The 288,358-nt window shown below is 42.4% G+C and overlaps 6 protein-coding genes across 26 annotated transcripts; 1 reads left to right on the top strand and 5 right to left on the bottom strand.

Annotated features, from left to right (window-relative positions):
* Positions 1-6,002: 6,002 nt before the first annotated feature.
* On the bottom strand, positions 6,003-55,366 carry IPO8 (importin 8). Of its 3 annotated transcripts, XM_038154202.1 has the most exons (26): positions 53,093-55,356; positions 44,928-45,009; positions 42,675-42,831; positions 41,292-41,450; positions 40,169-40,325; positions 38,761-38,850; positions 38,230-38,324; positions 37,598-37,682; positions 35,528-35,662; positions 34,583-34,682; positions 32,877-32,953; positions 31,477-31,593; positions 29,140-29,229; positions 28,324-28,489; positions 27,610-27,770; positions 27,038-27,163; positions 26,336-26,402; positions 25,570-25,695; positions 25,006-25,103; positions 23,878-23,973; positions 22,233-22,453; positions 15,599-15,804; positions 13,944-14,180; positions 13,149-13,265; positions 12,992-13,051; positions 6,003-12,461 (listed from the first exon to the last, which is right to left on the bottom strand). In XM_038154202.1, the coding sequence occupies exons 1-25, from the start codon at positions 53,174-53,176 to the stop codon at positions 13,029-13,031; spliced, it is 3,072 nt and encodes a 1,023-aa protein (XP_038010130.1). In that variant the 5' UTR covers positions 53,177-55,356; the 3' UTR covers positions 6,003-12,461; positions 12,992-13,028. The 3 variants fall into 3 exon arrangements, with proteins under 3 accessions (XP_038010130.1, XP_038010128.1, XP_038010131.1); XM_038154200.1 differs by lacking the exon at positions 12,992-13,051 and having other exon boundaries at positions 53,093-55,358; XM_038154203.1 differs by lacking the exons at positions 6,003-12,461; positions 12,992-13,051; positions 13,149-13,265 and having other exon boundaries at positions 14,043-14,180; positions 15,545-15,804; positions 53,093-55,366.
* Positions 55,367-60,116: 4,750 nt separating this feature from the next.
* Positions 60,117-93,267, bottom strand: CAPRIN2 (caprin family member 2). 5 transcript variants are annotated; one of them, XM_038155188.1, is made up of 20 exons: positions 93,245-93,267; positions 91,831-92,093; positions 90,077-90,139; positions 86,895-86,981; positions 84,825-85,063; positions 83,365-83,447; positions 81,347-81,511; positions 80,799-80,842; positions 78,612-79,457; positions 73,306-73,437; positions 73,022-73,109; positions 72,517-72,572; positions 71,818-71,919; positions 70,132-70,242; positions 69,345-69,497; positions 66,207-66,390; positions 64,479-64,664; positions 63,237-63,337; positions 62,463-62,529; positions 60,117-61,036 (listed from the first exon to the last, which is right to left on the bottom strand). In XM_038155188.1, the coding sequence occupies exons 2-20, from the start codon at positions 92,077-92,079 to the stop codon at positions 60,468-60,470; spliced, it is 3,525 nt and encodes a 1,174-aa protein (XP_038011116.1). In that variant the 5' UTR covers positions 92,080-92,093; positions 93,245-93,267; the 3' UTR covers positions 60,117-60,467. The 5 variants fall into 5 exon arrangements, with proteins under 5 accessions (XP_038011116.1, XP_038011119.1, XP_038011118.1 ...); XM_038155191.1 differs by having other exon boundaries at positions 64,479-64,661; XM_038155190.1 differs by having other exon boundaries at positions 93,158-93,249.
* Positions 93,268-111,589: 18,322 nt separating this feature from the next.
* Positions 111,590-130,630, bottom strand: SINHCAF (SIN3-HDAC complex associated factor). 2 transcript variants are annotated; one of them, XM_038155071.1, is made up of 6 exons: positions 130,485-130,630; positions 119,359-119,506; positions 117,611-117,710; positions 116,505-116,631; positions 115,020-115,170; positions 111,590-114,145 (listed from the first exon to the last, which is right to left on the bottom strand). In XM_038155071.1, the coding sequence occupies exons 2-6, from the start codon at positions 119,484-119,486 to the stop codon at positions 113,983-113,985; spliced, it is 669 nt and encodes a 222-aa protein (XP_038010999.1). In that variant the 5' UTR covers positions 119,487-119,506; positions 130,485-130,630; the 3' UTR covers positions 111,590-113,982. The 2 variants fall into 2 exon arrangements, with proteins under 2 accessions (XP_038010999.1, XP_038010998.1); XM_038155070.1 differs by lacking the exon at positions 130,485-130,630 and adding an exon at positions 129,491-129,568.
* Positions 130,631-148,937: 18,307 nt separating this feature from the next.
* DENND5B (DENN domain containing 5B) lies at positions 148,938-251,190 on the bottom strand. Of its 6 annotated transcripts, XM_038155669.1 has the most exons (24): positions 250,957-251,190; positions 206,654-206,719; positions 202,371-202,480; positions 196,600-197,266; positions 186,256-186,443; positions 182,515-183,048; positions 180,940-181,171; positions 180,040-180,126; positions 178,711-178,861; positions 169,888-169,981; positions 168,773-168,883; positions 166,379-166,510; positions 165,255-165,407; positions 164,726-164,804; positions 163,420-163,501; positions 158,805-158,933; positions 157,962-158,083; positions 156,114-156,259; positions 154,351-154,469; positions 153,147-153,334; positions 152,413-152,495; positions 152,141-152,267; positions 151,217-151,391; positions 148,938-150,311 (listed from the first exon to the last, which is right to left on the bottom strand). In XM_038155669.1, exons 1-24 carry the CDS (start codon positions 251,066-251,068, stop codon positions 150,128-150,130), a joined length of 4,071 nt encoding a protein of 1,356 aa, XP_038011597.1. In that variant the 5' UTR covers positions 251,069-251,190; the 3' UTR covers positions 148,938-150,127. The 6 variants fall into 6 exon arrangements, with proteins under 6 accessions (XP_038011597.1, XP_038011600.1, XP_038011599.1 ...); XM_038155672.1 differs by lacking the exon at positions 168,773-168,883; XM_038155671.1 differs by lacking the exon at positions 180,040-180,126.
* A 12,417-nt stretch (positions 251,191-263,607) lies between these two features.
* On the top strand, positions 263,608-272,277 carry ETFBKMT (electron transfer flavoprotein subunit beta lysine methyltransferase). Of its 8 annotated transcripts, none has more exons than XM_038155682.1 (5): positions 264,382-264,472; positions 266,136-266,255; positions 267,388-267,813; positions 270,387-270,517; positions 271,245-272,277. In XM_038155682.1, exons 3-5 carry the CDS (start codon positions 267,515-267,517, stop codon positions 271,607-271,609), a joined length of 795 nt encoding a protein of 264 aa, XP_038011610.1. In that variant the 5' UTR covers positions 264,382-264,472; positions 266,136-266,255; positions 267,388-267,514; the 3' UTR covers positions 271,610-272,277. The 8 variants fall into 8 exon arrangements, with proteins under 8 accessions (XP_038011611.1, XP_038011606.1, XP_038011610.1 ...); XM_038155680.1 differs by having other exon boundaries at positions 266,345-267,813; XM_038155683.1 differs by lacking the exons at positions 264,382-264,472; positions 266,136-266,255 and adding an exon at positions 263,608-263,628.
* A 585-nt stretch (positions 272,278-272,862) lies between these two features.
* Positions 272,863-286,783, bottom strand: AMN1 (antagonist of mitotic exit network 1 homolog). 2 transcript variants are annotated; one of them, XM_038155685.1, is made up of 8 exons: positions 286,224-286,783; positions 282,744-282,876; positions 279,668-279,812; positions 279,084-279,301; positions 277,647-277,703; positions 275,926-276,037; positions 275,267-275,357; positions 272,863-273,018 (listed from the first exon to the last, which is right to left on the bottom strand). In XM_038155685.1, the coding sequence occupies exons 1-7, from the start codon at positions 286,268-286,270 to the stop codon at positions 275,284-275,286; spliced, it is 786 nt and encodes a 261-aa protein (XP_038011613.1). In that variant the 5' UTR covers positions 286,271-286,783; the 3' UTR covers positions 272,863-273,018; positions 275,267-275,283. The 2 variants fall into 2 exon arrangements, with proteins under 2 accessions (XP_038011613.1, XP_038011612.1); XM_038155684.1 differs by having other exon boundaries at positions 272,863-275,357; positions 286,224-286,782.
* Between the last annotated feature and the right edge of the window lie 1,575 nt (positions 286,784-288,358).

Here is a 288,358-nt window from a genome sequence, read left to right as displayed (position 1 = left end):
AGTGAAAATCCCTGGGTTCCAGCAGGCCACACCATTTGTGAAATGACACAGAGACGTTATAGGCAGGAAGATTACAGAGCAGCCCAACCCCAGACGATGCAAGAAGCCAACAGAGGCAGCCCCAGCACCGTGGACAGCGGCACAGCCCGCGCTCACCTTCCCTCTCCCTCCCTCTGTCCCTCCCTAAACTCACCTATTCCTGTGTATCCCCTCTTCCTCGATGCCACATTGTTATCTAGACCCTCCCACAGCTCCATCTCTCCTATCTGGCTTTTCAGTACATCCATAGAGAGGCAATATATTGTACAAACAAACTTTATACCAATTATATAAGTATATTCAGTAAGTACCTGCACCTCTCATGGAGGGATCGTTGCAAAGTGAGGTCTGACAGTGAAACTGGAGACTGGGAAGACACAGCTGTGCTGCCTGTGCATCTCTATGCTACGTTTTGAGCAATTTCAGGGTCAGGAATATGCCTATGCTTTCCTTTACAGTAACAGAAAGTAAATGCCAGCAGGTCCCTTTCAGAACCCTCAAAAGTCGTTATTTCCCTGCCTAGCCTTTTCTCCTTCACCAATGTGCTCTGTCTCCTTGGAAAAGAACATGGGGGTCACAACCCATTCCCTGAAACCTTTGGTGGTCCCTCCATCCATCTGGTTCTCCCATGCTTAGATCTTTTGCCAGATAGATACTTCTTTTCTCCTGTGAACAAGAAGCCTCCCGCTTCCCTCAGCAAGCAGAACCTACCAGACACCTGCTGACACTTGGCAGTCCAAACAGCTGCTGGTTTCTCATGTGGATTCTCCCTTTACACCTTCCCCTCCCCCACAGCTCTATAGTTTGTGATGCCACAGAACCCTACGGTTCATGCTTCAGCTTTTGGCCTGCTCTGAGGAAGTGACAGACCCTTGTGATTGAAGCCAACACTCCCTGTAGCAGGCTGTGGTTACCAGAGTTAGAAACTGCATGGTAGTGGGACTCCTGCCTAATGCTTATTGCTTTTCCTGATCATTTCCTTTCAAATGCAAAGGCTAATTATCCTCTGCTGGAAGCAGAGCCACTTCATTCAAGATTATTGCCATTATCACATTTTGAACAAGTCAAGCACCTGCCCTCCTAATGATCTCTGCCCACACAGGCCAACCAAGCAATTCTGCTACCCTCAAATTCTCCCTGCCCATCCTACAGAAAGAGCAGAAAGACTGGCTGGATAAAATTCTGAGCCATCTTCTCTGATCTCTGAGCTGGCTGCACTTTGGGCAGCAGGTTGACTAGGAACCTCCTAAGGTCCCTTCTAACCTGAACTAAGTTCTGGTTCTAAGTCTTCAAGTAAGGATAGCAATAGAAATTGACAGAAAATTCAGCTCTATAACATTTTCCTTCAAGGGCTCTGTTTCCTTTCTTTAGGGCTTTCCCCTAAAGACAGATCTGGACACCATCGGCCCAGGGATGCAACACCTTCAGTAAGTCAGAATCAGAACCTCACATACCTTTAGGTGCTTCTGTCATGTAGAGTTCCAAGCTCTTCATGTCTATGGCCATTTTTCAAGGTCCTGCAACTTTGGTGTTCATAGATTATCTTTCAGAGTGCTGATGAAGTGCTGGTTCAAATGCCATCCAAGTTTCCTGAATGCTGTAGTATCATTTACTTGGGTTAGAGAATCCACAGTAAAAAGCAAAATTAAAAAGCGCCAAAAAGTTGTGATAAATGGTGCAATTAAGGCAACACAACACACTTTAAATCAAGAAGAGCTACACTCAGCTCCTGGGTATGGAAAGGTTCTAATTTACCATGGCAAGATAAAGCACATGCATCAAATTAGTCATGTTTCAGAATCTCTTTTATGCACAAACATCAGCAAAACTGACTATGCACTTGAACACTACCAGCAAACAAGATGTGGAGACTTTTCTTCTCTAATTATTATAGGTTATAAACCTTCTGAGTGTTTCTCTTTCCCCTCAAAATAAACCCACCAGGGTGCACTCACAGTAGCAGAATTGCCCATTCAACATGGATGGTACGTTTCCCTGAGCCTGCTTTATGAGAAGGAAGCAGGTTTTGCCAGAGGATGACTTCGAGCATCTGATGCCTTAGGAGCACAACTCTGGCTATCCCTCTCACTCCTAACAAAAACCTAACAAGATAAGCCTCCTAATCTAAATTAGGTGCCTAAAATTAGGTAGTGTGCTTTTTTTTCTTTATCTACCTAGTAGCATCCCCTATCCTAGTGCTCATCTATATATCTTCAAAGGTCCACAGTTGCTGATTTTTGCCCTCTATTTTTTCCTCAACTAAAAGGGGGATATTTTTTAAAAAGTAAGAAAATGTTATTGTACAAAGTTTTGTTGTGAAACAGAAACCATTCAGAGAAGGATAAAATGCTTCCCTGTGCTTTAATATAGCTTCAAAAATTCTTTAGATTATGAACTGTTAGTGTACTGCTAGGCAATCTCCTGCAGCAGAATAAATCTTGGACTCAGGTGTCCCATGACACAAGCGACCTTGGATGAAAGCCACAAAAATGGCAACAAAATAAACTAGCACACATCCTTTGACATTAAGTAGCTGGTGCTATATTTTCCTGCAATACTGTCATAAAGTAAAATCCTGAGTTAAAAGTCAACTACAGCTCCATATCCAAATAAAAAGTAGAAGCAAATTAAATCTTCCCCTGCCCAAAACTGGAACAAAGCAAAAATATGGAGATATTTTATATATAAATGCTAAGATAAATACTAAGTATGTACATTTTATAAGCAAAGCAATACTCTCTTTTTCTTGTCATTGTTAATTTTGGATGTGTTTGCCTTACATTTTCTGTATCTTCCCCAACTGCAGTACAGTTGCAGAATTTCATCATATAAGGATTTGGGCGTTGATTCAGTAATTTGATCCTGAAACACTGAAAAAAATTTGCACAAAATCTATTTGAAAACATTTTACATTAAACTGTATCTAAAGAAAGAAGGAGAACAGTAAGAGAATCTCCCAATCCATGGTTTATGGAAGTATCTATTGACAGAAAAATCTAGCACCACTCCACAGTTAGGTTTCCCAATTCAGCAGATCACAGTCACAAACCCCAAAGAGGTGCACGTGTGAGAAGAGGACAGAGGAATCCAGAATCACAGTGAAGTATGAAAATTTCTGTGTTTATGAAAAAGCAGAAGGTGAAGATTCAAGACAACATCCTGATGCCCTGGAAGATCACTGCATTGAGAAGCTACAGAACAGACAGCAAAGTGAGAGGATAACAAAGCCTAATCAGAGCAGAGAGGGACTAACACAAGCACTCCTTCTGTGACAGGCAGCCAGGAATGATTTGCAACCAAAACCAGATGCTACTTCAGCCACACAGTGGTTTGTGTATTTTATTAGGAGAATATCAATCACCAACAGAAAATCCCATTAAACAAAAAATCAAATGAGCCTTCACCAGACTTAAGAAGAAGGAACCACAATAACGGAGACAGCCTGAGACTGTGCAGAATTCTCTCTTGTTGACACAACAACCTTTGGCAGCCAGGAAAGTTCCTTAAGAGCCTCCAGCCTGGTGGCCCAGACAGCCCCAGGTTCCAAAGTACTTACAGATCAGGGGAACACAATAGGAAAGTATCTGCAACCTCTTTACCTTGGATCTACCTTCATGTAATCAGTAAACCTTTTGATTAACAATGCATTGGGATAAATATTCTGTAACTGAACATCTGGAATAGTCGCTCTTCTTCGCAGTGATTTCCAAGCTTGCTGTTCCAGTGAAATCAATGTTTAGTGTATTTCTTGTGCACGGATTCTCTCTTGACCAGGCTGGCTTTTTGTTTTCCCTCCATCACAATGGTGCAGACAGATCCTTGTCAGTTTTTCTTCAAAACAGTAATAGAAACAGAGCTAATCATGCTGTTCACTCTGTGTTGATTCCTGTTTGGCAGAATTATGATCCTTGCCACACTGAGGAACTAGACTCCGTGTCTCTGTTTAATCTCACCTCACACTGACACATTTCTGAGTGGTCTATACATAGCAAAGGATGGCGATAACTGGTTCAGTTCAGTGCAGTCAGATGCACTGCGGTGTTCTCTGATAATTCTCGTTGCAGTTTTGTTTAACCCCCTGCATCCTCCAGGAAGATCCTTATGGTAGGAGGAACATGAGACACAGGATGTGCTCTGCCTGTGAAGACACAACTCTCGCAGAGCACAGCCACAAGTGCTGCTGAGAGCCCTGTGCCAGCCCACGGCTGTGCTCAATCCCTACACAAACGTGCAGACATTTGGCCCCATTACCACACTTTGCACAACAACCTCTCAGGGCAGGTAAGGTATGCTGTGTAAAAAGGACAGTATGGAGTATTTCTATTTAAAAGAAACTGCTTAAGGCATCCTTAGTTGTTGCAGTTGCACATTGTGCTCTACAAGGTGCTGAGAGATAGAAAGCCAAAGCCAAAAATCCATTATTCATTTACTGATATGACCTTTCCATACTCTGTATTTTGCTCAGAATCTCACTTATGTGACTATGGAGAATTTTCCTGATGTGCACACAATGCCATGTAGCTTGAGCTCTGACAGAAAAAAAAAAATCAGCAGGAAACTGTATGACATTGGGCAAAGTCCCAGTAATTTAATCAAATGGGTAATTAAATTATTTAAATTGTTCATTTAACATACCTGGCAACAAGAGAAAGCAAACACTGATCCTATTTCACCCTTGCTGGGGACCAAATGGAACAAGTTACCATTTTAAGTGACTGGGAGTTAGAATTCAAGAATGTGACTCTAGTCCAAAAAAGATCAACACTGTCAGAGGGCAGGAGGCAGCATAGGAGCCAAATTACTTGGGTAACAAATACACTCTTTAGAGCCTGTTAGGAGTGGCAATCACAACCTGCAACCTCACAACCAATCCAGGATGTTTGTTAATACCTGCAGAGGGGCTTCCCAACCTGCACCCTCACACACGGCACAGATGATACCGTCAGTCATCCGGAGTTCTGCTTCCAATCCATCAGGTTCACTTCAAAGCCTCAGGGGGAATTAGCAATTGGGATGTCATTCATCACCTTGCTGAGAACCATTTTTTCTCCAAGAGAGCTTGTTATATCAGGCAACCCACACAAAATACAATTAAACAGTGTCACTGCTAGACAGATTAAAATTGCGGTTCAATAGTGGAACTCACTGTTGCTGAGCAATTTCATAAATTAAGTATGTTCTGGCAGAGCTTCTGTGGAAGGTATCAGTAGTAATCCAAACACCAGGACCTAGCAAATTGCATGGGTATTAGAACCAGTAGTAAAACTCCCAGGCACTTGTACAAAGCCAGAATTTTAATTTCTTATGCCAGCTGCAACACGTTGCTATGGCTTTGGGCAAACTACACTAATTCAGCCTCCCTAGTTCAAAAACATAGACCACTAAGCACTGCTTTTAGAGAGACAGACTGTGGAGGACACACAGAAGTGGTCCATACAGTAAAGGGCAAGTATTATCAATCAATGCACTTTAACCAACAGTCTACTTCAGCAACTCACCACCAGAGAAATACTCCACTGATACGAATACCAGGCTTGCAGTTCCTGCCTGGAAAAGTAATTTCTTGTCCTGTGGAAGGCTGGTAACTGTGTCTTCTTTATGAATTGCATGCACAGCAGACTGGCTGAAGCTCTGGTGCAGATGACTATCTTCACTAGTTTGATATTTTGAGAATTGTGTTGGGGTGTTCTGCATCAAACATCAGTTATGTTTTCTCGAAGCCAATGTGTGTAAGTGAACAGCTGCCTTCACAAGTCAGAGATTAACAAACAGTGCTACACAAATGCACATATTAACTCTGGATAACACACACATTTGTTTAAGCTTAATTCTCGGGTGTTCTTGCAAAGAAGTTTTATGGCTATATGAAAAGCAGGTATAAAATGCGATTTGGCTCCTTGGTAGGTGGCATGTTACAATTTTTTAAGAAATATTATTCTTCCCATATAAATGCACAACAGATGTAACATTCGACCTAAGCAATAAGATTTATTACTGTTTTTAAAGCAAATTCAGCACAGCTTAAGAGAACACTGTACAGAATTCTTTAAGCTAGGAAGAGGTTCTTCTTGTCATCAATGCATGCTTTGCATTTGTCAGTTCTTGCCCTCAAAGCCAACCCACACTTTAGTATTTCAGGCTTTTTACAAAGGTGATGATCCTGCAATTCAATCTGCTAATGTAGCACATAGCAGGCCCACTCCAGTCACAGCAGTCCTGGGCTCATCTCCTTGCTTTTAGTATCAAAAATGTGCATGGCCTCTTTGGTCTCTTTTTGAGCCCTCAAAACATTTCATGTGATTTATATTAGGCATTATTCCAACAGCACATGCAATCAAAAGTAAGTGTCACACATTGTTTGGCAATGAAAAATAAACATTACAGCTGTGATCAAAGAACATGTCTTGCTTATATTGTCTTACATTAATTTCTTTACCTCATGCACTTTTGTATAAATATTTACGGTTTCATATTTTCTTCAGAAGCCACAGTTCTTCTGTTTTCTAAAAATAACCTGCTTATGCATAATCTTCTTTCAAAGCACTGTTCTTCCTTTTGTTAAATTCATTTCCAAGATGTCTGTGCATAAAAAGTGGTGAAAGATGGATATGTGCAAGTTTACTAACAAACATGTTGAAAATATCTAAAAATGAGTACCAATTCCCAGATAAATACCTTCAATGGTAAACAGTTCTGTGAGAAATTAATAGTCCTCTATGTTATGCAAAAACTTTTACATTTTGTATAAGGGCATGAAACATGAAAATTAAAACATAACTGAGAATAATATAAAATCTCATTTTAAGAAAATTTCTGTTGCTCAACAGCTTTAACTATCAAGTAGTTTCACAGTTTTTGCATTTCACTTCATGTAACATAATCCAGGTGGTCCAGCAGGCAGCCCCTGACCGACACTCTCTCAGGTGAATTCTGCAGCTGACACTGCTGTATTCACATTTGAGAAATCCACGTATCTGGAACTTCAACTCCTACCCCACCATGAACAGAGCCAAACTCTTAAACTGTGAACCTCTATACAGCCCACAAAGAGAATTCTGGCATCAATATACCACTTCCACCTCATTTTTCTGTTATGAACAACTTGTAATCAAAATTGTTTTCTGATCCCAAGATCAAAGCACTGCACCAAATTTGGGGCTGCCCAAGCACACTCTCTTCCCAAAAGCAGGCATGGGACAAAGTTCTTGGACATTGCTCTAGAAGACCCAGGCAACGTAGGGAATGCTGCAGATCTCAGATCATATCAAAAGCATCCCCTCCATTTAGATGGATCCTTTCTCAATTCATCACAACCACATATGCCTGCAGATTCTCTCTGAATTGGTATTCCCCAAAACTATTCTAGTCCAAGAGTAGTTCATCTCCCAGCTCCCTAGACAAAGAGCACTTTCAGTAGCCCTTTAGGAGGTATGGTGATCATCTTTAAGAAAGACTGTAATCCCACTGAGTGTCTCATGTTGGTGATTGCATATCAGTCAGGGCAAGCAGTTTCCAGACTTTTTAAAGGGATGCATCTGATTTCTGCCAGAGAAAAATCACATTAAGTCTTCACCTCTCATGCATGGCTGTCAGTCAGGGTACTGACATCCATACAAATGATGCATATTGTATTTGAAGAGTATCTGTGCGTATTTGCCGTGAGTATCAGAAATAGATCCACAGGCCAGGAAAGTTTTGGCCTGTCCAGTGCCCAAGCACTGCTTTAATTTTCTTTCATTTTTCACTGGTTTTCCCTGATTAGTTTAACAAAAGTAGTAGCAGTGGAAGAGGTGTCCAAAGCAAACAGCTTGGCCTCTTCACACACCCCCTTTACAACATGGTTTTATGCTGAGACTTTTTGGTATCTGGAATAGTGTCTGTCTTCCTTAAACACAATGGGAACATGCATCTCTACTGTATCCCACCCACCTGGGTTAAAACCTGGTATGCTACTTTCATTCCTAAGATCAAGAAGTTCATAGCCATGCCTGCTGTACGCTTTTCTGCAGTGAGGGAAAAATCAATTCTCTGCCTACCTGCAGAGACAGCCTCTTGGACTTGAAGAATGTCCTCAATCAGAAACAGAGATCCTTGAGGAACTGACCACCAGACTGCCAAATATTAACAAAAGATTGACTGGGGCACATCTCAGAATGAGGACTGGGTACTCCATTACATAGTGCATTTTTGTCTATCCTTTGAGCAAATTTCAGTACAAGGTATGGGGATTTCAAAGTGCCCATATTAATGAGTAAATCACAGAAAGGCTCATCAAACCACAGGCACAAGTGAGGGGCTTTTGAAGTTCTGTGTATGTGTGTATGTCAAATGAGAGACTGTTCTACAGTGAGAAATGCAACTGGTAAATTGCATTGCTTCAAGAAAAAGATTTTATAAAAATTGTTTAAGGTTTACCTTTTCAGGTCTTTTGAAAACTCCCTGAAATATCCAATAACATTGTGGCTGACAAACGAAGAAAAGGAGGAAAGAAAAAGAGAGGAAAGCATTCTGGAAACAGGACAGTTAATCATTCATGTTGTCTACAATTCCTTTGGCTCAAGACAATCTCAAGACAGACTCTGGCTTTGTAGTAAGGAAAAAAGTCCTCTACTTTCCTACCATCTCTCCTCTACAATGTATGAAGGAATCCAGAGCCACAAACTGCCAGGACTTCACAGGCAAAGGGCATGTCCTAAAGCAGAGCATTTCATGGCTCCCTCACACCCCACAGGCAGCCTTTTTCCCTAAAGCAAAGAATCTCACAATATCATTTTGTGTGACATTTTTTAAATATTTTGACTTAACATTCCCTAAGTACATTCATTTCAGTCAGATTGTGCACATGTGGGTTTGGGGGGATTGTTGAGGTTTGGGATTTTTCAACCTTTTCCTCAGCTTGATATTCTGCACTCTTCCTGGAGCTGGCCATTGTGATTAAAGATTCTGCTTTGTAATGAAAGCAAGCAATGTACTTCAATGCTGAAAGAGAGACAGCAAAAAGAGGCAGCCAAAACATGTGGTGAATCTTATTTTCCTTTCACAAGTGACAAAACAGCATATGCAGTTCAACACCCAGGATCAGTTAATTTTATCTGGAAAAGCAGCTTATGTAAGTTCACATTTGCTATGACTATAACCTCCATAACACTAATTTCCTATGTAAAGCCACTGTAGTGCCCACACAGATCATCTTTACACTTTGGGATTATGGGCATGGGGCAACATAAGTCACCAGTTATCAGCCTTTGTTTTATTTTGCAATACATTCATGATTCTCTATCCTTCCAATGGCAAATACATCAGGCTTGGTTGGCAGTGCTAGTATCTGATATTCCACGATTACCTCAGCTTCAAAGTGAGACAGTAAATGCACATTTGTGTTACTCTCCCTTTAATATAGTACAAAGCTGGACACAGCTCAGAAAGAAACACCTAAAATCCATTACCTATTTATGATCATGTACAAATGGGTATTTATCATAAAAGAGAACCATATGTTAAAGTGGAGGCCAGAGCCCAATAAATCTTTTTGCATGAAAACCCTTTTCAAAAAAAGGAATAAAATAATTAACATTTGCTTTTGCCAGTAGAAACATTTGCTCATGAATCTTCTGGGAAGGGAAAGGCATTTAACCTTTTTACATGCCATTCCCTCAGACATCTCTGACTCCAATGCAAAATAGACAACAAAGAGTCCCAACTCCACAATGCTGATTAAACTCTTGTATGAAACATCTGGATGAAATTTTCTTGGCAGCTGATTTGAAAAGTATACAAGAAGCAGAACTAGGGAGCAGCCATAGTTCAGCTTAGTGACACCAAGATGATGCTATGCAAAAGCAGATTTTACCTTGAACACATCAACTCCTAAATATTAGCCTGTGACTGTGCAAGCAACCTCATTAGCAGAAGAAAAATAAATCCATCTTCTACTCTGCATGCCAGTATAGAGAAGGCAAATGGGCGTTGAAAGAAACCTAACTTGACAGTCTTGTTTCTTTTAATAAAATAATAAAGGGCTTAAACAGTTTACCTGCCTAATACCTAACTTCAATCGACAGGTAAGAGAGAAGTCACCAATGCCCTTAACTTCCAAAAACCATTTATTAAATTTGTGAATGATTTCAAAACTTCTGTGGTTTCTGACAAAGTCCCCAACAAACTGGATGTATTGCTTTCCTACTTACTGTCAGTACACCCCCAGGCCTAAATTAGGGAGTGACCTGTAATTTTTATAACCTGACATTCAAAATAAAGGATATCTTGGCCCTCTGCTGCTTGACCTTAAAGAGCCTGTCCGGTGCAGCTCAACAGACTGTTCCTTTTTAGAAGTACAGACCCTGGAACTCTCACCATTTCCACATGTACAACAGGCCTAAAAACAAGACATTTTCACTGTTGCTATTAACTAAGCAGCATCAGTGAAAAACCTACATGAACCAGGCCAACTTTACTCTGTAGCTGCTGGGGAAAGGGAGGCAAAAAAAAAAAGAAAGAGGAAGGAGCAGCACAGAAACAGCCTTAGAGTCTGACAAAAAGGTACAGGAAACAGGAAAGCGTAGGGAACACTCTGCCCCACAGCTGCCAGGCTAGGAAAATTCCAGAAGGAACGGGCAGAGATCCTCTGGCCTTTTCCAGGAGCCAAGGCACAGAGTGCTTCAGATTTATCAGACTCACCCAGAATGACAAAATGAAAGCTTCAGCACTGCACAGAGCCAGCAGTCTGTAATTTACTGTAGTTGTGGAAAATTTGAAGGGGTATGGGAAAGGCTTTGACTTTTTATTTGGGACACTGCTGTAAAGAAACAGATTATTAGTATGTGTTTAAAATTGATTGGTGAATATTTTTAAATCATAAAGAAATTAACACAGAGACAAAATTTGGTCTAAACATTTTATCTCCAATCCAAAGTTCACATTCTAAAGCACCCCTACTGCTTTTTGCTACACCACTGTGATCCCAGTAGACCTAAAGGAGGGGCACCTACTCAAATTAGTACTGCTATCACTTCCTCTCTAAATGAACTTCTCCACAAACACCTTGTCCTATAGAACCCTTTAGGTTGGAAAAGACCTCTAAGGTCATCAAGTACAACTGTTAACCCTGTGTTCACTGCAAAACCCTGTCCCTAAGTGCCCCATCTATGTGTTGCTTAAACACTTCCAGGGATGTTGATTCTTCCCACTTCCCTGGGCAACCTGTCCCAATGTGTGACCACCCTTTCCATGAGGGAATTTTTCCTAATATCTAGTCTAAACCTTCATTGGTGAAACCAGTCTTCAAAATTCAGGAAAAAAATCTGTCAGAAGAAATTTTAGCATGGAACAAAAACAACTAACTGCAGTGCAGACCAGAAATACAATCACAGGGTGTAACAGTAAGAAGTAAGTTTGAAGCTGTTCATCTTCTATCAAAATAAATAAAATATTGCAAATATTTTGTACCACATTATTCAGTACTACCACTGGAATGGTAATGAATGAAAAAAAACCAGAAGAGATTATCCCATGTATAATCCAACATTCATCAATACTAGCAGAAATAAGCTGTCATGTAGAACATCCACATGAGAGGGCCACACCATTTGTCCAGGCAGGAGCTAATATTGATTTGGATTTAGGGTAGCCACCTGCCAGGCAAGCCACTCTAACTCAAGCAAATTGAATTCATGGCTAAGAGAAATAATTTAAGACTACTGCATCAAGGGAAAATCTGCCATTTTGTTAAGACCCTTTGACATAACCAGTGTATGCTCTGCAACTCCAACACACATCTCCCTCTACACATTTGGTCTGCACCAAATAGAGAAGGTGTGCTAATATTCTGAATCCAGCAATTTGTATGCAACCAACAAACAATTAAACCGAGCAGTAAAAAGCAGGTGATTGGAAAACATGGAACCAAGGCTTACAGTATATCAAGAAATGTCCTTACACTTAAAAAATTATAATGCACTCCAAAATCCATTTGTTCAGGCAATCCATGTACAACAGAAGGCACTGTTATCCATATGAATCTATCAATTCTGCACAGCAAAAACCTGAGAAGTGCAACTCAATTAGATGCAGCCTGGCCCCTCCCGGTCATCCAGGTTCCTCAAGGACGAACATTTCCTTTCAGTCCATCAAATTATAAAAACACCACAAGAATTTGTACATTACAGTAGCTGGTTAGAAAGAGCATTCTGATGGGGGAAGCACACTGCTATTTCCCAGAAAACCTTCAGCAGCATTAAATTTCCCTCCCCTATCACTCAGAAGTCACGATGATTTCAAGAAAATGTAATGATGAGACCCTTCCCATTGACCTTTGTAGCCGATCCTTCAGTTGCCACCAGGAGTATTTCCAGCAAAACTAAATGCTGTGATCAGTCCTTTGTTGTCAAATGTGTAGCCACTTTGCTGTTCTATTGTCTTAGTCTCTAGAATTCAAAGAAAAAGGATATGAGAAATAGTCTACAGAGAACACATTTGTCAGAGACAATACGGCTCAACTACAAGTGCAAAGTTATGGCAAAAACTCTCAGCTGAGTTAAAATTTCATTCCCTAAATGCAATGAAAGGAGTAAATTATAATCAGGTTTTCTCTGAAGGCATAAATGTGCACACCTCTACAACAGAGTTGAGAAATTATTCCTTTACCGAATCAGTCTACGCTACACTATTCTTTCTGTTTAAATCTGAATTTATTTTCCATGATGCAAGCTTTCCACACATCTAAAATGTCACACTAACTGCAAGGCAACATAAGTAGTTAAAAAGTTAGAAAACCGTTAAACACATAATAACCAATAGTAATCTTCATCAAATGCCTGGCTGCTGATAGATATTGCCCTAATTTGTTCTTCAATTCAAATGTCAGATTGTGTAAAACTAGTTCATACCCTGTTGAAAAAAAACAGCAGCACAAGTCAATGAGAAGGCAATTAATTAGAAACAACAGTAAACTTACTCTGAATACACACACTTCCAGGCAAGGAATAACGTAATCATGATATCCTGCTCACGCTTCCTAGAAAACGTTAATTAGCACAGAGGAGGTTGTTACAGATTAGAAGCAGTTCCAACATCTCTGCAAGAGCTGAAAGGGGCCCAGGGAAGTGACTCACCTGCAGCAGTTCTCCGGTGCTCTGCTAATGTGTAGATCTCCTGCAGCTGCTTCTTCTGATCCTCGCTCAACGGCGCGGTCAGAGAATGGTACCAGGCTGCATCCCGGCTCTGCACCGCTGTCAGGGCAGCAAAGGAGGAAAAGTGACCATCAGCTTACATACAAGTTCATTTCAGAATAACAAACTGAAACACATGGAAATTCTGGCTGGTTTTAAAACAGAATCTGCACCGCAAAACAAGATCAGTATTCCTGTCAGTTTTCTTTGCAAAGAATTCCCACTCTAACAGAGGCAATCCATTTTGGGGAACTTAATTACATCCTCTGCTATCTGAAACAGAAAGTTAACCATGTGGCCATTATTCACGGACAATGTGAATTGAATCTTCTCGTTTAAAACTCATATGAAAACTAAAAGCAACAGGATTAGTGAAACATGAAAGGGAGAAAATAAATTCTCCATTAACAGCAAGAAGGTGACAAATATTTCTCTATATTTGAGTCCCTCTAGTGACCAAGCCCCACTTATTTACGCTATGATTGAAAAATTGTGAGGGAGAATGTGAAGAGAATTAATCTCTGGCTCTATTTGCAACCATTTGTTTTTTGCAGCACTAGTAAGCCAAAAAATCGTAGGACTAACATTAGAAAGCAAGATCACATTTTACCATTTCAGTAATCTAAACCATTACTCGTAACAAAGAAAAGAGTTTTCCCCAGTGATGACCATAAACATCTTCAAATTATAACATGATTTCATCATGTTATATCATTCTACCAACCAGCAAAAACATACTCAGAAGTGCTTGTGTAAAAAACTGGTATTCATCAACACCATTTTCAAGGTCAAGAGGTGTGCTGAACCCTTCAAGAGCAGTCTCCTCCAATGCATCTTCATCCCAGTCATCATCATCATCGTCGTCTTCATCCTCTTCCTCTCCACCTCCAGCACTGCCACCTCCTCCTCCACCGTGGTTCTCTTGCATTGCCTGGCTCACTTCATTTGTCTCATCCTCATCGCTTGGTATCTCTTCTGCAAAAGCATTGATATGTTTTGTAAAACAAAGTTTAAAACTATAAGGAAACAAAATGACTGATGAATTAAAAACAATTAGTAAATCTAGGTTTTGGCTGAAAAGGCTATCATCTGTTAACACCCCTTCCCCAAAATCTTAAGTCTTATGCTATATGTTAAAATGTTTCCTGCATTCAAGATCGGTTAAACTTTTGTTTCTATGCAGACTCGAGGAATGTGGAATGCCATCTTTTTTCTTCTTTCATTTATGCAGTCTTTGTGCAATTATAGGGTCCAAAATTTTTGAGGAAATGTCTTCCAAGAAATGGTCCATCACTCTGCTTTTAAAATTACAGAGACGTGCACAGAATTCCCAAATGCTCATAAAGCCATGAGAAATCCATCTGTAGACCAACTGTATGCCTTCTCCTCTTGCGTGTTGCCTTATTTGAACAACTTAAACCAACACGTTAAGTTGGTGTTACCTTCCATTCTGCTTATGAAACGATGACCCCCTGAAATAAATGCAACTACAACCTGCAATTCTAAATTTCTTTTTCTTACTTAAGGAAAAGTATTTCTGACTTATAATCAAGATTTTAAAAAACCAAAACCTTCATTTCCAAACCTGCAGCTCTTCCTGTGTTAACCGTTTAGAAAGAATAAAGATGACTATAGATGCAGGAAGCAGGGACTGAATCACAGGACAAAGACTTGAACATTCCTGTGCTGTTTCCATACTGTATTCCTATGTATTGAGAAGAATTCTGTGATTCCATTACAGAACAATTATAGGTGAAATGTGAGTGGATTACATAATCTGCTAACATCCAATCTGATTTTCAGACCTCAAAACATCTACTCCTTGTCAAACACATTTGCCTGCAATGCTGTGGATAATTCTCTGCCCTCAATTCACTCTATAAGGCATTCTTTGATGTTTTTTCTCTTCTGGCAGACACAGAGAGGCCTATGTGCTCAAGGTACCTCTGCTGTCTCAAACCCTACTCTGCAAACAACCTTACATTTGGACAAAGAAGACCTGCCAGGATCTCCTTCAAAATTCAATCAAAAATGTCTTTCAAACAGCTGGGTAGTGGAACAGCTTCTTTCCAGGAGTAAGAATATACCTAGTGGAGTCCTGGCAAACTCCTGCTGCCTATGTGAGAAGACAGTATATTCACAACCCAGAAGAGTACACCTGAAAGTTACTCTTGAACCAATACAACCCTTTCACAAAATGTTAGCTGTTAACACCTTGAAACCTTTTGATTACACTTTGGGAGGAAAAATCAACTCTTAAGATGGTATTTCAAGCACCCAGTAAGCCGAGCTATTTTCAGCAGACTAATGAGTCTTAAAAATGAACTGCAATTTCTTACCCCCTTTAAATTAAATCCAGACAAAATCCACAATGTGAAAAGGGGAGATTTTACCATTATCTTCTGCAAAGTGTTTTTCATCTTTAGCATGATCCTCGTGTTCTGTGAGCTCTCGTGAGGCGCAAACTTGTTTTAAGCCCAGGAAGAGGAGGAGGATTGAAGGAACAATCTGGGCAGCCACAGCATCCACTGCAGGTGGTCGGTTCTGCAATTCCATTAGGATGCTCAGTCCTATTATACACATCTTTCTGTCATGGAGTCTGAAACAAGACACAATTATTAGACAAAAACAGATTTTTCATTGCAAGGATATATAGAGAACATTAAAATCCTGGTGCTTGACATGGCAGAAGACAATGTCTCAGAGGCTATGTTCAAAGATCCTACACAATTTTCTTCATTCTGAATGCAAGTTTCCCACTGAAAAGTACTCGTCCAAGAACAATTAAACATCTTTCAAGCACTGGTCAAATTCCTGGAGCAACTTTTTCTGATTACCAAACGCAAAATTTGTAATGCTAAATAAATACTGTTTAATAATTATGTAGACTATCTTGTCTTTAATAAAGCATTTGATACAGATTATCATTATTAAATAGGATGGAAAATTAATTTGCCTTGCCTTTGATAGCAGTACTGTTTCAGGGATGGAAATTGGCAAAAATTATTAGTGAAGAGCAATGATAAGCAGGAATGCATTGAAAAGCAGGGTGCATTTATGGAATGCCCCAGGGACAGCTGAAGTTAAATTATGAGAAGTCCATCAGAATGGCTGTCTTATACACATTTCAATATACAATTTCTAGTGCTAACTTGAGACACATTGCTAACCCTGCAGCAGGGAAATAATTCCATCTTATCAAGAGTAACTGGCAGTATACTCAAACTGGAAACTTACAAATGAGTAGACCTCCAGTAAAACAAACTGAAGACAATTGAAGGGAAAGAAATTAATTGAATTAGTAGCAGAAAGATTTTTATGGGACCACAGTCAGGAAACTAGTTAAGAACCTATGCTCTTAAACATAAGAATTGATTTTCACTTCCAGAAACAGGAATTTCTGCAAATAAGATGGAAAAAAAAATCTCTAAATGCCTCTGCAGATACTCTCTGGTTCTCCTTTACTGGAAACATCATAAGTATTCAACTTGGAGCTCACATTACAGTATTCTGGGCTTGAGAGGAGCTTTTTTGTTTGAACTATTCAATTTGATGCTGACAGCTTCTGCGCAAGCCTTCTGCAGCAAAACCTAGAGAAACCAAGCAACCCTCCAGAGCTGGGAGAAAATGGCCATCCTCTAAACTCTTGGGACACTTCCATTACTGAACCAGTTTTACCTTGGAATGAAGGGAATACAAGTTGAGAGAGAAGAAATAAGATGGACACCACTGGCTGCAATAAAGCTCACAGGGGACTACCAGCTCAATCCACCACTTCAAAAATCACTACAGAGATACAGCTTTTCAGTGCTTAGTATTTCATTACCTAAGTTCCTATATAACATGCTACTGAACTATTATATCCTTTAAGTAACACAAGTGATCCTGTATTGCAGCTTTCTAAACTTTACTTGTGCTTAAACAAGGTTACAGATCTTGAGGGATTTCAAGACACCTCCCATGTTGTTAGTCCTGTTAGGGTTTACTGAAGTGATTCATTCTCAAGAGTAGTTGACAACAAAAATAAATTATATATGACCATGCAGAACACTACAATCCCAGCAGACCTTCCAAGAACAACAAAGTCAACCAGCATATCAAATGACACACTTTGTCCCATTGGGTTTGGCTGCTTGGTTACACGTGTTGAAAAATGCACCAAAGCGCAAGCAGAAACGCAGCGCTCCTGTGACCATAATCCTCCTTTTCAGATGGCATGGGTCACAAAAGAGGGCACACAAACCAGGAATGAGACAGAGGAACAGGGTCTGCTTTCATGAAAAAAAAACATAAATCCCTTACTCCTCTCAGCTGAAATTACTTACTCCTGCATGTTAAAACCAAGCCATTTGCTCTCATGCTGACACTTTGCAGACCAAAAGCCAAGCTAAAGATAATGCTATATATAAATGAAGGACAGCTGTTATTTGGAGAGTTATCCTTAGTGCAAGTACAAAAAAACCTTTCTCTACCTCCTCTTTTTGTTAGCACTGTCATCTCAGTGCAACCAAAGCTCTGTAATCTATGCACAAGATTTCTATTCTGCATATTGACACTGGGAAGCCATGACATTTCTTCAAGACCCAAATGTACAAAGAAACTATTTCAGCCACATGCACCAGAGTAAATGAACAACTCTTAGCACTATTTTTTAACATACATTAGAAAAAGCTACCATTGCACAACACAAATTGCAAAAGGCAACAGTAAAATGTAAAAAAAAAAAAAAATCTTAGTAATTAATGGCTTAGCTTCATATTAAATTATCATTTTGGGACACCAAATCAAAGTACAAGAATGAAGCCCTGCTGTTTGAAAGGGAGTCATCATTGGGAAGCAGCCCAAATGACCAAAACCCACAGCATATTTGTCATGCTCCACTTTAAAGCTGCTAAAGAGTGAAGTTGCAAGAATGAACACAAGTCTTCAGAATATGCATGTTATTAGAAGGCCCTGCAGGACAGCAGAAATTCAGGCATTGAGCCATCTTTAGGGAACCTGAGCCAGAAGGAGACTTTTCTTTCACCTGCCAGCAGAGAGAAACAGCAGGAAAAGCATCTGCCTTGCCTGAAGTTCAGTATTCTACTATACCCCAGCTGTATTAAGGACTGAACAAGCAAAATGGAGTTTTATATATTTTCATAATAGCAAAGAATGGCTTCAGGACCATTCCACTGCTATCAAAAGGCTCATTATTTCAGCACCCTTCCATCAGCTCAAGGGAGCCTGAATATGATTCTCCTTAGTAATTTGTGCTTTGAGATCTGTACTTATTTGCTCAGAAGCACACAATAGCCCTCCCCAACAATCAGGGACTCTGCTTATTCCTCAGTGGTTTACCAAGCCTGGAGTGTTAAACACACAACACACAGCACTGCAATGCACGACTCCAAGCCACGGCTATTTTTAACAAGCTGTGTGTGGTCCTCATAATCTGCAGGACCTCCTCTTGCTAACACATATTCCTCCAATTCAGCACAAAGGATTTTAAAATCTTTTGTATTTTAAACCAAGCTAAAAGTATTTCAGAGAAAAATAGCTAAGCCTGTCCTTTTACTGTGAGAATCAAGTTTCTTTGTATTACATCAATCCAGTTCCTGGACAAACTGCAAATAATTAGTCATTTCCTTCTAGCTGCAAAGTTGGAACCAACATAAGACTGGGATTTTTATATACAACTCTGAGAAACCTAGGATTTTTAACTACTCAAACTCCTATCAAATATATAACCCTATTCAGCTTCAAAAAACCCAAAAGCACTTACTGAGGGTTTTTTTGAAGCAAGTGAGATTTTTCTTTCACCCTAGTTACCACAGAAGAATTTTTAGTATAAGAATAAGTCATGCAGATGTTTCACCCAAACCTCAGCTGTCAGTAAAAAGGTAGAAAGTGGTAAGTAGCAAATGTTTCTGCAAGAGGCTTTCCAGTGTGAAGCTATTGCAGAAAGCATTTAGAAATACCTACAATATCCTGTGGCATATAGGCTGTATCAGCACACAACCACAGATACGTGGTTCCAGACTTCCACTATGACATACTGAATTTATGCACAGTCTTACAAGGAATTCTGAGTTCTCCTTGCCTGGCTAATTTTTAATATGCCAACTTTTTAACACTTTTTCAATAGTTTCCATGGTTTTAATAACATGGAAGAACAGCTACTTATCTTACCATAACTGCTTTTCCCCTGCATTTTTCCCATAGATTCCATCTCACATGTTCACACGTGCTGCTCCAGAAATACTGCATTCTTTTGGCAAACACCAATGGCCCCAGCCTGAGCTTGTGCAGCCATGCACCACCCTACTGCTGGCAGAGCACAATCTGTGGGGACCAAGACTTCACAGGAACAGAAGAAAGACATTGAATCATGGAATGGTTTGGGTTGGAAGGGAAACCAAAGGTAATCTAGTTCCAACTCCTCTGCCATGGGCATGGACACCTTCCACTAGACTAGGTTGCTCAAAACCCCATCCAGCTTGACCTTGAACAGTTCCAGGGATGGAGTGTCTATGCAAGAGTGTGAGATTTATGTGGACAAGGCATCTTGAACAGCCACTGTCACTCCCACATTCCAGATTTCCTGCATAGCTGACAAAGAAATGACAGCATTATTCGCCTGGTCCTTTACATCTGGAGGTGGATCTACTTTGATCTTGTTCAGTTTCCTTAGGATCTGTGAGTTTACCAAATGATTTGAATCTGGGCCTAAAGCTGCCTCTTAATGGAAAGTAAGCTAAGTGTAAACCAAAAAAACAAATGGCAGCCGATGAGAAAAAGGGCTGTACAAATAAAGGTGTCCACTGCTCCCTGATGAAGACATGAACTTGTTAGGGGGGGACCCAAGAAAGGGTTTCAAGAACACCACATTTTTTTGCACTTCTGTGTTTTCCTGTTCAGTTAGGCCTCTGAATCTGGGGCTCCTTTAATACTCCTAAGAAAACAAATGGTCTGCTAGAAGCAGTGCTCTCCTGAGGCAAAGGGAGGAAGTCCCTTACAGCACATCACAGTGCCTCCCCAGCAGTACTACAACAAAGCCCTACCCTACATCTGGAAGCCACAAAAAGAGGAGACAGCACAGAAGGGAGAGTGACTTTTAGATTTAAGCAATATTACAGATAATTATTTCTCTGCTGGTAGCAGCAGATCAAAGAGAGATTTCTAACCCTCTGCTGCCATTCAAGTGCAGTCTGGGTAGAATGAAGGGCATGACAACCGCGTGCTTAACTTTTCATTTTCACAGGCTTTGTTAACCTTTGTCTCGGCTCCAAATATGAGTTTATTTCAACAATATTTCAGTAGCTGATGCTTTTTGAAGAGCAACACAGAAGAACTGAAAATTTAGCTGTGGCTCACAGTACTATTTGAGATTGGAGCCTAGTCAGACCCTAATATTTTTCCTCTCTGAATCTGACTAGCTTCTCACTGAATGCTCCAGGATGAACTGTTTCACATATAAATCTCTTTCAGTTTACCATCTGTAAGCAATATCTTCTTTCCTACAGTCTCTGTATTTGCTCAGCATGTGATACGTAGTAGAAAAAGAATGAAAGCACAAAGAGATGAAGCTCAAGAACTTTGCTTCAGCCATAAAAGAAAACTGGTACACGGAAATCCTAAAATGTCTTGCCCTTTTCTAAAACTGGTAGATATAAAAATAATTTAGCAATTAACAATAATATTACCACAAGGTGTGGAAGAAGCAACTTAAGGAAGACATCCATCTAAGCCTATCCATACACCTGCAGGCAGATGTCAGCCTCCACTAACAAAACAAAACTCAAGCAGGAAGGTGAGAGGTAGCTGTTAACTACATCTGTCTGCTTTGCCCTTAAGTGGATTTGAATCTCACAGTTAAGACACCACATCTCAGCTGAGAGGCAAGCACTGGCCTTCACCTCTGCTCAGCATCACCTGCAAGCTTTGCTAGGTGATGACAGGCTTTGCTCCCCTTCATTAACTTTACAAATGCTCAGGTCCTGCCTGAGTGCACACCAGTGCAGCACACACACATTCAAGGGAGGTCACAGTGATGTTTAAGTTCAGCAGAATGCTAAGAAGTCAATGGCACAAAGATAAATATGCAAGTTGATTGTGAAAATTCATTTAAAATCAGAAGTGGGGTTCACTGCAAAGACTAATATTTTTTTAATTAAATGGAGCAGTTAAAAATAACAACAAAATACAGAACAGAAAGTTTGTACACAGTGTTTCAGATAAAAAGTTAACATGTTGTTTGTTATAAATGACAAATATAGTTACTGGCTTTCTCATCTATGTATTAGCTTTTGCAAGCTATTATTGATCACAAAGATTCTGATATAATACAAATTGTAATTCCTTTTAACTGCTTTTTGGTATAATATAATCTGTCAGTTTATGTATGTACTGTATAGCTTATATAAATAATAGTGTGATAAATATACATTATATCTTAGGCCTTAGCATAGTACTAAAATGAAAACTGAGTAATGTATTAAAATGCTTTCATTTGTGTAACTAGCCCAGATAATGGTGTGAAATAGCTAGGTTGTTTCTCACATTTGTGAACCATCTTATCTGAATGATAACAGTGACAAGAACCAGGACATCAAGAGAAAAAAATTTAACACTGACTCTCCATTATTAAGAAGTGACAAACCAACAGAATGGAGCCTCAAGAAGAAATAAAATATATTGAATTAATCTACAAGATGGCATGCAGACAAGACAAAGGTTAAAACCTTTTAAAAGCAAAAGAGTTCCTAGAACATGTAAACTCACAGGAATGTTTGAATATATATAAACTCTTATGAATATGCATGTACCCCTGTAACATAGCAGGATATAGAGAACATTGTTTTAAGCTATCAGTGTGCTTTTGGCAGATTGCCAAGCACCCTAGTGCTGGACATTGTCCCTTTTATCCCTTATGAAACTTTCAAAAGTTTTCAAGAGTGATCATAGTTTCTCACATTGTTGAAAACCAGCTGGTCAATATTGAATATTGTAAAAAATAAAAAATAAAAAAAAACCCTCAATACTTGCCCAAAAAAACAGTCTGTGTCATTCATCCACTGGTTTATGAACTGTGCAGTGATGGGCTCAGGATTGTGTGGAAATCTGATGTTCTCCAAGGTGTGCAAAAGTAGGTCAGGATTGTAGTAGAGTGCCGCTATGGCAACTTGAAGACACATGGTACGGAGCTCACTTGTTTTAACTCCTCGAGTCAAGCGCTCCAGAACAGCCTCCACAAAGAGGGGAATACACTGGGCACAAAAGAAGACAAAATGAAAAGGAAAGGAAAAAAAAAAAAAAAAAAGTCATTAGACATGTTGCCAGATTATACAAAATTTTGTAACACTTTTACCAGAATTATGTCCTGAGTTATCTGAAGTTCAGGTATAGAAGAAAGGAACATGTTCCTTTCACTTTCTAGCCTCCAATCACGCGCTTATAAATCTTCCCCAAAACAGCTCTTCTCTGAGCTAAAAATTGCAGTGTTATTCTGAGCACAGGGGAGAGTATTTGGGGCCATTTGCTAGAGTTTGTTCTAGCATGTGGAAAAGAGTTAGAAAAAAATTCAGACATTCTCATCTTTGAAGAAAGATTCTAAACTATTTCAAAACTAACAGGCATTAGAACTTAAACTACCTAAATTCGTAACATAGTTAGATGTTTTTCCTAACAAATATAACGTGATGTTAAAATTTTTATAGCAGTTTAAAACGAGTTTATTCAGACAAAAGCAAACATGCACAAATTTCTAAACAATGAAATAACATCTTCTAAACACACATATATTTCAATGGACAAATTTATACTTTACAAAAATTTGGGACACATTATGAAAATTTTAGTTTATGAGTTTCAGTTCAGTGCGCAACCATTTCAATTCACAGAATTGTACAGCTCAATTAAGTCTTCCACCACATATTTATTTCAATGCAAATACATTGAAGTCACTTTAAACTCTTCCAGATTTCCTTTAAAAAACCAAACCTTTCAGAGAACATTTATATCTTCAATTACTTCAGGTTTACCCCAGTAAAGTTGTATCACTTTCAGTGAAATTACCTGAAAACTTATCACTGAAATCCATGGATTGCACTGTGGCAACATCAAACATGATATGTCAAGGTAATTTAGGCTCATTACATGAGTCCAGAATTTGGCCCTTAATAGGAAAAAGACTACTTTCTAAAAAGGTGTTCTAAGAAAGTCTGGAAAATTGTGTTTATGTTTCTCTCCGCAATCACAATCAAGCCATGTTAAAAAATCTGCATTTCCAAATGCACTTAGTAATTTAAAACATCAAAAAGTTCCCATAGCTTGGAGAAACAACAGTAGTCGGATATGTACAGTTAACCTCTCAGCCACAGTAGTTTTAACTATGTGTTTTGCATCAAAAGGGAAATTCTATTAAGAGAAAGCCAAAAGCTACAATCTTGCACAACATACTGTATCCTTATAATTCAGTCCATATCCATTTTGTGGTCACGCCCACCAACATCTTGCCTCAAAACCAAAAAGCCCCAACCTTACAAACTTTCCTGAGTTCATTTACTTCTTTCTGTCTTTCTCCCTCAAATTCTGTACATTTCCCTCAAATTCTATAATTGCAGCTGTTTCTCTCAGGAGTCATGGATCATTACAAAGCAATAAAAGAGAAAACCTGTTCAATATGTATCACCTGGTCAATACCCCGTCCTTTGCACTGAAGAACAATCACTTCTAGGAGTTTGGCTGCATGGCACTCTGCATCTTCCCCTGCATCTCCTGTCAGTACCTAACAATCAGAGTAACAGTTTAATTTATCAGTAATCACTGACAACACTGAAAGCAAGTGCTCCTGTGCCTGCATACATCCAAAAATCTCTACACAGCATATACATATGTATTCATGTTAAATTTTGTGAGGAATTAAGACATATAATTCATCTCTACAGGACATAAACAAGGATAAGCAGCTAAAGGTGAATTTTAAAAACGAGAAGAAATTACTGTAGTTCTTAAAGAATGTTTTATTATTTATATGTCCTCACTTTCCTTTTTTTAGAAAGAAATGTCACTTATAAAAATCACTGATGTTTTCCACACGGTGTTTCAAATTTTTCACTTTAATTCTAATAGTTACTGGCAGATTACCAGCGTGGCAAAGTGAAGTGCTACGCCTAGGCTAGTTTCTGATTAAGAACAAGATGTATGCAATCATTCTGTGTGTAGGCACATACAAATGAAACTGAGTGCTTCATCTCAATACATTTCAACCCCATGGTCACTGTCAATCAAACCTGACAAAAGAAGCAAAATTTTCACAATCAAATACATACTCCAAGTTTCTTAAAAATAAGCAGGTAGCTAAATGCCTAACACTCTCTAATGCCCCAAATCAGAGGAGGACTGCAGCATGACCTCATACTTTATTATACATGAGAGACTCAGCATGAAAGAGAAACAAGATAAATGTAGGAAGAACTTCAAATGAGTTCGCACCTTAGCTGACAACCAGAGTCCAACTGCAAGATACAAAACCCAAGGAAATCAGGCTTCATTAATTCCCTACCTACCAAAATAGCTCTCCATGGAAGAGAGTCAAGACGAAGAGCAACTTTCTCCCACACAGCTTTTCGCATGTAATTTTCTTAAAGCATGTCACTTAAAATGTGTGAAGGTGCTGCTTGTGCTCAGAACTGAGTCAAGACCAAAATTCACTTAATTCTGAAATGCTTGGCCACCACGGGGCATGTTCAGGTCACTCAGCTCTTCCTGGTTGTTATGAACCAGTAATAAGAATAACAGTAAGAATCAGAAGCCTTACCTTTTTACACATAGAGTAAATTATTTCTAAATGCTTTGGGTTAGACAGTAAAGTATCAGTGTCAATGGTCACATAATTATGCAAGAGAGGCATCATATCTGCAGAACAGGGAGAGCAAAAGAGAAAAAAGTTATAAAAAGTGCTAACCAGAGAGGTAGTCCTAAAGGGGAATTCATTAGCTGATATTCTTGAATAGGATTGGAAATTCAAACTCTGCGGAAGTCTTTTCTGGAAGAATTCTTCATAAAATGCACTATGCAGGGTGCATTCCTGGAACTGGAGTAGGACTCCATTTTAATTCATCAATCTGTAGTTTCACATTAACTTTGAATATTCAACGTTCTTTGAGCTCAGGACCCCTACAACAACTGATCACACTGACAGATTTGAACATGCTTCTCCTACTTAAATACCTCCTGTTACACTCCCACACTAAAGAGACGGGCAGGGCATGACTCAAATACATGATCATTTTAAACCATGACACTAAATGGAAGAGACCCTTATCTGCTAGAGACGAATTCTCAAACAGTAAAAATATCACTAGAACAGAAGTGACTTTACCTGCAAAGTATTCAAAGCAATCCTGCTGGAAAACCTCGTACAGAACGCCTAAAAGCTGCCACATCTGAGGTGAAATCATGTGGCAAGTTAAGCTGAAGGCCAAGGACAGAATTTCTTCATAAAACTCTGCAAAAGACAATTTGAAGCAGGGTGCTTTAAAAAAGAATTTAACTTGAAAATACCTTGAAACCGACTCCTGAGTAATGTAACAACTAGAAGACAGCAATTAGAAACTAAATCGTACATAGAAAAATAAAACAAATTGTAAAAGACTCTTTCAGACAGGCCTTGTGCTGGCTATAGTTACGATGGTGTGCATAGTTTTCCACTATAAATACACACCAAAAAAATACACCAGTAGCACATTAAAGACAATGCTTCTAATTGATTTACTGAAAAATATATTTTTTCCTCGGTCTTTGTTTTTTCTGAAAGGCCTTATCACAAAACTGTAACTTTCAGTGCAGCATACTGATGAAGCAGTAATTTAATTGCAGACCATGTCCATAACAGACTAATGTAATTTAGACATAGTCCTTTAACACAATTAGCTAGAATTATAATCAGAACAGCATCTTCAGCTTTTGACCTCCAAAACACAATAGCCAATCTGGCTAATGTACAAGAGCAGATCAGGAGAAACAAACTACAATGGTAAAGTAATGACTTATTCTTTAAAAAAAACACACCAAAAAAAGAGATAAAATTCTGTTCTGGAAGATAACAATAATTAATTTACATGTTTTTACATATCTCTAAAACATACCTATAACATGTTTCTGCAAAACAAGGCCAATGATCTGTAAACAAATGCTCTCAAGTTGTTGAGTGATCTGAAATAAAAACATAAAGCAGTTTATTTTAAAAATTAGAAATACAGCAATCAAATAAATATATTTGACTAATTCAGTTTGAGAAGTTCTTCAAATCAAAAAGGCTTTTATCATTTTTTAAATGCTGCATTAACAATCATAATATTATGAAATAAGGTCTCACTGATGCAGAAAAAACCTCTTTACCCTGAATATGTGATTTGTGGGCATACATTGCAGCACAACTGGGAGACCAGCTCCTAGGAATTCTATCCAAGATATTGCTGGGCAAACTAAAGATATGGGTCATCACTGTAAAAAACTAGTCCTATGCAAAATATTTATTTTTAAATTCTACTTTAACACTCTGTAATACAACTCGCCACTGTGAAGAAAATTAACTCTACCCCAACCAAAACCAGCATATTCCAATGAAGTGTTTACCAAGTAAGGGCTAAGAATTTTACCCTTGGGACATAAATTTCCTTGAAGTTTAAAGCTAAACAATTAATAAATCACAAAAGTAAACTGGGCTTTAGATTCAAATCTGTCAGAGATGGCTTGCAGTAAATGCACGTTCATGCCAAGTGATGCAACATATACAGAAGTGCTTCTTGTCATGAATGAAAGCAGGAAAGTACCAAGGAAAATCTCACCTCCTTGTGATCTTCCACAACTGTCAGGATTGTGTCAATTGTGTGCAAGATGCCCATGGCCATAACTGTTTTGTCCTCCACTTCCTCATATTCCTCACTCTGAAGTACTTTACCAAATATTTCAGCCTGTGAACAAAACCATCCAAATTGACATTCAAAAGCAAACCCATGTTCCTAATTTGTCATTCAAAATCAAGGCAGTTAATGCAGCAGCAGCAATGCCTTATCTGTAAGAGCTGTCAGCACTGAAAAATATGCTTGCTGCTTTTGAAAGGGGAACATAGCAAATTAAAATCTCCTCTTTTTTTTTCAGAAGTCGACGTTAAGTTATTTGAAATGCTAAATAGTTAGACCATGGCTCATTAAAACCAGTGACAAAAATCAGTGTCTTTGAATAATCTATAGGTTTTAAAGATACTTCATACAGAAAAAACCCACAAATACTGCAAATACTATGAGTGGACTCTTATAAAGATTACTTGAAACAGTGTGTACTTCAAGCAGAGTTCAATAAATGTTCACCAAATTAGGCACATGCTTCTGACTGGACTGGTCATTTCTATTCCTCTCACCAGGTGCTGGGTCATGTCCACAGCGATAGTAGCGACTTCCTGGCTGTACTCATAGATCATCTTCTGGATTACATTTGTGAGATCATCATTTTCTGTCTCCCTGACAATGTGCAGGAGCTCATGCATCACTGGCCTGACATAAGGCTTCACATATTCCTTGGCTAAAAGATCAACAGAAACCAGGTGAAATCAGCTATCCACAAACACAAAGACACAGCATCTCCAAACTGCCAGATAGCTGACTACTCTTGAACAAAATAAGTTTTTTAAATTTGAATCCACTAAAGAAATAAAAAAGCCAAAAAACATACCCAAGGCACTTTTACAGTCTGTAACTAGTAGACAGAGTAAATAAATTGTGTAATATTGAAATGCCACCTACAGCTAAAATCCACTTTTGAGGGAACACTTGCTCTCACACCTAAAGCAGTGTTCATTTTTAAACATACACACTGCTTAAGTTCACTAAAAAATCCCCAAAGATGGGTGATACTTTATTAAAACATGCTGATTCTAACTTCTTTTGCATCATAAAAACTTCAAGTCAGAATTCTGGGATGTAATGAGCAAGTGAATCTGTCTAAACATGATAAAATATTCTAAAATCTATGTCTTCAAATGACAGAAATGTTTAGATAAATCTGCACCAACCTCCTTGTCTTGACAAAAAATCAATAGATCAGTGTATACAGCTGATGAATCACTGTCACATACCTTGCTCTTGGTTGCTTATTAAGGTCTGAAGGGCTATGGCTGCTTCTACTTTGACAGGCATCTCCTTATCATCAATCAGGCTCTTCTTTGCCAGCTCTACTGCATTCCTCAAGTTTAGCTCATTGTGAAATTTCAAAGCACTGAATGAATGAAGTACCCAACAGGACTGCAAGGCAAAAAAGAGAAGCAAGTTAGGGACTAAGGCAATTTTAAGCATTTTTAACTGAGTCAAAACTAATGCTAACTATCTCCCTGCTTGCATGCATTGCTTTTTCCCCACCACTTAATTATGGTGTATTCTTTCATTAAATGTAACACAGGCATTGCACTCAAGCAGTTCTTTATTTAACTTTCCCAAATTCCAGTAAATTCAGTGTGCACATAATTTGCATTCATTGCTTAGGTCCTTCTAGGGGGAATAAAATCAGAAAAAAACAATGAAAACTGTTTGTCCATGACTGATATCGGCACTGGGGATTTTCTTCAAGCAACACCCAAACTCATGTTACCTACTTGTGGATATCCTGCCTATTCTTCACAGCCATCTCTGCTAATGAAAAATGGCCACAATTACTGCTCAAATTCTCAAGTTTGACTGAAGAGGTGAACATTAATACAACACAGACCCTCCATGAATTCCTTTAACTGAAAAATTATTTTTTAAAAACAAAATTATGAAAAAAACCAGCACAATAATGCTATTTCAAATTTTACTATGTATTTACCTAATTTCTTTCAGTAACATTCAGAATGAAATCAAAGTGCAAAGGAAGGAACCGTGGCAAAGACTGGAATTGATGTAACAGGTGAACTTACTCGAGCTCTAAGGTATCCCAGGTTAGACATGAACAAGGGAAAGACGTGATTCTGTAACATCAGCTCCATTTGATCCTTGAAGACACTCTTCTGTTGGAGTAAGGAAAAATTAATTTTGGAGACCATTCATTCTACATACTTATTTCTAGCCCATAATGCATTTCAAATATCAACCATGGGAAACACAGTAATTTGTCTATATAATAAAGGTATCCTCCCACAAAGAGAACTGGATCCCTTACCTTGAATAGAACCAACTCAAAAGCACAGCAAGTTCAAAACCAGGTAAGTGAAATAACTGTACATACAATAGTCTACTTGGCATTATTTATTACAACACGTAAACTGGAATTTTCATGTTATTTAAGGCAATTAATACCAGCTGATTTTTCTTAAAAACTAACAAGGATCAATAACCTAGTAATTCCATTCTTCCTACAAAGGAGAACATACATACCTGAAGATAAATATGGGCTTAGTATGGAAGAGATCTGATTTTCAAATGAGCTACTGTTACTCTAAGTATCAAAACTTACTATCTTGGACACTACAGCAACAAATCCCATCTTTTTCATGTTTATTAATGGATGAAGATAATTCCTTTGTGACAGACATTTCCTTAGTTGAAGAAGGATACTGAATGAGAGTTATTCTTCATCATTCCAACCTTAGCAAATCCCAAGATACTCACAGGAAGCTAGAACCAGCATGAAGATTTGAGACTTTCCTTATAATCCCAGAATAATAGAAAAGATACATGCTAGGGATGCTGTTACCATCCAAAGGAATGATTCAGTGGCTAAGACAGAAAAGGGTGAAATGGGACGCTCAATACAACATGTATCTTACATAATCACACTTTACTTCACCAATGCACACAGCATTTTTTCCACATTCATTCCCCAGCCTTCACAGAGCTGGATGAAGGACTGAGCAGAGAAAAAACAGAGAGAAAGGAAAATACTGCTCTTTTGTGCACACTGGCCAGAAGTTTATAGGCATTGAACTGGAGCTGCTATGGGGAGCCAGGCGGCTCAGGCAGGCCCATTGTGTCTATGATCTCCTTAGACTCAGGATCTCAGTCAGCTCCAGAGCCAGAAAGCACTTACAAATCCAGGATTTGATATGGAAACAGCTGATGGAATGTTTCAATGTGTCAAATTCCAAACATAAGAAATTCAATTTTTAAAGGGGTCTGTGGTGTTTGGGGTTATTACTCTCTTATGAAGTACAATACAACCTCATGTTTCAGGATTGAAAATTTCAAATTGGAGCAGAATATTGGAATAAATCCCTTTTTTTTCCCCTACAGGACAAATATGTTAATATGAAAGTCTCCTCACAACACAAACAATGTCATCCTCGTTCACTGTTATACTCCTGCATGAGGAAGGGCATTTACAATCCAAAATAATCTACAAAAATTCTGCAAAAGTTACTGAAGTTTCAGGATTTAAGATCAGAAAATAGATTGGTAAAAAAACAGATGGTCAATGTTGGTAAGAAGTTGCTCATAATATGAAGACACATTCTGCACAGCGAGACAATTCAGATAAAATATAATAAATCACTTTTTAAAAGAAGCCTCCAGCACAAGACCACCATTCTCATGCTAAAAGTGATAATGCTTTTCAATTACTTTTGACATGGAGCAAAGGCATATTTTGGACTCCACCATCTACAAAAGCACCAGGCAAACTGTAATCAATTTTAATTGGAGAGCAACAGTGTGCATTAAATTTGCATTCCGATTCCAGAAATACACCCAAAATTCTGAAGATGCTGTCTATAAAAAATGCTCCTTGTTCTTTTCAGCTTTTTTCAAAGCTCCCAACTGGCAGATGAAATAAGACTTAAAGCCACTTATTGAAGAGTGATGAAGTTGGAAAGCTAGACAGAACATCTTTGTAACGTGTTAAGTAAACCTTTTCCTGGAACCAGAAGAAGCCCATAACAGTGCAGGCTGTTGGGGAATTTCATAAAGAATCATAGGCCATGTTGCTGATGGAATGCATGTTTACTTTCTTAACACTTCCATTTTCCTAGTAAAGCAGGAGGGGACCAAGGGACTGTTGCGAAACAAACAAACAGAGCTTTGGAAAAACGTGGGACAGAAAAACCTGTGTATAAAACTGTGATATAAAAACCAGGAAAGAATGCTAATATTTTTTAATAAACAGACTCTCATTTTCTGACTGCAATCAGAGTGCAATCTCTCTACAGATTTTTATAAGTATGGCTAATGGCTAGTCATACTTTATAAAGTAAGAGTATTTTATTTTAAATTACAGCTGATAGCAAGAATTGCAAACTTTTTTCATTTCTTTACCCACTTACCTTCAGTAAAATATCTGCTAGGGATCCTATAACATGCAAAGCTCCATCTTTTTTCCTTGGATCAATGTTCGGCTCTGTCAGAATCTGGTAGCAATATGCCATCATTTTTGGTAATACCTGTGCAGGACAGAAAACACACAATCCCCTTTAGTCAAGTTATTTCAATAGCATTGTTTAAAAAAATTCATATGACATTTTCAAGAGGAAACTTTGTCTTGGCCAGAGCAATGTGAGGTACTAAATGTAGCATCTTTCAATAGTTAAAGTGCAAAACTTTGGAATTTTCAACTTTTCAGCCAAACTAGGCAAAATTAGATTAATCTCCATGAAATTTCTCATCACTAATAGCAAGTAAGGTATTTTTTTCACTGTCTTGAAGCAAATCAAAAAAAGTGATGAAAAGGCAAAAGGCTCAAACAACACCTCACCCACTTTTTCTCTTCTTTTCTGGCTTGTCTCACACATAAATATAAATATATATGTGTGTGTGCATATATCTATGAAAATATATACATATCTTTTCAAGGAGAGCTTGGACTAAAATCTCATAAACTTAATTTGATCTATTGATTTTGGCAGTAGTTTCTAAAGTTGACTAGGCTTAGAAAAGTTTCTTGGCAAAACCAACGGCTGAATGTGATTTCCACACCCATTATGTCCTTTTCCAACATGCCACTGCGATGGTCTAAATACAAATTATGAAAATGAGAAGGAAGATCAGTGGACAAGAACTGTTTTGACAATAAAAAAGCAGAAAGGTCATATTCTACCCATTCCACCTAATGTAAAGACTGTGTTCTCCTCTGAAAATCCATCTGGAAATGGAGCTCCATGATTACTGGATGTTAAAATGAAACCTAGAAAAACATTTGCCATTTTAGCCAACTGTACTTTCTAGGGCTTGCTTGAGTATTTTTGTGCAGGTAACTGGAAACACAGGAAGATCTACAGAAAAGTTATGCCCTCATTTAAAGAATAACTCTATGGAATGGGTTTTGTCCTTGCTAACATCATTGCTGTTAAGAAGGATTTTAAGTAGCATCAGTGAAAATTAATAAGGACCAGATCCACTTTCCCTCCTGCTACAGTTTGTGATGCTGAGAACAGCTGTGACAGAGGCTGTTTGTAAACCTGGGAAAATCTATTCCTATATCTATTCCAACCCATTTTGTATCTGGCAGATGCATTTTAAATCTGCAAGAAGAATCCACTTAGTATTTATACACACCATATTTTTACTCTCCCCAAATTGATAGCATTGAGCCAGGAAACATTAAACTATGTAGCACAAGTATATTTTTCAAGACTAGCTTCCTGTAGCATCTTCAAATACACAGAGAAAATAACTTTATTAAGGAAAACTCAAATAATTTAAAGCCAGTTAAAAAGAAGTATCATACCTCTTTTCTCTTCTTTGCAGCAGTGTAAAGGAGATTCTGTGCTGCTGTTGTTGTGGATGCATAGTCCTCAAATACATCTAAAATGGGAAGAAAAGAGCATAAAAAATTTCTTTTCTGAATAATAATTTTTCTATAAACCATCTTGGTTTTGGGATATCACAAAATCTGGATTAATATATAACCTCAAAATTATTGACATGATTGTCTTCACTTCCTGGTTAAAGAGTCAGACCCAAGCTTATGTCACACACCTTACTTCTTGCCTTCCAAATCCACTGCCATTCTTCATTCCTTTAATTAAGAATATTCTATTTATTCACTAGCTTTTTCAAGACCATATACAAGGGATGAAAAATCCTGTCTCTTTTTTAAATTAAAACCCCTATAGGAAGAACAACAATACACTTCAGTACCATCTGTATACCACATGTACACATTTTTTACTTGATTTTATTAAAACCTCATGGGAAACTTTTTGTACATAAAATCTACTTAGATCTGGAGTAGTTTTAAATCTGCTGAAAGTTCAAGTTTTTTAGTTTCATTCATTTCAACTAAACCTCTGCTGTTCATAATGATAGTATAATTTATATCTTGAAAAAAAAATCTGTGCTGCAAACATGTTCTAATCCAAACATCCTGACACAAATTAAATCAAACTAAAAGATCTTAAAATGTGACTCTAATTACACACCAACTTTTCCCAAAAACTTTAAGATAAAACATCATTAGAAAATACAACCAGACCACTGGAATTCTTGTTCCAAATGAAAAAGTGCCTCAAAAAAATTCCATTTAATGTACTTCGATTACATGAGTGTAATGCACTTTGAGTGGTTTTTTTGCCTTCCATGTTACAATCTGAATCTGTATTTAACTGCCTCAGTTACACATAAAAATAAGATTCACTACTTACACAGAAAGAACTGTAATCACACACCAAATATTAAGGATGTATTTATACCCTAGTGATCAACATTATATTGTAATTAACTTGTTGCATAACAACTCTCCAAGCTTTTAAATTATTCTATGAATATTTAAATTCTGTTTTCACATACACTAATCCCAAATCAACTAATTAAAATTTCCCAAATGCTGCATATGTATCTCTGTGGTGCCTGGCCCACAGGAGCTTTCCAACTAAAATTGCTGTACTTTTAAAGTACCTTTCTCCTTTTCAATGACATGAATCTTTTAATAAATGTAATTATTCATAATATGGCCCTATGTGTTATTCCCAAGATTTTGCACTGTGTCTTTTGAAGGAATATATATATCTAATTATCTTACAATTGAGTAGTAATAAGTGGCAGAAGAACGCTGAAGGCACTGACAATTTTCAACAGGGAAAGAGTAAGTCAGGCCTCTTCTGGTCAAAGTGAGAGCTGCAGGAACCTGCAGACAGCTGGCACATCTGCAAGCCAGGATTCTGAAACAGGCACTAACGAGGGAGCAAGCCAGTCTGTCTGGGCTGCTCTGAGCACAAGTGAAGTAGAAAAAAACTGAGAGAATCATTTAGATCAAAGCTAACAGCCACATAGCCCAAACTCACCTGATCACCTGCTTTTAACTACAGATTGGTGAGATTTAAGAAAAAAGTTATCTTCTTCCCATTGTTTAGGTAGAGACATTACAGTGGCCATGCTGATCCCTGGAACTACAGGGTACAGTTATGATGAAAGCAAAAAATAAAACCAAATTACCAAATTTCATGCGGATATATTCATATGGATCCTCTTGCCAGAGCTCCTCATCCTCATCTTTGTAGCACATTAGAGAGAATATCACCTCTTCTGTTATAGTCTAATTTTAGAAAAGCCAAATACATATAAGTACACATAAAATCCAATTCCAGTACAGCTGCCCTCCACCATGCACTAATTCATTAGACTTATTTTTCTGGAGAGTTACATTCTTTTAAGCAGCACTCCTTTATTTTGTCTACCAGAAACAAATTCACAGTATCACAGGTACTTTCCTTTTGAAACAGTCCCAGGCAGCAGCAGTTATTATACAATCTATCTTTATAATATTACATTACCATGCACAAAATACACTTCAGGATCTAGTCTGTACACAGCAGAATATGACATTCTGCAGAAGGATCTCACCAATGCAATACTTAACATGAGAATGGATTTCAGAATCCTTCCCCTTTAAAGTCATGGAATTAACTAAGTACAAAGGGGATCTTTTGATATGAAAAAATAAAATAGCAGGAAGATCACTTTTCATTTTCTCTTTAATTCACTTATAAAACATGTCCTTAAAAGAGGGTTTAGCTCCTCTTAGATGAATGTTCTCTTTGTGCACTATCTTTGCACTACAATCAAAAATCTATGACAATTCTGAACACCAGTAACTAATAAAAGCCAGAACACTATGACTTTCTGGCAGACTATAAAAATTCAAATAAAGAACTTATGGAACAGAATCTTTGCTTGAGTTAACATTATCTGCAATAAAAGGTAGTCATATATTGCAAAACACAACCACATTTGTGTAAAAATGCTATTTTATTTTCCGGATCAATTGCTGAATGATTAGCGAAAACTTTTTTAAAAACACAAAACTTGGGGGGCTGGGGGGTGGTATTTTTTATCCCTCTGATGACAGGCATTGCTTATGACTGGGTTTTAAGCACTGACCTGTATGTGTGGCTTCATTTGCTTCCATGTGATAGAGTGAATCACCCCTTGGTTTAGATAATTCAACGTTTGCTGAAGAACACGTGGTGCAACATAGTCTTTTTGCCTGTACTGGTCTAAGATTCTTAAGAGAACCTAAAAAAGTGACAAATTGCTAATTTAAATGAAGACTGAAAATTCTGCCTCATGCATAAACATGCAGTGCACTCCCTCAGTGAATATACATGAACAGATAAAGTAGTTTTACAGCAGATGTTCTAGCATTAGAAATCATTATAATGCCTTTGATCCAAAAATCATAAATAATTTAAATATCAATGTTCTAATCCTGCAAACATTTATGCAGATGTCCACCTTTACTACTAGCCCTACCATGTGATCACTTGCAATTATAAACCAAAGATATACTTCAATAGTGAGAGGCTCACAGTTTACAGAGGCTTTAGCAAAATCTGGAATAGGTAAGGAAAAGGCACAGTGAGATTTTCAAACTGGTGGCTTCTATACCTGCTAAGAGGTGTCTGCATTCATATTTAATGACAGGTCCCAAAAGAAGACGAATTACTTTGGAAGAACAGTGAAGAGAATAGAAATACTAAAGCAGGAAAGAAAAATAGGGTCACCTAAGCCTCTGAATCAGAAGAGCTGCAAACCCCTTAACTTCAATTACTTATTGTAGCCATCAGATAGTATCACCTAGCATGCTATTACAAACTCTATCACACAAAGCTTCCTTGGTACAAAAGTTTCCTCTACTAAGAAAGAAGCTACTAATCTGCTACTAAGTACAAAGCTACTAATCTGCACCAATGGCAGGTGAATTATTAGTAAGTGTAAAGAAGTGGAACATACACGAATAACAATAAAAGTTAAAGGCAATGCATAACAAAATTTTGAGTCATATGCTTTCAGCAGAACAATTCTGCTTTGAAATTCTTCAGAACGTTATAATAAATTTTATTTTGAACACAGCTCCTTCATTAGGAATACTAAGTTTGATGTTAAGTCTTTTATATGAAATGTTCCAAGGACAAGAACTGTCTATATCTTATACAGACTCTAGCACAATGTCAGCACTTATCAGCTGATGAATAAGTAACAAAGGCTTAGTCATGTAATATTCACAACAGAATTCTTACTAACTCTGCAAGGAATAATGACAAATCACTATTTAAGAGTCAGAAATTGAAGAAATGTGCAGATCATCCAGTACATTTATCTTGAAAGCTAAACTGTCCCCTCTGCAACATAGTTTAATACCTTAACAGACAAATTTTAAGTATTTCAAATTATAACTGCCCATGGGAGTCTGTTTTTCTGCTCAGGAGTTACACATGGCAAGGAATTTAGAAAAGATATTAGGCTATTTCCCTCTTCATTTAATTTACAGCCTTACCACAACCATTCCCCTCCTTAGCTCTTCCTGATGGATAAACTATTGTTGTCAGACTGGATGAAGAGGAGTAATTTTGTTTAGCAACTTTATCAGAACTGAACTGTCTCCACACACCATCTTAAACACAAATTATTAGCATTCCTAACAAAAATAATTTCCTTGCAAACTGTGAATTTAGGTTATATTTTCACAAAATATGCTTTCCAGGAATAAAATAATGTTCATTGCTGTTCTCCAGACATCTTCTAATCTGCCTGTATCTTCCTGAAATAAAACAGTATCATTGGATTTGTGTGCCTAAGTTTGCAGCAACAGCACTTGAGAAAGACAGGCCTGAAAATACACCCTTTCTGTGAAATGAGGCCTCTGCACCAAAAGTGTTCCTCTCAGTTGTATCTAGAATGCTTATACACGACAATAATACCATTTTAGCAGCACTCACCTTTTCTGAGAATTTTTCTGCAGTGTTTTTTGAGTTGCTGAAAAATTGTGTTATTTATACCTCAGCTGTATGGCACTGAGTTCTAAAGAACTTCTCAGTCACTACAAGGAAAACCTGCCAGACTCTCATCATTTTTGTTCAATAAATGAACCTCAACACAAGCACACTGTTAAAAAGTAATACATTTCTTCAGTCAAAATAATGCAATTCATAAAAAATGAACTGTGCTTACCTGTTGTATGCCCACAGCATAGGTTTTTAAAAAGAAGTCTGAGAATTCAAAGTATTCTTTAGTTACATTTCCAGGACTTCCATATCTTTAAAAGGAAAAAGACACAAATATTTACACTGTGAGAAGTCTGTGGTGTCAGGAAAATACAGTACTTCCTAACCATACAGGACCATGAGTGGTGCATCAGCAAAGGAAAAATTTACCACAGGTTCCTTCTAAGCCATCCTTTCCCGTGTAACACCTCACTTTCCCTTTCTTAAATTATCCCAAGGTAAGGTATTATACTCAAGTAAACATGGCTTTTTGTCACAAGTTCTGTAACTTCCATGTTTATGGATTTCTTTTCAAATCTTTCCCTGCCTTTGTGTTCGAGAATATAAACACTTGTAGCTGAAGTGTATTAAAATAAATATGTAGTTAGATAGATTTACTTTTCCTGTGGGGCAAGTTTCTTGCCTTCTTAAGGGAGTCAAATCATTTCACTAAGAGCTGAGACCAGCAATGGGCCAGTGCAAGGCAGAGGACAGCAGCAGGAAAACCTCTTCAGTGACCAGGAGCTGTTAAATTGATCAAACTGTCTTCCCTACTTGCATGCCAAGTAATGAACCCAAATCTAGTTTTTAATCAGTTACCGTTCAAAGAGACGAGCTACAATATGCAATGCCCACTTCTTGCATTTCCACCACACCAGCTCTGGTCTATCATCTTCATCAATTTGCAAAGTCTCCTACAAACAAATACATTTATTTTAAATTAGATATGTCATCCGTTAAAAAGCAATTATGCTTTAAATATTCCTTGCTAAGTAAACTAATATAAACACACGGCATGGACTAAAGCTTTGATTCTGTTAACAATTATATGAGCATGGACGAAACCTTTGATTCTGTTAACGGTTATATGAAACTCAGGAATTTTCAGTTATCTTGATTAGGCTGTATAATGTGTATGTGCAATACCTGCACAATGCCTGTACCTTAATTTCAGAACTATGCATGTTTAAAAAATGCAAATTCTCAAATACACTTGAATACCACATCACTCTGGCTCAAAAATCCAAGGATAAGAATCTTAAGAAAAGAACACTTAGAAAATCTTTACACTGACTGTTACTCAAATGCCAACACACAAATTTCAGAGGTCTTTACAAAGCTAGAACTCACCAGTGGTACATTTCTATCAATGATGGTCCGGAAGATCTCCATCCACTGAGTCATAGTCTGGTTATTCACCAACTGGAGGGGCAATGCATACTGCAATAAGGGAAAAAACACAGGTATGAAATACTATTTTTCTCTGTAAAAGGCAGATCTTTCTGCCTAATCTGCCTAATTCTAATTCTTAGAACTACATTCTAAGGAAGATAAGGTTTTAAGTTAAATTAAAACCAATCAGGTTACATATCAACACTAATTGCACTTCTCTTGGTACAATTTGAAAAGGAATTTCTGAGCACACATAATTTGAGGAAAATTCCTCAGTCTAAGAACTTGCCAACTGTCTTTGTTTTTCTTCTTCACAACAGCCCAGGTACTTCTTAGGATTACAGCAGTATCAGTATTACAGGGCTAGGGCAAGCTAATAGCATTTTAGCAAGCAAAATGTACTCACTACTGACAGAACTAGAGGACACAGTCTTAAGCTGCACCAAGCGGAATATAGGTTGGATATTAGGAAGAAGTTTTTTATGGAAAGAGTGATAAAGTACTGAAGTGGTCTGCTCAGGGAGGTGGTGGAGTCACCATCCCTGGATGTGTTTAAAAAAAGATAGGATGTGGCACTCAGTGCCACGGTTTAGTTGAGGTGTCAGGGCATGGGCTGGACTCAATGATCTTGGAAGTCTCTTCCAACCCAGTCATTCTGTGATTCACTAATACTACCTAACTAGTTTACTAACATAAACCTCACTTTTCTTCAAAATCCAAAGAAAAGTAATGACATTCAGCAAGTTATTGAAAAGAAAAATAGGATCTTGGTATTTTTTTAATTCTCCATCCATTTAGTAACAAACTATTTTAGCTTTTCACCACTCACTAAGAATTTTCAGGCTGTTCCTTAAGAAGGATCTGGTTTGGTTTCTGATTGTAAGTACTCCTTCACAAAACTCATCTCAGTAAAAGCCAAACTCATCTCTCTGAAGTGCATGTGCCTTAATACATAGTATCTGCCAGATTTTCAGCAGGTAGTGAGAAATGCCTCCTAGTGAAGTGCAACATTTGACAATTACACTACAGTATTCATTACTGACACTTTCAGAGGCCAACCTCACAGTCCAGATACCTAGTTTGCATCAGGCTATGTGCAACTTTATAAAAATAGGAACACTTCTCTAGTGAGCTCACAGACACAATGCGCAGAAGCACCCTACAGTCATTAAAAATTTAATCTGGGTGATAATGTGACCAGCTTCAAAAAATCTATAAATATCCTATTTCTGTAACAGCTGTTTATTGTACATGACTTTTCCCATCCAAAAGGGTATTCTTATTCAATCACACCTCTGAATGTACTGAAAGAGGTCACTGTGCCCAGCAAAGTAGAAGTTTGGTTTTCCTCTACACAGATACCAACCTGAACAAGAGCATAGAAGATTTTTAAGATTTGTTTCTGAAGCAGTACAGAGTAATGGGAGTTATCAGGCAGAAGCTGGATCATCTGCTGCTGAATCCGAGGCAAAAATATTTGCATGGCTGCTATGAGGGGATCTCGTTCCTCTGCCTTTTTGTACCTGCAATGGAAACAAAAATGTTGGTCTAGGATCTACACACAGGTGATTCTAATGCCTATTCCCCACCAACAATTTAATTTTGGTGCCCTAAAAAAAACAAAAAAAGAATATCCAGCACTCACTCACTCACTGTCCCCTCGTCTAACCCCCATCTGAACCCTTTGTGCAAATTCACTAAAAATACCTATAAATAAAAAAATGGAAAGCAATAAACATTGCCCTACACAAAGGCAGTTATTGAGAGGAAGAACTACTGTTCTTTACTACTGAATTGTCACCTCACAGGAGCAGAGATTTGAATTTCCCAGCTGTTCATACCAATGCTAAACCCAAGTTGGGTGCCAAACAAATGGGAGAGAACAGCCATTGAAAAGGAAAGACAATTCCTTGCTTTGGAAAAGACTCTCTTTCTCCATTTACATTCCTTTTGTGTGGTTTATACATATGTTTCTAATAATAGGCAATTAAAAAAAATTATGAGTGATAAGCCCCACTACACTGCTCCTAATTTATGCTTTGTGGATTTAGACTTCTTACCAGGAAGATGCTACAGGTAACAATATGCAATAGCAGTATGTGACAATGACAGCACTGTATTGATGACATAAAAGCAGAAAATAATTTGCATTCATACATATAGAATTTGGGGTATCTTCAAACAAAGAAAGTTATAATACCAAGGATTTTTTTTACAGCCAGATTGAAAGTATAAAGTCTCAAGAAAAAGGCTGCAGTAAATTCATACAGATTATTGCTGGCAACTCTGCTTTCAATTCACTAATGATACAAAGATGATGAATATTTTTCATTTATTTGCAGGAAGGAAGATGATGATGGTAATTATTAATTCCCATTTTCTATCTGAATTCCCTTGTAGAACTGCCAGTGCTCTTAAGAATGTCATTTTCAGTAATCAACTTAGACTGGAAGTACCAATTCCTCATCTACTGATGGACATGAACTTACTCGTAAGTCTTCACCAGCTGATAGAGGCACAGGAGGCTCCCAAGCCAGCTCCCACTGTTTGGAGACTGCAGGTAGTATCCTATCTTGTCTACCACAGCTGTCCAATGGCCAGGGAAGTCATGTTTAATGATAGCACGGAGGCACATTGTCAGCTGGGCTCTAGTGCAGGGAGGGAAAAAAATGTAAGTGAATAAGGTCATGGCATAGTGTTTAAATGAAAGGATAAATCCCAAATCTTGGTTTATTGGCTACAATTCCTATATTATGTCATAAGCATCAAACATATTTTGACAGCACTGAAAGAGTTCTGGGAAGTAGCAGAGGAAAAGCAAGAAAAATCCAACTGGATTTAACTTAAAAGAATAAACTAATTTCAGAAAATTTTAGCTACTTTTCTCCCTCCCTCTTCACACGTATAAAGAATTACTTGCTGATGGAACCAGCTAGCTTTGTGCTTTGACAATGAATGTTTATACTTACTTATCAAGCTGAAAGCAAACACAAAAACACAAAGTCGTACATTTTCATTAAAGAATAGTGGCCTGTGTTATGATCCAAGCCACAGGCTCCTCAAGAAATTACAATTTTCATGGGACCTTCTAGAACCTCCAAAGCATATGGCAGAGCCAATTAGTTAAACAACATCTTACTGTTTCTCTCCTGCCACACACTTTTAGATGCCACTCACAATGGGGAGGCAAGGCAGAACTGTTGATTGACTAAACTGAGGTGTGACTAAGAAAGCTGAGCAGCACTGAACTAGAACCTGTGGAGAAATACTTTTAGTGCTGCTAAGCAATGAAAAAACAAAGCCTGCAGAAAATCTCAGTTCCCATCCTATCAGCCTCACTTTAATTAAAGGGGTGAAAAATCATAACTGCAGTATGTCTGTGATTCTTAACTATTCTTCCAGCAAAAGGAGAACCACAATTCTTCATTCTTTTAATATCTTAAAACCAAGAACGCTTGGAACATAGCTAAATACTGGGGTTGCATATAAAATTGATAAAGTAATTAAGGAAAGGGCTATTAGAAAAGTGGAATCTTGGACAGTATTTCCCTGAATGGTTAATTCCATATTGCAGACAGCCCTGTATATACTATCTGCCTGGAATCAGTCAAACAGACAGGCTGTTACTACATCAAGTGTTAGAAGACACTTTGAACAACACCCTTAGAGGATAAACCACATCCCAGGGCTCACTGACAGGTTACTACTTTTCTGAAAAACACACATGAATAAGTGTAAATAGATTATTATTACTTTGGCTAAAAAAGTACTTGTCTCATCTTCCAAAACATCAAAATTCTCATGTTAACAACATCAGACTGGCAGGTCTGAAAACCTGTGCAACAAAAACATCTCTGTGCAATGCAAGGTACCTCACTAAGTCAGGAGAACGAATTATTCCTTCTACAATGTTATCCCGAATCTGCTGCCGATCATTTTCATGGATATTAAACGGGAAAACTGCTTCTCCAGGAGGCGGCTCACGGTCCGGCCAGTACTGGGTCACCATGTTCTTCAGGTAAATGGCAGCTAAGGACAGACAGTAGGGAAAGAATAGTTTAATTCTACACTTTGCCCAGTGCTCAACATGTTGAATGGCTAAAAGTAGAACAAGGAGTTGAAAAGGCAGCTGAAAACCACCTGAATTCTTAACAATTATGGGCACTGAGCACAGCTGAATCAGAAAAACATGATTTCTTTCCTGATCTCACACAAGATCAGGCTCAAGCACTTGATCAGAACAGACCAGGATAATACTTCCATCAGCATCTATCATCTATTTTTACTGCAGCAGTCTTCCATATGAAAATAATATCCCATCATTCTAAACAAGCCAACAAAAATCTACTTATGTGTGTTTTCACTCACTCCTAAAACAACGACTCAAGCTCAGTAAGTGAAGTTTTGGAAGGCTCGTGTAAACAAATCACTGCACACACAGATGGGACACTCTGCTTGGGGAAATGCCCAGTATGAAACTGGCACATGGCCTACCTTCTATTCAGACAGAAATGTTTGTTGTGAATTCCCTAAGCTTTATTTCACTATTAGGATTTCCCATGATACCTTTGAATTGTTCCCTTCTGTCTCACATGTAAAAAACAAGAAAAATAAAGTTAATCTTCAACAGAAAATTTAGTACTGATGCATTAATGCATGAGTACTAAAATGCCTAAAGGCGTTCTTAAGGAAACATAAGAAATATGGTATGATGCATTAAAGGAATGTTCTTAATAAACTCTTATGCCTGGACACTGTTTTGGATGATTACTAGCTAGGGTTTTAAAGTAGAAATAAAATATCCTTGGGTACAATCCTTTATTTTGGTGATAAGAAATTGCAAAGCATGAAAACATGTAGTCTGTAAAATATTTTATATGAGCAAGAGGAAAAAAAGCTCTTTGTCTATGACATGCCAGACTAGTCAGACAAGAAACAGGTCCTGAAAGACCAGCCCCCAAGACTTTAATCTATTTTGTCCATAGATCTTGTTGTTATACAAATTTTTGGCTTTTAAAAAATTCCCAGAGAAATTTGTTGGCTTGCAAATACGACTTAAATGTGTGTTTCCATTTTACAGCCCAATTCTGTAAAAAAAAAAAATTTTTTTAAATTGCATTCTACATAGTTGTTTTTTTCCCTGAATGGTACTGAAATGAGAGATTAATTTATAAAAATGACCTTATGGAGTTTAGATTAAGCCTCAAACTTTACCACAGAATGGACTAACAACACCATTCAAAGTTGGATTATCTTTGAAAAAATAAAGGCCAGCATGACAAACAGAATATGTCAGCACGCTCCAAAGCACTCAGGGGATTAATGGGATCTGTACAAAAAAAAACCCAACAGTGCTTCTATGGGAAATGCTGTTCCACAGTATAAAAACAAAGCTGTGAATGAAACAGTATTAATTAATTTACTGAAAGACCTGAACAGTCTCTGTATCTGACAAACATATTACACAGGAGCAGTTAAAATGGATTATGAGAATTTGGAATCTGATCTTCCACAAATGAATACACTAAAGTAACTGCACCACTATACCTGAACTCACACACAGAGCTGAGCAATCCCTCCAGACGTGCTCAGACCGTAACTGTGCAACTCATCAGTGATGTGAGCTTCCTTCACATCTACTTATTTAAGTCACCAAGATACTGACTAAATGCATGTGGCTACCCTTGATCTGTGAATTAAGGAGTGATTTCCCTTCTTCAGAAATTTTCACTTTTCTAGAGAAAAGAGATTCAAATACAGAAACATGCACTCAAATGTGATACCTTTTTCTATTTTTAAATTCGCACTTGTCTTGGCATCATTACTTCTGCACCACCAGGAGAAATAATACCTAAGGGTTCCCAGTTTTGAGTAGAATGCTTTTTTCCTATCAGTATCACAGCAATCCAGTAGGGACCACTATACACACAGGGAAAGCCAAAGCAGGGATCTATCCTATACCCATGGTTTCATCAGACCCTCACAATGGAAAGAAAAAGCAAAGATAGATCCTTTTCATTTCCTCCCCAGAACAAACCTGAACTGACTTAACATTGCAACAGCTCAAGACTCTGTTCAAGGAACAGACTGACTGAAAGAAAACAGAACAAGGGATTTCATCTCACCTGCTTGACGCACCGGAAATTCAACTTGATCGGATACTATGATTTGCAGCAGACTTGGAGCAAAGTTGATGATCTTATAGGACTGAAATACACAGACAACACAGTTAGTAAGTCACTATGTTTAAAGTGAGTCTACTTTATTAGCAAATGCTGAATGAGGAATACAAACTATGGATTTCGCACTGCTTTGCATCCTCCTCATGATGTATGAAAGGTTTCAGGACTTGAATGTACCCAGACCTGCAGAAATCCAAATAATTACTTGTAAAAGCAAAGCATGTAATTGCACATGGGCGGAATAAGGATTGTGAAAAGGTTCTCAATTACACATTAGTGATAATGAATATTTAAATAATTCTAAGAATACATAGCAAAAAGCACTAGATATCTGTCTTTGAACTATTCAACTTAGCCCTATAAGTCAAATGGACATTGACAAGCTTCACCAACACATGCCATTTATTAGCAAAATAGTTTGTGGTAGAACAGCAATAGTGAAGAGATTTTAAAACATCATTTAGAATTGTTTTCAAGTGTTTTCAGTTGTTTTCAAGTGTAAACAGCATCTGCACTAGCCATATACAATTATCTTTTAGCAAACTAGATGTATAGTGCATCTCAATAAAAACTGGGGAAACAGTGGGACAAACATTTTCAATCAAAATCAAGTGTAGGCAGATAAGACTTCAAAACCCACAGCCTTCATGGGAACTTTTCAAACGCTACATCAGCCATGCAGCTGAAGAATTTCAAAGAGAAAACAATGCTCAGTGAACTTCTGAGCAAAGCACACCAGATTTAAAAGATGTGACAATCTGATAGCATTATCCTGCTGCCATCCACCAGGGCTCCTCCAGTGAAGAATCGCTGACTCAGCATGGTGCAGTTACTACTAAGCCTTGGCAGATGAGTACTGGTAGGTCAGATCTTTCATCCCTTGGATCCATGTGTTTTATGTTCAAAGAGAAAGGTTTCTTGGGGCTAGATGGCAGCAGCTTTTTGTATTTCACCTTTTATAGTATTTCTTCCCACTAGATTATGCTTGGCAGTCCTGTGGTTGCTCCCAGAGTTGAACTTAAAGCACAAGTATAGAACATCCTCCTATAGAACTCTGCCTCATTCAAAAGCTGTGAAATAAAAGATACTCTCTGCCCTTCATGTCCCCAGTTCCTTGATCTGCCATATCCATAACAAGGTGAAATTACACTGCTTTCATGATGTCTAAGTGTCCCAGCTGCATCGCGACGCTATCATTCAATAATTTCACCAAATCATTTAACTTTCTGGCCCTCATTTTATTCACTATAATGATACTGTAATTCTAACTCAGAGACTCATTTGATGTTTATAGAGCAATATGAGATCTGAGATAAAAGCAGTAGTGGCAAATCAAAAGCATACTCTCCTGCAATTTCCTTCTCTACAAACTTTAATTATCCCTAAGAAATGTTCCAAATAAAGTAAAAGCTGTAACATCCAGCACAGGAACTCCATTTATCTACAGACATGCTGAACTTGTTGAAGCATACTGGATTCCAAGGATCACCTTTTAATCCAGTAGCCTGGAGTACAAAGCTTGCCCTTCAGTCACTACTGGACAACATTGGTGTGTTCTGACAGGGCCACAGTCGACCGCAGCATCCTCCAGCACTCAACATCCAAGTTACACAGAGATAAGGAAAGCACGAGAAATCGCAGCAGCACAGAAACCCAAAACCATGCGTGAACTCTAACCATCCTTTTTGTTCTCAACAGTGCCTGTACACTGCTCTCAGACCCAATCTACAAAGCTTTTACTACTATAAACACACCAATTAAAAATGCAGCTTTGGGGGGTTGTTTTGTTGGTGGTGGTGTCCTGCTGCAATCCTACCAGTACCACATTTAGGCTGGACACAGTGCTAACAATATTATTTCCCTTTCCCTGTCCTAACAGTTTTTACTGAATCTACATTAAAATCATTGCTAGTTCAGGACGCTTTATGAGTACTACTTGTGCTGGTGTACAACTGCTCTCCCTGAAGTTTTGCCAGGACCTACACAACTAAGGTTATTTGCCTCCGTGCCAGATCCGCTCAGCAAGCAGCCAGAGTGACAAAAGCCCTGTTCCGCAGGCGGAAGGCACGGTGCCCCCGAGGGGGTCTCGTCCCCACCAGCACAGCGCTACGTGCGTGTCTTTACACTTCACACACCACCACCCCTGCAGAGATCGCCAGGCCCACTAAATCCTTCTGTTCCCTTCTATTGTCGTGCCCATAATTTACATTTTTACATAGCTCTGTTTACTACTCGTTATCAGAAACAAGAAGACTGTAGAAATCAACAGAGACTGTGAGCCCACGTTAGAAACAAGACACACGATTCTGCTGTATTTGTGAAGCTCAAATTACATCCTGCTCATTTGTGCAGCAACAAACCCGGGTCAGGAAAACTACATGCTGCTTGCAGTTTTTAGAACAGAGGACTTTTTAAAAAGCCGCATGCAGCAACATTTTTCCTATACCAGCACATTCTCCTCTGTTCAGTTGTCACACTAATTGTGATCTTGGGATGTGTCACTTCCCTGCGTTGCTCCGGACAGCAGCAAACAAAGCTGGACCTATCACAGGAGCAGGTGCAGAGCAGTTGTCAGGTGTATACTGTGACATGGAAATGGACATGGAAGAGACCTTGGAGCTGGAAGAGTTCAACAAGACAGTTCTTTATATCACTGCAGCTGCACCTTAACAAAAGGAGAGCAGGAATACTGTCAGTGCCACAGAAGGAACACAAAACTATCTGCTGATTTGGAAGAGCCGTGCCCAGGAGCCGCAGGGAGGCACCAGATGGCTGAAATAGACCTTCAGCACAACTCCCACAGCACAGCACGGTGCTTTGTGCACTTGGTGAATAATTACACTGCCTTGAACCCACATTGCTGGGATCTGGTAAAACTTCTTGTGAAAGTGCTGATCCACTGCAGTAGATGTTTATTTTGAAAGAGAAAGTGAAAGTTTCTGAAAAGCCAACTTTCACTGAGTACCTACAAAGAGCAATTATTTTAAAGCTGTGGAAAACACATTCAGGCTGTTCTTGTACGAATCCCAGATCAGAGCATTTATCTTAGAAGAGAATCTCAATTTCCGCTGGGATTAAGAGGATGGGATACAACAGTGTGCAAGGCTACCAGCTACACTAGGAGAGGCATACAGCATTGGGAAGGCATAATTGGGTAAATTTACAGCAGTGGAGAAGAGATGCATATGACCCATGCACGTTGTTCCAACTGTGTCTACTCTCTCAGGATCTGTGCACTGCAGCTGCACAGCTTTTTGCACTCTGCTCCTTCACCTTTGGCCTGATGTATCCTTCCCTGCGTCACCATCACAGCTCCAGGCGACAAAAGAGCAGAGAACACACCCTTTTCTGCCCATCTCCTCTTCCATTTGACTAGGTACAGAACACATGACAGACAAGTGAGCCTCAGAGGGGCCACTGAAAAACATCAAGATGAAGACCATCACTTGTAAAGGGCCAGAATACAAGGAGAGGTAAGTAGCAAAAAATACATTAAAATCTCCCCAAATGGATCTGACTGAAGCAAGTACTTCTCACAACTAATGTTCATATTTGGCTCCCAGGTTCTCACACATCATACACTGCTAAACTCATTTCTTGAAGCATTATTCTTGTGTCTTGCTGGCTGTCACATTCAAAAACCATAACTGCTCCAGAACCACAAGAGTCAGTAACCTTCCTACTGTACTGACAGCAACCACAGTGCCCAAGTGCAGAATGGCACTGGAATGTGCTTCTTCCCCTGCCAAACATCAGGACACTCCAGGACAATGGATATGGGAAATCTGGAAGCCTTCCTTCACATTCTGCAAGCCCAGATCATCCTTCTCCACCAGTAGTAAACATCATTTTTATACCTCTGAATACAAGTATGGCACATAAAAATTACTGAAAAAACAAGGCACTGCATCTTCGTTTGCAAAAACAAACGCACAGAAGAAATCTGTACCTTGAATTAATGAGAAATGAACTTTTTACAAAGATAATTTCAAGGCTTATATACATCTGATCCAAATGCTCAGCTACCTGGTTTACCAAGTCTAATTTTCTGTTTCTGTGTACTGAAAATGTATACTTAGAAATTCCACTGGCAAACTTAGGAGTATTTCTGCAGTTGTTAACAGCATTTTCACTCTTGTTTTTTCACTGTCAGTCAGAGACAGTTATTAAAACAAACCAGAACTTCAAAAGACACTTTTTTCTTCCCCTGCCTATATGCAAAGATACTATGTACGGAGGGAAAACACACTTTCACACAGAGTGAAAATAAGCTTGTGTAAGAACCCACCTGAATTTCTTTCTTGTATGGGTTCTGCTGCCAAATTCAAACAGTACCAAAGAAACTTCACTTTCCACACAAACTTTAATTATCCAAGTCAACTTCCTCATCAAATTGGTCTCGGATTTCTCCCTCTAGGTATCATGAAGTGCTCACTGGCACTTACAGAGCAGCCTTAAGATCCCTGCCTACTATACCAGCCAGCTCAACAAAGATGTGGAAAGATATGGAAGGAAGCCAAACTTTATTCTGGATTCTTCTGCTTTTGGGTAATCTTTTCACACTTCTTCCAGCACTGCTACTCAGTTGCTGTCAAAGCCAAATTATGTAACTCCTACTCAATATTTAAAAAGCCCAACTGTATTTCTGCAATTGAGTTCTTGATTTCTCCTTTGCTACAGGCCAAAGGAATGTTTTACAGCATGCTGGGCCACTGAAGATGAATGCAGAAAAACTGTATGGGAATCCTATCTGAACTGGAATTAGGATGACTCTGTGCGTTCAGTAAAGTATATTTCACAGCACTTCAAGAACTGGCACATGAAAGCAGTATCTAACAATAGTATAAATACATAAATGAACCCAACAAAAGTCCTTGAAGCCCAAGAGACAGATGTAACAGGAGTAACAGCCTGGAACAGACACTGACAAATGATGCACAGAAACTGAGTCTGTTTCTTGGTATGATAACCAACTATTCTACTAAGTACAGTGTGAGTGATAAATATCATCATCAAGTGCACTCTAATTACAGTACAGAGCCGAACTAAAAAAAGGCAGGGCAGGAAGACAAAAGAAAAAGAGGGGGAAGGAAAGATATGTACACTTAGAAACCCAAGATGCTAAGAGGGAAATGGCAGCAATCACATGAGACAGACACTGACTTGGCAGGAAACTGCTCTAGTTTAGCAAGAATCAGATTTCAAATAAATCCCACACTTACAGTTGTGTTCAGATCACAGAGAGAAGTGAAATTTGTTAATGATTTCAAAATAGCATCAACCAAGGAGAAAGACCAGAAAAATCCTACTAAGAACTGAATGATCTGTGGAACTGCACCAACAAAAATGGAGTTTGGTAAGAGGCCAAAGCACACGGTCAGGTACTCAAGGATGACAGCTCTTCTCCTAAAAACTTGAGGTTTGTGAGTGAAGAACAACAACAGAATACAAGGATCAAAGGACTTTGGTATATTGAGTGATAAGAAACATGTAGATGTTGGATACAAAGAAGATAATTGTAGGTTTAGTATTTAATGAGGTATTAGCAGCTTTGAGCACAAGACTTTCTGGAACGCTGCAAACACAAATGACCAGACTCCGCAAGAAGGATTATTTCAAAGGGAAACTGGCACGGAGAAGAGCTGTGCTCCTATTACTAGATTTCATAAATTCAGTTTTATGATATGGCAAAGGAAATATAGCCTGCTGAGGCTAGAAAAACAGGCTTCTAGGGGGATCAGCCTTTGACAAAGCTGTCAGAGAGGGTACCAAGAAACCTGAAGTAAGATTGGCACAACTGGATATAAATGGACCATAAACCAATTTTGGCTAAAAACCAACACTTGTTTCTAACTGCAAGAGGAAGAAAATTCACAAGCAGCCTTCTAAGAGCCTCAAAAAGGACAAAGGTACAGGAACATACAGAGGACAAAGAAGCATTTTCAAACATGTTGGGATTTCTTACACGTAGAAAAGCTTTCATTCATGTAAACTCTATTCCCCATGCTCTACACTGTAAGCAAACTGGAGTCAGGACTATTTGGATATTGCTCTAAAGGACTCTGTACTGGTACAGCACTGAGGTGCCTACAGACAAGCACTGTCTTGGTGCACTAGTAGGATCTGCAGTGTCCGGGAAGCTCATGGCACTACCTGGACTCAAAGCTGAATGCCAGTGTACACTGCAGATGAGCCAACACAGGCAAGTTTTACCTCAACAACCCTGAACCTGTCTCAAGAGCAGCATCCCTGTATGACACAGAACAGCTTGATCCCCAAGCTGCTCAGCCAAGGGCTCCATCACCACTTATTGACAGAGGATTTCCTGTTTGCGTGGTGGATTGGTCCCTTTGCTGAAACAAGATAAATGCTAGAACAGTACCTGGAGTCCAGCCCTTGCAGGAACACAGGGACACGTCAACACTACCACCAGATGCACAGGAGGGGAGTCTGACACGTCGCTTTGAAGCCCTGCTTCAAAAGCACTAAAAAGCTTCAAGATGTCAAAAGTCCCATGTTGAGCAACGTTTTGTTTCTCTCATCCAGAGTCATGTCAAACCCAGCACTTGATCAGCACATTATGGCAGATACATCAGGCTGCACCTAGTAACAGGAAGCCTGCACAAAAATAGGTATGTCTAGATTCCAGGATTCATTCTTCATAATAGTTCAAAAAAAGAAAATGCAGCAAGTATTTTAAAAGAAAATGCTGTATCTCAACCTGTTCTCAGTAAATCTGCTTGCACTCTTGAGTCTAAAACCCGCGTCTTTCATGAGAATTGCACTGTCCATCACTTAAACTTAGAACATTTTACAGCTGTCAGTCTTAAAATGCTTTCAAGACTGTTCCTGAGCTTCACAGTACATACTGGTGATGACAGCATTAGGAGCAGGACCCAGGAACCCAGGAGCTGCCTCTTTGTTCTGAACAGAACACTGTAGCAGCAGTAGTTTGTATTGTTGTTTAGACTGCTGTGCAACAGGCTGCTGACAAATATTTGTCATTTCCCTCTCAGCCCTTAACAGTAGGGATAAAAACAGATACTGATGCATTTTTAAAGTAACTATGCCAAAAAACAGGAAAAAAGCCTTGCATCCTTATCTTAATATTCACAAGAGCATTTTCAATGTCCAGCACTTAATCCACTGATTTACTAAAGGAATTTACCAACTGCTAAAGCAAGGATTAGCTATATCTAATTCAGAAGGAGTTTTAAGTTGCCTAAATATAAAACTAAGCTGGAGGACCAATCCTGAATAGCATAATTCCTGACAACCAATTCTCATTGACTGTTTTGTTAACACACCAACACAACCAAAAAAATCCCAAGTCCTCAAAGAGAATTGATGAAATATTCCAGCAAAGCATAGAAATTCAAGTTTCATTAATGCTGTGTAAGGGAACTTTCTCTTTTCTCAAACGTTCAAAGATTGGGGTCACAGTTTCATTCAGTGCATACTGCCACTGCTCTAGGAAAAGGTTTTTCCCCCAGAGGGTGGCTGGGCACCGGATCAGGCTCCTCGGGGAAGTGGTCACAGCACCGACCGAGCCTGACAGAGCTCAAGAAGTGTTTGGACAACACTCTCAGGCTCCTGGTGGGATTCTTGGGGATGGAGCTGGGCAGCAGGGCCAGGAGTTGGACCCGATGATCCTGATGGGTCCCTTCCAACTCTGCACACTCTGTAATTCTATGATTAACTGCAGGATGCCACGACATACTGCCCACGAAACCTGAGGCGCCTTCCTCCAACTCGCACTCGCCGTGCCGCCGAAGGGGCCGGAGCGCGCCCCCGAGCGTCACCGCCGCCCGTCCCGTGAGCGCCAGGGCGCGACCCGCGCAGGGCCACACCAATGTCATCCCCTCCAGCGCCGAGCGGCAGCGCTCCGGCCAAGTGCCGGGCTGCCGCACTCGGGAGCGCCTCGGCAGTCCCAGCGCGGCGGTCACCGCCGAGCGAGGGCAGCGACCCGCCCGGCCCCGGCCCCGGCCCCGGCCCCGCTGCGGGCGGGCGGTCCCGGCGCCGAGCCGCGGTCGCCCCCCGCCCCTGCCGGCGGGGCCGGACGCCCCCGTGCCGCGCGTGGGGCGGGCCGCCCGCGGGTCCCCCCTCACCTGGTTGAGCTCGTTCTCGGCGGCGACGCGCAGCTTGGGGTCTATGGTGCCCTTCAGCGCCTGGATGATCCTGTTAGGATCCATCTTGGCCTTCGCCCGCCGGCAGGCAGCGCTTTCCCGGGGCAGCAGGACGCGGAGGAGCCGCCGCTAGCGCCGCCGCCCCCCCGTGCCACCAGCGCGGGCCCGCGTCCCCCACCCCCCCCGGCCCCTCTCCACAGCCATTCACCGGTTTGCGACAGCTGGATATCGGGAAACGGGCGCTGCTTTACGGCCGCGGCGCCGCCTTCTGGCTTCGGGAAGGGGTCGGCGAGAGGTGGCCGCCATCTTGTTGTACGGACAGGAGTCCGCCGGAGGGCTCGCGGGGGGTGGGGGTGTGCGGGCCGGGACGCCATGGGGGCGGCCATGTCGCTGTACGGAACGACGGGGGCGGATCCCGCCGCGCCCTGCACGGAATATTTTTAAATTAGGATTTTAAAATCCCATTTTTCTTTCTTAATAGTTTACTCTGTTTTTCTAAGTAGCTTGTCAGCTTTCACGCCAGGCTTGGGCGCTCTGTATTTGTTATCCCGCGAGTCGCTCGGACAAGAATGAAGAGTGAGAGCACGGAGACTGAACGGGGTGATGGGGTCAGGTCCATGGAGGAGAACTGGCGCGGGTCACACCTTTCCAGGCGCCTCAGGGATGTGCCCTGCACAAGAACGACTGACAACATCCAGGAGGACAGATATTTGCTGCAAGGAGTTTACTAAAGCACACAGTTGGGTCGCACATCGTAATTCCCACTCTGCTTCTGAGCCGGTTTCTGTGTGGTACTTGTCCGCATCATTATGTAGATTAGTAGAACCTGAAAAGGGTTTGCTTATCTTAATGCTGTTTGTGTGTGGGGAGGGGGGGGAGATGCTTACCCCTGAGGTTTCAGGAATACACAACCACCACCTCGAACACTTCAAACACCTGCCCCACCCTGATTCTCCACCTCTTGCCTATTATTTCCCCCCTTAAATCCTAGAACATGCTAGTGAACCACAGGAAGATTTAAGCATCTGTGCAGGTGTAAGAAAGATGCCTGTCAGAGGTGTAACTCCCAGGTAAATAGACCAGAAAAACCTCTGACTAATGTGGTTTTGGTGAGCCAAATCCTTTGGTTACTTCTGCAGGTGATGTTTCACATAATATATACAAACCAGAGACGTGTGACTAACTGGTCGGAAGAACAGAAAGACTATTTGCTGTGCTCAGGAGGAGTGAAACACAACAGCAATTACAAAATCATCCCATTACATAGGTGTCTTAATAATACAGTTGGACAATATGTCATTTGTTCACTGTAATTGCAGTATAAACCAAAACGTTAAAGCAGCTGGCACTATAGTGATTTACTAATAATTTTTAAAATGTCCCTTAGCAACTTTGCCTCTAATTAAAAAGGAATCCAGCTGTCACAATACATTGCACCTACCTGGCGCGGGGAGATGGTGTGCTCTCTTGTGGTTTTCATCACCTTTTGAAGTGTTGCAGAACACCTGATCCCTATCTTTCCTTTCTCCTGGGATGCAGCTCTACAGCATCTAGCAAGAAATTGTAGGCACTTCCATTGACCTTTCCCTTTCTTCTTGAAAGCAGATGAGAGTATGCTCAGTAGTCATAAAATTCAAACAAAAACAATGTTAGTGTAAAATGTTAGTGTATATATTATTAACTGTGGTAATTCTTTGTTGCTGTCCCATTTTGATTAAGGTAATAAATTGTCCAGGGAAAACTGCCCTCTTAAAAAATCTTGAATTCCATATCATAGCAAATCCAAATTGCTTTAAAGGCTTTGTAGTGGGGTATCTCTATTCCCTTTTCCCAAATTACCATGTTATGGACTCTTTCAGAGCAGTTCTGTTTCATCCCATTTCTGTGTATTCATCCGTGGTAGGTGAGCTTAAAAGTTACTAAATTTATTTATTGAAGGACTTCTGTAGAGCTAGTGATGTAAAACACACCAATAAAGAACAGAATATCCTTAAAGGGTTTCATAACATCTTCCTAAAATTAATTTTATTGCCACTTACCACCTATATTTAAAGTGGTACTTTCAGTGTTGCAAGCATTGTAGTCTACCTGTTTCCTGGGTTTTCTGGATGTCCAATACTTCTTTCTGTACAACATGAACCTTCATAGATACCAGTGACTATGTTAGTCTAAAAATAAGTTTAAATATTTTTATGTGACCTCATAAACTTCAGGATGAAAGTAACTGCTTGTAAGCAAGAACTCATATGCCTTTTTGTTAGAGCAAAGATTCTGTTAATATTTGGGGTTTCGTCTACTTACAATGAATGGTTGAGTTTGGATTTTTAAATCTGTTCTGCTACTCTGCAAATGAAAAATCTGAGGTAAAATTCAGAGATTTTTCCTGTCAGCTCTCTAACTGCTGGTGACAGAAGATCCAGTGTGAAGGGACAAATGAGGTATTAAAAAACTAAAACAAATTAAATCAAAGTTGCACCAGTATGAAAGTAAGGAAAAAAAAAAAAAAAAAAAAGAGAATGATAGTATCAGGGAGATAGGGAGATAATGCAAAACAAAGATGTGGGTTTTTCAAAGCTCCACATCTTTCCAGGTGTGCTATAACAACAGTTTTGTAAAGTATTTAGAACAAACAATCTTATTTTAAAACTCAGTTGTGAAACCAGGGATTTTCAGAGTAACCTGTTTGACCTGAACAAAAATTAGACCTGGTTCTTTACAGAGTTGCCATCAAGATAACTGTATTAAATTCAAGAACTTTGGGGGAAACTTGAAAAGCCTTACATCTTGCAAGTTACTTGCAATTAGTCCTTTGACTTTTGGTGGCTTTGAAATGCACTCTGGTGAGGTCTCAGCTGCACATAGCACACTTTCTGTGGCGTGGAACAACCCCTCTCTTTTCATGCCAGCCAAGTGCCTTCAGGACAGCACCTGGTTGTAAGCTGTGTTTAATAACAGAGACTCCTGAAAAAGCATGAGAAAGAAAACAGCATTCCTCTGTGATGTGCTACGGGCTAAAAGCAAACCACTGCTCTCAATGCAGGCTTTATTTCATTGTAGTGAACTAATGACTAAGTGATAACTAACGATCACTAAAGTGATTGGATATGTACTTAGCATAAAGCCTTCATTCCATACCAACCACATCTCCAACCTTACTCTAGGGCCCAAAAGCTGTAGACAGTGCCAGCTGTGGAAAAGCTGTGAACTAATAGTTTCCAACCAGATTAGTACTTCACAATATTATTTTTTCAAGTACAACACTGCCAGGAAACATTCAATCCGCAAATACAAATGCATAAGGTTTCTTGCATTCTTAATAGAATTGTTTATAGTTGGGCAAAAATTAAGTTGATCAGAGACTTGTGAACAAGTGTGTAGCTAAGGTTAATTCATTTTTGCCTGGTTATGTTGCTGCATCTCTCTAATTATACTACAGAACAGACTTTTCATATCCTTCACAAGACATTTATAGCTTTAATAAAGAGCTAGCAGATAAACGTATTCCAATCCTCCAGACACAAGCTCTAGATGAGAGTTAAAATTCCAAAGCATCTCCCTTGCTGACTGGTTTGTTGGAGTAGCTGTAGATAACAAAGCAGTCAGGGAGGAAGAGGTACCTAAATTTAACCAGCAGGACAGGGCAGTGATGTTCTGCACCACCACTGCAGCCTGCAGGATGGAGGTTTCCTTAGCTGCAGGAAGTCAGCCATGGCAGTGGTGGCAGAATATTCATTGTCTCCCCTCACTCCCATGACCTGGGAAAAACCCCACAAAAGTCACAAGTCCATTAGAATTTTGAAAACTCTAAGAAAGCTTTTGTCACAGTTGAACCCCCCTGAGCTGGCAGCTCAGCCCTCCACAGCCACTCCCCTCCAATGGGACAGGGAAAAGAACTGGAAAGGCCAAAGTGAGAAAGCCTGGGGGTTCAGATACAGGCAGTTTAACAGGTAAAGCAGAAACTCAAGCCAAGCAAGGAATTCATTCACCACTTCCTATGGGCAGGCAGGTGTTCAGCCGTTTCCAGGAAAGCGGGGCTCTGTCATGTGTAACAGTGACTTTGGATGTCAGACACCGTAACTCAAATGTCCCACTCTCCTCCTCCTTCCCCCAGCTTGTATTGCTAAGTACAGCATCATCATCATCATGTGGTCTGGGGTATCCCTTGGGTCAGCTGGGATCAGCTGTCCTGGCTTTAACCCCTCCCAAATCCTTGTGCTCCCCAGCCCACTCACTGGTGGGGCAGTGTGAGAGGCAGAAAATGCCTTGACTCTGTGCAAGGCCTGCTCAGCATGAACTAAAACATCCCTGAGTTATCAACGCTACATTGGTCACAAATCCAAATACAGCCCCATACCAGTTACTTTGATTAAAAGTCACTCTCTCTCAGCCAAGCCATTACACCCACCCATTTTAGGGTAGTTCAAATATTTCACTGATGTCAAGAGAAGGAAACACAGAAATTTACTCCCTATGAAAACATAGTGTTTCTCACAAGTTTATCTTCAGCAGGCTGCACAAGAGAAGTAAATCAGAGCAAATTTAGGTGGTATCCAATTTGCACAGCAGACAGCAATAGGAAATTCAGCAGAATGATGATGCCTTTTTGTATGTTTTAATTAGACCAAATTATAATCCTTACATAGTGAAGGCATTTTTCCTAATGAAATGATTCAATCAACTTCATTTAACAGTTACTGAGGAAAAAGAAGTGTAAATACTGTGTAAAAACTGTAAAAACTTACACTGTCAGACAGTATTTACATGAAAACTACACAGTAAAGTATTTCCATTGTGAAACTTACCTGTTAAATGCTTTGCCCAGAAGCAGAACAAAGAAATAGGTCCTTGGTCTGGACATACTGAGTAGACTAAAACCGTGTCAGTAGAAAATGCACTGAAATATTCTGAAGTCCTTTGAGAAGCTTTCAAAAACAATTATTAGTGTAGAAGCATAACAAGCTATCCCTACTCTAGTATTTATCATCATGGAAAAATTATATGACATGACATTTTTAGGCATTTTGGAGATCAGAATAGCAATTTTCTACCAGTGGATTTGGCCAGCTACGGGTATGGAAAAAAGGTTCTTGGCTTGGTCTTCTGTAGTGTTTTTTTAAACTGTCTTAGCATGTAAGGTTCAGTTACAGCCTTTTGAGTTGCTTCCAGTCTGAAACCTTTAGGACAGTACCTGTTCAGTGTACTTACCCTCCTTTTGGTAACAGAGGTTAGCAAAACCTGCATTCACAGCTGGCTAAAAACACAGTGAAAACCAACAGTTCTAGCTAAAAAAGTTGTATGTGTGAAACCTACAAGTCAACCATATTTTTTGGTTATTCTAAGGGATGAGACTTCTCCAAGTTGTGTATTCTTTTCAAATTAAAGTAGCAGGACAAAGCCAGACATTTTCTTTTAAAGTAGCTACTACTCTAGAGATTATTCTGATTCAGGCTGAAGCCTAAAAACTTTTTTTTTTTTTTTAAACACCCATTACATAACCTATGGTCAAGGAATTGTATAGTTAAATTTTCTATTTCATCTTTCCTGCACAATTCTGGCTGTAACTGTGTACTCTTTTTAGCTAGGAATGTAAAAATGCATCTTAAACAAGATACAGCTCTGAAACTGGAACATTTACCTCTTATCTAGTTGAACTGCCACTTATTCAGTGGTGTGTGTGTTCTAGAAATAAGCCTCTTTGTTGCCTGAAGTCAGAACTAGCATGTTTTAAAATACAAAATACAGGCTTAATGTACAATAGTTAAGGCTTGACATTTTTGTAGTGGTAAAAACAAGGTTTCCCAAAGCTTTTCCTACCTCAACTTCTCTCAAAATTTGCTAAACCCATACTGGAAATATGAGCACCCTCAAAATCTGTATGAAAAAGAAAGCTGAGCTTGGAACAAGATCAAGATCTTTATGCCAGTAACTTAATGAAGCCATGCCAGACTTGCTTTGGCATCTGCATGACAGCAAGGGCAAATTGAAGTTGGGAGCTGTGAAACCACTTAGCAAGAAACAGCAGCTTTATACCAGGTCTGAAGTTTGTTCAGTTTAGGTTCTTAGTTTTATTTAAATAAGCAAATAGCTCAGCTGCTTTCACTCTGCATAGTTCTGCTTCAGCCATAGATATACCAGTCAGGCTTGTGCACTGGCTAATTTAGTACACTCAGATCAAGTGCTTTCTACTGTTAAAACAATTTACTGAAGCTTTTGAAAGGAGAGCCACTGACCTACCTTCTTACTAGTTCATATTACCATTTTAAACATTGAAACTATTTATAGTATTTGACACGGCAGCTTAGACAAGGACATACATCATGGCTGTTCAGTTCTCAGGCCACAGGGGTGCTGGAGGCTGGTCAAAAAGCCCAAGAGCTTTAAGAATGGGATTTCAGAAACTTCCTTGCATTTGTAGTCAGGTTTGATGTAAAATGCAAGCACCAGGCTTCAACTACAAATACCGAGTTCCTCAGCAGTTCTCTGAAATGAGGAAATAACCTGTATTAAAATCTGATTCAAGTCTCGTGCAGGGGGAAAGCCATACACATTTATGCTTCATAAAGCTGAATTCAACTTCAAAATATATTGGAGCTAAATAACAGCATAAGCCAGCCCCTTGAGTGACTGTTTGCAGGTTTAAGCATTTCAACTACTTCACTTCTGAAGGGCTGATGCTATGATGACCATGCTAGATTTTGACAGGGCATCGATTTAAAATAAGTAGTTCTAATGAAGTATGTAGCATTGCACATGTAATTTCTTGACCTTTCTGGTAATTTCTTGACCTTTAGAAAGAAAAAAGGTAGCTAAATCTTGAATTAATTTTGATCAAGGTAACACTCTTGAGAATGTTTCAGTTCATGCTTAATGCCAATCCCAGTTAAATACAAATTACCCTAAATTATTGAAACTTGGAGACCAGTTCTGTGTAATATTCATGTACACCCCAAATCAGGAAAAATGTCAGTGATTTGTCTTAAAATTAAAACCACGGGCAAGATTAATACTAAAATGCATATTAACTTGTTTTATTGAGGCACAACAAGGCATTGTGAATAGCCCATACTTGAGGCAATCAATAGTGTAGTAAGCTGGACATTAATACAGTTTAGGGTAAGTGCAAACAATATACATTCACAGCTTTATTAGCAAGGCTACATCACAACTGATAAAGTGCCAAATTAGTGCTGATTCAGTACCCTAACTCCATGATTTCACCTTGCAAAACAAGGACCACCATTTCCCACCAATAATGGAACCACATATCCTCTATAAAGTCAGTAATAAGTGCAAAGCTAGTCCCACCCCCCTCACCAAGGTGTTTGGAGCAGCTCATTTGTAAACATTGCACTGGATTTTAGTCCTGATAAAGGAGGTATCCCGAAAAGGTGGAGTATTTCCAGCTACTTCCATAGATGGCTCCCCGATGCAGCCGTAGCCAGATCTGATCTCCCTGGAACAGCTGCAGGACCGCATGGTTACTGGCTGTTTCGTGGTCAGGAGCCCCATCATTCGCATACGCTGACACAAGGACCTCTTCATTCTTCATGAGATTCACATACAGAGGGACATTGACAGCCAGTTTCAGCATGTGGAAGATGAAGACATAGGTACCATTCACTGGACAGTTGAACCTACCAAGCTGGATATCAAAAGTTTCTCCAAGGTTATTCAGCAGCAGGTCAAACACAATGGGCTGGTCTAGAGTTCCAGGGGCCAGGTTGGATGTTCGAGCGGCGGAGAAGGCGACCCTCATCTGCTGCGGCAGCGGGTAGACATGCACCGGCAGGATGGTGGCAGCCTGGCTGGTCACTGGCACATCCACAGGGGTGATGCTGCGCGAGTCTCCCTGCCCAGAGTCCCCACTGTTAAAGGTCTCATTGTCCCGTTCTGGGCTGCTCACCTGAGAGGAGTCGCTCCACCCTGCTGTTAGAAACCATTAGCAGCGGTAAGTATTGTAACAGAAGGATACCCTTAAGCCTGTGGGCATAATCTTAAGCAGCAAGTGTACAGGCTTTGCAGCAGATTGGTCTTTGAGCCACAGCAAATTGTCAAAGGACCCCAGTGAAAACAGAACTTTGAAATTGGCTCACATTTATCACACTTGCATTGAGCAGGATGAGACATAACTGAACTATGAACAATTACTTATACTTCCAAGTCAGAGAGGGCAGCAGGTTGTAATAGTTTTTGCTTTAGTATATGTCAACTTAAAAAGCATATGCTAACTTCTGAAAAGAAGTAAAATGTAATTGCTGAAAACAAAGAGGCAAGTTATCTTCAAGATCTCAATTTTCACTTCATGTTACTCAACACTGTTCTGCAGTTGCATTTCTCATAGACCTTGTCAACTTATGATGCTAGAATATTTTAAGTCTGACAAACTAGTGTTGCTTTTAAGTCTTCTGCACCTCACTCCCCAAAATAAAGCTGTTAATCTTCCCAAATATCCAAGTTAAAAGCGTCTAGAATGAAAACCTTATTAGATCTGAGAAATTTAGAGCAGTCACAGTCAAGCTGCAAACCACTGTTATTTCCACTGGAAAACAACACCTTAAGACAGACATTAAAATAAGTGAAGTTGCTGTGAGATCCTAATGCTGATGAGTACTTTCATCAGCTGTTAATTCACCATCATCTCCTATTTATATCTCTTCTGAAATATATTCTGTCCATCAAGTTAGGATATGACCTGCGTTATCCTAAAACAGCTTCTACAATACACTATAATTTCTCTTTAGTCTCTAAAATAGTGATCTACAGCTACTCTTCCTCTCACTTCTCACCTGTAGCACTGGAAGTCCATATTTTGCCAGCACATAGAGTAGAAACAATCTTGTTTCTAACTCTTCAAAACACATGCTATTCATGCTTGGACACAACTAGCCTTATTTATTTCTTTAGGTTTTTACTCCACTATGGAATTACAAAGAACACCTGTATTACCAAATACATTTTCATAGAAAAAATTATTTTACAAAGTCTCCATGATCTGATAGCCTACCCAGAATAAGGGAGGACTACACACTTAATGGGAGAAACCCAGTGCTTCTTCCCTGAACACAGGGAACTGCTGTTTTTCCCTAGTCAGGCTATTTGTGAAGTTCAATAAGGTACCATTGTGTCAAAATTTTGACATGAAGACTCCAGACTAAAAATAGTGAAGTTAAATCCTCTGCTGTGTAATGCTGTGGAAGAACAGCACTCAAGCCTCGAGCTAAGCTTGGTTGACTTTCACCAAGCTCAATATGTTAGGTGAGGGATCCTATTCTGCTTTTCACACTGTTCCCAGTAACACCCCAGCTGCAATGCCTAAGCATGTACTGGACCAGAGGTCTGATGTTGGCCTTACCTCTTGAATTTGCCCGAGGACCACTACTTATCCCACCTCGTTTATAGCACTGCTGGTAATTAACATCCTGAAAGAGAAGTGTTAGGAAGATGGCTATAAGCAAATCTGGACTCAATTGAGGCAATACAATTTTTCACAACGAATTCCATCTCTAAAACACAATGACAGTTCAGAAACAAAATGAAGATAAACAGCTTTACTTATGGAAAATTTACTTATTATAATAGCTTGTATGAAATTAAAGATCTTTGATGCCAGTTGTAGCAAATTAGCTTCTGAACAGTTGAGGTTACTGAGCAATACTCTTAAATCTCAAGTCTGTTTTAAGTCCATGAGCCTGCACAGAAGACACTGACAGACCCACTTCACACCAGGAACCTTTGCCTCCTTAAGTTTTTATTATTTTTTGTATTTTGGCCTAGCCACATTCTCAGCCAGTCTGTTTAGGAGTTCATTATTTTACATTACAGAGGCATTTTAGTGAACCAATTCTTTTAAAATAATAGACTGGACTCGAACAATATGTTATTTACCATCTGTTTGCATTTCAAAGATTCATTTCAGACTAAAATCAACCTGTCATACAGAGATGTTACCTGTCTGAACTGACTTATCTCAGGTGCTGTCTACCATTCCACAAAAGGGTTTTCTGTGAAACAAAACTAGCCTCTAGCTTGTAAGTAATAGTTCACGTGTTAAGATAATGAAAAATTACCATGTTAGAAGATTTGGCTCCTGTACAGGAAGGCTACTGGAAATAAAGTCAATACCTACCCTCTGAGAATATGGCATTCCAGCATAATCTCTACCAGGAAACTGTAGCTGGCCATAGTTCCCATTAGTTAATGATGGTGAACCTCTGTAAGCATCAAAACCTGTTCAAATAAAGAGGATTATTCAGTATTATTTACTGTTCATTAAGTTATGCAGTAACAGAGCTATTCTTAAATTTGGAATTGAGTAGGCACCTTGCTACTCCTATAACAAATGCATTTCATGTATTTAAAAATATTAACATCAGGCCCTATCCATTGCCTGCGATACTAATGGGATGTCACAGAACAGCTGAAAAACTTGCTAAATCCAGCAATGGGATTAAGAAACACTCTTCTGTTACATACACTGAGCTATTACTGGTGTACATTTAGGGGCTACTATAGTATTTTGCCACTTAAGCTATTATTTAACTACCAAAGCAAAGCTGCAAGAAATTCCATACCAGACACCACCAAACCCAGGACTGCTCTTAAGTCAGAACTATAAAACTCATCATCTGGTACATGTTCCTACAAGGTACTGAGCTGGCTCAGCCCAGCTGAAGCACCTATCACAGACTAAGTGCCATTCACTTCAAAGGGGAATAGACCACAGCCTGCAGCTGGTAGCTACCAACAACCTTAATTTAGTAACTGCTTAAAGTCTGCTGAAGTTCTCTACAGTACTTCAGGTAGCAGCCAAAGAATAACTGCTCTGCTTCCTCATAAAACTCTTCAGTTTGTTATTTATCTAGAAGGTCTCTTCACCACTGGGAGCCTCTCCCCCATCCTGGTTTCTGCTGGTAATATTAAGTGAGCAGTGCTAAGCAAAAAAAACCTTATTTTGCACAAACACAGTAAGTGCTATGTGAAGAGGAAACTGGCTTGCCCAGTTTGTCAGCAAGATGCCAAGAGAAAGAATTAAGTTGGTAAAAAGTTCAGAGCAGCAAATGAAATTGCCAACAGAAAAGTCCATATGAGTAATTTAATAACCATTAGTGAAAGTTTCTATCTTCATATTTAGGCAAGCTATGAAATTGCTCTGCCATTTGGCTGGCCTGACATCTCAAGTACAGGGACCACAAATAAAAGTTAGAATGAACTTCCTTAAATTCTACAACGGAGGGCCCCGTTCTCTGCACATTGCCCTTATCGAGACGTTTCACACACAGAACATGAAATTAATACTGTGTTTTGTTAAATCACATTCTACTGGCAGGACATTAGATCTTCTTTAGGATGATAGTAAACACAGACATACCTTTGTACCCACCAGGGGGGCGGTACGAATTAGCCAGCGACCTTCCACCTCTAGCAGACCCTCTGACAGACCCACGACTGTTGAGGTAAGGCTGAGGGGGTCTGGGAATAACATTAGCCTGTGCTGGATAAAAGGCAAGGCTACCATTGCTAACAGGAACAGCTCCATCAGGTTGATAGTTCACTGCTTAAAACAGAAGGCACAAATAAGTCAAAGCTTTTTATAACTGCATTAAGTTACCACACACACAAACAAGGGCAGTATATTAGGACATTCAGAGACCAATTAAGCTGCTCTGAATAGTCTCTTCTTCTGTCCCTTCATTACTTCATTTAAGTGATTGGATTATTCCCTTTGTTTTGTAAAGTGTAGTGCTTGTTAAAATCTACTGTAGATAGCTCAGGCTCTGAGTGCAAGCCCCTAATGCATTCAACAGGAGTCAGGTGCACAGGTGAGAACAAGCTTGCCAGCAGCATGAAAATACCAAATCTAGGTTAAAAGCAAGTAACATTTGATTAAGAATTTTCACTGATAATCTAGGTCACCTCAGTATTGACATCCCTTGAAACAGAGCAAGACAAACTCCATCACACCTAAACAGCAAAAACTATGGAGAGCAGATATTTGGGTTCAGTCTCTTCAACAGACATTCTTACCATATACTAGGCCTTCCAACTCCAAGCAAAATGTACTCAAGAATGCTTTTCACTCACAAGGGTGAGTGGGCTTTAAACACAAACCTTGCAACCATGAATGTATTTCCACAACATCATGCTTTATTTCAATCCAAAAAGCTTAAAATTGATCCAGAACAACAGTATAAACTCCTGTGTGAAGTGCGTGCAGAGCCATTGCACAAGGCTAATAAAAAATTCTGATTTTCCACAAAAAAAAAATCCAGAAGGCTTATCACCTATAGTTTCAGTGATGAGAAGGAACATTGAAGCTAAACATGCTTTCCTGACTGCTACACTTACACTGTTCTTTATGTCTCATTGACTTCACACACTATCAGCCTGTTTCTAGTCTAAGACCTGTGACAATCACTCTGGCAGAACAACAGCAGTTGTAAGTGACCTTGAGCCATTTCATTAGATGGCCTTATGAATATAGATCCCTACTTGTCACTTTCTTTCATCCTAAAACCTCAAGGCACTTAGGGGCCAGTTCCATGTCAAACTTAGTGTTAGCTATACAAACCCACCTCTTGCACCACCTGAACATCAAGTAAGCCATGTTTGGGTTGGAGACCACTTACTAGCTCAGTATTTCTCAGGTCAGACTGAAAACGTATCCCAGCTTTCCTATTCAGCATTCAGCAACTCCCAGCACTGACAGCACTCAGACCAAATTAGTGGTTCCAAATAAAAGTATTTCATCATTGCTACTATTCCAAGCAAATCATTGTTTGACTGGCAAGGATCACCACATATTTGAATTTCTCACTTACTAGTAAATTCAGGCATGTAAGTGACAACAGTCTGTTCATCTACTACAGAAACAAGTTTGAACCAGCCTTTCATCCTGCTAGCAGTTTTGAAATTAGGTTTACATAGCATCAACTACATTAGAGTTGATGTATGCCTAATATTAGACATTTATGTAGCACCTGTTAAGAATTTCACTGGGATAGAAGTATTCACAGCACATGATAGTGAATTTAAATACTATTATAAACTGAACATATTGAAACACTACTTGAAATACAGATGCAAGTGCAGTTCTCACCTGAAGACAGAGATTCTTGTGAAAGAGAGGTTTGTTCTGCAACATGAGAAGATTGCAATTGGCATTGAGGAGGAGTCTGTGTACTTGCTGTAGAGAAACTCTGGTTATATCCTGCTGAATATGAGGAATCCTCTTTAATTTCCTGGTCTTTACGTGGAGGCAGTGGTGCATTCACTTTAAATACCTACAACATATTTGAAAATAGGTGCTTAACACTGCCAGCTAACATCTCTGCCTAATGGCACCACCCTGCCATGCTGTGGTTTGAATCCATATGCTTTTTAGCATATTTCTAGAACACATCCATATGCTTTTTAGCATATTTCTAGAACACCAGCTGTTTCTCAGAAATAACCAAAAACATCATACATCAACCCATCCTTTCCCCTCTCAGTAAACTTACAGAACACCTGTTTATGGAGCTACCACCCAAGGAACAGCTTGATTGACCATAGCTACTGTACTCTGTCAGCAGAACAATTACCATACAAGAAGCTATTTTCCTTGTATGGGAAATCCTCTGTGAAATCCACTGACTACCTGTCCTACAGCCCAAGCAGAAGCTGGGACAGCCTATTCTGAGATGTGATATTCACATTTAGGAAGAATCTGGGTCTTTCTGCATGTCTTGGAACCTGATGTAACACTGCTATCCACTCAAACACCATATTAGACATCATTTGCCCCTTCAGTAAATGGAGCTTCATCTTTCCTACTCATTTAACAATCTCCAAGAGTAAACACTTAACCTAAGCAAGGCTTGTCATTCAAATGTTATAGCCTGGGCAGTACAATGATGAGCAGATATTACTGCTAGTTAAATCTAATAACGCAGACTTCAGTCACTCCAGTGACTGGATTACTTTATAGCCAATAACACAATTACCAGAAATAATGCTGTCAAAAGTGACAACTAGCATCAACATCAGATAGGCAAAGTCGGTTTTGATTAAAAGGATCTAAATTTCACATAAAGAGCTGTCAGCAGTACTGGTACTGAGTCTCCAAGTGTATCTAACAGGACTATAAACTCTCTGAAGACAGACTTGGGCAAAAGCCACAGCTAGATGATGCAAGAAACAGCTTCACAGCTTGACAGTTCTTGCCATTTGCAGATGCCCTTTTAATTAAAAAACCACAAAAAGAATACTTTTACCAGGGTCAAAAACCCAGTATTGCCTCTAAGAGGCAGTTGTAATGCCTCGTGATACTGAGGTGTGGAACATAAATTTTGAACCATTGTAAAGTAAAACTAACTGATTTGTTTTATTTTTAATTTTTGATCACTTCATCTGGTTAATAAAGCGATCCAAAGCTATCCTTTTCCTAAAAGGAATTTGAAAAGGCAGACAACACCCACACCCTAAAGAATTTGTAGCAAGTGGTCTGCTTTTTCCTGCAGTGAGGGTTACAGGTGGAATTCAAATCAAGGACTAGGGCTACAGGTCAAGCCTGCCTTTAAGCTTCCATAAGCACAATAGCAGCAATGGGATGTTTGAGGACCTGTAATCAGTTACTTCCATTACTGTCACTGTGATAGCACTATTTGGCAGGGAATCATCCTGGCTTATCTACTCGAGTCCAATGGCTGTGCTCTCCTGGCAGCAATGAGAATCTAAGCAATGTAGGGAAGAAGAAAACCCTGCACTGCAAAGTTCAAGATTTCTACCACTACAAGAGGAATGAACATCCTTGGGACTTAGTGACAGATGTTTGCCAGGTTTCCCCAAAAATCCCAAGAGCAATCTCAGACATTTAACATCCTGAAAACATGGTAATAGCTCAAGTGAACTTTCAGTGGTATTATGATCAAAGTACTCTGAACACAGACAGCAAGTTCAAACATAACCAGAATGACTGAGACCAGGACTCAGTATTTATGCCATGACAGATGCTTGTCTTATAAACTGGGTCCCCAAAAGATTCTGGATTCCTTAATCACAGCATGCTGCCACTTCTCCACTTTCAGGAAAAAATTACCACCCAACCACTTAGCATAATTTAAACACATCCAGCTTTGAAAAAAAACCACCTCCCTACCATGAGTTGCTTCATTTGTAATGTGTATCACAATTCCATGCCTCTGAGGTAAATTTGACTTTAACCTCTTCTACAAATATAGAAAACCAAGCAAAAAAAGTCAATGCAGTGATTTTTCTACAGACCACACCAGGATGCGTGGTCTGTAGTAAAAACCACAAGTTCTAGTTGTTAACTCTTGTGATTTGAAAGGCTATTAGATACCTTCCTCCACCAGCTCCTATCACATACATCTCAGTACTGCAAGGCAGAGGCCAGAAAGTTGTGAACCACACTGGTACTTCTGTTAAAAATGGAGAATGCCTTCAGAGACTCTAAAGCTTGCTTTTGAGAAAAATATTAAATCAATGTTTCTATCATCTTCTGAAGAATGTACCAGAGGATATAATAATGTTGCCTTCCCTGTACTTGATGAAGACCCTTCCTCTGATCCTCTCTAAGCCTGCACTGTGGATTACCAGGAAGTAGCAACATTTGATACTATTTTTGCAGGCTGTATACCATTACTGATGGTCTATATTTGCAGTGAACATCTCAGACTGTGTGGTATATTTCCTAGATATGTACAATGACTACTTGTTAACAACATAGGATAATGAGCAACACCAGTTTTCTAAGAACACATTTTCCATGATTCCAGTGGACTGAATTTTACCCCACTGAAGCAAACAGTATAGCAAGACAAACTCGGGCTTCTGAGAGCATTTTGGCTTAATATCTATATTCAGGATTCCCGTTCTCCAACAAAGTCTGTTGTATTAGAAATCTTTTCCCAAGAACAGCGTAAGTGCAGTTCACCCTACTGTAGGGCACCGCTGCCCATCTGCTGTTTTCAGGCCTAACTTCTCCCTCTTAGTTCCTTAAGGCTACTAAGATATCCCAGGTTTGTTTTTTTTTAGCACTATACAGAGCAAAACCAGGATCTTTGTTCTTAGATTATCTGTTTGAAGTTCTGAAGAGATTCAGAGGACTGATCTAGATTTTACTGTTAAAACAAAATGACCTATCAAGTTCTGTACTGTTCCAAGAGGAGCCAGCTCTTCAGTGTTAGTCCCAAGTTACTCACATAGCTGTCAGTTTTGTGTGCTGCATACTTACAGTCTGCATAGCCTGAAAGGGAGCTGCTGTTATTGTGACAGAGCTGCTGCTTGCTGGAGGAGACTGAAAGCTTTGTGCTGGTGGCACTGATGGTATGGGAGTGCTTGAAGTAGGCAATGGCGACTGTGGCTCACTTGGGAGGGGAATAGTTGCCTGGGGGAAGAACAAATGTAATGAAAGGCCACTTGATAATTATCAGGCAGTAACAGAAGCAGTTAATTTGTTCTAAAGCCTAGACTGACAGAAGTCAGCAGTTTCTACAGGATGACATTTGGACATAGCAGAGCTACAAAATAGCTTTTGCTTACAATTTCAAATCTTGCTGTGCATCCTCAGCAAACAGTACTTCTATTGCAGTCTCTGCTGATTAAGTGAAATGTGCCTATGAGCTACTATACATACCATTCTTTGGAATAATATCACAATAAAGAGACATTAGGTATTTTTCCCTACCACTAAGGACACACAGAATGCTTTCTGTTCCATTTAGTAAAAGAAGATTCTTTGGCTGATATTAGAAATTACTTCTCTTTTCTGGAGGAACTTGGGAAATATAGGGGATCTGATTTTTTTTCCCCTTTCCGACTTAATTATGTTTTAGATTAGAAACAATGCTGAGTTGTCCAGACAAAGTATTAACCAGCATTAGGCCTCAGTTGAGCAGATGGTAAAATGAAGTGTTGATTTAGAACACCAATATTTACACAAAACAAGAGTCAAAAGGGACATGGTCTAGAGCCTTACCATTTCAGCAACTTAAATATTTACCTTACTCATGATGGCTCACCTGGGCAATTTCAATCTTTTTAGGTATCAGTGGCTCAGAAATACGTGAACTTGTCTGATACAGAGGCTGGGAAGTATATTTCTCATTCTCTTGAGAAAGTGATGTTGATGCCTAGAAGAAGCCATAATGCACCTGCTATTATGAGTAGAACTACAGAGTTCTGGTAAAGCTATGAAACACCAGTGCTAAAGTTGAAACAAATGGATTTTGAAAGACCAGGACAAACATTAATTCCAAAGCACTAAACAGTCATCTTAACCAAAGCTTCAAGTAATTAGCTTTAGAGATTCAGATTTAGATTACTCTTCTTACACAACTGGTTGCACAACTAGCGCTGCAAAGTCAGATCATTTTAAGAACAGTAGATTGCTTCAAGCACTTAGAGTGAAGTCTGAAACACGCCTGTCTCACTGAATTAAATGGAAAGATACTGGTAAGCTCTGTTGAACAAGGCTTTGCAAAGCCTGTGTGTCCTATAGTTAGCTCACACTTGTAATGCTACATATAGGAGTTGCTTAATGCTTAAATACAGAGCCTAGGGCTAAAGACTACCAGCCCTGTGCTCACCATGCGCACATCACAGTGCCTCAGACAGCACTGAGGTATACTTGCTCACCAGGAGAGCACTGCCACCATGGAGCATATTCCCTGCTTCTGCTGGGACCAAAACTTAACTACTGCTTTCCCTGGAAAAGAAAGACAGACACTAGACTTCAATCTGAAGGGACTAGATATAGGCTGGGCACAAGCAACCCTCATTCCAAACAATAAGTTTGCATTCTACAAAAAAATCAGATATCCCACTTTGTAGCACAGCACAGGACTCAAATTCAATAGCAGAATTCAATTCTTGTCAGCACAAGGGGTCTCATGGCACTGTAGAAGTGATAGAAAGTGTCAATAATTGGGACAAAACTGCTGATTTGAGAGGTCATAAGACTAATAGCCCTATCAGTATATAGTATATTAAGAAATAGAGTTAGTGCTCAACATACACAGTATGCTGATAACATGTACATGAGCAAAACAAATGTAAAAAGCAAGAACATTTCCCATTATAACCTACACACTCTGAATTATAGAGTCCCACAGGAAAGAGCCAGCTGTGTTCTTGAACACAATTCACGGGAGATCTTTAAGACAATGCATAAAGTGAAACGTTCAGCTCCAAACACTATTTGAATGTTATTTGAATGTTTAGCTGCACATAAGTACAATTAAGCAAGCAAAGTTTTAGGTCTTAGCAGAACATCAGGAAGTGAGATTCCCAGTATTTCTCCAGTTAGTGTTTGAGAGAATATCTCAGTCTTCAGGTTATACACAGACACTACTATTTCATGACAATACCCATCTCAAATTATGCAACCTCTCTGTCACCATTGGAGGGAATATTCTACACTGTAATCAAAGCAAGTATTTATGCTGCTCCCATGTTCCCACAAAAATGTGTGCCACACTTTTTAGTGAGCACTTCTCATCCCACACCCTTCCTGTGTCAAGAAGCAGACTGTTCACTTTGCATTCATGCAGTATTAGCAAGAATTTGCCACCCATCTTGAGTATTCCAGACTGTAGGCTGTACTACTGCTGTTACTTGTATGTTGTTCCAGTACAGTTATTCAGAAGGGCCCCAGCTGAGCTTTCTGTTAGGGCCGTCACACAGATCTGAATGCCAGGGTATGGTACCTGTGGCGTCACCAAGTCTTCAGTTTCAGAGCCAGAAAGAGCATGATCAGCAGATGCTAGGGAAGTGTTTGAACCATGCAGCACCATTGATGAAGCAGCAGCCTTGCAAAGAGACAAAACAGACAAAAGGTTTTGAAAATATCAAAATGTAAATGTTTGGTTTCACTAAAACTCACACCCTCAGCATATCCAAGTAAATCTCAGAATAATTTAGGGACTAAAGTGTCTTGACCAGTCAGTCAGTCTTTTAGGAATTCTTGTTTGTGGTAAGGAAACATTTAAAAGCAAAAGTCACAAGACACGCAAGCACAGTGACTGAATTTAAGGCTCATTTAACCACAACTACCAAAGCTTGAGATACAGTCTTTGGTGTAAGGATCATGAAGATGAAAACACTATCTAGGAAAGAAACTAGCTGTTCTTCTGCACATGACTACTGGCTATGACCGGAATCTAAAGGGAAAATATGCAAACTATTTCAGTGTGTCTTCAACATACTTCAAGAAACTTCAAGCATTTATTGCCCCTTTTCAACCAAAAGACCAGCCAGCTTTGTCAGCATTTGAATAAGCTTAGACTTGCAAGCTACTACATTGTATGAAACACAAAACTACTGGCAAGAAAAATAAATCAAGTATAAGTCCCTGCTGGTAAATAACCTCTACCTGCCTCTTCAGGGCAGTCCTAACTTCAACTTACTTGAAGGGGCTGTTGAAGAAAATCACTCTGACTTGGCAGTTTCTGCTCTTTTGAAGCTGTAAAAATAGAATGCATTAAGAAACATTTACTTTTAAATTCAAACACTACATATAGTTCTGGTGTGCACTTTTTTAAAAAAACATTTGGTATGTGAAGATGCAAATTATTGTTACCATGTGGAATTCAAATATTTAAAACCTAGCATCAACAAACTACACCCAATTGAAGACTTCAGGTTTTTGGTAGAAGAGGACAGGTATTCAATGACAAAAATATTTTTACCACAGAAAAGATATTAACTTATCAGATTAAGAAAGAAAATTAATCAACTGAGTAATTCAGTTCTACAGGCCAAGATCTACAGGCCAAGACCAGTCTTTTAGCATGGTCTGTTGTTTTTATTTAAACAAGCTATCTTCACCAGGCCTACTGATCTACAGCCCAAGCAAACCCTGTTAATGCTTGCAAAATTGTACATACCATTTACACTTATAGTATCACCTACCTACAGGACTACTTGCTGGAGTAACTGAAGGAGGTTGGGATGAACCAATGGCACTTGGTGAAGCTTTATCAAAATCCAGAATTGACTCCTTTGAAAAAAAAAATCACCAGTGGGTAGAAAAAAAATAAACTCTAGATACAAATGAAACATTTTCACTTGACAAGCTGCTTTTAGCTAATTAGGGCTAAATTCATTCATTCAGTGCCAACACACATTGTTAGCACTGTTTTCCCTAACCCAGTAGGAACAGGAGCTTTGTGCTACAACAGCAGAGAAAAACATACTTGCATGAAGTTGTAAGTCCCTTGTATCTGAGTCATCAGATCCTGAAGTTTTTCCCTTCTCAATACTGGATCTTTTGGAAGAGTGGAAGTAGAGCAAAATTCTGCAGCTGGCTGATGTACAGGTTTAGGCACCTAATAAGGAGAAGTTACATTAAATCTAATACTGGAAGTAAGACAAGCTGCCTTATCCAATGTACTTCCAGAGTAACCTAGAGGTGTCAGACACTGTGGGCCAAGGAATTCTGTGCTCTTACTGAAATTTCCTGAATCACATTTTCACTTTATTAGGGGGGGAAAAAAAACCAAAAAAACAGCTTCCTGTTGCTACAACTAGTCAAGACACAGATTTCATAGAATGGTTTGAGCTGGAAGACAGCTTGAAGATTATCTAGTTCAACCCCCCTGCCCTGGGCAGGAACATCTTTCAGTAGATTAATTCACTTCAGTTTCTTATAGCCAAATGTAAAAAGTTGCCTGCTTTAGTGCAAAATGAGGCAATTCCATCTAAGGAAACTCACATTTCAGTTGAAGGCCAGAACAAACTTAAAAATCAAAGCTACATCACTCGAGGTTTACTTCTCCCAATAGAGCCTACACCAATAAGTACAGATCTTTTATTTGGAGGGCATTTCCACACATTCTGAAGAAATTGCACCTAAGAAATATATTGCAAGCAAGTAACTCAGAGTGAGACCAAAGTGTTTCTACTAAAAGTTTTCTAAAACTAAAAACCTCAATGCACCACCTCCTGCAGAAAGTATAACAACCCAGTTTGGCATAAATACACCCATGCTACCACACAAGAGCCTAACATGGACTTTTGCAGGGCTTTATTACTCCTTGATTATTTCAGCTGGCTCCTTAAGAGTTCATCCCAACTGGTTCTCACTCCACTTTAAGAGAGGGAAATGTTTTGTCAGGGAACAAGTCAGTCTAAGGTAACAATCACTATAGTAAGCTCCTTAAGCAGCAGAAGCCCAGTTATTTATAAGGTGACCATAATGTTAGACTGTCTAGATGGTCTAACATGTCTTTTGAAAGCAGCATGGAGAAGAGGTAGGCTCATTAGAAGTATTTTAAGCCAATAATTTTTTGTGGTTCTCCAAAGTTCCACTGTTCTTACGTTGGTCTGTGCAGCTAGAGGGAAGCAAATCTGAAGACATTTATTGCATAATTTCAACTGGCCCAAATGCCAAGATATGCAGGAACAATTGAAAGACTTTTTTTTCCCTACAGAACAAGCAGCTGTGTTTCTAACAGGAGGTTACAACTTCAATATATTGTACAGCAATGTTGTTATTTGCATAAAGTCATTAGAAAATGTATGGCAGAAGGGTATTTGTGCTATCATGACAATTGTCACACTAAATCCACCACAAACTGATGAAGTGCTCTTTGTCCACTCCTAGGACAAGCCTAAAACCCTCTTGCATTTCCTTTCAACAGTTTTCTGAAACTAATCTGTGGCCTTTGCAGAATTCCAATGCCATGCACAGACAAGAAGCCTATGGCACATGATTAACTCTGGAGGACTCAGTTTCTAGTACCTATGTGGCCCACATGATAACTGCTTGATGAGCTGTGAGAAGTTTTACTTTATTCTATAGTTAAAAGAGAGCATATTTGTACAGCTCTATCTTAATTAGAAATGCTGCTGCACAAGCACTATCTTTAACTAACAGTTAAGTACAATTTATATTGCTATAGCTTCCAATAATAAACAGTAACTACAGCTTTTAAGGATATAAGTGCAGGACAAAAGACACAGCTGAATTGAGTTAATCTCAGTGAGTTAATAGATTAAGCTACTGGCAATCTGGATCTTTCTGTCCATCACTTTTAGTCCTCACTTACAAAAAGTCCTAATTTTACAGCACTCACTGTCATAGTAAATCCATTCTGGATTAAACTGATTAAATGCTTTTGTTACCCTCTGCCTCCTCCACTACCGTTTCTACTAAGACACAGAGACATGACCAAACTGGTTCTGTGTGTTTGAAAATGGGTAACAGAAGCTTTTCACCTTCAGGTGACCTAAAGGTCAAGTTCTTGACCTAGGTCAAGTCTGGCACGGTCTAAAGTTTGTAAGATAGTCCACTAGCTATGTAAGTGAGACTCGTACATTGAACACAAAAAAAAAGTTTAAAAAGCTCCAAGGATATGAAAGCAGAAAAGACTTGTCACTTTTACTTCCAAATATGATAAAATTCCTGTATGCTTCTACAATTTGTCAGAGCTTTTACCTCCTTCCCCAGCTCATACTCTATGCATTCTGTTGGTAGCATTCTTTACTTCAAGAAGTGCAAGAATGCAGGGTTACATACATGATATCAGGGCTTTAGGCTAGGGCTCAAACACTGAGACTTTCCATGGAAATTATTTTCTGGTTCGTATAGATATTAAAATACACCAGCCAGAAGAAGCTGCAGTGAAGCTACTTCATATTGATTTGCTGGTTTGAGGGTACCCAGGGGTTCAAAACCACAATTTTTAAGTGCAATATAAGATTGTATAGAGAAAAGTATCAGGAAATTAAAGTATTTCAGTTTTTATGCTTTTTAATAAAAAGATGCTTTGAAGAAGAGCAGGTACTTGACATTCTTAAGATGTTTTCTTTCTAGCCTATAACTACATGCTGTTTCTGGTAGTCATTAAAAGGTAGCAGCAGACTCTGACCTATTAGTCTGGCTCAGATCAAACCTGTACATGCCAAGATCACTTAACATTAACCTGTATGTTGCTTGAACCACTACAGTTGAACAGCACTGGTAAATTCAGTGTTTAATTTGTCATAAGAAATGTTTCTGAAACCTAACTTCAACACTACTCATGCATTCAGCAAAATGTATCTTGACTTAGATCCAGAGAACTGACTGACTAAAAGTAGAGGTGAAACATCTAGAACTTTTCTAGGACCAGTTAAGTTAAGCCATTGCAAATAAACCAATGACCACTTTGGAATTTGGCTAGTCAGAAGGCAGATTTACCAGGGACTCCAGTTAAAGCTAGAGACTGAAGGTCTACTTACATGCAACACTAAAACACCACTTCAACCATCTCATTTACTAGTGAAACTTCATTCTATGAGACAGGACTTGAATTCCTCTTTAGGTTTGTTAGTTATGGAGTACTAAATGTGGTGGAATGGAGATACCTAAGCTGTAAGTAGTGATTGCCATGTAGATACACAATTAAAATCAGCTTTCTACTCAGAGCAGCATTCACAGCGGGTATGAATTAAATGACACGCTGGATGACAGCACAAGCCAAACTGTTTTGCTTTCCCGTACCAGGCCACAAATTCAGCTCTAACCAAGCTTGCTGGTCCACAGGTTGCACAAACATTTAAACAGAACAACAGCTAAACAGTTTGCACATCAGCTCACCCTGCTGTCTTAGGCTCAGCTTCTTACAGTACATTAAGTTAAACAAGCACATTAATATCAAAACATAGTTTTTTTAAAGACCTCGGAGCTCTAACACTTAGATTCAGCTCAGAGGGCAGCAACAGTGGCACAGGTCTTATCTGCCATGCCTACATCCCTGCACAAAAGCATTTATAGATTCTCAGAGTCAAACAGATCCAGCTACAGCACTGCATTCCCTCTTTTTTACATAAGCAAGGGCAAAAGAAACTGTTATCTGAAAAGCTTAACATTATTTTAATTGTTCTTTGTATGCACCTTAAGTCAAAGACATCTTTTTTAAAAAACTGGTTATAGAAACTAGTTATGTTGATAGTAGACTGCTTTCTACTCATTCAATATACTTTTAGTATTAGCATTTCTCAAAAGCTACTTAGCAAAAATAAAGGCAGCTGATGTTTTCCTATAGTCTATGTAAAACCAAGTTTGAATACTTGAAAATATGCTTTATTTACTTAGTTCAGCAATCCCCCTTCAGTGACCTCACATTCCAGCAGTGTTTAATTTTGTCAGTATATTGCACAGCTGCACACTACTAGGGAGATTCTGAAGCAGTTTGCAAGTTTCTCCAGATGACTGGACCCTTCTCTTTACTCACTGCAGCAGTTTTCTCAACCACTTAAGCCATCCATCTATCCATCCCATATAAAAATAAGAGGAAGCATCTTCTCATTAGGAGCCATCTTGCATTTAAGGTAATCTGACACCAGAAATCCCAAGGCACTTTACGAGTGCTTGAGACTATTCCAGTACTTAGTCTCAGTTACAGGAATACTGTGCACAGCTGGGTGCTCAACACCTATTTGTGCTCAGAGTTACTTAGTGAGGCAACCAGGTCTTCCACCTGTCCCACCGCCACCAGTGGACACAAGATTCTACTCAGCTTGAGTGTAAAGATGGCTCAAGCTGAAACACCTTAATCCCATGTTGTTACCCAGTGCTGCATCGTTACATACTTTTTTAATCTCATATTCAACCTTCGGTTTGCGGTCCCGCCTCTAGACACAAGAACATCCATTTTTTCAGTTTTGCCAAGTTTACTGACAAGATACAAGCTTAACCATTTGCCATGAGTAACATGGGATATACTGGTTCCTGCTTTCTCACAGGAAGACAGTTGTGGTTACAACACCGTGTACAGAGAATGGCTCAATTCCCCATATTTTCTTCCTGAAGTCTACCTTTAGATGAACATTTCTCTTAGTGACCTAAGGCAGACATAGCAGAGCTCAGTTATCTATTTTGACAGGGACCAGTATTGCTGCTACCCAGGTACAGGTGAGAAAGAAGGTAATGTGATCAAAGGGTAGCAGCCCGTTCAGCTGTAAGCTATGCAATGGCTTTTCTTTTATATTTCTAACACTATGCTACTGTCAGACTCCCAGGACAGCAATATGGTTTATGCATTCATCTGGAAATACATATTTAAGCCCCTGTACAGTTGGTATTGCTTGATCTAGACATTAGATCTCTCTTGAATCAGCAGCTATTTTAATCAAAAGCCTAAAAATTACTGAAGTGTTATTCACATGCAGACACAAAGTATTTGATCCCTGGATGAGTCATACCTGCTTTGTACAGCTAACAGAGGCCAGAGCCAATGGCTGCAGATGAACCAAGTTAATTCTTCTGTCTTATGGATAAAGCAGTTATTCAAGGTTCAAACACAGCAATACTATGCTGATGTAAAAAGCAAAGCAGACCATCTTGCTATTCAAATATAAACTTCAGCCACCAGAATTATTTCCCTCAAGAATGAAATGGGAGTCTATATACTGGCCTACAAAATACACCTTAGATACCCTCTGCTAACAGGTGGCTTTATTCCAATACACTAATGTCAAAAGCTTATGACAGATAATACTACTTATACCAACTCACTTCTTTGGGTTCCATATCAAACTTCTTTGGGCCCATCTGTTCCTTTGGCCCCATACTGGCAGCTGCCCAGGACTTCGGAGGGTTCTGTAACTGCGGTGATGACACTTGCTGCTGCCTGTCAGCTTTTTCCCAAGCCTCTCGAGTCTCCTGCTTCTTTTGTTCTGGCTCCTCCCTAACATGTGCAGCCCAAGCCTTCACAGGCTCCTGCTTCTTTTGCTCTGGCTCTTCCCTAACAGGCACTTCCCATGTTTTCATAGGGTCTGGCTTCTTTTGTTCTGGTTGCTCCCTAGTTTGGGTTACCCACGGTTTTGGAGATTCCTGCTTTTCTTCTGGTTCTTCCTTAACTTTGGTTACCCAAGGTTTTGAGGATTCCTGCTTTTTCTGTTCCTGCTCTTCCCTAACTTTTGTTACCCATGGCTTAGGTGATTCCTGTTTCTTCTGGTCCTGCTCTTCCCTGACCTTTGCTACCCAGGGTTTGGGAGACTCCTGCTCCTCTTGGACACGTGCTACCCATGCCTTTGGAGCTTCCGGCTTCTTCTGTTGTTCCTCCTCCACATGGGTCTCCCAGGGCTTTGCAGACTCACGCTTCTGTTCCTCCTCTTTAGCACGAGCTTCCCAAGGCTTTGGAGAATCTGGTCTCTTGAGTTCTTGCTGTCTAACACGAGCTTCCCAAGGCTTTAAGGTCTCTTGTTTCTGCTTCTGTTCCTGCTCTTTAATATCAACAAGCATCTCCCAGGACTTTGGAGGTTCTTGTTTTCTAGCACACTCGGCTTCCCAAGATCTGGGCTCTTCTGGCTTCTTCTTGACAGAGTATTCTGCTTCAGGCAAATAACGCCTGTTGAGAAACTATATAGACCAAAGAAACTTAATGGCTCCCAAGAACACATTTCGCTACTACAGTTCAGGTCAGTTAAATAAGGTCACCCAGCTACTGAAAACTGCTGACTAAAAGCAGAGCCTAGACAGTCTAAGCACTAGTCATAGAAACTATGTGGCCATGGCTTTATCCTACAACACTGCAGACTAGCTTTGCTTGGCATGCCACAGAGAAACAGGGAACAGTACTGAACAGCACAAGTAAAACTCAGCTGAGAGAATCTACTGCCCTTATCCTAAATGCTACCTCATGCTCCTAGGCAGTGACAATGTCAAGTTCAATTGTGATTTATAAAAGTAGCTCTCCTTCTAAGCACCTAAAAAGCTCTGGTGCTATATTAGCAGACATTCTGCTAAGCATGCCAAAATATTAGACCCAGTACACAAGTATAACCCTCATTCTTAGTGGAGTTTTGATACTAAAATGTCACCAGAGCCTCAGATTAGGTACAACTGGACTTCAACTGCAGGCAGTGTTTAGTGTTAAGTCTGAGAGTTCAATGATGATGTCCTAAGTTTCTCTAAGTTACCACTTGGTCATGAACAGGAAGTAAATACATGAAGTGAAGAATGTACAACACTCTCTGGCTGAGACATTTTTTCTGGCTGGATACCAGATGAGAGTCAGGTAACAGTGTTACCAGTAAATTACAAAAACTTCTTCTAGAGTACACCCTCTAGTGGGATACCTGGGAAACAGGGATTCAGCGTTTTAAGAACCAGTAATTCCACTTGGAAAAATACACCCTTCCCCACCTTTTAAACCAAGTCTAATTATTTCTATGCTATTGACAGTCAAAGCTTAAGTTCAGGAGTCTGAAGAGCTGCTGAAACAGGTCTACACACCCCTGTGCACATGAGTCTGTCTTGGCTTTCCTACCTTCCTGACAAATCAGAGTAAGACCAACATCATTCTCAACCCCACCAATATCAAGCTTACTGCATTGCTTAGCTTTTACAGACAGCTTTAGTAGATGTCTGTTTTCTCTATTCCACAGTACACAAAAGATCAGTGTTCCCACTCTAAAGGCAGATGCTTTGTTTTATTCAGGAAAGTGCCAGAGCATTAAAGTACTATACTGCTTCATGTAATCCTGCTCCATTCATCCCAAAACACAGCACCAGATGCCATAAATTTGGGGTTAAAAACAAATGCAACCAAGTCTTTAATGTTTCCTACATCAAGCAACACTTAAAAAGGGAGTCTGAACAGTAATTTAAGTTTAAAAAAAGGGCTGCACAAGAGCATTTATAAATGTGGCTGAAAAATCACAATACTAAAGGTAAGCAATTAACAGTAGAGTATCTTACCTCCTGTGGCTGTATTTCAGATTTCATAAGCTCCATAATGGATTCTAGAGAAAAGATGTTAATTGGTTTCAACTGATCAAATGCAGAAGGGCAGATTAAACAGTAGCAACTCTTTAAATCTATTTAAATAGTAGTACCAGTTTGCTAAACCAGATATTCTGAAAGCTCAGCTTGCCATTCAACATGCTATTTCTAGACAAGCTTTTATTTTCCAAGTTTTACAGCTGCAGAAGTTTAGAGTTAAACAAGAAACATTTTATAGTATTCATAATTTTGTTATTCTAATATGTAACTTTCCCTACATACCAGACAGTCTCCACATCTTCAACTTGCTCAGAAGGCAAAAGCATTCTATTACTATGATTTCAAGTTTTTTTATGTTACTAGCTAAAATAGGGCTCCAAGCCCTGCAGGTTCCATTTCAGTTACTACATTGCAAGTAAACTACAGCACAGCATTAGATTTAGCATCAAGCTATATGCAAAGTCAGTGCTAAGTTCAAGCCTTTCCCAACACTGATATAAAAATTGAACCCCGTGATATTCCACCTGATTCTTTGGCAGACTCTCCTTTTGACAGCTGTCTTGTTTTCTCAGGTTTTCTAGTTACTTCTTCTTCCAATTCTTTCACTGGCACAGTGGTGCGAGGAGTCGGGATACTTTCAAAGTAGCCGGAGTCTAGAAGCTTGGACAATAGGTCCTTCATGTGTTTATCTGAAGAGTAAAAACCCATAAAATTAAAATAGCAAAGTCTGAAATTGAGGGGTATTCAGATTACAGATTAGGACTTGTTACTTCCCCCCTTTATATGAACTGCAGTTACTCCAAGTTCACATATCTTACCAAGCTATCACAAAATGTTTCAGTAAAGGAAATTATTTATTAGACTGCTTAATTTAATGCAGTTGAAAACATCTTTGCAATCCCAGGGCAAGACTGCAGCTTGTGTTTAAATGCCCACAAGGTAAACACAGAGCCACCTGGTCTTCCATAAGCTTGGAAAGGGCTTTGTTTACCATGTATAAGCTAGCCAGCTTTGATATTAAAATCATGTGAGACTGCAGCAGAGGTAAAGCAAAATAGTCACAATGGAACTACTCTCCAAGACACTATTGCTGATAACAGGATGGTGTCTCAGAAAGAAAAGTTAAGAACTGTAGAAACAAGCAGGGGAACTGCAAGGGAGTGATCCCAGAATGAACTTACTCCTCTGAAGCTGGAAAACATTCAGAGCTGACATGGTTGAACAAAAGCTTAACTGTACTCTGAGAAGCACTGTCCAGTTTGCTCCTCTGTGCAAACAAGAGACAGCAGCTGAGAGTACAGAGTAAGACCTCAGAAGTAACAGTGATCCTAGAAATTGTTTCAGAGAAGCTGGAAACAGGGCAGCCTTGAGAATAGGAAGAACTTCCAGTAAAAGTTCACTGCTAGCCAGTGACAACCCCACAAACAAGAATTGTAGCTAGAATTTACTATGGCTATAAAAAAAACTGTCTTCCAAGGCAATGGATGCTAATAAAACAACCTAAAAGCTTTATCTGAAGTCTAGCTTGCACACAAAGGGATGCAAGACTGACACTAAAGGGATAGAGATACTGATAAACAATCTATTCATGCCAACAATAGAAGGCTAAGTTACCAGCCTGTGGCAATCCAAGCCTGCAGTTTGTCCAGAACTACATGGGAAGATTTAACACATAGCTGTCAGTTCAGCTACCTGTATGTGGAAATTAAACAGCTCACACTAATGCTCTAACAGTTTCAGCATTGTTGTCAGTAACAAATGAAAATTCCTGCCACACAGCTTCTACAAGACTGGCATAAACACAACAAGCAAGGGCTGTTTGCAATAGAAAGACACTACAACTCAATTAAGGGCAGTTTCCTCACAAGCAAGTTGTAAATAGGACTGCAATGTGTATGTTGGCTTACAATCAGAGTTTTGGAACTGTGCCACAAATGGAAGATCTGTAGAGTCCTACAGATTTTGGTATGCTTTAAAAGTAAGGACACTTCCATTACATCAAAGAAAGACTGCAACTGTGCATGATGAGAAATACCAGCAAGTTCCATTAACAACTAGTGCGGTGTTCTGCACTGTAGGGAGACAACAGGTATGAGTCTAGAATTCCTACAAAGAAAGGAGACTCTTCAATGCTGTGGAACCTTCAGCCCAGCTTTGTAATACATCAGGGTACTCAACTAAGCATTTCATGGCTGGGAACTATTCCAAGCTTAACCCATTTGCATGTAACTATACAAAAAGCTTCCCACTGTTCTGTAAGGTATTCATGCATCAGGTTTTGAATTGCTATCATCAGCATTCCTCAAAAATATGCTAGTACACTGATTGAAGAGTAAGTCTTGACTGGTAAATGAAAGCACATGGCATTGATTGACCTGTACTTAACTGAACTAGGAACAGCCATTCATCCTTGGACAATCAAGATACACACATCACTGGAAAGTAGTTAATTTGGTAGCCTTCCACCTGTATTCACTGGTTTAAAAACGTTTAACAAGCACAAGTTTTAGATCTTTGTTATTTCTCTAGACAAGACACTCACATGTTGTTCCAACCACAGGTTTCTCACTTCCCTCTAGAAGGTCCCAGAAGTAGAGAGATGATTGCTCCATCTGGTCTTCAACACTAAAACAAATGACAGTGTTACCAGGTAGAACCATAGCAAAGATCAAGTGCTGCACTATTCCAATGCCCCTCATTTTACAACATTCACTAATGTCCAGCCTTCATACATGTCCTGCATACACAGAGTGAATAGTAAGCCCTGAAATCACTGGAAGCAATTCAGCTGTCTGTCTGCACAGGATTTAACCTAGCAAACCTAACTTCTTTTGTTAGTCAATATAGAGATCCTAAGCACTGTCCCACAAAACCACACGGCTGAATTTCATTACAAGCCAGGATTCCCAAACAGGGCAACAACTGCTGTTTAATCAGCTGGTGACATTTACTGGGTGAACCTGTACAGGTGCAGCCAACAATAGCTGCCATTCTCACTAACCAGCAGCTCCTGGGAAACTTTACTATAGGTCCAAGATCCACCTCCTCCAGAAGATGGAATTTTCAGTCCACTGCAATGAAAGACAGTATCCCAATGGAAAGTATTATGCTTCTTGTAGAAGTAATACCATAAGAGTAAACTAGAAACAAAGTTACTTCATTGGGATGAGACACTCCTGTTGTGTAGCTTTTTATAAGCAGCTGTCCTTTGGAAGTAGTAAACTAAAGAGCAAAGATTAGGCAGGTCTAATGTATGACAAGTGACTAGAATTTTGAGGCACTTAAAGAATTAGTCCATAGTCAAACATGACTTATCCATAAAGTGTCTCAACTTACCACCTAATAACTACTTATTCCATAGTCAAATACAATTCTTGCTGCACTACGCTACCAGACAGGCTGTCACACCAGGCATGAGCCATCACAGCACCAGTGCAGTGTCACATGAGCACTGATACTGACATGACCTCTGTAACACCACGGTAACATGCATGACATTTAGTGCAGGGGTATCAAAAACTTCAGGCAATCTTTTAAAATCACTTTGAAGCTAACAGCAAGAGCACCTCAGGAGCACCATCTTACATTCCTCTGCAATAAAAAAGCACACCTGAATCATCAATGTAAATGGAATACAGAAAGAGTTCTGATTTTACTGCTCTTTTTTCATTTCATGAGCAGTGAGATCTCAGAGAAGCAGCACATCCCCAGCCTCCCTGCTAAGGATGGTATTGGACTATGTCCCCTCAGCCCCACAGGGAGAGGGAAAATGGCAAAGTCTGTCTGTAACCTGCACCTGAGGCTGTAATTACTGCAGCTTCCCTCTAAAGCTCCGAGTGAGGTAAATCTTCACATTCCTCATCTCAGACAAAAGCAAGTGTACTGAAGAGAATTTTAATTAATGTTCCAAAACATGGTATTTAAAGACATGGCAGTGTCAAACAGAGGACATTTACCACAACAAATGAAGCATACTAATTAGACAAAAACCCCTGAACTTACCTCAAGTTCTCATTTCTTTCAGGACATGTCAGTTTTGCAAATCTTATGAGGTAGTCTAGTTCTTTAGAAGGCAAGTATATTGCACCATTCACACCACCTTTGAAATCTTTCTGAACATGCTCTTGAGTGAAGTTCTGCAGCACATACTGGACTTGAAGTATTGTACGCAGCTTCTTCTTCTCTGCTTCAAGCTTCAATAGACTCTCTCTCCGCTGAGCCTTCTTCTGTGCTTTCAGCAGCTATTTTAATGCAAAATTCAGCAATTAAACACAATTTAGTGTTTAATCCCATTTAGTAACAAGATTCTAGGACAAAACATTGAGTTCTAGTATTGATTATCCTACAATGAGGAAACCAACTATTCATTTTGTTTAAATAAGAGAAGCTCCTAATTCTTCAGATATCCGGAATCTTTTAAGCTCCTTTGGAAGAGCTCCCCATTTATCTACTAATTGTCTACACATCTAATTTTCAGTCAAACTGGATACTGGTAGCTTCGCTTGTGATATGCTTTTGTGATATCTACACCCTGATTATGCCTGCTAGTTGTTTTATGGTGACAGCTTTTAAAGAAATTGATAGAATTGATACCAATGCATTGATCTAGGCCTAGCTGACCTTTAACAATTACCTCTCTAACAGAGTTAGAGGCAGAAGTTGTCTCAAGTTTCTCCTAGTAAGTTTCTCCTTCACTTTTGAATACCCCAGCTTAAAGGATACAGCAGAATCCTAGAATTATTTCTGTAGGCAGAAGGCTAAAACACTCAACAACATGAAATTACAGAACACATACAGAATATGCATTCAAGTCTCTCATCATGTACTAACTACCCAGCAGAAGCTATCCAAGTAACTGCAGAATTTAAAATGCCTCAAGATGTGTCACAATCTATAAAAATTTTGCTCCCTACAACACACTGCAAAGGATGCAAGGATGCTGTTGCCAGAATGGCCCCTAGTGTTCCAGTAATGGCTGTTGGCTGTAGAATCCATATCAGCAGAAGCAGAGCCAAGTTAAAAACAAGGTGGGTTAGCCTTTAAATACAGCATAAGTTCAAGAACAAACATGCACTGATAGAATGGTGGATTACTTAAAACACCTGCACAAAGACACACTGGGTCACAAAGTACCAGTCCTTCAGCATTCTGTAGAAATAATGCCAGAGCAGTGACTAATCAGGTTTAGTTTCCCTACCACTACCTTGGATCAAATCTTCTATAAGCGTAGAATTTGTTTGAGCCAAGAGACCAGTTTCTCCAAAGATAAAACACTTGCTTGCATAAAAATAATGTATGGAGTGCCTTAAATCCTGAACAAAGACCTAAATAAAGCACTAAATCAGTGTCTTGCCACAATTAGAGACAACTACAGCAGATTGGGTAGCAAACTCCACAGCTTCAGTTAAATTTTACTGAGGGATGTACTTCTCATTGAAGTCAAAGTGACTTCAAACCAGCACTTTTCCCTCACCAGAAGCAGTAAAAAAATTCATTTTGGAAGGGATCTTGGGACATTGTCTAGCTCAGCTTCCAGAAAGGCTACAGTGAATCAAGCCCAGATTGCTTGGAGCATGCTTCTAATGTTTAATCACCCACTGAGTGACCATTTCCTCCTACCTGGTTAGCATCTATTTCAAGTAATGACCATTGCTTCTCCTACCACATCTCTCAGCAAAAATCCCAGCTCCACCCTTTCAGTATTTGCTGTCTGAAGGATAGTAGTGCATCTCCTGGCAAGACTTCACTTCACCAGGCCCAACAGGCCTAGTGGCTCCAGGCTCTTCACAGGTCTCATTTTCCAGGCCCCAGCCATTCAGGGGCCCCCCACTAGAGTCACTGAAGCTTCTTTAGCCTTTGCCTACCAAGTGATCAGAAACAGACAAGCACCAAATAATCAGTTCTCTTTAATCAACTTCTCCTCAGCCTATGCCTAAGCTTCACTGCTGCAGAGAAACGAGACAGGAACCTCCTAGCAAGGGGTGTACTGGAATAGAAGTGTAGCCATTAAAGTAGTAGCACAAAGTTTTGCAGTTACCTCCTGTTAATATAGAGAAAAATAGTTATACTTACATCTTGGCTTAGCCCTGAAAAAGTCTTCTGAAGCTCCTTGGCAAATTCCAGGTTGTGCACTACTTCATCATATTTCTCTACTGCCTCCTACAAAGGAATAGATAAAAATGGATTTTTCATGCCAAAGACTACTGATTGCAACTCTATTGCCTTGTACTTAAATTCTCATTGTGAAGTTGTCATTTAGTGTTATTTTCTGAAACTGTAGCTTTTTAAAGGTACTGTGTCTGTGGCTGATACAGGTGAATTGTATTTGCAATTAAAGTAACTGTCTGAGGTGCACTTCAAAGCCAGCTCATTACCAGACAGGTATCCTACAAGTTTGCCTATATAGGTCTTGGCAATCAGAGGTAAACAGCTATTTAAAATCAGACTGGTCTAAAAGCCTGGAAGGAATACAGAAGAAATTCAGCACAGATCTTCTACCCTCATGCTTAACTGAACACTTTTAAAGAAAATTTTTTCAAACTTTAGACATATACAAGCCAAGCCATACTTCCAGAAATAAGTCTTTGCAATTTAGTTTAGTCCACAAAAGAAGCCATGTTCCTGTCTTCACTAATGACTTCAACCAGTATTTTACTGGCTAGTCTTCAAAAATACTAATTGCAGTATATTAATAATTGCACTTTGATATACTCCATTTATAATGGGTCAGTTAATTTCTCTAAGTTCCCTTGACAGCTCTGAAGATAGCAAAATGCTGTAGGTCCAGACACGCTGCCCATATCTTCACACCACAAGGCATGAAGTAACAAGTTTAATTCCAGTTGTTCACATGTGCTTGACACCCAATTTGATTTATACTCCTGACATGATATCACAGGTTTTTCTAGAACAGGCCCATCAGTCTAATATAAAGCTCTTTCACAGCAGTGTTAGCATTTAGTGTTTCATCAGTGCAGTGACAAAAGCTTAATCTACTGTCCCAATAAGATCTGGGACATCTGCAAAGTCCACATGTGTCCCTAAGCAACTGGAAAACAAGTTACATGTTCATTTGTTCAGCTTGATTTCTCAGTTACTTTTATTCCCTTTTTTGTGACATACTACACACTACTTGGACTAAATGCTACTCAACACAAAGTGCAAGCTCTCACCTGGTGCTTTAGGTTTGTCTTCACACAATTTACCTAGCAGCTTTGAAGTACTATTTAGCAATTCACTTAGCACTTGAGAGAATGACTCCTAAGAACCCAATGCCCACACATTTGAGGAAGACTCACAATTAACACCAACAATTTACTAGTCAGGTTACAGTAATTGTGCTTCTAACAACACAAATTGCAGAGTAAAAACTCTGCACCTGAAAACATCAAGAACAGCTACCACTGCTCTCATGACAGGCTGTAGCTCAGCCCACAGGAAAGCAATAGCTTTCTTCTGTCACACCTGTTATTAACATTCATTAACAGCATGCTGGAAGAACAGTACTGAGGAAAATCTGCTCAGCTTGCAAAACAGCACAATAAGCTGCTGGAAGCTCCTCATTTTTGAAACAAATGTTTCCTAATGTAAGGCTAGCACACACATTAGGTCTGGCAGGCATGCCCCATAAGTAATTACAGCTTTAATCCAAATTGCTTGCAAAACAAGTTCATCACCAGACATGCACTTCTTCCTCTGTGTGAGAAAATTAAAGCTATAGACAACATCAAATTATATTGGAACACCACTGTATTATAAGGCAGTTGGTTTCTTTAGGTGTTAAGATCTATTAAGCTCTACTCCAGCTTCAATTTGTATATACACCACAAATTTGCATCTGAAAGTTACAAATGCAGTATTTCTATATCTTGACCACTGAAGCAGGGGACTTGAAGCAGGGTAAATATTGAGTGCATATGTGCTTCTACAATGGTCACCTTAATCTGACTACCACTTGTCAGTTCACTATGAAGACTGAATCTAGTTCTCCATTTTAGTAGCCTAAGAAACTCCAGAAACTGGGATGAAGACACAAACTCAAAAAGTGAAGCCCAGCTAGGAATACTAAAAACCAGTAACCAAGTTAATGCCATTTTCCAAACACTGTCACCTAACAGCTTTTCACAGTCCAGAGCACATACCAAAGCAGTCAATACATCCAAGACTATTCCAACTTACAGAACACTGTTCAATAGTCTCACTGTTCATGGCAGCAAACAGATTGTGAAGAACACCGATGATCTAAACACAAAAGTTTCTTGCTCACCTGATTGAAGACTGAGTTGAGAGGAATTGAAAGGTCATCAACCTACTCCAAACCATCAGATTTAATTAATTTACTTTTGCACTTGATATGGCAAGAGACCACATCAGATTTCATAATTAAGTACTAAGTGACAATTTCCTCCAACAGGTTTACTCTACTTCTAAGAAGGTACCATTTTCCCCCTCTTATCCCACATATGTATAACTCTTTTACAAATGATTCACAGGAAGAAAATAGAATTTGTGTTCTCAGGCAGCTGCACTGTGATAAAGTTAGCAATCAGTGACATTTTTCCAGCTGGTTCATTAGCAGGATCAGCACCATCACTGAAGTGTCAGTACCCCTCATCAGACAATTACTCTTTAGCATGTGTCCACTACATTTTAAAAATGCAACTCCTAGATTAGTAGTGCAATAAACTCTTTGGATTATGTGACACTCTTACTGAGCTCTGCTAAAGTTCTCATGTTACAGAAACTTGGTTTCAGATCTAAAATGCATTCCAGACCAAGACAAAAAAGAGCCAGCACTGTCAGTTATATTAACAGCTACTTGTAACCAACAGCCCTGTGCAGACAACAGGCAATTTCCAGTAATAGCTGCTAATGAAGAAATCATGAAGATTAATTAGCCACCTCAGGATTCTTGAGGCTTGGGTCCTAACACTGCACTGCCATATAGATCAACTGTACACAGACACCTCACTAAGAAACAGAGGTGCAGGAGCACTGAAGCTGAAAGTCCACAGAGCAAAGATAAACAGGGATCTTCTATTCCTTCAGGGAACACCATGAAGGTTAAAACAGACAACAGAGCTTATGGGCTCAACATTCAGCCTGACAACCAATAATTGGTAATTTGGCTTTGTGAAAAATACCTTTAGGTACTGCTTCTATAAAAACACCCTCATCTCCTTCAGCAACCCATCCTTCCTGCCAGATCAGAAGTTTTTTGAGGCCTTCCACTCATGCATAAAAAGCAAGCTTACCAATTGGTCTTGATTGAGGGCTTCCCCCTTCTTCAGACGATCTTTGTAGTCTTCTAGTTTGAGCTGCAGAAAATTCAAAGAAAACATTATACAGAAATCAATACAAAAAATTAAGCAAGGGGTATGAGTGAAATACTGTAACACAGAATAGAAAACCTCCTACTTCCTCTTATTTCTGGAGAAAGGAACACAGAGTTTTGCCCTGTCTTTGATTTGGCAATTTCAGTCTGCAGGACTGTCTACTTCCTTTCCCTATCACTGATCATTCAGTTCTTACTTGCTACTTTTGTTTCATTTAAGAACTATTAATGCATTGATCCAAGATCTTTAAATGGCTTCAAATACATCCAGTGTCCTTGTTTAAGGTAGGCTTGTTTAGCTTTCTCAAGTCAATGCTGGAATTTAGTTATATTATCCTTGAATAATCCTTGTTATGTCTTTCAAAAATCTGGCTTTAGTTACATCAAAAATTTATAGCCCTGTTCCCTAAGAAAGTGGAGAAGTGCATTCAGGGAAGAAATGAGATTTATTTCCAATATACCAAAGCAGTCTTTAAATACTGATGTAAATAATACAAAACGAAACTATTTGGTACTGCAAAACTTCTTTAGGGAAAAGAAAGGTGACTTTACTGCCATGAAGTCAAATACTATTCCATTTGTGTATCTAGAGCTTCTCTGATACAGTACCTATAGGAGTGTAAGACTAGAAATACTTTCTACTCATTTTAGTAAGTCACAGTTTTATTTGCTGATAAGGACATACTATTATTCATGTGAAAATCAAAGGTACCAGAGAAATTCACAAGAAGAAGCTCCCTTGGACAGAATGAGAATACAACACAAAGTTGTTTAATCACACAAAGCAAACATGCTTGTCTGATGTTATTCAAAATTACAGCATGATGCATGACATGAGACAGCAGTAATACTGCATCTCCTGCAGGAGGATTCAAGTCCCCTAAGCACATGGCCAGATGTCTGATCTACTCTCTCTCCTTGCCCTAAAACACACAGCTTTTCAGACATGTAGAGTAGCACAACATATTCACACAATTGCTTTACTTGTAATCCTGATCCAGCACTGAAAGCAACAGCACCTTTACATCTTTTATCCCACGGAAAAGAACATTCTCTCAACTCAAAACCAAGCACACAGTCACCTGCCAATCAGCTGAAAAGCCTTAGAATGCAGAAGTCTGACTAGCCACAGCTACAATGTTTTAGGTGTATAACTACCTTAGTTATTATTCTTATTAACACTGTTCTGTCCCCCCAGCCTCAGGAAAGCAGAGGTCAAAATGGGAGATCAAGTTTTGGAGGATTTCTGTACAAAAGTTTTCAAGTCAATAACGTTTGCTTGTATTTAAAATACATAAGTCAAATATTTATGCAAAATAAAGGGCAATAGATATTTAATATAATCTGACATTACCACTGTCAGAGGAAATACTTGTTATAACTTCCAATTTCACAAACAATTTACATCTAAATTAATATCAGATGCATATGATTGATGAAAGATTTCTGCAAGACTATAAACACATTTAAATCAGATGCAAGTTTGTTCTGAACTGATTTGGTCAAGAGAAGCATCTTCAGTTTTGATCAACATATATTGGCTCTCTATACACACACATAACCTTATTCTAGCTGTTAAAAATAATGGAAATGACATCAAATATTATTTTAAAGGCAATGAGCTTTACTATCGGCAGCTTCAATAGGTGCCATAGGCAAAAAAAAACAAGTTACCTTCTTTTTCTCGATGTTCCTGATCTTGTGTTTGAGGCAGATGAGCCCGTTGTCGATGTAGATCTCGTAGGCCTGGGAAGGAGAGGCCGCCGTGCTCAGCGCGGACTGCAGGGGGCTGGCGGGAGCCGGGCTCTCCCCAGCCGGGGTCACCTGCTGCTTGGCCGCCTTCATCCTCTTCTCCTCCCCTTCCTCCGACCGGCCTGAAGGTGATGATGGACGATGGAAAGGGGCTTGGGAAAGCCGCACCATTGAAATGGATGGAGCTGCAAAGAAACTCTTTCATTTAGCTCTCTCACACCCTGCTCCCCCTTTTAAAGTTACGTCTTTTCTTGTCACATCACGCATTCAGAACATTTAGCCACAAAACTGAGCCTCGGGAAGGACCGACCACAATTTTTCCACGCTTCTCCCTCCCTTTCAAAATATCTGTAGCAAGAATTTCAAAGCAAGGCAAACTTCGTATTGTTCGCAGCCTCCCCACCCATCCAGACACCAAAAATACTTTACATAGGCAGAATTAGACAGCACAGGGGATGATTCCAGAAACTCAGTATAGTGACCATATAAAACTAGGCAGGTTTCCTGCACACATCACCCACAGGGGAAAAACTGCAAGCAAGCAATTGCAAATCACACCGCCAGCCTGGCATCCGGGCTGCAGCCTGAATGAAAATTTACAAGGGCCATGCCTGAAGGTGTAGCCCCTCTTTTTCTCGCTCCCCTTAAATCGGTTTTACCCTTTCATGACCTCCGCAGCAATCCAACCAAGAACTTAAAGTCAATTCAATTAAAAAAAAAAAATCCACACAGACAAAAAAAAAAAAAAAAAAAAAAATTAAAAAATGCTTGATGAAGCAAACTAAGCCAGCTTAGTAACAACAGCATCATTCCATCATTCTTCGTGAGGAACTCGTCCCTGCCTACACCCATCCAAAAATCGTGCCTGTGCCACGGCAAGACCCCGGCTTCCATTGGAGGGGCTGTAACCTTGAGCAGAGTTTCTGCAAGACATGCTCGGCCACCCTCATCTTCAACTACTTACGGACACCTGCTCCTGGAAAGCAATGACACCACAATTCTGCCCGCCCGCCGCCGGGGAGGCCGCACCACATCACCCCAGCGGGCAGCCAGGGCAAAACCCGCCTTTCCCCGGGACAGCCTCCGCCGCCGGGGGAGCCGGGGCGAGCCCTCCATCGCGTCCTTGCCAGGGATGGGCAGGGAGCGCCTCCCGGGGGGAGAAGGGCACGGCCGCCACGGCTCCCCGAGCGGGGCGGTGGCGGAGGAGCGGGAAAGGGACGAACAGCGGCTCCTTCCTGCCGGGATTCACCTCCTCCGCCTCCCGCGGCCGCCGCGCTGCGGGGCCCGCGCTCCGCCAGCCCCACACCGGCCGGCTCGCTCCCGCCTCCCCGCTCACCTCGGTGCCCGCACACGCTCAGGCCCGCCCCGCCGCCCGCCCCTCGCCTCATATAGCGGCGGGGCGGGGCGGCTCCGCGCCGGTCACCGCCCGCCTCCCAATGGCCGGCGCCGCCTCACCTGCCCGCCCGCCCTGCGCCGGGCCTGGAGGGCGGGGCGGCGGGGCGGCGCCCCTGAAGGTCGGGGCGTCCGCCCGGCAGCTGTGGGGAGTGTTCGGGCAATCTCCTAGGTGGGGTGTGCCGCTCCTGCAGGGACCTGAGCGAGGCCGCTGGCGGGGCACGGAGCCTCCGGGGAGAGTGGCCCTGTCACCGGCTTCGAGGGGAACGGAGGTCAGGTGTGCCACTCCGCCATGTGCGTCCGTGAGGGCGAGGTTTGGCTCAGGGCCCTGGCAAAGCCACGATGCGCTGTCGCATCGCGTGTATCGCAGCAGCCTCTCGCCACAGTGAGCCCTGGGCAGACGGGCAGCGCTCTCCGAACAGCCCCACGATGCGGGCTCCATCCTCCCAGTGCAAGGGGATCCCCTCGGCTTCTGCCCGTTCCCATCCCACTGTTCAGTCACACCCTGTGGCTGGTGTGATGAGACGGGAAAAGTGTTGGTCTGTGCCTGTAAACCAGCTGAAGGGCACCTCTGGGCCCATAAGAAGTCCTGGAGGAGACCTGCAGGACTGTGGGTCACCTTATGTAGCAAAAAAAAGTGAATGTCCTCTAATAATCACAGAATCAATTAGATTGGCGTCCAGCCTATGACTGAACTGTACACTAGACCGAGGCACTGAGTGCCACGCCCAGTCCTTCCTTAAACACCTGCAGGGACACTGACTCCACCACCTCCCTGGGCAGTCTGTTCCAATGTCTAGCCGCCCCTTCTGTGAGGAGATTCTTCCTAATGTCCAACCTAAACCTTCCCTGGCACAGTTTAGGCCCTATCTTCTCATCCTATCCCTTGTTACTGGGGACAAGAACCCAAGTCCCCACCTGGCTACAGCCTCCTTTCAGGTGGTTGTAGAGAGTGATAAAGTCCCCCCTGTTTCTCCTTTTCTCCAGGCTGAACACCCCCATCTCCCTCAGCCACTCATTGTAGGACAACTCAATGCCACCCAACTGTGTAAACTCTTGATAACTAGTAAAAGCACTTGAAGTGAATTGATTGTAAAGCAGTCACAAACAAACTTCTGGTAACCCCTAACAATCACTGCTATGGAAGGTATGGAAGGCTGCAAGACTAGGGAAAACAGACCGTCTAAAGATCAGAGGACTAAGCTGGAAATCTGTTTTCTGTGTTTCTGTTTTTGTGGCCATTACCACAAAGAATAAATAAACTATATGGTAAGTTCATAGCAATCCTGAAAGTTGTGAAAATAATGAAAATAGAGACATTTTGAAAGAGAGAAAAGTGAGTTAGTGAGGAAGGATTGCAAAGACAGGTTTTACAGAACACAAGTATTCATGTAGGACAATGGATGGATGAGAGAACAGGGGAGGAAAGGTTATACATAAGAAAGATTGCTTTTTTAAATAAAACAAGCAAATGGTACATGATTCAACCAATAAAGAGAATTCACAGAGTATCACAGATTCAGATTCAGTTGTATGCAACCACCTGTAATATCCACAATCTTGCCACTTCTCAATGTGTCAAATTCTTTAACCACATGTCCCAAAAGTCTACATTTTTTTAAAGCCCTGGCTCCTAGAATGGGGTCACTTTGTGAGGCAGTTTTCATGACTGAAAAGAAATGCTAATAAGTAAGACACAGCTTGTGTCTAGGATCAGCAGTGTGCTCTGAGAGTCCTTCCAGTAAATTTCTGTGGGGTTTTTGCAAAGCTAACATGAATGGGCTAGATCCTTGCAAAGTAATTATAAAATGAATGATCAGTTAATGCATTTGTTAATAATAAGTCATAATTAATGTTCATACGCCTGGGACTGTTCTGTAAGTCATAGTGAAAAACTGCTTTATAGTGCACTTTTACAATTATTTGTATAAAAGGAAAAATCAAAAGGAAAAACCATACAAGACAAATCCATATTTAAAATCAAATAATATCTTAATTTCATTTTTTGAAAATAGAGAGTAGCTAATTGATACTAATGCTATATACATTTATAATATATCTGTAGTCTCTAGAGCACTGTAAAGAGCATACTAATGTGGTGAGGTCAAGTCCAGTGAAGTTAGGAAATGGCAGGATTAAGCACAGCCTAAATTAATTTGTTTAATGCCATCTTGCAGATCCATTGTGAGATCATCTCTAAGATGATCATAGGTTATGATAGTCAAGCCATGCATCAGTCACAGCCATGGGGATCTGTGCCTTTTTCTCTAGGATCAGAAGGGGAATACACTCTAATGGCTGAAGACAATTGTTCTGTTCTTTTTGTCATGTTTGACTGATTCTGCTTATCCCCTCCCACTGGGACTGCCCTAATTTTTCCCAGTCCCAGAAGTTTATCCCACTCTCATTTTTCTCAGATTCCAATTTCCACTCCTGAACCCCAGGCTCAGTTTTTCTCCCCAGGTCTGCATGTTGTCCAAGTCACAGGCTCCTTTGAGAAGTAGGATCTCCTTTGCACACAATTCCAACCCTTTGCCCAACCACTTCCAGCTTTCCCCACCCGACTCCTTATCCAGCCCACTAAACCCCTCCCTAATGCCAGTGGCATTCAGTGCTAGCTGTGTCCCTCCAGCTGCAGTGGGCCAGCCCCAGCCAGCTGTGGTGAACACTGAGACCAGGTTCCCATTTTCATTCCCTACCATCCCTTCTGTTACTGCATTGAGAAACTCCAGGAAGTCGATGTGTAGAATAAGATCAGCTCCTTGTTAACTTCAGCAGAGAAAGAGAGGCGGTGAAGATGTTGGAAAGATTATCCACCGATGGACTAGAGAAACCTGCTTCAGTCATGGAACATATTTCAGACAGGAAAGCTAAGGAATTCTGGATCCAACATGAGATGAATACATTAGGTGTCACAAAGAGGATTGTTAGTCAGAATTACACCCAATTTTTTCCTTCCCAATTTATTGGAAGGACCTGGAGAGGAAATATGTTGCTACAAGGCTGTTTTATGCTGCAAGGAGTTTTTTCCACATATAAACCCTGTAGCTGCCTGTCTGCTGTTCAGAACTCAGAGCCAAGAGGTCTGGAGAAAGTTTGTTCCACTCAGTGTCCACCATTGCCTTACAAAAGCTGCTGCATCTCACAGTGATTTCTAACCTCAGAAATGCTTCTTAAACATAAACTTCTCCCTTTACACTCCAGCTCCTTGTCTTCTGTGTTTTTGTCACAAGATCCTGATTGCAGTTTCCTTGTATAGAAACTTTTCCTCCTTTTTTCCTCCATGTTCAATCCTGCCCAGCAAACTGGTTCATGTTCCTGCTCTTTGCATGCCAACAGTGCCAGGCATTTCCATTCCATTTCTTTTCCAATTGCCAGACGGTTTCAGTTGCCTGGTTCACTTCTCACCTCACCAGAATTCTAGATTCCTTTCCATTCCTCTCATTTTGCTTTTCTTTTTTTTTTTACTCACTTTCTGTGTTTTCATCAGAAAAATTCTCCCAAAATTTTCAAGGGAAAGAAGAAAAGGAGCAACAAAATGAAATAGAAATAGTTACTGTGCTGGGAAGCAGCCATTACAAGCTTAGCCAAATTTCACCTACGTAGCTCCAGGCCAAACAGCATGTGTTTAATTAAAGTCCGTGTTAACACCTATAAGATCTGCAAGGGAATGGAGTTATGCTGCCTGGCAGAGGCTGAAATTCCTGTTTCCAGGCTGTGGATTTCTGGAATTTCAGTGAAAGTGTAGAAAGGATCCTATGAACTGCCTGTTTTTTCAATCCCATCAGGAATCGCCAAAAGATTGGGGTTGGATGGGACATCTAAAGATCACTTAATCCAGGCCCTAGTTCATCTCAGCTCAATTTGAAGCACTCACCCAGAATGAAAGAGTTCATTTGGAACAGAAAAAGTCTTAAAGCAAAAGCAAATTTTAAAAGTTCTGGGCAAGCTTAGTAAAAAGAGGGCCCAGCTAAGCAGAAAGATTGTGTGATCTGAGCAGTGGAAGCAGCAGCACCTGCCTCTGTTAATGTCTCTGTCCTTGCTTAGGAGTTAATCAAACCTCAGTAGCAAAAGGGGAAATGTTGCAGAGCAGGTGTTCAGATGGGATTTCTTTATTGTGTGTGCACGAGGGAAAAGTTTTTTTTAAAAAATCACTAATTTGCAGCTGTAAGATTAAAGAGTCATTTGCCTGTAAATACTTCAAAACAGGGACCAGTCCATGAAAGTGGATTTATTTGAGTCAGAAATATTTCTTTTTGATACATTGATACATGACCGCATGTAGAATGTTATTTTCTCCACAACACCTCTCCTATCCCTTTTTACTGTGCCTGGCATGGATGTGGCCTTAGAACAAAGCTGGGCTGTGCATTGAAACAGTTGAGTTCAGGATACATTTCTAGGTTTTGCCAGATTTAGAAGATGTACAGTGAATGAGCAAAATAACTGCAGGAAAAATATTTTTATTTTGCATAATGCAAGTGACCATTGACTTTTAAGCTAAATTAAGCTATCTCTGCTACAAATTTCTGAGGAATTTTACATGGATGTGTTATTCATTTACTAGATGAATTAGGATCTGATTGGAAGTACAGAGCATTCACAGCTGCAACTAGCATAAACAAAGGGGATGCTTTGAGCATAATATGATTCTTTGAATACAAATATCCTGGAGATTGAGGAATTATGTCTTGAATTATGTGCTCAAAGTTAGTAGCATCTGTGACTTTTGCCTGTAGAAAAGGGGGATAATCCCACCTCCACCATTCACAGGAATGCTGATTAAAAAGTGCCCAGGTTATTTGTCCATTTGAAACCAACAGTGTCTCTAAAACAGACTTTTTTTTTTTTTTTTTTTTGTTAGTCTGTGGGAAAATGTTTTCTTTTTCCTAAAAGGAAAGGAGAGTTCTGTGGTGGAAAGAGTTTATTGAAAAGAGGAGCTATAAAACTGCACATGCTCCCAGTTCTGCACAGTGATTAACCATATGTTACTGAGATACTGGGTGTGCTACCTTCATCTGCTCCTCTGGCAGAATCTCGATAGCCCAGGGATTCTTTGCTTCCCAAGAAGTGCCTGTGAATTGCTTGGTGTCCTTGTCCTTCCATCACAGCCCAAAGAGCCCTTGGATGCTGCAGTCTCCATTAAAATATTACTCTTATGTTGTATTTTCCCACTGCAGCACTATGTTTTTTTGCTATGGTTTTCACTTCCATGAAAGTAGTTTTCCAGCTGTTTTAAAAAATCTTTCTGAGGTCCTTCCTGTTCAGATTTCTGAGTTCTTATGTGATCACATTTTCTTCTCCCAGAATTTGGTTTGCTTGTCCACTGACTCAGCTACAGAATCCTGAATGGCTCATGGCTCTGGTCTCTGTGTTAAATCTCAGATTTGCTGTACCCTTACAACCGTGGTGCATGAGGCAGAAATATTTAAGTTAAATAGGTTTAAAAAATGTAACAGCCTGACTTGCTTGGGATTTTGATCCAGTTAATCATCCTAAGTATGGTTTAGATAGTAATGAGTTTCATGTCTTGTACTCCACAACCAATAATCTGGCTCCTCCAGAGAAGCTAATGGATTTTTATTATTCCCAGGGAAACGCTAATGACAGATTTATTTCCTTCTTATTGCCACCTAAACACCTTTGATCTCAGGCTTTTCAGGTGGACCAGTGAAAAATGTTTTCACTTGTGTTTCCCTTTGAATCCTACTGTGTCACTGATGCATTCTGGGACTCAATTAAACTTAATTTAAAAGTCTGATTTCAGACCATTGCAGATTATCTCTGCAATTTGGTAGCTTCCTCTGCATCATTACCCAATAAGTTGGGAGGAAAGGAAAAAATAGGCCCCACATTCTGATTTTTTTTTTTTCTCATTAGGAAGAAAGGATCAGTGGTAGACAATTGACATTCCTGAAATCTCTCTGTGACCTGAGTTCAGGACTCAATTTCTGAGGCTCCATTTTTTCCTGCTTCAAGTTTGGAGCAATTTAATGTGCAAAATGTTGTGCATCTGTATGTAATTGAATAAGAAGAGGGGCAAAATTTGGCAGCTTCACAAAGTGCTATTGTGAGATTCAGTTAGGAGGGGAAAAAACCATCCAAAATTATTTGTGAACAGAGCTAAATTTTTATTATTTATTTTAAATTATTTTTATTAACTTATTTCATTAATCTGTGTTCCTGTAAATACTTAAATTTTACATGATATAACATGGTATTTATATGGGGAAAATGTTGACAAAAGTTTAACATGCATGGTAAATACATATTATAGAGGAAAATCACAAAGCAGAGACCCAAAATATCTCTCTAGTACTTTTATAAAACAGAGAAGGGTTTTCTAATAGGTGCATGCATATGTGTAATTTTATTTTGGCCATTTTGTCACAGTATAGAACAATACTGAACACATGAATGCAAATAAACCCATTCAAGATTTATAGAATAGGCTCTGTCTTTCTTGAAGTCTTCCAATGATTCCTTGCAGACTTCAAAGTATAAAACCCAATTTTGATAATAGTCCTTGATTTTTCTACTTTTTAATAAAATCCATGCTCTTCATTCATTTATATTCTAAGAAGAGCTTATCCTGCAACCATTATTTTCTTAGACTCACCAGCAAACAAATTGTTCCTAAATCTATCATTATATTTTTTTAAAAAGCCACCAATTTTTATGAGAAATAAGAATATTGTTGACAATTTTTAACAAGGCTGAAACCACCCCAACAATTTCATAAAGCACTCACAGAGCAGCATGTCCTTGTCCAGGGATTCTGACAAGTTGTGTCTTAATATTTTTTATACTATCAAAATTAATTCAATATTGGCCATTGATTTAAACCCTTGCCTCATCTACTCCCATTTTCATTTACTCTTGATTTCTGTTACAAAGAAAGCTCCCTCTTAAAATGCCTGCATAGAAACTAATCTGGTTTTCTCTTACCTTATTAAGTTTTGCCACAAGAAGGAAGCTTTCACTTGAAGCAACTTAAGTAAAATCTAAATATGCTTCATAGTTTTTGATTAAGTACTTGGCATTTTTTATGTTTGCTGTGCTGATGGAAGTGCAGTCATTCACATGAGTGTCAGAACATGGAACCACAGGAACTATAAACTGCAGCTGAACCTGCAAATTATTTTTTTCATTCAGGACCCTTATTGGCCATCTGCATAAGCCCATGTTTAACTCTGAGCAATTGACTAATCCCACTGACTTAATTAAGGCAACATGCAAGTTTCATTTTTATTGAAGATTAATATTGAAAAGCATGCCATTTTTTGCCTTTGCTGTTTTTCCTGCTCTCAAGAGTTGTGATCTTAAAGGGATAGTTCATCTTCTCAAAGAGAAGTAGCCAGTGCTTCCTTCAGATAAAAAAATCTAAACAGCTTTCCAGGACATTATTAGGATTCCAATGAAAAATTTACATGAAAGAACTTTACTTAGAGTGTTTATGAATAATTATTTATTCTTGGTATTGTTCCTTCATCTAATTCAGATACATATGTATTATTATATTTTAAAGGTTATGAATACTGGTCAATTCAGACATCCTATTTAAAAAAAAAAAACCAAACCAAAAAACCTTAGTGTTTCTGCAGCACTTAGAGCATGCAGACATGTAGTTAAAAAAAGCAATGAATAATGTTGTCAAAAGCATACTGCTCTCATACCTCCTAGAGCCAGTGGAATACCAGGAAAATTTTCTGGTAAAAAAACACCAGAACCATCTCTGAAGCCTGACAGGATATAGGAGAATAATTAAATTTTCCTGGTTTTCAATGGACAGCACACTGGATAAAAACCCTGAGAGCCTTCAGCCTCCAGACAAGGTAACAGCAGCCGAGTGTCTTCAGATCCTCAGAAGAGCAGTCTTGCACCATCTCTGCTGATAACAAAACAAATAGCCAGGAATGAGCCTGGGAAAACTACAAACACCACTACAAAAAGCTCCCTCTGACATCAGAAGGAACCAGAAAGGTCCAGTCACTCGGAAAACCAAACCGAACGCCCCATGGTCTGTAAGTATTCGTTCACAGGTTTATGTTGAAGTACGTAAGTTATCCTGCAAGACATCACCCAGCCTTCATTGAAGGCATTGGGAATTTTGCTGGAGGCTTCTTACCAGTCACTATTTTGCCCCTCACTCCCTCTGTACATATGTATTCAGTGGAGACCTAAATTTGACTTCTGTGCTCAAAAAAGAGCCCCAAACCAAAGCAAAGCAACAAACAAAAAAAACCCCAACAAACAAAAAAACCCTCACTCTGAATATTTGTATGTATTTTATGAGAAAGATCTTAAATCAAAAACATCCACATTCCCCCTTACTTTGCCATGATGCCTACACATGATGCTGCTGTTAGTTCCACATTTCCAAAGGTTTACCAGTTTCAGGTTTGCATGTTAGTTTGCTCCTGTTGAAAGTTTCTTTTGCTGTGCAGTTCAAGTTTCTTGTACCCTTACAAAAAAGTCCCCCAAGCAGTGCCTGACTGCAGTTAGGTGGATGCTTCTGCTCTCTGCAGGGAAACACACAGTAAAAACTCAGGGGATCTTGAAAATTCACTGGAAACTGCATTACTCATCCTGATTTTATAAAGATACTCAGGTGTGATGGCCATACAAAGTGCACATACAATTTAGAACTGTTAATTTGGTGGTTATTATTTGTCTTCCTTCGGTGGATCATGTGCTGAGTCTCAGACTCTCTTACTTAAGAGCTGTGGAGTTTTTTAAATGACACAGGGGATCCACAGACTTGGAACATTCCCAGGAATAGAATGGTTCTACACAAGGCAGTACAACACTGCTCAGCTCCTCTTCTGCTCTTTGCTTTGCATGGTGGGATGTAGCAGAGAAAACTCAACATACCAAACCCCAACAATTATGAATGATCTTAGGGTGGAACCTAAAATCAGTTGCCTAAATTTCCAGTGTAACTTAAGGTAAATATTTTTATGAAACTTCTGCCCCTCCAGCCTCACAGCAAATGACCCTTCTCACAGCCAAACAATTATGTGGTTATTTACACTGAAATTATACATACAGACTTCAAGTAGTAAAATTATAGCAATTTAATGGGCTACAAAATATTTCTAAATTTTTTTTCATGTTACTGATCTAGCTGATGTTGCTCTTGCTATTAGGAGCTCATTCAAGGCAGCAGGTGCAGTTGAATAGAACTTCACATGGGAACTTTCCTTGAAAACTGGCATCAAGGATAAAAAAAAATGTGTCAAGTAGCAGATTGAATTTTAGCAAATTGACTAGATGCTTTCTCTGCCTTCCAAACAGTCTGCTCCTCCAAATATACAGAGGAAGAAGAAGTTGCTGTACTTTTACATCACAATCATCAGGAGAGGAACATATGCTTCACTCTGTGTGTGTAGGAACAGGGGGTGTTTACATTTTGTAGATTGAGAAGAAATGGGAGTATTTCTAAGGAGATGCATTTTATGTGATTAGTATGCTGCCAGTCCAGCAAAGCACAGGCTTAAGTGCACAAGAAATTAATTTACTCCAATTTAATTTAGCACCATTATGTGATTTTTTTCGTTTCCTTAGGCTTTTAAAAATATACTGATTAGTTAATAAGTGGTTTGTTAGACTCATGTTAATTGTTCCAACAAGTACTGTAATTACAGCATTCAGACAGAGCTCAGTTAATTTTATCCAGTACCTTTTATGGGAATCTCATGGTTGTCTGGAAGTTTCCCATCCTAGGAGAGAACATCTGTGATGAGGGATAGCATTCTGATGAGGGAGGGAAGTTCAACTATGTTTTTTTAATCGTCTGTTGATTAGTTTCATCCTGTTTCCTTTTTTAATCTATCCTCCAAATATTCCTTGGTCCTTAGGGGGTATAAGACCTGTGTCCAACACTTCTTCATTGATGCTGCTTCTTTCTCATAGCCCCAGGCTACCTGCTTCCCTTCTCCATCAGACAATTACACATGATGAAATGTGCAGCATGAAGTGGTGGGAAGGAAAGGATGTCTTGAACTCATTATTTGGAGAGATGCGTAACAATGAACTGTTTGTGATGCTGTTGGAATAGCATATGAAATAAATCAAGTGGAATCGACTTTGCAGTTTTGCATATGATAATGGAGAGTCTTAAAGCAATGTTTTAAAAAATTATGAAGGTGATTGAAATTATTATACATTTGGGTTCTACCTCATACATTAATAAGAGAGTTGTGGCACTGATTTCTAAATAGATAATAGAGAACGGTGAACTCATACACATGCTGTAAAACAGTGATTTGAAAATTTCCCACTTCGTTGCATAGTCATGAGGCTTGTTGCTTGCACATCTAATTTCCTCTGAATCCTTTTAGCCCAGTGAATGTTTATAATTATTAAATGAATGTACTGAAGACTGAAGGATTTGTTATTTTTGATGCTATCTAGACACTAAGGCAGGTAGAACTAATGATGAACATATGGGGTTTTTAAAAGCCAGACTTATTTATTCTGTTGGACATAAGTTTTCAACCAACCTGAAAATTTAAATGAATTTATGGTTTACAAGGGATGACAGAAAGACAGTGCTGAAAACAAAAATCTCATTTTCCTTAGTATTTCTCAGTGGTTGCTTACAACATCTGCTGTACTTATGAGGGCTATGGCTGAAAACGAGCAGTAGTGGTCAGCTAGTATCCGCTACTAATTTGTATGTTGGTTTTGTTTGTCTGGCTTTGCTGGGGTTTTTTTGGTTTGGTTTGGTTTTTTGTTTGTTTGTGGTTTTTATCTAAAAAAAACCCCAAAAACCAAAAAAACCCACAAGCTTTTAGAAAACCTGAAGTAAAAAAAAAATATTTGAAATTAGGTGGAAATTCCAAGGGAAAGGGACAGCTTTATAAAGTGAGCAAGGAGCCTGGGTAAGCCCCCATCTCATGCACATACACATACACATATAACTTACACTATTGCTACACTATGAATGAGAGAAAAGACTGAAACAAAAAGACGCAGTTTTCACTTTTTTTATTGAGACAAAAGCAGACCTGACAGCATGATTTTTGTACTGTCTTCTCACTAGGTTTAGCCAATAACTTGGCAGTAACTGGCCAAACTCCTCTAAACAAGGAGACAGGCGATAATTTACACAGTTTAAAATACCATTTCCATGCTCATTACAGAGCACAGAGCTGTGAGAGCAGCCATCCTGGGTAATGGCGTGGGTTCGTTCCCCTGCAGCCACAGGCAGGCAGAAAGCATAATCCCTTATACAAACACTGCCCTTTTACTTTGGCCAGCTCATAGGTACATAATCTCCACATGAGAAAATCAGGAGAAACCCACCTCGTGGTCACAGCTCACAGACATTGCTGCTTTAAACTAATTCAAGAGATGTGGGAAGTAGTAAAGCACTAATGTGAAAGGAGAAGGCATGACTTCCCTGACATTTTTGAGGTAGAAAATCAAAATCAAATCTCACTATATACCCCAGCGCCAGAATCGCCTTCCAAACCACACGGCAAAAATTTCCCCTCCATGACTTCTCCCTAGCCCCTCAAAGCCTACGAAGCTCTGCATGGCGCTTTCCTACATGGATATTAAGCCAGTCCGATTTAGTTTCGGCTTCCTTTCTGTGCAGCCTGCGGGTAAGGCTGGCTGTGAGGGATGCCCGCCGGTCCCCGCGGGTGGAGGTGTCGCTCGAGGGACGAAGCCAGCTGTCCCCGCGCTGCCATCGGCAGCTCCGCACGGCAGCGCGGGCTCGGGTCCCGCCGCGCAGAGCGCTGCGCACAGAGGCACACAGGCACACAGGCACACAGGGACACAGGGACACAGGGACACAGGCACACAGGCACAGAGGCACAGAGGCACAGAGGCACACAGGGACACAGGCACAGAGCGCTGTGCACAGAGGCACGGACAATAGCCCGGGGTTAGCCTGTGTAAACCAGCAGAGGTGCTGCAGAGGGATGCGCTCCGCGCCCGCTGGCTCGGGGGATGAAGCGCCTGCCCAGCGAACAGCCCGAGTGGCGCGGAAAGCTGCGGACACAGAGCAGGGCAGGCTCCTGCCTCCCGGCTGCCGACGGGGGCCTTCCAGCAGCCCAGGAGACAACAGATGGTTGCTGTGTGCGAGCACTACTGAAAAGCTGTTCAGGTCCTGATGCTTCTCAGTTCTCCTCCTATTCAGTATTCCCACATATCTCCATATTCTCTCGGACCCTTCCTAAAAGGCACATTCCTCACCTGCAGTTGGAGTATGTATTTTACTCCTGTTTACATTTAGGAAAAAAACATCTTTTCCTTCATTTAGAAACGTACTCTTTTCTGTTTCTTTTTAAGAGGCATGTTTGCTTAGTCTTCCTATGAAATCCGTGTGGATTCTCTGTTCCCACTTTCCACGTGATCTTTGTCCCAAACATTCAGCTAGAGCCAGGACTGCCATCTACCCCCAAAGCTGCAGAGTCAGCAGCAAACCCAGGATGATTAGTTATCACTCAGACTTCAAAAGTGTGTCCAACAGGCTAGAAAAAAATGACAGAAACATTAAAAGAGACAAAGCTGAGAGAGAGGGAGAAAAGAAGGGGCAGGATCAGACTAAGCATGTGATAATACTTAGGAGAGTTAGTACACAACATGGTTAGATTTTACTCAAGGTTTTTTTCTAGGGTGCCTTGACCTCTGTTCACGACTATTCTGAAATGTCTAGAAGCTCTGTAACTTTAGAAGATGAAAATAGCAGGAAGAAAAAAAAAAAAAAAAAAGGAGTGAACAGGTTCCTGTTTTCCTGCTTTATTTCAGTGAGACATAAAGGGGCACAATAAATCTGATGCCCCTTCAGGACATAAGATAACTGCAGTAGTGTCTATGCCACAGCAGCTTCAAGAACAATGCCTAGCTTGTTTCCTTCCCTGGCATTTCTGGCTGGCTCAGCAGGAGGCCATGGACTGGCTGTGTGGCACCAGGGCACACATGTCACTGCTGTGCCCCAGGCACATTGATTTGAGCACACATGGAGCATACCTCTGCAGGTGCAGCCTGTCACACTGACACACGTGGCACTGCAGCCATCCTGCCCAGCACTGCAACCCCTGCCAGGGCCTCCAGCAGGGTTCTTTGGCACAGAGTCCCCTGAGCCCCAGGGAATTGTCTGCCCTGGGAAGTGGTGGAGTCACCATCCCTGGATGTGTTTAAAAAAAGATTGGATGTGGCACTCAGTGCCACGGTTTAGTTGAGGTGTTAGGGCATGGGCTGGACTCGATGATCTTGATGGTCTCTTCCAACCCAGTGATTCTGTGATTCTGTGAAAAGGTTGGATCATGGGCATTTTGGTAAATCAGACATAAAGAGGCTGCATTCACTGTTAATAATTTACATAGATCTAATTAGGTCCTCGGAAACTCTCCCTGTGCCAGGGAGAGTTGTGCTCCACCATTCCCAGGTGGCAGCCTTTCTGTAAAGGCTGTGGTTTGCTCTCCAATTCCTCGCAAGGTGGCCTTGCCATGGAAGTAATCCTTGTGAGGAGCCATTAGTGACTGACCTGTGATGCTTCACCTGGATTCAATGCATTGCATTTTCCCAATTACATAGTTTCTTGAGGTTTCTTGAGGTTTCTCAAGAAGGTGGAAGACCTTCTCCCTCTAGACCAGAACTCTGCTGCAGTACCAGACTGCTGTGGAATGCAGTGGCCTAATTAAGGCAATGTTAACGAGCAGCAGGAGCACATGGATGTGAAATCTCGTTGGAGTGGAACAGAAGTTGTTGGTTCTGATTATGTAGTGTCTGGGAATCAGCTGTAAATTTCACAGCCATTTAATTTGCACCTGTTCTCAGATGAAAGAGCAGGGCCTTTTGACTCAATTGCAGTGACCTGCATCTTTGAGCAGGATTTGGCCCAGTGCTCTGCAGTGTATAGATGCCATGTGTGTCTCCTGCACATCCTGCACTTCCATTTCTTGAAGAAAAAAAATCACAAAAGGCATGCCAGCAGATACAGGGCAACATGGAATGCCAGAGCCTCTCAATGCAGCAGCAAAGCCCACCTACTGGTTTGTGACCAGCTGTGTGCTCTCCCTAAAGCAGAGTTGGAAAAAGCCTGTAGGTGGATATAAGATCTATTTCTTTCACGGTTACAGGTGGTAGGGAAGAGGTCACAGTCTTTGGTCATCTCATTTCAGGCAGACGGGGAGCTCAGAGATCATCACTTGGAGGCAAACATCCAGGATCCAGCTCCTTGATCGGGCAGAGCCATCAGGAAGCAGTTACTGCCTGGATGTCAGAAGGTGAAACATTTACTAGGTGCAGCGCTGCTAATCATCAGGGCATCCTGCTGTTCCATAGTTAAAATTTCTGGGAATTGACCTGGCAGCAGGGAAGTATCTCTAGCTCAGCTTCTAAGAAAATTGCCTGCCCTGTGTCCCGGCTGCAGCAGCGCTGGGCCTGTGCCGTGCTTTGCTGTGGAGGTTGGAGGTTGGCCAAGTGGAGAGCTGCTCTCGGAACCTCGCAGGGCAGCAGACACATCCTCAGAACAGCAGCACACGGGCCAGGATCACCGCGAGTGATCTCACATCATCACACCGGCTCCAGCAGCAACGAGAGCACACAGACGTGCGCATCACCCACTGAGCTGCTTTCCCTGCTAAGGGATCCTGCTGGGGCAGCAGCTCCTTTGCACCTCTCCTATAGTCTCCAACTGCTTTGCGGGGCCAAATCTGGTACCACCTGGCTTGTGTGACACAATGACACTAATTTACTCAGGCTGACAACCATAACTTATATTTGCCCTGGTAAAAAACTTGTTTTTGTGGTTTTTTTTTTTGTTTGTTTGTTTTGGTTTTTTTTTTGGGTTTTTTTTTTGTGTCCAGTAAGTCTTTGTCGAGATGAAATGAAGGCAATTAAAGCCCCAGTTTCTTGCGCCTGTGAGCAAGGAAGAGCAGCGATGAGGTCCGCGCTCGGTTTTTGCGGCAGGAGAGCGGAGCCGTGCCGGTGCGGGGCAGAGAGCCGAGTGCTGCCGGCGATGCCTGAGCCGCGGCAGCTCCCAGCTCGATCCCGGGGCTCCGCCGGGACTGCAGCGGGAGAGGAACACTGGCACTGCAGCTGGGCACGGCAGGGATGCTGTACCCGAAGCCGGGAGGGCCCGGGGCGCTGGCACTGCAGCTGGGCACGGCAGGGATGCTGTACCCGCAGCCGGGAGTGCCCGGGGCGCTGGCACTGCAGCTGGGCACGGCAGGGATGCTGTACCCGCAGCCGGGAGTGCCCGGGGCGCTGGCACTGCAGCTGGGCACGGCAGGGATGCCGTACCCGCAGCCGGGAGTGCCCGGGGCGCTGGCACTGCAGCTAGGCACGGCAGGGATGCTGTACCCGCAGCCGGGAGTGCCCGGGGCGCTGGCACTGCAGCTGGGCACGGCAGGGATGCTGTACCCGCAGCCGGGAGTGCCCGGGGCGCGGCGGCCGCAGCCGGGCCCGGGCGCTGCCGCTGCCGCCCCGCACCGGGCCGGGCCGGGCCGGCGCCACCTGGCGGCCTCCGGGAGCGGCGGGGACCGCGCCCCGCCCGTGGCACGAAGCGGCCCCGATGGCTCCCGCGGGACCGCCGGGGACTGAGGCTTTCCAACCTCCTCATAAACGCCCGTGGTCTCCCCGGTATTGTCAGGCCGTGCTGTAGAGGTCAGCAATAAGAGCCACCCGTGCCATCCCCTTCTCTGCAACCCTCGAAGTGTCCGATTGCCCCATTCCTTTCCAAGTCTCAGCTACGGCGTTTTCCAGACCATTTCCAGGGCTCTCCCATCCTCTGGCTTCTGGAGGGATGCGGGGCCAAGGCTGCAGTTGAGGCATGAAACCACGTCTGTGGTGATGAGCCATCAGCAGCGAGGGCAAGGGCTGAGCAGGATCATGACCAGTCCCTTCCCATGCCCAGAACTGAGGGCTAGGACGCCTGGGCAGTCTGCTCCTTTCCAGTCACTGTTCTGCTGGGCCAGAGGCAATGGCAAGGAATGTCCCACACTCCTGTAGTGATAACCTCTCTCAGATACAGTAGAAAGTATTTGCCAAATAAGTCTCATTAATAAATATAAGAGATACAAAACTTAAATTCACAACGCTAGATGGTGTGAAATATTAGTGTCACATTCATTTCAAGCACATTCAGGATTTGGAGTTCGCAAGGTTCTCTGTACCTTTCTTTTCTCAGAATGTGTAACTTCTCTATACACACATAACTTACCTGTTCTCCATTAATGGAGTTCAAAGCTGCTGCTGGTCAACAGCAACATGGATTTTCCAACAGAAATGCCACCAAAGAGCAAAATGGAGTTTCCTGAAAAGGCTGGGTTGGCTACATGATGTCCATCATGACCAAACAGCGCCACAACAGCTTTACAAACCCTACATATAGTTGTCCCGGAAAGGAGCACTGGTTTTGTGTTGCTTTACTGTAGACTTTCTGTGAAGGAAGCCAGCAGCATTTCCCTGGTGCCACTTCCAGTATCTGAGAACAAGGAAGTGGACACATGCTCCCTTTCCTCATCATGGACAGATGTCCAGGGGAAAGACAGAAAACTAAAGCCAAAAAGGAGTTAGTTGTGTCTCTGACTCTGACGTTGACACTTGCAAGACCAGGTCTGCAGAATACATGTCAGACTGCTCTTAACCCTGATCTGGACAACCTAAAAAATTACATTAGGTGATACAAGAACCATTTAGTTTCTTGTTTCTTGTAAATGACAATTCATTGAGATTTTTTTTCTTAAATTATATTCACATGAAGTTTTTATTTGACTTCAGAAGAGCTGTAACTTTTTGGTCACTGGGACTGGATGGGACCCAGTCATCTGCTCAGAAGGCATGCCTCAGGTTCAGTGTTGTAGAAGTCACAGAGACTTCAAAACTGTACAAACCAGAATACAATTACTCTTCATGCAGCACCACACAAAAGCAAACAGAATTTGCCTTTGCATGCTTCAGTAGCAGCCCTGGATGCCCAGCTCAGGCTTTGGAAATCATGGTCCACTGGTGACCTCCAACAAAATATCTTCTTGTCCCATGCCGTGTTTTTCTCATCTTTCAATACAATCCTCTGTACAGCACCTTTATAGTGCATGCACTGTGAAGTATTTTAGCAATGTCACACTTGTCATTGTGATAGCTGACCCAGGTGAAACACAGGAGGGCTTTACCCTCACTATTTTGTTTCCCATTGCTCTGAAGATGCCTCCCCAATGTTCCCAGAGGAGCTTCCTCCTCCACAGCTGTAACCTGTTGGGTTTTCTGCCCCACAAAGCCCTCTATCCATCAGCAGAGATGTCCTCAGCACCCAGAGGTTACCCTGATGGTAGCTGCAGTCACTGGTGTGCAGCAGCAGTCTAAGGGAGAGTGAGAAAAGGAACTAATTGTTTGAAACAGGGCAGAAAGTTGCAAATAATGGGTTACACAGTAGGTGATCTGCTTTAAACCACCTTTTGGTGCATCTGCTTCTCTTCAGTGACTTTACACAGACTTTACATTTTAGGCGAACTGAATTATGCCCCAGGTATGTTTAGGCATCTACAGCAGATAATGCAAGTATGTCAAAACCAGATGCTATTGTCCTACCATCTGGCAGCCTATGCAGAGCTTTCTGAAATGATTTCTACATGTATCTCTGAATATCATCATGCTCAATTTGTAAGAAAATAGCAAGCACATCAGCAGGAATAAATCAGCATCTCCACCAAAGTCCAAAATAGCCTCTTGCAACAAGCCATTGTGCTTAAGGTTGCAATGTTTTCCCCATTATCTTTTAAACTCAGTTACTCACTGACAGCTCCTACCAGAGACCTTGCTCCCACCAGTCTGCTGGAGCTCATCCAGCTGCCTGTGCCTGCCGTGGGAAGGGACACACCAGGCTCCAGCTTCAACCGAGGAGCACAAGCCTCTTCCACAACTGCTCTGGATTTGGAAAGGGATGTTTCCAAATGCTGTCAGCACCAACCCTTCAATGCTGTTACTTCAGCTGGCCTTTGATGAATGCTGGTGAGCTAGACAGAGAGCAAGGCCCCTGGGAACACGGAATGCCAGCACCACCCACTGCCAGCAAAGGAATGCCTGACACACAAGCAGTGCCAGGGGAAAGCTCTGTGATTCTGCCCTGAGACAACTGTCTGTCATAACAAACACCACCTCCTTCCCTTGCTCTGCTCTTCTTTCCAAATTAAATAGGAAGGAAATTACCTCACACCCCCCTCAAAAAAAGGCTTGGTCTTGTTCAAATAGAAACATGGGTTGCCTGGGCCAGCTCCAACACTAAATCTAATTAACAGAAGAACAGAGCTGAAATAAACACATGAGAAGTTGCTTATTTTCTAAATAAGACTAAATTTATTCATTACCCTAGTAAAAACAAAGTTTGGATTACAAGTGTCTGTATAAAAGTACAAAACAGGTTCCATAGATTTCTAATACATTAATACAAAGTGCATGACTACTCATTTTGCATTACTACCAGGAATGGAAGAGGTGGGAGGGAGTAGGGGAAGCAGTTGGTTGAAATCTAGCAATAAATAAATAAATACAGAAGAGATGATCTGTATCAGAGCACATCCTACCACCAACACTGCAGCCTTCTTAGGTGTACAGAATTATTGATGCTGAAAACACAAATTCACATGAAATAGGTGTCTGCAAACACAGTGAGGACTCTTGCCCAAGCCCTTATTAGACATGACCGACTTAGTTATGCCTTTATACAATCAAGTATCCATTGTATCTATGGCTGGACTCAATGGGCTTAGGTCTTTTCCAACCTGAATGATTCTATTTGGTTGAGAATAAAAGCAAGGTAAGCAGCTTTGTCCTCCCTTAAGAGCCTCAGAGTTTAGAAAAAGCAAATTGAGTCCAAGGAAAGCTCTAAGCTGTAAGGCTGTGATAAGTCAAAGCCCTGTTTCCCCTGATTTTCTTTCTCTCCAGAGACTGGTTGACCCAACAGGAGAGGAAAAAAGAAAGAAAAAAAAAAAAAAAGCTTTGAGGGTAGAGGCTCCTCTTAAAACCTGCATATCTTTCCCTATCTATATTTTCATTTGCTAAGTATTCCCATTTCAGGAACTGAGACTACAGGGAAATCCAGTCCTAAACCCTACCCACCACAGTATTATGCCAATGACTCTCACAAAAAAGGAAAGCTTAGAATCATAGAATATGCTGAGTTGAGGGATCCACCAGGACCAACTCCAACTCCTGGCCCCACACAGGACACCACAAGAATCACACCATGTAGCAATTCATTGTACGATACCCCAAAAGAGTAATAGTAAAAAAAAAAATCCTCCCTCCCCCTAAAACCAGAAAAAAACCAACCAAACAAAAAGCGGAATTCCCAACTCACACAAGTAAAACCTTCATAAAAGGAACGTGAAGCAACTGGGAGCTAAAACTGCAGCACAATCTTCCAGGAAGCTGCTTCCACCCTAGAGGCAAAGCAGAGTTTGGAGGAGTGTCACAACGATTTGCACATGAGCTTGTCTGGGAATCTATGTATAAAGTATTATCTTTTGATCACATATGCAAACAGAGCTGCTGCCTTGATTCAGCACAGCACCATTCTTAGCAGAACTTTTCAGATTCAGTATTCACAAAAGTGTTGACCTGGCAGTTGCTTAAACAAACAAACGAAAAAAAAAAAAACCAAAACCCAACAAAACCCAAACACAGAGAAGCACTGCAGGGGAAGGGTTTCAAAACAGTTATTGTGAATCCAAACCCCAGGCTGCAACCAGATTATGTCCCTGGACCAGAGCCTGATTTGCTTAGCAAGGGGTTTGGTTCTTTGTCAGGTCCAAAGCCAGGAGGAGTCTTGTTTGTGGTCCTATTTCAGCTGCACTGGGCCTACAGAGAGCAGTTACTCAGTTTTGGCTGCCATCTACACCTGACTTGGGCATCAAGGGGTTTCTTGGTCCATCTCTAACCAACAGGGGTTATTACACCAAGCCCAGGGTGCCTGCTGCTGGTTTAAAAAAAGTAACCTCCCCTTTTGCTATGTTCAGTTCTTAGGAAAATCTTAATCCTTAGCTAAGGTGGAGAGCTCTCCCACCCCTTCTCAAGAGCACTTTTATGCTGGAGGCCTTCTCAGATAGCTACCACTTGAAGTAGAGATGTCTGCAGATTACCAGTCTGTGTCACATGGGAGGGATGAAATATTTGTCTTTGTTATGTCAGTAGTATAGGGTGAAATCGCCACACCTTTAAAAATAGATATTTATATAACTAGAGAGGGGACTTATAACATTTCTATGTATTAGTTCATCTTCTTGACTCATACATGTCTAAAAATGAAATATTTTCTTGGGAATTCATGAAGTTTGCCAACCAACTTATAAAGAAAGAAAAAAAAAAACCCCAAAAGCCTTACAACCACTGCTTCTTTCATACAGAAACATGAACTACATATACTTTAATATACAAACCCCACCCTCATATTCACTTGGGGAGTGAGTGTGGGGGAAAATTAGACAACCTTGCAGCAGCATTCAGCTTTGCCAAGTGTTCCATAGCATCTTAAATATTATGTACAGTCTTTCTGAAAGGATACAAACTGGCTTCAGAGTTTGTGGAATCGTAGCAGTAAAACCCAAAACAGTTCTAGGGAATAGTCTTTTGGCAGCATAGCAGGTGTCCAAAGTGAAGAGTCACTTTTCTAGTATTTTTCCAGAGAATAAGAGGATCTGTATAACCTTCTGCAGCTATCCAAGGAAGTCACCACTCCTCTTGGGTGGAGATTGCTGGAGATTGGGGTCCTTCTTGTTCTGGCTTTTCAGTGGCAGACTTTTTATTGCTACAACAAGGTTTGAAGAGATGAGTGTCTATGAGGACTTCTCCAAAACGCCCTTTGTAAATAATTCCACAGCAGACCTTTTGCCTGTAAGAAACAGCAGGGAGACAGATACTTTGTCTGTTTAGAATATACAGAATTCACAAACATGCAAAAAGCAAGTCTGACCCCAGACACTACTTTATTGAGCCTCCAACTCAGAGGACACAAAAAGACTGCTCACAAACAGCAAACAAGTCTGTGTCTAAATCCACAACAGGTCTTGGGGGGGAAGAGGAACCAACAAAAAAAAAAAAAAAGAGAAAAAACCCAAACATGTCTATACAAAAACCAAGTCTCCAACTTTGCTTCCCAGAGAAGCTTCAGACACAATCATCTGGTCTGAACTAACCTTGGCTACAATGCACTTGCAAATATTATTTGAGAGGAGGCAGCAAAGTCACAACAATTTCAATTGAGCAATTAGCTAAACAAGGGATTACTGTGTCACAACATGCAATAAAAGATAACAAGCTCGTCAGCTCCCAGAAAACCTTGTGGTTTTCCTCCCACTCCAGATTTTTTTTTTTTTTCCAAATGACTACCCTCACAGGTCAACCAAATCAAATGCTGTGTTTTGCTGGCAAGCTGGGAGCACTCTTGTATGTAGCAACACATCATATCTACAGGGCATAGTTTTAAGAAGAGATAATGACAGACAGGAATATAATCTGCTATTCCCAAAACCAGCAAAAATATTTCCCAGCAACTGTTTTAATGTTTAGGGAACTGAAGGGAGATAGGGGAAATTGTCTTAAACACAAGGCATTTCTTTCCAAGCATGAACAGGCAGGTGTTGTATATCGCCCTGTGACTTAAATTACATCCTCATACCAGACCAGGATGAAGAAGCAGAATCAAGCAGCATGTATGCAAAGTGAACTTGCTGCCTGCACAGAGCGCAGGTTCTGCTGCTTTTTACCTTTTCCAGTAGGTGAGATCTAGGAAGGAGAACACCGGTGTTCTGCTGGCCCCGGCGCTCAGCTCTGTGTCAGAGCCATCGTCCGACTGGTTACTGTAACAGGGTGACTGAGCCGGGGAGGCACTTGAAGTTGTGCTGTGGGCATCAGAATCTGCAGGGCAAGGAAGAAATGCAAGGATCAGGACATGCATCCAACGACTTACCCTCCTCCTGATTTGTGGATCGGGAGCAGAGGCACAGATGGGCTTTAATTAACAAGAAAAACCTAACAACAGCAGCCCATTTATTTAACTTGCTCCTACTTGTTTCAGTATAGAGAATGTCAGGATTTGTGAAAGAGCCTTCAGAAGTGGAAGGAGTCCTTGTACATGAGAGATTGGAAAGAGGTTCAGGACCAGGCTTCAGTTTCTGGCTCTCAAACCTAGCCATGCTCTGAAATCACTGGGAGATCCCTCAAGACAGTGAAGATCCATGCTCCAGACTTTCTCTTACTGTACCTTTTCTTTCAGGTAAAGTGCTGCAAAGCTCTTCCCAATAGTGCATTTTTTATATATATAATATAATGAGAATATATAATATATATATATTCTCATTATGTGTTAGGTAGTATTGAGCTTTTGCTGGAACTGCAGACCCAGTGCAGACACACACCTTAACAGTGTCTGCTCTCCCACCTTTCAGCTGCCATCTCTGGCAGCTACAGTGACAAAATTAGATTAACTGCAGTGCCTTGAATGAGGAGACCAAAGCTCATTGGGCCAGGGCCTTTACTGATTCTTTGGAGACTTCTCCTTCTGACTAGGCAGGATAATTGAAAGAGAGAGAGACCGAGTCAGCAACAGTGAAGAAGCTGGAAGGTTTGCTTTAGAAGAAAAGCCCTAAGTACTGACACACATTTAGAGCATAACTGGCAGATGGTTTTGTTGGAAAGCTATGAATCCAAATCTCTTTGGAGAGTCCTTGTACTACTGGAAAGAAATCACTGAGACTGGCAGAGGAAGGTATAAGGAATCATGGTAGGAATTTATGGGGTGGGGGTAAATCTATGTTTAAAAGTACATATGGAAGAAAATTACTGCAATGTTTTTTGGAAAAAGAGAGTTGAAAATAGCCATAGCACATTACTGAAAGCAGGGAGAAGCCTCTTCCAGATTCAGATTCAATGAGATCTTTGTCCACGATGTTCTTTCTACGGATAGGTCTTTTAAGTGTGGGACATAAGCTACAACTGCCTGCACTTTCAAGCCAGACTCCTCATGCCTCCTTGCCACTTCCCCACCTCTGTCTTGCAGCCCACCCTGCACACAAGCTCTTCCTTCTCATTCCACACCCTCCCAAAACTCTCAGAGGATAAGAGGCTGTGAAAACAGGGAGAGCCCAAATGTGGGAGCGCACAACCAAATCTAGGCAGTGATTCAGCTTGGCCAGTTAACAGTGTTAGGGGAGGCTGAAGTTTATTGCCAGAATCTCTTTGGATCCACTTACTGTGCCGCTTGAATTCCTTTTGCAGTTTGCTGATTTGATTGCTCTTTATTCTGCTTCCAGAGAGAGTTTTCATTTTCTTTGGTTTCAACGTTGTTTTAAGGCTGGGTCCAGCCCTGGCATCTACCACCTAGGACAGAGAAAAAGCATGCCTGAATACTTGTGCATCATGCCCAGGTATTGCCCCAGTCAAGACACAGGTACTGACTTAGAGAAGGAGTTCCAAACCCCCTCAGTTAATCCAAGGCAGCTCTGTGCACTGACACTCTCATGTTTCATTTAAATCTGGCTAATCTCAGCCTCTGCAAGAGACTGTGTCTGCAGGAAAACACAGAAAACTAGTTTAAAAAGCACATTGGTTCAACTTTTGTCAACTTCCCATTTTTAACACATTCAGTTTAGAACAGAGTAACTGTTTAAGCTAATGCAGGTCCAGTTAAGAGTGTCTGCCAAGCATTTGCCCTGTGGTTTTTGGGGGGTTTTTTAGTCATAAATTCAACTTTTGAGTAAAGCTAGTAGTAGTAATAACCATAGTTATGGCTCCCCATTACTATCAAGGCATCCTGGATAAAGATCATTATATACACAAGGAATCCTGATCATCCTCCCAGCCTTAGGCCTGAATTGAATTAGCTATATCAAAACAGAATATATGAGTGAAAATAGCTGCAAGATTATTAGTCATGGTAATTATCTGATTAAATGAGATTGATTAATGTGTTGCTTGAGCAAGTCATTCTGTTTGGGAAAAAAAAAACCAACCAATTTTGGATAAAGGCCAAATTTGAATTTTTTTTTGTTGTTTTTTGGTTTTTTCTTTGTTTTTTTTTTTTTTAATGTCATAAGAGACTTTTGGACAAAGTCATGAGCTTTTGAAAACAAGGAATTACAAGGCAAGTTGGTCTGTGACTGCATCTCAGGCTTGCATAATCACCATTTGCACATAAGCAAGTAGGAGCCACACAGCAGTAAATACTGCAGGAAGGATTTAGAGATGCTGAGGGTGGGAAGGGAAAGTGTGGGTGAAAGAGCAAACCCCAAACCTCTGCCAGCACCTCCCCTTTCTAGAAAGAGTTAGTTTTGGGGCAGAAGAGAAATAAATTACTAACGTGATTCCAGTTTTTTTTGGATCCTGCTGGTAATTTTTTCCATCTTTTCACCAAAAGAACACAGGCATTGCAAATATCTCCTGAGCGAGCCTCATGGAGCCTGGTAAAAACAGAAAGAAAGATCACTCAACAACAGTTAAAAGCACACCCCCACTTGGTAACAGCAAGAAATATAAAAATTGATGAATAAGAAGGGTTCTGAAATTCTGTTTTTCTGACATTACAGTTCACCTGGGATGCTCAAAAAGTGTCATTTAAAGACCAGGTCTCACTTTCAGAAAGCACTCTTCCACACAGAAGTAAAAAGGTGTCACAATCTGCCTCCAGAGGGGCACTGAAAACAACAGTCCCATCACCTGCAGGTTTTGGAATCTTTTCCCCCAAAACCAAGACACAATTGCAATGGACTGGTTAGTTTGGAGCAGGAGGAATAATCATGTTATTCAAACGTACACTTGGGAACAAACATCAAAAGCTTACTCAGGTCTTAAACTTTCCCACAGAGCTTCAAGGATGAGTAACAAACATCACCTAACACACTCCCACACGAGCACAGGATAAGATTTCAGAAACAGCAGTCACTGGAATGACAGCAATACTTGCTCCCTCTAACAAGCTTTCCTCAGGAATAATCTCTACTGCTAATCCATGCTAAAAGAAATATAACAGGGAAACACTACAGAATTTTTCAGCTAATTAAATAGGAAGACTTTGGATTATTTCTAGATGAATAAGACAGGCTCAGAAAACCATTATTTGCCCAGTGGTCAGTCTGCATTTTTACCTTGGCAAACATATTTCAGATAGCACAACAATGGTCCTGGTAAACTGCAAACTGCTTTACTGCAGTTAAAAACAACAACCAAAAAAAAAGCAATGGATCTGCACACAGCCTTTGACTGCCAAGGACAGTAGTGAAGAAATATGATATGGAAAACTGCCAGCACCAGACTTGTGTACAAAAATCCAAGGTAAATACAAAGCACTCTAAAGTTCACTATAAGAAAAGAGTGTTTCTAGAAAAAGTGGGGAAAATGTGTGAATTTTATACAAAATTTCAAAGCTCTTCAGAAGTACTCCAAAAAATTCAAAGATCCCAGTAACTGGTACAAGAAATCTCTAGTATTTATAGTTTTATTTACCAATGCTTTTAAGTAACATAACATAACTGGAAAGCTAATCACTTTCCAAGAGAATGGTTTTCCAATGAGAAGTTCAAATAACACATTGCTTTGTCCTATTTGAACAAAGACACCAATATTTGTAACAGGGTGCTCTGCATAAACCCTGCTGAAACTGCTTAATATTCACTCATCGAGTTTCATCTAACATTCTTGAATTTTAAGAGCCACAGAAAGGATGTGCAGAGTTCATTATTTTATGTAGGTGTTTACACCTCTATGGAACCAGCAAAAAATGCAGAGTCAGAGAGAAGTCTAAAATCCCTGCACGTGCTGTGAGGTGGGAGACAGGAGCCTGATCTTTTGCTGTTATGAATTACCAGCTCTCCCTGGGCAGTGACAACTGACTGAAAATCAAATAGTACCATACACAGCAGGAGAGATCCAGCCCCTCACAGATCCATCCTGGTCTGCCCAGGGATGCTGTGAGGAAGCTGAAGGCAGCCTTCTCCCACCACTCCCCTCTGCTAACCTAACCTTACAGGCTCTCAGAGCAAGAAGCACAGTACATCAGGTTTGCAGCTCAGAGATCAATGCCAAAACTGCTGACCAAGGTGGGAATCTTACCCAAAACAATTCTGGAAATCCTTTTCATAACGTTTGCTGTCAGTGAAACGAGAACTGGAAGACTTAGCTCTGCAAATACAGCAGCCCTCTATACTCCGGTACATCTTCGGTTTGTGAAAGCCAAACATCTTTTCCTCCCAGCTGTACCCTGTGAAAACAAACAGAAACTGGTGTTAATTATCACTGTTAGATAATGAAAGAAAAAAAAGATCTATGCTGGATTAGGGCATAGTTTTTTATCCCACGTTGCCTCAGAAGAACAGATGCACCTAGAATGCAGTTGTTAAAAAAATTATATAGTTAACAGCTGGAATATTAAGCAATACCCAGCAGGACCCATAACAAGCTCATTTACTGCAGAAATCTACTCCAAGGGCACATCTACAGGCAGCACAACCCAGACGTGTGAATGCAGCCACCCTGGCCAATGGAAGCCCTGTGCATGTGGCAGAACAGCCTGCAGGACGGGCCGTGTGTCCAAGCCCACGGATAAGGAGTTGGCAGCTGAACTCTGGGTCACTGAACTCCTTCATCACCACCAGCGGTGCTGGTTGGAAACACCCCTGGCAAACTTTGCTGAGAGTGAGTAGGAGTCATTTTAAATGAGCTGCAGTCATACCCCCGGGCTGTAGAGCAGACATACCTGAAAAGCTGCTCTAAAAACAGCAGGGTGGAGTCCCACCCAGCCCTCAATGGCCCTGTCTGCACTGCAGGACCCGGGAGCACTGCTCTGTTCTCAGGGCCTGGGTGAGCACCCCAGCTCCATGTCAGCACATGCTCTGGTCTCAGCCTCCTGCCTTCCCCACCCTGCTTTCCATGGGAAGGAAACCAGCTAGGAAAGAAAGGGCCAGGGAGCAGGACCCTGGGGCACATTTCAGCATGCGCGTACCACACACGCCCGGCCAAAAGGATGCAACTCCAGTCACAGGGAAGTTGGCGCTTTGTAACCACCAGCTCTGCTCTTTTTGGCGCCAGGCAAGAGAGCCGAGAATGCCCTCCTGCTCCTGTTCTTTTCAGCACACCAAGGCTGGGATTTGCTATCAGAGCAGGTATCATACAGTGGAGCCATCTTCCAGGCAGAAACTTCTCAAGTTAGTCACCGCAGTCACCATGACCCTGCACCAAACCAGTTCTCCCCTTCGCTGGTCGTTCCCCAGAGCAGACCCCTGTCAGGCACGGCACGAGATGCTGCCAGGGCAAACAGGGCTCCCACAGCGCTTCAAAAACCCAAACCAACCACTGAGCAAAGCTGCTGCTCTCCTGGCACCGGGCCTGGACACACAGCAAGTCCTCACAGGCCACACAGCACCAGCCTCATAATGCAGGCAGGGACTGTTCCAAGACGTTCTCTGGTGAACAGACCCTGGTGCAAGGTTTGCCTCCACCACCTGCCGCAAGGAGCCAGCAGCCATGTCTGCTGCTCACCACGCACCAAGGCCCAGAGAGGGGACAGGCTGCAGGAAGCTCCAGGAGAATAGGTTCCCACTGCTTTAAAAAATTAAAATTGGACGGAGCCATGCAAATAACACAACATTTCCCTCTCTTTCCTTAACAAAGGCCAAGCTGCTGAATTCATTAAGAATCTAACAAAAAAAAAACCTACTGAACGACACACAGCAGCTCAGGAAGGACTTTCAGGAGAGGAGCAACTGTAGTGAGGGGGAACTCTCAGTGACTTCTCAGTCCCAGGTACTACCAAATCCCAGTAACCCAACTCAGGTTACTGGTTAGCGTTTGTGGCACAGGCATCTGTCCCCAAATCTCCCACCTTCAGAAAGGTAAGGGCTGGAATCCTTTTACCCTCCAGTGGTACAGAGAAAAATCATCTCAAATATTGCATCTACACTGCCAGGACTTGCCACATCATTATGGCAATAAAATATTTTGAAAGACAGGTTCAGGTGAGGTCAGAAACATGCTTCCACAAAATGATCATACCCAGCATCAGGCTCACCTGACTGACAGGGGGATGGCGTGCAACAGGAAAAGATCCCGCACAATTCTGTGGGACCACAGCAAAAGCTGGGGAACACCCAAGCCCAGGCACAGTCCTATGCAGGGGTGAAAACACATCCCCCCCACCCCAGGGGGGAAGATCAAGAGTACAGGAGCACAGCAAAATAAACATGCAGTTTCCCAGACTCCTGAGAACAAGAGAAAAGTAAAAATCGTATCCAATATTGTTGGCTAATACTCTGATGCAAAATCCATCAAGGAACCTGTTTCCAGCTGAAAGCGTGCATGTTTGCATTTCAGTCTAGCATATACGAGACCACTTGGGGCTCACTGAGGTTGTGGCTCTTTGCAATTCCTACTGCACCAACATTTTGGAAGACTCAACTCTCCATAAAGCTTGTCTTGACTTGCAGAGCCTGTTGATGGCAAGGCACTTAAGCTGAACGCCAAGGAGATCCTCCAGGCCTAGGAGAGAGATGGAGAGGATAAGTCCTTCCTTCCCTCCTGTCCCAGGTCATGCTGTCTTCCACAGGCTTGAAGTGCTGAATTCCTTTCTTCACATTTACAGCACAAGGAGCTCACCTAGGGCTACGTTCTCCCGAGGCTAATTTGTGCAAATATCCAGCAAAGTCACCCCAAAAGGTGTCAGGCTTTTTAGGAGATTCACTGCTCCCTGTATTAGTACAGCATTGGCCTGAAGGCCAGGAGTAGATCTACTAAGTAAAAGAAGGTATCCATGCAGTGACCTGCTGAATGGACTCATGGAGGGATGGCTAGTCTCAGAACTACTCTCAGCCTCTGCTGGATGTGCAGCACATGAATGCACAGCCAAATCAGGTAAATATTCCTGGCTTGTCAAGAAAATAAACAACAGAGTATCTAGGCAAACACTTTGAGTGTTTAGTTTCTTAGCACCTGATGTGCTTCTTCAGGAGATACTCTTGAGGACATTGCTCAACAAGCCTCTGGAGATCCAACAGCGTGCTCACCTGGGAATTTTCAACTTCCAAACAGCAATTTTAGATGTTGTTTGACTACTCCAATGTTAAATCTGTGGTCTGGTACTTTTCTTTAGAAAGTCGAAGATTAATTGCAGACACAAAGTTCACCCGTGCTGCCAAACTTAAGCGGCAAGAAAATCTCGACTGCTATGTGGCAAGAAACAACTATCAACAATGCAGTTTACTTTCTAACCAAGTTTCTTCTAGGAATCCAGAGAGTGATAAGATGATCTCTGTCACCAGCTGGTATTTACACCACAGTAGAATAAGATGCATGTTTTACAATCAATGTTCTGGCAAAGACTGGAAAACACATATATTCTGAAAATATTTTGGCTTGCATCATTGCTGCCATTCTCACAGGAGCAGCCTTTCAACACCATCCTTCAATAGAAGGGAAACTAGTGCCATCTGTTTCCCACTTGATGAATGGTCAGCAATGGTATTACCGCACATCATGCCTGAATGGGGAAGAGCTAGTAGCAAAACCACAAGTTAAACAGATTTCTCTGACAACTGTATCCAAGTGCAGTTATAAATGGAAGGCGTCAGTCCAGTTACACATTTAATCCTAAACACTTGCCATTTGACCATTATACACGAAAATATTCTGTCAGCTGGAGAGCTTAATAGCTAATATGGACTTAGAAGTAAATATGACTGTGCCATTTAAAAGGTTTAACTTGAAAGCTTTGCAATTTAGATCTCGAATTAGAACCAGAGAGTGAGGATGCCAGCTGCCCCAACACCTGAATCTTAGCTGTGGAACTTTAACCATGCAAAATTTGGGACAGATAAAAAAGATGGCAAGTAGAAACGAAGTAACTTGCCTAGAAGTTAAAACGCATTACACAACATAATTATGCCAAATCTAAGCATGCTATTTAACTTTGTTATTATTTGCCAAGTTTAAGCATGTTATTAAAATATATCAGCAGTTGCAGAGAAGTGAAAGGGACCGATCTCCAAAAAAGAATCAGGAATCTTGGCAGAGTGTTGTTATCTATCATTCTGCAGAAATGAAGATTTATCTGCACTAGTGGGAAAGCAGTATTTCCCCAAGCCAGGGGAAAAGTGATCCTCTTCCCTCCCTGGTGTCCCTCTCCACAGCTTCTCCTTGCAGAAGTTGCTATTCCCTCAAGATCTGCTTTAGCAACCTGAATGGACTCAGAAAAGTCTCCAGGAAAGGGCTCTCACCATTCTTCTGCCCTCTCAGTTTTGAAAAAGCAGCATCAAAAATAGAAACTTGTCTTGCAAAAGAGAACAGTAAAGTCAGGAAGAGAAAAGTAGTGGGAAATAAAAAAAGGAAAAAAATCCCCACACCCTGCTTATTACCTTTGTGAAAGGCTGGTACAAAGAAGCATGTGTGTAAAAATGGTTTCATGTTTTTGTTACCTGTCAGGACTAGAATTTGGTGCTTAATTTTCTTTGCAAAATTTAATTTGATGATCTAAATTAAAAGGAGGCATTGCTTCAGATGCTCATTAAGTTTTCAAGTTAGGGAAGAACCTCTGAACTCTTTCAGATCTTAAAGTAAGCTGAGCCACTTTCATTTGCTTTTCCAGATTCCTTCTGCATTCTTTCTGATCACCCAAGAAGAATGAAAACCTTTTATAATAGAAAGGATGGAATTCCTAGAAGACAGGCATGTCTCCCTTTGTAACACAATTACCAGGCCAGTGGGAACGAACATGCTCACCTGCTTCTGGCAAAGCTGAAAGAGAAACATTCCCTGCAGTTACAGGAGAGCAGAGGCATGCCAGTCCAAATACCTAGTATCCTCCTCTCTTCCCATCTCCCCTCTCTGACCTGGGATCATTCACCCTTTGTGCAACCCAGAACTGCCAGTACCTTTGTCAGAGAGGAGAACAACGATTTGATTTCCCTTTCTGTGTACACAACAGCTTTGGCACAGCCTCCCTGAAGCTGGGCTAAGAAAAATACCATCTACCCTACATATGTTGATGCAGCCGGTTCCTGTCAGTAAAAAACCTACAATTGTCATCCCTGCAGCATTTCATTGGAGCTAAGAAACACAGCCAAAATTACACTTTTTTTTTTTCTTTTAAAGGGAACCAAACAGATGCCTTAATATAGAAAGAACATAGGTGCTCTGCCTTTTGCATCTTCAAGAGCATACACCCAGGCACATGCACACACATGAAAAATGCTTCCAGAGCTGTCTACGGCGCCAGAAGCAGAGTCGCCCAGCTCACAATAAATTCTTGAGCCTGTCCCTCAGCTGAAATAAACTGCAATACCTCTACTGCAAATCTACTGCAAGACAGAGAACTGTACATCAACAGAGGAACTGATCTGTATCAGAGACTCAACATAAACATACCTCCCCTGAGTTCACAGGCTGCTGCAAAAAATCCTTGGAAGAGAAGTTAAGATTGGATCCCTCAAAAAAAAGAATATTTAAACATGCACAGAGCCAGAATGCTCCAAGGATGGTAAGAGACCAATCTAATTGGAGTCATCTGGAATTGCAACTTCAGTATCTGCAAAAATATTTTTTACAGTCATCTCTCCCCTACAGTTTAAAACAGAGTTACTAATAACCAACAACCATAACCTTAGAACTGTGCATACTGTACACTCTTCTCGTCCCCTATATCCTCAGATTTTCCTTGCACTTTTCTTCCTCTCTCCACCCGAAACAACTTTACTTGGAAGAAAGCTGTATTTACCAGGAACATCTGAATGTCAGAGAATGCTTTCACTTGATGAGTTCAGGAAAACCAGAAAAGGTCAAAACCACATCTTCAGGAATCTTCCCTCTGACAAAATAAGTAACTCACCCTTTTGCTGGTAGATGTCCACAGCTACTGGTGTGTGCTCAGTGCTGAAGTGAAAACTCAGCACAGCCGGTGCACCTAGCAGCAGCTACTAAGCACGTATCAAAAACCAAATGGGACACTTCTTTCCCACGTTTGAATCTCCATGGCATCCTAGCTGGGTCACAAGCTGCTCCTATAGTCACATTTGCAGAAGCATCAAGTCATAAAGAAGCGCTCTCACCTGTTGGATCTTCCCTGGGAAGGAAGCTCCTAACTCATTTAGACTAGAGAACTGAAAGGCTAAGCCACGTGGGTGTTCCTCTGAACTGCCATGTGGTTCGTGCTCCAGAAGGGATAGGCCAAAGCATGAAAACAATAATCAGCAAGATTTGCATAAGGGGAAAAAAAAATTCCAAACCTGTCCCACCTGCAGACATTCCATCTTGAAAGATGACTTCCCCCTGCCTGAAACTCCGATTGCATAACTAACACCACGCTCAGCCCGAGCACGAGCCCAAGCCCAGCAAGGAAAACTGGGATGTTCTCAAACATGTGCTGGAGCTCAGTCTGAGATGCTTATCTGAGTGCAGTCACCACTCTGTTATGATGCTGTCTGCGAGCACCTGCTACTGAAAAAGCATCACAGCCACTTCAGATCATGAGACACTGAACAGTTTTGGGTTGTGTTTTTTGGCTAGGTTCTTTGATGTTGTTTTTAAAGAGGATAACATACCTGGATGGGGACTTAAGCAGAAGGAGCAGTAATTATTTGGCAGAACAACTGAAGTCACTTCATTAAAAAGGATACTTTTCCATGTACTTAAGCAGTATTACTGGTCATTTCACTTGGACTTTGGACGGAGCACATGCTACAGAAATGCAAAGGCTTGAGTTGTGAAATGGAGCCCTGCCTGGGCAATTTTCAAGTCCCAGCTCACTGGCTTCTTCTTTGTGTTAAAAAGCAAGTGCTACAGGGGGTGCAAGAACGAAGCTGACTGTCAGGTAGGACCCTGTGGATGTCGTTCATGTCATTATGAGAGAGGTACAAGAAATGAGGTGTTAAGAATCAATGCAAAGCAGAGTTAGCTGACGCAGAGAGAGCTGTTCGGCATGAGTGAGACAACAAACCGTCACAGTTTTAACTTTATTTTTAGCCTCTGTGAATTTATCAGCTTTTTTAACATCTTCTGCAAAGAAGTTACTGATATTTTCTTCTTAAAGGAAGACTGAATACATCGGCAATTAGCTTCTTTAAGAGAATGAAGCGAGGAGGAATTTTTCCCAGAGGCTCTGGCACTCAATCCCACCTACTTTCAGTGGCAGCTGGATGTTGCATGCCTGTGGGTGTGTTTGAAAATCCCGACTTGTTCCTTGCTGCCTTTCTACCAGGTACCACAGATCCCAAGAAACCTAGAGCTCACCCGTGTACCAAAGGAGCTGAGTGTCCCGCTGGTATCAGCGGAAAGGTTTCCAGTTCACTGTCTGTCCCTACGGTGCAGAGTTTGTGCAGTCTCTAATTTTAACTGTGTAAACTACGCCGTGGATCTGTCTGCCTGCAGGCTGGCGAGAAAGGGGTGCACACACCCTGCACACGGCTGCCAGGAGCAGTCTCAGCTTTGGAAGCGAGCACGCAGCAGTAAAGAAGTTTGCTGAGCAACCATCAGCCTCCCCGACTGCCTCGTCCAAAGAGCGAAGCACTCGTGCGCACGGCTGTCAGCCTGCCACCTTCCTAAGCGCCAAATTAAAACTCTAAAGTAAAAAAAGAGCATCACAGGCTGTGCTCAAGCACAACCACTGCTGCTGCAGTCGCGGGCTCAATGCAAGACGCTGGGCCTCCTCCTGCCGCTCCCCAGCCACGAGGGGACGGCGGCACGGCCCGGCCTCCAGCCCAGACACGTGTTCAGGGCACAGCAGCGGGCAGCATCCCGCATCGGCTGCCGGCACAGCCGCAGCGCCGGGGGGCAGCTCCCAAGTTTTTGCAATTTTAATGTTAATTGGATAATTCAGGTCCGAAGGACGGGCCGTCAGTCGGGGACAGGGCTCTTTGTAGGATGAACCGAGGTTGTTCCCGCCAGGAGAGCGCCGCTGGGGGGACTCCGAGCAGGCGGGATTCAGCCCTGTTCGCTGCGTGCGGGCACGGCCCGAGTAAACAACAGGTTTGGCAGGTCCCTTTAAATCCCTTCAGCTACACGCATCCGGACAGGGGGGTAGGAGAGGAGACGGCAACTTTTATCTCGCCAAAGTGAGAGCGCAACGGGGAGCGCTTTCCTGGCGCAAGACGGTGACTTCGAAACAAAACAAAAAAAACACCAAACCCTAAATAACAACGGTAAAAGCCGCCCAAAAAGGCAGAGCTCGGTCGCGCCGCTGCCGCCGGGCACCGCGTGTCCCCGGGCACGGCCCCGTTCCCCCGTTAGCGCCGGCGGCTGGAGCGGCGGCCGGAGCGGCGGCCGGAGCCGGGCGGGCGGCGGCGCCGGGAACAAAGACCCCCCCGGGGCACACGACCTACTTTCGCGGGCGGCCCCGCCGGTCAGGTGGAGCCGCGGGAGCGCACACGCGGGTGGCCACAGCCCCCCCTGCCCTGCGCGGTGCTGCCAAGCGCTCAACTCGCCGAAAGACGAGTAAAATAAAAAATTAATTAGTAGAGCGCAGGAAGGGGAAGGCGGCGCGCCAGGGAGGAAAGCCCCGAGCGCGGAGGTGGGCGCTGCGAAGCGGCCCCCGCGCTGCAAACGCCGCCCCACCACGCGGTCGCGGAGCAGCCGCCCCATCCGGCGCGGGGGGAGCGGCGGGAAGCGGGGATGGAGCCGCGGCCGCACCGCCGAGCACCCGGACCTCGCTCCGGCGCGGCGACGACCGTGCCCCGCCGCCCCCCGTCCTTCCCCCCCGCCCCGCGCCGGTTCCTCATGGCTCGGCCCTGACGTAATTCAAACATGGCAACAGTTTCACTTCAAAGGGCCGTCGCAGACCTCCCGGCAACGCGGGCACGCCGCGAGGGGCAACGCGGACCCCGGACCCGGGGCAGCGCCGGGGCCCGCCCGCCCCACTGCCGTGCGCGCAGCGCGGAGCCGGGCGGAGCGCGCCCGCAGCCAAAGTTTCACCGCCCCTCCAAACTCCTCCAAAACCAGCAGGCAGCCCCTAAAAAAACACCGTCCCGCGCACGACAAGTGTCACCCCACCGACACCCGCCGGCCCGGGGCCGAGCCCCCGCCGGGCGCGGAGGAGCGCTTTCCCCCGGCGCGCCGGGGAGCCGCGCCGCCCGCAGCACATGCGAGCCCTTTGTTTTCCCTGCAGCCGGGCGCTGCCTACGTGCCGCGCCGGGGGCACGCCGCTCGCCCCGCCGCCCTCCGGAGCCCCGAGTTAAAACTTGTTGGCGCCGGGCGCGGGCACACGCCGGCAGGAACGGGAGCCGCTGGCACCGAGCTGCGGAGCGGCAGGACGCCATCGCCGCCCGCCGCACCGGCCCCACGCCGCGCACCGGGTCGGGGGCAGGACGGGGAAGGCCCCACGCCGCGACCTGTGCGACCGACAGCACGTGTCCCGCCAAGCCCACGGCCGCACGTTTTGCTCCTCTGCAGCGTGCACGGACTCGGACTCCCCCGCAATTACTGACGATAACTGGAAACAATAAGAACTGCCCCGCTCTCCCCACGTGAAACACGGGGAGAAAGGGATGGCGGGCACCAGCGGGTTCCCCTCCCCTCCGCCACGCCGCTGGCACCAACTTGTGCGCGGCAGCTACAGGTGTGCGCTGCGGGGCGCGCCGGGGCCGCACCTGCGGCACCCGCTCCGCACCGGCGGGGCCACGCCACCCGCGTGGCGAGCCAGGGCAGCCGCGGCCCGGGAAAGGCGCCCTGCAGCCCGTCATCGCCAAGCAGCCCGGTTTTCCAAACCCGCTCGGCACCTCGGAACTGCTTTCGGAGTTAAATAATGGGGACCTGGCTACTCTTTCCTCCTAAAGACTTGGAGATTTAATCGTACTTTGGGATGGGGGGGCAGAAGTCAGAGTTGTAGGGATGGGTCCGCAACAATGCGGGAGGCGTTCCTCTCCGCTCGCGCATCCTTTAAAACTCGGCTAATCGAAGAAAAAAAACGGGCGAAACGCCGCTCGCAGAAGCCACGCGCGTGTCAAAGTGTTTCAAGGCGGCAAAGTCTTTTTGCCGCTGCAAAACTGCGGACGAGCGCCGGGGAGCAACTTGGAATGAACAGAAACTACCGGCTACTGGGGGAAAAAGAAAATAAATCCCAACACCACCGCAAAAAAAAAAAAAAAAAAAAAAAAAAAAGGAAACCCACCAAGAGCGAACAGCGCAAAACAACAGAACAGACCCCGAACAACAAGAAGCAAGCAGCTCACACGGAGCCCACCCGGGAGAGAGGGAAGGCATCACTCACCGCCGCTGCGCCCACCAACACCCGTGCGGTGCGCGGCGCTCCCGCCGCTGCGCGCGCTCCCCGCCTCCCCGCGCTCTGCCGCCGGCGCGCGAGCCCGCGGGCCCCCCCGAGCCCCGCCCCCCGCCCGCCCCTCGGCCGCTCTGCGCAGGCGCCGTTCCCACGGCTCCGTTCTCATCAATCGAGCCCGGCCGGCTGCGCGCGCCCCATTGTCCTTTTAAGGCAGAAAGGGCCGCGCGGGAAGCGCGCGAGGGGGCGGCGCCCGCCGTGACGGCGGAGGTGACTTCACGCACGCGGCGCGCGCGCGCCCCCGCCCCGCACCTGCCTCGCGCCGCCCCGCCCCGCCCGGCACCGGAACGCGAGCACAGCACCCGAATACAGCACCCCGAACAACACACAGCACCCCGAACACACAGCACCCCGAACACACAGCACCCCGAACACACAGCACCACGAACACTGCCCCCGAACAACACACAGCCCTGCAAACACAGCACCCCGAACACAGCACCCCAAACACACAGCACCCCGAACAACACACAGCACCCGAACAACACACAGCACCCGAATACAGCACCCCAAACACAGCACCCCAAACACTGCCCCCGAACAACACACAGCACCCCGAACAACACACAGCACCCCAAACACAGCACCCCGAACAACACACAGCACCCGAACAACACACAGCACCCCGAACACAGTCCCCGAACAACACACAGACCCCAAACACTGCCCTGCAAACACCACCCCCCGAACACAGCACCCCAAACACAGCGCCCCAAACAACACACAGCACCCCGAACAACACACAGCACCCCAAACAACACACAGCACCCGAACAACACACAGCACCCCGAACACAGCACCCCAAACACCGCACAGACCCCCAAACACCACCCCCCGAACACAGCCCACCGAACAACACAGCACCCTACAAACACAGCCCTCCAAACACCGCACAGCCCCGCAAACACCGCACAGCCCCGAACATCACCTCAAACATCACAGCCCCGCAACACAGCACTGCAAACATAGCTCCGGAACACAGTCCCGCAACAGGACCCTGCCACCCCCGGTGACACGCCGGTGGCACGCCGGTGGCACGCCGCCCCCCTCGCAGCGCGGCGCATCCCGGCCCGCCGAGCGGCGTTTGCGGCCATCGCTGCCTCTCCGCACCGAACCCGCGGGGGGAGCGGCGCTGGGAACAGGGAAAGGGTTTTTTTTTTTTCCGCTCCGGGTTAATTTTAATGTTCGTTTTCCAAAGCGCTTTAAAAGCCATCAGTGGTTTACGTAATTTTTCCTGCAGCGTCACAATGAGTGAATTGAAAAGTTGCGTCATCACAACCTTTGGGTTCACGCTCTTCTGTGCAATTTTGGAAGAGCTGCTTCACGAGGCGGCCGGCAGGTTATGTTGAAATAGATTTCCTTTGAAAACTGTGTCAGACGGATTAGCATGTGATATACAAGGTAACACCTAAGGAGTTATGACTTAGCACCATTACAGCCTGTGACTGCAATAAAGCTGCGAGCTGCTCCCTCCCGGGCTGGCACTCAAACCGAGCCCAAATATGGATTCCCTTCTTTTGAACTGCTTAAGAGTTGAAAAGTTTCCCACAGAATCAACTGCAGCTCAGGCACCACATGCAGGTGTTGTTGGACTCTCTAAAACACTGAAATAATGCCAATGAATATTTCTATAATATTGGGGTTTTTTTCATGACGGTGACCTTTGCAGACTAATCCTGATTTAGGCACAGAATTGACAACTCACCAAGAACTTTGCTGAAATTATCCTTTTGCTTCCATCAGCAGCTCTAGCTAAGATCTGGGAATTTTCAGAGAAGCGGGACACGCTACTTTTCCTTACCTTAGTTTGAGGATCTTACATCTTCTCTACTTGCTTGTAAATCCATGGTAATTCTACTCCATCTCCTTTCTCAGTGCTGCCAAACCAGTCAGTTTGGGCACAAAGCACAGGAGAACACCTCCCAAGGATCCCTCCAGGTTGTCACTTGAGTTTTGGGAGCTCCTTTTGAATGATCACAGAGTGCTGCCACTGCTACCAGGGCTTCCTTCCAGACCCAGCTAATCCAAACCATATTCAACTTTCGAGCCACAGATGTACCAAATGCTGAATAATTTCTCAAAATATTTCTATAATTTTACTGCTTTTAGCTGATCTAGGGAACTCTACCAGCACTTTTGGCAACTTTTGTTTACATATAATGTGTCTGATTTCATCTGCCTCTTTCTTTTTGATTGGAGGGAGTAGCTCTCCCAGATTTTCTCCCATTATTTCCCCATTTCTTTATTCTAGTACACTTCTCAAGGCCCCTTGGTGACATTCCTTTTAGTCCAGCACCACCTAATATAGAATTTAAATCTCCAAGTGGCAATGAAATGGCATTTCCAAGGAGGATTCCCTAAGATATCAAGCAGAACCCAATAGAACAAAATGGATCTCTCGGTGCCAATCAATTGCTTCCCTTGTCACCACCACGCTGAACGTTCACAGAACATCTCAGGGTGGGCTTTGATTGCAAACAAACCAGGGTCAGGACAACTTCTCTGGTATTTATTTCACAGCTCTGTGCCCTTCCACTCCAAATCTCACGAGGACAGGTGTTGCTGTAGCCTGGGGAGGATGTGAGTTTCCAAATTCAGTGCTGCTCCAGCCTGTGGACAGCTCCGTCATTCCTGTCCTCTCAGAGGAAGAAAAAACCCCTTCTATCCACAGAATTCCAAATGGCAACACAGAAATGAAAAACATGGTCCAACCTTCCACCTTCATTTCTGAAACATCTCTGGTTCCCCTGAAGTGTTTGCTGATGACATTTCAGGGCTCTGCTGTAACTCCACAGTGGTCTGAGTTTTCACTTTTGGCTGATAGCCAGCTTGGAAATAAATAAAAGGCACTCAAATACCTAATGAGCCTTCATCAAGGTTCCCCTTGAGCAAGCCACGTGTGCTCTCCACAGCATCAGAGGGACACCTTGTCTGACCTCACGGTTTGGAAAGAGGGTGATGAAAAATAGCCCCCAACTTGGGACAAACTTGGAGAGTTTAATTTAAAAGTGCAGGCATCTGAAACAACGCACGCATCTCTACACTACAGGTAAAGCCTCATCTCACAAGGCTCTGCTTTAAAAAATTAAGCATCTTCCTTTCCACTCAGAGCTTGGTATAAAGGAGGAATATGGGATTTCACAGAGATCCCAGGTGACCTTGAATATGAGCTTTAGACCAGAGGATTTATCCTCATCCAGATCAGTTCTGAAAAACATTTACTTTAAGAATGCATGTGGAAAACTAATTGGACTGCTGCTGTGTTCCACTTAAACTGGCACCTTCCCTGCCTGGACTCTTAATTATTTTATCTGGGAAGATAAATTATGTCAATGGTGTAAAGATAAAGTGAACCATGAGGGTTTTTAAAACATAAAACACACTTGTATCATCAGTGCTGAGGCAGAGGTGCTAACACAGAGAAAAAGGAGGGCATTTGCCAGCCAAGACATCTGATCCTATTGTGTTATTCTTCAATATTAATAAGTAAACACAAATAGGCTACTTGTTTTTAGGTGAAGAGCAGCTGTCAAGACAAAGCCCAGACAGCTGTTCCTGCTTTAAGGAACTGCTCAATGCTCCTCAAACTGTAAATGCTTTTTTTGTAACTTGAGTAATTTGAAAATTTACTTTCTTGCCTTAATGATTGGCCAAAAGATTTTGAAAATATTTACCAGGAATTCTTTAAGGGAAAAAAAAGTGCTGATTGACATAGAGTTGTAAATAAGGTTTTGCTAAGGAGTACAATTTCAGAGTGAGATGCCATCAACAAATGAGTTCTTTAGTTCTGCTTTCACCAGTTGCCCATGCAAGTAGCAGCATGTTAATTTTTTGAAGATGCAAATGCTCTGAAAACTGTAGTTGTGAGCAAGCAGGTTAATAAAAAAATGGGATTTTCACCATTTCATGTTTTAGGCCAAATAACAGATGGCTACAAAATATGACAGCAAAGCTTGATGATAATCAAAATTGATCTTATGATATTCATGCTTCCAGAATGAAGTACTCAAGCTATGAGGCTCAGAGAGACAGGACCCTGAACTGGCTTACTCCTAGGAGCAAGGCAGATCATTTATAGCCGAGCCTAAGAAATCCATTAGGGCTTAACAGAGAATAATAACCTTTCCGAAGCATTTTTAATTGACATTTCAAATTCCTTAAGAGGAAGATAATTCTCTTAAATTCCTAAGGATTCCTCAGATTCTATAGCAAAATTACCATTTTTTATTACTGGTTGAACACCTTTAATGCAGCTTCTCAAGCCCTGCTGGTTTCTTTGCAGCACTATTGCTTTCATACCTATTAAAGCCAGTAAGACTATTCTATGGGGATTTATATTAAGGCGATTTGAAGACACCATTAAGAAGATCAGCCCTCTCTGCCTGCCAGGCTGTTTCCTGTCAATAAAGTTATCCCCCCTCATCCTGTCATTTGGGGCAGTTCTGAAAACGGAGACTGTGTTTGGAAACTTAAAAGAGATTTCTCCTCTGAACAGAGACCCCCATCTTTCCCAACAGCGTTGGGGGAGCATTTCCAGGTTTTATACTGATATTTCAGAGTAATCTTTAGGGAAGAGGAAGCTGATAACTCCTTTGGAGAATGTTGTGTAGGCTTGGTCTCAGATGGGATCACTTAGGGGACAGAATTTCCTCTTTGAAGTTTCTAACTGAACCTAAGACTCCTGACCAGGTACATCCATCTCCTCAATCCTATTTTCTACTGCATGGCCCTGAACACAGACACGGCTGGCTGAGAGAAAAGGAAAAGCAAGGCTAGGTAGCTGGGAGAGCATCCATGGTGTCCAGGAAGCAATGCTTTGGTGTGACAAGCTTCTCATCTTGACCTCTTTCTCAACAGGAATCAAGAAGGTAAATAGGAATGCTTGGGAATGGAAACTCCTGGGGAAGCAGATTGGGTTTTTTTGTCTGAAATATCTGATGCCTGAAATCCTCTGCTGGGAGCAGCCAGCATGGGGGGCAACAGGACCTGCCAGGAAGGGTTTTCTTACAGGTGTAAGGTACTCTGCTAAATAAAACCAAGAAACCTGAGGCAGTTCTTTCCAGGTTAAAGCATCACCCATTCTTTCTTCAGAAAGCTTTGTCCTCAGTGACACTGCTTAATCTACAGTACCAGCAGGCAGAATGAAAGGCAAAAAGGCACTTCGAGGAGGTGATAGAATTTCAGATTTCAGACTTTGACTGCAGAAAGCCAAAGAAACTATGGAAAACATCTGTCTCTGTGGACAGTTTTCAGTGAGACGAAGCAAAGCAGAGGATGGTGATGCCTCTCCAGGCTCAGGTACAAGTGACAAATCTCATGAGGAGATAAAGCATTGCTGACCTTCTTGCCAAGCTGCCCAAGGCAGACACGGTAATTGCAAGTGTTCTGGTGAGGAAGAAGAGCTGTGGGCAGACTTGGCTAGCCAAGGAAAGCAGGCAGCTGGAGGAGCTGGTCCTTGCAGGAAACCTGCAGAATCTGCAGTCCGGGTCACAAGCTTTGATCAGGCAGCCAAGAACCAAGTGGAAATCTTCCGCCAAAATCTGGAGGGAGGAGCTGGAGGCAAAAATTTTTGCAAGGGTAGGAGGGAATGGAGTTGACTAACAAAGCCACCACATTACAGAGATAACTTCAGATAGCTTAATTGGATTGAATCAGTTAATTGGACTGCAACAAATCAACCAAATTTGACACTCAACATCCTCTGAAAAACAAGCCAAGGGCAGGTGGAGGAAAAGAGCAGGCAGGGAGAATGCAGCACAAAGGGAGGAGGCAGCAGGATACATCCCCCTTCCTCAGGGCAGAGGCATCCCATTCTGAAAGTGAAAAGAAGATAAGAAGAGGTGAGAAGCTTTCCAGGAGGAAGTATTCACTCACAAAGCTATGTAGATAAGGGGAGGGCAGAAGCAGGATGGGCAAGCGAGCTTCAGGCAAAATTTGAGCAAAAAGTTGATCACGGGGATCCCCAAAAGCAAGTCAGGTCCCATAATGGATGTTCATAGTCAGGAGTGAACTCTACAGGGTGATGAAATAGAAATAAACCCTAACCAGGACACACATGTGACCTTAGTGACGTCCCTCAGGTCTGACAGCCTGTTCAGATTGCAAATTGCAGCATGAAAAGAAGCCAAGGGACCCAGATGTTGCCTCCAGGGCAGAGCCTGAGCCATAGAGCCCATGTGCAGCGTGACCCCTTGTGCTCCTCAGGCACAGAGTGATCTGATAGACATGTCAGGGCCAGCGGGAAAGTGCCTCTGTCTTCAGTGTCCCCATGATGCAGAGATCACCAAGGACACGAGGACCTATTCTATTCGCCTGTAGAAGAGAAGGGATGCAAGAGGGTACTGCCCTGCAGGCTCAGAGTATTTTGCAACTAATTTCCACCTCCAGGAAAAATGTAAGAAGCCTCTCAGAAACGAGCTGGTGAGTTTTGAATCAGGAGAGTTTAGGACTTCTCTACCACATGCCTTTTATCACCCAAAGAAATTTCTTTGGTTAAAGCCACAGCTGGAGTTTTCTTTCTCAGTCAGTAGTGATGCCTTGTGAAGGCTGACCTAGAACAGAGGCTAGGCAGAGCTAAAGAATAAAGCAGGTGTTTTTTAGAATGGTTACACCTTGGGCAGCACAAGACCCCAGCCAGGGATACACCCAAGATCAACCCAAAATGGTCACAAAATGGACGACTGGTCATGGGATCTCACTTACAAGTTCTGGTATATTTGCATATTGGAGTTAATTGTCCACTTAGAGCTTCAGCTAATGAAGTCCCATCCTTCTTGTTTTTCTCTTCAGTCCACTGTTTTTTATGCTCTTGGGCCTGAGATTTGGATCGTTTGTCCATGGCCCCAGCTAGAGAAGCAATTGTTTTGTCTCCCTGCTCTGTGAAGAGAGCTTACCATCCCCTAATATGAGGCTCAGAACTACACACTAAAGCAGCACAAAAAGACATAAAAGCTAAAACCTGAGGCATCAGTGGGATGTGACTGGGTTTGTCCGTGAGGGTTAGGGCTGATTAGGAGCTGTGGGAGAGGAAACACTCCAGCTTGGGCTGAGCTCACCTGGGCACGCAGGGGGCTCGGGAGGCAGTGCCCTGAGGCACACGAGGGTGCTCCTTCCCAGGACTGGCTGAACAGGAGCAGCCTGCAGGGATGCCCCGGCTGTGAGGAGGTGCCCTGGGATGGCATTGTCCTCCAGGCACGGGCACTTGCTGAAAAACAGCAAAACAAAGTGATTGCTATTTACAGAGTAACAGGCTGGCTGGTCAGAAACATTCAGAAACTGGCCTTTCTAAAACCACCTAGCAGTGTGGTTTCTGAGATGCTATTTTCAACATGCTGTCAAAACAAATCTCTATCCACAGCTGAACTGACTGACTCTTCTTGTCAGGATGACTACCCTTAGCAGTGGTTGAACCAGTCCTAACTCAAAGTTTCAAAAGCAAGAGCAATATTTACTGGTTGATTTGCATTATCTGTAGGAGGAAAGTGGGAAAACTGGATAGTTCTGGAATTGACCTCTTGTGCTGATCCTTCTTTGCCCTGCATATGTCAGGGCTCAGTGCTCCACTCAGAGTGGACTGGGGAATGACAAACACCCCATTAACACTGTGTAGTTAAAAAAAAAGTTTGAACAGGGGCTAAATCCCTCCTGCTTGGACCAACTCCTTCATGGTGAGCAAAAGAGTTTGAGGTGCCAGGTAATTTCCTCTGTGCCATCTTGTGCCAGCCACAGTCCCAGACAGACCCCAGACTGCAGGTCTGGCCAGCGAGGTGTTCCCTTCACTTCTAGACCCTCAAGCTGCTCCAAACCAGAGAGACCTGACAACTCAACCACACAAAAAAGGCAAGGAGGGACTCAGCTGTCACCCTCAGGAGCAAGGGTGCCCACCCAGCAGATGTGTGTGAGGTGGGAATGTCCAGGTCTTTCCCACTTGTGTAAGTGTTCAAATGCTTCTCACTTACACACTCGGGCCAGACTTACCTTCTTATGAAACCCATCCTGCAGTAAATTAGAATAAGTAGCCATTCATAGCAGGTCTGCAAAACAGGAGGAGTTTTGTTTGTGCCATTCTTTAGGGCAGCAGCAGCCCTTTAAAGCCTCTTTTATAAGCTGTGGTAAATGGGCTCCCAGCATGCTCCTTACACTGAGTCAGCATGTAGATACCGACTGGGGCACTGGAAACGACATTCTCAGGGTGTCCTGGGAGGCCTGGGAGAGAGACACCAATGGCTACGCTCAGAAGTCAGCTTCAAATCAGTGGCACCTATTTATCTACCCCTATATATATATATATATATATACTCCCATTTATATACCCCTATATAAATCCATATACCCCTCTATAAACACACCTATTTATATGCCCCCTATTCATATACCCCTGTATAAAAACCACCTGATCTAGACTGAAAATGTCAGGATGTGAACCTGGTGCAGGCAGAGTGTGCCAGACTCAGCTTCTCGGGGACTGAGTGCCACGGGTCAGTGCCACAGTCCCCTTTCCTTAAAACCCCCCTGCACAGGTGCCCCTCTCCACAGCAACACTGAGCTCTGCTAACCACAGTGTGGGTTTGCAGTCTCTGTGCTGTGACAGTCCCCTCCCTGGCCACGGTCCCAGACTCCTAGCACTCCTTGCCTTCAGGCTGGGATGCTCCTGTGCTGGCTTCTACATCCATCCCACATTCTGGGGACAGCAGGACTCGGTGATGCCTGCACAACTGTTTCCTTGCAAATATTTTGGTGTGTCTTCATGCTGGCCAGCTTCTCCTCTGCAACAGCACCCCTCCCTGCCAGGTTTGTGTAATCTACCATCACCACTGCTTCCTGCTCCACTGTTTTGAATACCTTAAATGCAGAGGAAGACTCAGACTCCCCTCCAACAGGTAGCTGCAGTCATGCTTCAGGCAAGTCATTCTCTCAACAGCCCAGGACCATTTGGAGGCAGCAGTTGTGACAGCAGTTACTCATTTTCCATTCACCAAGACTGTAATGGATGGTAGACCATCTGCCTGTGTGAAATTCACACACAGCCCTTGCAAAGACACTGAGAGTAGCTGGCTGTAGCATCTTAACTACATTTCTCAGAGGAATTTAGGCTGAGTTGCTGGAGTGCAATCTGTTACCATCAATGGAGGAAGCCCTGCTAAGGAATTAGTCTGATGTGGTGGAGGGTGACAGCTGCTTTAGACTTGAAAACATCCAAAAACTTCTTGAGGAAGCATGACACGTTCCCTTCAGAGCTAGCTCTCTGCTGGCACTAAGGGTTTATAAAACTCACCTGTTTTACTGTTTACTCTCCTTAAACAGGAAATGAGAGTAACTGATTTGAGGTAGTCAATAACCTGTTGCTGGAAAACTTGTGTTTCTCTCAACTAGGATCAATAATGCCCAGGACACCAGTCACAGGTAATCAGAAATAGCACTCAGCATTAACCACTTGCCAAGTACGTGTACCCTAAAATGATCTTACAGCAAAAGACTGTCCAAAGTGTTCATCAAGTGACAGCATCCGTTCCACACAGATGTCCCAAAAGAGACAGAGGGCCACACATGGTGTGTGAGCAGAGTGGGTCTTCTGTCCTGGGAAAATAAACTGCATCATTGTGTCCAGCTAAGAAATCAATCTAGTCTCTTTCTAGAAAGCTGGGGCTGGCACAGAGACCATCCCTTGTTCTCAGGTTGTGAGGTGACTCTGACCAGCATGAGCACATCTAGGGGCTAAAGGCAACAGGGATTAGCTTTGGGAAGGCAGAATGAAGCAGTACCTGGATGTGCAGACTGGTTCTAGTGCAGAGCCAGCCAAGCATACTCCAGTTATTCACTGTTTAGGAATTGGAGACTGCTCTGACTGGATAAAAAACACCTGATCTAGATTGTATCAGATGAACCTTAGTAAGAAGGTCATAAAAAACCTGTCAGCTTTCATGTCTCGTACTGTTCACCAACACAGGATGCCCAGGGTGAGACAGAAAGTGAGAATGATGGAAAGAATAAATCAAACTGCTAACTACTACCTGATAATTTCTTCCAGACTGTGCAGCTTGTAGGTCCAAGAGCAGCTTTCTCTGTATGGACCCATGTTAGCTGTGCAATTTCTGGGTACTAAACAAGGCTGGATTCTGACATAAAGCAACATTTGGAACAAAGTTTTTCACTAGACACAATCTTCTCCCAAAACTAAAACAAGAAAGGAGCTGTAATTTTTGTTTTGACCAAGGCATGCAATGATATTTTTAATCCTAGTCTGTTTACAAGATGGCAAACATGGACTCAGTGGGGTATTTGTGCCTGTGGATCTGATTCTTTGGGACTAATAACTTAAACTGAGATTATAGAATGATATTAACTCCTACACAAGGAAAAGAAAATACATTTTCAAATATCTGTTCTCATCTGGAACTTTTACAAGCCCTTTATGAATTGTTTCCAAAGCCCTGCTAACTGGACTATAACAGTGGTGGCAGGACCTTTTAGTGAATGGGAAATGTTTTGTTTCTGCATTAAGGCAGAAGCACTTCTCCAAGTGTCTCCATCTTTCAAGAAACGGGATTTAGGATGGCTCATGCTGTCTGCTTTGCAAGGCTGCAATATGCACTTGGCTTTACGTGCTCTTGGAATCCCAGAGTTGTTAGTTTAGTTATCTTTAGAGGTTTTATATATTCAGATTAGAGTGCTCAAAAATTGGATCAAATTCTTCAAGCTAGTCTGGCATTGCTACAGCTACAGCTGAAGAATTAAATCGGGCCTGCTCCATAGCACCTTTATCAGGTGTAAGGAACAGGCAAGGAGTTTCACTCACTCGCTTTCGCACCAAGGGATCATTCTGTGAATGAAACACATTTGGATTTTGATATAAATGTGAGTACACAGGAGCTGTGTCCTAATTTTGGACTTGACTTTATTCCTGGCTTCACATTCATGGGTTTTTTCCCTTTATTTTACATTACAGCAGATCTGCTGTTGAACAGGCATTGTGCATTTAGACAGAGATTCAAGAACACTCTCTCGTCTCATCAAAACTTTTTTCTGCTGCTTTGGTGTGTTTAGCTTTTGCTACTTGTGCTAAGAACACAATGCCCTCGGAGAAATCTTGTTTCCCTGCATATTCCACACCCTGTGTATCTGTGCTAACTCCAGCGATGGGCAAAGCACAACGCAAAGGTGTTCAGAGTGCTTTGGCCCCTGCCAGCTGTTTGCCCTCTGAATTTCATGCATTTTTAATTGTACACACTGCTGTCTGTCTCCAGCTTAATGCTTTCATGAAGAAAGCCCAATATTCACTTGATTTGAAGCCATCCACTTCTTCACAAGCAAAGTCCTGTTTCATAACAGCCTTTCTGTGACTTGGGCGCTGGTTATACCACAGAACAATGTTTTAATAAATGTTATTTACATTTTTCAGGGTAGCTAGAGGGGTTTTGGTTTTAATTAGCTGAGTAAGAGAGTCATGTGTTGTTACACAGACACAAAAAGAGCTGCTACCATCATCTCCTTACCCATGGCTCCTGTGCCAACAAAGGAAAAAATAGTACAGGCCCTTGCAGGCAAGTATTTTTTTGAAAGAGGGGGAAGGGGAAATTGATTAAGATGTTACAGTGTGTATTGTGCCTGGAGTCCTCAGTAGCTTTTCCTTACCTGATTAATTGCCTAAGCCAGAGCTGGAAAGTCACTTCAACATTTGGGAGGAGCAAAGGGAGTGCAAGCCCTCCTGCCATCCTCCCCCAAGCAGCACTCTGCTGGGGGGAAGTCAGGGAGGTGCTTGCACGGGAATTCTGCCTGCTGAGAACAACTTCAAATGAATTATGGACTCCCTCCTCCCCCCTCTTGCTGCTGGTTCCTTCTCCTTCCCTTGCTAACCCTTATCCTCAGCACAAAAGCCTCTCAGAATCCCCCTGCTTATGAAACTTGGAAGGAGCAAGGTCCAAGGGACAGAGGGGCATCCCAGGGAGCTCTGTGAGGAGGACCTTGCTCAGCAGCTCAGCTTGTATCTCCAGGAACATGACCAGCTTGGATGATGAACCAGAAAAGGCACGAGGCTTACAGTGCTTGGCAAAATGCACTGCATTTTGGTAGCCCTGCACCATTTTTGCATGAAAACTTCCCAACACTTTGGATGTTCCCAGGAGTCGGTCACGTTGCAAACAGATTGAACTTCCAATGTCAAAGGAAAACCTAATGTGGTTACAGGCCAAGTGCAAGTGAAAGATGGATGTGTGCTTCCTGTTGAAAAATGCTTCTGCTAACGGCGGCCTGGAGTGGCTGTGGAGGGGACAAAAGGGACACGCCTGTCCTCTATGGCCAGGCCCTGCTCTGCCCTGGGGAATGAGGGCTCAGATTTGCCCCCACTTGCTGAGGGGGATCTATCTAGAACATCCTGCACTTTGTGATAAGACAAACCCTACTGCTCACAGCTCTACCCAGAGTCCACGCAGCAGCCTCCACAGTCAGTGTCCTGCTTGTCACACCCTGTGTCCTGCCACTGTTCTCTCCCAGGCTATCTGAACTGAAGAGATTAACATGAGGCTGTGCCGTATCTTCCCTAGCACAAGCCTGGCCCTTGACAGAGATAACTATTTGTACTTCAAATGCTGAGATCATCCAGAAGCCAACTCTTACGTGGAAGACTGGGACTGTCCTAATAAACACGGTGTGTTGAAAGCAGCAGCAACAGTCATTTCATTATTTTCCCAAAAGAGGGTTGCTTCTCTTCTGTGCACAAACTAATAGGTTTACAGACTACATTGTTCATGAATGCCTGTCTAAACTCATCAGTTTTAGGAACTTTCACTGACTTCAGCAAGCCATGGTGGATCAACTTGTATTTGCACTTCCAGGACACACATTTGAATTGAAGATCAGCTAGTTCATTCCCCACTTTTTAGCATTGTGCCAGTTAAACACAAATGACTAAGCCCAGAGCAGCTATCCTATTTCTCACTCAACACAGCTACCCACACTACCCCTGTCTAGCACAAATTCCTGCTGACATCTGAAATTCTCTTCTAACAAAGTCCACCCCGAGGATGAATGAAATAGCTTCTCTGGCCTGCAAGTTTTTCCTAGTTCTCCTGTATTCCTGTTACCACGAATGGAAACTTTTTCCACAGCTTTAGGAACATGAAGGCTGGGCAGAGCCATAGGGTGATGTTTCCACTTACATTCCCTGAATGCAGTTTTTCTTTAAGCCATTTTGTGGCCGGGGGGAGAATATCCTGTGCACCACACCCACTTCTAGCCAGCTTCACACTATTTATACAGCCAGGAACCACACACCATCTGCGAGAAGTTCAGATCTCAGGCAAGCCAGTAGCCACACTGATTCTGAGCCGGAGGGCTCATAGTGCATGGTCCAGCTTAGAGCACATTCTGTTCATCTCATGGGGCAATGACAGCTCAAAAGCTGCACGTGTGCAAGCACATGAACTCAGGTGAGAGCACTGAGCAGAAGAAACAGGCTAAGGAGACTTCATGGAAGAGTTCACACTAGCTCAAGTACAGAAGAAGAGTCTTTGGGATGACTTCCCAGTTCATTTGAAATTGATTCCACACCTTTAAAAAAACCCCACAACCAAACAACAGCACCAAAGGTGGTTCTCATGTACTGACCACTTCTGATTACTATTGGAAATCTCTCCCTAGCACTTCACACCATGCGTTTTCTGGTATGGGGTGGTGGATCTGGTATGATCTATTTGGGCTTGCAATGAGCAGGGACAGGCTGTGGGGCAGGGAAAGGACAAGATTAACTCCATGTTCATGAATGTCTGTACCTCCTACAAGAGCTGTGGACTCAAGATGAAAAGCCATGGAAAGGTGCTTTTGCAAAATAGGTTTCCTTTTGGTAGGGAATCACTGCCATCCCCACACAAGAGCCAAGCAAGGATTTTTATGCATTTCTGCAGTGCTTAATCACACTGCTGATAGCAGCCATAATTCCTGTACTGTAGCTAAGTAGGAGGAAAGCCTGTTCTTCTGTCTGGACAATTACAAAACTCTCCAACCACACACAGCTTGACAGACTTGCAAGCCCAGAACACCACGAATCAACAGGTTTCACCAATGCCTTTAAACTGGATTTAACCACAGATGAGACCTCAGGGCACGTCTGTCACAGCAGCACTGAAAAGCAGCTCTCAGTCACACACCAGTGGATGCTGCAGGGGCAGTTGCTGACCCCAGGGATGAACAATCTTCCTTGGTGAGGCAGAACTGGCTGCAGCAAAGCCCCCCACTGTGTACATCAGCTCCCTACCTGCAAGGTGGGATATGACACAAGCAAATTGCTTAAAGCTCTTGGGGCAAGTCAGGGAGACTTAGAAATCGAAGCCGCATTTTCTGGTCCCTATTGTGTGCCTCTGTAAGAAAAATAAGGAATTTGTCTTTTAAAATTGATAAATTATCAATATATTGTAAAAAAACCACAAAAACCCTGCCTGAGTCCATTGCATTTAGATTTCACTCTTGCAAACACTTTGTTTTTTTGCTTTGTGAATGTATCACAATGTATCACTTGGGTGCCTTTGAAGGAATGAACTCTGTATGGGAGGACAGTGCTGGTGAGAATATTCATAAAGATTAATGCTTGCACAGCCTCCAAGGGCAAGCTGCCTCTGTTGGACTTCTTTAGACATAATTAAAAGCAGCTAAGTGAGGCTTCTCCCTGCAAGGCCCACTGAAGGAGCTCACTCTTCCCACTGGCTGCAGGGGCAGGGTAAGGGAAAAGGCTCTCCTAGGCCAGCACCAGCCTTTGTGGAAACCTCTCTTTGAAAGCAGGAGAATGCAAGGATTGCAGAGCACCAAATGCAACATCTGGCTGCTATTGAGTTTAATTTTAGTTTAGACTTGTATAAGCTGGCAGGGGAAAATCTGCCACTGAATGTCCAGTGTGAAGATGGGGACATCTCTTACAGATTATTCTACTGCTCAGCGACTGGTGTGAACACCTGAGTGTCTCTTACACAAACCACAACTATTTTACATTTATGGACCCCCCTGAATCCATTACTGAATGGTAACAAGGTAGTCATCAGATCACCTAGCAGTGAGCTCCTTTTCAGCATGAAATAGGCTGTGGGTAGGGATTGGGGAGTTGGCTGTGTTTGCTCCTAAGGCTTTTCCCTCCCTCCCCTCAGGACAAAGGTGGGCTTGGTTCAAGGCAAAAATAATTGGCCTGGTCACATTGTGACAGAGGAAGTTCATTCAGAGGAGCTGAGATGCCCTTTGAGGTCTGCAGGGAATGCAGATAGGCCCTGGGAAGTGTCAAGCCTTCCTGCAGAACCACTGCAGCTCCCCACTGACAAATCAGCTCTGCAGAGGCTCCAGCAGAGAGTTTACCATAACCAGCCACCAGATAGCAGACCCGGACAGGAATTTTCCCATTCCCCTCACACCCTGTGCTGGGCTCAAAACAGCTTATGATACATGGCTGACAGAATAGCAGGGGAGAAATCAGGAATGTCAGCAACAAAATGCTCCCTGACTGCAGCCACAGGAGCCTCTGAGCTGATGGGGTGACAGCCAGAGAAGCAGTTTCACTCACCATTTCACTGAACACAATTATTTTTTAATTGAACAAGCTTACCCGAAATGCTGGAAAGGAACAAACCAGATTGATGAGCTACTTCAACTCCTACCCATGTCAGTTTTCTGAGTTTTCTTCTATTCCTCCTTGGCAGAAAACACTGCAGTGCTCCCAGACTGCATCAACGACAGCACAGGGGAGAGGAAGTTATTTGCACTTGCTCACTTGGACAAGCTTAGCTCTGCCCTACTTCAAGTATTGACTGCCTTTAATATGTCAGACTTCACTATCTCTAATTTCACACATTTAGTAAGGAGGAGTAAAGGTATGGTCACCCCACCCACTGACATTTGACAATAAGCAGCTCTATAGGTTTTATTCACATCTATAATGTTGATAAGCACCAGTATCATCACACAATGTATTTCAGGATTCTCACATATATGGGTCCCAAGCTCTGAGACTTTCAGTCCCGTCCTGAGATGCTCTGCCTCTTCTAAACAGAGAGTTAAAGAAAATGAACAGACATGCTGCACCTCACACGTGCCATGCACGCACTCATGCAGGGCTCTGCATTTCAAACTGTCAAAGTTGCCAAAATTTCTCCTATTTTTATGAATTCCAGCATATCTGAAGCTGGGAGGGGCATGGGGGAATGTCTGAAAATCTAGTCCAACTTAGAACAGAGGGCATTTCACTATCTTTTCTTTTTTTTTTTCTTTGCACCTTTTTTGTTGTAGGCATCCATCTTTCTTGTCCATCAACCCTCCTCCTTCCACAACATGCTGTCTGACACACTGGAGAGCACGAGCTTCATCCCAGCATTCTAATCCTGAGTTCAAATATCAGAGCAGCTCATATCAAGATAGGAAAGAGACCCTTTGCTACAAGTTAATCCCATCGTCCTTCTCCCCGCTCCTCCAGATAAGGGCAAAGCAATCCTGTTTGCTGAGCAGACACCACCCTGGTAAGAGCTCAGTTCACTGTGATCCCATTTCTTCCTTGTAATCAGCCACATTTTCCACCCAAGCCTTGGAATAAAGAGCTGCTCGGGCTCAGCATGGTCTCTGCCTCCCCTTTGTGTCAGGGGAGGCAGAAGGGCTGGTTTTGGGAACAGTCCCTCACACCCCTTTCTCCCCAACTTTGCTCCAGCAGGGTCCCAGTACCAGAGTCAGCACCAGCTGGATCATTCTGTTTGGTTTGTTCCCTCAAGGCTCAGATCAGCTCCTCAGCTTGAGACCCAAATCTCTTGGTTCCTCTGCAAGGAGAAAGTGACGCCAGCCATTATTCTCACAGTTTTATTTGTAAAGGACATAGCATGAAAAGCTGTATTTCAATGTACTTCAAAACCTGAAAAACCCATGTCGGTTTGTGGTGTGTATGTTAAAGTGCTTGATATAACAATACTTTTACTAATGTTGTCTTGAAAATAATCCAGTTCTTATTCCGTTAGTAATAATGTAAAGACAAAATATACTCAATGGAGACATTTAGGGATCGTTTCAAGCTATACAGGGCACATTTGTACATTTCAAGTGTAACACACAATATTTCCCCTCACGACGCGCACCTTCATTTGATTGAAAGAAGGAATTCTCTCAAACACGCTGCCGCGCAACTACCCTAAAAACACGGTTTTGAACAATGATAGCTAATTACACAAACCACCTTGGAATAAACATGAGTAGGTTTTTCACTAAACAGTACAACTTCATTTATTTCAGAGAATTATAAATACACATTTTGTACATAGTGAGGCATTAGATTCTCTGACTCCCTCAAGTTACCATGCTGGCTGTTAGTACAACTGGACTATGCAAACTCAGACATCTGCAGACGGGCATTGGATAGGAATTTTTGTTTTTTTACGAAGCAGATACCAGAGAGCTTTGGTCTTTTCCAAGATTCCCTTTCTCAACCAAAGAAGGTGCTTTAACACTGAAGTAAAAGCTGTGTTAGCTTAGAAGAATCCTGATGGGTTTCTCACCATTCTAGTGGGTAGAATGATTTCTGTAAACCTTACAGAAAAAAAAAAAACAACGTACAGTTTCCAATCAACAAGAGTAGTCCACTAAAAAAAAAATCATACACAGTAGAATAAAAACTCACTATTCTTCCAAGGCTGTCAAATAACTACTCTAGGAATCTGAGGCGTTCAGCTGTGCCCCTTTCAACATAGCTTGGGGTGGTTTATTGCCTACAAGGAAACATGAGACATACATAATTTTTATTGTATTATTATTAATATGATGTGAAACCTGACAAAACCAAACAAGTCAACACTTGCTGAAAAAGCTGAGGTGAAGTTGTGTTAAGTGCTAAAGGTTTCTTAATGTAGTCTGAAATGGGGAAAGGCCCTGATCTGAATTTTAAAAATTCTCAGGCTTTGACTTCTTTTAACTTAAGAAAGACTTAATGTAGTTATTGCCTTTTTTCTCTGTATGTGGTTTATTCATTTAAATGAGCAACCTTTAGAGGTGCCTACATTTCTCCTTTATCCTGCTTGCACTTAACCCTTGTCATGTCAGATGAATGTTACAACTGCTCCAGTCATATGTAGCCTTTGGAGAAGTCTGCAGCAACGTACTTTGGGAAGCATCCAGCCTGCAAATGCAGATGATGCTATGAAGAAATCCGAGGACTAAAGAGGTGGTAATTTCAGTAAAATGAAAGTCACTTAGACTGGGCTGGGCGTGAAAAAATCCTGTACAGCAGTCATTAGACATGAAAGGCCTGAGTTGTAATAGAAATCAGAACATCCTAAGCAGTCATTACCAAATAATGCTGCCACATGGTTTCTGGTGCTAAATGTATAATTCATTGATAGAGTTAAGTACAGGGACACATTTTCAATTGCTGCTGAAGGGCTGTCATGCTTCGTCTGCTGACTTTGAGCAGACATGCCTGGCCACACAGAAAATCCTAACACCCCAAATTTCACATTTCTGGAAATGTAAGAGACGTCACACAGCTGTGGGCTCTGGCTACCAACTCGAGACAGCCTTTACATTAGTTACTCACACCCACAGCAGTGAATGGCAGTGCTGCCTGCAGTATTTGGGATGAGCTCAGTTAGTTTAAAGAAGCACAAGCTCAGGAGGAAAGAATGGTTATTGAAAGCTGGAACCCTCTTTAAAGTGGAAGGCTCCTTGACAGTGTCATTTACTTCTCTCTTAGAAACAAAAAGACTTCTATAACATAAAACTCTCCAATGAAACAAAGTTACATGAAGAGTTTTCTTCTGGCTGGGAGTCTGACATGAAACTCTGACACTGAAGTGAGTGCTGTTCTAAGAATCGAGCAGCAAAAGGATCACAGGAAAATAGGGAAGCTTGGCAAAAGGCAGGTGAGAAAGCAAACCCTAATTTTCTTCCTCTTTCTTTTTCCTTATCTCCCATCCCTCTTTCCACCATGTGCACACTATGCCAAGACCTGCCACTGTCCCCCATTGCCAAGCCCCTCCTGATGCCACTTGAGAGCACAGTGCAAGGCAGCACACTTACAGAACCAGTCAGGGCCTTTCCCAAGCCTCAGCTGACAGTGAGACCTCCAAAGAATCCACTGACCAGAGGCCCAAGATTGTAGGGAATAAACAAGTGGAAACAAAAGCCTATATTTAAAATAACTTCCAAAAATTAAAACCAGGTGAAGCCAATTGTGTCATCAGACCCTTCCAACTCCCATCCACAAGAATGGAAAATACACTCTGTATTTGCTGCATGGTATTCACAAGGTGATTTTGATACAATCTCTTGTTCAGTTTGTATCATACAGTTGCTCCCAGCTCCTCATCAAGAGCTGTATCTCCATATATGCACTGTATTAGTAACATATTAACTGGAAAGAGTGTAGGAGAGAAGGAGAGAAGCCTCAAAATACCAACATGAGAGTATTTTTTTCTCTCCTTTTGCTTAATTCTTTTTATTCCTTTTCTTTTTGTAGCTAGATAATAAAAAAAAGTCATCCAAGATCCTGTACTCCCCTAGGAACACTCATTCTGCAGGATAAAGGAAGACTCATAACCTGTCAGCATTTCAAAGCCAGCTGATGCAGTTTGGTAGCACAGCAACAGCAGTGTTTGTTGGTCTACAGCAATGATTCTTTTTAAGTACAGCAAGAATTTGGCATAAACCAAATTTCTCATAATGAGAAAAATAAAAAGGTCATCCACAACACAAACTGGCTGAGGGTGAGGGTGAATCATGAGAACATCTAGACAGGGAAGGGACACACTGAGCAGTCAAGCAAGCCACCATTCCCCATCTCAGGCTGCAGCAGCAAGGCTTCAACAGGTGTCTCCTCCTCTCAGGCTCTGAGGCTGACAGAAGTCCTCCTCTCCAGTGTTTAAGCACTCTACCACTTGTTTCCCCTTTTGGAGATGAACAGGAGTGACACAAAAGACCTTACAGGAAAAAAAAAAGTACGACTCACTACTTCCATGCATGGGAAAGTGAGTCTTTGAACAAACAACAGACTAAGAGAGACCATGTACAGTAGGGTAAACCAGCATATGCTTACAGCATTTCCAAGAGTGACACAATCACAATGGCTACAGAAGGATATTTGCTGTATTAATTTGCAATACCTGAAAAAAGCCCTGCTGCGTTTCAGCTGTATTTACACGTTGATTGGCTTCTTCCTAGCAAGCAAGTAGAGGCATCCCTTCCCACCTTGGTCCTTCCCTCCCTCCCCCAAGTCCTTCCCCTGGGTTTAAGCTACTCATAGTCAGAACAAGAACATTCACTCTAAGAAAAATTTCTTAGAGTAATATAATTTCTTAAAGAAAGATAGCATATTTACACACATCTAACACATGAAAATACTCTATTTTTTGTACTAAATTTCCATTTCAAATAAACTACAATACTGCATCTTAGCTTTCTGCAGCTTTAGAGGCCAGTCCCCATCGGGCACAAACTGGGCTTCCCAATCCTGCTTCCACCAGCAGCTTTGCCTTACAGTGGTGCACTACCATGGCATTCAAGTCCTGACAGGTCTCCAATTGTGGTTTGCTTGTTTGGGAAAGGAGTAATGAAGTTCTCAGCAAAGCCATGCTAAACATCCACTCCTTTAATGAGCGATCCTTCTAGGATGATGTTGAAATCCTGCAATGTCTGTAGGACTCGGATCAGGGAGTTGACAGTCATGCGGTCCCGGAGGAGAGCGTTCTCCTCGTACATCCTCGTGATGGGCGGGCACTCCGCCAGCAGCGGGATCCACTGAGACAGCAGGTGGTCCCTGAAAAGGGCAGGACAGGAATTGTTTTAGCACCAAGTACCACAGATATCACACTGGAATTCTTCTCCAAGAGCACAGCCCAAAACATGCAAAACTTGTGCAAAACTTGTACATGGCAAACTTGTGTGTGCAAACAACACCCACCACTCACCTTTTGGTGAGTGGTGGGTGTTGTTTGCACGCACAAGTTTGCCATGTAACCCTTCATTTGGTTAGTAAAATACTACCTACTGTAGAAACAAAAATTTTATGGTATTAGTGGAATTGGACGTTTGTAAGAATTCAGGAACATTTTCAGATCAGGAACAAGGAAAGTAAAACCCAAGGAAAATCTGACAGACTGTTTGACAACTGCTTTTCCAAGTATCCAGACAGATAAGACAAAAATTATACTTATTTCTAGATGTACCAACTTCTACCCTCCAAAATACAAGTAAGTCCCATCCTCCCGCCCCTCTCCCCAAAAGCAAGACAGAAAGTGCCCTATTAGGAAATAAAGGTTCATCTAGAACAGTTCTGTCAAAATTATTACAGGCATCCCATTTTCACAAGCAATTGAATGAGGATTTAGAAATTCACCAGCTCCTGAAAAGGAACTTTGCATTCTCAAAGTCAGTACTTCATCAAAAATAGCATTTCAAGACAGATTTCATACACATGACTGTCAAGCTAACAGCTATAAAAAAAGCTTGAAACATTTTTAGCAGTTTAGACACTAGCCATGTATTATTAGTGCTTCTTTGCTCCAATTTTTGACGTAGTACTAAAGTTGCCTAAAATAGGCCCTGGATAATAGATAGGTGTGAGATGTCTTAAAATGGAAAACTAAAGGTAATAACAATGGTGGAAAAATATTCTTCTAGTCTAATGCCAGAGGACACACATAATGAAGAGCAGTTGGGTACCTTGTCCCCAGGCAAACCAGGATTTGGAATTTGCCATCCTTTCCAATGTTCCTTGGAGCTGTATTGATGGCATTGACATAATGACAGAAGGTTTTGCATGAAGATCTCTGAAGCAAAAGGGCCTCTTCATTGTCTCCAATCTGATCACTGGTTTCAAAGTAAGCAACAGCTTTCTCTGTGGTAGGGAAAACATCAGAACCCAGTGAGAAGAAACACTTCATTGTGACACAGAATCACACGATGGAGGGAGTCCTTAAAAAACCAACCCGCTGAGAGCTATTCCACAGTTTATCTATGAATTCCTGACTCTGAAGACCACAGGTAGGTGGTCACGTCCACCTTTGCCTTGGCATAGCACTGGTCAGTTTGGTTGATGTCTAACACAGGTAACACCAAGGAGCAGCACCAGAGCACCCCTCAATGGTTTCACTGTAAGTGATACCATCAGCAGTGATTTTTCACTTTTTCCGAGTAAGCATTTACCCTCAGGCTGAGCATGTCTGCCTGCAAGCCTGTTCTAAGGGAGGAAGTACATCTTAAATTACCCCTACATAGGCCTGCAGGTAAGGATCACCAGTGCAATTAGCAGAGTTCTCATAAACCAGGAATCCAAACCTTTCACTCCCTGCCCTTTCCTAGTTCTCGCCCTAACACTGATTGCTCCTCTACCCCAACCTCCAGCCTACTTTGTTTCTCTCAGAAAAGCAGATGTTTGAACTAGGAACCCTTAAATTTCTGCGCAGACTCACACTCTTCTCTTACACAGAGTTTAGTCATCTGCCATCAGGTTTCTCATCGACTTTAAGCAACCTGGAGCAGGTGCCTGGCAGGAGAAATGGCACCCTAGCTGATGAGGATCCAAGGTCTGTGTTTGAGGAGTCATTTTGCCCTAAACCGTCTCCTCCAAATCATATAGCAGCTTACCTATGAAATCCCAGATGAAAACATTCTTATGAAAAATGCGAGCTGATTTGAACCCATGGTGGAAGACCTGCTCCAGTGCTGCAACCAGACCATTTTCTCCACACAACAGAATGGTAAGGCTCCCTCTCTGTGGAAAAGGGAGAGCAGGTAAGTACAACTCACCTTGTTTGGATGCCAGAAACTTCAGATCTAAAGGCAGTACATCTACTGGTACTTCAGTGCCATTTCTGTTTATAAAATTTTTCAGGTAAGTAATGAAAAGTAGGAATTACCTCTTTCTCTGGCTTGTGGAAGTGTTTCACAATGTTGTTCACAGCTTCCCCGATTCCCTCTTGGATCTGCCCTGCATTAGGCTCTGTGAAATGATGGAGAGCAGACTAACTGAAGGGTCATCTTTGCCTGCTTGACATTTCAGCACTCATGTCCTCTAATTTTACAGGAGCTGGACAGACGTATGGACAGGATCTACACTGTCCATCTCTGTGCTTCAGCAGAGAATGCCTCGTGTGACCCTCACAGTCCCGTGACCTGTTGCAGGCAAGTGCAGTTACTCACAAAAGCTAATTTTAGGGATGTGAAGCTGATGTGCCCTAGGGTCCCTGCAGAAATAAGCTTTGCCAGAAGGCAGCTCACAGTAGCCACATCAAGCTCTGAGCTGCCCTCAGAGAGGCCTGTCTCCCACAGACTGCAAAGTGAGCTGGGAGGCTGAGCAGCATCAGCTACTGTAAATTCTGCTGCCTCCTCCTCCCTCATCTCATATCTCCATGCTCCAAAGAAAGAGATTATTATCTCTCAACAGTCAAAAGGGTACATTGAAAGAAGCAGCGTGTATGTCACAGAGCAAACACCAACCAGGGAAGGCAGGAAAAGCTCATCGGCTTGCAGCTGCTGCTCTGCACCAAGCCTTGCTTCAGGATGAACCCTCCTGTCCACAGAAGCTTTTTTTCCCCAGCAGTTGGCAGCTGACCCCTTCCCCACGACACTGGGGAGAAAGGCAAGGACTTACTGGTGTTCCTCCCCGTGAGGGAAGTGATGCTCAGCCGCCGGGTCACAGTGGGAGACTTCTGCTGGGGCGGGGTGCGGCACTGCTTTCCCAGCTCTTCGTCAGACGCGGAGGACACCAGCTCTCCAATGAGGATCCGCTCCAGACTGCCATCATCAACGCCTTTTCCCAGCCACCGCCCACAGGGGAACCTGCAGCGCCCAGGACAAGCACAGGTCAGCCACACGCACAGGCTGGGGACAGCTGGCACCCAGCAACACTGCTAACAGGCAGGGAATACTTTGCTCCCAGGAAATTCTCACCAGGAGCAGCCCCTGCACTACAACTGATCATCCTTAGAAACAGGGAAATATGTAAAGCTTGTGTTACACATATTTTATGGTCTGCATCTTGTTTTCTGCCAAGTTATTTTGCACTTGCAGCCACAACTGATATGCAGCCTTTAAGAGCATTGTGATGATTAACAACCAAATCCCCACAGAGTTTACATCCAGCTGAGGCTATGACATCTCCTCATACTCGGACCTCACCTCACATTTTACTGCTGTACCTTTGGACCCCATACACAGCCCTAATGAAATCCATACACATGTCCATACCCAGTCATTTTATCCCATGTACTCCTACTTTCCCGTATACACTGTGGCCAACTCTGAGATCTGGTGCTCACCTCTCTGAATTGCAGTTTTCCAAGTTCACATTTTAAAAAAACTGTGCCTGCTTAGCCACATTTTGTAAAACCAACGGTGAATTAGGAGACCATTTTGACACAGAGGTATGTGCTCAATGTAAGATTAAGAAAATATCAAAACTTTTTATTTTCTTAATGTTTTCCCCAGACCGTCATTTCAGCTCTTAGAGTTTTAAGAATTAATTTGTGCATAATTTTACCACACTACTTTAAATCAAGAGATCTGATTATTACACACAAACATAAAAATCACTTCAAAAGTATCCATACTGTCTGTCTGTCTCAGAAAGATGCAAAGAAAATCCTGCATTCAAATCTCATTAAATATTTATCAGATTATCTGACTTCAATTAGGGCTACTGAAATGAGAGCACCAGGGGGGTGGGGGAGACCAACCCAAACCTATCAGGGACCCAAATCACCTGCAATCAGAGTGAAGGAGAAGGCAAATGCCTTCTTGCTGTCTCTAAATTCAACAAGAATTTCAGACAAGGAAAATTATGACTTGTTGCTTACTTGTACGTGTGTCCTGTTATTTCATTCCTGACCATGACACAATCAACTAGCCACTTGGCCAGCAGCCCTGAGTTGTCATGACCAATCTGAACGGTCGTCAGCTTCCCCAAGTTCTGGCACTGAAATGAGTAACAGTTTTTGCTTCATTTAAAAAAGAACAGACAACACACACCCCCACCACATGCACGCATATGGTCAAATATATGCTTTTATTCAGTTTTCTAGTTCTCTGTGATTTAAAGAACAAGTATTTGCAAAATATTTGTATTTGCAAAGAGTATTTGCAAAAGCAGCATAATTATTTTAAGACAAGAGAAAAGAAACAAAACTGTTAAAAGCTTGTGGAGAGATGACATTCTTTGTTGGGAGCAGTCACTATGAATATTTCTGAGAAGTATTAATTACACATTTCTGAGTAAGGTGATAAAAAGGTGTGCTTTTGCAGAAGAAATAGACCTTCAACAGAAACAGCTTTTCAAAAACCCATTTGGAGCATACTGACCTTCAGCTGACTCACTCCACACTATGCAGCAGTCCCTAGATCCTTTATTATTTTCTAAGATTGATTTGCTTATTGTTGGCCCAAACAAAAATCACCAACATGAGACTCAGCATCACAAAGACACAGAAGAAGGAAAACAAGGCACTGTGAATTCCAGTGCAAGATTTAATTGTAGATGAGGCTGGCAACAACATCTGTTAATGTCACCTTAACACTTCCCTTGAAATACTTTGGTTTTCACTGCTTCTGATGCTGCCAAACAAGCAGCTTGGGTTGACATTTTCTACAAGTGGGTGGCTACCCAAGTTGATATTTTAGGAAAGCTTCAGCCAAAGGAATAATCCAGAACAGAATCAATATGGTCCTTAGAAATATCTAAACATGTAATTTTGCCTGTTAGAAGCCTGGAGACGTTTTCTACAAAACAGTAATATCTGAATGAGACGTGGGCATTTTTCTCAAAAATATCCTCTCTTTGTCAAAATCGACCTGCATTTGGCAAGAGGATTTTTTTGCTGTTGTTGTTGAAGATCAGTCTGCATATGCTCAGTGGATGCAACCTCAATTTCAGTAGCAGATTTTCCTACAAAATGACTCCTTAATGGATTTGGTACAGCCTGGAGCTAGAGGAGCTTGATGGGGCTTTCCCTGCAATTCCCTCCACCAGCTGCTTTGGCATGGCACCGAGCCAGCCTGTAATTGCTCGGTGGGAAAGCAGAGGGGAAAGCAAAGAGAGAACCCAAGCAAGCCCAGGGGAGAGAGCCCAGTGGGGATGGCAGCTCCTGGTGTGCCACGGGCGGCACCTCAGGCTGGGGTGTTGAAGAGCAATGCCAGACAAAGGGCTCAGAAGAAATTTGGGATTGGCCAGAGGTCAAAAGGGACCTGGGTGGTGGTTAGTGGAAAGACAGAGTGAAAGAAAAGAAAAGAAACTTGGAAGGGAGATGAGTTGGAAATAAGCACTGAAAGGGAAAATTAGGCAAGGAGGTGTGGAAGGGAATGAGACACGGAAATAGATAGGCAAGGTGAGGAATGCTGGGCTGGACAGGGACAGCAGCAAGGCCTGTGGTTAAAAGCTCACAGGAAACCTTCATCTCACACAAGAGGGGCAGGCTACTTTCCTGTACATATTTGAACCTACAGTGATGCTGAAAATCAGGACAGAATCTGAAATGCTGTGCTCTTTAAAACCCCTTATCAAATTAATATTTATTTGGAAGCATGTAAGGAAATTGTAAGGAAAATGTGAAGAGCACGTACTCACCTCAAATGTCATTTCTAGGTGGTTTTTAGGAATCTGCATGACACCACTATCTCCCAGCTCTCCTGACACGCATATCCACGGGTTTGATGTGGTTATTGCATTGCTTAGTTTTTTGATGGGAATTATCACTGACCTGTAAGGGATCACTGAGAACAGGCAGAGGGGGAAGTACGTTAGTCGTCTTGATTTTTTTTTAAATTTTTTTTTTTCCTTACAGCAATCGCAATTTCTGGGGCAAACCACTCCTTTCCCCTGCAGGCAAGCTCTCGCTGTGTGTCTCAGGAGCGAAGGGGAGCGCTCCGGCTGCGGCGGGGGAGCCGCACGGGGGAGCTGCAGCCCCGCGGCTGAGCCGGCACCGCGCCGGGCGGGACCCGCGGGAGATGCGGCAGGGCAAGGAGCGCCGCAGCCGGTCAACAGTCTGCTTTGGAAGGGACCTTTGGAAGCCATCTAGTCCAACCCCCTGCAGTGAGCAGGGTCATCTTCAACCAGAGCAGAGTGCTCGCAGCCCCGTCCAAGCTGACCTTGAAGACTCCCAGGGATGGGGCATTCCATCCCATCCCCTGTGCCAGGGCTCACTACCCAAAATGTGAAAAAAAACCCCTTCTTCCTTATATCTAACTAAACTGACCCTCTTTTAGTTTAAAAGCATCACCCCTTGTCCTACTGCAACAGGTAAATGATAAAATGTTTGTTCCCATCTTTCATATAGGCCCCCTTCAAGTACTGAAAGGCTGCATCAGGAAATGCTGGCATGGCTGCTAGCACCACAGCCACACTCTCAGGTCTGGTGTGTCTCTGTGGACATCCCCCTCTTGATTCTTACTCCTGTTCTTATTCTCTTACTCTTCTGCTTTTCAATCTGTACCACCCATACTGAAGACAAGGACTGCCACCCACCTCAGTTTGGATTTGACTCTGACACTGCACCTCCAGCACTGCAAGACCCTCTCTTTCCTGTGTGCCTCACAAGCTGCCTTTTGGACTGGGGAAGCTAAGCCAGCCTCTTTTACTTTTGTGTGCCAGCCAATCACACTGCACTCAAAAAAATACCCTCAAATTCCAAGCACTTGTGCTAAAGAAGAAAGCTGTTAAGCTGGATGCCCCACAGAAAGAAGGTAATCAAGGATGAATAAATCTCTTTGCGCTGCGGTAGTTCTGAGGGATTTATTGCTTTAAGAGGAGAAAAAGGAGAATGAGTGCCTGGTTTTGACAGCCACGTAAAACTTGCTTCACTTCACCCTGAACAGGCAGGAAAATTAAAAATAATGGCTGCCCAGGTGAATCCAAATAATTAGGTCATCTAATTGGATCTTGCTTTTTCTGCATTGTCCAATACTGGAGAGACAAAAATTCATTTCCAGATACCAATCCAATCTCTGCTCTTCTCCTTACAAGAGAGAGTGAGAAAGGCAATCTTTCTGGCATTTAACAAGAGACAAAAAGAGATTTAAGATACAAAGAGCACTAACTATTTCATCCTCTAAATCTTTGATCTCCTCTCAGTCTGAGGAGAGCAGACTGCAAGGATGCACACTAAATGAAGGCCAGAAAGAAGCATTAGGAGGTAGAGGACTTGTCTGGGAGGGAAGCTGAAAGAAACTATACAGAGAGCAGCACTCCCTGGTGATTACTCTCCTTTGTGCAATGCTCTTATCCAGAGCACTCCCACACAACCTTGGCTCTCCAGCTGGTTTCCCAGAGCAACACCAGCACCCAGGAGCCCCGCAGCAACAACCAAGGCTCCCAGATAAGGGCTCAGCTACTCAGGCACCAGCAACATCATCTCTTACAAACCATGACAGCAACTAATTTTTAGTCAGGGGGAAAAAAATTGATTCTCCAACTCACTGATTGTAGTGAAGACACTTGTGAAGCAGAAGTAATCCACAGCATTGAGTGAGAGCAGGTGATACAGGAACTGTTCCCGTTCTTCTTCACAGCGCAGGAAAGCGTAACGCTTGTAAAGTTTCCTGGGAGAAACAAGCACACGGCATTTTTGTTGTTGCTGTTGAAAAAGCACCAACTATCTTAAAAGATATTTGAATCTCAAAACACCAAAGAGTGGCTCTTAATGGGAGGTATGACTCCCCAACACAGAAGCTGCTAGAAACCCACAGAGGACACGTAAATGCGCTACAGATATTTCACAAGGCACTCTTGGCTCCACACTCCCACAGCAAGGCTACTGAGTTCATCTCGGTTTGGGGTTTGCTGCAAAGCACAGGTAAAAACTAACACTACTCACAGCAGCAGATCTGAACCAACATACAGCAGCCTCATTTCTTCCCTACACCTTCCCACTGTGGAATGGTCTCATCTGTTAACCACATCTCCCTACTGCTCCCTGCAGCAAACCCAGCAGAATGCACCAAGCAGCAGCTGGGGTCCTCCCACCACTCTGTCAGTTCAAGATCTGCAGGGCTGCAGTGTGGCTTGGATCAGTGCAGGGATCTGACCAAGAACTAATGCCTCCTTCCTGAAATCTGTGATGTGCTTTCCATGCAGATGAGCAGACTTTTGCTCTGCTGGATGGGCAGCACACCTCTCCCAGCTCCCCCCTGCCCTTCAATCACTTCTAGCTGGAAACCACAGTACCCAAACAAGGTGCCTGGCTGTACCCTAAGCAGTAGCACCTTGAGACAGCACCTTGACAACATCAAAGTAAAGGTTTGAAGAAAAGAGCTGGCTTACTTTGCAAGTGCCTGGTTGGAAAGCAGCTGCTTCAGGTGCTGAGACAAAAGCTTCTTCTCCAGAGAAAGTCTTATCCAGGCTCGGGCTCGCCCCACATCAGTCTTTATCTCACTCATGTTCTGAACATGCCTGAAATATGTGGGGAAGAAAATAAATAGATGAATCATAAAAATTCTGCATGCTTCAAATGGCAACATCCAGTGTGATGATGCAGCAAGTGTACTGGAAAATGTCTACTGACATAATTTCTGGAGAGATCCCCAGCAGGGCTCCCAGAACCCTGCACTGTGGCAATGAGATCCCCGGCAGCCCCAGGCTGGCACAAGGACATGTGGCAGCTTTTCCTGGGCATGGCAGCCCATAGGAGCTGCTCTGTGGTTGCCTGGCCAAGGTGAGGAGGGGTAAACCTGTTTACCCCTGCATTGCCCGAGGTAGGTGTTCTCATGGACAGTGCTAGGACTTAAAAATAGCAGGCACCTTGTGAGACCATCTCAGCTGTCACCTCAAGCTGCTGACTTGAACGGGTGTGTCTGGGAGGGCAGAGGACAAACACGTGTCCTGAGAGTCTCTCCAAGCCACAGTGGCTCTGAAGGTTCTAACAAAACCCCTTGAGAGCAGCAGCAATGGCACAACTGAGAAAAGGAGGACTGCTGAGGCAGAAACAGCAGCAGGAAGCTGCAAGCAGAATCACATTTTTAGGGCTATAAGAAGCCTTCCTGTAAGTGATAATTTGAACAGCCCTCCATATGTTTCATCTGTAGGAAAGTAGAACTATTCCAGAGGGGCTTTCTTCTACAGTTATGCTTTTTTCTTTTTAAGCTTTCCACATTTCAGTTTGGAGAATGCCAAAAACTCTAGCTTTAGAGCACAGGGAGTTTTAGAAGAGGAAGAGAACTGCCACGGCAGGACAAAGTTGCTTCCAAGAACTCCCCACTTGGTTAAATAAAAAGCAAGAAAAATGAGTAACAGTTTTCAGCAGGGGAAACAAAAGGCTCAAATTTCTTAATTTTCATGCAGTCTGCATGTTAAGTGCACAGGCAATTCAGCCCTCCAAATCTCCATGGCAGGCTCCAAGTACCATCAGCTGAAGTCTGAACTAATCCCAGTTGCAATTCACTGTCCAACTCCTGCAACTTCCTTGACAGCCCTCCACGCATTGCTGAATGTTGTGGAATGTGGCAATATTTACTCCAAAGGAAATCCAACAAAGTCGTGCTGTGACTGATGCTTTTTACATTGACTGCTATAGTCTCGTGCTTTCCCCCATCTGTTACACCCAAGTGTGTGCTTTGTGTTATATTTAGTCCCTGCATTATTTGAGAAAACTACTCTCTTGTTTATAGAGCCTCTAACAGAGCAAGCCCAGGACCTTTAGGGCAAATTTACAAAGAACAACTTGGAGCCGTCCAGAAATACGAGTTTCCTCTGCACAAATGAAGAGCATACAGAGCCCAGCAGCCCTGCTCTGTGCCAGGCTGACCTGCAAGGCTGAAGCCTCGCTCCTGGCATGGGAAAACCCTTCCTGGCTCAGAGCAGGGCAGCCAGCATTAGACTTTCCAGCAGAGAGCTGGACACGTGACCCGTAGTCCTTGAGAAAGAGGATGCATGCTACGGTCAACTACATCATGTTGAGACACTCTCCTCAGACATTTCAAGCCTTTTGAGATGGGAAGATCAAAGCACAGACTATCATCTCCCTCCCCTTCCCCCAAGTGCTCAGCTTGAATTACATCTAATATGAAACACTGAGCAGAATATGTTATTTCACTGTGAGAAGGTTCAAGTACAGATGGACTCAACCTTATTCCATGCACGCTCTGTGCCTCTTCACTACCTATGTCTGGTTCAGACTAGATAAGCATTAATTGTGCATTTGGGAAAAAAAATAAATATCTGCAAGCATGCAGCTTGCCAGAGATATTAAAAAGATTCAGTAATCAGTCTTGGTGTCAGCAAAAGCAGAGCGTAACAGAACAGAGCGTGCAGGAGCCCAAATTTATTTCACTGTCAGTTGTGAGAGTCAGAACAGCTCTATTTTTATCGGTGACCTAAGTGTAAGCACCGTATGCTCACCACTGCACAGCAAATTCTTCTTGTCATAGCACTGAACAGCCATTTCGATGCAACTCCCCTGGTTTGGACTTGCTTTTCATCCCATCAGTAATAAAGAAAAATCTATTTGCCCTGTCAAATGTAAGCCTGGGGTATGGTGAGACAAACCCTGTGCAAACAGCTGTGCTGACAGCAGAGGTTACAGCTGCCCAGCACCGCCGTGCCCCGGAGATGCTGAGCACACTCCCATGGCAGCACAGTCAGGAAGGAGCCTATGGCTCATCCCAGGCAGGCAGCAGGTCTTTGCTCAGCCTTCTTTTTGAACACAGCAGGTGAAGCATCACTGCTGTGGGCCCAGTGGCCAGCTCACATCCTCCAGGGCAAGCTCCCTGAGGAGGGAGGCACGACATGGGCATGACAGCAAGTGCTGATAGAAAGGAAGAGCTTGCCCAAAGGGGAAGGATCAGAAACTTGAATCCAGCTGGACCAAAGGTTTTGGGGAGGCCTTGATGTTGACTGGCTTGGTTGGATGCTCAGCAATGCCTGAAGGGTGAGCCCATGCTGGAAGCAGGCTGCAGCTGGAAGAGGGGTTGGAGAGATGAGGCAGATCTGTGCCAGGGGAAAGGCTAGAGGGAAAACCCCTGGGCTGGCTTGTGCCATTGAGATTCCATGCACAGAACCAAAATAATCACCCTGAGCATCTTCCTGACTACATCTGTGATGCCTAGCTTTTGGCGGGGGGACAGGGTGCAGAGGACAGACTGCAATACCTGTAGCACAAGCACGACTGTGACTCAGCCCTGCTTTTAAGTTGTTTACATAACCTTGCATGAGCCATCAGAAACAAGCCCTGCTTAAGGCAATGCTTAATCCTCCAGCCATTAGTTCAGTCTGCACCACAAGCCCTGCAATTTAACAATTACCCATCCTTCAACTTCAGCCTGGCATGCAAACAAATATTAGGCAGCATTCCTTCCAAGCAGGAGAAAGTATGCCTTGAGATTACAGATGACAAATTCAACTCACCATCTGCCCAGCATTTTTCTATGACCAGACATGTTCATGGACAATCACAAATACCCAAGATATTAAAAAAAGATAATGTTCTGCTTCTGTACTTCTTCTCTGAAGAGCAGTAAGAAAGACTTTTGTGATTCAAACAAGAGAGCTCAGATCCGTGCTGGGCTTTCATTACTCCAGTGGAAGACAGAACCCATGCACGCAGCAGTGAGCACACACAGCCTCCTCTGTCAGCAACCCCCCCAGCACAGGAGTTTCCGCTCCAGATCCTCCTTCATCCTTCCCTCAGACTGACCCTCCACATGCCTGTCGGTCTCCCAGGACTGGATTAAGGAGAGAGCTGCCACATCCCATGAGAGGGATGCTAAAATGGCAGACACATGTTCAAAATGACCTCTTGGCACTACACCCCCGATTACACTGTATGTATTCTCTCTCCCTCTTTTACATGTTGTTTTAGCAGTACTTGGCATGTCATGCTCTTTGAAATCAGAACAAATGACTCAAACTACAAAGCATCAAACTAAAAGGTTGCACACTGCAGGTGGGGAGTGATTTTTTTTTTCCCCCAGAAAAATCTGACTAATCTATCAACCCACATAGTAAAAACCACATCACTGTGATCAGGGTTTTGTGAACTAACTACAGTAAATCTCACTTTTTATCCTCAAGTTCTTTTGCCATATTTCTAGGTGTAAGAAGAATGTAAGAAGTGGTACTCATGTTGTTTTACACATTTAATTGCTCTCAGCTCTTTACAGATGAGCATTATTGCATTACTCCTCCTCCCTTTTCATGGCATGTTTATCCCACTGCAATCCTTAGCCCTGGCAAGACAAGTGTCAAAACAGTGGCCTGACCTGGCAGTGGCTTAAGCAAGGAGATGCCCTGAAGAACTTCTGCCTGCTGGTGTCACACCAGCCTCCACCTCGTCTGACTCTCTAAAGCCTTCTGGTTCCAAACAAACACTGCTTGAAAAGGCCTCCAGAGCCAGGCTGTGGTCCACTGGAGAGAACCTGCCCTAACTTCACATCCCAGCTTTAAACTCACCCAAATTCTAGGTCTGACTAAACTTCTAAACTTGTACATTTATTACTTTCTGCCATGAAACATTAGTTGGAAAGAACAAATATTGCTCAGGCATTATGAGCAGGTTTTTATGTCCCTTTGCTTTGCCGATGACCTGTACTTGCTGGGTCAGTAATTAAAAAATTAACTGAAAGAAACAAACTGAAAATACCAAGGAATTGAGCTTATTTGCTGTTATTTGTAGAAGCTGGCTTTATTACTGAAAGAACTCCCCTGGGACAACAGAAATTACAGTAACATAGGTGTGGTTTTCATTCTCTGTTCGCTAAAAAAGATCAAGTGGACACACAAAAAAGTTTTTCAAAACAGAAAGGCAACACACTGTAAATTTGAATGTGGGCTGAAGAGAAGGTTTAATTCTCCTTAGCCTTTGCAACCCAAAGCCAGTGAGGATCTTTACCTTATGCTACACAATTAAACCTACAATTCATGCTTTAGGAACCAAATTGCATACCTCATATCTTGTATCAGGGAAACCCTCAATGTAGGCAGAGTAATTCCTGTATCAGACTTTCGTCTTTCTGTTCCACCACCAACTACATTGGAGAAAATACACATAGTTAACACAACACTACAGTGATAGTCTGCAATGCATTTGTTCTACATACAGCTGAAAACAATCTTAAGTGGCTGGTAGCTGCACTGTATCTGTGCATTGTCATTAACTCTATCCTGGAAATGTAGAAGTAGACAAAATGAAAATTCTGAATATATTACCTATTCCTTCCTTAACCCAGCACTGAACTTGGGAGACCTAGCTTCCTTTTTTTGTGTGTGAAACACTTAACTTCAATCTGTACAGCAGTGAGTTTTATTAGCAAGAAGTTTCTATGGAAAGCTCACAACTGAGAAAAAGTCAAAATTAAGCTACAGTAACATATTCAATGCAAAGAATGCTATGCATTTCTGTGCTCTGCTCTGATCAAACCACTTTGTGGTGACACATTTTGCTCTCAGGAATTTGTGCCTGCCAGCCAGATTGTTCAGCGCATTACTCATTGAAGCTTATTAAAAAGTCCTTTCATGGGAGAGACTAGTTTGTCCATAAATGCCTCTTTGAAGACTGATCATACAAGTTTCCATCTGCAGGATCTGAATTGGAGAGTCCTTGCAAGATGACCCACTGAAGTTCAGAGACTTTTACTACAATACCCCAGCCACTGGGCAGGGACATCTCAAGATTATCAGAAAACCTCTCTTAAAACACAGAAGTAGTTTAGTCATTGTAAGGGGCCAAGACAAAGCAGAAATTGAGCACCTGGACTGATGGACAGAGATCACTTACACAATTTCTGAACTGTACCACCCACCAGTAAAAAGATCTACTGAACATGGAGTTATTAATATTGGGATTTGAGAGACAGATTATGCTCACTGGAAAAAAAAAAAAAAAAGTCAGCTCTCTTATTCCCAGCTCCACACTTGCAGCTTCTTCAGAAATTCTCTCTCATGGAGACACTGCTTCTCTTACCTCACTCAATGCTCATTAAAAGGGAATGAAGGTAGTACACATACATCATGTGATTTTCCAGACAAGGATGGAAACTATGTTCCTTTGCCTCCAGTGATTTCAATCCATTTTGTCCAGACATCACAACATCCCCACAACGATTATGAGAAGTCTCAAAATGTAAATATGATATTAGCAAGCAAATACACTGAAAATCCTGCACGGGTTTCATGTGGTTGCACTGTTCCTCCCATGGCCGAGTTCATTTGCTGTGATGGACTTCTCATGGAGTCACCTGCCAAGTACTCACCTGGGGACTCTGCACTGTGCTCTTGCTTCTCTTCTCTCTCCTGGTACTGAAGCAAATGGGACCACAATGCAGATTTCCCCTGAAAATAAAAATAAAAAATATAGGCAAAAAATAACCAGTAATGGCCAATAAACATGGCAGAATAATGGAATGGCATTTGAATGGGTAAAATGTTCAGTAATGGAAGCCAATCCTTCTCTCTTGGGCCATGAAACCTCAGGAAGAGTGGACCACCCCACTGATTCAGCAGTCACACCACCCACCTTGTTTCTTTGTCCTCCCTCTGGGTTTCCTTTGTGAAGGTTGAAAGGGAACAAACCAAACACGTACTTGACAACATCACCGCAATTTCCAGAGGGGAAAACCCCAAAACGATCCCCCCATAAAAACCCAAACACCAAAAACTCCTCAAACCTTTGCAAAATATGAACCAGGGACACCAATCCTAAAGACACCTCCTGCTTTATCCTGGAGTTACACCATTGAGTAGCAGCTTAGAAAGCAGAGATGGCATTCAGTATCTACCAACCTGCTTGACCTGCAGACCATGGCTCCAGATTCTTTCTAGCAGATCACAGAGACTGGCAATCAGTGTATTTTCCTCCAGACCTGTTATGTTGGCTTCTCCATGTCCCAGCTCAACTGCTTCATGGCCCATCTTCTCTACCAACATGCGTTTAGTCTATCAAAAAAAAAAAAAGACCCCAAGAGTTTCTAGGACTGTTATCCAACAAGGAACAGAATTAACAGATGAGTTTACTTACACATGCCTAAACTAGAGACCATGGCTAATAGAGAGAAACTTCAAATCTATTTGCAGAGACTGTAAATTAACAAAAATAATTATATTAAAAAAATTTTGCCTAATTACTTTGAATCACAGAATACCCTGAGTTGGGAGGGACCCAGAAAGACCATGTCCAGCTCCTGTGCCTGCACAGCACAGCCCCAAGGGTCACACCATGTGTCTGAGAGCATTGTCCAAACACTTCTTTAACTCTGCCAGACTTGGTGCTGTGACCACTTCCCTGGGGAGCCTGTTCCAGCTGTCCTACTTCTATACCCTTTATTAATTGTCCTATTTCTATGCTGGTGATTTATTACCAAGCAGAGTACAGAATACATGCTCAGTCTTACTTAGCTTCTGTTTTAATTCTTGTCACAGCTAATAAAGTTTAACACTCAGGTAAAGGAGTATATTACCAACTGCAACAGAACACAAAGAAGTTTTATGTCCATGGCTATGAAAGCTTCTTTAATACCAGGAACTGTTACACTTCATTTGCTCTGCATAAACAACATGCACAAGCCACTCGTGCTGAATTCTTCCCTTTTGACCACAGGTCTCCAGGCCATTCTGTTTAGGCTACATGTAAATATGAACAATTAAAGGAAATCCTCCAGAAGATGTCTGATCATGCTGATTCTCCTTCCTGTCCTTTCTACTTCCATCAACTTCAACTGCATAAACAGAAGAGCGAAAACACATTCCCTTCTCTTCCAGCTGTTGAAAAACACTACAGGGCTATCCATCCTGCAATAACCAGGTACTCCAAAAGAACCACGCCATTCCAGCTGTGAACGAGGAGAACATCTGCAGGTGCTCTTTGAGCTCACTGCAATCCAGGGGAGAGCACCCAGGGGGTGACCTACCTTCATGCGACATTCCTTCAGCAGCCCTTCCACAAATTTCCAGTTGGTCTGTGCAATCACAGCTGGAGAGAGGTCTGACAGTTTGGGCTGCCTTAAATTTTTACCTAAACTCCTTGCCTCCTGCATGTATTTCTAAAAATAAAGAGAATAATTTTAGATCCTACAGGTCAGAGAGACTCTCCTCATCCTAGGCAAGCAAGGTGATGAAAACAAATGAACTAGTGTTAATCTAGAAACACAATCTTGATTTGTCTGATGCTTAGATGTTAGGCTGGAGAAGTGAAATGATCCCTTTTGACAACAGAAAAAGCAAGATATTTCCCTGGATTGGTACAGAATCAGTCAATATTAGCCAGTGAACTGTGCTGTTAGTCACTAGCATGAAGTTAGGTACAAGTGCATAAAGTGTAATACCTTCATTCAGCAATAAAGCCAAAACACCCAGAAAGTTTCTTTCCACTGTTGTTTCTCACTTAAATATTTTTTAATTGTCCAATTTGTGACCAGACTATACATGAATAGAAAAAACCCTCCTGAAAATAAATCATAAGAAGCAGAAATACACTTAGTGAACTTACACTTAGAGAAAGATTTCATCCATTACTTTTCATCTAGATAAGTTATGCAGGAAAAGCGAGACTTGATCTTATTCTCAATTAACTTCTTGATTGCAAGTGAAGCTCATTTTAAACAGAATTGACACTTGGGATCATTCATGTTCTTACTATGGTAATTGTAAAGTATGGACAAAAATCAGCATACTCTTTAAAAGAAGATCCAAGCTATAATTGAAGTCTTTCAAACTTTCCTGTTCCACTGCCATGTCTTCAGGGGTAGGGTATTTTTTTGCTTTGGTCTGGTTTTTTTGGGGGTATTTTTTGTTTGGTTGTTTTTGTTTTTGTTAAGCTAAAATCCACAAACAATCAGCACATGACCACTGGCCCCAGCATCAGTGAGAGAGCTACATGCTGAGCAAGGCTGAGAAGTCGGCCACAACTACCAAAATGTTCTTTGAGCATTGCTCATAATTTTGTCTTAAAAGGAGCAAGATAATAGAATATTGCCAAATAAAAGTATTGAAAAACAGAGCTCACAGCCTGGTGTGGGAATGCTCTGTTTCCACAGTGGGTTTTTGTCCTGTTAATGATGCTTCTCTGGGGGATGGCATGTGACAATGACCAGTCCTTCCTGGAAGGAGCAGATCACATCCCTTCATGGAATTCTTGCTGCTGCTGGCTGGATTTTCTGGGGAACTGAAAGGTCACTATGGCTGCTGCATCCTTGGAGCTTTCTGTCTGGGCAGAAAATTTATTCCATGGAAACACAGGGTGGTTTGGGTTGGAAGGGACCTTAAAGATCACATAGTTCCAAACTTTCTGCTTTCAGGTGGGCACGGACACCTTCCAGTAGATCAGAAAAAGCAAAACCAAAATCTTAACACATTGAAGTTAATTGAAATAGCAAATAGCTCTCCCCCCTCCCCCCACCTTTTTTTTTTTCAAATGGGAGTACAGTTTTTCTGATGCAATTGGATTTTCTCAACACAGAAATTTGGGCAAGAACCACTTAGCATCACCCTAACAGGCCAGACGAGAATGTAGGGTTCTGCCATGAAAAAGCTCTGTTCCACTGAAATTCTCAGTTAGGTAACTACAGTTTCAAAAATACTGTAAGAATTTTATAATATTTCAAAAACTACAGGTGGGAATAAAAAAAAGAAAGTTACAGACAATGAAATTATGTTGTTCAGCAAGCAACCTCACAAGTGACTTCCATCTCAGTGCAAAAATTAACAGCAAAATCAGTAAAAAGTAATACAGGGAATACATAACTAGAAAAATAAATATTTCTTTCTAAATGTGAAGGGATAAAAAGTGTGGTTATAGTCTGAAGAGTACAAAGTACAGATAACCTTATTCATTGTATAGCTTCTTATTATATGCAAATTTAAAAAAACCCACACCAAACTCTAAGGTTCCAGAGAAGACTAAGGGTGGGCTAAGAGAATCACTTGATTGCCCTCTGCCTGTTCCAGCATCAGTGCAGCACCACCCTTCTTGCACACTGGGATGCAATGTCCAGCAGCCAGAAAGCAATGCTCTTGGGATGTGGCACCCTAATCTGAATTGCCAGGTGAGCAACATGGGGGGAAAAAAAACCCCAAGACGAAACAAAATTCTTGTCTTTTAGCCTTGGAGCCACTGTGCTTTCCAGGGACCTGGTGCGGAAGCTCCTTTCCAGCTACTTTTCTGATTATAACCACACTTCCAAGCGCTACAGGGACATGCTCATACTCTACGAGAAAGGGGCAGGTTTGAGGCGCAGCAAAGACAGAGGTTCCTCATGCTAACAACATCTCAAAAGCAGCTTTCAACAAGAAAAACTAAAACATACCAGGCAGCATTCAGAGAAGGATTTTTTAGGAGGCCGTGCAGGAGGGGGTGGTCCCTGATCCCACTCCCAGAAGGCCATTGAGTTCTGACGAAGCAAAAGCTCCTCCGATGGCTAAGAGGAGGCAGATGCCCCAATGGCAGAACAGTCAGAAAGAAAGAGGAGACAAAGCAAAAGAAGCATGCATATGATCCACAGCCAAAAAAAAGAAGCAAGTAAATACATGACAACGTACTGAGAAGGCTCTGCTGCCATATACACACACGAGGCACTGTTTAAAATATACTTGCAAAGCCATGTTAGCAAAAATAGCAACAAACAGGTACAAGTGCTGTTTTGCTGTGTTTCCATGAAACATTGTTCAAAGCTATGGTTGAAGAGTCCTCTCATCCACTCAGGGTCCTTTGGAGAGCAAACTCCAATACTGACCAGCATTGCTGAGTGAGTTTTACCACAAAACAGCATGAATGTTATATTTTTGCTAGTGACATACAATAGAAGCATATGGACACCAATGGAAAAATGTGGCAGAAAATATTTAATGAAGGATGAGGAACTGAAAAGATGGGAAAGAAACACATGTACGTGACTGACATTTACAAGATGCATGGGAGTTTCCAAGCTTTAGGCATAAAAAGGCCCCAAAGTCTTAACCTTTCAAATAGGCATACTCATGTCAGAACTCTACGTAAGAGAAAGGAAAAAGCTCCTTTAAAAAAAAAAAAAAAGAAAGAATCCTGCCTCATTCATTTCTACATGGCTGACATTTATTCAAGGACTTGACTTTTCCAGAGACTTCCACGCTGGCCAGAGTTTGGCAGCTGCACTGCTAGGCTCTGCTGTCTGTGTGCAGTAACACAGCCCGGGTCTAAATCAGCAAATCATTTCCCTGATGACAATGATGCTGTCTTGCTCCAAAATAACAAAAGCACTTTATTTATGTTGCGTGCTTTGAAGTTGTACAGCATCAGTGACAAGCGGAGAAGCATCCAAACGGCTACAGAGACCCAACCAAACCGCACAGTAGCCACAAAACTGCCCCAAGTAATCGGCACATTGTTGTCCAAACCTCCACCTGCTGGATCACAGCTCGTGCTGCCCTCAGATGAGGCACCCACCTCCCTCATGTCGTTGTCCAGCCCGATGTGCTCCGAGTGCTGCCGCAGGCGGTCCTTCCTCCGCTGCGTGGTGGCGCTGCGGCTGGCCCAGCGGCTGGGAAGACACACAGGGGAGAGACACATGTGAGCACAAGAAAAGCAGGAGGGAAAGCCTGGCTCAGGAGCTGAAGGACATGAAATGGGTCTGCAGCAAAAGAAGGGAAAGCCCAAGCTTGGACCTTGCAGTAAACACGAGCGCGAGCTGGTGCCTGGCCTCCCCATGGGAAGCCACCTGGGAGGTGACAGACCAGCATGCACTCAAGGGACAAAAATCCCAATGGAAACATGCCCAGGTGCCTGCCAGGGTCTCCAGTGAGAGCTCCTGGTACCTGAAATGCAGGTCATGCCACATCATTGATGCCATCACCAGGTAGGTCACTATGCTTAGTTACCTAACACCACTGCTGCGTTTGAAGAGGTTTGACATGAACAGCACCTTTATCAAAAACCAAAATACAATTATTTATTTTGAGTAGCAATTTCTATGATTCTGCTTTTCTGTGAAAAGTGCTACTTCTCCTTTCTCCACTTTCTGTGGTACTCCCAGGAATTATTTGAGACAAATTTCTCTTTGCAATTTTAACAACTGTTACTGGGTGCACCTATGTCTAAAGGTTATAAACAATACTGATGGTTCCTGGGATTAGTCATGTTGCTGCTTTCACCTTATCTTTTTTTTTTTTTTTGCATTTAGTTTCTAAGTACCACAGAAAGCCTGGGGTTTTTTTCCACCTGCTCATGTACACCCAGCTGAACCTTTCCTCTCTCCACACAGGCGGCATTGGTGAGGACAGCAGTCTCCAGATCCCAAAAACGTATTTCTGTGTGCACTCCAAACAAAAGTATATACAAATAAAATTTGGGATCTAACAGTTTGGGCAAGAAGTTTCAGCAGGCAACACAGGGAGATGAATGCCTGGGGAGGAAACTCTTCCACAGAGCTGGACTTGGGTTCTGACATGTTGGGCAAAACACTGGGGATGTGCAGGAAGGGAAATCTGACCCAAGAGTAGTGCAGGGATGTGGCTCCCAGTGACCAAAAAAAGGCCTCTGTTTCCAGAGAGAAGGACTTTGAAAACATGCACATAGCTATCTTCATCAGTTCCTTAAAAGTCAATCTAAGACTGAATTTGGGCTCACCACACACATACAAAGGGAAAAAAAGCCACAGGAACTGTTGGTTAAACAAAGTCAAACTGAAGTCCCATTGTACCTCAGAAATAACATCAAGAAAACAAGTACAAAGGAAGAAATCTGGGTCTGCATGTGATTATGGTTCATCACCTCAGTATCCCATATGACAACACATTTATTTTTAAAGCAATTTTATTTTTTTTTGTGATCTCAAGTCTCTGCTAACAAAATGAAACAGCCCAATAGGTGTTTGCACAGCAAATGCTGATAACCTTCTCAGAAGAACACATCACAGGCATAAGTGTCTTTGCACCTTCACAGACATCTTAAAAATGTACAGCCCGAGCTCAATAAGTCACCATTTAATTTTTTTTTCAGAAGCAACAGCCAAAACCTTGTTAGATGACAAAGAGGGGAAAAATAACCCTTGCATTTGAATAATCTCAACAAACAGAAATGTCACGGAAAAACTGTTGAACAGAGGATAGCAGATATTAATGTGACTTTACCCACTTGGTTCCCGAGACCTTTCACTTATTGCAAGCCAGGACCATGTTTATGTTTCACACAACAGAATGCCAACAACACACTGGAAATTAAGTTACAGATCAAATATTACCCCATATGCTAGTTTTTCTGCTCCAATTTATATGGTTATTTTCTGAATTCTAAACAGAGCTTGGATCCATCTCCACCTGCATTTCTGCATTTACTGGAAGATGAAAGAATTGCTTTAAGTGTCCTTTGAGGGAAAACATCTCCCCAAAGGTGAAAGCAGAACGAAAGCCACAGAATAATTACAAAATAACACACCACCATTAAAACCATTTTCAGTTCATTCCAGAGCTGTACTTCATCTGGGAGACAGCACAGACCATTTTCCAGGTTATTAACCAGAACTATTTGAACACTTGAATCATACAAAAGTGAGGACTGTTGGATGTTTATGAAAAAAAAAAAAAGACTGCTGCTCATTAGCTGGAGCAATTACACACAGTGAGCTGCACATCCCCTCTTTTCCAAACTCTAAGTTGAGGAAGAGGAGCTGTTGAGTCATTGGGTGAGGTCTGTACATTCAGATGCTGCTCTGAATCTCTCTGGGAGGTTTTGTGAAGATCTAACAGCAGATAAACAGGATTAAGCAGCTAAATCTTTTAAAGCCTTTTCTTTACTGGGTCACATAGAATTTTCACAAAACAGTGCTTCAGTATTACAATAACCATTCCCTCTCCTCAGCAGTGACTGCATTTCATATTGCTCTTCCTCTCCCTGCAACCAGTTGAAGTGATTTTAAGGGGATTAAAGCCCCAGTGGATGTACCACGCCTCCATGGCTGCTGAAATCCCGTGTGGGTACCTCAGCTGGCCCTGTCATCAGCTGCTGCTTATTCACACCTCAGCCCAGGTGCTGCCAAAGCAGCAAGGAAAGCTGTTCTCCCTCCAGCAGCCCTTTGCTTGCTGTCAGCCCTTAGACATTGGCTTTTCAGATAACCACTGCTGCCTGTGTCCCTCCTCTCCTTGTCCTGCTGCTCAGCCTGGATGCTGCCCAAGGACTCCCGAACCCCAAAAATGCCTTCTCCCTTTTAGTTTTTTGCTGGCAGGGCCATGAGCATGGACTACTGGCACACTTCATTTATTCCTCACAGTGGATGCATTGCTACAAGCACCAGCTCTCTGGGGATGGAGCAGACACAGCTCAGGTGCAGTGCTGCAGGGAGCCCAGGGACAAGCTGCCTCCATGGAGAAATGAGGAAAGGCTCATTGCAGTGTGTCTGTCTGTATCTAACTCTCATATCCACAGATGAATGCTGCTCACCTACAGGGACTGAGGAAAAGCAGTGATATTTCAGAGCAGGGACCATGGAACACTGTGCTCAGTTCAACACATGGAAATGAAGTAGGGCACCTCCAACTAAGACCTTTGTAATATAAAAGCAGTCAAGTCAGCATCATTTAGTATCAAATTAGACCCAACAAACCTATTCCCATAGGAATAGGCTTGCAGAGGTTGGAGGGAATGTAATGGTGACATTTGAAACATCCCATGTTAAGCACCATCTTTTACATTTCTATAATAAAAGAGGTAAGGTAGTCAGCAGCAAAGCTGCACTGCCAGAAACCATCTAGGAAGACAGCACCTCACACCAGGGACTGGCCATGCTGTACTGTGACCATGTGTAAGTATCTCTTTCTTCCCATACCTTCTCTCTGCCCCCCCCCTTTTTAAAGCTCCCTGGAGAAATGAAGAAATTATGTCTTCCCAAATCAGACATGTGTGTAGCAGGCAAGATTTAGACTGCAAAACACGAACATGCTGCTAGAGAACTTCTTTCTCAGATGGATCTAACCAACATTACTATTAACATGAAAATCACTATTGTAATTTACAATCCATTTACAGTGATAACAGAGAGAAGGAAAGAGACAAATGCACTTGTCTGTAGGACAGAACCTAAATCTCCTCATAAACACCATCTCACGAGGCAGGCCACTATTTACATCTGCAAATCATGACAATACTCATTCTACCTATATAGGTCCATCAAAGGAGTTATCTGAGTTTCTGCATTCACAAATTAGCACACAGTTGTAGTACAGCCTCCAGCAAACCCCCCTAAAACATGCACACATTAAACACACACAGCCTGCACATGCAAACTCCTTGTAGGGCTCACATGTCATTTGTGTGGGGCTGTACAAGAGATTCCAAGTCAAACACATGTCAGAGCAAACAAGAAAAGGAACATTGAAACTGGGCTCCACCTGATCATGGATGGGCTGACAGGGGAGGGGATGCACAGTGTGAATCTGCTCCACGGTGAGGAGAATGAAGGCTTAGATGGAGACTTAGGCACCTTTTCCATCTCTGCCATAGGATGAAAGAGGAAAGCTCTGAAACTGCTCATTGGATGGACAAAAATTAGTAAAATGCCTTAAAGAGAGTGGCCTTGCACTGACAGGCTCTTTCATCAGTTCATATGAAAAGAAGTGATTTTAAAGGGTGGCACACACAACTGTCACCCTCCGTGAGGAAGAGCTGTAGTGAATTGGCAGCATCACCTGCCCTGAGGAACCACTGTCCTGTGAGGTATTTAATTTGCAAGTCCCTTGAGACAGGAGTACTATTCAGAGGAGAGCAAATGGAATAGTGGATGCAAGGATGTCAATGCCCATTTTTCCCTATCAGCTTTAATTCTGCACAGCTGTGTTAAAATGATATATTAACTCAAAGAGGTTAATTGCACTTTTCCTGCCTTGCACCAGCTGAGCAGAGGATCAGTAGCTCAGGAGACTCACCCATCAGGTTCCAAGTCACCACAAGATGTATTTCCTATCTCAGAAACCATCTTTAAGCACAGATTGTCAGTCACCCTTTATTCCTGAAAATGAATATATTGGAGTACAAGTGGTTCATATTTTCATTGCACCCATCAGAGTTTTGCTACATTAGGTTACCTGAAGTATAGGAACTGCTTGTTTCAGATCTTCTTATGTAAAAAGTGAGCTTTTACTACTCACAAAATTTAAATAACTTCAGTGCTGGGTGTGGATGGCTCACTGCTGACTCATTTTATGCCCACCTAGATGCACTGCAGAGATGCCACTCTATATTACTTGCAATTGTTTGGCTTGATTAAAAAAGAAGATATCTTCATTTAACACAGCCTTGAAACAGTACCCAACAGACAGGGGGGCAGTAAAAGGCCATATTATATGAAGCACTCATTAAAAGAAAAAGATCATTTGGCATACAAAAAATAATTTAGTGAAAACCAGAACAAATTCTGTCATCACACAGAGACACATCAACCCCTCTGTGTTCTATATACATCATATTTCTTTTAAAATCATTACCTGGTGTTAAATGCCAGCAACAAGCAAAAAAAGAGTCCTGTTTAAAAATGAGGAGGGTCATAGCCCCAGGCAGATAAACTCTGCACACTTCCCACCCTGAAGGAGGGGGCTGAAGATGAAGGTCACAGGACAGCACTCACCAAGTCATGTCATAAAACGGAGCACAAAAAGAAACCAATTCCATACACTCCTAATGCATGGGTTTTGTAAATAAATACTGACACAGTGGTCAGATCAGCAAAACACAGCTTGGGAACGAATGCCTGCAGAAAGCAAACAGCTTCTGCAATCTGCATCATGGGTAAGAGCAACACATCACTCAGCAAAAGGTTAGGGGCCAAGAACAGTGGGATCTGTGCTTGGGGACTTGCACTGTGCCCTCCTTTGGGGACTGCTGCAGGAAAGGCAGGATACAGAGGACAGACCAAAGCACAAGGCTCACAGGAAGCTGGGATGCAAGTGAGAGGGCTCAGGTGATAGAAGTGGCCAGGGCAGGAAAGAGGAAACAAGCTGGTCAGGAAAGTAAGCAAGGAGGAAAAGCAGGGTTCCAATAAAGAAGTGGGAGGGAAAGCAGACCTAAAGAGATAGGAAGGCAAAAAAAGGGTAATTAAACCCATTTTGTAAGTGTGTAACAAAGCAAACCCTTCATTTGAAAACCAAAAGAAGCAAGAAAAAAATGCATTCAGTTGTTCTTTGAAGGCATCCAATACAAATTGCCAGAATGCAAATATATTCCCATGCTTGGGAAGCACTGTTTTCCTCTGCAATACTTAATCTCATTTATCAAGCTTCTTAGTACAAATTAAGTTACAAGGTAATCAATTAGATTGAAAACACAGCTTGTTTCATTGTTTTAATTTTGCACTGTAAGCATATTCCCCCTAATTTAACAATTAGCTAATCAAAAACCATGAAGTGTTTATGTAGCTTGGCTTTTTGTCATTCAAATTCCACTCCTGCAAATGCCTCAGCCAGTGGAGTTCCAACTACAATTTTAAAGCCTGGCAGAAAATGCACACAGGGAAGAAGGGAACACATAGAAAACCACAGTGTGCTGCTGAGGTTTGAGAAAGGAAATGAGGGCTCTGGGAACCACAGCTCTTTTTCAGAATAACAGAGAAATGGCCTGAGGGACTGCAGCCTGTTTGCTCCTGGGATGCTTTCTAGGAGGACTTCTGCAGAAGCCACTGCTTTACATGGCTACAGCAGCATGGAGGGGATGCTCTTGTACCCAGAGGAAGCTGTAGCTGCTCCCTGTACATTCAGAAGGTTTTCCCATGACGTAGGAGATGTATCAAAGGCAAGCAGCACAGAGGGAGTCCAAGTGGGACACTGCTGCCTGATGGGAAGGAGGACAGAACTGGGGGGTTGTTTTGTTTTGGGTTTAAATTGTTTTAATTACAATTGTTTAAATTGTTTAAATCGCAATTTAAATTTAAACAATTTTAATTGCTTAAATCAGGATCTAGAACTGAAACTAGAAGTGTTTGTTGTCTGCATTATATCTGTGATTTAGATATAACATATTACACATGTTGACAGCCCAGTAACTGACAGAGGTATTTTCAGTGCTCCTCTTGCTTACAGGAAGGGAACAGCTAGATAACATTATGAGCTCTGGTTATATATTTGTTAGTTTATCAGTCCAGAAAGGGAAGCAATAAATCCCTGATTGCTGGCCACTGAGGACATGTTTTCATTAAAACTGCTTTGAATTGGTTTATTTGCTACTGTCCAGCAACAATTGACTGCAACATGGGAATTATTCCCCCTTTCCCACAAATACACTTCCATAAAAAATTCAGGACAAAATTTGCTTATGTAAAACTGAAGCCTGCAAAAATAATTCTCATCTACACAGCAATATTCTTTGCATTAATTTTATAATATAAACACATAATAGCTACACCTGAAGAGTCTGGAAACGTAGTTGGAATGTTCTCTTAGCCCATGCTCATAGGCAAAGCTCCAGTCCTGTAAGTAAAACCTATCCCCAAGAATCATACACTGGGAAATTCAAATTAATGGAAGGTTATACTTCAACTGATTTTGTGGTCAGAAGAGTCACGCTGCATTTGCAGAAGGCAAGGAAAAGCTGTTCTATACACGGGTGTAAAATCAGCAGCATTACATGTCCTAAATGGGAGAGAAAGAGTCTTCTCAGCTGCTCACATGAAAATCAGGCAGAAGAAAGATATTAACAGATGGTCTTGAGATTTTCCAATTACAAGCCTTTTTGGCAACACACAACTGGAGGAATTCCAAACATTTGTCACTTTGACATCCCTTTGTGGTAAGCAATGGGATTTTGGTACTTAGAAATTCTGAAGCATGCTGCAATCTGAATCGAAATCATCACTCAAGGAGTTAAAGCCATTTTAGAACAGGTACCAATCTAACAGAAGCAAATCTTTGGAGCATAAGGAAACTATTTTTAAGTGATGCTTATTAATAGATTCACTATGATTTTGCAGTAGAGACAGAAGATTTAAGCAACTTTAGGCAGGCTGGGCACACTCACACTGTTGCTGACACTGTGAAACTGAAACCCACCCATAAGCATAAGAAGCAGAGTGCTAAGTACAGCATCTCACAAGATGAAGAAATCCTCCATTCCTCAAAGGACCATCACCCATACAATTCTGTCTCCATCTGCAGAAAGCCTGAAAGCAAAGGAACTTTGAAATATACATTCCTCCTTTTTGGTTGCTTCTGGGGTTTTAAAAATTTCTTTTAAAGAACTCAATTTACTTAAACATTCAGTGCTTAAGGATCTCTTATATTATCATTTGCAATTCTTTTTCCTAGCAGGTTATTCAAAAGGCCTTAACTAGCATTGGTATGCACAAAAGGTGTTTAAATAGAACTGAGTGGGCACATGTGTAAAACAAGAGGTAGCTTGAACATCTGGACAACTGTAGCCTTTGAAGCTCTTGGATTTGGCTCTGTGCTCCCACTACCAGAAGCTGAAACTGAGGGCTTCAGCTGATAAATTATTGAGTTTGTAATCAGTGACACACAAATATTTCACTTTTGAGGAGGGAAAAACCCCTCATTCATGGGTTTTGCAGGAAGAAAGATTAAAAATAAAGGAATGTAAAGCGTATCCGTGCTCCAGGTTCACATTTTGCATTAAGTAAATGAACCATGCAATGGCATGCTCAATTCCACAGCTACAGGTATCACTACCCACTTATCAAAGTGCACCACAGAACCTTATCAGACTCCAAAAAGAAACTCAGGTACAGAATCACATACTTTCCACCCTCATCAAGTTATTCTTCCAGGGTATTCCGATGTGGCAACTGAAAGAGAGCTACAAAAATCTCTGGGTCGTGTAATAACAGCTAACAAAAAGAAAGGAACAGAGTGGACACTAATTTCATTCCACATGATGGTATGAAGGTTTCAACACCAAAATTTCTTTCAGAATCTGAATTTTGGCTTGAGTTCCCAAATTACTGTGTTTAGCGCAAAACAGTCAAACAATTCATTTGAAACTCATAAGACCAATTACAAAACAAAAACTATGTATGAGAAGACAGAGTAGTTACCACTCAATAGAAAACAGCAGTGAGGAATCTTCCTCAAATAGCTAATGCTTCCTGACATAACCCAAACTATGGTCATATTTTCAAAAGTCACAGCCCATACAAACCTGAAATGGAAACAGCTGTTGGTTTTCCATTCATTAGACTGGCTATATGCCATCCAAAATTAGGACTTCTGTCCAATGATGTGAAGCATTTGTATGAGAAACCTGTTTTTAAATCCAGAAAATAAAACCTGCGCTTACTTGTTATTAGTGGGTCCCGTTGCCAAGACATCCGACTGCAGCTTTGGGAAAAATCCTTGTTCGTATTTCCCTTGGCCAATCTTCATGTCGAGCAGGTGAGGGTGGATGGCCGTGTGGTCAATCTTCATCAGCCGCTGCTCGATGGACTGGGCTGCAGGTGACAGTCACAGGTGAGCAACTGCGCCACCACCCCCCCGAGGACACGCGCTGTCACAACAGCAGTGGTCATGCTCGGACCCCTGGAAACCCACTAGAGTTAAATGGTGACCTTAGACACAGAAATCTGCCACTCACAGAGGTGAGGAGACACTTGTGCTGTAGGTTTTTTCATTTCGCTTTTAGTTTCTTTACCCAACACAACGAGCACTGGTGCAAGCAAGTTAGCTGTTAAGCAAGCAGGTATTTACAGGACCCTACTAAATGCATTAGGAATGGGCAACAGCAATGCAATCTTTCCCTGAAATTCCTTGTTTGATTTTAAGGCTTCTTCAGCAGAACAGAGACCTCCAAGGCCAGCTGCAGCCCCTGTGGGACTGGGCACCTTGCTTAGCCCCAGACACGTTCCCTGGGCAGATGCTTGAGGGGAGACACCTGAATTTTGCAAACATCTGGGACTATAATTCTCCTCCTCCTGAATTTAGATATGCCTTTATTGGATGACAGGCCTTCAGAAAGCATAGCTAACTGTAGGAAGACCTGAGCAGCATCAGGAGGATGAGCAGATTCTTGGAAACAGGGAAGGCTACGGTAAGAAGGGAAAGGGCTCCCCGGGAATCTCAGCGGCACTAAAACTAAAGTGGTTCAATCTTTTGCTTCAAGGATTTGAGGGTTTCAATCTCAAACCTCAAAACAGAATGAACATTAAACCTGTCACCCTCTTAACTTGTGAAGAACTTGGGAAAGGAGGTGTATGGGTGAATTTAGCATTTAATTAGCAAGTTTAATATTCAACCCTTTCTAGGCCATCTATTAATGGGCAGGCCTGTTCCTTCAGCGTATCACAGCTACAGAATACATATGCAAAATGTGGAAGCTAAATCTGTTTTCCATTTGTTAAGAACAACATGTAACTCATTTCCTATTTTATGAAATTGTAATAAGAAGCTGTCACGAGATTTACATACATTATCATTAGAAACTCAGCAAGTATTTTTTCCCCTCTAAAAAAATAAAAATCACTTTGTATGGTTCAATTTTGGAGGAAAGGAGTGGGTAGTGTGGGGTCAGAGGATTTGAAGGGTTCTGAAAATAGTTAAACAAACAGGTGCTGGATCAGTGCTGGGGTCACATATACTGTGAATGGTAAATATGAAGGAAAATTGGTATTACTATCAGTTTGCTGCTTTTCACAAGACAGAACATGAGGTTCTGGTGCCACAATATCTGCCAAAACTAGACGCTGAATAGACAGCTGACCTGCAAATTAGAATTGGGTTTAGACAGAAAAATTTAAACAGACAGAGATTTCAATTTCTGACACGTTTACATCAAGTAAAACACTGAAGGACTTAAATGAAAAAAAAACCCATGAGAAAGATGTTTGCTCTATCTTACAAATACATGTCCCAACAACTTCAGGAGTATAATTTCCCTGTATTACTTAGAAATTAAACACTTGCACAAGCATTAAGTAAGAGATTCAAATATCATTTGGAAAGACATTCTGTGACAGTAACAGAAAAAAATTCCAATCCTTCAGTACAGTGCATTGCTCATTAATAACACTGAACATCTTTTGCTGGAGGTACTAAATATGCCACACAGGATTACATCCCCGCCCAGCATCCCCTGCTGCTCTACCCAAATGGTGTAAGGCAAAACAATGTCTTTTTATGGAAGGGGGAGACAAGGCCAATGGAGCAGACACCAGGGCTCGACTCCTCAGTGTGGCTGGCACTGGTCCCACCACCAGGGTGAAGGAAAGCTCGCCTGGAAAAGGAACAGGAGCTGCCTGAAATGAGAAACTGTGAGCCAGTTCCATTTGGGCTTGGCTTGATTTTAATAAAGGCACCAGCCCAGGAGACCTCAAAGAGAAGGTAAAGGCTCCTGCAGTTTCTGGTGTTTAACAGCAGGCTAAAATTGCTGCTGAGATGAGATAAGGACGCTGCTGAGTCCTCCTCAGGTAGCTCTAGGACTTCATCAACTGCAACACTCACATGACTGAGGACCTATATTTCTTGGTGGCTGACATTGTACTTCTGAATATTTTACCAGCCCGTCTGAACATACCTGCTTCTTTCAAAGTGCTGCATTTCTGGTAGTTGGATGTCCGCAGTGCAGGGGCCCTGACATTATATAGCCTTATTTTCTCGATTCGGGAGTCAAAAACTCGTAGAAAAGGGTCCTTCTCTTCCCACTGGGACATTATTTTATTGTCTATGAAGGTTGCAAACATCTGTGTTTCGATGAAGTGTGAAAGGAATGGGAGGTAAGGCTCAGGTTGGTCCGAAAGGAAGGAAGCCTGAAATACAGAACAGCTCATTAGTGCCATGTTCATGCCCAGCACTGATGTGCCCAGCCATCCTTCAGCAGAGAACTACTCCAGCAGCCAGCAGGAAGGCTTGGACAAGGCTTCCCCCACCACAGAAACACCTCTCAGAAAGCTGTGATTCCATCTACAAAGGGGTTTGGTTCACAACTGTAAGAAATAAGCAGACAGGGAGGCTTTGTGACAGCTGGAACAAAGGGATATCGAGTTACTAAAGTAGTGCTCATGCTGCCTGCTTTTTCAAAGCAAGCTAGCAGCTCTCACCCCCAGGAATAAACCCTGTGAAATGCATGGCAGACCATCACATGTGCCCCCGTGGGACCTCTGGTCTGGGCATCGTTGCCTGGGACCATATATCACTTAAGGGGTCACACATATCAAGGGGTGCACAGTGCTCTTCAGCTGATGCTCCTCAGCAATGTTACACAGGGCAATTAATCACGAATTTCCAATTAAAATAGACTGTGTGTCTAAATCTCTAACTGAGCTTTGAAAACCCTAAACTTAACAGACCATTTTATTGCAGAAGCACTAACAGAGATTGCCGAAACTACCCCATCCTTTTGAATGCTGCGCTGTTTAATGCCCGAAAACAAACAAACCAATAAAAGGCATAGCAGCAATTTTTTAAATCAAAAACTGACTCAGATCAGTATTTAGTCTATTCCTCACTGTTCATCCTCTTAACCTTCTCCTTAGAGAAGCACTTGGACCTAAAAAAGAGGATGACTAAGAACACTATCTGCTTTGTAGGGTCACTCAGCAGCTGTGCAAGCTTCCCAACATTTCCCATTCCTTTTGCTATCCTCCTATCTCTTTATATCCCCACCTGTAATCTGAAGGGATTCCTTTTCCCTCTTGTGCATACACCACAATGAAGTCATAACAATACTCTTTACCTTCTTCAGAACAACATTACCAAACCTCTACCATGAGGTTAGGAAAAATGAAAGACTAGGTTTGTTTTTTTATCTCAAGTGTGCACCTCTCCTCCCAACAATCAAAAAAAAGACAGACAGAAAAAGTCGTCACTTTGCATTGCTACCCTTCCACCAAGCCCACAGGAGCAGCCCCATGAGCTAGGCAGAAGCCTGCCAGCTTGGTTTGTACAAGCCAGGATGGCTCTGAACAGCTCAGTGGATGTGCTCCGATTCACTCTGGCAGGAGATCTGGCCCTGTGTAATGGAAATGGACAAATCTCTCAGTGAGGCAGATGAGGAACGGCAGATGAAAGAGAACCTAGGCTATATATACACAAACACAGCTATCCTCCCTCCCCCTTTTAGATGGAGACATGAATACATGGCTATCTTTACTTTGTCAAAGTTTTGCATTTGTTCCCTGTTTGTCAGCCACGACTCCATGTCGGGGGCAGCCTGGATGACGAAAGCCTCGTAGTCTGCGAACATCTGCGTGAAGCGGTTGGCGAAAACCTCGCGGAGCTGCACATTCAGTTTGTAGTCCCTCAGCTCCAGCTCCTCACACGACAACTTCCCATCCTTCTCCTCTGTGAGGGGTGTGGTGATGGTCATTTTCTCCATGGTCACGCCTGTTCTCTTGGCCAGGGCTTGCAGGCGGGCGATCGTCTCGTTGCCTTTCAGCAGCTCGTACATGTTGAGGGCATTGCTGGGGATGTTCCCATTCTTCTTGTCATTCACCAGGTCGCTAAGAACCAAGTTCTTGAGTTTGGTGGCACTGTCACTGCAATGCAAGTTGCCTTCTGGAGGAATCCCAAACTGCAGGAGAACCTCGGAGATTTCCTGGATAAACTCCAGCTTGTTGGGGAACTGCGGGAATTCCTCCGGCAGTTCAATGAAGTGGTTATCGATGTCTACAAAGCACAAGTTTGCCTGAAATACAAACAAAAGCTTCAAAATGGACACTCAGCACTGAACTGGTTCCCCTGCAATGTAGCCCTGTCTCCCAGGGTGCTTCCAGACAGAAGGGTAAGTGCACACATAGGCAGGACACTCAAACTGTGTTGACAACTGCTCGTGACAACAGACTTGAGTAAAGCTGAGGGTCAACTGGATGACAAACAAAGGCTCCTGCATTCTCCTGTTTCCCCAGGGCATGCAGACCCTAAACTTTCCACTACAAAGATCTCATATACCCTCCTGGAGCAACCAAGGACACACCACCAAGCAGGAAGTGCAGCACTCCTTCCCAGCCCATGCAAATACCCTTTGTGTGAGTTACTGTAGCTCACAGGCACATTTATTTCACCAGGATCCAACTGCAAAAAGCCTCTGCAGCTGTGCTACCAGGAAATGAGATGTTCAGTGAGAAAGATGATGCTGCTTCAAGCAAAACTACAAAAGAGGGTCCTACAGAAATCCTTTGGGATTATGCCTGAGTACAAGCTTGTCCACTAGAGGCTGAGTCTCATCCCCCCACTCTCCTGACCCCCTGTTTCCATGGAGGCTTTTAACAGTGGCAATTCCTCTGCCTGAGATTTAAAGAGAGTGCTTCTAGCTTTGCTATGAATGGAGATGGATCTCCGCCTGTAAGATTAAAGTTAAGTGAAGACATTAATCTAGCAGAGCAGATACTTTTACTAGGTAAGTGTCAATGCAGGGATAGAAGAACCCCACATAAAAATTAATTACATTGCAAATGCACCCTCAGGAATAATAGCAGAATGAAAAACAGTAATTGATCTTCTGAACGGTGGCTTACATCTGAAATTCGCTGTCTGAGTGCACTGTGCTGAGCAAAATCTTAAACCAGGTCAGATTCCCAAGGTGCTGAGCTCTGATGTGCTTTATCCTGGCATAAAACTGCAGAACAGGAGATGCAGAAAAACCACAGGGCAGCAGCAGGTCTTTGTTAGCCTGATTTGGCCATTAGCACAGCTCCTCTGCCTTCTTTCAGGCACTTTTAGTGTTCTTGACTTCTTAACAAACACCCTAGACTAATCTTCAGGTTATGTGAAGACAAATTGTTTATTTTCCTTCATTTTTGAGAGGTTAGTTTTCAGCCAGACAATGTATTCCACAGAAAATATGTTTATAATATATTGGATATTTCAGGGACATGTTTATTAACATTAACGACCTTTCACATGGATACTTTAAAGTATATTAGGATTCACCTGGTAAAGGAGAAGTGTCCCTTCAGCTTTTTTTTTTTAAATTTAGTCTGTACAAAGAAATGCATTTCTTCATACAAAACAATTTGCTTTATTTAACTATGTAGCTATTACATGGTCGTGGTATGCATCAGTACAGTTCTTTAGCTCAGGGACTGCCTTCTTATCTATCAATATTTCATTTCAAAGGCTTTTTAATTTCAGCTCTGCATATCATTTACAAAATTTGAAAAATGAGATTTAGATTCAGAAAACCCTTGGGGAATTGGTCTCACTTCTCTCTTCAAAAACATGTGATGATTAAAGTTAATGCAGGGAGATTAGTAACCTTAAGACAGCATGATGGCCAGTTGCTAGAATTTTTATCTCTAACAAACAAATGGTTTATATTTAGAGCAAGAGCCCCTGGCCTGAACAATAAAGGAATGCTGATGTGAACAGTGCCTCCTCGCTGCTCGCATGCTGAGGGATTTTTTATTTTTTATTGTCTAGAGGAATTGAGATTCATGATCTTCCCTGTTCAATGTGTCTTCTTTCTTTCCTTCTCTCACAGTTACTGGACCTATGGTATTCATAAATGCTGGTATTTTTCACTCATTTGTTAAACATCACGAAGGGGGAAGATTCCACCCCACTCTTAATCTTCTCTCCCTGGTGATATTTGTTATTCCAATGATGCTGCAATACTAAATACTGTCACATTAAAATTTTAATTTAAGGAAAATGACAGTTTAATCTGCTAACCAAAAGCATGTGACTAATGATTTAAAACCGCAGTAATTATGTAATATTAGCATGGTTTTACTGAGGAGCATAGCTAGATAGCATAGAAGCCTTGCTTCTACACCAGTGCAGATTTCATGTGCTTCAGACACTGTATCCATGAAGTAAATCTTGATTTGCAGTTCCATGCCACCAAGGCTGACTCAGCCACCTTCATGCAGAATGCAAAACAGACCTTTATTAAAAATTGTACTACCCCTGCCCTGTGTTTATCCCTCCACTTCCACACAAAAACTCCCACTCCTATATATTCTCCTCTGCTGCTGTTCCCATCTGTCTTCTCAGTCAGAACAGGTATTTGGAATCCTTAAGGACTCTACCCCAGGACAGTCCCCTCAGCACAGCCACTGGCAGGAGATGTTACTGCTGTATGAACAGGTACTTTTGGGGTTCCCATCGATTTTAAGAAGAAACCTAAGTTTAAAAGCACATGGCATGCTCTGGTTCCAGTCACCCTCTTGAATGCAGACAGGTGAGCCATATCCCAAAGGCTTTGCTGTATGGCCAGGTTAAAAGGTGAAGCAGTTTTAATCACCTTCATCAAATTTTGAGGAGAAAAATCTCCATTTCACTCTCTACCACTACCAAGGATTTAACCCTAAGATTAAGAGGATGACCTCTTCTTCCCTTTTTTTCCTCTCCAAGTGGTTCATAGGCACACTATTAATGCAAGCCTGGCTTGTTTGAGGCCAGGACACTGGTCTAGTAAGAGACCAGGAACACATGGGCTCAGCCACGGATGGGATGGGGCTGGCAGGACACAGGAAGATCCTCAGTAGCAGGGGGACAGGTTTACACCATCTAGCAACTGCACCTGAGATCCAGATTGGGGTCCTCCCCCAGTGAAATGCTCTTTAGCCCTTGTCAGTAGGACTGTGACACTGATGGAGTAACAAAACCTGGTGGAGCACGTGATGTAGGGAAAGCTGACAATATTTCAGCTTTGTCACCACAAACAGGAGAAAGAGAACCATTTAGAAATCAAAGCAGTAAGTGGTACTCACTAAATTCAGAAATGGATCAAGAAGGGCTGTGGGGACTTCCCTAGTATCTCACTCCTTCTGGCAGTCAGTATCCACAGTGCCAAAGAAGCCTCCTAACACAAGGCATTATTTCCCAGCAGTAATTCACACTTATATTAGTCAGACACTTCAGGACAGCAACCCCGAAGGTGGACACTGACCTCCTGAGGCAGCTCCAGCTTGGAGCGGTCCGTTCCCTCCTTAGACTGCAGCCCCATCAGGTAGGGAACAGGAGCATCCAGAAAATGCAGGAGAGAGGCAGGAAGGATGGGGACGTACACATGCTGCCACTGAAATGGGAACAGCAGCGTTGTGATTCCCTCTGCCACCGTCATCAGCCGCTGGTAATCTAGACATGGGAGAGAAAAGCAGATATTGAATTATGTCCCTGTGCTCTGCTTTTGAGATCTGTTTGGCAAGGACATCTGTGACAAAACAAGACAGAAACCATGTGTATATGGTAAGATGTTGTTTGGAAATAAGACAGTACTTAAAAAACCTTAAACATTATTTAAATCTGTTAAAACTCATTCCTCCCATAAAGAAACAGCTGAGCATAGATAGTCATACCTTATCTAGATCTATTCTATCATTAAATTCATTTGTTAAAAAAATACCAAAAGTTCTGTCTCTAGCACAAGATAATAATACTCTAATTCCATAATAAGCATGTATTTTTACATGGGAAGAAGAGGAGAAAGAAGTGAATTTCAAGGAAACATTGTGGTTTCTTGCTTGCTCCTGCCTGCCTGCTTCTGCTCCACTTGCTACTATTTCCAAAGCTGAGTGTACTTTCCAGAAGACTTGTGTTGGCCAAATACCAGCATTAGTTTACAGTCCCTAAGTATATAAAGGAGTGCTTTTAAGTTAAATCCAAACAGAAGCCCAATATAAATCTAGTTCTCAAATATATTCTGCGCAGCTCATGGATTTATATTATGTTACTTTCCCAAATTTGTATTTAACCCACTAGTTCATTACTTTGAAATATTTTGATTTTAGTAAGCACATTGCGCATTTTTTAAAATTAAAATTTCTTTTGGTCCAGCTGAGCTGGATGTTTCAGCTGGGTAACAGCAAATTATTCATCAAATACCCAGCTGGCATGATGCAATACCACAAGATATTTATTAATATAAATGAAGGGATAAATTGAACACAAATTTTTAATACAAATAAATAAACCACATACTGGTCTTAAAGAGATCGTCATCCTTACAGCAAATCTCAAACTACAGACCAGCCATCTGGAAACAGGTTTGTAAGCTCCACGGCAGTGTCCAAACCCAAGTCTCATCAGTGCCAAGCAAGTCTCACAAGCTCTGGCTTGAACAGCCACAAGATTTTCCCTCTCAATGAGGCCAGACCCAGATCCTGGGTAACACTTGGGTTGTTGCCCATCTCTCCTAATCCTCTCTGCCCCACTCCAGGAGATGAAAGATACAGGTATGAATGCCCTGGTTCTGAGTCAGGTGAGAAGGCTTTTTCCTACAGCCCCACTGACTGCTTTTGCCTGGAGGGGAGCCCAGCTTCACCCTTCCCATTTCCTGAACATCCCAGCCCGAGACCTTGGCAGACACCAACAACAGCAAAAGCTCTGTCATCTGACACTGCTCAGCTATTAGGAGGTCACTGGGAAGATGTTCTTGAATAAATATGCAAATTACAACAACAAATTGCATCACCCATTCTCCTTCCTAGCCGCTCTCTGTGGAAAACCAGCCACGATCTGCAGAAGGTCAGCTGGCAGGGCAAAAACATTTTTCATCTTGTCTTCCTAATAGCTATTCAGTCAGTCTGCAAAATTATTGTCATGCATACAAGTCAGTCTCAAGGTTACACCTCCAAAACACTCCCAGCTACGGATCAGTTGCTTATGAATCCCTGCCCATGCAATGGCCTACAACTACACATGTGCATTCCGTCTTGCTGAAGAGCACTTACACAAACTCAAGTTACAATACCTACTTGGAGAAGCTTAGGAGTCTCGTAACGTTTCATAACTCTGAAAGCTTTAAAGATCAAAAAAATCAAATAGAAAAAGCAGCACATCCTAGTATGTGAAACACCTTCAAAGTCAGTCCTGATCTACACAGCCACATGAAGAAAGAGGTCTTGACAGAAAAGTTGCAAGGATCATTTTGGATAAGGGCATTCAGCTCTGGAAATGCAGCACCACTTTTCTGGTGTGCTACAGATAATATTTAACATGATCACTAGCACAAATTTTGTAACCAATTTACTAAGAGAAAAGCTGATTAAAAAAAACCCCAAAAAACTAGTGATGACTAAATTATTAGGCTGTTATCATCTAGCAATGCTTGTCAGTGATTAGCAGATAAAAAATGTTCATGCACCCAGCAGTTTTGACTGAAGAGAGGGAAGTTCCAGTTTCCTCCAGAAAAATAATATACAAAAATCTGTAAATACTTTTTTGGTTATCTGTTTAAAGAAGCCAAACTCTAATTACTTTTTACATACTTTCAAGCCTGTACAAGGTTAGACACCTATCATATAAAGCCTGAAATAAATTTTGATAGAGACATTCTTGTACCTATCATCATTTGAGGGAAGCTTACATGGTTACTGAGGACAACTTGGAAACAGTGGATTGAGGAAATGGCCTCAAGTTGTGCCTGGGGAGGTTTAGATTGGATATTGGGAAAAAATTCCTCTACTGAAAGGGTTGCTGAGCATTGCAACAGGCTGTCCAGGGAAGGGGTTCAGTCACCATCCCTGGAGACATCTAAAAGACATGTAAATAAGGCAATTAGAGACATGATTGAGTGGTGGGTTTGGCAGTGTTAGATTTAGAGGTGGAGTTGATCTTCAAGTTCTTTTCCGACCAAAATTATTCTAAGACTCTGTGTTCAAAACTCCATCTCTAATTTGTTCACAGAACATTTTCCAAGAGAAACTGCTCAAGGAGGATAACCCTGGGGCAAAATGGTCCCTGGGGCTTCTGCAGCAACCACTGCCTACTGATATTTTGGCTGGATGTGGTGCAGTGTCTCTCACACAGCCTTTTCACTAAGTGAAGGAGAGGGCAGCAGAGTCAAGCTCTGGATCCGCCTCCCTTTTCCAGCACCATCTGCCAGGGGACCTGGCCAAGCACCTCAATCCCCTGTGCAGGACATGCAAGGGCTGCAGGGACCTGCTGCACTGCAGGCTGGCAGTTCTGCTGCTCGAGCACCATCTTCAGCCACACTTTACCCAGCTCTGGTAACATTCACGTGGCCCACAAGATATAGTGCTTAAAATGCACACCCTGAGATATTCCTGTAGAATTACCAATCACTGTCTTCTGCTGGAGATGGAAATGGTTTCAGCACTTGAACATCAGTTCCCTACAAATGTTTTTCTGAGAGAGGACAATGCTTGACAATTTTTTGTCTTGATGTTGATTCTCCATAACACAATAACAGGACAATAATCAATAAGAGATATCTATCCCAAAGTTCAAACACAGGCAGTGACTGAAAAAGACAAAAAAATCTTCTCTTCATTATACATACTGGGGAAAGAATCTCTGAAATGTTAAGCAATTCACAAAGCTCAACATAAAAATTACTTTTCCTGCCACAAAAGTCTGATATCTCAAAATCCTTCCCATGCTGCAGCAGAGCAAAACCAAGATCCTTTAAGAAGGCAAAAAGTCATCAGTGTTATCCCTGCTCCAAAGTGCTAAGACCACATACAGGTTCTACCCCCAAAACAGATTCAAATCTTTGGTCATAATCAAACAGAAGAGAATTTCACCTGGGACCTTCTCAGCAAATTCCCAATCACAGGAACTTAGTGCACCAGGCTTGTGTAAGAGCACACCCGCTCCTCCTCCCCAGAAATGGCATTCCTGCTGGGAGCAGCGCACTGTTACTCCAGGTCCAATACCTCCAGCCTTCCAGATAGAAGCACAACTTGGCCATTTTCCAACTCTCTGTTCCAGTAACCTACCAAAGGTAGGGCAGAAAGCTTACCACAGAGCTGGAGTCAAAGCCTCTAAATCCAGTCCAAGGCTTTAAAAATAGACTGCTTCTTTATTTTCCTTTTGAAGTCTCACTTTTCACACATTTTGAAAGCACTTGGAAGCATTTGAAGAGATGAGTTACCTGGACACCACTTCCTTTGCTCTACCGCTTTTAGAACACACATAAAGGATAACTGCAGCTTTGCAAAGCCACATATTTAAAAAGGCATCCTGGAAGATGATAATCAGATGGTATTCTCAAAGAGAACCTTATCAATATGCACAAACCAATTGTCTTTAAGCAAAATAAACCAAACCAACAACAGAGAAAATAAAAACATCAATGAATCTGAATGAATAAAAGCTAATTCTATGGAAGGAAACACTTGAACAGGCTTTAAAGCCTTCACTACCTCTTCAGTCCAAGTATTATAAGTAATTGTTATGCAACTGCCTTTTTTTTCTTTTCTTTTTTTTTTTTTTTGTAACAAGGTATGAGTTAGATGAGCCAGGTATATTGGAAAAACTGGAAATGAGATTATTTTGCTTTGAGCTCTGAGTATGAGTCAAGAACAGCTCCTAACCAGACCTGTCTTGGGTCTGGGTACCTTCAGATCTGTAATGTTTATGTAAAGCACACTGCAGATGAAAAACTAAATCTGAAATTCACATTGGAGACAAAAATTGTTTATGAAAGCAAAGGTTTTCAAATCAGATCTCAATAGCTCCACAGAAACAGCACACACAAGTGCTGCAGACATCAAAGTGCCCTGAAAGCTTCCACCTTTCATCTGATTTGCCTGCTGGCAGCTGTGACAACTGACAGGCCAGTCCTGGTGACTTTCAAAAGATGTTCAGATAAAACACACAAAAATGGTGCAGGAAATGTTTATTCACTACAGAAATCACCTTGCAGCAGTGCTGCATTCAGGGAATCTGGACAGGTGCCATGACATGGGGCTGTGACCAGCAGCTTGTCCTGAGGAAATGACCCCTGGCATCTCAGTGCCCTTCCATCCCCAAAGGAAAGGTGCATTTACCAGGGAGTGATGTAGCATGTCAGTTATATGAGAAAAGCAGAGGGGCAATTTATGTAAATATGAAAATACATGTTTTCTTAAACAGAAGGGTCAAGACAAGCCTGCATCTAATTGCCTGAAGAATTAGCCTCTCAAACTGGGGGCCAGCTCTGCCCCAAGAGAAACATCCCAATGCCAATATTCACCAGGCCAGTTCTTACCCTTTTTCCTTGTTGGCCAAAGCTTAATTTAAAAAGCTTCTGCTTCAATACATTTCCATTTATATAATTTAACTATGTCCCAGCCTGCCATCAGTGGCTCAGCATGAATTAATTTATGATTAAGAGCTATCTCAAGAATTAGCTCCCATTACCAGCATGGTTAAGTCTCTGAGAAGAGGGCAAAAGTCTGTGACAAGGCTGACAAGTCTGTGCCAGCAGGACACATGAAGGTGCTCCTGAACACACAGGGAGCCCCTTGCTCTCTCCCATGGCTGCTGGGGCAGAACAGGCTCCCCAGCCAGCAGCAAGATGATGGGGAGGACACAAGAGTCCAGCAGGGAACAACTTTGCTCGTGATCACTTTAGACTGCCATGTTATTTATCTGGCATTTGCCATAACTGCAAGGTAAAGGCCTAATTTAACTTTCTTCCCCTCATTCTGAAAAGGTAAAGATGTTTCATCGTGAAAAAAACTGAGATCCAAGATAAAATAAAGTGGAAAGGTTGTGGTGTGTGTGTGTGCAGTGCTAGGAGGAGTGGCCCTATCTCCCTTTACAGCTCACTGTGAACACAAACAGGAGTGGGGCTGTGGCACAGACCTGAACCAGCTCCTTCTCCTTTTTCCAGATGCTTTAAAGGCTTCACTTTTCAGGTCATACTGACAGCTAACAAAATTGAGAAACTTCTAATTAAAAAACAATTTTGCCATTTCACCTAAGTTAAAAAGGAAGACTATATGTCATTCTCTGATTTTTCTACCCAATTACTTGTCTTTTTTCCAGGGAAACATACAATGCAGCCTCCGAGTGTAGTTCTACTGAGGCCATAAACTCAGGTCTCTTCCACAGCACACAGATTTTGTCCCCATATAATTTGTTCTCTGCAATAACTTTCCACTGATTTGGATTAATATTAGTGTGGAGACCAACTGTTTAAATAATGAGTAAAAGAGCAAAGGTTTTCCATGTAACTATTTGATGTAAAAATGCTTTAAAAGGCAAACACATTATGCATGTATTAGTTTTTCAACATCTACCCCAAAACAGACCTCATAAGAAAGATCTTTCAGACGCAACACTTTCTGGGAAATGACTTTATATATGCATAGTCATTTGCATTACAATTTCTAAGATAAAAAAGAAAAAGCAAAGAATATTTCAATCTTGGAGGAGCAATTACTCAAGCCCTTGGAAAAACAACTTGGAAAATGCTCAAAATTATAATGAGTAGAAACAGCCTAAGCTCTAAGAAGTTTATCTCTGTCTCATCCACACATTCCCTCTCATGCTTAAATCCCTTGAAAGGCAGACATACAAAATGGATTGCTGAGGTTTCCACAGAGCTCACAGTTTAATTCATCTCTCTCCAGCAGGAATCCCACACCAGTGATGTTTTGTTACTTATCCTTTGGAAATTGTAGTAGCTATTGAAGAGTGGACATAAGCAAGACCCTCCATCTGCACAGTTGCATGGGAGAGCTGTCCTCTGAATAAAGGGCATTTGAAAGAGCACTGCAAAGATTGCACCCTGAAGAATTGCAGGGAAAGTGTATCTAATCCCTCCCCTTGGTTTTCAAAGCCCAAATGTTGAAAACTTGCCCTATTTAATCTTAAAAATATTCTCTATATGCAGAAGGAAGGAATAAAAATATTCTCTATATGCAGAACCTGAAGCTGCAGGAATTAATGTTCAGTGAAGGTGATTTCAGGTACAGGTTTCCACACCACCTTTGCAGACCAAAGTTGCCACTTCCCACCAGCAGTTGCTGTGACTAACTCCCTGGAAGCCCATACAGTCTCCAGCAGCAGTAAGGGCTGGTCTTTTCAGTCTTGCCACTGAGGTGCAAGCACAGGTCTCTGCCAGTTACTCAGCTGTGCTGTCCAAAATATATGGGAACAAAGCGGCTTAAAAAATGAGCTCATCATTCTTTGCTGCCAGTCTCTCTTCAGCCCTCTGCTTGACCACCACAGCTGAAGAGTAAAGGTACAATCCACTGCAATCCCTGCATTTTCCCAAGTGATGGGGTACCAGTCACCCCTAAGACACCATCAACAGCGCAACTGGATACCAAAAGAGGACTGTAGCAGCCATGGTATCAACAGCCACTCAGTGCTCCTGTCCCCAAGGCAGAGCTGTGCCAGACACTCTCGTATCACGCTGGGAACACATCCAGGGCAAGCTGGATAAAGTCATCCAACACCCTCACCTCTTCACTGACTTAGATGCCTTTGTTCAGGCTGCTGGAAACATTATGCCCCTGCTACAGGGTTAAAAATAAACTTTTTCATCCTCAACTCATAGTTCCCTTGAGAAAAACCATTTCAGAAAAGCCAGTACACTCCCTGTGCAACCTTTGTGCCAGCCTTTCACTGCTGTTATTACCAGCTAGGCTTCTTTGTATGGTTGGGGTTGTGCAACAACTTATATTTTCACTCCACTTTCCAAAAGAAGCCTTTATTCTATAGAAGAACTAAATTTTTGACAAGCTTAAATAAAAAGCTTCCTTCCAACAGGTCTAGGAGAACCACAAAAAAGTCAGCTTACATTTCCCATACATGTTAACAGCAGCTCTCACTGAAATAGTTTAGTAAACTGAAGTAGATTTTGCTCCAGCTCTGATTTCTTGAGTATTACATGATTATGTCAGTGAATTGTGATTTTGTGTAAATAATGCTGTCTTGCTTGAAATTGAAACCAGACGATCTTCTACTAATCTCTTGTTGAGTTTGGGAAGGTTGCAGCTAGGCCAGGCCTCTGGAAACACAGTCCAATGAGTCCATCCTCTTTAAAGCAGAAAGGCAAAGAAGGGTGAACTTGCAAAATGCCTCTCTCATCAGTTATTTTGGAACAAGAGAGATGTCAGCCAGAGCCTTTTCATCTTCTGCCTTGAAAGAACAGTTTAAAGGCAGTTTAAAAAGTGTTTCTCCCCGATGGATCTCAAAGCTGAAGAGAGCAGATTTTGGTACATTCTAGGCTGGTTGTATTTCACATTGGAAAATAGCTGCTGTTTTCTTTTTCAGGAATTGAAAGACTGGCATTTAAAAGAAGCCTCAGTGCACAATTAGCCAAGCACTCAGCTATCAGGGTATGCCAAAATTGAGGCTTTGCACTTGCCCTCCACTCCACATTCTTCACCTCTGGGAACTCGCATTACACTGCTATTTGCATAATCACAGAATTTCCCTAACACAGCTATATACTTTACCCCATGCACCACCAAATTGTGTCTATGTTAGATAGGCAAGTAAAAGTCATGTCAAGGACATCCCTAGAAGTGAAGAGAGGGGGAAGAAAAAATTCTGAAATTTGAAGGGTGGAAAGGATTACTTCTCACTATCTCACTTTTCTTTAAAAAAAGCCCCACACAATGAAACCAAACAAACCAAGTAAATCCTTAAATCATAACCAAGAACTGGAAGAACAACGTTTATCTAGCTTCTGGTGGACATGAAGGCTGAGTCAAAATTATTTAGTAGATACTTTGTATCTGTCTCAATGACTATTATAAAAGTAATGCATATAGAGGCTGCTCTCCACATGCACAAAATATTACTAAAATGTAACCTGACAAGCACATTTTTCCTAATGCTGCTATCTTTCAGTGAGAAAGAAAAAAAAATTTCTCAGTTCTCAGTGAGTCCATAGGCAGGGACCAGGGTAGGACTGATGAGCAGGGATGCGTGAGAGACATTTCAGTGGTGCTGCTGTTTAATATCAAACTCCAGTGCAAAGTGGTAAAGGCAGCATGATTCAAACTGAGGAAGAAAGGGGATAACTGCACACACACACACAGAAGCGGGAGGGAGGGGAAAAGCAGCCTAATCAAAACTAACAGCAGGATTTCTGCTCACACTTCAAACTGAGAGAAGATAAAACCTTTCATTTCCAGTTCTTGAAAGCAAACCCCTGGAGTCCATGTGGAGAAGAGCTCTGCAAAGAACTATCAATCCTTTGAATTCAGTCATTTGCAGAAGAACTACCCTTTTTCCACCTCCCTGAACATTCTTCCCCATTCTCAGTCATTTAGTTATTAGCATTACCATTACACACTTCCTGACCTTTTCTTCTTTATGACAAACCCAAGCAATCCCTTCTGGAGCCGGAAGGTTCATTATCCATACTCATTTTAGACGATTTCCCATCCTCTCTCCCCTCTCCATTTCAAGCTGTCTGCTGCTCAAACCACTTCTCTTGACAAGCCTAGGTATTCAGCATCTTTTCCTCTTTTCACTAAAAGGCATCCTGGCTCCAGGTTTTTCATTCTCCTCTGCTGAAACCACTCCCACCACCCCTGAAAATTTTCCCCTGATGCACGTTTTCCTAGTTTAGGGAATCAGAATCACTGATGCCATTTGGGAACCCAAATTACACAGACAGGCTTCCAGTGAGACTTAGAGGAACACCCAAAAAGTCTGAACATTCCCTTGAAAGTCAGCAGGAAAACTTGACCTTGACATGTTGGGCATCCGAATACCACCAGGGCCACACTCACGGGAGCCAACACCCTCGAGGAGACAGTAATAGGAGTGTAAAATCCCAAAGCATGCCCAGTGCTAAATCAGGATTCCCAAAACCTGCAGCAGAGTGGTGCACTATTACAGGAAGACACAACCATAAGAGAAAAGGTTTTCAAAACCAGATTTTCCAAAGCTTGCTGGCACACTTCAAAATGGACAGGCTCTGTGCAAGCAACTTCTGCCAATGTTTGGCCAACTGCAATCTTAGCATTTTTGTCAGCAACATTCCCAAATACCTCAAACAGGACTAAAAAGGAATGACCAGTAGATCCACTCAGTTTCAAAACCCGCCATTAAATATTTAGACTCCAGGTACTAAAACACTCAGTGCTTAACAAGAACATATCCACTGGATGGGAGGCAGGAAATTACACTAGACTTCCATACGCTGCTGAAATTTGAAAACAAAGTAACAGCAAGAGCGTCTTCTGCAAGATGCATTATTTTCTGCTGGTATTCCTGAAGAAGATAGGATTAATTTCATGCTGTCTTGCATGATCAAGGGCAGCGTGAGGATAATAATCAAATGTATTCTATTGCTAGCTGCCACAAGTGATAAATACAATGCATAATTAAACAAGCAGCACCTAGACTGCCTGGAGGAAACAATTATTTAGTGCTTTCATTAGGACACAATAATTTCTCTCATTTTTTCAATGCATTCTCACATTTCAAAAAAATCAACCTTAGCTCCATATAACATGAAATTCTACAAGCTCCTGTGGCTGCAGCTGCCCAGGAACTGCCCGCTGGAAACAGACATTGCTGGATGAGTGCCCACCTTGTGAGTACAGAAGGATCTGCATCTCCAGAAGAACACAGGTGAAGACCTGAACCAGGTTCTCCAGGCCCAGCAGCTCGAAGACCTCCCTCAGAGGGTAGTCAGAGAGCGGCAGCTCGTTGGGCCCAGGTCTCTGGCAAATGATGGGCTCATAAACCCCATAAAACTTGAGTGACCTCCCCGGGGGCGGCAGGGGCACCTCGTAGAGGATGTTGTGGATGTAGCTCTCCAGGGGCAGAGGGGGTGGCTGCTGGGAGGTCACTGCCTTGTAGAGCTGGATCAGGAACTTCTTGCAGGCCTGCATGAAGGGCAGAGGGGTGATGAGGCAGATGCACTTGGAGACGTAGAGCGTGTCCCTGCTGATGTCGTAGGAGTTGTAGCGCTGGAGCTTGGCGAGGGACGTGGCGTCGCCCTCGTCGATGCTGCTGGCCAGGGAGTCCATGCTGCAGGAGGAGGAGGCGCAGACGCTGCTGTACTGCTCTGCGTTGTGCATCTGGTACAGCGTCTGCATGGCTGTGCAGATCTGCTTGCTCGTGACCTCCTCGTAGAAGGTGAGCACAAAGCCGTACGTGCGGGAGCCGTCCTCCCTGGTGATGATGAACGAGTGCAGCTGCGGGTCCCTGTTATCCGCCTGCGTCCTGAAAGACAGCCCCTTGGGCATACACAGCTAAGAGAGGAGAAAAGAAATAGACAGAGTTTAATTTTGCTGTTTTTGTTGTACAGGCACATTCTTTTTATCCTCTGCATCACAACAAGCCATTTACCTTTAAAAAAAGTACCCAAGAACAAAACAACTGATGCTACTTAAGAGGGAGACATGACTGAAGACAGGAAAGCACCCTCCAAAATAACCCATCTATTAAGTCATTACGAGTCATTTTCATTACTTGCTGAAACTGTTTTCACTAGTGAATAGTCTTTGTGCCATTTATTTAAGCATCATATAAAAACATCCAGCGCTGCTCTCATTTGCATATATATGCCCACAGTACTCTAAAATCAGAGAGCGAAGGAAGCATCTTATACCACTGGATTTAAATTACATAGACTTCTTGGAATTCTTTGATCTTCCCTAATTTTCTGGGGGAAAAAAACAACAAACAAACCAAACCCCAGCTGACTGGCAGCTATTACATTTACTTTCTTCTCTAAGTGCTACCAAATAGCTTAGACTGGATAAAAGGAGGGGCAGGGAGGGAAACATCCAAAATCTATGAAAGACTCATTTTTGATTTACCACTCAGCAAAATCCCTTGCAGTGATTCTGCTACACTGGGTGTTTCTCTGAAGCATGGCCCTAGTGATAAATCAAGACATTTTTCCAGACATTCTTTGGGAATGCTATCAACCATCTAATACAAAATAACACACATCCAACAAAACTCGTTTGAATTGCGCATCAGCAGGAAACCGCTCATGTTCTAGCTAAATAAGTATATTTATAAACAAAGGACTATAGCTTTATTTGTACCATCTGAAGAAATAAAAGGAAAGAAGAGAAGGAGAGTGTCTTCAAAGTGTTCCTTTTCAAATAAAAGCTACAGTAGAAGTCAACTTTACCACCTAGGCCCAACTGAGTACATCCCCTAATGTCTCACCTTGAGCAGGAGTAAATTCCTCTTCCTCTAATGCTGGAAGAAGTCCGAAGAAATAACTAGATATTTTCAGGCACACCCTACCCTGAACTTCAGCAGTGCACCTTGCAGAGACCATTCAAGAGCCTGGTAAAGCTGAGAATTAGGCAAGTGGTCCAGACTCCACAACAGGCTTCCAGGCCCCTCAATTATCTAGGACAGCTCTTATGTATTGCTCAAAAAGGTAATGTGTAGGGAAATAAGTAGCCTGGAGTTGGCAGAAGAATTTAATTCAATTGATGGGCTTTGCTGACATAAACATGCATGAAATTGCAGCTTGAACTATTTCTGAATAGCAGCCACATTTTTATTCAAGAGCTTTATCGTTTTTATTGAGGCATTAACAGCAGTGCCATGGTTAAGGCTTCTCCAATAAAGAAGTAGTAAAAATCCTTGTTTCACACTTTATTTAAAGTTATTCTTCACAATAAATATCTCTCTTAACCTCATTTTTTGGCAGGCTTGCTTAATAAAAATTTATTTCTAGAATGTGGGCTTTCAGTGGTGGCTGTAAGCCTTATCAAAGCCAACCAGGCTGAAATCATAGGCTTAAATCTCAATGCTATCAGAGATTAAATTTTCTTCACTTTACAGAAAAATACCTGGACAAGCAAATTAGATATACTATTACAATCAGGCACAGATAGGCATCAGGGAAATTCAGATCAGCTGAGACTGTTTCAGAAGGCTGTTTAAATAAACTTCCTCCAAGCCTTAATTATTATTCCCTTGTCCTTTATATACTGGGTAAGCACACACAAAGGGATGCCCACCTATTAAGTTTCAGCCACAACTTGACACATGCAGAATATTGACCTTTTAAGACCCTGGCTGCCAAACTTGGCCCAGAGACTCCTGCTGCTGTTAGACCTATAAGAGGACACAGGAAAAGGCAGAGGGGAAAAAAAAAAAAAGAAGATGGGAAGAACTGAGGCAGGAGGAATGATTCAGGAGTCACTTAAGAAGCTAAGATCAAAAGGAAGAGCCTGTAATCATTTTCCAGCAATACAGAAAGCTTTGAATTTGTGGTTAATGCATGAAAACTTTCATCTTAGGGCCTCGGACATCAATCACTTCCCATCTCATCTGTGTCACACATGCCACAGGAGAGTGTTGGAGAGAAGTTTGGGATGCGCTAAGAGGGGGTGAAATTTTAGCCGGCTGGTGTGAATCTGGCTCACTAATGCTGAGAATGCAGTCAGTCACCTGCATTGCATCTTTGTAAAAACACTGAAAGCTATCCAAGATTACTGATCAAAGGACAGGATTTTGGTTTCACTTTACTATTTGTATTTAAAGGCACCCATCAGCAGAAAAGTGTGGAATTACATCAGATTTGCAACAAGGCTTATAACCAAGATGGTTTGTAAAAACAAAAGGAAGCTTCACCAGGATAGATAAAGAGGTATCAGCTAATCCATAACCTGTCTATGGAAGTCCTGAGTAGGAGATACCCTTTCCCTAAGCACAGAGGCAGGACACACACACACTCCCTATAATCCCTCCCTCCTTCTCCCAGCCATCATCATTTGCAGGTATTTCTGAACCAAAGGTCTCCTCTGGACCAGCGCCCACTAGCACTGGTTCACCTCTTCTCCACTAGATCCTTCATTTCACTTTTTAAGCCCCTACATATGTCTCATGTTCACAACATGCTGTGGCAGTAAGCTCCCTACCCAAACTGCACTGTGGGTGAGAGGGTGGAGAGAAAGATGCTTTTGTTTGTGTTAAAGCCTGCTCCTTCAAATTCCACCAGGGAACCTTTACATCTTTTATTTCAGTACATGAGACATTAAACAGATAATGCTTCCTTGAGTTTCAGAAACACAGGCAAAGATTTATATACCTTGATGAATCAGAGGGCTAAAATAGGAAGCTCATATTCTAAAAATTTCTGTATCTCTTTACGGAGAACTTTAGTTTGGTACAACACTTACTTGCAGAATGGCCACAGAAGATGGTGTGTGAGGTTAGGCAGGGAAAATCACAAAAAGCAGCAGGGGGAAGGACACAATTCCCTATTAAAGAGAACTCTGTACTTTGACATATACTTTGAAACAGAGAGAAAAAATGACTCCTTTGCAGCTTGATTGCTTGGAACTTCAGGGGGCTATTTTTAAAACAACAGGATGGTTCCAGAAGGCAATTGAAATTCCTCAGGCATCCAGCAAAGCCAGAGTTCTCACAAGTTACCCTCCAAGGATTTATGCATTTTCTTCCCTGAGGAAAATTGCTCCTAGAAGCTCACATAAAGCAAACACATAGGCAGAACTAATACAGCAAGGCAAGATCAGAAAGGCCAATAATTGCTTCAAGAGATTCCGTGGAGGTGGATATTACTTTAAATGATGTTTCAGATCAAAACAATAAAGAAGTTTTCCAAAAGATAATTTAAAAGATCATTAAATACTGCTGCTGTTAGTAAATGCCTTTTTTTTTTTTCTCCAAAACATATTGCAAATGAAAGATGTGTTCAAGGCAGCTCAGTTCAATTATTTTAATAGGTCTCTTGCTGGTTTTAGCATTCCATTTTTGTCCAATACTGTGATCACACTTCACGAATATTAGACATTTTCCACTGTAATGTGAGAGACAAATAACACAGCAATTCCAGCTGCTTTATTCCTGCTGCACACCCCTCATTACTTCATACTGGAACTCCCCCAATGCAAAGGCAGAACTAAAAGGCATAAATAACCTTGGCAGTTGAGCTATTACCATCTTAACTGCTGACAAAGCATTGCTCTGAGTCCTTCATGCCTTCTGTATCAGCACAGTGATGTGGAGACCAGCCCAAATACCACCCCAACTCCAGCAGTGCACATTTGGAAGCAGAAGACAGAAATCCCCAGCTGTCAGCAGGCAGAGGGAGTGGCCAGGCTCATCTCTGCCCTTCCGTGGAAGTGCAGTGCCACAGTTATCAGCTCTGTGTCACTGCTGCTCCCCGCTCCTGTGCTTTCCTGTTAAATATTTGTCAGAACACCAAAAAATAAAATTCGGTGGAAATTGAGATGAACTCCAGATTTCTACATCTTCATAACGGCAGGGAAGTTCCAAATGCATTTTTTGCATTTGCAAAAGCCAACTTAATGTGGGTTTATGTATTTTGCACCTCTCAATCTGCTGGGTGAGGGCCAGGAGATTCTCCTGACTTCTCACTTGCACCACACAATGAGGTCAGCTCTGTTTTGAAGCAGGTGATGTGCTGTCCTGCCTTCCTCAAATGCAAAGCTCATCTAACCTAGACTGGGGGAAGGGCCTCCCAAATTTTCCAATATTGGCTTAGACCCAATCCACATTTTTGAAAACAGCTATAATATTGTTCAATGTTACTGTCACAACAATTGATTCCTTTTAAATTAAGAAACATATGGCATTTTCTGTACTGGGACACTCAAATACCAGTAATCTGTTATCTTTGTCAGGTTATGTTCTTAACAAGTGCTTTGGTGACTTTGGAATCATCCTTTAATTACCAGCTCTTCAGAAAAATTCCCAGCGGATCATCATCTTTCAGTTGTCACTGCCCCCACTCCAGGAACTGTTTTTCCCCTCCTTTCCCAGTCCATGGGACTCAGCCACACAGATGCTCACATCAACTATAACTGAGAGCAAAGAGATGTACAGGAGATGTACTGGTGCAGAGGTGCCATTAAAAGTGATGACCCAGCAAAAGCTGTGGTTTAGCTAAGTTCCAGCTTCTGTGCAAAGATTCCTCTTTCCCTTGTCTGCAGAATCAAGGTGTTCTGTACTCCAAAACCTCACATGGCTATCAATATCTTAAAAATTCCTTGGTTTGCCTCCTTCCTACTTGGGGATAGGTTTCCTAGGTGACCACACTCCTTCTCAGCCAGTCCCTGGGATGGTGCTTGGACTTGTTTTATCACGCAGCACACTCAGAACTAACGAGGGAACGCAGCACTTGACTTTTGTTGTGCCTGAAAGTATTCTGTGCTTTCACAACACCTCTTCCTCTACAGCTTTCCATGCAGCATGCCCAGTGAGTGCTCTTAGACCCAGCAGAAGCACCACAGCCACAAGACCACAAGAGCATCGCAAGGGCTGGCTGTAAACAACCCAGGAACCTCTCGAGAGCTGATCGGTAACAATTTGAGAAGAGAGTTTTTCTCTACCTACCATGTTGACAGCATCCTGGTCAAAGGGGTTCCACTCGATGTTCTGAGGATAATGGGCCAAAACTTTAGACTTGAAGGTTCTTCTTAAGGGACTCTGGTCGAAATTCTCTCCTGCAACAAATGAAGAAATAATGACTCGAAACAGCAATGAGGCTTCAGAGAGAGCTGACTTGGGCTTTCTTTTTTTTTTATATATCAAATCTGGTGGACATTTTGACTCTCAGAGGTACTACTTTTAAAAGAGAAACAGAAGAGATTCCCATTCAGTCTGACCTTACCCTCCCCTTCCCACAAAATCATACTGCAGTTGCAACACAGCTTCCAGTTTAGTATTTACAGAATGGAAATATATTGTCAAGAGAAAAAATCACTGCTGAAATTTTACAGAAAAATACCTTGCAATCAACTGGATTCTTGACCTTCTCCAACAGCTTGAGTATCTCGAGACAGCTTTACTTAGTCAGTGAAAGAGCACTTTCCCTCAAGTTTGTCAGAAGCTGTCTTTAAGGCCAATAAAAATATGAGCACCTCTTGGCTATTATAAATTATTCAAGCATTCATTATGGATTATATTTTTTATATTACAAGTCCTAGGTGAAAATTAAACATTTATTTTTTCTACATCAAAATTTCAAGGACATACTTTCTCCACACAAAGAATCCAGCAAGTGCAAAGAGGAAGACTGAAATGAGACTTCAAGCAGAAATGCATCCAGTTATCAGCATACAAATACTCTATTTATTTCACAGTGATGCTGTTAATGGGGTTCTCCCCACTGGATTGTCTATAGCACGTAAAACAGTAATCAAACCATGGAGTTCTTAAAATTTATTAATTAAATGACCATCTATTACACTATCACACAAAACCAGCTCTTCTAACAGCACTAATATGCAAGTGCATTCTGAGAAAGGGTTTTAAATCTTTTCCTTCCCAAGTAATCTCTAAGATTTTAAATATATTGTTATTTTTATACAACACTTATTTTGAACACAGGATTTAGACACATTGCAGCATCATAGTAGTGGAATCATCACCCTTGGAAGTGTTCAAAAACACATGGATGCGGCATTTGGGGATATGTTTTAGTAGCAAAAAGGGCAGTGCCAGATTTCATAGTAGGATTTGATAATCTATGAAGATTCTCCTCAAGCTCAGTTACAAGCTCAGTTACAAGTACACCAAAAACAGAGACCATTTCTCTATTTCAGAACATGGCAGTACCTCTTATTTTGGTCCAAAAGTTCTTTGCAGAGCCATTAAAGACACAGCGTCATCCACCAATTTCCAAAATTTCACAAAATAAAGATCCTACCAAGCAAAGCCAGCAAAAATTTTCTCTCCAGGTATGTACTTAGACATACTCAGCAACATTTTTAGTTCTTAGAATCAAATAGTAATTAACATGCTCTCATAATCAAACAAATATGCACTCCCAATTAGCTCTTCAATCATCCTCACATCTGACAGAGTTTACCTTATAACTGTGACTTGGCAGAAAGACAGGTATTTGATACTAAATTTATTCGGTTGCTTCTACTAAAAGTTAGAAGAGAATATCTGGATGACTTAATGAAGTTCTCTACTGCTAGCAGTAAGTGACTGCTGAAGTTGAAATTTCTTTAAAGGTTTCCTTTCTCATGACAAAAAAATAAAAAAAATAGAAAAAGTTTTGGTTATCAAGCGTAAGCATTGCATTAAGAAATCCACCTGCCCAAAACCAGCAGTTACAATGTCCATGTAGGCTGACAACATGGATTCATTTTATCCAGGAAAATAAATGGCACAAACAACTTACCTTCGTAGAGTCACTGCAGTGTTTGCATTTTACCATTCCAGTAGTTTAATAAAAATATAAACTTTAGGTATAACACACGTAGAGAAAATGCTATTCCCTCAATCAGTGATCATGAGGGAAAAGCAAAGAGCCAAGACACCACACGGGAGTAAATCAACCCATCATTAGCTTGAAAGGACAATGACATTGCACCCTCCATACAAAGCTGCCTCACAGAAAGACAAGCAGGGCAAGCTTTTAGAGGAGATACATGAATTAGGAAAAAAACAATGCAAGGATGTGACGGGAGCAGCCTGTGTGCGAGGGTGAAATGCCATAATTTGCCCAAACTAGCAGGAAACACCCCAAATCTCACCAAAACCAGATGAAAAGCATGGATCACAACAGCCAGCTCCACACTGAGAAGCAGCTGGAAGAGAACCACAGGGAGCAGAATCTTCTTGGCAAACATGAGGGAAGGGGTCTGGACTGAAAGGTACCTGATACTATCAGCTCTCAGCCTTGGTAGCTCTGAGCTGCTGAGTCACACATGGCAGGGAGAATTTACTTAGCTGTTACTCTAGATGAACAGTGAATTTTCATTAAACCTCCCACATGCTTTTAAGTGCTTCTTTGCTAACTTTGCAAACAGGATTAGCAAGGCACATTTAAAGTGAACCAAGTATTAAATGCAAATTGAATCCATTTGCTGAAATACCAATGGCCAGATAACACTACTATATGGACAGGAACATTGCATTTGATGTGTGCTGCCCATGCAAACAGCACAACTCTCAGAGGCAAATTAAGAAATTGGGTTTGAATTCAATCCTTTTGCTTTCAGGATATTGAAAAAAAAAATCAAGTACTTTTAAAAACTGTGCAAAACATGTCAGATTCAGCTTCCATTTCATTTGGACACTACATCCTGTTAAACAACTTGTGCCTTCTTTTAAGGACCTGGCTTTTAAAGGGACATTTTGTTTCAAATTAAAAGCAAATAGTGAAGTGATGGATGCTAGATCAAGAAAAAGCTGTGCTAATTTAATTTCAAAACAAAAAGATTGCTCAGAGTTAGAAAACAAGCCTGATCCATGTTTTGGATGAAAGATACAATTACTAGGGAAATGTAGCTACAGTCATGAAGTTGTTAATCGTTATGACTTTCATAAGAGTGATCCTACATAAAAATTGAGTGATCTTGAGGTTTAAACAGATCTGTTTCAATTATTGTCACGGTGACAGAGGCACACAAAGCTTTGTACCAAATAGGCAGAGGCATCTTCCACCCTCTGGTCCAGGGAATGCCAGCTATCTGTCACTCCTTCCAAGCTCTGGAACACAGACAGGAATGCCTGTGACTACAGAAACAAAAATATCTTTTATTCCTTTAGAGGAACGCACTGGGAGCACAGCTATGCACAGTGCTCGTGGTGACCACCTCTGTGATAGCTACCTCTGACTAGAAGAGCTCAGCACACCCAGCCATGGTCTCTGCCTGCAGATGGAATTTTGTTAAGTTTATTTAATAAAAGGATGACCCTGCACGAGAAGCAAATAATACACAACGTGTGAGTGAGAAAACAATGTGGGCACAGGAGTAACAGTGCTTGGCTGGGGAGCAAGCAAGCTGTTAATTGTCAGGCTCAGGAACTGGTTCGTTTAAGGAGTGCAGAACTGCTCTGCTGCTTTTCTTCCATGCCTCCCCAGGATGCCAAGGTGGCAGTGAGAGGCTGAGCAGAGCTCAAGGACATTGTAACTCAAAGCTCTTATTTCTGACCTCACGTTCTCATAATCTCTCATCAGAGGATGGAGACGATAAGAAAGGGAGGACTGGGACAAGGCACACAAAACAGTTTTCATTTCAAAGTTTTAAAATCTGAGTTGCCTCTAAGAAAGTAGTGGATTTGGGGGGCTGATGAGGAGGGCAGTATCTAACCTGCCTTTTGTATGCCAATATGTAAAGGAATTAATGCATCATATTTAAGCAGGAAACCATAGGGGAATGTGTACCCTATCAATACATCTAAATTATTTGGAATTTTTGTGGGGGTATGTGTCTATGTGAACCCCATCAGTATTGCTATTTAAATCTAGACTGCAAAATAAGCCTCCCTGAGGTGTCAGGAAACTTTGTGTCTCTGTAGCAGAATTTGGTGGAGCTGAACCTTCCACTCCCCCATACTCACAAATCCACATAACTAAGCCTTGTTAGGTTTCTGGGTAAGTATCCTGTAAAATGGCCTCATGCAAGACATTGTTCATATACTGACAATATACTGACATCACTAGTGGGATTTTGCTGGAGAACCACATCTGCCAAGAGAGCTTCAAGTAATAGAACAGAATTTTCCAAATACTGATTTAAATTAGGTAAAAGAATTAATAAGTCCAAGAGGTTTGATTTTGATCTGTGATTTTCAATTTGATTCAAGAGGAGTTAGAAGACTGAAAATAAAGAAATAGAGAGGTCCTGATCATTGTTTTATCGTTAACCCCTCTTTACCTGAGGTTTTGTCTGCAGTGTCTGAGCTCTTGCCATGGAGATCTGCTTGTAGATATTGGTACAAGACTACACAACGTAACAAACAGAAATTAAAAAAAAACAAAAAACAAGTATGAACAAAATGAAAATATATACAATGTACTGGGGAAGGGAAAAAACATGAAGCAGATTTTAAATATTCCCCCTCACAATCTCACTTCCCCCCACTACTGGCAAAGGGTAAATCCACACGATAAATAAAACCTTCCAGGACCGGATTACTGTAGAGGTGTTGAATGCAATGACAGACATGGCAGAAATACTTGTCAAAATTAGTAACAAGATTAAATTCTCAGTACTTCAAACAACACACTGCTTTACAGCTTCCCCATTATGAAAGACATCTTTGTTCACATATTGAGCCCTTCTAGAGCCTGAGAAACTCAGGGGAAAAAACATCAGTCCTTCAGCTAATGTTGAAATAAACCCAAGAAGTTTTATATAGTATAATACTGTTAGCTATGTTGTTACACGTTCAATCCTGTATTGCACACCATTTTCAGGACTTACTGAAGTTACCTAATAGCTCTATTCATCATTTCTGTCTCATAACTGGGTGTTTTTAGATTAAGATTTGAATAAATAAGCTATGTTTAGAACTTGGATGAACAATTTTAATGTGTTCCAGCAACAGCTACCACTTCCAAAGGAAGAGCTTCCTCTAGCATGTCTAAGTGGGGCTTCTTCTAACTGGTTTGCTCACCTCCTGCAGACAAACAAAAATGTTTCCACAGATGCCTCGGCATTTCTGCATCAAAAAAAGTCACATTCACACACTACACAAAGGCATCACACAATCCTCCTCAAGTTCAATCTTTTTACAGAGCTGGCACCTCTGTTAAAGCTGCAATAGCAGTGACCTCTGGTGATTCACTCTAAATTCAGAGTAGTTCCGCTACAACCTCCCACTTGAGTGTCAATCCAGACACCAGTGCAGAGGACACAGATAGTTCTGCCAAGGCCAGATTTTTTGGGAAGGTAATCCCCAGCAGAAGGCACAGGAGTTCTTTCAACAGAGATTTTTAGATGTGAATATGTATTTTAGGATAACTTTCCCTTTTCTTTAGGAGGCACCTGAAGACAGCCCACATTCAAACCTGCAGGATGATGTTTCTCCACCCCATATGTCTTAAGCAATTTCATTCTAATTTTGAGCTGTTTGAACTAAAAAGTTGTGTTAGTATTAAATTAAATGAAACAAAACAATTGTCAAAACTAGAGAGATGCCTCTTGCTAAATGGCCCATATCCACACTACCTTTACAAGTCTCTCTGCCAGGCTGTCCTTTCAGCTCTCCCCCAAAGATTTTAATTCAAAGGGAATTTTTCAGCTTCCACAGAGGTAGCCAGCACCTCTGCAATAGGAAGAGTGAGAAAGAGCAACCTGTGAAACAATGTATAACCAGATGCTCTAGGACAGGATCTGGTTTGATGCCCATTTCAGTACTTTGACCATTGATTATCATCAACCATATGGCTAAGCAGTCACAGAAGTGATGTAAAAACTCCTGCACAGGAATTCAAATTGCCAACAACAATAAAGACACAGAGGTATGGACACTCTCTTGTGTTGTACCACCTAATTCTTTACACAAACACAATGTAATGAAACACTATTAGTGCCACACTTTAATTAGACTTGGAAAAGGTGCAGTGTCTTTAAAATTCTACTAAAAAGGAGATTTGTTCACATAAACAAGTCATTGTACGTCTAAATAAAGAAGAAAAGGCTCTTAAAATGAGAACTTTAGTTTGCCATAATCTCTTCCTTCTGTCCTTGATTAAAATACTAAACTATCTGCCTACTGAATAACACTATACAGCATCAACACTGTCAGTCTTAAAATAGCCCCAAGTCCCAGCTGCCAAGAGATCACAGACATGCCACTACATTAGCAGGTAAGTATGAATTACACCATCCCTTTTACATCAAAATTGCATTATAATCTTGTCAAATACAAAAAAAAAAAATCAAATTAGGTCAGTTTGGGTGATTTTTTGCAGTGGAGCAGGTGGAGTTTAATAAACAGGTGCCCAAGGCATGGTGCTCCTACACAATTACCTTGGAGTCTGTTTCCAAAGGCAGAAGGCGTTAGCAGGCAAGAGTGGAGCAGGTATAAAACCAGACCTGCACTTATAAGTACAACGAATTATTTATACTTTGGGCCTTTATTTTCTCTAGAAATCAAGGTGTGGAATTCACTCATACTTTTCACGCTGCCTTTACAAGTATGGGCTCTCAATATAGGGAAAACATGCCCCAGAGATCCTTGGCCTATCCTGTACACATACAAGTGGCAAATTTTCTTTTCTGTTACATGTTTATATTCAAACCTGCTGTATCTTTTGAACAGTTGATATACAATGAATGAGAATTCCTACTAATAGAGAAAACAATCAGAGCAACAATTAAAAATTCATTTAAATTGAAGTTTCATACATCATAATTCTTAAACTGCTTGCGAAGTCTTTGTTTAGTTACATGGGACATGAGCAAGGTATATAACTACACAAAACTGAAGAGTTTAAAATGCAGCTCTCTGTTCCCAAAAGAACATTAATGATGGCAGAGTGACAAATGTTCAAGCAGGAATAAGACACTGACTCAGGTCCTTAAACACAGCAGGATGCTAAAGCCTGTCCAGCAAAGGGATTCCTGCCTTTGGAGCAACAGGCACCTGACTACAGCCGTCTTGGGCTGAACCACGAAGAAAATGAAGGTATTTTAGATGCCATCACATTCCTGTGAAGTTTGAACAGCTTCCTACCCACTGCAATGCCAGCTTCTCACTCCTTGTTCCGTGTGTTCACCTCCCTTCACAGACAGGACACAGGACCAGGTGCCCAGTCAGGCCTTTTGCACAGCATATCTTTCATGCTTGTGCTTTCTACTTATTTATAGGGACGGGTTCAAGTTCAAATACATCTAATTTCTGTGTTAGAATATGATGTTGCATTCTCAGACTGGTTTTGAAAATAGTCTCGCCAATATAATTTCTGACTCGAATCTTAAAATAGGTTTTGTTCTCTATTCCACTTGTTCTCAAGATCTGCTTTGTTACAGTTGGCATTTCTGGAGAAAAGGTAAGAAAAAACCCACCCACAAACAAGTAGAACCCACAAACAAGTAGAACCCACAAACAAGTAGAACCCACAAACAAGTAGAACCCACAAACAAGTAGAACCCACAAACAAGTAGAACCCACAAACAAGTAGAACCCACAAACAAGTAGAACCCACAAACAAGTAGAACCTGCCATCCTGAAAATCCCTCTACTACTACTGTTTAGGTTTGTGTGCAAAAATGCAGGAAGGAAAGAGGAGTTTTTCAGTAAATTCTGCTTTGGGCTTTTTAAAGACAGGGACAAACAGCTTTATTTTTATAATTCCAGTCCCTTCAGTTACCTTTTAAACAGGACTCTTAAGTTAGGCTTTTTTTAAACCACTCTGCAATGCATAGATCATGCACACAATATTAGTCTCCACTCATCAGGATGGCAAGTTTTAGGTGTTTTGTTACTTGAAGTCAGAGGCAGTTTCACCAAAGCTGCATTTATAGAACATCTCCTGCCGCCTGAAATAAGCTCAGCTTGCAAATCAGTACAAGAAAAAAAAAGAAATTTAATTTGACCTGGACCATTTTCAGCACTAAATAACTTTGACATCAACAGAGCATGAAGATGTCCACACTGCAGCTTAAATACCCAGCTAAACCCGGGGGTTAAGCCTTCTTTTTACCCACCTCACACAAGCTTGAGACTTCAGTTCCCTGGACTCAGCAACCTTACCCTGGGATTTCCCCAGATTATAGGAAGCCCTTCCTTGCTGATGTTGCCAAGAGGAACGTCCCTTAATGTGCTGAGCCACACCAAGGATGCAAGGGACTTGTGGTTGGTTTTTACTCAGCACCACCCACATGCTGTTGGCATCAGAAGGAAGCTATCCCTAGTTTCTGAGGAAGATTCTTCTTCTTCCAACAGCACAGTCCACAACCCAACACTGGCACACAAGATGGATACTTCAAACACCCTGAGAAGGGACAGCCTCTTTGCAGTCCTTTGAAGGGCCAGCTCAACCTGTGAGGTTTACACAGCTGGTTTCCTTAGTGGGGCAAAAGGAAGATTTAGAAAGGTTGGGCCCAGAAGTGGCTCCCCACTGTAGTGAGTTACTTCTTTTGCACACCCTTTACAAGCACAGGGTTACAAGAAAGCAACTGCCACCAGTCAAAGGCTGCAGCTGCCAGCTTCATGAAAGCTTAGTTAATATGAGGTCTTGGTGAGAAAAGGTCAGGCAAAGAAAGAACTTTGCTACTTGCAGCCAACAAAGCTCTTCTATTGGTATAAAGCAAAAGCACTCCCTTGTGTAGCACAAACTTTATTTAGGGAGTTTTGAGCAACTTCTGTAAAAGTTGCTGCCAATAAGGAATTGGCCTTATGATAGTCTCCAAGAGCCAGTCTTCCACCAGTTTTCAACAAATGAATCCTTTTAGAAGACAAAAAACCTTCTGCACACCAAAATGTCACAAGAACCTTCAGGCAAGGCTTGAAATTACCAGAGTTTCCGGATGGAGAAGGGTGGCAAGTGGGAATGGAGCTGCAGAGAGACAAGAATATGCTGCCCACACAGCCATATTCATCTTTAAAAGTTGATACTTCCACTTAAGAGCTACCTGAAAACCACTTCAGTTTGCAGACTGCTCTCAGCTGCTTTAACCCAGCTGTACCACACTAACTGGAGATCAGCATATTGCTGCAAATGCTTTGAAAGTGGACAAAGCTGTCACCAAAGGACCAAGGCATTTACACACCATGCTGGATGACGCAGTTGTTGTTAGCTTTGGGGAGGAAAAAAAAAAAGAAAGGAATTTTGTCAACTAGAAGTGTTAGAACATTGTTAAAAGGAAAAAATATCATCTTGAAAGAAAGATCAGTTGTAACTACTCCATGAACATCTCTACAGTTGTTAGACCACACCAGCTTAATTTACAATCTGAAGAATGCTGGTGAATTACAGAAGGGATCATTAAGGGCATCAGTGCACAGTAATTGTGCATGTAAGCCATGTGAAGAATTTTCTTTATGCTTGTGTAAGCCTTATGTAAATCATTACTAGTTAGATTAGTTAGATACAGCTTCAGGTTTTATTCATTGCCACAGAGCTCTATTTCAGACAAAGCACAAACCCCCAAATTTAAGCTTTATCGCTCCTGCCAATTTTGTGGCCAGTTTCCATGTTTACTGAAAATACAGAAAACTGACACCAGGACCCAATCACCAGGTCACTGTAAAGTTTCAGGAGTCAAATCCAAAGGCTCTGACAAACATTAATTTCTGGTTTCTAACTAGATTCCAGGTGGAAAGCTCAAAGCATGGCATCATTTCTACCATGCCTCTAGATTTAGTTCAGATCCCTACAAAGGCTGCCAGAACCAAAATCCTTTGGCTTCCCTTAACGCCCTGGGGACTATTATGTGCCAAAGCATCTGTGGAAAGAAGGATCCCACTTGAAAAGGCCAGAAGAGTAATTGTCTCTGGGTACTGATCACAAATGCCCATGTGCCTCATAGAAAAATCAAATCCTCAAATCCTTTCTTCCCTGATCCCACTCATCCCCACAGACATCTGGAAATGAAGGCAATTCTGCAAGTGCAGCCCTGACCCTTGTGCCTCAAAAACACGGTTTCAAGGCTTCTACTAGATTGTCTCTCAGTGTATTTTGGGGTTGCTTGCTCTCCCAACAGCCCCGCTTTAAACTCCAGGATATACCTTCCACTGCCATCAACAAGATCTCTTAAAGAACACAGAAAAGTGCAAAAGGCTCTCTGCCTTCCAAGTACCCCAATTGCCAAAGCCCAGCAATGAAAACCAGTGTCTCATCCTTTCTCTCCTCACATTTCTGCAGCCACTCCAGTGAAAACCCCTCTATTGATAGAGATCCATTTAAGAGTGGCATATGTTTCAGGAATGTTTTTAGACCCTAAAGCTAAAAAAAAGACTTACGAGAGCCACAAAAGGGAACAGGGAGCAATTCCTGGCCTGAAACTGGGTTGAAGAGAGCCAGCAGGACATAAAGAGGAGAGATACACAGAAAGGAAAGTAAGAAATTGAAGCCCACTTTCAACCAAAGTGCATGTCTTACCTATTACTCAGTGCCCTCTTAGTAGAGATGAAAGCAGCAGGGAAGAGAGATCTAAATAAACCTAAAATTACTTGGCATTTCAGCAAATGTTTCCTCTTCACCACTAATCCACTAATCTTTTGGTGCCTGGATCCCAGGTTGATTGGCATGCTAAAAATACACAGGTAGAAGGCACGTAATTGCTGCTCTAATTTTTACATAAGCATGAGCTGTCACCAACTACAGATCTGCTTGAAAACCAAGGCTTTTAGAGCCACCTCAAACAGACACCAGAACCCTCCTGGCCATTGCACACAACTCCTGTTATTTCTGCATGCCATATGTTTTAGTATTTTACACCTTCCTTTGGCATAAAGTGGAATTTTATGGAGTTAAATAAAATGCTTCACCTAATGAGGCAAACCATGCCATGCTGTTTTGGAGCCTCAGTAGCTGTTACAACACGACACATTAGAAACGGAGCATTTCACACTGAGCAGATCAAGGCTGGATTAGCCACGGAGTGTAGCTGAACACACTTTAGTACCTATGGTTTCTGTGACTATACAAAGTCTGGAAGATCTAAGAAATGCAAGGAAGCACATACAAAAGGAGAGAGAATTAACACAACGCATGAGTATAGCAACACAACTGGAAGTGGTGGTGTCTTGGTGTGACAATGTAGGACAGCTAAATCTGAACATCCTGTTGCAAAAAAAAACAAGAGCATTGTCATTTTTGATTTGGAAAAGTTGTTATTCCTTCAAATCAAGGCAGAAGAGAGTAATTTTGGGTGCTTAAGGATGGATTTCAATAGTCCCCACTCAGCATTTCCTATAAAACATAAGCCCACCAACTCAAGATCGTTACTCTGTGTAAGAAAGAGCACGCATGCAGTGCATTCACAACCACACACATGTGCATGCTCCCTCCCCCCCAAAGACAGGGGACTGGCAGGAACACTGCTCCAGGATAAAAGCTGCCCCTGCACCTGGGGTCTTCCAAAAAATGGCCTGAGCAACAATAGAGACAGTCCCCAAACCTGGACACCAGCTGGTTCCTAATTCCGCACAGCAATGCAGAAGCGTCAGGAGCTCCCGTGGGATTAAAATTCCCATCTCAAATCAGGCAGCATCCACACATGTCAGATTAAAGAGACGCAGGCATTTGCATACCTCTTCAGGGTTTGACAGGTTTGTGGTGATTTATTCTGCAACCTGCAGAATACAGACCAGGAGCATCCCTGATGGATGCCTTCTCAATGCAAAGGTTAACAGGTCTGTGTGCATTACATTAAATATTTACATTAAGGAAGGATTTTTGTTATATGTTTAAATGTGAAGCACAAGAAGAAATACCCCAAACTGAAAAATATTTGTGACAACAAATGATACAGATTTCAGCAGTTACACAGATGTTAGCAATCAGCTAAGCAGGGGATACCTGAGCACAAGTATTACTGGATATTTGCTAAAATAAACTCTGTAGTTTTACTATCAGAACAAAAAACAAAACAAACTTTCTTGGTAAGGCCTGCAAGATGATTCACTAATATTAGATTACCACAGACTATAATGAATATTTCAAGGGTTTCACATGTATACAGGCAATCAGTCCAATGGGGCTGGTCTCCAAGTTGTCACAAGAACAGGCAGCGCATGTGGGGAACAGAATTCCCCTTTGAAATTAAAACCACTATGTATGTATGAGATTAAAGGAATCCGAGCACTCGCATATATCCCACAGCTGCAAATTCAAGGATCGTGAAAGAATTTCAAAACACAAACTTCTAACTAAACTTATTTATGAGGCAAAACAACAAAGCTTCCAAAACATGCTTCTTTTGCCTCTGAAAAAGGCTGCTTGCTAAAGTAGGACTTCACCCCAGGCTTTGAATTCAGCAAGGTTTATTCTCTGTTTCTACTGATATGACAGTCTGAATGCAACTTATTTTAATGCAGAAATATGAAACTTCAACCTGAATCTGTATTTTGTAGCATCAGAGTATTAATTTATAAACAGCCTGAGGAGATGAGTGTTCTGATGGTGCTTCTGGTTAACCCCTTCCCAAATTATTGCCTCCCTAAAGAAACATTCTTCTGCCATCCATCCTGGAGATCTCAACTATTTGGTGTGTTTATCCAGAGATCTTCCTCACCCTTCCTGCTTCCTTTCTTCCACTGGTGCTTCCCAACAAAGCTGCTTTAGGCTGCAGGTTAAGCAGTGAGCCCTGTTTCATTCAGGTCAGGAACACTTTGATTTTACAGTGAAGGGGGAAGATGTACCAATCCTGCACTAAAGGCACTAATCCACATCACCTTCCCACCTCTCCACTGCTTTCTCCCTGCCTAAAGAGCTGATGGACTTTGGTGCAGCCCACAGGAGGAGATATTGAGCAGGTGAGTTAATGGCAGCAAACCTGAGCCCCACACAGGTACAGCTCCTCTCCATGTTAGATCAAAGTGCAATTGCCTTACCCAAATGATAACACACACACTCACATTACCCCACAACAGTCATCCACATGGACTCTGACAGAGGTTTGCACTTTCTTAGACAAACATCAACTCTGCTGCATCTCCCTGAACTGTCAGGGCATGTCAAAGAAGCCATGAAATCAATATTGTCTAAAATAACTGATGCTTCCTAAGTCTTTTTTTTTCCTGCTTTGAAAAGGCATTTAATTGCAACCACATGTTAACCTGTAGAAACAAAAGCACTGACTTCTGTTCTGACCCAAGGTCAGTTTTTCCCTTTCCCTAACCTTTCTTTTATTTAAGATTTTCAAAATTATGCTCTTTTAAGAAAGATCATAGTTCAGTGAAGAAACTACAGTAGTGTGCATTCCAAACAAAAAGTAACACAAAGCTTTGCAAAGATCCTCAACAGATAACAAAACTCCAAAGTCAGATCATGAACTTGGAATTTGCTGCACCTCCAGACATTTCAGGTCCAATCTGTCCCTTTTTTCAAATCCCTGGGCTATGCAAGCTGGGCACATACAAAACTTGAAGCACAGGTGGTCTTTAAGATGGAGAAAGGAGCTGCACCAGCTCAAATTTACTGTGAGGGTGGTGAGGCACTGGCACAGGTTGCCCTGAGAAGCTGTGGATGCCCCATCCCTGGAAGTGTTCAAGGCCAGGTTGGGAGGGGCTCTGAAGAACCTGTTCTAGTGAGAGGTGTCCCTGCCCACAGCAGGAGGGTTGGAATTAGATGATGTTTAAGGTACCTTCCAAACTATTCTATCATTCTATGAATTTTCCTGAAGGGCCCTTCTACTTGAAGATGAAGAATTCATTCCCTGTCAAGAAAAACAGCTCTGCACTTCTCACAGGATGCCCTGAGGCAGAGGAGGCAGAGAGCCAAACACTGAAATCTGAACAAGAGGGGAGCCCTGGTCATGATCAATCAGGAGAGTGTAAGTAAGCAAGTAGGACCTCTGACCTCAGCACTGACCATCACAGGGAGCATCAAACCCCTTCCACATTTGTCAGAGACACAGGATTTGTTCAAAAAGATTTGCAGAGTCTTGCCACTCTCTCCTGAAACCCGGTTTGTCGTCACCAAGGCAGGAGTGAAATGGTTCCAGCGTCCCTTTAGCTGCCATCTGTGCTCCCACAAGGAGGGGGCCCAAACTTGTCAAATGCCCTGAATTAAAAAAAAAAAAACCAACAACAAAACAAACCACCTCTTGCATAGGAAATGGCAAGAGGTGGCAATTTCAGGATAACAGCCTGAAGCCACTGGCCATCAGCAGAGCACACTGCTCATAACTGAGCATGAAAAATAGGTCCCTGCAGATTCCAAGTGTAACAACTGCATTGGGAAAAGCTATTTTTGAATATCCACACACTAACACAAAGACTCTGAAACCTAAAGTGGTAAGTTGTTTAGGAACAAAAATACCAGTCTTGAAGGACAGAAGACAAAAGGGGCTTTGGGTTACAGCAAATCTGTCTTCTCTTACTGGCCCTACCTCAATTAAACAGCCCAGTCCTCATACAAGGCAGGATGTTCTCAGCCAGGACTGGTAAAAAAAAGGAAAATAACAATAACAATGCCAGAATTGGAGAGGTTCATACATATTTTCCAACCATTTCAGTGACTATTTGAGGATGTGCATTGGAGGCTCCTTCCAAAGCCCATCCAGCTCAGTTAGTATCCAGCTGGACAGAAGGTTGTCAGAATACTGATGATCTTTTTGTCTAGCTGGGGTTTTTTTTTTTCAACCTTTTACTCCTGCTTAAGAGTATGTCCCAAACATTTCACCTCCCTCAAGGAAACTGGTGTTTCAGAAGGCACTGCTGGTATCAAATACTCTTCTGACTAATGAATAGTCTCACACCCACTAAATGTTCCAGGTCATCAGACACTGCTGGAGGGGACCATATCATATATCAGTAAGTACAAGGCAAGGCTGGGCCTTTGGTCCTTTTTTCTTCACTAAGACCTGAAGGAGTTTTCTAACGATGAAAGCATTCAGAAATCTGCTCTGTTCCTGTGTCTCAGTTCACTCATCTCAGACAGGTTTGCCTCTGAAGATTTTTCCCTAAGAAGCAGGACTTCTTATGCTGTGTAGCTTATAATTAATTGGGGCACCCCAGACCAGAAGGTCTGCTTGCTCCCCCTAAATCAGCTTTTGAAACAACAAAAACACGCTTAGCATGTGGTGGGGATATGGTTCAAAAGTTCATTTGGGCTTAGCTTTGTACAAGAAAACAGTTTTGCCATGTAAATTTAGGCAGACTCATATTTAGCAGAGGTTCAGGAGGCCTAGGAGGCATTCAGGGCATGGCTGTGCCTGCTGTGGATAACACACGAGCCCATTTCAGGTTGTTCCCAAGGAACTCTCATAGCTGCAGTCAGAGAAGGGATGACTAATACTGAGCACATAAACAAACAGACCCCTGACAGAGTCACAGAGGAAGCTGAAGAATGTCAGCTGTAGAATCATTCAAAATATGTACCTGTAAAAGCAGGGGGATCAGAATAACCAGATCAGAAGGTTATAACCAGATCTAGAGGTTATCTGGTCCATGGCCCCTCTTTAAAGCAGGGACGACTTCAAAGCCAAATCATAGTGCTCAGGAGCAAGACAAAAATAATGTTTGAGATGAAAAACTGCAAAGACAATTCAATAGCTGTGAGGAGGGGAGAGCAAAGTAAGACATCAGTATTTCAGCATCTGGAGCAAACAGTGTAAGGCAGGTTTTCTGACTTAATGCTCGCAGTACAAACCAGGAGGCACTTGTGAACCTGCAAGGTAAATGCCAGGCAGCAAAACAGAGTCTGGGAGCCACTTGAGCTATGAATCAGCCCCTGCCAAGTCTCTGGTCTTCTCTTCAACATATTCCACCTCCTAGTCTTCATGTTGTTTAGTACTAACACATCTATTATGGTGTAACATAACAGCAGCATTACTAACATCATCTCTTGGCTGGAGACCACACACTGAACTCATTTCATTGTCTGCTGCCTTGCCTCTCCAGGAAAGGAAAGCCCAGACATCATTTGTATCTCCTGGATATTACAGCTCTGTGGACACTGCACCTTCTCCTGGCTTTTTTTTATCTATGGTCATATACAGTAAATCATGCTGATGTCTCACTGGGAAGCCACTTTTTTTTTGCAGTTTGCTGTTCATTGTGAAAGCCCAAAAAAAAATACACTCAGTGCCTTTTCTAGCACAGCTGCATCCCAAGCAGGACTTAGGCTAATCCCTCCCAAACAGCCCTGTTGCTCCTGCCTTGCCACAGAGCAGCCTGCTGCAGCCCCTCTGACATTGCTTTAATGCTGATTAGTCCCGACACAATTCTGGTTCAGGCTTCCTGCCAGGCGAGGGAATGAACAAAATTGGTTTGCACACAGACCAGACGACAGCTGCAGTCACTCCAGCTCAAATCTGTTGAATAAGGACCCTTTTCTTGTTTACCAAGATGAGGCTAAATTAGCCCAGCATGAGACAGAAGGACAGAGCAAATCCTAAAAGCCAGCGATGCCAACCTGGCTCTGAAGGTGTGAGATGAAACTTGGTCAGGCCCCATCACTTGGGCTCAAGGAAGCCACAGGGAAGTGTATGCTTTGTGTTAAGCAAACTCCCAATCCAAAGAAGAGCTGCAGTTTTAAAAAGAAAGTATTTTGTGGGTAAGATTACAAGCAGAATGCCCTCAGATTTTTTTTTCAGAGCCAGAGAGACAGTCTGTGCATGCTTTCTTGGAGCATACTTGTCCCCATCTCTTTTTCCTCCAGCCCTAAGAGAAAAGCCTCCAGCCTTCACAAACCCCACTATCCTCACACTGCCCTTGTTTCCACAATGCAGAGGGGTATCCTGTTAGGAAGGTCTCCTGCTCAGGAAGGATCTATTGATTTGATCTAGGGTATCACCTGTTTGCAGAACTACACACAGATCTCTTGACAGGAATTACAGAATCCAACGTCTTCCCAGAGGCAGCACATGCACAGAAGCAAAAGCGGCATGTGAACCGCTTGCACAAACTTATTGTCAGCAAGGCTGGCATTAACTCAGGCTTTTACAAAATGGAAAAGTAACACTGCTGAGCTTTCTGGTCTTTGAAAAGTCTTTAAACCCATATCAAAAACTGGATACAGCACCATAGGATTTTCCTTCTATATTTAAGAAAACCCTGGCTTTTGACACTTGCAGGGTTGGCTGCTTGCTGATTGGGGGTTTATGGATTTGTTAACTCCTCCTTTGGCCTGGGAACCTCAGCTCTGCAGGATGCTCCTTCCCATCACATTTCCTCCCTCATCCACCAGAAACAAGGCTCCTGCTCATGTCAGCTACTGCTGAGGCACCACTTTCCTTGGTTTCCAGTCCCTGCATAGCCTGATCCAGCAAGCAAATAAGCTTCAAGTGTTTTACAAGCATCGTCACAAAATGCAGCCACAGCTTTGTGATGGTTTTGGCTGGGGTAGAGTTAATTTTCCTCACAGTAGTGAGCTGTGGCTTGGATTTGTCTTCCCAAGTCACCACCACACGTGCTGGAGCCCTGCTGTCCTGGGGATGGCTGAACACCTGCCTGCCCATGGGAGGCACTGAATGAATTCCCTTTTTTTTTGGCTTTGCTTGCACAGGCTGTTTTTAGTTTACCCATTAAACTGCCTATCTCAACCCTCATTTTCTCATTTCTACTCTTCCAATTTTCTACCCCATCCCACCAGGGGACAGTGAACGAGCAGCTGTGTAGGGCTGAGTTGCTGGCTGGGGCTAAACCATGACAAACTTCTTTCTAAGGGGCTGCTCTAACACCAAATAAGAGGTAGAACACATGCCTTCAGGCATGAAAAATGTGTTCAATTTTCTGCTTGCTGGAGTGAGGAGAGACTGCATCTAAATTTCCCTCTTGTGCTTCCCAAAAGAAATGATATCAACAAAAATCAGCTTGGTGCACAAGAAAACAAATGCACCATTAGTACATTGAAAGAAGACATGCAAGAAGAATCCCAGCCATTACCCAGCTGTATTTTCAGTCAGTCCATGAATACATTTGGGGTCTGCTCCCTGCACAGCCTCACATGCACTGGGATCTTCTAACCAGTCCTCATTTAACAGAGGGCTCTGTGCGGTATCTCTCAAAAGGTGTACCTAGCCATCAAAGGAAATCTCAGCAACTAAAGGCATTCTAAAGAAAGATATTAGTCATTTTAGGTTTACTTCATATGTCGCCTACAACACTCCGAAACAGAAAAAAAAAAAAAAAAAAAAAAAAAAGCCAACACAAAATAACAACAGTGGTGGAGACCAAAGGAACTTGGCATTTAAAGCCACTTGTGGAACTGTGCAGAGGGACCTGGCCATGCAGAAAGTAGCCTCAGGTCACAATCTAAACACCTTTCTTTCCTTCTCAGCTGATCAATAGCTTTTACAAAGAGGGAAAAGCAAAAGCCAGTCTTACTGATGACTTAAAAACAAAAAAAAAAGGAAACTTTCTTAAAAGACAGAAAAGGACACAGAAGGGGAGGGGAGGTACAAAGTGAACTTTTACACATCTATATATTGACAAGACAAGAGTGTTACTAATTTTAAATTCAGAATTTATTTGTGCAGTTAACAGTCTTTCTGAAGTTCCCCATTTTACCATCAAGACTTGCTGTGTCTGCATAAATATAACCGTATCAAAGACTGGAAGATTTTAAGCATCTGAAGATGAGCACCAATAAACCACCAGTTTCTGGAACAGTAGTTTCACTTCCCTGAAAGCAGCCGACAGGGCAGAGAGGTCTCTTAGCAGTCAGCAACCGCCAATAAACAGTTCAGTAAATTTACCATGGCAGAGTTATTTACTGCACTGGTGCTGGGAAGTCAGTTCTGCTAAAAACACTATTACAGATGAAGCTTAGCAGAAGTCTCAGATCCAGCATAGGACAAGCAGTGCCTCCATCAACCCATCATCCCCCAGAGAACAGGCACCCAAGCAAGCCTGTGCTAGTAATCCCTTTGCTATTCTATTCCCTGTGACCATGCTGCACAAGTTCTCTGAATGGGCCATCACCTGGAGTGACTGGTTAGAGCCTTTGCTGGTCTGGAGTAAAACCTCAGAGCATGCAGGGTGCATTGATTACTGTTACACCTCAGATAGGTTTAAAAGATTCGATATGGAAAACAACAGTGATTTGCCACCAGCCCTTTAGGACATAAGGCTTAGCCAGGTGCCAGAGCAGCACACAGCTGGCTGGTTCTTGGGGAGATGGGCTAGAGAGATACAAGGATATCCAAAGCAGGAAGGTGAGTCAGCTGTTTGGCTCAGCAGAAGGTGTCCAACAGAGCTCAGCTCTAGTTTTCCTTTGATCCCTGTTCACCTGTTTTTCTCAACTTTGCAACTGTATTTCAACCTCGTGGTTTATTTAGTAAAATAAATTTAAAACAAAATATCTTCTATGCTGATCTCAAGCTGCTTCCCATTAGAAAAGGTTTCCAGTCAAGCGCTGGACATAAGATAGTCTTTCTTTGGGGTGGCTATTCCAGAAATGACAGCATCAGAGCTCCATCACTGTATGAAGCTTTTTTTCCTCTGGGTATTTGGAGTAACCAGCACAGCCCTGAGGTGGCTGTCCCCAGTCTGCAAGGCAGGACACAGGGGGGCACACATAGGGCAGGGGGTGAGAGAACCCCAACCCTGGTGCCAGGTAATAACACCGGCTGGAGCCAAGCAGCTGACTGGAGAGCAGAGTCCACAACCAAAAGCAATTAATGCACCACAAAGCCTGACTGCCAGACAGGTGTATATTGCTGCAGTCTGTTGCTCTGCTGCATTCCCTCCCAATATCCCAACAGCTTGTTGCTGTTACCAACCCCACAGCCCCAGGTGTTCCTGACACATTACCAGCCATACAAAAGCATGGATTGCCTCAGTGGCACCATACCATGGGATACAACTTGAAATTATTCAGAGCAGGAAGCAGAACCCCAATGCTCAAATTGTAGTCCTCCTGCTTTCCCTTCAGTCCCTCCTAAAAAATCTCCATATTTCTTTACTCACACACGGCCTGAGTCACAAACAGCATTAAAGAGAGCAGGAAAGGGTGCATTATGTCATTATAATTGGATTTTTTTTGCTCCTTGTTTGCAATGAGCTTCTATCCACCCTTTACAATAATGTAAAAAGCAAGGCAAACTCAGGCGTCCAGAAAGAAGCTGGAATAAACATTGTTCTGTTTTAATGTGTCTTCAACTGCTATTTATATGAATGTCTAATTACCCTGAGTTTTTTGCAATACAAAAGCTGACCTGGCCTGCACTCATGCCACAGGCTTGGGGATGTTTTCACAAGGGCAAAGCTTTTGAACAGAAAGTTAAATTGGGGAGACCACTCTGCTGCAGCCCAAAGGTGGGTGTAGGAGTGGGAATGAGAGAGGCAGGAGGATACCATAGCTCCCACCTGCAGTGCCATGTGTTCTCTCTCCCAGAAGATGTGACACAAGGGAAACCCCACGAAATGTCCCAGCTGCGAGGAAATGCTTGTGCTCATTCTCAGATGGCAAAAATCAATCATGCACAAGGCAAATCCACAGGAGACCTGGGCTCCATTTGTTCCAGCACTCAAGGAGCTGATGGCTGTTTGCTTTAAATATGTATTATTTCCACACAATAGCAGTTAACATACCACTTATTACTCCCAGCATCAGATAGGAAGGGGTACATTGGTGCTGGCTCACAGTTCCCATGCAAGTCACCTACCAATACCACAGGATCTGTCTCTTAGAACTGCACACAAAGAGCACTCTGCAATTTAAGTTAACTGGTAAAGGGGGAAAATATAAACCCCCCCTGCAAGCAGAACAAAAACCTGTTTCCCAGGGGTGTGTCTCCATCATCTTCTAGCTACTGTTTTCCAACAGTACCAGTCTCAGAAAGATACACTTCCACTTAAAAATAAAATACTGCACAGAAAAATAAGTTGGAAATTATAAACTTGCAATAATGACAGCAACTGCTACTAGATTTCGTCTGCCCTTCTGGCTCCTACTTAGAAGGTGTCTGTTCCAGTGTAACCATAGGAACAGCAGTGAAGAGTCTCATTTGAAAGCCCTCACTTCAGCTGGTAGGTTAAGTTATGAGACTGCAGTGGGCTTGAATATTAAAAACATTCTAATGGCTCTAAAAAAAAGCTCAATTTCTATTGCAGGAGGGAGACATCTGTGTTGTAAACAGACACAGTGCCCCACCAATAAATAGAACAAACCAACCCTACTGATGGAAGTTACTAAAAATCAGGCCCAATAAACAGGTCAAGAATACAATTCATGAATTAACACACTAAAACTGACACCATATGTTTCCTGTAGCTGGCTTTTTGTGTAACAGACCAAAGCAAAACAACTGGATAAACAATGACAATTCTCAGTAACACAACAACTTCACTGCAACATTCACCCAAACATGTAAATTAAATATTCTAAATTTTACTTAATCTTTCAAAGTAAAAAACGACACAGTTCTGGCACATCATCTTTCCTTTGGGAAATATGAAAAAAATACAAGTCAGCTGTCTTAGAAGAAAGCCACAGGAACCAAGCCAACCAAATGCATAGCCCAAGGACATAGGGATGTTAAAGGGAAATACCAATAAGAGAACATTGGTAAAATAAATAAATTACAAAATAAAAAACGGTCTACCTTGGCACCTGGTATCTATGCACTTAGACGTTTTTCCTAACAAACTTTAGATAGCCACTACCCTGAAGCATCTGTTACTTTTCACACACTAGCAGTGAGACTCATGTGAAAACAGAGCTGGAGACACATTCAATTATTCACCAACAGCTGTTTAAAACACTGTATCACAATAAACAACTGAACAAAAAACCAGATGGGAACATGTTCATGTTGCATTCACTACAAGGGACAGACCTCTACATTATAGGAAAGCATAATGTCCATTTTTCATAGATTAGTAAATACAGTAACCTTTAAATTATTTTGTCCATAATTTAAAGAAAAAATAACTAATCTTTTGGTACTTATCTGTTTAATTTACTGCCTCAATTCAGAAAGAGTATTGACATTTTTCAAGCAGTTACAAAATGTATGTAGATGGTACTGAAGCTTCATTTGAGGCAACAGGATGTGCTGTCCTTAAAGTGGCTGCAGTCTTCTGTCTAATTTCTTATCCCTGCTCCTGCTCCACAGGCTCTGGCTGGGGAAGAGGCAGGAAGAGATGAATATTCTGTTCTCAGAGCTGTCTTAGCATCTCTTGTCAACTCTTTAGCAAGGATCAGACACATCCAGATACTTTTTCTTCTAACTTTACTCATTACCATTTCACTGGCTTATTTACAATTTTCTGTCTCTTGCTGCGGCTCAAACACCCTCTTCAGTCTGTCTTGCACACATTCACTTTTAACTAATGCTGAGACTTTGTTCCCACAGGCCACCCTCTGCTCTGCCTGCAGCAATCAGATTTTCAGGAGTGTCTGGGATCACATGGATCCCTGCAAAAGTACAGCTGATATGGTAAATAACACGGAAAACCTCCAGTACTTTTATGTTCTCTTGTATAATATTGGCCATCTCTAATCAGAGCTTCAGAACTGTGACCTTTGTAGCATTAGAGAAACTGAATAAAACATACACATGTCACTGGGAGCTTTTCACAACTAACCCAGAGCTAACAGCCTTTACTGGCTGGATGGTTGTCAGGAGATTACAGGTGTTCTACCAAGAAGGCTTGTATTGGCTATAAAAAGGTACCACAAACTGTGCTTGTTAATTTTGGCTTTATTTTAAGAGAGAAATCAAAGTCTTCTATTTCCTGTGTCCTCGTTCTAAACACCTGTGCAGCTGAGTCAATTCACTTTGTTACGAGTGCCACAAAAACTGGGACATCTATGTTCCTGGTTTTCACTACTTTTTTTTTTATTAAAAAGTCTCGTTGTTATTGCAAAGCCCTGTGCCTGATTTATTTACACACGGTAAATTATGCTATGTTCAGATTAACAGATAAAATTTTCATGTTAAACATCTGCATGTTAATTACAATATAAAATCTCCACAAGCTCCAATGGCTTCCGTGGGAGGCTGTGATGCCTCAGAGGTGCTTTCAGCCTCTTCTCTTAAAAAGACACCTGCAGGATGGGGAGGATATGAAGAAAATAAAGCAAGCAACACCAGCTTTAAACAGTTCAGGGAAACTGTCTCTGGTTTTGCAGGCAAAAAAGAAAAGTTTTAAATTTCTCAAGCATGGAAATTTTCTTTAAAGGAAAAAAGATTTCAATGAGCACTGTTCAAAATATGGAAACAAAAGACACCCATGCTCTCTAGAACTTGAAGCCCCAAACGTGTGAAAGAAAACTGCAAGGACACAGAAGAAAGGAAGGTAAGAATGAAATAAGTGAAAACCAACCTGAAATGTGGAGTGATGAAAAATATTTAATTACCTCTTTTTGAAAAAAGGTTCCCATAGCTACCTCACCACAAGCTGCCTTATTGTCAGAACCCAGGATACCCCTCTGGGTGCCCTGGATGGCCTGAGCCCCTGGCAGGGGGCTCTGAGACCCTGGCAGGAAGCCAAAGACACCTGGGATTTCGATCTTAGCCCATGGAACAAACTACCAACTCTGTATGAAGAATTACAAATCACAAAAGTTTAAGTAGCATCATAGTAGTTGTCACAGGGTGAAAAATGGAATTTTGGGGATTTTTAGAATGGAGGTTTGAGGTCCCAAGATGGAGGGAAATCGGGTGTGCCCTGTCCTTCTTTCTTCTTCCTAACCTCCATGATTTGGGTGATGTTGGCACTTGTAGATTGGTTCAGAATAGAAGCTGACTGTCTAACACAGGTGATAGGTATTGGAACATAGTTGTAAATGTGGTACACATGGTTTTTAGTATAAAAGACAGCACCAGCCCAGAAGCATGCAGTGTGCCTCTGGCTGACCTGCTGAACAGATCTCAGCAGACCAGAGAAAAAATGTTTTAAATAAGAAATAATAAACACCCTCGTGAACCAGAGCCGAAGAATTCCGACTCTTCCTTCGACCATCGGGCTGGGACTCTTGGGGTCACTCTGACCGCAGAGAACCCGAGAGCTTATGAGGGAGGAATTGTGTAGCCAGCAACTCTCTCTTAAGAGGATAGTGCTCATTTCTCCCCTCCCTCCCAGACACTGCGAAGGCAGCCCAGTCACATGCTGTTATTAGACATAACTGCTTTTATAATTTATACCAAGGCAACTACTACCGTGAGAGAAACCTGCACCTGAAGAGCCTGAGGCTCTTCACTGCTTTAGAACAGCCATCCCTGTGACAAGCTAGGGACATCTTCTTGATTTTTTAAAATATTTATTCATTATTGAATAATTGCTGCAACCACAAACAAAAGGCCCTCTTGGAGATGTATGAACAGTGCTTGAGTTCTCCATATGGATCACCCAGCTGCAGACAGGGTGCTCCAAAGCATTGCCAAGACAATCACTACTCACAGTCCTTCATTAAGGATTGAGGAGCGCTTCCAATGGTGCCTTTGACAACACTTCAGTAAAGGAAAAACATCATGCCTGGCTAAGCCAGAAAGCTTGTAAAATGGCCACACAGACCTGTAAGGTGACTTACCTCCACAGTTCCCTGGTGACACCACTCATCTCTGGGATGAGCTCAGCATTGCCCGGTAAAATACCTGGCCCAATCCTCAGCTGGGTAAAACATGGGGACAAATCCCAGGAGCGTGGACAGGGACTTCAATCTCATGTTGAACCTGTACCAGTATTACAGAATTAAAGTTCCTCTCGAGCTCTGCAGCTTTCCTTAGATCACACAGATTTAGGAGCCCCATTAAGAAGGTGATGAATAATTGGTTTTTACTTCCTAGAGGCAAGCCCTTTTCTGGATATGAACCTAGTGACTTAAATCCATGCATGCAACTGACACTGCTGATGTCACACTTCACTTTCTGATGCTTCCTCCCTACTATTCTGAAGAGGAAGGGCAAGGGAAATCCTGTTCACATGTATATTTCAGGATGATCTTTGCCTGCCTGAACTCACACGCTGAACATCAAATTCTAACATTTTAATGCGGTGGCTCAGCCGTGTTTGTCGTAATTAAAGTTTAACAAGTTTTTAAAGCAAGATTTTAAGTTCTACATTAATATTTCACAACATGCTGCATTACCTTGTGCCATGCCCTACCAAATATTTTATACAACTTGCAAAAGCCTTCTGTTCAGCCAGATACTGCAGTTTTTCAAGACACAGCAAAGCAGTGACCTGTCTCCTGCCCTAGGAGAATGCACTCCTTCACACAGCCCCTTAGAGCCACTACTGGCCTTACACTGCAACCAAAAGGTTTATCCTTGTAAACTGAAGCCTTGGAAAGCAAACTACAGGATGACATTGAAATGACACATCAACTTATGTTTTACACTCTAAGGACATTTAATCAGCGATGACTGGGCCAGGAGCTGCTACTCAGAAATCATCCACAGCATCCAGACCCAGCCATGCCATGTGCTCATACAGAAATTTCCCACCTACCTTTTTTCTTCCACAAGAGACTTGCTGTAAGCATCCATCACAGACAGCAGGACCTTAAACTTTACATAAATAGACAAATTACTTCATATCCCCTTTGTGAGGAGAGTTTTGGCAAGAGAACTTTCTGCCTCCTTGGTCCCACCTATACTGCACACCAATTATGATGAAGAGACAGTGTTTTAGTGTCACTACCTCTCTTGAGGGGCAGCTCAGGAATGCTGCCTAGAAAGCAGAAGGGAAGGGCAGGGAAGAGCACACAGCCTGGGAACAGGACTCTGGAGGGGAGCCCTGCCAAGCCTTTGTCAGCCTGTGCCACTCTTCCCAGAGGCTCAGAGGTGAAGATCTGCTGAACCCTCAGCCAACCACAACACAAAACCACAAATTCAAATGGGACCTAGAGGCTCTTTTAGCTCTTCCTAGAAGGATTCTGGGGACTCTATGACAAATTTTCTATAGGCAAGCCGAAATTAGAGGTCTATAAACATCCACATGCATACTTCATTGGCAGACATGAAAAAACACTGTTAAAAACTAAGTTTTGCTGTACCAAGCTGCTTCCTGTGAGACTGAGACTGTCTGGTGAGAAAAGCTGCATAACAAATGAACAGGATAAAATGAATACATCAAGGATCAACATATTGATGGACTCATTTGGAAATTAATTAAATCCATACTGATGAATTCACCACTTTGTTTCAGCTGGTTTTGTGGAGGAGGAGAACTTTGATTAACGCAATGATTGCGCTTCACTTCAATCTGCTCAATATTTTATTTCTTCATATTCTTGCCTCTATTTGAAGGACCATGGCTTGTTAAGTATGAGTAACCATGCACTGAGGGACTGCTGTACCACTTGAGACAGGTTTCCAAGAGGGCAGGGTACACCAACTCCCTTTTGGGCAATCCATACACTGCTGCTACAATTTATTAAACTACTGGAGAGGTCCAGCATCTTCCCGAGCTGGAGAAGTTTCCTAATATTGAGTAAAAGAGCAGTAAGCATATTCTTCAAAAACACCAGATCTGCCTGCTTTGGGAGTCTTCAGAAAGTTAATCTGGCAGCCTCAAGGAAGCAATCCAAATAACTACATTCTCTCTCTCACTTCCAAAAATATCATCAGCTCTGTTGTTTTCCTCTGCCTCTAAACTGACTACACCACTTTCTAAAATAAGGTTACAAATTGCAATAGAGAGGCCATACAGTGATGGGGATAAATCTCCTCCATCAAACAAACTGAACAATGTTATACATTAATTATTTCACATGCTGGGGATGATCAGGAAGAGAAGAACTCTGAGTGCACAGAGGACAGCAAAACAAAACCTGACTGATAACAGTAGAGAATGAAAAGCCATTGCCCATGTCTGCCATCACAGCATATTGAGCTCAGCAGAGGGATGCATGTGCACACACACACAAGCTCCCTACTATTTCAGTATGGAAATCAACCTTTCCAGAGGGTTACCACGAAGATATGCTCCCGGCAGGGGAGTTATTTCATAACACTGTCAATGAATCACACTCCACAGCAACAGCATATACCAGCTATTAGACAAGATGGACCATGCACCTGACCAGAACAGGAATTCCCACATAAGAGTTCACCACCATTAGGGCATGACAGAAAGCATTCTGACCATCTCTGGCATTAGGCTGACTCTCTGGCAATCTACACAGTCATTGACATGCAGCACAGAACAGCATCTGTAACTCAAGCTACTTAATAAACACATGGGATTGCTTGAGTGAGACATCTTAGTTTTTAATTCAGCCTTCCAACAGAATTTAACCCAGTGATTCAACATATGGTCACAACTGCGATTAGTTGTCTTGCATTAAACTGGTATGTTTCAAAAAAGAAACTACTTTTCTTCAGAGATGTAGCAAGGTAAAAGAGAAGGCAAAGAGAGTAGTAAGACCTTTCTCAGTTAAGTATTGTGAAGCTGAACGCCACATAGAAGTTCTCTTCTGAAACGTATCTACCGTCAGAGCAAGCCCTTGGAAGCCTCTCCCACCACACCTCTCCTTGCAAAACAGGCTTAGAGACCCTGAGACAAACACCTCCTTTTTTTTAATACTCTAACACAAGAGCCAAAGATTGGAGGATAGGAAAACTTCTTCTGAAAATTGTTCTTGAAGGATTTCAGACACCAGTGAACAGGTAAAGATTTTGAAAATTGTCAAAATTTGCTCCATGCTCCCTATGAGATTTTCAGCACACTAGTTAGGCCAAGTCTTTTTGTGCAGTTCAGTGTCACTAAACAGGACAGTCACAATCAAGCCATACATCTCCCTAGAATTTGTCATGCAGCTCTCCTGTTCCTGTAGGCAGTGCTTGTCAGTGCTGCAGTAACCATCACCACTGCCAACTCAGTCCTCACTCACTGCTCCAGCAGCAGGACAGCTTCTGCAGCCTGTTTCAGAAGCCATCCATCACCTTGCAGAACTGTGTTGTATCTGCAATGCAATGACAAAGATGATGCCGCCCTGAAAACTTTGGCTGACAAGACTCTAGCTGCTTGGAAGCTTCAAAGAGAAAGGAAAAAGCACTGCTGTCAGCCACAAGTTGCTTCTAATTTCACTGAACGTTTTAGAGAACGTGGATGTAACTGAGCTCATGCTTCCACAGCTTTCTGAATAAGCTTGGGGAAATTACTACATCAGAGCCATATCACTAGAAAAATGTAAATGCAAAATGTAAAACCCGTTTAAGAAATACTGTGATTTTGTCTGTCAGAGGTTTAACATTAGTCCATCCTGCAGTACAAATATACATACATATCTATATATATGAGGTAATCCCTATGTGTCATCTATCTCAAAAAATCCTCTTAGAAACATTTATCGAAAGCACTTCCCATTTAAGTCTTTTTACTGCTTACCTCATAGATTTTGAGGTATGGATTTTATATTCAGAGCCTTAAGAAATGTAAGAACATTATCTTGATTTATCATGAACATACATAGAAACAGACAGACACACACAAATATACTGATTTCTTGTTTCATGTTTCCTCAACTTTCTGTTAGTGGACTGAGGGACAGAGTGAGGGAAAAAGATGCCAAAATTTCTCCTGTTAGCATAAGTGAAAAGTTTGGAGAGATTCAAAAGATCACTCCTGGTGGAACATTAGGACCTGTGGAATAATGAGGCTCTTCAACAAGCATTAGAATTGGTTGTTATAAAGAAGAAAAAAAGTGCCACTGCATGTTCTTCATGTGCAAGAGCCCTAGCACCAAATGAAGCATGCTCCTTCACTCAATCACTGACTGGACACCTTATGCAAAGGATTACTACAGTTCTCTGATCTGGTGCAGAAAAAATGCACACAAGAAGCTATCAGGATTCCAGGATTCTTTTTGGAGCTGTCCCTATTGGCCATCAAGGTCATTGTCTCTCAATTAGGACAGTCAGAAATATCCAGTGAATTGCCATTAGTGAGTGGGAAAGGGTCTCAGAGAGCTGTGAGCCTGCAGAAACTTCCTTTTCCTACAAACCAGGTTACCTGGGGCTCTTTTGTGATGGGAAGGAGTAACTTGGTCTGCACATGCATCTGTACACACATACAGAGTTTCCCACTGATGTGGAGAAAGAATGGCCACCACCACCCTCAGCTTCCCAGGCACCATGCATCTTTCCTTTGACTTTCAGCACCCCTAATGCATCACTTTTGTTTTATAATCTTTCTTGCCTTATAATCTAAAAAAAGCTCTCAGGTCTTTTACTGGTTTTGCTTATGTCTTAAGCTACAGACTTCTTGTTCTGTACAGATTTCTGCAACTTAGCTTTTCCAAACAGTAGTCTGTATTCCAGTTTTAGTGTGTATTTTTACCTTAAGCTTTGTATCTGGGCTATATTAGTGCTGTGCATCAAATAAAAGTGAAACTGAGTTAGAAAAAGACTTCTGCTCATTACCTTCTATTCTTCACACACACACCCACCCAACACTACTGAATTCACTTGAAAGTCATTTCCTCTGCGTCCAACAGAAGCACACACCATTGCCCTTAATCCAGGCCACAAATCTCACACAACCACAGGGGCACACCCACGATAAACTGCATCACTCTTCCTCTTGCTGCATTAAATTCCTCCTTTTTGTCAGGACCTCTCACTAAACAGCATTTCAGATAGCACAAACAGAAAGCTCTCATTCCAGGACTGGGAAAACAAACCCAGCAGAGAGTCTGTCTATTTTCTCAAGGAAGTGATAGAGTCTTCTGTCTTGCTCAGCTGGTGGAAACTGGGCTTGCTTTTCAGAGGCATCTCAAATGTATTCAAATATTATATTCAAATATACCTGAAAAACTGAGGTCTCTGCCTTTTTTACCTTAAGAACTTTGAAGAATTGGCATTTACCCTGAACCAGAGCAACATGCATTTGACAAGGTTATTAAAACAATCTTCCTGCTCAGGCTTGAGCCTGTGCCTTCCAATTTCCTTCTCCACCTCAATTTATGTTCCTCCAATTGAAATCACTGTTACAGCAGATGAGGTTTATCAAGTTTATCAAACAAAAACAGCAGCTCCTACATCCAAATGAACTCAAATGGAAGGCATTCATTTGCACACCACTCCTCTCCTTCCCAATTCAAGTAACAACTAATTTGGTAGGACGTGAGCTCCCCATTCTCTCACTAGGCAGGCTGGGAGTGCTCATCACTGACCTGGTTCAGAACCATCCAGTTGTGTGTGCAAATGACTGCAGCTTCCATAGCCAATACTTTCATTGCCTGTACAAATAACACATTTTTTCCAGTAGGCTGCAGCAATGACAGAACATAAAGCTCCTCAGGACCTACAGTCAACGCCACATCAGGACTTAAATTTGGGATTTAGGCTCCTCCAGTATAACCCTTATGCTTCCAGACAAAAGTAATGCTCCTTTGCAATGGTATGTAAAAACTCCTGCTTTCCTCTGGCAGCTCCCAACTGATCTGAGTTTTCCTCCTCCACAGAGGCTTGATCAGATCAGAAGCATTCTCCAGAGCACAGCTTGTCTTGCGCAGCCACCCGCCCAGACGGCGCTGAGCGCACACACAGACCTCTGCAGGGAAGAGAATCCCTGCGGAACACAACTCATTTTTGTGTGTTGGACACGTGCCAAATGTCCCAAATTGACTCAGGAGGAGGAAATGACCATCACCACCAGGTCAAGAAGGCATTTCAGTGCTAACTTTCCAGTTCACACAGCATTTGCTCAGCATTTTTCATCACTTCTCTGCAGCTCTGCATGCTGCTGACTAGCAAATGCAGGGGTTGAAACTGCTATGCCAGGGCTTGTTCCAGCTTGGCAAATTCAATTAAGTACAGCAGAAAAAGTTCTTCTCTGATAGAGCCAAAGATTCTTTCGCTAAGCTGACTAAATCAACTGCTGTTCCTACAAAATGACAATCCCATCATTTTTGTCCTTACTCTTCAGAAGTTTATTCCCTGCAACTCCCCCCTTATCTTTTTTTTTTTTTTTAGGTGTAGAAAACACAAAGACTAAACAAAAAAGATACTGAGGGTCCTACACCTACCACTTCAATAAATTTGATAGCTCCAAAGCTGCAGTATATACACATTGCCAAAAACCTGTAGTCCACAGATGGACTATAAAGAACTTGTTGGCTTGTCAAACTCAATATTCATTTTAGATATAATCATAATACAGCTACTTAGAAGTAGTTGATGCAAAGTTTTCTTAAACAAACCCCTTTCAATTTTTATCTGATCCTCTTAAGCTAATGACTGCACTTCTGTGAAGCTTCTGGGTCACTCTGTATTTTAGTGAAAGAGAGTCAAGAAAGCCTCAGCATTGGAAACTTAAAATTAACTGCATGAAAATCATGGGCTTCCTCAAGCATATTTCCAAGGGTCCCATATAGGTGTTGGGACTTGACACCATGGCACTGCTGGACCTAAAAGGAGATAAAAGTTTTTCTGCTGCTTGAAAGGAGTTTAGAGGTAGCTGGATGGGCTCACTCCTGGGACATACAGTTGATCATTGAGCCATCATCACGTCTCCAAAGAAAATCAGCAGCAGCAGCTATCCAAAGCTGTCTAGATTACCTATCTGGACATGACAAGCCCTTCCTTGGCAAACTATTTAAATTCCACAAAACAGCCAGGTAGAGGACCTAGGAGCCTGAATCAGTAGAAGCAGCCTGTGTTCAGACTGCCTACTATGGATCAGCTCTCATCTTCATATAGGAGCTGGGTATCCCCTCATTTAAATTAATCCTATTGACCAGGAATGTCATTTTTCTGGGCCTCAGGTCTTTGTCAGTAGAGTTTTCCACTCTTCAGAGGAAAACTTGGCAGAGAAACAGGCTATCAGCTCCTGCAGCAGAAAGCTCAGTACAGAACCAGGCCACCACATCAAAGACAGTCATTTACTCCTTTAATTCCCTCAAAAAAAAAAAAAATCCTCTTTTCACTGCTGCCTGCACAGCACTGGCTCAGGCACAGTGCTGTGAGGAAAGCCAGGGCAGGGAAACAGAGCTGGTCCTGCTGCTCGCCAGCTGATGACTGTGTTTCCTCCTGCCAGCAGGGCAGTGAAGCCAGCAAGCCCCTTCTCCCACGCCAGCCCCCAGCACTGAGCCACTTGCCAGGGCTTGGAGCAAGTCTGGAGAACAGGTTAATTCCAGGAGCAGCCCGAAACACAGCACTTCAGCAGCAGGAGCACGAGTCCCAGTGCAGCCTGCCAGCTCTCTGCCAGTGCCTGGCAAACACTGGTTTGCAGGAGAGTGACAAGATGCCTGGGATGTCTGCGGAAGCACGCCTTGGGCTGCTGTGTTTGGGGGCAAAGGGAAGGCGCCAGTTTCCTTTGGCTGCCACCACAGTCTTAATATGGCATTCAGCAGCAGCATATTAACTCACTTGTCACTACACAGCACTTTCAGCCCCATTTCTAGTGATGCTCCTGTGTAACCTGCACAGCTACAAGCAGCCACTCCAGTCACTCCCCTTAATAAAAAAGAAAAATGCACTGTAAGAGTGTTAGGAAAGACTGCAGCAGGAGAGCAATGGGCAGGACCAGAATCCAGGATCTTTTTATAGTGCTGGAGGTCCTGTTCATCTCCAGCTGTAAACAAGAAAACTGCAGAGGCTTTACTAGTTGCATTTGCTAAGTCCTGCAGCAGGATATCTTCCTGCCTACCAGACCTGGACTGTGCAGCTCTGTGCTTCCTCCAGTAGTTATACATAGAAACAATCCATTAACAGGTTAACGCACAGCACATAAATAGACCGTAGTTGTCAGCATGTCTAAGCCCTGGTCACTTTATTTAAGAGACTCTGCAGCAGACTCACTGCAGGAAAGCAGGGATTTCCACTCTGGATTATAGGGGCAGAATATGTTCAACTGTTTTTCCGCTGTTTTTTATGGGAGCATAAGACAAAATTTCAGCACAAGAGAAAAATCAAATGAAAGCTGAATGTTATTTCTTCTCCAATTTGTGCCTTATATGCTTATGTAGCAGAATAAAGGCAAACAACCTGAATGCAGCCAGATGTTGCATTTCAGAATTTGGGTGGGGGCTGAAGGAAAGAATAGAACCCACTCTGGGGATCAGCACACGCATTCTAAAATACAAATATTTTAGAAGATGTCAACACATCACTGATGTTATTTGGATGTTCAGCTTGCCTGAAGGAGGGCAAAAGAGAGTCCTGCTATTAATAAACTGTGTTTAGTTTTGAAATCTACAGCTCAACTATAAGGGCACAGCAGTTTTCAAGAAAAAGACCTCAACTTTCTCAGCATGCAAGTTGCATCACTTCTCCACCAAAACTTGCTTTTAGAAACAGATGGCAGCCTGCAAGACCTACAAATCCTTTGTCTGGAGTGGCAAACTGGGCCCTATTGCCCATCAAAGTCAACCGTCACATTGTGAAGCACTGACCCTAACAAATCCATTATGTTTCTTTCTACCACAAAGCTAAACCAAACAAAATGAGTCAGACTTATGAAGAAAGGGTGAGGGATTTTAAATCCCTTTCCCCACCATCCCTGCAAAAATAAAGACAAAGGGGAGAGTCTGCATTGACCATCCACTGATGAACCCTGCCATGAGAGCTGCCCCCTTGGGCCAGGCTGCCCAAAGGAGGATGGATTTGGGGTTGGAGCATTTATATGGCACAGTGCAATGGCTTTGGGATCAGCACACTCTGTCAGTCAAACTACCCACACAGGCAAAACTGAATATCCTGAAAGCAGGAAAGAAAGGCCCTTATGCTGGCTGAATAATTAGGTCTGATGTGCTTTGTAGTTTCTCAGCCCTCCCTTTCCAACTCTGCTGAAGTGCTCAGCAGAAAGAGATGGGGAAAGCTCTTCACAGGTAATGCAGGGAAGAGAATATAATGTTTTTTTTCTCGTCTGCCAGCTGAATACAGGCAATGTGAAGACACAGGAGCTCATATCAAAGAACTGCTATCTTCAGTCAAGGGAGAAAACAACAGAGAAGCCTACTGAGGTGGTGATGGACGAGGCGATGATGTGGAAAGGATCGAAAAGCCTTTTCCCTGCTATGGCTATTTGATGCATCTTGACACACAAAAGGAAACACCCATCAATGGTACTCTCAGCAGACACCTCCCAGCAAGGAATACTTTTATCAAAGAAAAAGATCTCTCTCAATAGCAGTGGGTCCAGTTTATGAACAATTCAAATCACTTTCATCTCACATATCAAAAAACAAGAGACAACAAGAAAGTCAGCATCCTCAGAGCAACAGTTTGGTTGGATTCTTCACATCCTCATAAAACTTGCTCCCCATCCCCCTCCTTTACTGGTTTTCCTCGGCATAAAACAATCTCTCAAGGACATGGCAACAACGACACTGAAATTCAAAGCACTGAGATCAAACACATGAAGCTGACGCTCATTAAGGGTAAATTATGTCACCTATCCAAAGGCTCAAGCTTATTATTTAAGACAATACAACAGTCATTAATCACAGCCATTGTGTACTGCTCGAAAGGCCTCTAGAAAGCTAAAGAATACAAGGGAGATTTATTATGCTACAGCGCCAGATTTAATTACATGGTTTTCTCCTCAGCATCCCGCCACTTGTAGTTCACCACCTGTTTGCACCAGAGGATCTGAAATAAAGACGTGCTGTCCTTGGGGCCAGGCACGCAAGAGAAGCTTGTGCTGCACTCTTCTGTGGCTCTGTAGCAGAACAGACCATTTTGGGGGATGCTGGCAGCCAAATCACTTGTGCTGAGCTATTGTATTCCTTTTGAAGTTTTAAATTTCCAGTTCCTTTTCATATATGTGCATATGCAGAAAATGCACACCCTTGAGCCCATGAGCAAGGAGAAAGAGGTTACTGTCTTCTTCCTAAAGCTGCAGCACAAAGACCCGTGCCCTCACCACCACAACAATGTATTTAAGCAGTATGTCTGTCTGCTGGCAGTCCTCTGAGTTTGCATTTTCTTCTATAAATATTTAATGTAGAAGAACTGTTCATGTTACCCACTTTGACCGAAGTGTTTTGACAGCCATGCTCACCACATGACAATGATGCTCTATTTAACACTGCAGCTGCAGACAGGAGGATTTGGTTTCAGTTTTATACAATATTGTGAAACTGATGACCTCCTACAAATAAACCACTTAATACATTTTTAAGGAGCAGAATTTAAATGCATTAGCAACACAATTGTTATTAAGCCACTACAAGAAAAAAACCCAGAAATTTAATTCCTGAATGCAAAAGCCTGCTTAAATTTAACTGCAATTCCTTTCTTATTTAACCTATTCAGATGGTGAAAATTAAAGACAATCTAGTCTGCAAAAGCTAAGTAGCCTCCTGAAACTGTTTCCCTTATAGCTAGAATAATTCCCAAACTTTCCAGACCACATATTGTCATCAGCCTTCAGAGGCCTCTACACACTTTTACCAGCCAGTTAATTGAACACACACAGAAGATGATGATGGCTCAGTGGATCACTCAGCTGAGAGTGATCAAACCCCAAGGGAGGTTTGGTCCCAGCCTCTTTCTAATATACAAGGACTCAGCATGGTCTAGCAGCAGCTAACCAAGAGTCAGGGTTTCACATCTGAAGATAGGAACATTTTTTTCAAATAAAGAAAATTCAGGGAAACAAAAAGGCCTAAGTAAACCAGCTAGTCAAACCCACACAAACAGCTCTGCTACTGTTAGTTATGCAGAAAGGCACTTTAACATGAAATCACTTAAGCACAGTTCAGGAAAAAAAAAAAAAAAGGCAATATAAGAGCAAGAAACTGAGTCTGCAATGTTTATCCTTCCCCACATCCCCTGGCCCCCGTGGGTCATCTCAGTTACCCAGGACTCATCAGTTCATTCATATATTACAAGCTTGCTGGAAGCACGTAGCAATGCCACTTTGGTGTGAGCAGATTAATCAAGCACAGATTGCCAACCTTCCACTGCAAGGCAATGCATCTCCTTCTAGGCTATTTCAGCAGGCAGATTCAGCTGGATATTGTCATTTACTTCTGAGACAACTCATAAATGCCAAGTGATTAGCCATCCCTTGCAGCATCTTTTACTGGAGTTACTCAAAATTTAATGCACTTAATACAGTTTTATGACTCCTAATGCATCATTAGCACTTTAATATATCAGAATACAGATTTTCACTCTTAACAATATCATCAGAAAGGTCAAAATAGCATTTTAGAACAATAAAGCGTGAGGATGAGCTGGTTTGTTCTTGAATGTAGGAAGGAGGAAGATAAGAAAAGAAAATGATAGTAAAGAACTCTCTTTCCCAGCATATTCTGCTTCTCTATCTCCCATTCAGTACATTTTGAAAAAATACAGAAGTGTTTTTCCATAGACACATCTCTGGATGCAATAGAACCAACACAGTCAAGCTCCTACGTCCTTTCATTGAGGTTGAGGAGGGACTTGGACCCTGCAAACAACCATCTGAGAACTGCTATTTATTGCCAAACACAGCTTTGTTCCCACTGCCTGTTATCACATTGTAGGAGCTGAGACTGAGCAAGAAAGACAATGGCTTTAGCACAGCTTAGGTTTTCACAGGTAGGGGTGAATAGCACTAGGAATTATGCAACAGGATGGCAGGACAGAAATCATGGTCCTGTCATCTGCAGCTCCTTTTGCTCACACAAGCCTGCTAGCTCCAACAGTCCTTCCTTCCTTCTTTACCCCTCAGTACCCCTGGTACTGAAGGACCTTTGCTCCTCACCCCACCAGATGGGCAGGAGGCAGCACGTGCTCTGCTTGGATCCCACTCTTAGGCTGCCAATATAACCTCATGGATACCCTCATGGAGGGGCTTCCCTTGCTTTAGAAAGCGCTGTTGCTTTTCCTGCAGCCTTTGTGCTATTGTGTTGCAGCATATGTCGCAGCTGAGATGGCCACAACACACAGAGTATCACCAGACAATTTCAGAAGGCTTTAAGCACTTGCCCAAACAGAGTAACGCCATACCACATCAGAAGGCTTCAGACACTTGTTACAAACAGAGTAACATTTCACGAAGCTGCAAGCATCTACCCTTCTTGTTCTTTAGCCCAACCTTTTATACCCCTCACGTTCATGCATTGCACCTGTGTGCCCTCTGTTCCCTTTGGAGATGGGTCAGTGCACCTGGGCACTCCACGGCTCATTACCTTCAACACTGTTCACCTGCCCTGCACAGCTGTAGCCCATGGGGGATGAGGGTCTGCTGCAGCCCCACTCCCAATTACCACAAACCATGTACCTACACTATTGGAAGGTTAATTAGGATCTCTGCTCTAGCTACAGGACTTTAAAAAAAAAATCCTCTTTCTTTTCCATTCCATCTCTGACAAAATTAAATTGACATGTGTGCTCAGAAGTTGGTAGATAAGATCGGGGGGAGGATAAGATCAGTTGGGGGGGGGGTGGTATTTTGACTTTTTTTTTAATAAAAAGGAAACAAGCCTGGTGTGATCATGTTATCAATCACTCAAGCTGAGTTTTGAGTGTGATAACACTGCACTATTAACAACACAGATGGTCTCCTGCTTAGTTAGCATCAGCTTCCCTTTTGAGTTATTCAGTGCATCACAAGAAATACTGGGACACAGTGAGAAGTCATTGTCACAAAGCGCTGACAAAATATGAACCAATAACTGAAAGCCAATACTGATTTTGAATTGCAGATAGCTTTCAGATCATTATCACCATCATATATGATCTGTATCTTGGACAGGCCGCTGCAATGACTGCTCTGAGCGATGCACTCTCAGCTCTGGGACAGACCTAAATCTGTGCCTTTTCTCCCTGGTTCCTGGACAAATGGCTCTGCCAGCACTAGCAGGGACCTGAAGGCGAGGAGCATGAATACATCCAGGCCCCCAGACAAATGTTTTGTCATTCTTATTCCCACTGAAAGCACAAGAGCTGAACTAATCGGGGCCCCGAGCTCCTGGGTCACAGCCAGGGCACCCATGGCAGGGACCTCGGCTCTTTCTCACCTGCTGACAGGGACAAAGCAGGGCTGAGGGGCCTGAGCTCATTAAGGCACGGTTTTCCTGGGAAGTTCAGCCCACATGAGGCTGGAGGGATTTTTTTTTTTTTTTTTTTTTCTTTTTTGGTTGTTGTTTTTTTCTTAACAGTGTGTTACACTGAGCAAATTTCAACAGGGCTCTTTCTTTCCCCACTCAACTCACCACCTTGTGGGCAGCTCCAAGGAGAGAGAAACAAAGACATGGGCATAGAAATGACAGTAAGTTATTACCCAGAACTGCTATTGGCAAAGTTCACATCTCCCATCACCATTCCCCTTTTGCTAAATGCAATAGCAAGACCATGGTTACAGCTGCCTCACCCCATGCAGATGTTCATATTTATACAGGAAAAAATGATTACTTAATAGCATTCCCTACACCAGGATTCCTTAATTCTTAGTCATTCCCGAATTTCAGACACAAACACTAGACAACACATCCCTGCTCAAATTAAGAGAGTCAAACAACATCTGCTATCATACTCACTAAAGCCAGAAAGAGTCAATATATTTGCAAATATGTTGTAAGAGAAGCCTATCTTGAACAGCATCATCTTGGGAAAAGACTAAATACCTCATCCATCTATGCTGAATAGCTGCTCTCCTGATTTCCAGAGATAAATGTTCTCCCTTAATAGATTCATAACAATAGTAGTTACAGACAAAGGCTGACAACCCCAAAAGGGGTGCATAAAAGACACTGTAATATCATTCTTCCTGGCCTTGATATTTCTGCAGTGCTTACAAGGCATCACGTACGGCAAAATACACCCTTTACACACATCTACCATCAGTCATTTTTATAAAGCAACTGGCAGTTTTCAAGCAATGTAAGTCATGACCAACATTTAATGTTCATATCCTGACAAAATTTAAAGGGGTTGGGTGTTTTTAGTGTTTCTGTTAGTTTTGTTTGGATTCTTTGGTTTTGGTTTTGGTTTTTTTTAAACTAAAAGTGGGAATTCTTCCTCAAATCCTTGGTGCTGTGTATTTTTGTACAGCTATACTGGAAGAATAAAAGTGAAAAAGCACAAAATCTACATTTTAAAAAGTCCCATTCTAGAAACAGTGCAGCAGCCCTTTATCTCTTCCACACCAGCCAGCATCACAGCAGAGAAAAGGTCTGTGTTAACAGAGCTGGTGTTTTGTTTTTAAGCATAAAATTGTTCTTCATTTTGAATTCATGTCAGAGTATTGCACAGCATAAAACAAACAAGAATACCAAGTGGGAATGCTGATAGAAAAATAGTATTGTATGAATAACTAACTCATCAGCAAATCCTCCCCTCCCTCAACAATGAAAAGCCAAATATTTATTCAATTGCATATTGCATTCTTTGCTCAAATACTTCATAATTTGAATTTAAAACAACAAATCTCAATTCTCTTTCCTGAGCATCTCAGGGGAGACCAGAGGGCCCAGCAGAAGGTATTTACACCATCTGACTGGATTAATCTCGGCAGCAATCTGGAGAAAAAGCAGGAGAGGGGGGCTCTTAAATGGTTAAGACCCTCCAGGCAGGCTCCAGGTCAGTGAGAACACAGACTGCAGAACCTGCCAGACACCTGAAGTCAGTGTAAGCAATACCCATCTGGACCATGACAGCAGCATCCTCTTCCAGAAGGCTCCAGCTGATTCCAGATGCTGGTCAGCCCAAAGCAGGCTGCTTGGTCCATCAAATCAATATTTCATTGAGGAATTACCAGATAAGCGAGTTCTGGGTTTCATTGTTTCATTACTAAGAGCTCAGCCCTCTTGTGTTTCAGTCACAAGGGACTCAGAGCACCTCTGACACCTGGGCAGCCTCGTGAAAGGAGCAAACGTGGTGATACTTGATTTTCCCTTGTAACTCCAGTTCCTGCTCCCACAGGTGACATGGCATGGCATCGCGTGCCACCGCATGCCAATCCACTTGTATGTGCAAACAGCTCTGCATGGAAATGAGCAGAGGTTTATAGAGATGCTGAGGGGAAAACGCAAATTTATACAAATAAATTCAGTCATCCGTGAAAAGCAGCAGCCACTACACACCCATGGCAGTTGAGCTTGGCTCTTTTTTTTTGTTTAATCCTGTCATTGTTTACACAGAATGGTGTTTCAGATTAAGCCCCCTTACCCTTCCACATGTTAGTCTTTAACATGACAAGAGAATACCAGGAAGGGGGGGGACAGAGGATACTTCTGGCTTTCATACTGTGCAACTTACCACTCACACAGATTCAAAGCATGATGTGACTCCATATCAAGCTTGATATAAAGCTTACTAGGTTTTCTTTTAAGTGCTACTAGATCCCAGAATTATTATTGCAATTTGATGGTTAAAATGACTGTAAAGCAAACTCAATTTCATGTTCCAGGGTGAGGGGGGTGCTTACTCTACAAGACTGACATATTTAAATATTGCCTCTGAACACATACCAAGAACAGCTGACATGTTTGTAACAAATTGTGAAGGCTACTCTCCAGTGACACAACCAGATTTCCTTACAGATCCACCAAAAACAGACCCTTCACTCCAGTATCATATTCTCGTATCATTTTTGTACTATCACTTGAAGCAGATCACTGAGATCTGGCAAAGTACTTCAAACCACAGAAGGACTCCTCGTATTCCCATTCCTCTTTCCCATGGAATACTCTTCCATTTCACTCTTCAAGCATCTGCTTGGATGTTTTGATGTTATTTTTCATTGCTTGTGTAGGCATGGAGGTAGAAGCAAAACCTCAGACCTCAAAGGAGAATGGCTTCTAAAGTTTTCAGCCAGGCACCTCCACCAAGCCTAGGACACCCAAATGAGAGAATCTTCAGCTGATCAGACAGCTGATTAAAAATGATCTTTGACTCCAAGCACAAGCACAAATGGAGTTGTTTATATTTTCATACTAGTAATGTAACAGAAATTTCTTCCAGCCATGCCTATATCTGACACCTCAGCAGTCTATTACACATTAGTCATCTCCCAAGAATGTTTCTTTTACTATGATGACCTACCACCACTTCTTTCCTAATTACTTTTGGGATTATCTATATGGCTAATGTGATTAAAAAACCACAGTGAAGGCTTACTGTTTCCTGACCAGATTTGGTTTTCCTCAATGAAATTTTTCCTACTGTGTATATTTTTGCTATTCACTTGTTAAGAGGTAGATAATGAAAAAAAAAAAAAAAACAAAAACCAAGAGAAGAACAAAAATTGTGGCTATTTACAGTCATGAGCTATACAAAGATTCACATTTCCAACACAGTTCCTCTCCATGCACACCAGAGGTGGCTCAAGAAGAAACTCTTCCCACATTTGTAAGTCGTCCTACATGATCTCAAACAGCACCAGCCAAAGATCACAGCTTTAACTGCATCGAAGTGCACGCACTGTTTGTTTTTTTCCCCTTCATTCACATTTCTCCTTGACTCCAGCCCTCATTGCAACAGACCAGAACTGCAGCAGGAGCAGCGTGCCAGCCACATACCCAGCGCCAGCCCACGCAGAGCCTTTGTGGGCTGTACACTTGCCAGCATGTTATAGGGACGAGCTGGCATTAAGGACAACTTGATTAGTCCACGACAAGCAGGTGAAAGAAGGCAGGCAAGACAGCCCTGACACCCTCGCCCTGCTGGCTTGCGCACAGCTCAGCCTCTCCTGAAGCAGCTGATTTTGGAGTTATTCCTACATGGAGCTCTGCATTGGCACAGGCGAGCTGTGGGAAGGGTGTCAGGGCACTGGCACAGCTCCTGCAGCACTGGGAAATGGCTCTGGCGAGGACACGGGAAAACAGCTGAGCAGAGAAATCAATATTACAGTCACGCACTGCCCTGAGCAATTCTGACATATTTATGGTTACTGCTCTTCCGTTAGCAGAGCTGCGGGCATCGCCTTCCCCTTGATGCCACCATCGTCCAGCACCCTGAGGACCAGGGCAGAGGTGGACACCAACACAGGAGCCTCTTCCCTGGCAGCAGGACCTTGACGTCAGGCTCACACCACCACATCCATACCCTCCCCACCGGCACTCAGCCTCTGCCGTGCTCCCTGGGACGTGCCACGTTTGTCTCCCAGGGCTCTGTGCCCCAGGCACAGGCTGTGTGCCACGTTTGTCTCCCAGGGCTCTGTGCCCCAGGCACAGGCTGTGGGCCTGGGACCCCATCTCTCCGCAGCCACTGCACCACTAAGCCGCCAGGATGGGGCCAGCAGTGACTTCAGGCTGCTGCGCAGGAACAAGATTAGGGCTGGATTTAGGTCGTTCTTATAAAGGACAGCAGCTCAGCCATTCTGCCCGGCACTGCTTTGATTACTGCTGCAATTACAGTGCGTGAAGGAAAAGGGCTGCCTCCTGCAATACCAACGGGGCAGTTCCTGGGATCCTCACTGGAAAAGCCCCCTCACGTACACAATCACACCTCCTTCTTCTCTGCTACTGCAACAGCCACTGGCAGCCAAGCAGCCTCCGAGTGTGCAAGAGGCTTTAGTCTTTCTAAGTGGAAATCAAAACAGCAGCTTATCAGGCAATCAAAGTCCAAGAAATTCTCTTTGGTTTAGCATTAGTGAGTCAGTGCTATTGATAGGAATAATGATGTTTTTCCAACCCAATCAGTACCTTATTTTCAAAGGAATACAGTAGAAAAAACTTAGATGAAGGCAAATGTATAACAGAATAATCACATCAGGGCCGGGTGAGCATTAAAATCCAGCATTTCTCTGGCATATATGCAGATAGAGAATGAAAGTGCTATTGCTGAAACACAGCAATACGTCACAGCGACCACCAATTCCACAAATGGCTATCCAAGCCAGCCAGAGAGTTACTCCTTATTAAAGGTTAGTGTAACTGGAGATCATACTTATCAATAATATTGACAGTTCTTTATAAAAAGCACTGATTCCTTTGGCTGCAGAAATCCTTCTATAGGAACTAAGTCTTTAATGCATAATTCAGATATTTTTAAAACTAAAATTAAAATCTTCGTGGTATTACAGTGGAATTCTGGTTTCCTCCAATAGCAAAAAAAGAAGAATGAACCATTACAGCAGTTATCCATGCCACACCTTTGAAGAAGTAGAAGAGAGGAGAAACATTATTTCTGTTTCAGCATCCAATTTTGGTTTCCCAAAAGCAGGGATTATCTCCATACTCCTTTAACTAGAAAAGCAACACTTCATATATGCAGAATAAGATTTGGTTTCACATGAACAAAATATTAACCCAGCTTAGATTTTTATCAAACAGGTTTCCTAAATGAATACACAGGATTTCCCTATTATTATGACAGTTCACAAAAAAATGACAGTTACTTCAATAAACTGGCTCGTCCATCCAATCCCTAATCCATGAGACTTGGTTTTTTCCAGCTATAACATTAGAAGATTTAGTGCTGCATTTGAGCATCACTTCTTAAGGGGGGCTGGAGAAACACTTGAATTCCATTCCTCCCACAAGCCCTGCAAAGATGAGAAATCCTAAGCAATCGACCTCAACTGCTTCTGAAGAGCAAGTTTTGTTAACTTGAACAGTATAAGCCATCCCTGCCTGTACTTGCACCATTCTCATCCACACCTAGGCTACTTAATCTGGACAATCCCTCCAAAAATGCTTTGTGCAAATCTGGACTACACTTAAAAGTAAAAAGCAGAACTTCCGTGGCCTGCTTTTCATTTGCATCAGTTGCGTAAGTCACGAACAGTAATCGCAACTGATCAGATATTCCTCGGTAGAGGGAAACTTAGTCTATTTCCAGCAAACTAGGAAAAAATCCAATTGCCTACTTTCAGAAAAGCCATGCACACAAGAAGTTGTATGACTGTAGTAATGCCAACAAGTTTTCTGGCAGTGCGCTTCGCGCGCAGCCTTGGCACGGAGAAAGCGCGAAGGAGAACGGCGCGGGAGGTGGGGAGGCTCTGCGAGGCGTGAGCACGCAGGTGCCAAGCACACACAAGGACAAAAAAGTCTTTTAGCTTTCTAAAAATAATAGCCTACTAGATAAGAAGCACAGTTAGCCAGACTGCAGCATGCCCTGTTTGGATTTTAACATTTCATTGAAGGGAAATTAATTACCAATATGTGGATATTTTGTAGGGAAACAGCATAAGGTAGAAGAAATGTGCATTTTCCCCAAGACATTCAGCATTTTCAGTGAGCATGACCAGTATCCACTCTCTGCTTTGCTGGCCATTAAAACAAAGAATTTGATCTTAACAGTAGAGTAATGAAGCTCCCTATAGTTTTCAAGCATACACTGAATAGCACAGTAAGACATTGAATCTTTACACAATGGCAACACTAGACACTGTAATGTAACATTTACAGTTCATGTGTGGAGAAAAACCCTACAAAAATCTTACAAATCTTTTCACACAGCAAGCAGGCAGCCATAACTCTACTAATATTCACATTCTGAGACAGAGAAGGCACCATCCAACACAGTCCTTCAAGTCCCAGTTCCCAAGCTGGCTTACTGCACCTCCAAACTTCACCCTCAATGGAGTCCCTCCACTTCAGAACAAAACACCCATCCCTAATTAACTCCCTACTATTCTTCAGAGCACTAAATTACTTTCCCAATGAAGTATATTTCATGTTCTTTTTAATTGAGTCATGGGTACTCTGGATTTCTCTAAATTGTAGTTGGTGACACTCAAACAAGATACTAGAAAATTTAACATGTTCCCCAAGCAAATGGTAAAAGCTGATACAGCCAGAAAAACCTTGTGCCCTGCACATATAGCTCACTATATATGAACATGAAATTCACATAGTATGAAAAAAACATGATTGAAACAATTTCATGAACAATTAGGTCTTTTTGTAAATTGCAATGTTAAATATTTACTATAACAAATTCATTTGAGCACATGCAATTCCAAGGCTGATAGTATCAAAATGGCTTTACCTGAAAGAAGCAGGCATGAAGAGGAAAGTTAACTGAAATTTATTTTCCATCAGCCCTGAACATGACAGTAAAGCTCCATTCACCCTACTTCAGTGAAGTTCAACAGGGCCCTGAAACCAATACTGAAATTTTCATGCTTTTCAAGATATTTCACATCAAATACCCTGCTTTTCTTTTATGACCCCTCCAACTATTAAATGCCAAGAAATCCTTAGATAGTTTCCTTTCCTCCTTCAAGTCCCTGGAAAGAGCCTGGAAAAGAGTCTCTAGGAAAAAAAAAAAGGTGTTTTTTCCCTCCATCCTTGAATGAGAGCTTTGTGATAAGGGCCACAAGTGTTTTGACAACATCATAATCTACACAATTTTGCTGTGTGCCTGGATACACTACCAAGTTGAGCAATAGGTAAACAGCTTTTAGCTGCTCAAAATTAGTTCACTTAAAAACCACAAATCAGCCATCTGAAGAGCCGGCTGTGGAGCAACTCACAAAAAAAAAAAAAAAAAAAAAAAAATCTGTACCAGAAAACATTGTACATGCAAAAGACAAAAAAATAACCTAAGCAAAATGAACTGTTTGCTTGGTGGAAAATTCTCATCTACCAAGCTTATTTTGAGCCCCGAGCATCCATTTAGTGGAACAAGAAATATAAACCAAAATATTCTCCCCTAAAAGCATGTCAACCATAAATGTTGATTTTATTTCATTTTCTGAACAAACCTATCAACATTACAAGAATCAAAGGAAAGCAGTTCTTTGCCCTGCTCTCACGAGTAGCACTGAAACATTTCACTTCTTGCCTGATGCACCAGATGAGGATTTTTTTAGTGCTTTTTGCTGTTTTTAATTGCAGAGAGTCTTTGTCGAAAGAGATTTTGGGCTTAAGGCAAGGAAAGCCTCCACACCAGAGAGAGTCCTGGGCTGTCCCCAGCCAAGGCAGGGCACACAGGTCAGGGAGCTCCAGGTGACGCCAGAGCTGACTCACAGGCAGCTCCTCAGCACACCATGTACCGCAGTGAGCTGCCCGCATATCTGCAGATCACCACAGGCTCCACTTCAAATCCTCAAAGATTTTCTAACTCCAGCTTCTCTCGTCACAGGAGAGGCTCTGGGGCCTCCTCTTGTCCCTTCTCCTGCTCTTTGCTCAGCCCCAAGGCAGGTCCATCAGTCAGATCTGAGATGAGCAGGGCGCTTTGTGAACACTGGCTGCCAAGGGATTCATAGGTTTGGAGATAAGCAGGTTCTTGATTACTTTTTTTTTTTGCTAAACTGGGGATGATCTGTGCAGCAGCTTAAGTCACAGCAACTTTTCATTGATGTCTTGTGACTTACCTCAACAAGCTCTTTAAGCACAAGGACAGCAAGATGCAGCTATCACAGCTACATAACAGTGAAAGAACAGGGTCCTTAACTTCCACAAAGAATTTTAAGAACATTTTTAGAAAGAATGGCCATTTGTGGGTTTCCTGTGAGAGAACAGACTTTCTGCTCCCTCAAGCATCTTTCTCCCCACCCATCACAGCACAGAATTCAGTTGTAGTACCTTGGTTTTTGAAACCTGTAACACAGATTTCTAGATGGGCTCTCACCACCGCCTGCCTACAGCAGCATTAGTACTCCCCAAGCTTTAACAGAAATGTTTTCTCAGCTACCTCTCAAACCAGAGTTAATTTTTCCATGGCTGTATTATATTTGTGGCTCACAGCACTCCCTGTTCCTCCCCAGCATTTCCCACTGCTGAGCTCCCAGCTGATAGCAGAAAGCTCGTGTCACGAGTCCCTAAAAATATAACATTGCTCAGTGGCAATGTTAAGTCCCATCATATTTCTGTTACTCCGCTTCTTCCTCTACCACATCCCAACCCTCCTAAGGTATTAAGAATGCCTCCTGAACTGGCATTACCAAAAGTGTTTGCATATCCAAACCATGTTGCTGGACCTTGCCTAGTTGAAACCAGTTACAAAGACATTGCTTCAAAAATTACTACTTTTGTTAATTTCTCTTTGAAATTATTCACAACTGCACTGTATTTTCTAAATGGGTATATCATTTATGTGCCAAAATTACTTTCTTTCATTGAAAAATTAAGAGGGAGATTACTTTGGCTTTGAAATCTGCTTAGTGTTGCTGGAGCAGTTCAGCCAAATCTACTGAATGACCACAGAAGGGCAGCCCTGTAGTCGAGGGCACTTTTTGTGTGTGCACATTTGCACAAACCCACCACACTCAGGCTGTCCTTGAGCAGTGCTCCCCAAGAACACAGCCATGTACCTCCCATGGAAATGGTGCAAAAATCAGCAAAGGACAACTTGGAAAGTCTGGGTATACCACGGAAGGCACAGCCTACCAGCCAACACCGCTTTAAAAATAGTTTCTTTTCAGATAGATGACTCAAAGTTTAGGTTGCTGAAACCCCAATAGGTCATACCATGCAAATCAAACCCTGCATGCTGTCAGCTGGGAGGTGGCTCCTGGGAGTCAGGAGTTTTTCTACTAAAAGCAGCAAAACTGAAAACACACAGCTGTGGTCACAAGTACATGTGAAAAAACAAAGAGATGAAAGTACGTTTAGCTAATGCTTCAACTTGGAGACCCCAGGGCTACCCCCATACAGTAGTGTGTGCTCACCGCCAAGGGTAGAGACTTAGTTACCCTGCCTTGAGATAAGGCTCCTTGGAAAGCTGTTCCTTGGAAACACACATGCATCCACCCCTTTCACTGGTGACAAAAACATGAACTTCAACCAGTGCACATTGACCAGTGATATAGATCATCGTGTCTTTCTCTTACACAACAAGAAGGCAAGGTACTTCATGATGCAATAGCTGCAGAGACCTCATTAGGATCCCAGCCTCAGGATCCCACTGTCAGGCAGAGGGGCTCACAGCTGCCTTCAACTCTAGCCATGCACAGCTCCTTTGCCTACAGTGTGAACGCACGGCAGTGGGCAAACATTGGCACTTTAACACTTCCAAACTCGTAATTCCACGAGGAAACACTTAGCTTCCATGCAATTAAGCCCTGTTATTAAGCCTGAAGTTGATCAAATTTTATATGTAAAAACCTGACTTAGTTTCTTTTGCATAAACACAAGTGACATAGAGGAAGAACTGCTGCCTTATGCCAGTGTAATCAGCTCATATCCAGTCATGAACCCACCAAAAATAAACATTTTAGAAAACGTGTTTGAGCCTACAGCAATAGTTTTGTTCCTTTTTTTCTGTAACGTTTTTAGGATAGAGGGGGAAAGAAGAATGCGGGAAGACTATTCCTGAACAGACATAAGGTGCGAATAAACATAAGAAAGATGTGATTCCATTAATACACTCAGTTCTTCCCAGATCCCTCCCCCCTCCTTTCCAGTGCAGAGAATGAAGAAAACGCATCTGCCCCGGCAGAAAGCTCGGTCATTCGGCTCCCTGCAATTCTGTAACCCTGGGTTCCCTTCTCCTGCCAGTGGCACCCCGCTGGCCGCGGCCAGGCCGCTGCGCCCACCCGCCGGGGGCTGCCTGTCCCCGCCACCGCCAGGGACCGGGCCAGCGGGGTCAGCGCAGCCCGGCCTGCGGGGGACGGCGCATCCCGGCGGGAGCTGCCCTCGGGGGGACGCTCCACCAGCCCCTCCGCAGGATGCTTTATCCTTCAAAGTCGCTCCCTCCCTGCGGCTCCCACCAGCGCGGCGACCCTTCCTCCTCTCCTCCTCGGGGGGAGCAGACATTTTGAGGCAGCGCATCCCGATCGCCCGCCGAGCCGCAGCGGTGCGGGCGCGGGCGAGGCCTCCGGCGGCGCCGCTCACCTGCCAGCTCGTCGGGCTCCAGCCCGCTCTCCGCGTCGATGCCGCACAGCACGAAGTAGTGGGCGAAGCGGCAGGGCGCCGCGCCGGGCCCGGGGTTGCCGCTCCCGCTCATCCCGCCGGCGGCTCCCGGCGGCTCCCGGCGGCGGCTCCGTGCGGCAGCAGCGCGGCTCGGGCGCGCCCGCGGGCCGGTCACGGCGCGCCGCCCCCCATCCCCGGCGGGGCCGCGCAGGCGGGCACCGAGCGGCGGCAGCGGCGGCAGCGGCGGGCGGCCCCGCTGTCAGCTGAGCGGGGCGGGGACGGGCGGGACACGCCGCGCTGCCGGACCGCCCCCGCGGGGCATTTAAACCCTGCGCGGCCGCCCCCGCCCCGCGCCTCGGGCGGGCATTCCCGGCGTGTCGGGAGAGCCGCGGGAGCCTTTGTCGCCCGCTGTATCCGCGATAAAGCCTAAAGCTCCCCCGCGTGTGAGCAGGAGAGGCTGGCTTTATTTAAATAAAGCAGGAGACGGTGCCACTTCCTATCGGGAACGTCTCTTCCCCCCCGCCCTAGGAGGCAGCTCCCGGAGCCCCGCTGCCGGAACGGGCCGAGCCCCGCCCGGCGCCCGGGCTGCGCTGAGCGCTTCCTGCGGGAATCCTGCCGGGGGAAACGGCTTCTTCTCCTCCCCACCCCAATGTGGAAGTAACAGCCACCACCCGCGGCGGATGGCTTTTGTGCGGTCTCCATCCCCGCGCTGCGATGGATGGCACCCGTACCACGTTACGGGAGAGCTGTTCCTTGGCTACTCGCACTCCATTTGAAAGCAAAAATCTAAAATGTTGCTTCGTTCCTAGTTTACTTAAGATTTACTAGCCATTCTGCCGAGTCCAGAAATAAGTCAGCATTATTTTACCCCCGCTGCTAGAATCCTTCTCTTCAGGATCACCCGATGCCAAGATACTGGCAGCTCTGTCCGCCAGCGGCACCTACTTTTAAAGGGGCAGAGATGATTCTTTCGAAGCTCTCACTTTTTCTTCTCCAAAGTGATAAGATTTCCCCCATATGTCGATAATTTTGACATCTGGATATCATAAGGATATAATCTCAGTATTTTCCAGTGTTCGAGTATTATCCAGTATTCCGGATATCATATCATTCAGTGTTTTCACTTTTATCCTTTTGTGTTTCATTTGTTTATTAGTCTTGGTCCATGCCACCTGTAATAATTACAGTCACATCATTTTATTGCTGTGGACTCCTATGACCCTTTTATTTTACCTCTTAGCAGCGTGAATCACATATTTTCTTTTTATGGTTTACATTTGTCCTTGTTCAACAAATGCCTTTGATAAGAAAATGCCTACAAGGAAACTGATAAATCATCCACCTTGTGTCATTTTATGGAGGTACATGGTGTAACTGTCTGACCTGGAAGCCACCTAGGTCAGCATCTCTCTCTCTTTATCCCATCAAATTAACAAATTTTATGCCCTTTTATTTCTTATCTTCCTCTAGTGTTCTAGTGAAAGCAGACAGGAGCTAAACTAATTTTTTCCCCTTCTCAATAACCCAAATCTCCAATAGAAAAAAAAATTAAACAATTAAAAATAAGACAAATCCTCCCACACAATCCCCAATGCTTGTAGTTGCAGCACTCAGTAACAACCTGAACCTTTCTGGAGCTGCAGAGAAATTTGCCGTGAGACCAGTAAATTTCTCGACTTTGCACCAGAGCTAGGTTGTTTTATTTAGTTTGGTTTGTTTATTAACTTGTATGTATTTGCTTATTCAGCTTTAGGTCAGATGGTAAGAGCTTGACAAGTCAGTCTCTGACTCTCATTCAAAACCAAGTGCTTATATTGTATGTATGTTTGTTTTTTGAGGCCCAATGGCATGGATGTCTCCAGGAAGTCCAAGACACAGGCTTCATCAGCCTCTCTAAAGGATGCATGAGTTAAGACTGCTTCTAAAAATAACCCAAAAATTAACACAATGGTTCTGACCTTTTTACCTCAAGTAAAAAACAGCTGCTAGCTGGTTCTTGATTGCTTTGGTTTAGCTGTCTTCTGTACAGGGCATTTTTTCTTGAATAAAGTTCAGCACACAGACACCTCAATCTCAATAAAATCAGTAGTGCATATAGCATTAAACAAGAGGAAAAAGCATAACACATGGGATTGGAGGTGTAAAATTAATAAACTCATTCTTCCTGGGTTAGCTGTGAGGTTGAGCTCCCACTTCTATATGTCCAGCTGCCACAGACACTTTTTTGTGATGGCGCTGATTTGTTCTCCTAAGAGAACTGATCTTCTGGGCACAAAAGTCATCCTAATGAGGCCACTCAGATCTTTTGCTAAGCAGTGCCAGCAGACCCAGCTTGCCTGGGCTCTGGTAAGCCATGTTATGGCCTCAGGATTTTCTCACCTAAACCCCTCCATCTAAGTTGTTCTAATATTTCCCTCCAAGTTGATCTAGCAGATACTGCATGCTGCCTTTGGGTATCTCTTCTTCTCTCTCATGGGTTTTTTCCTGCCTCCATCCTGGCTCTCATCCCAAGGAATCTGTAACATTTATTACATTTTAGCAGAACCTAGGCATTTTGGTTGTCTTTTCACCATCCAAAACCACCCTGTGCTGATCACCAGTGCCTCCTTAAAAAGGCTGCCCTGCTTTCAATACTTCTGCTCTACTTGCAGCATCAAGTGCCTAAATTTTACAGAAGTCACAGCAGGTCCACAAAGGTCCTGTGGAGCTTCTTGCAAGAGTGAGAGAAAAACAGAGATGAGGCCTAAAAGCATCACAAAGTGCTGCACGTACTAACTAATCTGGCAAATGCCATGAGAAAACATATGTACAGCCTGGGAAGCAGCAGTGCCTGATAGGATTGTGCCATGAGACACATCTAGGATGATCAGAGATAACTGGCTGGGATTATGAGTATTTTTTCCTTTCACCAACAAAAAGTGTTAAAGTTCCACAAGGGATTTTAATAGGATGGGTTTCCTCTAATCAAATCATATTAGCAATAACCCCAGGCAGATGAGGTTTTTCCCTGGCACAGCAGAGCACAAAGCAGTGTCAGAACTTCTTGTGTGCTGCTCCAAGGAACAGGGATAAGGTAGGACTGAGAATTTCAGACTAGGACAGGCACAAAAAACTTACTGGCATAGACCAGATCTGCCTGTGACCTTTCACTTTGGTCTGTTCTCCCATGGCAGCAGCTTTGTTCTTTGACCAGCTGGATTGCCACCGGTACAACAAAGCAAGGGAAGGTTTTTGGCTTGGCAGATTTATTCTTCTTCCTTAGGTACTTGTATCTCTAGTTGCCATGAATATTTCTCTCAATGTCAATTTGGTTCAGGTTTCCCTCTCCGTAACCTCTCAGTGAGTCTTTGTTCCTCAGAACCTGTTAGTTTAAACTGGGTCAAATGCTAACAAGCGTGTCAGCTTCCCCTGCCCTTAGGATCTGCCATAAAAGATCAGACCATCAAGCTCTTTGTCCTACTTCTGCAAGAAACCAATGCCCAATGCTTCAGAGAGGTGGAAAAACCTGCTATTTAAAGGTTACGTCCCTTCCCCTTGCTGTGACACTGTTGCTTCACTTTCTATTTTCTTCATCATTCTTCCATGAATTGGAAATTATGCTGCTGTGATGGATTGCTCACTCCTCCACACAGCTCCACAGTTCCCTCTCTAAGATCTTTCACAAGCTGCCAAGCCACATTGATTTTCTGTTGAAAGCCTCTCCTGTTTTGCTCTAGTATCTCTGGGGTCATGAGATCCTGTAGGATGGAAGGAAGGAAAACCACTAAGATGCAATACGAACGTTCATAATGCTCAGGACATTCCAACCCTTGGCTGACTTTCAGTGGAGCAGTGTTGTCAACTCCTTCACGAGGAACTGGATGTGAATAGTCATGGGATAAGGATGGGTTAAGGATGGACTGTAGGACTTAAATCCAAGTCATTCTGGCACAAAGTGCAGAAGAATCTATAGCAGAAGTTGGGAAAAAAAAAACAACAGCAGAAGATTTTGTAAAGAGGTTCATAAAGAATGCAGTTTTCATTCTCTGAGCTTATGCAGGAAGACTGCTTGGAGCATGGGAGAAATGTTGGCTGCCTTAGGGTCTAAATCCAAATAAACCATAAGGCATAAAGCAAAGAACACTTCCTCCAGCCCAATCCATCGTTGCTTAGAAAGCACATACTGCGGGCACATATTCTAATATCTTATCAAATTATAATACCATTAAAGCAAGTAGCTCACCTTCTATAACTGCCTGCTTTATATCTATAAAGATTAAACTTAAATAAAAGCACAGGGTTTTCCTCTGCCACATTGTGTAATTATTATTCATCCAGCAGACTTACAGATAAAGTAAAACTTGATTACTTTCCACAATCTCTGTCATAGGACCTCTGAAACTCCAGTGATTTAAAATTTGAAGGTTTTAGATCTCTAATTCCCTATTGTAGCCCATTGCATTTTATTAATTTTAAGTACATTCGTCACACGCATGGCCTTGCATTGCGAACACATATAGATGCATTCCACTGTTATCTGCTTTCTGAGAGGATCCTTAAGGGAGAGGTTTCATGAGGCAACTGAAATTATGCAATAGTTTATTGCACCTTCTTCCCCCCTCCTTCCTGGGACTGTCTCTGTGCTCCCACTGCTTCCTTCACAAACAAATCTGTAGCCTTGTCTACCTCTCCAGAGTGCATCCAGTTCACCATCAGCAAGCAGATCCCAAAACGCAGTGGAACAACACAGATGGAACTGTGTTGTCCGTTTTCATTCACATCATCATCATACTGCCAGCCAGGCTTCTCAGCATGCAGCTCATCCCTCTGCTGAGGAGGCAGCTCTGCTTCAGGGCCGGCTTCTCTGGCCTTCCAAACCTCCCCCCACCCTGAATCGGCCTCCTCAAGGGTTTAGTTTTGGAGGGGGGAAGTGACAGCAACCCCCCAAGCAGACAGGGCACACAGAGGTCAGACTTCACACACCGCCTCAGAAACCACTCCTAGGCAAGTCCTGCGGTAACCAAGCCTGGTTTCTGGAGGTTTGTGTCCTTGACCACCCAGCTCTTTCCTTTCCCCAGGTTCAGAGGCACAGTATGGCAAAAATCTGATGTTTCCTGCCATTTTCCTCCACTTCTGCCTGTAATTCTATACTGAGCTTGTGAGATGCACCTTCTCCTGCCAAGCAGGTGAGGGCTTACTCCAGTCCTCCTCACCCCATGAAGTCAGGTGAAAGATCATATGTAACCATTACCTTTTGTATAGTTCACTGCCAAGATCCTTCGGTCAAAGACCTGATTTTGCTCTGAGTAAGGTACACTTCCTGCTCTTTGGATGCAGAAGACACACAGACTGTTCCCACTGCTACTGAGATAAAACCTAATGAGCAAAGTACTGCTTGGATAAATCACTAGCATGTCATGCACTGATGGAGGTGTTGTGCTGGGACCATCAAGCTAAAGCAGGAACACAGAGATTTCCATCTATCTCTGACAGCACCACTCACTCGCTGCTTGACTTTGGCCAAATTGCTTGTAACCTGACTTGCAGAAGCCCTTGTGCAAATCAGGTCACTGTGCTTCAACTGCCCTCTGGAAAAGAAAGCAAACACTGCCCGAACATCTGCCAGGCACAAAGCTCCATTGTTCCCCCGGCTGGCCGGATGGCGTTGCACCGGGAGGCAGATGCACCTCTGCAGGGCAGCAGCCCCAAGTCCCTCCAGCCACGCGTCCCAACACCGTCTGCTGACAGATGCCTTTCACACCAGGCCTGAGATGAGGCAGGCATTCAGTGAGGACAGCAAACCTCTGTTCTTCATTTCAAACTAATTTCTGCTCTCTGCTGAAGGTGTTTGTTTCCCTGCCTCTCAACTCCAATTCCTCTGTTTTCAGTGCTCCAGGACCCCAGTCCTTTACAAACTGTCTGTTGAAAGACCTGAGGAGGTAGAAGAGTCTTGCAACATAATAGAGCATAAAGCATGAGGGAAAGGCTGTGTGCTTCTTTTTAAAGCACTAGAGCTTCAAAGGCACATACTGTGGCAAGGAGAAAGGCATGAGGGGATCCTGGCAAGCTGCTTGGACCACATGCCCACAGCAATATTGTCTGCAGTGGCAGGGGCTCAGGCACAGCTGTGTCAGTGGTCTGTGCTCCCAGTTAGATGATCTCTGGCACTGGGAAAGCTTCCAGAGAAGATACATTCAAGCTGTCACATCTACCTGAGTAACACCGTTGTGTTCAAAGCCTAGTCACAAATATTGCCCGCTTTTATCACAGTTACCAAAAATCAGGTAATACCATGTCTGCCAATAGCAGTGGAAGCATGAACCAACCCCACGGCTTTCAAGAGCTCTGGACAAAATCTGTCCATGAACAGCAGGTAATCCCTTTGTCAAAATGCCTTTGGCATTATTACAAATGTAATTAGAGTCTGATTCAAACTTCCCTTTGAAGCCTCATTCAGTAAGAAGTGCCAGACACCCTGCATCTACATTACAATGCATCCTAGCACACTCGAAAGCCCAAGGGCACGCTAAAGAAATCCAAAGCCATCGAATCCATAGCCAATATACAACATGCAATCAAGGATGGATGAAAAGTATTTCCTACAATGAATATGCATTGTGAATTGTTATGTCATTTAGCAAGGACTGCCTTTGCTCTGTCCTCTGTGTTCACATCGTTGCAGTGGTGTTGCTCTGAATCTAGAAGCAGTTCATACTATTCAAGGGTCTGTTTCAATTCCCCTACCAGTGCTTTTAGCAAAAATCTAAACATTTACCTCCACAGGTTCAGCCATATCTCTCTTGCCACTTATTGCCCATGCCCAAGAACAGCACATGTCCTTGCAGTATTTGCTGCTCAGGAGAGTTACTACTGAGAGCAGTCACACTGCACCTTTTCTGTGCTGGCTGACTGTGCTCCTGCTTTACTGGAAATCAGCTCTGAGCTCACACAGAGGAGCTCAACCAGAAGGACAGAGATCAAAGCAGTTTGCTTCTCCTTGAAGATATTTCTTAGTGACTTCCTTGCAAAGCAATAGTCACAACTTTTTTAAGCCCAGATCCATGCTGAGCAATTCCAGCAGTTCCCATCAAGCACATCCTTTGGGGGTGGAAGCATTTGACATTGCCTAATGTGGCAATGAGTTAGTTCAGTACCTCCCTCCAGGCTAAAATTCAGCTGTTACTGGGAAAATCCAGTAAAAAGTATTTTCCCAGCTAAATCAGAGCCACTGGCTTCCTGGTGCTCAACACTATCGAGCAGGGATGAAGGCAAGAGATGACTTTTGGTGCCAGGCACTGTCAGAGTGTCTGGCAGCTCCAACTCTGATGTCAGCCCATGGGTGACATTGAAGGGAGCCAGACTGGAAACACAACCTTGGGATGGCCAAGGGGAGGGGAATGGCTTGCTGGGGGTCCATGACTGGACTGGGCAGGACTGTGGGGAGCTAGAGACCAGCCCTGCAGTGACATTGCTTGGGCAAGGACTGACAGCCTCAGAGGTGCTGAAATAGCTTCCTGGGCTGTGGGCAGGGTGTGGGGAAAGTCAAGGCCGGTAAGACCCATTAGTGCCTTCAAGGCCCTGACACTCAGCACAGCAACTGAGATGTGCTGATTTCAGTGGTGGAAGTGCTTACCTTCTTGTCTGGAAGATAACAGAGCCTGTATGCTTCATTATTCTTGGGCCATTTATTCATATTGAGGACTAGTTCACCTGCAGGTGCTACTGTCCTGGCTCCCCCAGCACCAGTTCATGGTGCCACAGCTGAAGAGGGTCACAGTGACACTGCTGTCACAGTGACAGAGCTTTAGGGTCATGGTGACACTGCTGCTGCCACTCGATGCAGCTGCTTGCATTGGAGCTTGACACCTCAGCTGATAAAACCCAAGATGTGAGATTACACAGCACCAGGCTGGGTGTTCTCAGGTTCCCTTCTCTTCAGAGCCCTGGGAGCTGTGACAAGGAGGTGTCCAAGCAGCTCCCCTGCAATCTACCCAACCTTGCAGGTAAGAGGTCCAGCTGGAAGCAAGCAGCTCCCAACAAGCCATTTGGGTGTCACTGCACCATGTCCTCTGCTGCAGGGAAACAAATTGCAGTCTACTGCCAACACACTGAACTTGCAGAAGCTTGAGTTAGACAAAGACATTATATATGGGCTAATGTCAGCTTGAGGGCTTTTGCAAACCAAGCCCATAGAATAGTTTAGGTTGGAAAAGACCTTTGGCATCCTCGAGCCCAACTACTTGTCTATTCACAAGTGTGTTTGAAATCTATTGATACAAAAGTGACAGAGTTGTCTGAATCCTAAAGGAGAGGTATGCCAAACACCCCATTTTAGAGGATATGCTGCATAAGTATGGGTGAGAAAGCCAGTGGAGCTAACGCTTTGTAGGATATCAATGAAAATTTAGAGGAGTTTCAAAGACTAAGTTTTTTCAGCTCCTTATGACCTTTCCATGCCTCCATGTGCGTAAACAGCCGCTCTTCTGTCCTTGGTCACATCCAACTTCAGTTTCACCCTGTTCATCACGTGAGGGAGCTGGCTGGTGTTGTGGGGGAATTTTGTGTCCATTCCTTTCCTTGCAGTAGTATCCCTTGATTTCCGTGTCCTCTGGATATTAATGCAAAATAATGAATAGCACAGGTCCTGACATAGCATGACCCTGACTCACAACGACGTTGCTTGAGGGCCCTGACATCCTCCCAAGACACAATAGCAAACAACAGCAAAAGAGGAAGCATATTGTGTCAGATCCTTGGCAAAGAGCTTCCTCTAGGCACTCTAGAGAGTAAGCATCACCTGTCTGTCTTGTCTGTCTCAGATGTCCACTGTTTCCTCTGTCCCTGGGTCCAAATTTCTAACATGTGGAAGGTGAAAGGAAAAGTTCTGCTGCTGCCAGGACCTGAACACCAGTGGAAAACTAGAAAAGTTGAATTGTGAAAGCAAACCAGCTGCTGTGAACTGATGCAGCTCCTTTAAAATTTTATATGCTTACCTTGCCCCTTGGCACCAACTGCTGTTAGCATGATCCTTAAAATTAAATGACCAAATGTACTATGGTTTCAGGATTTGTTTCTGGAGCAAGATGGACCAACTACTCTGCCTGGAGAAAAGAGAAGAAATTAGTCAGTAGAAGAATTTGTCAGAGACCAATTAGAGGTTTAAACACAGTAGTGAATCCAGCCTGCCTGGCAACACAGAGAGCCGAGCCTGGGAAGCATCACTTGCATTAGGGCCCCAGCTGGTGGTCATGATCTAATGCTTCAGACTGAGTGATGGCTCAGCTCTGGTCTTTGACACTGTTTTTGCCTGTCTGGGAAAAGCTAAGGACTAATATATAACTGAAATAATGAGATTTGCATATCACCCTGATATATCACACGTGAGAGAATGTGGGACGAAGCCACAGAAAAGACAGATGGGATGGGTTTTACTGTCCCAGGAAGTCAGGAGGGATGAGGTCATGAAGAATGATTTAGTATTATTCAGGAAAATTTAGCTACTTGTTGTCTGGAGACCAGACAGAGACACTCCATGGTGCCTAAGCAGCCTTTTTCCCTGGCTGCCCATATTCACTCAGCTTCCATCATCTTTCAGGTCTTTGCAGGAGCCACACACACACACACACACACACACACACACACACACAAAAGCCTAAAAAGATTACATAACCCCCAAACAAAGGCTCTGAGGCCAGGCACAACCATTGCTCAGCTGATTATCAAAAAATACTGTTACAACCTAAAACTCAGGAGCCCAAGGGTCATTACTGAATGAGATATATGAGAACAAAAGTCCCACTAGCTCAAGGAGACTTCAAAAAACAGGGCTTGAAAATATGAACCCTCTAGTTTTAAGAGAAAAACAAGTATCCAAAAATGGACCAAAGAGAAGCACAAGCCACCTGACTCTGTGCATCTTTCCAATCTTCATTCATGCTAAAAATGTACTCTCATGTCTGACTGCACACGAATAAATCCAGCCAGCAAAGGCCAAGAATACTTCAACCACAGACATGAACAAAAGACAAAATCAAGAACGAGCTCAGAAATAATTGTTTTCAACTTCTCACTCTTAGCAACAAGGCTCTCACAGAGATTTTCTGTGTCAGAAAACCTGAATCTAGAGCAGCACAAGGGTCAGATTAATACAGTTTCTCCTCACTTCATCCCACCTCCACTCTGAAAAATAGCTGCACCTTACAAATTCCCCTTCTTGCCTCCATGCTAGAAGGCACTTGATGCCTTCACCTCTGCTAGCTGCTGCTCCTTCCTGCTCCTAACCTAATGCAACTGTCATGGCAGTGGGGAAAGGTAATCCTATGAAAAGCACATGTAGTGCTTTCAATTCACATCACAGGTAATATGTGATTGTTGTTATGTTAAGATGCCTATTCTTCAACTGCAAAAGATGTACTGTTATTCTAAAATTGGATTGTAGCTAAAGGCATGACAGAATAATTGAATTGCCTCTCCCTTACCTAGCTAGAGCTCTCAGCTTCAATTTTACCTTAGCTACTTGCACCAGCTACATTCTGATAATGACTTGCTGCCACAGCCTCTGGGCAACTACAAATTGAGCCTGATGTGCAAATCTTGACTGTTCATATTGAGCTGCTGGAATGCTTTTTGCAAATCAACAGCATCCTGAATCCATCCATTTTCCCCCTGGTGAATTTCCACTGAGGTCTTTTCACCACAGCAAACTGGAGCAGCTGGCCTTGTCACCTGTACCAGCTGGAAGAGTGACCTAGGGAGGTCACTTGGCTGCTGAACCACTGGCCTGCTTTCCTTCGAGTTTAACCTTTGTATCTGTGAAGACTCATGAGTTTTGGGCTTGCTAGCATGAAGGTAACTCCTCTCTGCCTTGCCTTCCTCTCTGTCCTTGGGCAGCTCCATTTCTTTGGTATTAATTGTCTCAAACAAGATTTCCCCAGACACTTGGGCAGTTGTAGCATCAGCCAGTAATCCCCTAATTCCCTCGGACACCCGGGAGTCCCTTGTGTGCTGCTCTACAACTGCATTTTGCAAGTGTTGCACTCCTCCATGATACACCGAATCGATATTATGTGGTGATCAAAGACGCCCTTGTCCTCAGAGCAAATTCCAGCAGACTTCTGGTACTTTGCACAGGACACCAGAAATTGTAGCTGAAATTCTTAAGATGTCACTATCTAAAGCAAAAAGCCTTTGGAAATTAAACTTGTTTTCTCAAGGATGGCAGGCTTTGATACTTTGCTGAAATAATCAGCACAAAGCTTGTCCTGAAAGGTTAAGGGGTTCACCTACACTCTCACAAGAGGCACAGCAGCTATCACTGGTATTGGGGCTTTCTTATGTCATGCTGGGAATCTGTACAATCACAACTAATTACTCATAGTTAAATGAGAAAAATTTCTGGTTCTAACATCACTGCCAGTGTTATTGGGAAGCAAAGACTTCACCCCTCCTTTTTCACCTAAGAAATCTCTCAGCTGGGAGTTGCCAGACAACCTCTTTGAGAGGCTGGAACTAGATGATCTTTAAGGCCCCTTCCAACACAAGCCACTCTGTGGTTTTATGATTCTCTCCTTTTTAACTGCCTTTTCAAGTGTGATGTTGGTCTGTATTAGACAGCAGTGACTTCACTGAGGTTCACATAGCTACTAAGTAAAATCATATATCAGAAGTTCAGAAAAACTAGATCTGAGAAGATCCTTGTTAAAATGTCAATCGAAGAGGTGGGTGATCTAAGTGTAAAAGCTTCCCTGAAAACCACGTCAGGCATATAATAAAATGTTCAAGGTAGAGTTGTATCATCACCTGTGAGCATCCTGGCACCAAATCTTACCCGGCATCCTGAGCTGATGTTGATAACAATACTGAGTTCTTTATTCCTAGCATGGTGGTGATTCTCTAGGGGGCACAAAAGCCCATGTTTTATTCACAATTTTTATTTCACGAGATATTGCATGTTTTATTCACAATTTTGGGTGCTATGAGTGTTTTCAATATCTACCTTCTAGGAGAGGACCAGCAAGAATTGCTGAAAGACCTTTCAAACTTCACAGTTGCTCTAGGGGCCCCAATAAATAATGTCCACATTAAATAAATAATTTCTTTGGTCTACACCAAATAAACCACAAAGGTTCAGGTTTATACAATTTCTAGAAAGACTGAGTGTGGGTCCTGCTTCAGAAGAGTAAAAAGCATGCAAGTATCCCTGTAGTTGAACATGTCTGTGGATTCCAGGCTCCTTCGTGTGGCAGGAGGACATCAGCTTCTGTCCTGGTCACTCGACAGCCCAGCACTCAGGGGTCACCTTCCCTCGGGAGACTGTAGATCACCCGCATTTAAAGAGGAGATCCTGGTTTACAAGCAGCTTTCCGACCCTGGAGAGTACACTTTAATTGTAACAAGCTCACAGATCACTAGATGGCCTCGTAACCTCAGAGATTTGGGCAGACCCTGGCTTGGGCTCAGGTTTAAACCCCTGGCACCCCAAGTGCTGCAGAATCATCACCTCGGGAAATGCACAAGAGCCTTTCAAAAACGCAGCGCGAGAAATTTGGTACACTTTGTCCCACTGGGAACAACCTTTAGAACCTTTAGAAGCTGCTTGTATTGGCTAAATCCCAGCAGATGGGAGAGAGAGACTAGGTGGGAGCTGCTGGAGAGTTACAGGGGTCTCAGGGAGAGGTGAGCCTGTTTGGGGAGATCTCTGTGGTCCTTAGAAACTGGGGAATTGGAGGGGATGCAGGTGGGTTTGGTTCCTTGTCCCACACCAATGAGTCCCAGTCACTGTCACGTGAAAATGTGGCCACTTCGCGGCCTCGGAAGAACCACCAGCGTTTGTAGGTGTAGGTGTGTCTTACCTGCCACCGAGCTGTGCCCTCCTGAGGGACAGCAACAACACGGGAAGCCCCCTCTCTCCTGTCCCCACCGGAGAGGGTCTGGGGAGAGAAGCGAAGGGATCTTTGGAGCAGCAGAAATAGGAACGGGACGGATGGCCAGGCGGGACGGGAGCAGCGGAGGAGCGGGCAGAGGTCGCGCTGCCGAGGGGCAGAGCCGGCGCCGGGCGCTCTCTGGGCGGCCGCTGCCTGCGGTGGCTGCTGCCGTCTCCGAGAGGCTGGAGAGCTTTCCATGGGCCACACCGCACTGACAGCGCCCTTGATCTGATGTGCGAAGGGGGGAAAAAACCCCTCATTTTCCCTGCCGCTCAGCTGGGACGTGTGTTATCGCTCCTCTTCCCGCGCGGGTTTTTATCAACATTTTTAAACACGGGGCTACTTCACACTGACGCACGCCTTTCAGAAAAGCCTTTCGAACGCATTAGGAGCGGAGCTAGCCCACTGCACCGAGCAGGGCTCCGGACTCGGAGCGGGGCAGGCGCTGCAGGAGGGAAAGAGAAGCGGCCCGAGCTGCAGCGGCGGCGGTGCCGGCAGGCCCGGGCGCTCCGGCGCTGCCGCTTTAAGGGCGGGCGGGCGGCGGGAGCGCGGCCCGGCCCGGCCCGGCCCCGGCGCAGCGGCGGCGGCGGCAGCAGGTACGTGCGGGCCGGGCTCTCCGGCTGGCCCGGGCAGCGGGCCCGGCTGTCCCCTTGCCCCGGCCGGGAGCTGCCCGTGCTGCCGAGGCCTGCGGCCGCTTTGCCGGGCGGGCGGCGAGGGAGGCGCGGCGGCCCCGGCCGCTCGGCCCGCGGCGCGGGCGGCGTTTGCCTCCCTCACAGGAGCGGGCATCCCCGAGGGGAAGGTGGGGCGGGGTGGTTGGGCTTTGGAGGCTCTTGCTGCCAAAAAAAAAAAAAAAAAAAAAAAAAAAAAAAAAAAAAAAAATTGGGGTTTAGGGTTTTGGGGTTTTTTGGCGGGGGTGGGGAGGAGGTGAGGTTTTTCTTATGTGTTTTGCTCGGTTTTGTCTTCTGGTCCAAGTTCTACTTGCCCACTGTTACACAGTAGGATGAGCAGGCCAGTAGTGTCAAATGCAGGGATATGCACCCTGGTTTTATTCCCTGTAAGATGGACAGGCCAGGAGTGCCAAACAGAGGGATATCCATCCTGTTATCCATCCTGGTTTTATTACATGTAAGATGGACAGGCCAGGAGTGCCAAACAGAGGGATATCCATCCTGTTATCCATCCTGGTTTTATTACGTGTAAGATGGACAGGCCAGGAGTGCCAAACACAGGGATATCCATCCTGTTATCCATCCTCATTTTATTCCCTGTAAGATGGATGGGCCAGGAGTGTCACATATGGGGATATCCATCCTGTTATCCATCCTGGTTTTATTCCCTGTGAGACGGATGAGCCAGGAGTGTCAAACACAGGGATGTCCATCCTGATGCCCTCCCTCACTAAGCATTTAAGCTCAGTTTGGCATCTTGAATGCTGAGCTCTTGGCAGGTTTTTCTGTACCAATGATTAATTTCAGGACAGTAACCATCGTGACAAGCCATGCAAAATAAACACTACAGGATCTCAGCCCTGCTAATTTGCAACAATTCGTGGAGAAAAGCCAGCATACAACATTTGCTGACAAGATTTATCTCTCCAATTGATTGCAGTTAACATCATGCTTCCCTTAGGCAGATGAGGATTATAGAGATCTGCCTTCAAGAAGGAAGACATTTGCTAATTGCATTCATTAATTACATGGACTCTGCTGAATGGCATTCTCCAGTGTGGAAAAATGCAAAATGTTTGATCGTGTGTATTTATTTGTAATAGAAACATAAAGCCTTTAGCCAATGATTTAAACAAAGATTTAGTGGGAGCATCAGCCTAAAAAGCAAAGCGGGAAGTTCACAGCTTAAAGTTTTAGTAAGTGATGAAACTAAAGCCAGTACTTAAAGCAGAGGCCAGCACACAAGAAAAATACAGTTAAACATGTACGAATTTTATTCTAAAGAAACAGACAAATAAAAAAATAATAAATAAAAATAGACTAAAAAAGAAAAAAAAAAAGATCTAATTAATTACAAAGTGTTAAGACTGTTTCACTGACATACTCTTCCTGTTGTCCCTTTGTCTAGTTTTAAGGACAACCTGCACAGCTTGAAGTTGTCCATGATTCTTTTGTTGTGAAAAATTGTCAGGGCTGGGATGAAACTTGTTTTTCTTCATGCATTATTCTGCTGGTTTGTGAAAACCACTGCAGAAGAGAGAAGACAATTACAAAACAACGAGCTCAATTTCTTGTTTGTTTGTACTTGCAGTCTTGCTGTTGTAGAAGCACAGGCCTGAAATGCTTCTCTGGTCGTCAGTTTCAGGGGAGGTTCAAAGCTGTGCCCTGAAGCAAGGAAGTCTGAGTTATTGAAAAGAAATTAGAGAGCAAGGTGAGGAAGGAAAAAGGGTATGGAAATGCTAATGGATGGGTGAAGGAGATCTAAGCAGGGAGGCTGGAAAACATTTCCTCTCCCTTCAGGCCACTTCTTGCTGAGTGTACTCACAGGATCAGCATAGGAAAGGCCCAGGGTCTGCAAGAGAAGGTGGGTGAGTAAAGTTTGGTGATAAAGTGCTGAGAGGCTCTTCCTTTGCCTCTCAGTGCAGTACTGTGGCTCTCCACTCTCCATGCTCTTGATTCTTAAATGAGTCTAAACTCTGACATACCAATCTTTCATTCTTCTTCACTGCTTGAGTGAAGTGTACTACACACCTTGAGGGGTGTGACAAGGCCGTCCAGTCTGAATGTATCACCTTTTAAAAACTTAATTTAAATGTGTTTGATTCAGTTTCTCTCTTCAGACAGCTTGGAGCATGTTTATGTAGTGTCTCAGAGTGGGCTACAGGGATGGAGGTCTGCTTACTTCTGCAACTGACAGCATCCACGTGAGACTATTGCACCATAAGACTAACCAATCCTTTAAAATACAGGCTGAAATGTAATTAATTAGGACTACTCTGGTTAAGATCAGTTTTGGGTTTTTTTTCTATTTTTGTCAATTTTGGACCTGGCAGACTGATAAATTTTAGGGAGAGAGGAATTCCTTTAATTGCTTGCCTTTGAAAAAATACTTTTGTAAAAACATTCATCACCATTATAAAGCTGGTAATTAATGGTGTCTCTTCAAACAACCTAGTGATAACCACTGCTATGTCCACAGGCCCTGCAATGCCAGAGTCTTCCTGCAAAATCTGAAGATTCAGTGGAGGAACCTTAAATGGGAGTAGATTGCTGTGTGTGTATCTTCAGGGCAGAGGGAGAGACATGTTAGAAGGTTGCACATTCAATTTTTAGCTCTGTCAGCTGTCCTACTAACTGGTCATTTCACACTGGATAAGTTCAGAGTACTCTTCTGAATGTGTCTCTTGATAGCTTCTTCCTTGAATGCCATTTCTTTCAGACTTAAGACTGGGCAGGGGCCAGGCACAAGAGTACAGGGATCTCCTCTTCTTAAAGTCCCTGGTGGTGCAAAGCCCTGAAGTCACTAAAGAAACATCACTTACATGGCATTTTTCTCCTTTCAGGAATTGTCATCCATCACTATGAAAAACAACATCCTGTGAGTTAGTTTCAGGCTTTGTGCCTCATCACTTTCTTCAGATAAGCTGTGCTCTGAGCTCTGCTGAGGAAAGCTGGTGTCCTTGGGGAAGCATGGCCTGCCGTGGCTGGATGTGGCTCCTCCGTGCCAAGGGGTGGAGGAGCAGGAGGGGAGGCCCCTCTCTGTGCTGGAAGCGCTGCTGCCACTGGAGCTCAGGCAAGTCTCTGGACCCCGAGGTGAGAGCGTTTTTGGAGGAGAACACCGAGGTCACCAACAGTGGGCACCTCACACCAGAGATCCGGCTGCGCCTCCTCACCCCCCGCTGCAGGTTCTGGAGAGAAAAACCTGACCTGTGGCCTTATGGGGACCCATTCTGGGCAATTTACTGGCCAGGAGGCCAAGCCCTCTCCAGGTATGCAGCAAAATTCACCACAGCTGAGAAGTCCAGTGTGCCAGGATGTCAGAGCTGGTTCTGTTTGTAGCAATTCCTAGTGATGTGTGTTTGCCTATTATGGGTGCATTATCCATCCTCCCCTCTGCTTACACTGGAGTGTCCCAGTCTCTGCTGGCTGGCAGCGAGCTCCAGCACCTGTTGTGTAAAATAACTTGTGTCTTTTAAATACAAATTTGTTATAATCAGTGGCCACGCATGTGCTGACAACAGGGCTGAATTTGGATATATGGAAAGGCTGTGCAGATGCCATCAAAACCTAGTGAGGTGTTTAATTCGATCACTCCAAACAAGAGGATTGCTATTTTTGCATAACGTGTATGGGTTTTTTGTAGGATACAGACAGGAGTGTGGATGTGCCTCTGGTCTGTTGAGAAAAGTAGTTTAATGCTGATGCACTTGGAGTGTTGGTTAGCCTGAATAACTCTCCTCATCTGGGATTCAGCAGCCTTATTGTCGTGGCATTTTGTGGCTTTTAGTCGCATCAGAAGGCATATTTTGATTTTGGCTGCTGACTGTCAAAATGTCTTTAAGTGTTCCTGATTCAGAAGAACTAGAGTTCTTTTATTTTGTGAAATCAAATCTCTCATTTAAACAGCAGAAAAAAAAAAATCTTAATTTTTACAGCAGAGAACAAGCTGTCAGAGAGTCCCCACATAGATGAAAGGGAAGAATCTGAATTGGGGCGTTACTGTTTTTCTGCAAGAAAGCATAAATAAGAAGGCAGTTTTGACCAGGTAAAAGATGAGTCTTACTGTTAAATTATGAGTTGATTATGCCATGTAGATGAGCTAGAGTGCTCCTAAACATGGGTATATAAAATAATTAGTTAATCTCTTAATTTTCTTATAATATGATTTATATGCTCAGATATTTGGGTAGCAATAATAATTACCTGGCATTTCACTACTTTATTGTCTTACTGTTTATGCACTGGTTTGATGTATTAAGAAATGTCAGAAATCAGTTGCATAATTTGGAAGAGTAAAAAGGGAGCACAAAACCATATGGTTGCCTCCGTAACTGTCCTCCTATCACAGCTGGCGTTTCCACAGCATCAGGAGTCTCCTGTTTCAAGCCACTCTTGGTTTAATCCAAGATTCCTCATTAACCCAGGAGGGCAGAGACACTGTGTGCACTGTGCCAGGGGATACAGCAGCATCCAGCTGTCCTGAGTCACCACAACCAGCAGCAACTCAGTAACCACTCAGCTGGAAACAAGGCGTTTGCAGCATTAGGGCCACATCATGCTCTACACAAATTACTAATGGAAAGCCTGGTCAATCCCAGTGGGGCTCCTAGAAAGGAGAAACACAGCACCTCTGTGGAGATCCCACGCCTGTCCTTGGTCCTGGTGGTAAACTAGGGGCTGTACTTAGGGGAGTGATGGCCTTGGGGGAATGCTGTTAAACATCTGAGCTGCCGAGCCTGGACACAAATGTCCTGCACTTGACAAGCTTACTAGGCCTCTTGGTGCCATTCCTGCTGGTGCTTCCAGGCCCAGACATTTCCATCCATCCATTCCCAGTGTACACCAATCTCAACATTTCTGTGACAGTCATCTACACTGGAGTCCCCCTGCAAAGGCTGTGCTTACCTCTAGCCCTCTGTGAAGAGTCAGCCATCTCTCTCCCAGTCAGAAGATAAGACAAATGTAGAATCCTTTCTTATTTCTACTTCAAAAGAAGTTATGGAAATTGGTAGTAAAATTATGGCAGTTTGCAGTAATTAATTTCATCCAGGGCTCTTCTCCCTGACACCAGGGGCTTTCCCCTTAACAAAAAAATTTAATTTCATGGTAGTTGTTAAAGTTTTGAACCCTCTGCAATACTTACATTATGATTCATAGTATTTAACAATAACTGCTACTTGCCTTCTGTCAGTTCTTCACTTCCAGCCTAAAGGTCTTTCAGGATTTCTCTTGGCAGGTGTCAGCAATTAGATGAAGATACCCTTTCTTTCTGCTCACCACAGTTCTATTCTTTTTCTCATTGCTACTCAGGAACAACACTAAGCAGTCTCAAAGTACTTGCATCTCTATCTGCATGGCTCAGGGAAAGAAAGAGGAGAAATTCCTCTTCCAAGCAGTTGCATAAGCAGTGTTTCAGATTGGTGGGGAGGCACCACATTCACTGTGAACACACGTTTTTTTCAGTCAGATTGCTTTTAATTTCTACAAATCCTTATTTCACCATTTCTCGTGCATTCTGATGTGCATTGTAGAAGTGTCTACCTATCAGTTTGTGTCTACTTAACTGATAAGCTCACCTGTCAGAGAATAAGCTGATTTTGCTTACTTGCCTGAATTTCTTTTTGTTTATGGGTGGGGGAGGACACTGAGGGAGAAAAATTATGGTTCTTGATTTTTATATCATCTGAGACAAATGAGGAGTTCTGGGGCAGCTGCACATGTGGAACAGTGTTAAGGTACCACACTTCATTATATGTTTGGCAAGAAACTCTTATGCAGTGTACTGTAAACCTGAAAAATTTGCATGATCTTGTTCACTGCTTTAACAGCTTTTCTTTTTCAGGTATATTTTAGATAATCCACGTGTGGTTAAAGGGCGATCAGTTCTGGATCTTGGAAGTGGATGTGGAGCAACAGCAATAGCTGCTGTGATGAGCGGTGCATCCCAAGTCCTTGCCAATGATATTGACCCTAGTAAGGCTTTTTTTCACCTCTGTGTAAAGATACTTACTAATTTTTAAAGCACCTTTAACATGGACTTTTCTTTGCTCCATTTGGGAGAAATTCAAGTTCCAAACAGAATCCTAAGAATGTTAAAAAGAGAATGGGTTTTGCCAGTACTGAGGCTGGGTTGTACCACCTCTCTTGGCCCAGGTATATCTCCATCGCTCCTTAGAACAAACAGCAAACTTTCTGTCAAGTGTTGCCCATACACCAGCACAGCTGGTTTGGATGAGAGCTCCAAGCAGCAAGCAGCAAGTTGGCTTCTCTGTAGGACCACATCATTTTCCTGTACTCTTATGTACATCAGGGCCTAGACTTTGCCTTTTTCCTCCAAGCTTTGTCTTTCCATAACTGACTTACGAATACAGTTTATTCATAATTTAATTACTCATTAGTTAGGAAGGAAGTATATCCATAGATTAGGGCAGTTATTATATTCTACTTCAATGCCATGATTGGTTTCCAGTGGTATCCATTCTAGGAAAACTTTTTCCCTGTGTCATGGTGTAAGGAGGATAAAATTTCATCACTTCATGCTAGATTTTGACTCATAATAAAAACTGTGGAAGCCCCCTAGACAGGATGAACAACAACATTTAAGAGATGAAACTGAAAGATTTCATCACAGAAATATGTAAGAGGACTGAATAGCAGAATCCTAAAATGTAACTTTAATTTTCCTTTGACTTTTCTTCAGTTGCAGGAATGGCAATGATCTTGAACTGTGAACTGAACCACCTGAATCCCTTCCCCATCACCATTAAGAACATCATTAATTCAGAGGCTGGCAACTGGGACCTCATAGTTCTAGGAGATATGTTTTATGATGAACAACTTGCTGATGGTCTGCATCACTGGCTGCAGAAGTGCATCAGGATTCACCAGACTGAAGTGCTGATTGGTGACCCTGGCAGACATCAGTTTTTAAGCCACAGCATTCGCAGTCAGCTGCACAAAGTTATAGAATATTCACTGCCTGAGTCTACGAGACAAGAAAACTACGGGCTAACATCAAGTATTGTCTGGAGTTATCAGCCCTCAAACAGCTTAGATGATTCTTGAAGCTGCCTTTCTATGGGATTTTTTCTCACTTGATTGGCTTTTTGCTGGTATATAACATGAAAATGGGAATTAAACAGGGAACATTATCTGTTAAAGCAGCTTACTGTACCTTCACTGGACTGATTTCAATCATACTAACTGACGCTTTTGCTCAATTTTATGTAAAAGCTACATGCAAACTGTATTCAAAGGGACCTGCACTGAAGTGCAGATCTACAGACAACTTACATGTAGGAGTTTGCATGCTTGATGTTTCCCATGTGTATTTGTGTCTTGGTGACATTACTGTGAAACGTTTTGGATGTCCAGCATACTGCTGTGGGGAGAGGGCTGTGGCTGAAGGACTACTGCACTGCTTCCACAGGTTCTGCAGCTAATTTATAGAAAATTTCTAAATATAGAAAATTATTGCTGTCCTCCATCAAATTCTCCAGTAGATTTTTAGCTCATAATATGCTCAACTTGAAGTGCCTTGCTCTTTTTCTGGGTATCTCTTCTGAATGTCAAAGTAACTAATTTAAATCTCCTCCTTTCCCTCTGTAATTAAAATTTCCTCTTCCTTGAAACTGACAGAGTGATTATGTAGGAGTTGCACCCAAATCTAAACTCTGCTTCTTGACTGCCAGCCAGTGTAAAATCTTTAATAAATGGAAAGTGAATAAATAGTACCAGCTATGGGGTAACTGTAACTTCATTCCCTTGAGAGTGGGGTTAAATGATCTACATTCCCTACATTACCCTTTGCAAGGGTAAACCAGGCAATCTGTCACCTCGGGAAGCTGCTGAGGGATGAAGAATCTTTACTTCTCTGACAAACAGAGGGTAACGAAATAAAAACAGGGAATGCAAGTCTGATATAATTATTTTGCTCTTCTCCTGAGGAGATGCTGGGAAAACTCCAGAATCATTCTCAGTTTTATCTGCCAACTAGAACCAGTTTCATCTGCCAAACATGGCACAAAAAAAAAAATCTGATCCTCAGGTTAGATGCTGTAACTATGGCCATTTGAAGAAAAAACCAATCTTTTCAGAGCAGTCTTACAGGAAGTGTCAATTTTAGTAGTCAATTATGAAGTAGTAGTGATGGGGAGCTCATAACTGCACCATAGACCACTGTGCAGTGGTGCCAGGTGCTGTAGTGAAAGCTTACAAATGTGAAATAATGTGTGGTACTCACTCAGAAAACCATGGTATTCATGAAGTAGGAGGTTTAGGAGTATAGTCAGACATACATGGTTCTATAATCCAACAAGTTTTCAGAACTCTCCAAACAGCCAACTTCCAAACTTTAATCTTCGTAACAGTATGTGAATATTCTGCAAGGCTCACAACAATAACAATGTCCAAACAATAGAGAATATGAAGTGGCAAGCACATCCATGAGGTTCTTCTCCCACTTCACCCAGTGCCTGTAAACATTTGTTGAAAATTACTGTGAACCAAAAAACATTCCAGTAGAGTTATGCAAATACTAAAAACATAAGGGCAGACTCAAGCTCTAACGGTGAAGGATTTAAATTTAACTTACATTAAACTTTCAAACCTAAAATTAAAGTGTTACCTTGTTGCAGTGTTGCACAGCTTTTTAAGCACCACGTGAGGATGTACCACTAAATTACACATAGAGAAGAGGCTGTAGGGGAAGATGGTAAATCTACAGGCACACTTAAGGACACAGTACAAGCTGCATTTGCCTTCAACATGACAAATCCAAGGCTATATTAGCAAGGAGAAAAAGGACAACTCTGCCATGAGGTTAGCAGTAGCATTGTTTCACAGAGCTGCCTAAAGAGCTGTATGATTCAATATCAAAAACAGTGCAACACAGATTTATTGTCCCAGAGTTCAAAGGAATGATGGGACCTGACTGATCCCAGGGATTCCACAGGGCATAAAAATAAACTACTCCTCAGCAAATAAAAAAAAAAAGGAAATAAAACCTGGTAGATTAGGTTATTAGGCCTCTATCTGGTGCAAGGATTTGCTGCAGTGACAGCTGTCAGATGCTTGTGGCTACTGTAGCAAAATCAACTCCTTGCACCAACGGTTTGTACTGGTGCAGTTACACCCACAGGGATTACAGGAAAATATTCATCACTGGGCTGAGCCATGAAACAAGAGTAAGGGATTTAGGTGATGGTCTTGGAAAAATAAACTTTCACTGACACCTGAACAACTTTTCTAAATAGTCTTGCACTTCCATAAACCATATAATCAACAGAAGAATAAAAATTATTGTTGGACATCATAATATAATTTAATATTGGCAACAAAAATGACCTTCCATGCAATTAGACCTGAACTTTAAATAGATTAATATAAGACTGGTTTATTTCTGCAATGCTTAGGTGTGGCTATGACAACAGTTAAATGGTAAAGTAAACATATTCCTTATGGTTGCCTAAACTCTTTAGGTTTCCAGATGTCATCAAATCCATGTTAGACCACCATAGCTAAACCCTTCTACTTCCAGATCCAGAGGAAGAACCCAGTGGGCTCCACGCCCTTATAAAGCTAAAATGACTGGCATTAAGGAGCTTAATGCAGAAATCATAGAACTCTGACTAGAGGTTATGCTGGTTCAAGAAAGCCAAGGAACATGACTTATAATTGTGATGAGAGCACTGCTTCATCATGTAATAAACTCACTCTACAGTTCAAAAATTATTTTTAATATTACTATAACTGAACAATAAATTTATTGATATTTTCAGCTTCCGGGGACCACTGGATATGTACTGAACTGCATACAGCAGAACACACTCTACCATCCTGAGATTTATGTGCTCAGACGCTACATTTGGTCCTATTTCACTCACAGATACACTTATGAGTACCAGTGTTTTGTTCCCTAAAAGGATTTTCATGTAGAAACCCAGGCAAAAGCCAGGGCAAATTAAATATTTGCCCATATATAAAATCCTATTCTTGGTCACGGCTACTACTCTGAAATTTGTAAAGTCACCATAGCAATTCCAAAGCAAGTTTATGTTTACACATTCACAGGCTGTACTTTTGGGTGTGTAAAAATCCAGCAAGTATTTGATGATAAGGAAGAAGAGAAACCTGCAGCATCAGTAACATCAGAAGAAAGGTACCTAAGTTTTTTACTCCAGACCTAGCAAAAGTACATGGTGAAAGGAGATTCTTTGTTACTACTGAAAGGACATTTGTATCACTGTTAATGTCACCTCCATTCACCAGTTCTGGCTGTTGATTTTTGTTAGATTCAACTCCCAACTTCACAGACACTGCTGTGTGTCAATATTACATTTGAGCTGGGTACTTTTAATTTTAAGTACCACCCCAGAATACAAACTCAGAACACACACTTGCCTAAACTGGGTTTGTGGCTAAATTGCTAAAGGATACTAAATAGCAGCCAAATCCAGCACTTCAGGAAGCCTGAGCAACGGCCCTGTAATATTAATTATAGTTTAACTTTCCTCTCAATGAAGTGTGATCAATGCAAAGACAGACAGGGCTCCAAGGAAAGACAATGAGGAAGCCTTGGCTCACAGGCAAGGACTGGAATGGCAATGGAGACCTCCAGTGGGAAGCAGGAGGGATGCAACCTGGTGGAACCAAAGTCACCAGCTAGTTCTCCAAGGTGCTTGTTTACTGAAGGAGCTCTCCACCTGTAAACTTGACACTCACATGTACTGGATAAATAATCAGTAAACAGTCCACGTTAGCTGCTTGATTTTGTTTGATATGATGAGCTGCTCTAAAGCATCTCGGGACCGATCTGAAAAAGAACAAAGGAATTTCTTGTTATTCATTCAGAATATAAAGGTGGTATTTGGAATAGGCACACACAGTAAAGGAATTCTGTATCTGCATTTATATTTCTTTTGCTATCACAGTATGACACGTCAGATACATCTGTAGTAATCCAAACCCTCTTGGTTCTTTTTCCAATCACCTAACTGAAAAGCATCACCAACCAACAGAAGTTAAAACACCCATAGGCTGTCCTACTCCATTCCACCATTTCTCGAACGGATGCTGTTCCTCACTTTTGGAATAGCGTAGGGGTTTAACATGCTAATATTTTTCTGAAGTCTTTGGGTCTTCATCAGCATGCTGAAGGGGAAAAAAATATGATTTCCAAACAAACAAAAAAAACCCTCTCTGAAGGCTGCTACCACATTTCAAAGCAAAACTCCCACTTTGCTTTGAAAATCTCAGTGTACAATGATTATTTTATCCAATAAGTTATTATTTGTTTGGGATTACTTATGGACTACAGTGTGCTTTTCAGAAAGCAAGAAGGTATGATTAGCAAGTAATTACCTTCTTGTGATTAGACATACCTGTTATCAGTGGGCATCCATGGAATAGAAAAATGTGTATCTTGGGACAACAAGTAAGGACGGCTTCCACAGCGATGTCCGTCAGATTCACACAGCGCTCCATGTGGATCTCCTGTTAGGAAAACAGGAATGACAACAGCCTGTCAGAGCACCCAGAGTTTTAGAGGCAAAGCTTTCCTTTGCCTAACCCATTTCAGAAATCCCCAGCCAGAAGGAATTATGACCTCTGTGCACTGACCTCATACGTGGTCCTGTACAGGGCAGGAAAATACCCTAAGGAAAAATAAGACAGCTTTTCTGTAAAGAGTCTAAACTAAAAACATGAAATGTAAGAGCCTGAGATGAGAGATGTGGGACTCCAGGCAGTTCTTCAAAATGCTGTTTATTGTATAGGAGAGGCTACAGCAGTTTCAGGTCGTGGGTAACAGAACCATGCCTACAGCTGCCAGCTACAGCTCATAGGCAAGCCTGAAGCCGCTTTACTTCTGGTTACAATGCATTATATATTCTTCTTTGCTGAGCATCTTAATGCATAACAACCAATCAGCATCATACACAATACCTTTACTATTACCTACAGCCTATCACAACAACCATCATTACCACATTACAGTCATTACTATCCAACCACATGAGTTAGTATGTTACAGTTTAAGCTTAAAGTTGTTTTTCTGTTTTCTTGCAGTGGAAAATTCTTAGACCTTTTTTCTACTTGCCACATCAGCATGTTGGTGTGCCTATGGCATCTTTCTTCTTTTCCTAAGACCTATTTCTGCTTGGTAAAAACATCTTTTTTGTTTGTGCTCAACATATCCTTTGCTCTAGTCATAAAACCTCCCTCCAGCTTGACTTAAACTTTGCTTTCTTAGTTGTCCAGTAATGACTGGCTCAGCAATTCTCAATTTAAAAATCTATTGTTCTTCTATATCAAAACTTGCTTCCATCTCTATTCTGTTCTCAGGTTCTACATTCAGAGAGCTTTCTGCCAAGCATACATATCTGTGAAACTTTCTTGTCAAACTTTCATCTTTTCCAACATCAAAGGTGAGTTTTCTCAACACACACATAGCACTCAAGACATCTGAGTAAGCTCTTCAATGAGATTCCACAGTGTTTGAGTCCCATCACTTTGCCTATGACATTCTCCTACTTGGCTGTCCAGGAGAACAGAACCCAAACTAAATTCTGGTGTTTCCCGAATTTTCCCAAAACATCCTCTGCTGAAGTTTCTGGTATTTCTATTTATCTACATAGCTCCTAAAAGAAATCAAAGAACTTCTTCAAGATTAGACTAAACCCTGCTCTTTTCTTAATTTCTCTGCAGCTGTACAACTACTGCCTCTTGTACATGCTAGGAAAAGATGAAAAGCAGAATAACAAAACAGGTCATTACCAACTTTTTTCCCCACCTCTGAATTGTCTTACTTATCAATAAATATAACATATAAGAAGAAATGTGGAAAAAAGACCATCAAATCTAGTGAAATTAGGATTTGGTAAAATATACTTTGGAGATAGTAGGATAAAAGAAAAAAAGCCATTGTCTTATTGCAAAGTCTTTCCAATTTATAAACTCCCAGGATCTCGAAAGAGGACAGAAATGAAAGTCAGTCAGTAAAAATCCTCCCTCAGAAGTAATGCTGCTGATAATAGTAATTATAATTTTAAAATGCAGGTATTTTCCTTTGTTCATCCTTTTGTCATTAGGTTAAGTCTGTTACCTTTAAATTCTTTGAACATGTTCCACTCACTAGTGCTACAACGCCATCATCTGTTACCTGTGGGAAAAACCACAATGGATTAAAGCTCAATTTTTTCAAGCACAGCTATTTAGATGCAAAAATTAATTTATTCACTCCCTGCAGTCAGTGAATACACTTAACACTACAGTATTTTCTTCCTAGCTAAACTAGTAGAAAAAATTATCCAAGGTAGGTGTTTTTCATTCTATTAAATACAGTTTCTTCTTCCTGCCACCTGATCCAGCCTGGCTTTCTGCAAGGATACTTCCAACTGTGTAACTGTTATTTCTGCAGGTTCCTTGTCTCATTTAACAGTGGGTACACTAATATGGTCAGAGCACTTTAAATTTATAGGTTGAAAAAGCATTTTTGCTCTACCTCGACCAGTTTGGGTTGGGGAAAAAAGTAATCATAGCAGAAAAGTTAAAAAAAAAAAAAAGTATAAACATGTAGTTACTGAAGAAGCTTTTGCCTCATTTAAAATACACACAGGGAAACAGCTATTTTCTATAAAGGAAGAGAGGCAAGGAAATAAAAAAGCAATGAAGTAAGTCTGAAGAAATGAGAGTTAAATGGTAATAAATAAAAATTACCAAATGAAATATTAAGACTCTTTTGATACCCTACTTCCAGAAAAATCAAAAGAAGAACAGCATCTTAAATAAGAACCTCCTACATGATTTCCAGACTGACATTTCATTTCAATGCTCAGTACTGGACTCACATTCAACATAATTACTCACCATCAGTGTCAATTGAACGCTACACTTACTGCAAAAAACCTTTCCCTCGCTTCATTATCTCCCTGTAATTATGAAATATGTTACAGGATTGCTTTTGCAGCTCGTCTCCCCCTTCTCATGCTAAACACTGTTGTTAAATCTTCTTCCCTGCCATTTCTGACATTTAAAATGTCATTCTTTCAGTGTTGACTCTGTAATACAACTCTGACAAGCACAATCACTCCTAAAATATCATTTAATTATGGTGTGTTTACTCCTACTAGGAGCTTGTATTGTTTGACATCCTAGATTATTACCCACATCCGTTTGTCCTAACTGAAAGCATGCAATAATCTGTCCAAGATTCTACTTTCTTTAAATGGAATATTTTGGATTGCTTTACAACTTAAAGAAAATTATTGCACTAAATAAGTATACTAAAAAAAACCCCAAGGTAGATTCTAACAGAATTCTTTCATTCACCATACATGCTCTAATACCAAAACATGTATTTTTCCAGTCACTAATAAGCAATATATACCTTTCCTTTTCCTAAAGAGGCAGAAATTAGAAATAAACTAGGGTCCTAAATCTTGTCAAGGGTAAAGCTACAACGATCCCCTTTGAACTTTATCATGACAATCTTAAAAAAGAAACAAACGAAAGTCAATTGTCCAATTGCCACTGTAGCTACCTGAGTAGATGAGAAGTCCACGCTGTGAAGAAATTTGCAGTTTTCTCCGAGTGCCTGCAGAGATGCATCCATGATGCCTGAGCAGCTGCCCAAGTTCACTATTTGTAGGAATTGGCAGTTGAGTGCAAGAGCCAGAACTCCACTGTCAGTTATATCACAGCACCTTTTGAAAGATGCTTCACGCAGGTAGGGACAGGATAAGGCCAGTGCTGTGACTCCTGCCAAAGAAACAACACTTGAAAGAGTTATTCGTTCTCTAACATAACCACCATGCTGAGTCCAAAGGCTTTGGAACAAGTTTTGAGGAAGGAATAATTAAGATAAAGTGGAAAACATGTCGAGCACAGCACGGTTTTAGCAGAAATCTAGCAGGAGAGTAACCTGATAGCTCTCTCCTAAATAATTAGTGCTCTAGGCCTGAAATTTACACTGCTGGAGAGACTTTTAATTAGTACTGGGGTAGCATTGGGGATTTCTTTTTTAAGCAATATTTACCCTAGATATATTCTTTGAAATTTATTCCAATCTAACAAGAAAAATAAGCCAGAAATAAGATCCCAGTTATCTGTGCACAGATAACACACCTTCTGAAGTAATTCCAAATCTGCTCTCCTTGCAAGAATTTAAGTTGATTTTTTTCAGCTGCTTGCAGTTATAAAGCTGCAATAATGCATTATCTGAAATATCACAGTCTCGGAGGTCCAGAGACTCCACAGCAGGGTGCAATACCTGGAATGAAAACCCACCATTTCAGTCAAACTCTGCTATGCCATCAAACACGTGCATTTTAACAGCAAGTACTCGTAATATTAGACAGCACATAGAAGTTTGCAATAGAGGGTGGGATTACCAGTCCTAGGAACTAAAAACCAAAGAAAATCTGGTCCGTTTGTGCAACAGTTCAGCTCCTACAGCATGAACTGTTTCTGTGACATATGGAGCAGGAACACACTAATGCTGCCACCTAAACAATGGAGATGCAATCTTGGTGGTTCACTTGCTACATGTGTACCCAGGACAATGCCCTCACACTTGCTTGCAAAACTCTGGGGACAGAAATCTGCAGTGCAAAACAAAAAAAAAACACTGACTTTGATCAAAACTTCAACCTACATAACAGATAAGAGTGATATTTGGAAGGCATTTTCCCCTAAAGTATTTTTCTCACCCACACACTCTCTTTTGCTCATAAACAAGCACTCTCATTACCATACCATGAAGAGGTACCAAATCCTCATTAAATGGGATCTTTCACTCCCACAAGACCCAGACTGGAATTTTTGTGAAATCTTTCCCAAGAGAATATTTATGAAAGTTAGACCCAAAGCAGTGGAAGGCATCAGATTTTAGTAACAATAGCCAGATACTCCCCTCAGCTTGTCACTCCCACCCTTAACTCCCAGAGATAGAAACACAAGTTTCCATAAACTAGCAAAGATAACAGCACAGCTGATAGACTTGTTAAAAGCCTATTCCTCCTGTTGTTCACTCTAACAATGCACTATAAACACAATACAAGGCAAACTGGCTGCTTTACAAATATATAAGATTTTGAGATAGACAAAGGCTTGTCTGGATGCAGCACACAAAAAATACATTTAAAAATAAAGGCTTATATTCTGTGGACACTTGCTGAATGGCTTTATAAAACTTGATGGTAAAAGGGATTTAGAATAAGGAGTTTGGCATGCATGTGGATAGCTGCTCCAAGCAAAAAGCAGAGTAAGGGAGGAAAAGATGCATGGTAACACAAATTTGGACAAGAATACGGAGGTAAGAGATTAAATAAAAGTATACACAAAGTACAGATTAACAGAATTTCAACTGAAATTTAACTTCAAGCAAAATTCTTTAAAAGAAACTCTGAAAAACGGAGGAAAAACATGAAGGACAAGAATAAAAATAAATTTTTATTCTGGAAATAAACTAGAGACCTTAATTTACAGCCTTTTCTGCTGTCTGCAAACTGCTAGCAAAGAAAGCTAAGGTTTAATATGCCCAGGTGATTTATTAAAAAATATGGATATTGATCTAGTACCGATCTCCAACTGCGATGGACAAAAAGAAGATAGAAAGTGTGTGTTTATTGTGGGATAGCTCCCAAATGCACACCGCCATTTACAGGTGATTGCAGAGTCCTTTCATCTATACAAGTATTGAATACCCAAAATACAAATACATATTCATAACTTTGGTACATCCCATTCCCTGCTTCATATGGTAATTACTCCAAGAGCCATTAAGCATGTGCAGTTTGTTCCTTGAAATGGGTCGGTGGTCCCTTTCATGGGGAGGGGTCCCAAAATGAGGAAGGAAATGAAGTCTTCCTCATTCTGACCTTTCTACCTTTTCAATGCAAATATGACAAATGAAGCCTTGGTAGAACTCCTACTCCCCGTCTTCAATTGGTTTCAGAACAGAGGAGGCCCAAAATTGTCTTATGTTCCTAAAAGCAATTTATCCGTTTCTATATTCTTCATTATAAACCCAGCTAACCAAACATTGTGTTGACAAGCAATCAATTATCAGTTAACTACTAATTCTTAACTTCATCAAGGCTTACCCATTTATTTTAATTAACTCAAATAAAGCTTATCTCTAACTAAAATCTTAGCTCCTCTAAAATCTCTAAATTCCTTAAAGTTTATGTCTCACAGGGAAAATGATGACAACTAAGGATATAACTGCAGCAAATTGCAGGAACAGAGAAAGGAAAAACACATGAAAAAAGAACCAGAGCAGAATTTCCCAGAGTCACATGGAAAATAGGCTCCAAGAGAAGGTACTGATGAACTGCTGAATGAAGACAAATACAGAGGAGACTTTAGAAAGAGACAGCAGAAAAGTCTGTAAATTAAGGTCTCTAGTTTATTTCCAGACTAAAAATATCCTAATGGATTTTGTGCATTCATATACACACGACCACATGGCTATAATTATATAATCTGTTATTATGTTTTGAAATTATTCCTTACTGAAAAGCTAGACTAAACCAGATTTTGTCCAGTCAATTTTTCCAAAGAACTAGATTTTTACTCAAACACTTACTTTGTGTAAGCACAAAATCATTTTATCTAAAGCTAAATTGTTTTGTTTGTAAGTTTTCCACAGTGCTTCTGCCTCTACTCTTGGCTCCACTATCATGACTCTGAGAAACTGAAAATATTTGTCTCTTGAGTTACAGGTCTATGCAGGAATGCACTGGGAGTCATTCATTTTCTGTTTCACCAAGGCCAACCTTTAGCTTCCTTCAATTCTCACGCCTCCCTGTGAGGCTGAACAAGATAACAGTAAACAGACAGCAAAACAGATGTGCCCCTGAATTTACAGCTGAAGAAATGTCATTAACTGGTGTCATTCTGAAACACTGGCACACATCAGGGTGCAAAAGGGATGGGATCATTTGAACTATTGATTCCTAGCTCTGCCATCATTATATTTCAAGGAACCAAAATTTAAATTAATTATTTGGAGATTATGTGCTTAGTGTCAACAGAATTCTAACAAGCTGCTGAAATCCTTTATATTATATATATATATATATAAAATAAATTATGCAGGAGCATCTCGAAACGCACTTCACTCAGGAAAAGACTGGTGTGCAAGAAAGGCTACTTTCCTCTCCCAAAACAGACAGCATAGCTTTGAATGGATTCTTACCTCACTGATATTTGCATCAGTTATTTGCCCTTGCCTACTCATTAATTTGATCAGTTTATCCTTTATATTGGGTGGCAATGACTTAATATCTGCAGAGTATCTGGAAAGGTTCTTTGTCAAACACTGAAGGCATCTGAAATAAAGGAAAGTTACAATACAGTCAAAAATAGGCATTACATGGTAGAACTAGAACAATCAATCCATATATTGTCATCTTCTGCACCCAGCCATGGTTCCCTCAGACCTTATCAGTTTCAGCTGTTCCATGTTACCACTGATGCAGCTGTTGCCCTTCGGGGTCAAGCTGATCCTTCTGTGAAACTGTTCCCTAAGCAGCTGAAGGCAAAAATCAGCCCCTCAACCATTTTTTTTATGCGCCTTGCTCAAGCTGTCTCTGAAATTCGCAGTTGTAGTGTGAGCTGTTAAATGTCTGATCTGAATGAAAACCCCCTTGACTAAAACTCTGAGGACACAGAAATAACACTGCCAGGACAAGTGGCTGAGTGCAGGGGGCAGCAGCAGCCTGGAGTAATGCCAAATTAAATTTAGCATATAACCACAGCTCTGGAATCCCTACAGGTAACCGGTTTTGCAACAAAACTTTGTCTGGCATCAGAATGCCACTAAACTGCAGGAAATTAAACCCACACCAAATAAAAACTTTAAAGACGCCAAAATATTAATGCATTATAATCTGAAGGGTAGCACAGACTTAAGGCAGGAAAGAAGGAAGATTTCCAGCATGGAAGCACGTTTAAAAAACCACTGAAGTTCATAGAGCGTAGGATAAGCACCTCTAGCAGGTCACTGCAGAGGACACTGCATGGAGGATACATTTCAAGCAGAACCTGGGCAGTTAAACCCAGGCCTTGCCTGCAGACACCCCTATACACCCAAGCACACACCAGGACCACCTCTAACTCATTCCTGCACAGCTGTGCAAGAATTCCACACCTCCACAGACCTCTAACTCACTCCTGCAGAGATGTGCAAGAATTCCACACGTTCACAGAACCTCAGTGACTGCTGGATGAACTCAGCTGACGGATCAACAGAGAAGCCTGTACCAAGCTCTGCCTCAGTACATATAGGTTACACCATCCACATTCTGTTTTGAGATTAAACACCTTATCTATACACAGCATTCCTCTACTTGACTGCAGAAATTAAGAATACTTGTTTACCTCTGTTATGAATAAGGAGCTTGACTAGGCCAATATTCAAGCAGCAATCAATTTATTAATTAATATGGTAAAGTATGAGCAATACAGCGCTGGGTACAGTGGGGGAAGTTTTCCCTCCAGCTGCACACCGATGGTTGAGGCTTACAGGTATTTCTAGGGGTACACACACGCTTTCTCAGCAGTTTCTATTCCAAATTTTCACGTCACAATTCTATACACTATTGTGAGTTAGTTTTTCTCAGGATGTACCCCAGAAAGGAGTATCCCCAGATGGTGGGGTCCGACTTCTGAAAGAAGTTTCCCAGCTGGTGCGGTCCAGACTCCAGATGTGTGTCCACCTTTTAACTGCAAAGACTATAAATCTCATAACAGTGATGTCCAGCTTCCCTTGGTCGAAGCTATCAATCCTTGAGTTGATGTTCATCTTCCTTTCTCAAGCTGCTTTTTACTGTTTTGCTAAGGTGTTGAGATAAGCATGTTTCCTTTACATATATTCTAAAGCTATAGTTTCAAAGCTCCTTACTAAAAGCAATATTCTAAAATTATACTTCAAAAGGTTATTATTGCAAAGCTCTTCAAGGCTTAGCTACGTGCAGAAAGTTCCTGTCAAACAGCAACATCCTTAAAGCTTTAATTCAGATGCTATAATGGTTAATTGCAAACAAAGGATAGGTTCAAAGGCCTTCTTCCATGCTTTACTCCCTCGGTTATTTATTAGAATTTGTCTTTTAACTGTCCCATGATCAGTTTCCACACATATCACAATCACAAGTACACACGTTGCCTGTATGTACCTGACACGAAACATAACTTTGTATTTCACACCTCTAAAAAAAAAAAATCTCATCAAAGACAATAAACACACCATTTAGTATCATCTCTGAAGATGTGAACCTGCTCACAGGCAGATCTGTGCAACATGGTGAGCAGAAAGCAGGGGCTTGTCTCACTAATGCAGCTCCAAAAGGGGTGTCTAAATCTAAACCAACTGCTTGGTTCAAATCTGCAGAAAATACTCCAAACCCAATGCAGATACATGGAAATCAATGTGAGCTATGCCAACTCTAATCATGGCATATTCAATTTATCTTGAATGGTTATTAAGATTAATCATGATCTTTTCAAAAAGCTGGTTGATATTCTCATAATACAATACTGATCTGCAGTTTACACAATTAATCATTTAAATTATAAAGATTTTCACAGTAATTCTACTTTATAGGAAACTATAAAACACTTATTGGCTACACCATGGACTATTACCTTATCTTCAGTGCTTTAAGGTACAAATAACAATCTAACTGTACTCTTTGCTAGCTATTCTTCTTTTATCTTTCAAATGAAATATTTTATTCCTGTGCAGTTTCTCACTTCATCCAGAACACAAAGGAATTTGACATTGACAGATAATGCAGAGAATAGAAATTTTCAGTTCCCCTTTGGAGTTGCAAGATAAAGCTTAAAGACTAACTAGCAAATTACATAAAATAATAAAAAAGTAGACGCACAGGGTGCTAAATGTAGCTGCAACCAGTGGGTAAACAGACAATGAGAAATACAGTGGCTTTTGTGCAGAAGTTATGTAACAAGAAGCAACTGTGCATGTCCTAAGAAAAGTTCAAGGCAAAGTCACCCTTTACAACACTGGGGACACTTGGTGACCACCAGAGACCCCTTCAGACCCTCTAGGACCACAACAGGACTTCCAGTGAGATGTGGATGAGTGAAAATTAATTCTAGGAAAGTGCTGTTTATGTATTAGCCGGGAAGCATGCTTTAAAGAATACGTATGAGCACTATGGAATAAGCATCTCGTAAAGTGTCACGATATGCTCACTTAGAGGAAAAATCCTCCAAATGCATCCAGCTATTCAGTAAAGAATGCCTGCTTTTTAATACTTCAAATTGTGTAAGAAAACTTGTTTTCTAGCCAATTGCAGCATCAACATGGAGAAAAACTCAGAAGAAAACACCATTCAGTGGATTATGCGGGGCCAGGTGAAGCCAGGGATCCTCAGCCGTCCCTCCACACCCGGATCCGTCAAGGATCACATCCTGTTACGTTCCTGCCAAACCCCTGTCGCTCCCTGTCACCTGCCCTGTAACGCCTCCCGAAGGGGCGCCTCTGACGAACCCTGCCACCTGTCCCGCGGCTCCCGAGCGCTGCCGAGCCCGGCCCGCACCCACACTCGCTGCAGCCGCCGCACCGCCGCCGCCCGAGGCCCGCCGAGCCCTGTCCCCGGCCCGGAGCCCCTGGCAGGGCGGCCAGGCGGGAGCGTGTCGGGGCGGCACTCACAGGTCCAGGAGGAGCCGGACTTCCTCGCCGGCGCCGTCCCAGCTCATGGCAGCGAGCGGGGAATGCGGCGGGGCCCGAGGAACGCGGCGGGGAGCGGGGAAAGCGGGGCCGCCGGCCCGGCCCGGCGGTCGGTGCCGAGATGGCGGCGGGCGGCGGGCTGACGGGAGATGTAGTCCTGCTCCCGGCCCGCCTTGCGAGGGCTCCTGAAGCGGCCTGGAGCGCTGGAGCGCCCCGCAGCCGCAAAATCCGGCCTCTCGCTCCCCATCTCCAGAGCTTAATAGTTAGGAGGAAGTGTTCTCCCAAGCCTGGAAGAAGTACAGGAGAGCTGTGAGCCTTCAGGCAAGGCCTACAGTGGTTTTAAAGGCTCTTTCCTCCTTGCTGCCATCAGTGGAGGCATTCCACAGCACGGAGTTGCCTGATATCGCATCCATCTGCAGCGATAAGAGCCTGCTGTCTTCCAGCTCTTTCGTCCTGCAATTAATTTTGTCTTTGTTTTTGGGTTTTTTTGTGTTTATTTTTGTTTGTTTTTTGGTTTGGTTTGTGATTTTTATGTGTTAGGGGGGTTTTTTTGGTGTTTTTTTTTGTTTTGTTTTGTTTTGTTTTTTTGGTGGTTTTTTTTTTTTTTTTTGGGGGGTTTTCTTGATTCTTTTTATTTTCTTTTTTATATTTCTGCTTTGTCTTAGGTTGCAAATACAAGATGTGGCCGGGGGCATGTATTCTATTGCCATCTGTTAGAGGTCAGGCAGTTATCTTCTGTTAATTGGGCCACCTGTTACAACCAGGTGGGGCAGTTTTCTTTATCTCTTCCACAAGCCATCCTCCCTCCAAAATATCTTCTCTTAATGGGCCATTGAGTCTGCATGACATAACTGCATGACTGATAAAATTACATCATCACATTGAGAGATGTGCCCAGCGGGAGGAGCCAAGCATTCCTAACTGGATATGATCTGAGATTTGGAACAACAGAGACAGCCTTTTCCCACTGGCTTCCCAGAGGAGCAGCTTTCTTCTCCACTGGATTCCCAGAGGAAGGCCCATCTACACCATCACTACACCTTCAGAGGAAAACTACACCCTTCTACAGGATCACTGCTTCAACAGATGCTGATGCATGATGATGCTGCAAGGCCTACAAAATATATTTTATGTTTGGATGATTAGAAATATCCATTAGTAGGTGTTGTGAGTAATTTAGTAATTCGTGCTGGTTGAAACCGTATGTGTATGAAATATGTCCAAACTATAAAAATCTTAATAAACACCATAGTCGGGGACAGAGGGTGGCCACACGGGATGGTGAAATCACGGCTGGCAGCAGAGGAAGAGAAAGGAATTAACATAGGAACAAGACCTAGCCCGGCACAGGACAAAACCATAATCACTGGAATGACCAGGAGCCACCCAGCGATGATGGCCCATGAAGGTGTCCAGTCCAGATAATCAGAGCCATCAGGAACATACATCTGAGTGCCCGATTCCGGTAACCGAGTGACAACACACATCGCTTCCCGGATGAGGTTTTGTGCAGCACAGGACATAGAATGAAACCAACATGAATACGGGGGACATGGAAAGAAGACAATGAACTTAGCCTCGGGCTAGAAAAAGAGTGTGAAAATGGACTCTGCCATGGGGGCTTGATGCGATAGAGGTCAGGCCAGTGTTCACCCAGCTCCGATCCCGGGACTGGCGCTGTCTCTCGATTGTTGGCTGTCGGGACTGTACAGCGGTTGCAAATTAAATTCGTTTTTTTCGTTAAATTGGCTGGCTCGATTTTTACCTATAACAGTAGGTAATTGCATGATTCAAGTTGTACCATTATGATGAAAGCTATAAAACCCCCTAAAGAAAAGTTGCTTGTGTGTGACCAGTTTGACTGCGACACCTCATGCACATAATTGAATATTTGTCCTTGCAATCCTATTCAGTCATCATGAGCCAGTTACTGAAACAAAGGTCAACAGGCCAAACAATTTTTTTCTGTTAAAAACACATTTATTAGGCCAGTTGAGAGAAAACATTGGAGCCTGTTCTCTATGAAATGCTTCTCTAGAAGCATTTCTGTTCCATATAGATTTCAGTGGGTTTATACAGCATTTTTACCACATTTCCCACTTTCCCTTTTTGGTTAG

This window comes from Motacilla alba, chromosome 1A (assembly GCF_015832195.1).
Source record: "Motacilla alba alba isolate MOTALB_02 chromosome 1A, Motacilla_alba_V1.0_pri, whole genome shotgun sequence".
NCBI classification, from domain to species: Eukaryota; Metazoa; Chordata; class Aves; order Passeriformes; family Motacillidae; genus Motacilla; species Motacilla alba.
This window is presented reverse-complemented; position numbering and strand designations above follow the sequence as displayed.

Bases quoted from the DNA above. Each gene is read 5' to 3' on its own strand.
- IPO8 (XM_038154200.1), bottom strand. From the start codon at position 53,176: ATGGATCCTAACAGGATCATCCAGGCGCTGAAGGGCACCATAGACCCC. The intron at 22,454-23,877 runs GTGATACATATT...TTTTGTGCCCAG, and splicing joins AAGGACGGGGTATTGACCAG to TGTATTCCCCTCTTTGTGGA. The intron at 14,181-15,598 runs GTAAAATCTCCC...ATGCTTTTGCAG, and splicing joins ACACTTTGCAGAAGATAATG to AAGAGATACCAAGCGATGAG.
- CAPRIN2 (XM_038155188.1), bottom strand. From the start codon at position 92,079: ATGGTGCGGCTTTCCCAAGCCCCTTTCCATCGTCCATCATCACCTTCA. The intron at 72,573-73,021 runs GTAGGTGATACT...CTATTTTTACAG, and splicing joins TCCAGCAAGTAGTCCTGTAG to CTTCAAAAGAGCAGAAACTG. The intron at 69,498-70,131 runs GTGAGCCATCAT...TTCTTCCCCCAG, and splicing joins AAAAGATTGAAATTGCCCAG to GCAACTATTCCCCTCCCAAG.
- SINHCAF (XM_038155071.1), bottom strand. From the start codon at position 119,486: ATGTTTGGCTTTCACAAACCGAAGATGTACCGGAGTATAGAGGGCTGC. The intron at 115,171-116,504 runs GTAAGTGGATCC...CTTGCCCTGCAG, and splicing joins AAAGGAATTCAAGCGGCACA to ATTCTGATGCCCACAGCACA. The intron at 114,146-115,019 runs GTAAAAAGCAGC...TGTTTCTTACAG, and splicing joins GATCTCACCTACTGGAAAAG to GCAAAAGGTCTGCTGTGGAA.
- DENND5B (XM_038155669.1), bottom strand. From the start codon at position 251,068: ATGAGCGGGAGCGGCAACCCCGGGCCCGGCGCGGCGCCCTGCCGCTTC. The intron at 202,481-206,653 runs GTAAAGAGGGGT...CATTTGTTGCAG, and splicing joins CACTGCAGACAAAACCTCAG to GAGAGAATTTCGACCAGAGT. The intron at 166,511-168,772 runs GTATGTTTTAGT...CTTTATTTTTAG, and splicing joins CCTTCTCTGAATGCTGCCTG to AAATACATGCAGGAGGCAAG.
- ETFBKMT (XM_038155683.1), top strand. From the start codon at position 267,515: ATGGCCTGCCGTGGCTGGATGTGGCTCCTCCGTGCCAAGGGGTGGAGG. The intron at 267,814-270,386 runs GTATGCAGCAAA...TTTCTTTTTCAG, and splicing joins GGAGGCCAAGCCCTCTCCAG to GTATATTTTAGATAATCCAC. The intron at 270,518-271,244 runs GTAAGGCTTTTT...ACTTTTCTTCAG, and splicing joins TGCCAATGATATTGACCCTA to TTGCAGGAATGGCAATGATC.
- AMN1 (XM_038155685.1), bottom strand. From the start codon at position 286,270: ATGAGCTGGGACGGCGCCGGCGAGGAAGTCCGGCTCCTCCTGGACCT. The intron at 279,813-282,743 runs GTAAGAATCCAT...TTTTCATTCCAG, and splicing joins CTGATGCAAATATCAGTGAG to GTATTGCACCCTGCTGTGGA. The intron at 279,302-279,667 runs GTGTGTTATCTG...TTTCTTTGGCAG, and splicing joins ATTTGGAATTACTTCAGAAG to GAGTCACAGCACTGGCCTTA.